General features: G+C 45.3%; 26 protein-coding genes across 47 annotated transcripts in view; 14 read left to right on the forward strand and 12 right to left on the reverse strand.

Annotated features, from left to right (window-relative positions):
• Positions 1 to 7090: 7090 nt before the first annotated feature.
• On the reverse strand, positions 7091 to 17930 carry slc9a6a (solute carrier family 9 member A6a). Its single transcript, XM_062477047.1, has 16 exons — positions 17545 to 17930; positions 16641 to 16840; positions 16038 to 16115; positions 15824 to 15900; positions 15584 to 15696; positions 15225 to 15330; positions 13650 to 13791; positions 12719 to 12824; positions 12436 to 12524; positions 12144 to 12257; positions 11789 to 11900; positions 11380 to 11533; positions 11201 to 11231; positions 10998 to 11086; positions 10604 to 10709; positions 7091 to 10379 (listed from the first exon to the last, which is right to left on the reverse strand). The coding sequence occupies exons 1-16, from the start codon at positions 17828 to 17830 to the stop codon at positions 10107 to 10109; spliced, it is 2076 nt and encodes a 691-aa protein (XP_062333031.1). The 5' UTR covers positions 17831 to 17930; the 3' UTR covers positions 7091 to 10106.
• Positions 17931 to 18382: 452 nt separating this feature from the next.
• pfdn6 (prefoldin subunit 6) lies at positions 18383 to 19770 on the forward strand. Its single transcript, XM_062477079.1, has 4 exons — positions 18383 to 18587; positions 18845 to 18915; positions 19013 to 19137; positions 19441 to 19770. The coding sequence occupies exons 1-4, from the start codon at positions 18524 to 18526 to the stop codon at positions 19559 to 19561; spliced, it is 381 nt and encodes a 126-aa protein (XP_062333063.1). The 5' UTR covers positions 18383 to 18523; the 3' UTR covers positions 19562 to 19770.
• Positions 19771 to 23674: 3904 nt separating this feature from the next.
• her5 (hairy-related 5) lies at positions 23675 to 25323 on the reverse strand. Its single transcript, XM_062477075.1, has 3 exons — positions 25233 to 25323; positions 24933 to 25028; positions 23675 to 24821 (listed from the first exon to the last, which is right to left on the reverse strand). The coding sequence occupies exons 1-3, from the start codon at positions 25263 to 25265 to the stop codon at positions 24288 to 24290; spliced, it is 663 nt and encodes a 220-aa protein (XP_062333059.1). The 5' UTR covers positions 25266 to 25323; the 3' UTR covers positions 23675 to 24287.
• Positions 25324 to 45506: 20183 nt separating this feature from the next.
• On the reverse strand, positions 45507 to 48582 carry fgf20b (fibroblast growth factor 20b). 2 transcript variants are annotated; one of them, XM_062477077.1, is made up of 4 exons: positions 48293 to 48582; positions 47590 to 48206; positions 47074 to 47177; positions 45507 to 46822 (listed from the first exon to the last, which is right to left on the reverse strand). In XM_062477077.1, exons 2-4 carry the CDS (start codon positions 47864 to 47866, stop codon positions 46577 to 46579), a joined length of 627 nt encoding a protein of 208 aa, XP_062333061.1. In that variant the 5' UTR covers positions 47867 to 48206; positions 48293 to 48582; the 3' UTR covers positions 45507 to 46576. The 2 variants fall into 2 exon arrangements, with proteins under 2 accessions (XP_062333061.1, XP_062333060.1); XM_062477076.1 differs by having other exon boundaries at positions 47590 to 48582.
• Positions 48583 to 48928: 346 nt separating this feature from the next.
• micu3b (mitochondrial calcium uptake family, member 3b) lies at positions 48929 to 63857 on the forward strand. 3 transcript variants are annotated; one of them, XM_062477056.1, is made up of 14 exons: positions 48929 to 49216; positions 50534 to 50681; positions 52084 to 52115; positions 52299 to 52377; positions 54178 to 54225; positions 54345 to 54427; positions 54528 to 54599; positions 57545 to 57640; positions 58119 to 58210; positions 58452 to 58623; positions 60064 to 60172; positions 60305 to 60462; positions 61734 to 61802; positions 62469 to 63857. In XM_062477056.1, the coding sequence occupies exons 1-13, from the start codon at positions 48968 to 48970 to the stop codon at positions 61800 to 61802; spliced, it is 1407 nt and encodes a 468-aa protein (XP_062333040.1). In that variant the 5' UTR covers positions 48929 to 48967; the 3' UTR covers positions 62469 to 63857. The 3 variants fall into 3 exon arrangements, with proteins under 3 accessions (XP_062333040.1, XP_062333041.1, XP_062333042.1); XM_062477058.1 differs by lacking the exon at positions 48929 to 49216 and adding an exon at positions 50325 to 50407; XM_062477057.1 differs by lacking the exon at positions 57545 to 57640.
• A 450-nt stretch (positions 63858 to 64307) lies between these two features.
• Positions 64308 to 74857, forward strand: zdhhc2 (zinc finger DHHC-type palmitoyltransferase 2). The gene is made up of 13 exons (XM_062477080.1): positions 64308 to 64599; positions 67636 to 67662; positions 68418 to 68512; positions 69385 to 69505; positions 70256 to 70325; positions 70422 to 70454; positions 70544 to 70664; positions 71104 to 71236; positions 72212 to 72338; positions 72540 to 72632; positions 72942 to 73057; positions 73201 to 73275; positions 73392 to 74857. Exons 1-12 carry the CDS (start codon positions 64473 to 64475, stop codon positions 73239 to 73241), a joined length of 1104 nt encoding a protein of 367 aa, XP_062333064.1. The 5' UTR covers positions 64308 to 64472; the 3' UTR covers positions 73242 to 73275; positions 73392 to 74857.
• Positions 74858 to 75181: 324 nt separating this feature from the next.
• On the reverse strand, positions 75182 to 79782 carry cnot7 (CCR4-NOT transcription complex, subunit 7). 4 transcript variants are annotated; one of them, XM_062477069.1, is made up of 7 exons: positions 79628 to 79782; positions 78798 to 78924; positions 78466 to 78659; positions 77307 to 77468; positions 76973 to 77117; positions 76693 to 76803; positions 75182 to 76499 (listed from the first exon to the last, which is right to left on the reverse strand). In XM_062477069.1, exons 2-7 carry the CDS (start codon positions 78912 to 78914, stop codon positions 76368 to 76370), a joined length of 861 nt encoding a protein of 286 aa, XP_062333053.1. In that variant the 5' UTR covers positions 78915 to 78924; positions 79628 to 79782; the 3' UTR covers positions 75182 to 76367. The 4 variants fall into 4 exon arrangements, with proteins under 4 accessions (XP_062333053.1, XP_062333054.1, XP_062333052.1 ...); XM_062477070.1 differs by having other exon boundaries at positions 78798 to 78998; XM_062477068.1 differs by having other exon boundaries at positions 78798 to 79782.
• Positions 79783 to 80007: 225 nt separating this feature from the next.
• Positions 80008 to 88790, reverse strand: mtmr7a (myotubularin related protein 7a). Of its 5 annotated transcripts, none has more exons than XM_062477053.1 (15): positions 88687 to 88722; positions 88318 to 88402; positions 87806 to 87928; positions 87488 to 87650; positions 87128 to 87285; positions 86823 to 86951; positions 85432 to 85566; positions 85055 to 85187; positions 83419 to 83528; positions 83183 to 83308; positions 82508 to 82557; positions 82101 to 82301; positions 81801 to 81935; positions 81516 to 81642; positions 80008 to 81326 (listed from the first exon to the last, which is right to left on the reverse strand). In XM_062477053.1, the coding sequence occupies exons 2-15, from the start codon at positions 88339 to 88341 to the stop codon at positions 80997 to 80999; spliced, it is 1944 nt and encodes a 647-aa protein (XP_062333037.1). In that variant the 5' UTR covers positions 88342 to 88402; positions 88687 to 88722; the 3' UTR covers positions 80008 to 80996. The 5 variants fall into 5 exon arrangements, with proteins under 5 accessions (XP_062333037.1, XP_062333036.1, XP_062333038.1 ...); XM_062477052.1 differs by having other exon boundaries at positions 88657 to 88716; XM_062477054.1 differs by lacking the exon at positions 88318 to 88402 and having other exon boundaries at positions 88687 to 88790.
• Positions 88791 to 88865: 75 nt separating this feature from the next.
• Positions 88866 to 104063, forward strand: slc7a2 (solute carrier family 7 member 2). Of its 3 annotated transcripts, none has more exons than XM_062477049.1 (12): positions 88866 to 88900; positions 94941 to 95318; positions 95720 to 95875; positions 96633 to 96798; positions 97005 to 97141; positions 97264 to 97486; positions 98174 to 98313; positions 99923 to 100025; positions 101233 to 101444; positions 101577 to 101743; positions 101869 to 101977; positions 102126 to 104063. In XM_062477049.1, exons 2-12 carry the CDS (start codon positions 94949 to 94951, stop codon positions 102314 to 102316), a joined length of 1974 nt encoding a protein of 657 aa, XP_062333033.1. In that variant the 5' UTR covers positions 88866 to 88900; positions 94941 to 94948; the 3' UTR covers positions 102317 to 104063. The 3 variants fall into 3 exon arrangements, with proteins under 3 accessions (XP_062333033.1, XP_062333032.1, XP_062333034.1); XM_062477048.1 differs by lacking the exon at positions 88866 to 88900 and adding an exon at positions 93318 to 93633; XM_062477050.1 differs by lacking the exons at positions 88866 to 88900; positions 98174 to 98313 and adding exons at positions 93318 to 93633; positions 98583 to 98719.
• A 169-nt stretch (positions 104064 to 104232) lies between these two features.
• pdgfrl (platelet-derived growth factor receptor-like) lies at positions 104233 to 108271 on the forward strand. The gene is made up of 6 exons (XM_062477060.1): positions 104233 to 104502; positions 105474 to 105753; positions 106035 to 106186; positions 106485 to 106772; positions 107491 to 107627; positions 107753 to 108271. Exons 1-6 carry the CDS (start codon positions 104448 to 104450, stop codon positions 107951 to 107953), a joined length of 1113 nt encoding a protein of 370 aa, XP_062333044.1. The 5' UTR covers positions 104233 to 104447; the 3' UTR covers positions 107954 to 108271.
• A 913-nt stretch (positions 108272 to 109184) lies between these two features.
• Positions 109185 to 142021, reverse strand: mtus1a (microtubule associated tumor suppressor 1a). 2 transcript variants are annotated; one of them, XM_062477045.1, is made up of 15 exons: positions 141870 to 142021; positions 133366 to 135623; positions 132503 to 132740; positions 130669 to 130920; positions 129144 to 129248; positions 128367 to 128471; positions 121899 to 122143; positions 116493 to 116559; positions 112843 to 113057; positions 112003 to 112108; positions 111816 to 111889; positions 111633 to 111728; positions 110758 to 110874; positions 110497 to 110594; positions 109185 to 110310 (listed from the first exon to the last, which is right to left on the reverse strand). In XM_062477045.1, exons 2-15 carry the CDS (start codon positions 135532 to 135534, stop codon positions 110094 to 110096), a joined length of 4104 nt encoding a protein of 1367 aa, XP_062333029.1. In that variant the 5' UTR covers positions 135535 to 135623; positions 141870 to 142021; the 3' UTR covers positions 109185 to 110093. The 2 variants fall into 2 exon arrangements, with proteins under 2 accessions (XP_062333029.1, XP_062333030.1); XM_062477046.1 differs by lacking the exon at positions 141870 to 142021 and adding an exon at positions 138622 to 138772.
• Positions 142022 to 142285: 264 nt separating this feature from the next.
• Positions 142286 to 146231, reverse strand: sybl1 (synaptobrevin-like 1). Of its 3 annotated transcripts, XM_062477072.1 has the most exons (8): positions 146057 to 146225; positions 145400 to 145605; positions 145201 to 145258; positions 144872 to 145009; positions 144295 to 144385; positions 143830 to 143897; positions 143656 to 143748; positions 142286 to 143544 (listed from the first exon to the last, which is right to left on the reverse strand). In XM_062477072.1, exons 2-8 carry the CDS (start codon positions 145543 to 145545, stop codon positions 143476 to 143478), a joined length of 663 nt encoding a protein of 220 aa, XP_062333056.1. In that variant the 5' UTR covers positions 145546 to 145605; positions 146057 to 146225; the 3' UTR covers positions 142286 to 143475. The 3 variants fall into 3 exon arrangements, with proteins under 3 accessions (XP_062333056.1, XP_062333057.1, XP_062333058.1); XM_062477073.1 differs by lacking the exon at positions 145201 to 145258 and having other exon boundaries at positions 145404 to 145605; positions 146057 to 146231; XM_062477074.1 differs by lacking the exons at positions 145201 to 145258; positions 146057 to 146225 and having other exon boundaries at positions 145404 to 145996.
• Positions 146232 to 146294: 63 nt separating this feature from the next.
• Positions 146295 to 148615, forward strand: polr1d (RNA polymerase I and III subunit D). The gene is made up of 5 exons (XM_062477078.1): positions 146295 to 146421; positions 146919 to 147016; positions 147286 to 147362; positions 147875 to 147957; positions 148267 to 148615. Exons 1-5 carry the CDS (start codon positions 146380 to 146382, stop codon positions 148312 to 148314), a joined length of 348 nt encoding a protein of 115 aa, XP_062333062.1. The 5' UTR covers positions 146295 to 146379; the 3' UTR covers positions 148315 to 148615.
• A 1592-nt stretch (positions 148616 to 150207) lies between these two features.
• LOC134032975 (endothelin receptor type B-like) lies at positions 150208 to 157173 on the reverse strand. The gene is made up of 8 exons (XM_062477059.1): positions 156982 to 157173; positions 153993 to 154553; positions 152469 to 152581; positions 152159 to 152363; positions 151887 to 152036; positions 151453 to 151586; positions 151188 to 151296; positions 150208 to 151008 (listed from the first exon to the last, which is right to left on the reverse strand). Exons 2-8 carry the CDS (start codon positions 154386 to 154388, stop codon positions 150859 to 150861), a joined length of 1257 nt encoding a protein of 418 aa, XP_062333043.1. The 5' UTR covers positions 154389 to 154553; positions 156982 to 157173; the 3' UTR covers positions 150208 to 150858.
• Positions 157174 to 169899: 12726 nt separating this feature from the next.
• On the reverse strand, positions 169900 to 174390 carry cysltr1 (cysteinyl leukotriene receptor 1). The gene is made up of 2 exons (XM_062477067.1): positions 174201 to 174390; positions 169900 to 171888 (listed from the first exon to the last, which is right to left on the reverse strand). Exon 2 carries the CDS (start codon positions 171884 to 171886, stop codon positions 170831 to 170833), a length of 1056 nt encoding a protein of 351 aa, XP_062333051.1. The 5' UTR covers positions 171887 to 171888; positions 174201 to 174390; the 3' UTR covers positions 169900 to 170830.
• A 13913-nt stretch (positions 174391 to 188303) lies between these two features.
• Positions 188304 to 193510, forward strand: lpar4 (lysophosphatidic acid receptor 4). Its single transcript, XM_062476258.1, has 3 exons — positions 188304 to 188713; positions 191089 to 191872; positions 192154 to 193510. Exons 2-3 carry the CDS (start codon positions 191297 to 191299, stop codon positions 192667 to 192669), a joined length of 1092 nt encoding a protein of 363 aa, XP_062332242.1. The 5' UTR covers positions 188304 to 188713; positions 191089 to 191296; the 3' UTR covers positions 192670 to 193510.
• Positions 193511 to 196844: 3334 nt separating this feature from the next.
• Positions 196845 to 201605, forward strand: p2ry10 (P2Y receptor family member 10). Of its 3 annotated transcripts, XM_062476255.1 has the most exons (5): positions 196845 to 197160; positions 197264 to 197351; positions 198164 to 198585; positions 198791 to 198971; positions 199269 to 201605. In XM_062476255.1, the coding sequence occupies exons 3-5, from the start codon at positions 198401 to 198403 to the stop codon at positions 200187 to 200189; spliced, it is 1287 nt and encodes a 428-aa protein (XP_062332239.1). In that variant the 5' UTR covers positions 196845 to 197160; positions 197264 to 197351; positions 198164 to 198400; the 3' UTR covers positions 200190 to 201605. The 3 variants fall into 3 exon arrangements, with proteins under 3 accessions (XP_062332239.1, XP_062332241.1, XP_062332240.1); XM_062476257.1 differs by lacking the exon at positions 196845 to 197160 and having other exon boundaries at positions 197178 to 197351; XM_062476256.1 differs by lacking the exons at positions 196845 to 197160; positions 197264 to 197351 and having other exon boundaries at positions 197382 to 198585.
• Positions 201606 to 203450: 1845 nt separating this feature from the next.
• On the forward strand, positions 203451 to 207039 carry gpr174 (G protein-coupled receptor 174). The gene is made up of 3 exons (XM_062476321.1): positions 203451 to 203748; positions 205195 to 205733; positions 205871 to 207039. The coding sequence occupies exons 2-3, from the start codon at positions 205527 to 205529 to the stop codon at positions 206693 to 206695; spliced, it is 1032 nt and encodes a 343-aa protein (XP_062332305.1). The 5' UTR covers positions 203451 to 203748; positions 205195 to 205526; the 3' UTR covers positions 206696 to 207039.
• Positions 207040 to 207585: 546 nt separating this feature from the next.
• Positions 207586 to 211048, reverse strand: LOC134032401 (integral membrane protein 2A-like). The gene is made up of 6 exons (XM_062476373.1): positions 210869 to 211048; positions 210209 to 210346; positions 209725 to 209910; positions 209486 to 209596; positions 209227 to 209371; positions 207586 to 208770 (listed from the first exon to the last, which is right to left on the reverse strand). The coding sequence occupies exons 1-6, from the start codon at positions 210938 to 210940 to the stop codon at positions 208676 to 208678; spliced, it is 747 nt and encodes a 248-aa protein (XP_062332357.1). The 5' UTR covers positions 210941 to 211048; the 3' UTR covers positions 207586 to 208675.
• Positions 211049 to 223005: 11957 nt separating this feature from the next.
• Positions 223006 to 228658, forward strand: tbx22 (T-box transcription factor 22). The gene is made up of 8 exons (XM_062476409.1): positions 223006 to 223217; positions 223687 to 223930; positions 224788 to 224889; positions 225114 to 225288; positions 225416 to 225580; positions 226662 to 226726; positions 227223 to 227305; positions 227418 to 228658. Exons 1-8 carry the CDS (start codon positions 223061 to 223063, stop codon positions 227957 to 227959), a joined length of 1533 nt encoding a protein of 510 aa, XP_062332393.1. The 5' UTR covers positions 223006 to 223060; the 3' UTR covers positions 227960 to 228658.
• Positions 228659 to 234934: 6276 nt separating this feature from the next.
• Positions 234935 to 238229, reverse strand: LOC134032393 (charged multivesicular body protein 1B2). Of its 2 annotated transcripts, none has more exons than XM_062476366.1 (8): positions 238084 to 238229; positions 237445 to 237509; positions 237116 to 237262; positions 236686 to 236754; positions 236444 to 236551; positions 236302 to 236345; positions 235799 to 235871; positions 234935 to 235674 (listed from the first exon to the last, which is right to left on the reverse strand). In XM_062476366.1, the coding sequence occupies exons 1-8, from the start codon at positions 238097 to 238099 to the stop codon at positions 235630 to 235632; spliced, it is 567 nt and encodes a 188-aa protein (XP_062332350.1). In that variant the 5' UTR covers positions 238100 to 238229; the 3' UTR covers positions 234935 to 235629. The 2 variants fall into 2 exon arrangements, with proteins under 2 accessions (XP_062332350.1, XP_062332349.1); XM_062476365.1 differs by having other exon boundaries at positions 237445 to 237542.
• A 766-nt stretch (positions 238230 to 238995) lies between these two features.
• Positions 238996 to 248758, forward strand: LOC134032394 (mucin-2). The gene is made up of 3 exons (XM_062476367.1): positions 238996 to 239375; positions 242558 to 242864; positions 243080 to 248758. The coding sequence occupies exons 2-3, from the start codon at positions 242559 to 242561 to the stop codon at positions 247373 to 247375; spliced, it is 4602 nt and encodes a 1533-aa protein (XP_062332351.1). The 5' UTR covers positions 238996 to 239375; position 242558; the 3' UTR covers positions 247376 to 248758.
• Positions 248759 to 257513: 8755 nt separating this feature from the next.
• LOC134032149 (non-histone chromosomal protein HMG-14A-like) lies at positions 257514 to 261432 on the reverse strand. 4 transcript variants are annotated; one of them, XM_062475986.1, is made up of 6 exons: positions 261202 to 261432; positions 260218 to 260247; positions 259968 to 259997; positions 259286 to 259330; positions 259035 to 259157; positions 257514 to 258428 (listed from the first exon to the last, which is right to left on the reverse strand). In XM_062475986.1, exons 1-6 carry the CDS (start codon positions 261214 to 261216, stop codon positions 258381 to 258383), a joined length of 291 nt encoding a protein of 96 aa, XP_062331970.1. In that variant the 5' UTR covers positions 261217 to 261432; the 3' UTR covers positions 257514 to 258380. The 4 variants fall into 4 exon arrangements, with proteins under 4 accessions (XP_062331970.1, XP_062331971.1, XP_062331968.1 ...); XM_062475987.1 differs by having other exon boundaries at positions 260218 to 260244; positions 261202 to 261426; XM_062475984.1 differs by having other exon boundaries at positions 259286 to 259333; positions 261202 to 261422.
• Positions 261433 to 262563: 1131 nt separating this feature from the next.
• sh3bgrl (SH3 domain binding glutamate-rich protein like) lies at positions 262564 to 272660 on the forward strand. The gene is made up of 4 exons (XM_062475983.1): positions 262564 to 262801; positions 268655 to 268840; positions 269349 to 269429; positions 271563 to 272660. Exons 1-4 carry the CDS (start codon positions 262757 to 262759, stop codon positions 271602 to 271604), a joined length of 354 nt encoding a protein of 117 aa, XP_062331967.1. The 5' UTR covers positions 262564 to 262756; the 3' UTR covers positions 271605 to 272660.
• A 634-nt stretch (positions 272661 to 273294) lies between these two features.
• si:dkey-237j10.2 (uncharacterized protein LOC568721 homolog) lies at positions 273295 to 274854 on the forward strand. The gene is made up of 2 exons (XM_062476437.1): positions 273295 to 273637; positions 273911 to 274854. The coding sequence occupies exons 1-2, from the start codon at positions 273472 to 273474 to the stop codon at positions 274618 to 274620; spliced, it is 876 nt and encodes a 291-aa protein (XP_062332421.1). The 5' UTR covers positions 273295 to 273471; the 3' UTR covers positions 274621 to 274854.
• Positions 274855 to 275232: 378 nt separating this feature from the next.
• LOC134032296 (sodium/hydrogen exchanger 2-like) overlaps positions 275233 to 278779 on the forward strand; it is a 5531-nt gene continuing 1984 nt past the window's right edge. Inside the window, exons 1-6 of the mRNA XM_062476227.1 lie at positions 275233 to 275605; positions 276719 to 276941; positions 277165 to 277405; positions 277612 to 277862; positions 278311 to 278528; positions 278695 to 278779. The exon at positions 278695 to 278779 is cut by the window's right edge and continues 112 nt beyond it. Coding sequence (XP_062332211.1) covers positions 275344 to 275605; positions 276719 to 276941; positions 277165 to 277405; positions 277612 to 277862; positions 278311 to 278528; positions 278695 to 278779 — 1280 coding nt within the window. The 5' untranslated portion in view covers positions 275233 to 275343. The remainder of the gene's footprint in view (positions 275606 to 276718; positions 276942 to 277164; positions 277406 to 277611; positions 277863 to 278310; positions 278529 to 278694) is intronic.

Consider the following 278779-nt stretch of genomic DNA (forward strand, 5'->3'; position numbering starts at 1 on the left):
TAAAATAATGATGTCTTCTGAAAACTATGCATCTGAGAGGTGCCAGCCGAGGCTCATCCGCTCTCACACACAAGAGAAGAACATTTACTTCATTTTTCAATGTTGAATTCCTCTCCCTCATGACCCAGCGGCCCTGAGAAGCTATTTCCTTGAAAGGAGTGGGGTGGTTATGGAGCTCTGATCCGGGTGCAGAGCACAGCATGAGGGGCTTCCTGGGCTACACACTGCACAGTCAACGCTCCTACCATCCGGTCTGAAGCCTGGAGCGGACGTACAATACAGATGATAAAAAGAGGTAAAGCTATAAAAGGGTTAAATAGAGGGAGAGAGGGAGGAGAGACAGACAGACTGAGGAGAGAAAGATTTTACGACAGAGAAAGAGAGTGGTGCCGAAGAAAACTTAGTAATGATGGGAACTGGGGTGGTGATTTCTAGAACATTTACTGGGCCAGGAACCCAATGAGATGATTAAGAGGCAATATAAAGTCACTGACCCAAGTAAATAGTTATGTTGTCTATTGTTTTCAATGGTTGATGACTCTGTCACATCTTGTAAAGCAGAAAAACGAAGACACACTCCTGATGTAACAGGTCAAAGACGTGAACACAGATGAATGCATGTGAATGTGAGTGTTTATGCATATTTTTGAGAGTTTGTCCTGAATAAAAACTGCAATAGCAGATTGGATCCAGCCAATTACAAACTGAAAGCTGTGTTAGTTCTGCTTTTCCACATGTTTAATCTGTTCCTCAATTAGCAAACCCACATAGAAACATTAATAATCAGGCCGGCGCCACAGACAAAGACACCACTTACACCCCCCCAAGTCATTTTCTGTCTCCGCTGTTTAATGTACTCACTCTAATTTCTCTTCATTTCATCCCCCAATACAGCGTCTCTCAGACTCTACCCTGTCCCCTCCCCTCCAGCCGCCCATCTCTTCCTGGCTCTGGCAGCTGTTGTGTTGATTAAAGCTGTCCAGGCTTTGTGTCATTCATCAGCTGTTATAGGCCACTCATGGTACCCTAGTCCTGGAGGTCAAATGGTTCCAAAGACTGACAGCCGCAGGAATACCACGACCATCAATATAGAATGTCTGTTTATGCAGTTGTGACAACAGAAGTACAGGTGTGTATGTGTGTTTCTATGAGCGTGTGTTTTGTGTGGGGGGCGTTTGACGGCGATCAGACAGGCTAATTTGCGGGCAGTGTGCGTTCTCTAGGCAGACAATAGGGTTAGAACCCAGCGCCTGCCCCCCAGCCTGTCTGTCCCTAAGGCCCTGCCTTTACGAGGGACAGAAATATCCACGGCCACCCACCCTGGCAGAGCCTGGAACATCACAGCAACCCAGACTGACACCTTTCCAAGTAAAAGCAAAAAATTGAGAGAGAGTTAAGCTAAGAAAAAAGTGTTGAAATGCCTTTTTCCTCAGGACTAAAGCAATCTACCAAATCATTGAGATATACCAATGTGTTAAATACTACTCTTGCTCTTGTTTTCTCTCTCCTTCTCTCTCCATCTCTCTACGTCTCTCTCCTTCTCTCTCTTTATCCCTCATTCTCTTGGGTGTGGTCTTCTGCTTACTTTGAGATGAAAACAAAATATGACCACAGCTCGGGTGTGTTATTATGATATCATGAGAGAACATCTCATAAAGACGACTTCACCAGACATATAACTAAACTTAGTCTGTGTATGTGGTTCATGTTAAACTTCCGTAAACTCAGAAACCACATTGATATAGTGCGCAGTATAAGCCATGGTTCTCTATGTATGAGCTTGGCGTCCTGCAAAAATAAGAGGTTTCCAAAATATCTACCTCTCTAAAGACTGTGAGAAAGCCAGGGTAGACAGTGTGTGAGTGTGTGCGTGCACATGGGATAGCTTTAGAAAACCAGGAAGTCTGGAGGGTATCTACTTCCTGAACAGACTGATGGAAGGTCTCTAGGGTCGTTAGAGCCAGAACAAGCCTCCTCCTGTGTCTACATTGTGCACTGCAGCACTTTTGACCACAACACCAACTGATCTGAACTAGACAGACTTTCATTCTGGGTTCCTGTTTTAGTCTGGTTTTATATGGCTGTACTATTAACTGAAATTGATCAGTTAGACTTTACAATAGATTCATAAACCCTTCTTTTGAATGTTTTTGCATTCATATCTCCAGCCAGTTAGTCAGTACCTTATGAGTTTGCAGATGGCTAGACTATCCCAGACAGAAACAAAAGGCCAGTCTATCTGTGGATTCATTTCTTTACATTTACATTTAGTCATTTAGCAGACGCTCTTATCCAGAGCGACTTACAGTAAGTACAGGGACATTCCCCCGAGGCAAGTAGGGTGAAGTGCCTTGCCCAAGGACACAACGTCAGTTGGCATGACCAGGAATCGAACTGGCAACCTTCGGATTACTGGCCCGATTCCCTATCCGCTCAGCCACCTGACTCCTCTCTTTAAAGGTTCTGCTGTGACTCAGTCCCCCTGTTCTCCTGGTCAGTGGACAGGCCAGCAATAGACCCACCTAATCTCTACACACAAACCCTCACACACACAGGCAGTGACAGGGGCTGCAGGATTCTATCAACATTAGGTCACCTAGCAACAAAGGAAGTGAGGGTGGAGTTGTGAGGTTGACTGTGGCCAGATACGTGTGGTTTCGAAAGAGACGCTCAGAGTTCAGCCTGGCGGTTAGTACGGTGACTACACGGCGGTAACTTCCTTAGTTACAGGACGTGATACGGATATTGAATCAACATCAGCCAAGCCACACATAACTCCAACGGGTACACAAAGGTTACTGTCTCTGGACACACACACACACAGACATGCCTATCACCCATGTGTGTTTGTTTTCCCCCACAAAACCCTTTCTACCATTTCATAAAGCACCAACTGTGAATCACACACAGACAATCACAGATAAAGACGGGGGCCAGGTAACACTTCAGCTACCAGAACTCTCACATGACTCACTCTTCTATCGACACAAAAATCAAACACTGCACGTCTGCTTGACTGAGACTGTCTGATGCCAGTTAAGGTTAAAGGGGCAGTCAGTGGATTAAAGGCTTGTAAAACACCTTCCCTCTCTATTTCTCTTCTCTCCTTTACTCCCTCCTGAAGGGGTGAGTCTCTGTTTGACCTCTACCTCAACCCCTCCCTACCGTCCAGTGGATGACTGTGTCAGATTGCATAAGAAACGTCCAGCCAACTCCCAGTCACCGATGTGAGGAGTCTGGTACTGTTTGTATAGCAGTTACACATTACGTCTCTAGAAAATAGGAATGAAGGCAATAAGAGCTCTTACTGTGAACCCCAATCCCCCAGCCTCCACTCCAAACAGACACACCAACGCAAATAAACGTGTGACATATTATGGCTCTTTCTCTCTCTGACAATAACAAAGCTTGTGAGGACAACGTTTTGGAGGACAGTCTTTATCTCTGCAGAACAGAATGTAATGGCAGCTCACTCTGTCTAAGCCACACACACTGACAGCCACTGCACATTGCCTAATTAGGATCTGCACAGCAGGGAGTTGGAGAGCTAATGACTTTATGGTTCCATGTGCTATTCTCATTGACATAAACACACACGCACAGAGCAAGGATGTACAGTAGGGCACAACTGTAAGAGCACTAAGGCACATACTTGTTCCAATGTACAAACATTGAAGAAGAAGGCTTCTAGGCAGAAAAGGTGTGACTTTAATTCCCTAGGATAAACATTGGACTGGGATCAAAGGCTAACTGGCTGACTGTACCTGTACATGGGACAACACAGGGAACAGGCCCCTGCAGTAACCATGCCCACCAAGCTTATCTTACAACACAGGACAGTGACAAGGACACAGAAGAACACAAAGCAATACATTTTGGTTTCTAATTTGAACTGGATGGATGAAAAAATAAGCAACAAAAAAGTTACAATGAAAAGTGGGCACTGAAACCAGACCACATACTAAAGTGGTTAAAGGTTTACCACTTAATATTCCTTAAAATGGTGATGTCATTGGGCCATTGAGAAGGAGTCCCAGACTGCCGTTAGGGCACTCCCCAGGTGTCAAAAATCTGCAGAGAAGAGGTGACATCATTCATGGGGTCTGGAAGCGGTCCAGACCAGTGGTAAGGGCTAGCCTTTGTGTTTGTTGTTTTTGTGTCCTTTTCGTTTCGATTAAAGGTCATGTTTCATGACCAAGAATGTTTCATTTTATTTTACAAGTGGATAGAAACAATTCCGAGACGAAAAAAGAAAATAAGTAAAGGGACCAAACATGTGACGGTTTAGGAAGTCACTCACCAAAGTCAATAACAATTCCATTGACATCTGTCCACTTGCCAACAACTTTGAGCGCAATATATTCATATAATTTGTTCATGTCTAAAACGTCTAACCGAACATGCGTCTTTAGTTTCTAAGAGTGTTTAGAGATACTATTTAACGATCTTTGTTTTGTCCACGCAAACTTGACAACTTAATGGCCACATAAAAAAAAGTTTAGCTAAAGTTGAGACGGTGGTGGATTATTTATGTTTCAATGGAAATTGCAGATAGGTATAGACTCACCTTTCCACGAGCTTGAAGATGCGCTCCTTTCTCTCAGCACTTGTGCGTCAAACTGTTTTGGCTGAGTGGCTGCGGCGCTGACGGTCTTTAAATGCAAGAGGGAGCAGCGAAAAAAACCTTCAGGATATGATCCAAACCTCTACGAATATCAACAATGACCTCATCCAGGAATTTACAAGCTGTCGCTATAAAGTTCTCGTTGGCTATACACTGGTAATGGAAGAAATAGGCAAAACGCTATACGTTTTTAGTAACGTTGCAGTCATGCATAACAAAGAGAAAACGTTCAAGCTTTTATATGATATGCACATCTTCTTTAGATTATTTGTATTTTCTTTGTCATACTTCAGAAGATTGTTTATTTAACTATCCAGCTCATGAAAAATAAGGGAACCGTTTCACAGACTGAGTGTACATGCTTTATTGTATCATCTTAGGTTTCCATGTTGGTGTTCCTTCATCTCCTTCTTTGGTAATGCACATCTTCTACAAAGAAAGCTTACAGCAAGATGAGTCACTCTGAGCCTAAAGTAAATACATCAGAAACTTTTCTTCAAGCGTAAACAACTGAAAAAGAATAGCCATGGTAAAGATACCGATGTGGCAGAAACCCAATTTACCAACCGTATTTTAGAATACAACATGATGCAGTCGCTATACTCTGCTCTCTCATGTCAACAATGTTTTCAGTGGAATGCATCGATTCTTAATGGTATCGACCATGCAAGGATTTCCATGACTTTATAAATCCTGTTATTGTGTTTGAGTGGGTCCAAGCAGGGATGTTTTAGCTTCTGAAGGATTAGCTGTCTCAAGGGCCCCTAGGAGGTATGGCAGAGAACTGAGCCTGTCTGACTGTAACTATCCCCCCTTTAAAATAGTTATGGTGGCAGTCCAAAATGACACAGACTCAATATAAATACCTCGTTTTATAGAGTATACACTTTCATTGGCAAGGTAGGCAGATTGGTGAAGTCTCCCATCACCACTAACAAATCATGAGTTTAATGCCAGCTACATGTTTCTCTACAACATTCCACAACACTATTCAAGAATCCCAAATCTATCTAAATCATACAAATCTCACTCTCTGGAGGTTTAGGGGTCACAGGTGGTGGTTGACCCCTTCACCCAGTCAAGTGGAAAAGCAGACATTTTTGTTTGCGTTCAGAGAACTCAGAACTGGTCGTGTCTGTAATGTTTTATAGGTGTCTGAGTCTCTCCAACATCAGGGTAGAAATATGTGTATTAATACAGAACTGGTGCTCCACTCTGCCACAGGCGGAGGAGGGAGAGCACAGAGATCTGGTTCCTGTCATCTAACAGAGAGAGTGGGAGAGAGGGGGACAGAGTGGGAGAGAAAGAGAGAGGCGTCAGCTGAAACAAACATGTGGTCCATTATGGCATGAATTCTCTCCTCTGCCTCACAGAAGATTACCATCGAAATTTGTTATAAACAATTCCTGCGTAACACGGTGAATTACTGTAAACACATACTGCTCAATTGGCATAGCCAACCATGACTCATGCTTCAGGGGTAAAGCACCTTTGTTGACAATGAGGAGACAATTATCTGGCCTCAAGTCATTTATTGCTGAATTCTAAGACTAACAATGAATGGGTGTTCTAGTGAGGAACAATGAAAAGAGAATAGATCACTAAGGGTCAACAGCAGCTCTTCCCCTTGTCCCTGGCAAGTAACTCCACAAATCTAGCTTAAAGAGGGTTGTTGTGCCATCCCCCTTGGGAGGTGAGATGTGGAAAAGGTGCTGAGAGGTTGTTAAGTCACTGCAAATGCTACACCACACACAGAAACTCCACTTCAAGTCAAATGCAAAGGGGCCTCTGCCAAATGCTAAAGTTGTGAGAGGAGGAATGAGACAGAGAGTGAGAGTAGAACGGAGCAGGGAGAAAGAGGAAGATGGTCCACCTTTAAAGATGATATTACCACTCAGGAACTGCACCTTCACAAAACAGGCATTCTTCAGGAGAGTCGTGCCCATATTAGGACAGCAGTATCTCCTATCTGCTCCAAGGAAATGTGTTGGAGGGACAAAAGCACTTCTCACACTCCGATGCAGAGAAAGCACCGTCCCATCCATAGCACTCACACTCCCTCGCAAGATGAAGGAGATGTATCCACTCAATACAAGGTTCAGAGGAACCTTCCGGAGAAAGCTGAAATCCCTCCTTGGCCTGTGTGCTGGAGGAAAAGATGGAAATATCTCCAAGAAGGGATGTGGAGAGGAGAGTTGAAGAGTGGAGTTTTGAAGAGCTGTCCACCCACAGGGAATGTGGTCCAGCACCAGGAATAGAGCCCAGAGCTGGTGGATGAATGACTGGAATGACATAGGAGTGTTTCCTGTCTCATTCCAGGCCAAACCTACAGGGAAGGACCGTGGAGAGTCTCTGGAGATGATTAGCTACATTCTTGAACACAGAACATGCTCATTTCTGCACCCCACACAGGTTTTAGGATGCAGGGGTAGGATAAGGAGGGGAATAAGGAGATACAGCATAGGGTTTAATCAAAAGCACAGGCTTCTGTTTATTGAACATTGCACGCACATGAACAGGTGAGGATATTTACACAGATGTAAACAGTCAGTACCTGCAACACAGAGGCAGCACAGTGTCAAAGACACACACACACACACCCACACACACACACACAAACACAAACACACGCTCGCAGGCAAAAGCCACCACACATACTCACTCGCATGCAGGCACACATGCACACGCAAACAAACACACGCGTGCACACAATCACACACACACACACACACACACACACACACACACACACAAACACAGCTATTAGTCATTATAAACACAGAACACAGTCTGAAACAGAGCACAAGAAGCTCCTTTGGTCAGATACTTCAGATTAGAGTCCAATGATTAAGCCAATTACAAGTTAACATTCAAAAATACAGAAATTGGACATATACTGTCAGAACAGTACAGGCTTCATACACACACGTGTGTATGTATATAGGTCTTTTGCTGTGTCAGTCATAGAATAATAGTAACTCAACTGGTTTTAGTTGCAAGACCGGGTATTAGATCAAAGGTATGGAAAATGAATTAGGCGGATCATGCTTCGTCTATGCCATGGAACTAGTATGGAAACATGGGCTTCTTTTGGTATCAAACATACCATCAGTAACATCAGAATGACCTGCACAAACACAAAAAATTTTTGCAAATACAAACAGCAAAATTAAGAGTTTCACTGCTGATCAAGGGGTGTTCTTCCATATGTCCGATCACCTCAGAAGATGAAGCCACCACACCCGGAAGGAAACGACAGCAGATCAATAACTAAAAATGCTCCAGAAACCCATACTTCACTGGACTGATCAGAATTCCCTCTAAATGTTCTTTGTTCTTCAAGCACGTGACCATTCAAAAGAAGCTAATAAAAACTTGCAAGACAATCAAAAGCTAAATCAAACAAACCATTCTCAATACACCAGTGCAAATGTTTTTAGTTTTTTATCCTTGATTTTATTCTCTCAATTTCCCTTCTACTTAAACAAAACTTTAAATGGTGTCGAGAAAAAAAAGAAAATGTCATGCACATAGTCGTGTCTAGGGGCATGCCTGATAAATATGGAGAACATGCTCAATAATGACTTCCTGCACGGCAGGAGATTAAACTGTGGACGGCCAGGGCATGTCTGCTACTCTGCTGTCACCCCTGCTCCTGTACCCTCCTCCATCACACACACACACACACCTGCCTACCACTCACCCTCTCTCTGTTCTCGTGTTGTCTGGCGTGCGGCCTGCATCCGTCCACATCAACACTGCGTTGCCAGGGTAGCGTACTGTCAACACTTCCTGTCACAGTTCATCAACAGCTGCCGCTGATCCCGGACCAGCCACAGGGCAGCAGGACGGCAGCACAGCCTTTGCTCACTAGCGCCCCCTACCTCCAGCATGCCTGGCCCACATACTACACAAGAGCATGGTACACAGGATACACTAGGTTAGCACTACAACATGGTTTTTGTACACTATAAGTTTAAGACAAGCAGGGATAGACTTTCATTGTGTGCAACCGGCTGTCATCTTCAGGTCCCTAATCTCTCCACATCCTCATCAGGAACATGACTACGTCACTGGAATGATTTTTAGCATATAGAACAAAGCACTTGTTCGACAATCATATAAATGAACTCCAAAAGGATTTTCCCACATATCCTTTTATAATATCTCAGTATCAAATGTCCAAACTTTGATTAGCGATCCCTTCCCTTCACAACACAGTACCAAGGACCATACTGTACACAAATCTAATATACCTGTCTGTCTTCTTATCATATTTACGAGGCAGCACATCTTCTGTATATTGGGGTGGAGATACTTAGACCAATCCACAAAATTAACAACACTAATTGATCCTGACCCACAGAAAGGGATTAAGATCATGTCAATATTAGTCTCTAAAAACATTTCAAACTGACATTAGAGTCAATAAAACTTTGAGCCTTCGGGTTTTTTTTATGTAAAGATGGTGACAAGTTACATGAATATGTAGCAAAAGTGCTTCATGTTAATGTTGCAAAAAGGATACAAAATAGAGGTGGACTGCATTTGAATTTCACAAAAGATCAATGCAGGAAAAAATGGCACTAGCTTTCATCGCCGACCTCTTGTTCAGAACAGCCCTTTCTGTCTACTCTGAGTCCCATCGGCTATATAATAAGGTGTAAAACCCTCTCCAAGGTCACAGTCAGAGGTCACTGGTAGAGATCCAAGACTTGTGCCGAGTCAAATGGGCCTAGTGGCAATACATTGTTACGATTCTATTTACTACAGACAAAATAGTTCAAACTCACACGGTCGCCACCTGGTGGACGATGGAGTGTACTTTATCAAAAAAAATAAGATAGGCACTTGATTGTAACCGAATTCACAGCAACGCGGAACACCAAGGTCGACAAATATCTGTTCACACTGTCACATCTGAGAAGGCAGCAACATTCAGGGTCACACCCAACCACAAAGCTACACACTCCAAAAAAAACTTTTAGCCACCCGCAGACAGATTAAAAAATAGTCACAATTTAGCATGCATTTGTTAACTTTATACTACACTGTGATATACAGAGACAAATAGGTTTGTCTAGGCTAACTGCTGTACTGTGATTTCAATTCGTAGACTAATGCATGCTGATAGACCTTCTCTTATATGGTGATTGCCTTGTGGTATTGTCATAAGCCAAACAGACACATTCACTGTCAACTGGAATGCAAAAACACATAAATAACAGTGTATATGACAGTGATGCCTGATGCGGCAGCTGAAACCAAGCCGACAGAGATGAGGTAGAGACAGTGATTAGCCACTTCAGGAACGAGGAGACACAGTGGAAAGGAACGAGCGAGAAAAGAGTTAAAGAAAGATGAGGCAACGGTACGGAAAAAGATGGCGATAAAGAGAGAGAGAGAGAGATTGAACCCGTCTTTTTCTCTGTCTTGTCAGTGGGTGTGTAAGGAGTGGAGTGGTCGGGGCTGTGGAACAGCCTCACATGTGCAGGCGGTGGGGGTCTGTAAAGGGGGGTTCTGAGTCGTCCATGGGCAGGACGAGGCGCGTGCCCCGCATCACCAGCTCGTGATCCCCACACGTCAGCTCCCGGTCCAGCTCCTCCGAGGTCATGGCCGCCGTCATGCCCGCCGGGCCGCCGCTGGTGTGGACGCCGCTGCCGTCCGTGCTCACTGTGATGTCACCGTAGGTCAGGTTGATGTCGCCGTCCGTCAGGATGAGGTCCGAGTCATCGTCCTTGAGCTGGCCCTCGTTCTGGGGAGGAGAGGGATGACGTGAGATATCCCACTCAGGTCCAAAACAAGTAGCGAGTTATAACTCTCCCTCTCTCCCCACCCGTAAAAACACCTTGAGCAGTTCCTCAAACTCAATAATCAGTGCTGTGTAAGTGTCAGTACGTCATCATCTCCTATATGTATGCATGGTACAATGAAGTCATAGGAGGAGCCTGCAGGCCATCAGTCTCATACGGAACTGACCTCGTAGGCCTGTGGGCTGGTGAGACAGCGGGCCAGGGGCCCACAGCAGGCAGGCAGGGTGGTGGTCAGGGGGGGGCCACTGTGGGTCAGGATGGGCTTCAGGTAGCTGCAGAGGGCTGGAGTCAAGGACTCACCGGCTCACAAGTTTAGAGGTTCGTAGAGTCGTACAACATTTAGTCATTTTTACATTTAGTCACTAACATACACAACATGTTGTGTATGTTAGTGCAGCACAAGTGTTTGATTTGTTTGACTATCAGTAATACATATGTTTACACATACATACACACTATATGACTCATACATATGAAAAACATTTTATATCTGCAGTGGGGAACTTTTGGGTAAATTGCACTCTTGCTGTTAAGTGCTGGTCAGTACACTATAAGGATACTTGTGGTCAAAGTTGTACCAGATCCTGAAGAGCCAGGCGCTCTCATGCTTGGTGCTTCTTCTTTCTGAACCCTCTGAAAGGCTCATCTGCTGACATACAAACACACACACACACACACATGAACACACACTCACAGCTTCAATTACAACACAGCTGGATCTATCATTATACAGAACTCATAACAAACATGTTGCAAAACTTACAGAATTATCTTGGTCCGAGTCCACTCCCACACTGTAAAGACAGGGAAAAGGAATACAAAAACTTTGATTAGAATAAACATACATTTACATAAGAACATACTCGGATCTAAAAGGCATCAGATCTCCTGAACACATCTCTTCTGCCCCCTCCGACCCCTGGCCGTGGCCCCCCAGCGTACCGTATGCGCTGGCAGGAGAGCATCTGGGTGGTGCCCCCCCCGCAGACCCACACAGTGAAGAACACCACCAGCAGGGTGGTGCTGAACATCATCTGCCTGGCATATGTGGCCGTGTCTCGAATAGACAGGGCGAAGGTCATCGCCCCACGCAACCCTGCACAGGACGGACGTTACGGTCAGACGAGTGCGTGTTGCACAGTTCACTACATCGATGTGTGCATCGGTGTGTCTCATCCATGGTACAGTCAAGATAGATAGCATGGATGTTCAGTCACACAGTAAACCCCAGGCCTCAAAGAAGATGGGAGGGTAAACCACTTACAAGAACAAAACAAAAAGCTTAACAATGAGAATCATCCACAGAGGAATGTGTGGTTAACGAAGGAATGTCTGTGGTAACCCATCGTACCAGCAAACATCATCATGTGCTGGAAGTTGGATCTGATCTTGTTGCGTCTCCCCAGATTGAGGAGGAAGGAGAGGGGGTAGATGTTGGCGGCCCTGCCCAGGAACACAGCCAGCTGGAGGGGGAACAGGTCAAGAAAAGGGGCCTGACAGAGATGGGTCCTAAAACAACCTCTTGTAACCTACCATAATTAATACTCAGACATACTTTTTAACTTTACATACAGTCTGTAGCAAAAGTGTTTTGATTGGATCAAATACAAATACAAGTTGGCTTGGAAATTATTATACACCACAGTCCTGGGTAGACCAAACATCTAGAAACCCCTCAATTTACCCCACAACTTCTGATAGGATACAAAGGCCCCCACGATGAAGGTGGGGTTGAAGACGTGGTTCTGGAAGGTGAAGAGCGCCAGGCCCATGTAGGAGAAGATGAAGTTCTCCGCCAGGAAGTTCAGCAGTTCAAACAACTACCAGGCACAAAAGCAACAAGTGTACTGATTAAATTCCCCTTAACAACTTCATGGAAATAGTAGTTAGATGGTTGGTTTCAGGTCCACTAATATGCATTGAATAATAATAAATAAATAAAATATATATTAATAAAATACATTAAAAAGCTTTTTTGGCAGATGTTTGTGGTCTGACCTGTTTGGTTCTGTCCTGGGACTCAGGAGACAGGTTGTTGAAGGTGTAGTGGGCCTGAGTGATACCACAGAACAGCACGGCCACCACACCTGGACACAGGAAGACACACACACACACATGGTGATTCAGGTCCGACAAGCTGCACATGAATTTAGCTGTGTATGTGTGTCCGGATCTGTGCGTGTGCGCGTCTGGATACAGTATGTGTCTGTGTGTTACGAGTGTGCTCGAGCCTAAACACAATGTGTGTGCGTTGGTGTGTGTGTGTTAATGAGGACTGCACCTGTGAAGCCGCAGGCCTCTGCCAGTAGGAAGGTGCTCCAGGACATGAGGAAGAAGAGGGCCGTCTCCAGCAGCTGGAAGTCCCTCAGCTTGGTGAACTTGGTGACGTGAGGAGCGCGGTTAAGAACAACACAGGACGTCAACCACCTCTACCACACCCTCCTTCCTGGACCCTACCTGCTAAGACAGTGCTCTACCACACCCTCCTTCCTGGACCCTACCTGCTAAGACAGTGCTCTACCACACCCTCCTTCCTGGACCCTACCTGCTAAGACAGTGCTCTACCACACCCTCCTTCCTGGACCCTACCTGCTAAGACAGTGCTCTACCACACCCTCCTTCCTGGACCCTACCTGCTAAGACAGTGCTCTACCACACCCTCCTTCCTGGACCCTACCTGCTAAGACAGTGCTCTACCACACCCTCCTTCCTGGACCCTACCTGCTAAGACAGTGCTCTACCACACCCTCCTTCCTGGACCCTACCTGCTAAGACAGTGCTCTACCACACCCTCCTTCCTGGACCCTACCTGCTAAGACAGTGCTCTACCACACCCTCCTTCCTGGACCCTACCTGCTAAGACAGTGCTCTACCACACCCTCCTTCCTGGACCCTACCTGCTAAGACAGTGGACTTCCTTAAAGGTACTACATTTACATTTAGTCATTTAGCAGACGCTCTTATCCAGAGCGACTTACAGTAAGTACAGGGACATTCCCCCCGAGGCAAGTAGGGTGAAGTGCCTTGCCCAAGGACACAACGTCAATTGACACGGCCAGGAATCGAACTGGCAACCTTGAAATTACTAGCCCGATTCTCTAACCGTACTAAGAGACTAAAGCTCAACGTGAACATGCTGACTGCACTAGCTGGTGAGATATTCCTGTTTCCAGAAATGGAAACAAAACATTGTGACACTCGAGGAAGGATATGAGGGCGGTGACGATGCCTGTGGCCACGCCCAGAGCGAAGGATCCGCTGAACACCCCCAGGAAGACGCCGAAGGACTTGAGCACAGCCGTGACCTCGAAGGTGTGGCTGTTGTCCCCCTGAGGCTGGTACGCTACGATGGACCTGGGACACACACACACACACACAACATAAATGGTCAATTTATATGACAATGCATTGGCACTGTATTAGCAGGGCAATTCAATCAGGCTGGCAACACATGATGAAAACACATAGCTGCTCACATAGATGATGTGTCTGAGTATATTCACATCAGAAATATATGATTCAAGTGCAGGTGGCTCCATTAGGGAAATAACTACTGGTGGGGTTGTCTCTCCCAACTGACAAAAAATATGGAAATACCTGATATGTTACTTTACCATTTGTCTAATATTTGAATGTGGAATATGTGAGTGTTATTAGTTACCATGCACATGGATTACATAAACAGAAGGGTGTATAGTCTAGACTAGACCTTCTCAGCCCTTGCATGGGGGAGTATGGTAATTTCCTTTCACTAGAACGGGGGCCGCTGATTAATGACAATAACATGTATGGGAATTGAGAAACCAAACATGCATGACCAGCTAACGCTTTGAATCCGTAAAGTTAGAAAAGTAAGGAATCCCTATGCCTGATTCGAGCTCAATATATCAAAATGGCTGGGAACGAAAGCCTTGTAGGTCTCCATGTGTAAAATAAGAGAACTAATGTGTGACATTAAGCTTGTGGATATTTTTTCTAACAGCCTCCCTCTTGTAAAGGAGATTACAAGGTTGGGGCGCTTGGCCTCAAGGCTGGGAGTAGAAGCAGAGACTGAAGCTGAACTAGAGAGAACTGGAGCTGGGAGTCACGGGCAGCAAGAGAGGATCATGCTAGCTGGGGACAGAGACCCCTCCCCCCGCACGCACACACACACCCACTCCTATCACACGAACAACAAATCACCAGACCTCCACCATCCCCGGTAGCACCATGTCAGACTGTTGGTGCACCTTTAGAAACCCATTTGGCTTTTCAGTGGGATCATATTGGAGACATATTAGACTGCCTATAGACATACTGCGAGAGTTTGACTCTTCAAATGGATCTTCTTTGATGTTTATAGGGTAAGGTGTCTGGTCATTTGCTGTATCAACTCAAGCCACCGCAAAATGTCCAATCTGAGCTATCACACCCGTTTATGGGCGTGTCCCAAGCCTCCACCACGACCTCTACAGACTGATTGGTTCTTCCAGTGGGGTGTTGTCCCCATGCACTGTGACGACCGTAATAAAATATTATTCTGAAAACAATCACAGAGTTCCAGAGGGAGGAGAGACGAACTGTTAGGGGTCTCACACATTCCATATCACACTGTTAATGGAAAAGTCATTGTTTAGTAATACATCATCACACAGTCAATACCAAAGACTAATATTGTTTGTGTGTGTTTATGTGTCTCGCTGCATATTACAAACACCACACTATGGACAACAAGGCTTTACAATGAGTGTTCAGAAGACAGACGGACAGACAGACAGACAGACAGACGGGTGAGGCTGAGGACTCACGAGGACAGCACCACGGCCACTGCGTCATTGAGAACGCTCTCCCCAAACAGCAGGGCATACAGATCCACATCAACGTGCAGCTCGTTGAAGATGGCCAGCACAGTCACTGCAGGGACACAGGGCACGGTGGACCTCAGACTAGCACGTAGTACACAGTGCACCCTTTGTGAACGTAAACGCCATTTCTTCTCAGAACACCTAAAGCTTGGAACCGTTTCGGCACGGCAAGAAAGCAGTTCCCCGAGCCCGCGGTACCATTACAGGATGCTACACCACCCGATACAGCTGTCTGGGTCTCTTACTGGTGACCTGTTTGCCTGTGAAATGACTGTGTGTGCTACAAAGGTCACAGCTCCTACCAGGGTCGGTGGCAGAGACGATGGCTCCGAAGAACAGGCAGTCTGTGAAGAAGAAGTCCCCGTCCAGCTGACCCACCTGCTTCATCAGCGTGACACAGCCATACATCAGCAACCTGAGGACAGGGCCATATCTCATTACACCTGCACCATCCCTCCTGCCGACAGGCCCCACGGGACAGCTCAGCCGAGTGACACACACACACACACAGGCCGAGATGTGTTCAGCCCATGGATGCTTACCCGATGACGAAACAAGATATTAGTGTGCCCAGGAAGGCATACGCCAGGATGGAGCCCATATTCCTGAAGAAGTGTCTCTGAGAGAGAGAAAGATCACAAATAATATCCATCACTATCTCAAATTTCCATCGGTACTGCAGCATAACCACAGCAAGTTCCATCTTTGGTTCATTGGGCCGGGGGGGAGGGGGGGCTAGAAATTGTAGCCTCTTACCCGTTTTAAGCTGTAGCCAGCATGGAAGATGATAGGGGGCAGCAGAATGTTGAAGAACACCTCTGGATCAAAGGTCACCTGGGTCAGCAGACAGAAACATCATAAACACAGCTGTCCTACGGCAGCTGATTCAAGCAAACATACCTTTAGAGACAGATATTTCAGAGAAAAACTTGCATGAAAAGTTTACAACAAACCCAGTTTCCATGTGGTTGAAGGAACAATGATTCAAGTCAGTTGAGAGTTACTTAGCAGCATATGCATGCCCTGTCTGGATCAGTAGGCTTTCAGCCCAATCCACACCAATGATTTACAAACATCATTCTAATGGCTGACCAAGGACAATAATGATCATTGTCATGAAAGAGAAGTTTGTTCACTCTGATCAGGTGACCAGCAATTTAGTTCCAAAAGACTAATGGCACTATGACTCAGAGGTGAACTGATTACATTTGTTTTGCACCCAGTTAGGGTTAGTACATAACAATAATCCTATGCGGAGACCCTCAGCTATACCAAAACTTAGTAACTGTATTAACACACTGTATCCATTGCCATTGTAATGTCGTCAGTTTGACAGATTGGGTCCCGCTGTAGGGCTACCTTGCGCAGCATCTCGTTGTCCTGAACTTCATCCACCTTGTTGGCGTTGATCTCTCCCTTCAGGGTGTACTCGTAGTACTTGCCACTGACGTTGATGAGCAGCGTGGCAGGGCTGGCGTTGACGTGGCAACTGAGAGTGACGTTACTGATGTCACGGGGGACGTGGATGCCATAACGCAGGACCACTCCGACCAGCACGCCTGGTGAGAGAGAAACAGAGAAAGTAGAGAAAGATTGGTGTGTGTGTGTGTGTGTGTGGGGGGGGGGGGGTTAATGGGTGTGGATGACAAGCCCACTTTCTGGCTCAGAATTACTCCCCATTGCAATATGCATTAACCCTTGTGTTATCTTCGGGTCATTCTGACCCATCAGTCATTGTGACCCACCGTCGTATTGCGACAGATTTACCGCATACAAAGACAAAGTGAAGCATTTTCTTTTAACCGTTGGGCTGTCTCAGACCCCCCACATTGCAAAGGTTAAAAGAAAATTATTTTAATTTGTTTTTGTATTGGGTAAAATTGGGTAAACACAACGATGGTTCGTTATGAACCTTTGGGTCATGTGACCCGAAGGCAGCACGAGGGTTAAAGCTGTTTTATTATTGTCTTTTGCGTGTGATATTGCTGATGCAAAGAGTTATGTAACATCGGCCTGAAGCTATGATTTAGGATCCAGCTGAGCATTGATCTGAGGTCTCCAAAAACAGTCGGTCAACAACAACACAACAGTATTCCTGGAAAATGACTTTCTGGTTCCTGTCGTACCATTGGTCTAGCGAGCTAATGTTTTACAAAGGAATATGCTAAATGTTTTAAACATTTGACCACAGAATAAAGCGACGAACAGTGTGGCGAGTAAAAATTAGATGACATCATCAGTCTCCAGACAGAGTTTCACTCACCGTAGATCATAGCCAGTCCTGTTTCGTGCAAAAACCTGAATCGGCGGTGTTTAAATAACCAGATGGTTAAGATCGTTAGGGTGAGGAGCATGATAAATATCAGCAGGTCTGCGCTATCTTGTCTGTGGCTTTCTTCAGCCTTCTTCTCAGTAACGATGTTTTCCATAGCACTGTCCTCTGCTGTTGCTTTGCAAACACATATGCAGACAGACAAGAAAACTAGACTTAGGAGCCACATTGTCCTCGATGCCCGACGAGCACTGCTGACATTTAATTTAAAACCCATGTCGGCGCACAGCCTTCAAGTTGTAGGCCGTCGTTCAGTGGTCTCTCCAGCAATATTTCATGCAGGCTTGGTGGCAAAGCAGCAGACTAGTCGAGAGCGACAGAGCTATTCCATAAAGTCGGCGTTAATTACGCGTGGTTGACACACCGGGGCGTCTTAATACTTGCCCACTAGGCCTTCCATACAGAGCGGCGAAAAAACACACTTCCGGTGGCGTAGTTCGAGTATTAAAAACAAATATATATATCGTGCAAACAAACGTAGGCAGCAATGTAAAAAATCCCGAAAAACTTTAATCAATAATCGACAAACATTCCAAACGTTACTAAATTCTTTCCAAACGGATTTACTATGACCAAAATGGGGATAAAACCAGCAGGATTACACGAATTAATTATATTATAACTTTCAGATCTTGAGTAGAAATTGACATGTTGTAAAAAAATATATATATATGTGACACTCATAAATTGTATTGATGTATTCTTCAGGAGTTCCAGACGATATCACCGTTCATCAGATTTTGAGGGTTGCTGGATGACTCGGAAGTAATTCCGTCCATTTAATTTAACGCTTCATAGACTGAGCTAACACGATAAGTTAGCAACTGCTCAATCTAAATCATTTTTGTATAACTTTGCCTTGGTTGTGGACATTTACGTTACTGGAAAATTTTTCTAACACCAAGTGGACATGGCAGAGGCAATCCAGAAAAAATTACAGTCGGAGCTAGAAAAATACCAGCAGATGCAAAAAGGTAGCAAGCTACTGGATGGTTAGCTAACAAGCTGCCCAGACCAGTGCATGGTCCTCATGCTGTGGATTCTGCTAGCGAACTAACCAACGCCCAGCTGATTCAGCAGAGTAATTGATAGCTAGATAGCTAGCATGTTAATGAGCCAACTGGTTGTATGAACAATGCAGAGATTGTCAGGTTGTCAAAACAACCTTTGCATGTTTTAGAACACAAGCATGCATTGTTGCTAACCCAAATCTACGTTTCCTTCTATTCAGATGTCAGTAAGAGCATGTCTGCCAGACAGAAGCTGGAGGCTCAGCTGACAGAAAACAATATTGTGAAAGAGGTGAGAGCACGATATTATTCTGTGGGTAGATGCATTTGTCATGTGTACTTTATTCTGCATATCCATTAATTCTTCACTGGTGCTTTACACTTTTAAGGAGTTGGATATGTTGGACAACCAGAACACAGTTTACAAGTTAATTGGCCCAGTTTTAGTAAAGCAAGACTTGGATGAAGCCAAGGCAACGGTGGCAAAGAGGCTAGAGTACATCAATGGAGAAATGTAAGTTTTGAAAATACATATATGTAATATTGTGCTGATGTTGCAAAGAGGATTGGGAACAATGCCTGTTTTTGTAGCAAGTGACTTGTGTGTAAAACCCCTGATGTTTCTCCACGATTTTACAAATTCTCCCTCAGATAATTGGGTATGTTTGGGTCTCACTTATGACACTGAGCATTACAATTAGTGCCTGACAATATTTTTGAAGACATAGCGGTTAATCTATTCTGAGCCAATCAAGTTGCACCTAAATGAAACAAAGATCCCACCCTGGTTGCCATCTCACTGAACTTTTGTTTATAGTCAAAGGTATGAGACACTGCTGAAGGAGATGGAGAAGAAGTCTGATCAGCATCGGGAGGTCCTGTCCAGTCTGCAGCAGGAGTACCAGAGAGCCCAGGGTCGGGCTGTGGGGAAAGTCTGAGCTATAAGTAGAACGGATGGACACACATACACACCTTAAATGCTCTTAAGAACAGAAAAGAAGTCCAGTGTAAGGAAGTGCTTGTCTTGCACCCTATGGCATCACCAGAGATTGGATAAGGCACATTTTGTTTTCATTGTAATTCAGCAGTTGTTGGTGTTAGTGAGGCTTTCCAGTTGCTGTCATTAAAAATAAAGTGTTTTTTTTTTTCATTTTGTGATTAACATTTTTGTCATTACAATAGCCTATTTGTGGAAACAACTTGTCAGTGAGTAGACCTATACATGTTCATCATTTCAACAGTTGGTTATACTTGTAATTACATCATTATTACTCTAGTGGGTGTCTTCAATGTCTTCAATTTAGGCTTGCAGGAACAACTCATAGTACGATCCAGTAATGTGTATGTGTAATGTGGCTGCATTACACGGCACATTGCATATATGCCTATAAGGAGTTTAATTGTGTAAAGATGTTTCTTCAATGCAGAGGTGCTTCGGTCCTGAAGAATGGTCTGACGCCCCATGGTTTTCTTGAACGTAGTTTGATGGTGGGGAGCTGTAGTGGAGCGAAACATTGGCTTTAATTACAGGGGCAGGCAAGCGGTCCATGCGACCAGATGTTTACCAGAAGAATCTCATTCAGACCTCCACTCCTTAATTCAGGTTGCACTAGTGTCTTGGTATTGCACACAAGCAGTGGGCGTGTCCCCGCCTAAAAGCACGCACCCCCGCAGCTCCGGTCACTATTCGTATGGCAATGTAAAGTTGACAGAGCACAGCGGTGCACCGCTTTGTCAACCGTCTAACACAATTAATATCCAGTGTAGATAAGCCATTCCCCCTTCATTGCCCTCCTGCAGAGGATTTAAACAAATGAATAATGAGCGTGGAAAGCCTGCGTTGCAAATTGTAAGAGTTGAGATAATGCAAACGAATAGGGTTAGGGTTTTATTTTTCTCCTAAAAATCCACAATAATTCAATGTATGTATGAAACCCATTCATACTGAGTAACCGAGACTAAATGCTCACCGTCCCAAAAACAGAAAAATGTCTGGTCTACACCGTTGTTAGAATGAAGATAATAAATCTTACGTCTTTTGCACTATTTATCCCTCTTATTAAACACCATTGTTTTTGGATTGCATTTCATTCTAGCGAGGAAAAACTATAGGCCTATAGACTGTCAAGGGATTAAGAAAATGTCAAATTTAGAAATAAAACAGATTTATTTGTTTTTCTTTGATCATCAAGCGTATAATGTCATATTATTCATTACAAACCAAGACAATTTACATGAGTCGGAATCTGAAATCATAGCTAATTCGTTCAAATGAAGTGCTCTGTATATTTACAATATTTATGCCTATCTCAATATTAACAGAAATAGTTTCGTTAGGGCCAAGGTCTCCACATCGGGTTGATTTGTGTGGAGGAAGAAGACTGGTGGTGATCTACAGTTGGTAGGTGTGGACTCTTGTTGTGTCCTGTCAACTGTCCTCCGTGCTGGGGAATGAGTGCATCCCAACGCGCAACACAGAAATGATGCACCGACGGCCCTCTAGGTTCATGTGAGTTTAGGCTGGGGACTGAGGCTGTGTAGCTGGAGAGCTGATGAGAGAGCGCTGGGGATGTGGTCTTGTCTGCCATCGGCTGCTCACTTTCCGTACGCAGGAACTCAGCAGCCTTGTGAAGACAAGCGGAGAAACCACCATGGAAGTGTCCTCTCTCTCGCTCTGCTCTCTCACTGACTTTCATTTTAATAAACTGGACTGCGTACTCCAGAATCTCGGCTTTCTCCAGACGGCTGCCTAATAATCCCTGAAGAACAAAAATAACTTCAGGGAATGGCAATTGATGAGATTTTTTTGAAACACTTCGTGGGGAACCATTATTTGGGTATACTAAAAAGTGTAGGCTATTTACCGGAAGATGTCGCTCCTGCATGAGTATAGTTCTCAGATTATCCAGACTCCTGTTCATTCTTTCTCTGCGATGTCTCTCGATTTGTGGTTTAAGATTCTGCAAGGAATTATAGGGCTAGAGTTAATATTGTGAGATACAGGCTAGGCCTAACGGCAATCCAACCTAGGGGTAGGCTATTTGAAATATGCTACCACATAAACGACTTCGAACTGTGATCTTACCTTCTTAGCTGTATGTTTAATGGCATTTCGAATGTCTGCAACCGGTTTCATTTTTCTCCAACTCCAGGTAGGCTTTTTAACCGAATGTAGGCTAGTTGCAGTTGAATCGTAATTTGTGTGAGCGTCTACAGCATCGGGTCATGAGGTCAATAGGTGTACTGGTCACGCCCGCTTATGCTCCACCTCCACTGACTTTGACGTTCTTTTGTCTTGGTTCGTATACGATGATTGGGCTATGAAGGCAGTTGTATTTTTTATTCTTAACCAAGGCTTACAATAAGACCTACTTTACATCTTTTTAGCATATGCTAATGGCTACAGAAATATTAATTGTTTTATAAAACAAAAATAATATGGCCTATATAGCTTAGTCTATATGTTTACCATATAGGAAATTGACATTTTCAGTCTACCGACATCAGTTCAGCAGTCGAAAGAATGCAAGATGCAAATAGTTCTTTATTCTTTAGGCCCATTGGCTCGCACTTTAGGGGTCTGCTAAGGTGTCAAACAGCTGTGTTCAGCGCACGAGCCATTCCCCGAAACACTCATCGACTCGACTTCGTGGCAAACACCTCACCTGGAATGCGCTAACACGCGACAAGCGGACAATGGTCATGGTGGAACGTTATATTTCGCCATTTCCAACATTATTATCAAACAAACCAACTGAAGTTTCAAACTTTTGTTGTAATATTTGCTATTTATCATTAGACCAGAACTAAAGTATGACGATATAGGTACTTGCGAAAGTGATTTCTTATATATATTTTTTTAAATCAGGGCAAAACTGTTTAAAGAAAACCAACAAAAGCCAAAAGGTAACAGCATAAAGTTAACCTTGATACACTTTGTCAGTCGTGCGCCTTGACCAATTGGACACCCATAAGTAGACACTTCCGTGGTAGACAATTGTAGTATAAAACGTGCCCCCTCTCCCTATTTAATCTATTCACTACGAAAGAGTTTTAGTGACGGATTATACAATAATGCCCTCTAATCTCTTTTGAGACACATTCCCATCAAATGGATCCCTAATCTGATTTCGATTTGAACCTGTTTAGCCTACTTATGCGTTGGGTGAAAAGTTTCAGACAAAGACTAGTTTCGACCAGAGCACACAGCAGCTACATTTTAGACTACCCCTCCTTTGATGTATGTTTCCATAGACACAAGGGAGATCACATTGTTTGGCAACAGGCATTTAGTATAATTTTCCTGCAATGTGACATAACATATTGTAAGTAATTTCATTTCACATTATAAAGTATCAGTTTTATTCGTCGTAGTTATACAAAGAGGAAACAAATATAATGTGTAGGCTGCCAGCAGCATCTTACTATCTCAAGCTATGTTTGCATTTCAAGTGTCCTTATTTTAATTCAGTGATGAACCACATTATTCTGTATGTGAGATACTCAGGGGCTGTGTGGGTCACTTCCGGACAAATGTTACAATAGAACTATGGGAACATGAAATCTACCTATTTTAATTGCTTTATGGGCATGTGTGAAGACAGATTAGAACAATCGATTGATTTTGAAATTAAACCGCAAGATTGAAGAGGATGAGTTGTTTGAAATGGGTGAATACTTTTGCAAAACTCTGCAGCTGTCGGTACTTTAAAAGTCTTTAAATTGTGTCCCTGCATGGACATTGGTGATGGATAGGCTGTGAATGATCCTTGATGTGTCCTATCGCACATGAAAAACGACGGTACCTATCAGAACTGGTATAGGTCTTTCCTATCTGCATGTCAATGTGTTTCCCTAGTGTTACCTTATGGCTTCCCATCCAAGGTATGAGTATGTGGTAACTGTCTAGTTGTTGCCTTGCTCTCCAGAAAACTGAAAAGTGTTTTCTGAACTACAAGCCATTCACGCTAAATTTAGAGAAGGCGTCACTAGTGATTCAGGAAGTGGTGCAGACAGATCAGATTTCACACAAAGCAGAAGTCATTCAAATACCAAGTCCAGTTCATTTTAATATAAAAATAAAGATGACCATGTACCATGTTTAACATAAACAGGATGTAAACACTTTTCATTTTGACAAAACACTGGATCCTCAATGTCACACCATCATACAAAATAAGAATGTCTTTCCACCAAAAAAAAATTAAAACCCAAATGAAACAGGTGTGTGCACAACAGTTATATAAGAGATTAAAAAAAAAAACATTAACAGTATCGGAGCACACCCTGACACACACAAGCCATTTAAAAACAAGGTACAAAAAAGTGGTCCTTTGCCTCAAAAGTAGACAAATGTGTAAAAAGCAGACATAAACAGACTTAGTGGAAATATGTCTATTTCCATACAAAGTCACAGCAGGATCAATGCATTGCCAAAAATATACTGTACAACAAATATGGTATAGTTTTTAACCTACTACCATGCTCAGGACCTCTGTTGTCCCAATATTTACACCTCCACTCCATTTGCAACTTGTCACCCATCAGCCACTCCCCATTCCTTCTGGGCTTGATGAGAGTGCAAATGTGTCAGCCATTTCAAACTCTCTCTCTGGTGTCAAACAACCGCAAATTGAGCTGGTGGTTGAGAGAGGCTGTATGTCATTACTGAGGCCAAGGCCTCCACACAGAGTCACTGAGCTCTGTGTGTTCTGTAGGACTCTGTCTGCTGCTGGGGTTGTGGCTAAGACCAGTCTTCTGGGTGGGCCAGCACAGACCTGGGGCTTTGTTTTGGCTGTGTTGAAACACCTGACTGAGGGGAGAGGGCTGGTGCTGGAACAAATGCTGCCCGGTTTTGACATCAGGGTCTTGGCTGGAAGAAATGGCAGCAGATTGGCAAAACTGAATATGAGCTGGAGGAATTGCTAGACCCACTGACTCAGAAACAGAGGTGTCTGTATCAGTGGTCTCTTCTAGTTCCTGGCTCTTGGTGTTGATGAAGTGGCTGACTCTCAGGAGACATGACCTCATGCCCTCCTGGTAGTTCTTCCTGCGCTTGCATGAAGACTCCCCTACACCCTCCGTGGAGAGAGCCCTCTTCATGGGCGGATTCGAATGTTCTCCCTCATGCTCAGTCCTCAAAAACTCAACCACACTCTCCAGAATCTCTGCTTTTTCGACCTTTGGGTTGTTTAGCCTCTAAAAAAAACAATAAAATACACAATGTTAAAAAATATATTTCAGTGACATGCCGTAACTACACAGGCTAAAAAATGGCACATTAAAATGGAGGCGTGAATTTACACCTACCTCGTTACGTGTGTTCTCCAACAACAAACGGCGTAAAGTTTCCAAACTGTGGTTGATACGTTCTCTCCGGCGTTTCTCCATGAGTGGTTTGGGGACCTTGGTAGAAATAATATTTTTTAAATGTTGCCAGTTATTGAAAGCACCACCATAATCAGACACATTGCACATCATATTTGTTTCAACTATGGTGATGCCATTAAATCACCAATTTGGAAATATTATAGCTTATAAATGTGGCTAAATGTTCACCAAGTGATACCCAAGTATCTTAAAAATTAGCTATTATTTTGTTATTCTTACCCTTCGTTTTGATCTTGGTAAAGCCGTTTCCATCGCGTTCGCTGCGAAATGTAGCCTATATCATCAGACTCTTCGCATGTCGCAGTTAAATAGTTTACTAACCACGCCCTTTGTCAATTTTTGGAGAACAGGGAGGTTACATTTGATCACTCCTACAAGGTGACGTAGACTCGAATGAAAATACTCTATTGCCTTAATTCAAGAAACATGCAGTAGGCTACAGGCATTATTGCACAATTTCACACAGGGGCCCTGAATGTCCATCCAGCGCACATCTTCGTAGCTGATGGTGTAATTGTCCACTTAGAGAGCACTTCTCAGATGAGCAAACTACACAGGCTTTCTCAAATGTCCCATCCAGAATCCAGTAGAGTCGAAATAGCTCGTTTACAATCGATAGACAAGAACAAAGAGACAGGCCCATACTCAACAAAACGTCGACGATAGGAAAAAGGCAATTTATTGAGTAATGTGTGTTTACACCAAGACAGACTATAGGTCTAGTCAGATACTTTTGCACACACGAGTTGTCTATAATTGTATACATGTGTTCTACAGGTTTTGATGTGTGCCTGCTTTTTATATTTTTTAGACATTATTCAGTGTTGACATTAACTCTGTGAACCCATGTTTCCACAACTCGTCTCTCACCTTGGCATACCAAAGTAAATCCATTATAACATTTACATTAATCCCACCTTTGGTCGAACAAAACGTTTCAGTAAACCCGTATAGTTTTCCCTTTGGAAATATGTTTTGGGGTACATGAATATGACTGGTCTTTCTTTCCATAATCTTGTTTTTTTTATCTATTACGCCATGAATTAGGTACCTGAGGACATTTTTCTCAATAGCTTTCCCAACAATGAATTTATGACTCGATCCCTTAATAGGCTAAAGTCAATGTGGAGATAACACTGGGATGATCGGATCACGGACATCCCGTAGAGATGAGCCGGACTTTAGGAAGCAATGATAGTAACGTTTAACAAAAACGAGAGGCCTGCCACCAGCCGGATAAGTCACTGATGAACGCTCCAAGGAATCAGGGATGAAAACGCACAGCGCGCATCTGAACTCATGTGGAATAAAAATACGCAGGTATTTTAGTTTTTAATTCATACTAGTGACTGAATAGGATAAGAGATTCGTTCACCTGTGCGTGCGCACGTGTGGCCGTTTGTGTGTTTAAGAACAAAGTAAAATTGTGGCAGTCCATACAATCTAAATATATATTTTTATGAATTAATCGTTTGTGCTTAATGGTCTTTTGCAACACATAGGCCGACATGAAACGATTATCTTTAAGGGAACACAGAGTTTTGATGTTGTTATCTCTGGTGCACAAACATCACCTTTGGATCCCCTAATCCTTACGCGCATGGTGGGTTTCTTTATTGGATGGGATTTACCCAGGGGTCTGAGTGGCCAAAGCCAGATGCCACTAATTGCCTTCATTCATGGCGCAGGCATGCGCTTTATGTATATCAATGGGACTCATTTGTGGGGCGGGAACGTAAACTTACAATTCCAATCTTAGGCTTTTGCAAATACTACCCACAATAGTAATACGGTTAGGCTACACGAAATTAAATCAAGAATTACTTCACTTTTTACACAGAAATGTGTACTACGTGTTTGAATCTTATAGATCAATTTGACCTGATCCCCATCTTACATTTATAATCGAATATGTGTGTCGTTCACGTAAAGCGCGATAACCTATAAGGAACTGAAACTTAAAACATCCCGTTTTCTTCAAACTGTAGAGGTGCACGCTTAGCACGCGCGAACGTGTTATCTTAACACCCCATTAGACCCATGCATGCACTAAAGAGACCCACGTCCTCCCCAAATTAGACTTTTTCACTGTGCAGCAGTTTCCTTTTACTTTCAAAATGTCATGTACCCAATTTTGATTGTGTAGTCTAACTTATAGGCTACACAGGTAGCCTATAAGTGTAGCCTATCTTATAAACATACTGCCTAATATATGATCGGTAAATCAATCGGAGTAGGCCTAGGCTACATGATTTTAATTATTCGGTTGTAACGAAATGTGTGGGAGTTATCGTTTGGCCTTTTTCAATACTCAATGCAAAGTGTCTCACACGTCACAAAAGTAGTGGTTTGTCACTTCATCTGTTTTCCCATGAGAATTTTTTCCCCTAAGACTCAGTTCTTTGGTGTCAATTTGTGAGATTTGTGTGAAGCCAAACTAACATTTGGAAAGCCTGTAATCACCAATTCGTTCCATAGGAGAGGAAATATGAATGAAGAATAATGAAATATTAAGAACATTTTTCCCCTGTGTTACACATTCGATTGTGCTTTATTTCTAAGACATACAGAAGTGTGTGTTAGGCTATTAATGTAATCGTTTATATCAATTAAATGCAGGACTCAAATAAAATGTATTCATTTAGTCACATTATTTAAGTATTTTCGGACTAAATAACTTTAGAAATTACTCCTCTTATTTTAAAATAAAAGGCACTTGTAAACACAAATAAACAAATACACAATGACAATCTACACACCCAACTTAATTGTAAAAAGTTAGTCGATACATTTCTGCAGCACTAAAGGCAGACGTCACTGTCACCTCCATCTCTCCTCTAATCGGTGTGTTCCAGCCTATATAAGGGCTACAGCAGCACCCTCCACTTCTCACGAAGAACTTCGATCCCAATGAGAATTGACCAACTTTATGTTATTTGGAAATCTACGTCAAGATGAGAAAATGTGTACAAACTTCAAACACGAATAACATCAAGGGTTTCAAAAGGGTAAGGATAGAGCGATTCGTTGTTATCTATGCACTTGTAGAATATAAATATGTTTAGCCTACACAGCGTATTATAATGCACACAATTTGGGATGAATTCAGTAGGCCTATGTGATCAACACGGTTTTTATAATCAATTAAAATATATATTTTCCTTCCTGTTCTGCAGTTATTAAAACCAGTGGTTGAAAAGAAAAGACGTGACCGAATTAATCGAAGTTTATCCAATCTGAGATTTTCTTTGCTAAATCACACGTCTGATGTTGTGAGTATTTGTATGTGTTTATCTGTGGTAATAACGGTGGATAACTGTTTTAGATTAAACCTGCTCAATTTGCTTTCTTCTTCTTTATCACACAGCGGTTGCAAAACACCAAACTCGAGAAAGCAGATATTTTGGATTTGACTGTGGAGTATTTACAAAAGAAGACAAAGAGGGAATTAAGAAAAAGTGAGATCCCTCAACCTCTTCCGCTGTGATGCTATGACAACACCATGTAGCATACCTAGAGGGTATAGTAGTCTTATAATTTGATCAGGTTTTACTTTCTCATGTACCAAAAATCTCTCTCTCTCTCTCTCTCTCTCTCTCTCTCTCTCTCTCTCTCTCTCTCTCTCTCTCTCTCTCTCTCTCTCTCTCTCTCTCTCTCTCTCTCTCTCTCTCTCTCTCTCTCTCTCTCTCTCTCTCTCTCTCTCTCTCCCTACCTCCCTCCCTCCCTCCCGCAGTGTCACACATTCAGCCTCCGTATGATGTCAGCCAGGCAGGCCCTCTTCAGTACTCAGACCCCAGACCCTCTGTCCTTCCCATCCTCTACTCTGCAGGCTTCCAGCAGTGTTTCACCCAGCTGGTTGGTTTTATGAGGAGAGCCACCCCTACAGAGAGAGACGGTGTCCTTCAGGGGCAAACTAGCTGCATGGACAAACAGTATTCAAACACTTTCAGTCCACAGTTTTCTGAAAACACAGACTTCCACCACCCACGACTAAATGGGAAGCCAGACACACAGCCAATAAAGGAAATGGTTGGCCTTTCAAAACATGAAGCTGGGAAATCAACCCTGCCCCCTTATCATTCTTTCTCTCAACCTGGTCGCCACAATTACCCATCATCACCTGACTACCTCTCCCCACCCCTTTCTCCATGCCTTGCCTGCTCTTCTTCAGCCTTCAATACTTCTTCAGTTCCCTCGCTTTCCTGCCACTCCCCCCCCCCTCTCCCCTGCCTGTCACCCTTCTCCTCCACCCTGTTGTGCTCTTGCTCCTTGGCTGCACTTTTGCATCCTTCACCCACACTGCCTCTCCTGAGCCCTCCTAACCTCCACCTCCCCCTCCTCACCTCTCAAAGGTCCTCTCCATCCAGGCAAGAGTTGCTCAACAACTTTACTCAGCTCATGTGGAGACCCTGGTTTTGAAGCAAATTGTTGGTCTGCCAAAAGGACAATGCCATAATCAATCTGAACCAAGGTTCCAAACTAAGTCAAAAGGCTTGCTGCTTATTCACTGGAGGAGAGTGGCCCCTAGTGGAGATTAATTGCCTAGCAGACATGTGATGTCCCTATTTGTTTATACTGTCGTGTAATGTATATACCAATACATAGATCTATAAATGATTTGTCTTGTAAATTCAATATGTAATAAAATAAATCTTGTCTGTATAAAATCAATATGGCTGTTTGTCTGTATTTGTATATTTGTGGTGATAAATAATGTTGGTGTTCTCTTTATTGATATTGAGATAATCAGGAACAGTATTTTTTCACTATACTTCTACTAGTTGGAACAACATTAATTTCAAGACCACAGTCTTTCCCAATGTGGAGGTTGCAGTTCTTCAACTATTTGCCAGAAGAGGGCATCATCAGCATGCTGCTGGTAGTGGGTTCTCTCCATCTCTAGCTGTCCCTCTTACAATATATCAGGATAATAAGAAGCACTGTTAGTCACGTTAAATGGAGCAACTCATTGTTTCTGGCTATTACAGCAGGCCATTGATAAGATGTAAAACTCCTAAATCAAGACTCAAGACTCTCTCTCTCTCTCTCTCTCTCTCTCTCTCTCTCTCTCTCTCTCTCTCTCTCTCTCTCTCTCTCTCTCTCTCTCTCCCCCTGCCTCTGTCTCCCTCTCTTGTTCATTTTCTGTCTCCCAGCCTCAGATAACTGCTCAGCTCATTCTTTATCTGCTGTTCTAATCTCTATTTCAATACCTGAATATTATCTGTGCAGGGTACTGAAGGATTGGGCTGGAGAAAAACAGAATTTGTGACATGATAGAACATGTCTTTGGATAATGGTTATTTTTTTTGCCTGTTCCCTCCTTCCATCCCTCACTCGCTCTCTCCTCCTCCTCCTCCTCTTCACATTGAAGAAGGTTTCTCTGTACCAGTGCCATTAGCTATAAGGTGGCCATTGTTCATTGTCAGAAAAATGAGAGGGCAGGCGTAACAGGGGAGTTAGATTCTCCACACTATCTTTCTCCACGTTTTGATCCCTCTGAAAGTGGAACCATAAGAGAAGAGAGTGGGGCACACACAGGCTGTACACAGGACATGTAGCGGCATTTGCTCATAATTAAAAGGGAAAAAGATCACCTCATGGAATGACCTGACAATGGTCGAAATCCCTCAGGCATTTGCTTGGGGTGGGGAGGAGGGGGAGGAGTGGGGGTGGGGTGGTGCTGATTAGGGCTGATCCTGTTACCCTCTGTAATCATCGTTTTGTTCACCATGACTGCGCCCTATGCATTCCTGATTTGGCCCAGAACGTGCAGGAGGGGGGGAACACACACAGGAAGATCTTGTGTGGAGATGTCATGTTTTGGTCATGCTTTATCAGGTGCAGACACACAGTATGGATCCTACATTTGTGCTGGCACTTTTCTGCAGTGCGAAGTCAGGGTAGGGCAGATGTCAAGGGCTTTGATTACATGTGCGCACAACTCTGCACACAGGCAAGCACACACACACACACACACGCACACACACACACACACACACACACACACACACACACACACACACACACACACACACACAACACACACACACACACACACACACACACACACACACACACACACACACACACACACACACACACACACACACACACAGAGGCAAACACACATAGACAGACCCAATATACAGCCAGCCAGCCAGACAGACACACACATACACACACACACTGTTTATTGTCTTAAATGCTGAACCAATTAGTGTCTGGTCTGTGGCTCAGCAACTCCACAGCACAGGTGTCTACATTCACCATCCCCAAAAGTGTCAAACCCCTTCTTCTCACACTGGAGGTGACGTTCTAACCACATGAAGGCTTGCAGGGCTGGGCGTGTCCTCTCCTGAGGATCCATGGGGCATTGAATACCACGGATTTAGTCAACTTCAATGTCTGTGGTTATGAAAACCAGTTCTCCGTAGACACACATTAATGATTCCCGTTTCCTCATTACGTTACCAAGGCTGGATTTCAATGAGCTGACATTTCCTTTTTCTGTTCCTCATTCCAGTGGGTGCTAGTGCAGTTTGTGTTTAAGGGCAAGACCACAGGGATTATCTATGGGATGGAAAAGAGCGGACTTCTCATGGCATCGTTATGATAAACAATCTGATGGAGTGTAATTGTGAAATAGTCTTGGATGAAATGAAAGAGTTGGCACATGCAGTCTGATTAGTTTGTTTGCCTAGCTTCAGATCACGGATTGTAGCTCCGGGCTAACTTGCAAAACAGACAGGAGAAAAGATGTATGCGTACAGCATGACTGAGATAAGAAATTGTATCAACATAATTTATCATTTTCCAGTTTAAGTAATTCAAAAATTTATTAATGTGCACATACCCAAAAGGTAGACAGACACACAGATACACAGCGTGAAAAAATACTCATGTTTGGGAATTGTACTGCCTCAGACATAAGGACTTTCTGATTTTACAGTGGGAGATATGTGTCTGATGGCAGGAGGTACCTGTTAGAATTGGTTCCTGTGGTGCCTGGTGTTGTATGACTGATCATCACATGTGGCCAGCTCCTGACATGGACAGTTGGACTCAGCATTCAAGCTCTGGATGGAAGACACCTCTCTCTGATCACATGTCAATCCTCAAGAATGTAGATCTGTCCCTACCCACAGCTAAATACCATTTTTCCTCTCTTTCATTGGGCTTTCTCTCCCCCCCCCCTCCTCCTCGCGAGGGTCTTTGAAGTGAATAGCAAAAGGATCCCTGACTGTAGCAAATTACCTGCAGACTGAAACATTTTTGACATAAGTCCTGAGAGATGGGGCGAGCCACTTTTCCTGGCGGCCCCTTTGGGTTGGTTTAATCTGGGGCTGAGGGAGACAGCCCTGCTGACAGACTGACGGGGCAGCTGGACACGCTTCCAGGGCAGCAGTGACATCCCCCGGAGAAGGGCCACTGCCGACCAGTCACCACAGGGGCGACCAGGGGCAACCACTGGTGATGCTTTTGACTCCCTCCCCAGACACAGCCTGTGTCAAGTGTCCACTGGTGACTGTTTTACTTTGAAACTAGAAACTGTGCCACACAAACTCTTTTTTTGTGTGGCACAATATTAGCTGGGATTGAAGTCTCAAATGTATTACAGGAATATTTTTTAAGAAAGGAATAATCTGGAATGTACTAAAAGGTGGTGTTTTTATTAGATTGGTTGTAATCGTCATGGGTTCGTTTTACAAATGACTTAATGGTATTCAAAATAAGGTCAATCAACCATAGGATGCGCTGAGCAAGGATTTGCCTTCAAACTCAGCCATGTTGGTCTAGAGGAGAATTAAAGCATTTGTCTAGGGACCTACCCAGAAGCCTCATTGTCAAGGCAGCATCTCTACGGCAGACAGGAAGTAACTTGAGCCAAACAGGAGGGAATCAAATCAGACATCACTGGCTTGTTTTTCAGGGCAGGACAATTATGCTCAACATAAGGCGCTTTTCACTCATGCATCAGTGCTCTCTTCTTTCAGGGTCTGGCTATCGCATGGGTTCCAATGGTTAGTCTCTCTTCCTCTCCATATTACAATTTTGAAGCTTTTTTTCTTCACAGGAGATGAAGAACAATGGCTGCCTTCTCAGAGTTCCCACAACCTTTATCCACAGGTTGTGGAGTGCGCTGAAAGCTGTCTGGATGCCAGCAAGTTTGCAGTTGCCGTCCTGTTTGTAATTTGCTCTGGAGTTGTAAGAGATCCACTCATCGTCATGATGATTAATTTGGAAACGTGTTACTTTAGACTGTAGATGTTGCCATTGCTAAGCTCTGTTTCACCATTACCAAATACAAAGGAAAATTATCCTAATCTCACAGATAGCTACCTTGAAATTAGCCTTCAAGTCTTCCATGGTCTGGCATGGTTTGCATGACTGTCTACCTGTTGTCTGGGAGATTGTATTGTTCAGGACCTTGCTGACTCTGTGCACCCCCCCCTTTCTTCCCCCCTCCCCCGGTGGGTGGGCTCTGACCCAGCTAGCCTGCAGCGACCACGGGTTACGACTTCTACCCAGAACGCTTGTAAGCCCAGGGATGTACTTCAGCACACTTAGCACTCCCCTTTTCTTTTCAAAAAATGAGGAAGAACTTAGCAGGTCAGGGGTCAACCCACTGAGCAGTGGTTAACATTTAAAAATAGCGATTGATTCATTATGGGTGTCTAAAAATACAATATTTTTAGTTTAGTGAAAGTAATTGGAAGTTTATTTTAGGGCTTGTCGTATTTTGGGGGATAACTCTTGGCGAAAGTAAAAAGGTGTTTTTGATCACCGTGACAGCGAGCAGTTAGGTGATGCAGACTGTCTTTCTTGTGCAGTGTAACCTCATACCTCTGAGAAAATGTCAGAGTGCAGGGGAAAGTGTGTGTGGACACACAGATTCTTTTGGCCCTTGAGGGGCCCCATGCTCTGATGAACAGAATGGTCTAATCCTTATCTTTGCTCGGCCAGAAGTCAGAATTCCACATATGCTCTGGACTTCAGCATCTATATCCAACATTTTAAATGCTGTCTATATTGAGCATAAGTTTTGTATAGTTTAACCAAAGTATTTCGATTTCAAAGATACAATACACCATATAGATGTCAAGACAATTATCTACAGAGCAGGTCTTCAACCATGAGTAATTGAGTAATTATAACTGATACATACCAAATCAGTTATAGACCTCTACATTGCATTACCAGTGTGGAAAAAATGCACTATTTTATTGCAGAGTCACAAGTTGACACCTGGTAGGTTTGGTTGAAGCAAAGCAGAGTCTGAACCGGGGTTTCCCACTGCAGGACAAGCACCTCCATGCAGGAACAAGCAGTGAACTGGAGTTACAGTCAAGCAGGAAATTACACACTGGCCCTGCGCCAAATACTGTGTCTGCAACTTTCAGCATGTTGTTTTAATCATATTTAATTATGAAGAGCAAATTGATATTTTGTCATTTGCCCATGAATACTCAAAAGTTTCTGCTGTACAGTTAATTACAGTTAAATATATCATGTATTTTAATCTACTATTTAAAACTGCATCTATACAGCAGTAAAGATGCCGTCTCTGATGCTAACCTACCACAGAGCAATGGTAGGACTGTCCTACTCTCTTCCTCTCCCTCCATGTCTCCCTCCCGCCAATCATAATCACCCTGCTTTTGTTGATATCCCTTCTTAATCCATCTGCACTCATTCACCTTCCCTTCATGTCTTTGTTTATGATCTGCATCTACTGATGGTTAGGCTAGATCAATAACAGTCTGAGAGGCAGGCAGGCAGGCAAATTTATTTGGTTTCACCAACCCTGACCCTGTGGATTCCTTATGCCAGGCTGGAGTGACGTGTGGCATTTAAAATGCAGATTAAGCTAATGACGTAAAGTTAAGGGAATGCCTATGAGAGCTGTGATTTGGATTGGGTTTACTGTATAAGTCGCTGCTTAATACCACTGCACGCAAAATAAACACACGCATGTGCGCGCACACATACAGACACGCACCAGACGCACACATACAGACACGCACCAGACGCACACATACAGACACGCACCAGACGCACACATACAGACACGCACCAGACGCACACATACAGACACGCACCAGACGCACACATACAGACACGCACCAGACGCACACATACAGACACGCACCAGACGCACACATACAGACATGCACCAGACGCACACATACAGACACGCACCAGACGCACACAAAGTCTCACATGAAGTGTCGCGTGAGACGGCACGTTCATTTCGGAGGGTCTCTTTCTCTTTTCCTTTCATCCCTCCGTAGTTGTCAGCCCATCTACAAACACTGATATCTCCTCTCGATGAAGGCAGGACCCGTCTCCTGCCATTCAGTCTCTCTTTTTTCCCTGTGGGGTCGATGAGTGGACCACCAAGCTCTGATCTCTCCTGAGGACTGGAGGCACGGTGATATGGGCTCACCTTGCGTCGCTGGGGCAGATGGAGCTCAGGTCTGAGCTAGGGGACCTGGTGGTACTTTGTCTGGCCCATCTCGATGGGCTTGATAACGTGTCCTGATAAGGCACATGAAAGCCTCCTGTCATCGGCTTTTCTTTTCTCCCCCCTCCGTTATCTTTTCATCCTCTTCTTTGCTGCACCACAATATGGCAACACAGGGCAAAAACTTGGCAGCGGCTATAAGAGAGAATGGACCTGTATCAAATATGTTTCAGCCTGCATAGCTCACTATTGTCAATCCTCGTAGGGAATTTGAATTGAGGATTGCTGGGAGTTTTCTGGCCAGGGGCTATCCAGGATGTGGTGCTAAATGTCACAAAGTGTAATTTTCTTCATTAGTAGTACAAGTCGCATGGGGTTCTTTTCCTGTATGAATATGTGCCGATGCTGACACTCCCCATTACAATCTCATCATTACAACGTCTGTGTAGCTCTTGGCTGCCATAATTCAAAGTGTCCCAATTGATCTAGTGTTGTGTCAGAAACCATGACTGACACATATGACCTAGACACCCAGTGCTTGCCGTGATACATTTCTTCACCCTCACTGCTCTGCTGCCAGCTCAACAGTCAGAATGCTCTGGAACCTTGCTCCTTGTGGAGCAGATCTCTAAAGTAGACTAATCTCACAAGATCTGTCCAGAATAGCAGCATCTGACGTCCCCATCAGGCTGAAAGACCTCTTTCCTCCCGCCTAGCATGTTACCTATCCGCATGCGTGGAGGCCAATATCGCGGCTGTCATTTCCCTTAGAGGTCCCCTTCAATAAAGGAATCTTTTGTCTGGCTCCATGAGTCTGACATTGTTCCGGTCTTGGGTGCACGAACCATAGCGGATAATGGAATACAATATGTCCTCTTCAGCATGGCTAGCAACCACTCACTTTCTCAAGGAGCCAAGCACAACTCGGTTTCCTGTCTGCAAGGCCCTCTCACAGTGGCTATTCACCGCCTTTTCCTTTCAGCTTCAAATCAGACTCATACAGGTGATTATCACATTTGTTAAATTGGTAAATGATCAGTAGTGACCTTCAAGAAATGCTGAAATAAGTAGCTTGTTGTAGCAGTATGTATCTGCCAGTGAAAAGGCAGACTCAAGGCATTCGGACTGAAAAGGTGACATCTTATATGTTGACACAGAAATATAGAAACAAGTGTGTAAAGTCTGCAGCTTACTGTGTACCTTGTGAATGTATCTATGTATGTTGTGATCACAGTGTCACACCTTCATAGGTCAACCTAAAGGAATGAGGTGGTCCCTGTGAAAATAAACATCAGCTCTGAGCTGTACAACAGAAGATCGTCAAACCTCCCGCAGTGACAACATAAACCCTCGCCTCTCTCTCCCTCAGGGTGCGGGATTGTGTCTACTATTGTGATTGGTCACCACAGGTGAGGCATGCTGGGGGAATCACACGCCTCTCTCCTTCGGGAGAGAATGTCTTTGTTCGTCTTTGACAGGGGGAATGCATAGCTAAGCATCTCCGTGGCACTTTGAGCACTCAAAATGAGTCCTTGTATTTTCCTAATGTGCTCTGAGATCAGCTTTGATCTGCCCAAGCAAGTACAGGAGTATCTCTATCGAGAAGAGTGGGGGGTGTTAGCCTTCAAGGAATCCCTTAGCCACATCAACCAAACTCTATAACTCAACCAGTTAAATAAGTTGGCAGTCCTTTAAGTCCTACTATATATTTTCTTGAACATGGTGACATCAAACATTTACCACTATTTCTCAACCGAATACATATAAATAGGGAAGGAAAGCTTGAATTAGCTGTCAACTCTTCTGTATTTGTTAGATATGTAATAAAAGGTCTGTAAAACAGCAGCTCTTTGGTGTTTTGGACAATATTTGATAATGATCTCACCTTTTGATCCAATTTTGGAAATATGAACACAATTCTTTCTTTTTTCTCCAATCAAACGCTGCTCTGTCCATGTAGAAATGTGTTTGTAATTTCCCAGCTGCAGGAGGATGACCTGCAGTAGCTGCCTCTAGTTTGCCTCACAGATACGAATAGGACCAATAAAAATGCACCTGCTCAGGGTTGGTCAAGCAACTGTCAACCTAACATGGAAAATGATGTGTGCAGAAACCACAACCACCCTTGATGTCACAAAGCCTTTCACAACAAAACCTGCTTTACCAAACAACACATACTTTATCTACACTCTCAAATTGAGTTACACCAAAATAATATAATATTTCCATTGGCTATGATATATTTATGTATGATTTGTATCCATTCAAGCTGGTGAAAATCTTTGAGAACCCAAAACTATGGGTAACTCTAGAAAGCCTTTAATGTGATCTATCCAGTTGGTAAGTTCAATCAGTGCTCTGTTTCTCTCCCAGAGATCCAGTGGCCGGTGAGATATGGATGCACACAAGCATTATTAAGAGATCAACTTAAACCAACCGCTGATGCTGATGCATGCATGTCTCATTTGCTCACACTGTTTGATCAATCCCTTCAGCTGAAAGGGTATTAAAAGACTGAAGGTAACTTAACTAAATGCCATGGCCTTTGATTTTCTGGGATTTCCCATTGAGAACCAGATAATGTCATTGAAATGAGCATCTATCACTGTTGACACTGCTGACAATAATGAGAGAGAGAGAGAGACAGAGAAAGAAAGAAAGAGGGAGAGAGGAGCTCAGTCTTGACGCTTGCATGGCCTGTTCACAGCTCTTCCTTCACTCTCCTCCACATTGACTGTCAGCTTGTTCCCATCTTATCGCCCTCTGGAGCATCTTGTCCTGGTGGTCCCCCTTGCCTTTGATATGAGAGAATGGAGGCTTTGGCAAAGTAAGGGCCCGCTTCTGGCTTTTCTGATTAACCTCTATTTGTCTTCTGTGATAAGTCGGGGAAACCACCAAGCAGTCCTTCTGGTCCTTCTCCAATGTTGCTACTGATATGCTGCAACCTAATGACCCTTGTCAGTGAAGAGACTGGGACAGACGCTTTCCAACTAAAGTTGTGATGCAACTTCAACAGTATCTTGTTATTTCTTTTTTGGCTTCACGTTCACTCTCAAATAGTACAATCTAAGAGCTGAGAAAGAGCCAACGTTTCACCATAATCTGCCAGCAGTCACAACCACAGATCACATCTAAATCCTGTATAATGGACCTGAAAGAATGGCCTTATTCTCTCATCCCCTGTGAATAACCAGACACAGCGTCAATCTGTTTACAAAAATGTCATATTTGGCAGAGCAACAGTGCCATAAGTGATACTCTATTATAAGTGAAGTTGTTGGTCTACACTTGATATCTTGCCATTTCAAGTGCATCACAGTTGAACGTGTTAAAGCTAACAGATCACAGCGTATCACTCGTACTCCCCCCAGGCAGTGATCTTAGCTGAGGATTAGTTAGGTGGGGAAGTTGTGTCTGTTTATTTCAACATTGGTTGTCATGCAGGCTTGGATTCACAGAGTGTACTGAGCAGGTTTGGAAGCGAACTGGGGAGGGTGGGTTCAGCAGCTCTTTTAATGCTGTCTAGCGTGACACGCTCTTGGTTTTGTTGACCGTTTTAAACCTAAGGTACTAATAAACCCTCTGGCCTCTTATCTGAAGGTGGGGTCTTATGGCTGGCTGGTTGTTTTAAAAAGTGCAGCGAGTCCTTTTCTTTCTTGTGGAGTGATGTTCCCCGTCCGGGCCAGGGGCTTTCCTTCCTCCTGAAGCACTCTAGGTTATTACTGCGGAGGAGGATCCAAACTGTGCTGCAACTCTTGTTTGAAGTCCCCCCCCCTCCCCTCTCTCCACAACATACACTGGTGCCCCTCACCTCCCTCCCACTCATCAGCAGAAGCAGCCTGAGCCAGCAAAGTGAATCACATGCACTTCTTTATATGAAAGCCACTCTCTGGGACCTGCAGGTTAGGGAAGTGGAAGGAGGAGCTATTTCTTCACTTTCATTCACAAATGTTCACCCCGTCATTTGTACAATGCAACAACTGGGAATGGCTTTGGTGGGAGGGGGGTACGTGTGTGTGTTATTTTCAGTAAGAGTGGTGTTGCAGGCTGTTCAGTTGCTATGCAGCCTCAGTAAACAGTTCTTTTATGGAGCAGCTTTTTAAAAGCAACATTTACGACTCCGCAGTCATGCTTGCAAACAATCTACAATGACATAATTAGGGCACGGATGTTGCGTGTTCTTTGGCTCTGTTTGACTGCGCTATTGATTCCATATTGATATCTTTGAAGTGGTTTCCATCTGTATAGGATGCGGTTACCCAAACCATCCAGAAACCAGGCAGCTCACTTGGGTCCCTGGTTGTTCTGTGACTCGCTTGGGCTTGTTCATGTTCACCTCAGTGCTTTATACCACAACACAATGGAGGAGAGTTTTCCTCGCTCATTTGCTCAATGCCAAGTAAACATCGCCTGTTTGATATTGTATCTATACAGAGTTCTTTTGTAAACAGATCTGATTATTCAACAGGGTTAATGCCATGGGTAGGAGGAGATTGTTTACATGTACACAACACTTTGTCAATGTATGACTCCGGTGTGGTCTGAGCTTAGAGGAGACAGCTGCTCATTCCCAGTCCAATTCAATCAATACTAGTTTAGGAAAAAATATATAAACGGTAGGTAAGAAAACAGTTAAATCAATTTGTCTTTATTGGTTGTCTTTTTTATTGATTCCCATAATGCCTTGCAGACATGGCTGCCTACCTCACTGTGACAGCTGTTTGTTTGGTGTCATACTTATTCAGTTACATTATCACAGTGCGTGAAAGATTCCAAAACAAATGCTCCACAGAATCCTTGTCTTTGATGTCTCCCATGAGCCAGAAGCAACAGAAATCACCTCTGAAGGTGGAAAACCTCCCTGAAGGATTACCTAGTCAATCATGCTCTGAAAAACAGCAACGGTTGTGTGTGTGATTGTAGTTCAATTGCTGTTTTAACGTAGAGAATAATAAACAACACATTTCTGAGCACATAAGAATGTTTTGTGGTCAATGGCACACAATTAATCAGTAATGGAATTCTATTGTTTTGGAAACTGGCCAAAAGCAAGCATTTCTTCTGCCACTGTGGGCAAAGTGTATTCTGAGTTCAAATGAATTGAAATAGCCATCGGACGTGCAGGGTTTCACAGTAAATTCTTCTCACCTATCGTTTTTCTCTCCCCCTGTCTTAAAGTCTCTCCTGCTCTAAGCTCTCTTTTCTCTTCCGTCTCCCCCCGTCTTGTTATTTTACCTGGCGCTGCAGGTGTGAAGGGGTGAGGCCGTGGAAAAACATGCGATTCCGTAAGCTTGTCATGAAGGAATCCATTGACTGACCTCTGCATCTTGGCACACAATGACAAATGGGTTAGCAATTTTCTGCCTGACTTAAGAGCAACAAAGCACATTTCCACTTTCAACAGCAGTGAGGGTAGCGAGAGTACAGTCCACCTACATTTCAGGGCTTCTTTGCTAATTGTTCTCGCTGGACCATACACAGAGCAAAGGCTATTTTCTTAAGCTCAAGCCATGATATATTTAATCTTCTGCCTATGATGTACGCTATCAAGACATACATACATTTCATTAAGTGGAAGCTGAGCTTAACATATACATGAGGTCATCTATTTTTGCAGGGGAAACTCCCTCAAGGATATCAATGTTAAACTTCTATCTAATTTCTAGGAGGAAACACTTGTCTTTGATACTTTATACCAAAATCACTAGACTCTCTTTTGATAGAAAAAAAGTTACATGTGATGTGGAGCCTACAAAGTGTGTTCCCATACATTCAGGCATGAGGTAATGTGTCAGTTGATATAGAAAGTGCTTCCATCCAACTGTTACAACTTCTAAAAGTCTAGCCTGATGTTTTGCATGTTCTCATCCAGAGTGTACACACCGCATCCTTAATGATGGCTGGTCATTCGGAGCTGCTAACCACTGTTTTCGCTGCTGATTGAATTACTTCCAAAACCCCCAAAAGAATGTTTAAAGTGGAAACTATGGAAATGAACCAATTGACCTTTCACTCTGACCTTAAAGATCTGCAATCCCTGTGGGAGAGAGAACTGTCAGAGCAGGCCGCATGGCCAGGGAATCAAAGGGAGCTGTGGAGCTAGCGCTGCTGGGGCTTGGGAGCCAGCAGCCACCTCAGCCAGACCAACCACCAACCTTCATGTATAAATTATCCCAGACATCTATCATCTTGCTGTAATAATGACGTTTATTGACTTGTTAATGTTGGCACGGCTGGAGAATCAATGTTCTGTGTACCAAACTAAAATACTGAGACATTTCATACTGATTTCTTCTCGATAAACCATCCCATAAATCAGATCTTTGTTTTGTTTTGGAAATTTGTTGCCTTCAACTCTGGGCATCCCCCAATTTATCATAGTAAGTGAGTGTCAGAGTTGAAATGTTGTTGGACTGCCGTAGTCATTCTTTGTGTGTGTGTGTGTCTGTATGTGTGTGTGTGTGTGTGTGACTGCCCCGGTAGGGCGCTCCAGCCCCCGAGTCCAGCAGGGCGATTATGTCCTGTAGGGATAACCTGTCATGGGGGCTGAGAGCTTAATGGATGCCTCATGCATTTCGGGGGGCAATTATAGCACCCAAATGTCAAGACCTAATTTGTGGCTTTGTAATGTGGACGCACAGGGCAGGGAGAGGGGCAGCCAGGGAGCTCCGCTGGGACACTGGTCAGCAGATGTGTGGTGGTGGTGGGGGTGATGGGGGTTAAATGGAGCTGGGCTAAGGGTTGCTGCTGTGGGGGGCGAAGGTATGGAAGTGAAGGGGTGAGACATGGAGAAATGTTATAGCTTGCTGGATGCTGGGGGAGCTTTGAGTGAAGACAAGGAGGTGTGAACAGCAAAATGTAAAGAGGCAGAGAATGAGATTAGCACTGGAATCTGAATTGTCCTGTCTTGTGACAGGATGACAATCTGATGTCACATACATAATGTGAAGTGTTTCTGTGGAAGTATGGAAATAAGACATGCAGTAGCTGATCCTGACTCTGACTGTAGAGAGGTGCGTTGCACTGGGATGCAGATGTCTCAGATGACAGCAGTCTCTTTGTTGTACCACAAGTGTCCTTGTATCTCCTAACGCTGCAAGAAGCACCACACTTACCTGGGAAGCAATGTCACTCACCTGGGAAGACTATAATTGCCAGCTATGCTGTTATGCGGGCCTTGTTCAAACCGATATAGACAAAATATGGCAGAGAAACAACAGATCCACGAACACCTAAATGTTGTTGTTTTCAACCGAGGTCTCCATGGCAATGCAAACAGTGGAGCATATTTTCCGTCTGAGCTGACAGCTCTGGTGTCAGTACAGTAAAATCAGGTATGCAGGGCCTTAATTGCAGTTTGCGGAAAGCCGACCACAAGATCCTTAATGAGAGCTATGACAAAGAAAAACGATTTAACTTATTGTCAGTACAACATTTGTTGTCTGTAAGTTTAATGGGAATGTCCACTTAGATAGCATAAAGCAAATGCCTTGATACATGCATGGATACAAAGAACATGTTCCACTTCCCTGTTTACCATACTGCTGCTGAGACATAATCTGTGCTTGTTTGACTCCAGGCTAAATGCCTGTTTCTAATACGCAAATGTCAGGGATATATCAATAATGATATAAAGGAGATGTCTTCAGTATACTTATGGTACATAGACTTAATCTCTGAACACACCCTTGCAACGCATCATTTCGCGGGAATGGCAATTTGCTGTTGACAAAACAAACAGCAAAGCACTTGAAATCGGTAGTCGCAGGATTTGGACGACAGCACAAAGCTACAGACACCATCCTTAGGCAAACAGGCAGACAGACAACATCTCTTAGAACGGTTCATGGCTTTAGAGCAACAGGTGAGCTATTGGCACCTCCCCTGTCTTCCCCAAGCCAGCCCTTCTAAAGATAGAAATTATGCTCTGATAATTGGTGGCAGACAACAAAGCCACCTATATTTCCACCCCCACCCCCCAGTGCTCCGTCCCCTCCCATATCCCCATCTGACAAACAGGCAGGCGAGAGATCAGACACTGGGGGGGATGGGGGGGGGGGGGGGGGCTGGGAGCTGAGGGAACACCTGCACTCTCTGTCTGACTGGACTGCTAACACAGACACAAGCAAGATCACTGACTTCCACACCTGCTTGCTCATGGACCTGTGCCACACGCACACACACACACATAGTTGAGTGCACACACAGTTACACACGCACACCTCCACCTCCACCGTTGGGTTCCCTGAGAGCCCTTTGAGGCCGAGGCTGAGGAGGTGATGAAAGTCAGGGAGCATCCATTAAGTGTGAGAGACAGCCCCCAGAGTGGGCACGGATGAGGGACTTAAGTGTTTTCAGTAAGGAGCAACAGACCACCTGGTGCAGGTGGGGGGGGGTGTTGTGGTGGTACGTGGAGGAAGAAGGAGGCATGACAAAAGCATCTGTTAAGGCCGGGTGGACTCCAAAACATCAGTTAGACAAGTGCCAAAGAGCACTTCTGGGCATCGGATATCACAAGTCAGGATTCCCAGCGTGTTTGGAGACGTGACCTTTTAAATGTCAAGGGGGACTCTTACATTTACACAGAGTCTGTTCTTCATGGGCCCAAAGGTAATGGCCGGGAGCCCTACTTTGAAATGTTACTCAGTTCTGAGCTCTTGGTCCTTCATGTAGAACACCACCAAGGTTCAGCCAAGGGAACTAGTTGAGTTTAGAACCCAGAGATTATAAAATAATGGCGAAATAGAACCGCTATTTCTACGCTTTAAATTAAAATACTGTACACGACTTACATGTGACATGAACACAAAAAGAGTGTTTGTGATGTACAGGGGATGTACATGCAAACACTGATTATAGTGGTAGGTAGATGATATCATTAATTGGAGTGCGTTCAGTGTCAATTTCCAAAAGGTGTGCAGATTGGGAAAGTCCCACAATATCATACACACACAGACACACAGACACACAGCCACACAGGCACACACACACACACACACACACACACACACACACACACACACAGGAGACTAAAGTTGGCAGCAGGGTAGACTCCCCATGTCAAGACACCCGCTGGCTTGCCATCACAGAGATGCTGAGATCACAGGCTTCTGCTTTCATGCTTCAGTACAGAAACCCTCCCAAGCGTTGAGGAAACAGTACCGAGATACCGAGATAGTGGACCCCATTTTTTCTGAAGACAGTGCTTGTTCAGCCATTGTCAAACGGTCTCATTTTATAACTGTTGTCTAATTCCACCCCGTTTCCTCCTTCACAATGTTTTGGTTAGTTGAACAGCAAAATGCAGGCACTTGGGCAGCTCTATCTTCTTCCTCTTTGAGGACTAGCCCCTATAAATAATTTTGGCCTATCATTGAAACTGCATGGATAGGGTAAAACTATCTCTGTGAAACATTTTCACACAAAGAAATATCCATCCACTTTACTCAGATGCTTTCTGCGCCATTGAATCTGTCATCAAACAAAAAGATAAGCGGTTACACAAAAAAGACATAAAAGGTTTTCCTTCTGTACAGACGTTCCGGCCACCGTGTATTCCAGTGTTCAATAATAAGATTCATCAAGACTATAATTCTGAAACTGTCAACAGAAATTACTTAATCCTTATCGCTCTGACCCCCCAGTTATACACAACTGCCAAGTCGCTGGACCTGAGCGAAAGGTCCGTTTTTATTTGGCCCTGATCGTGTCACTGTGAGGCTGCTACATCATCTCCTCAGACTGCCTTTGAAGTGTTTTATGCCTGCCTGAGAGCCCCCTCTTGTCTCTCGGCATAATGGCAATCATAAAGAAAGACAACATTGATCTCGTAACAGCGTTTATATGTTTGAACTCACCAAATGGAAAGGAGAACGCCAACAACAATGTACACGCTTTTCGAACGTTTTGAAATGTTAAAAGGCTGTTAAACTCTTATGGGGTTTTTAACATGTTTATCGGCTGGGTTGACAAAGTACACAGGAATGTTTAAGCATGTGCAGCGCTGCTCAGAATCTCAATCCAAATTCAAAAAAGTGTTTTTATTCAGTACCATTTACTGTTGGAAAGAAATGACTGTTTATATAGGTGGACCTGTTCAGTCTGTATAACTATAAACCCTAACTAATCAAACATTTCTGGCCACAAATGATTGCAATTTGGAAGTACAGTTCTGTAACAAAAAGACAAAGCCAATTCGCTGACTACAACAAAAAAAATCTCATGTCCACTGCTTTACTTACTTTTTCAAGTTGTAGAAATGTCCCTCTAGGTCACTTAGAGCAATAAGAAAATAAGATTTTCAGTGTTTTCAACATTATGTACTATGAATATAATGTCTGTATACTGCATATATTTAACTGCAAAAATATATTCTGAAATAAATAAATATATATATAACATAAATATATGAATCTAGAAATGAATAAATAAAACATTAACACCTTAGACATCTTCTGCTTTCTGTATGAGTCTAGTCAAAGGTAAAACTAAATAAAAAGCAGTTGAATTCCTTCAAAGTCCTTCTGAATAAACTTGGGCTCACCAACACATAGCTAGTACTCAAATGAAAACACCACTTTCGTTAATAGTATAGAATCCTGTGGACTCTCAACTGGCTCTTCTGTCCAACAGACACTTCCAGAAGTTACCTCCCCCCCCCCCCCCCCCTCCCAGTCAGACACCGAGGAGACGCTGCCTGACCGCTGAGAGGCTCACCCACAGCCTCGTCACCATCCCATTCTCTCTGATCCTCTTCCTCTTCTTCTCCTATTCCAAACGGCTTCTCTCGGGGGTCATTTGGCCCCTGGAACAAACGGCCTCCTCATGGCCGACGTGCAGGTTGACAATGTCAGACATTCTACACTGTCTTCCTGGCCGCTGAGAGCTCGTCTGTGCATTCCGAGGGGAGGCCCTGCACGGTGCCTTTATCTCCCCAGCATCGCCAGGGTTGCCCACCTCGCTGGCTATGCTGCCGGGGGCTTTTCCACTGTCCAACACAGCCAGCTAGCCAGGCAGGCAGGCCACATCCCTGGTTCCCTGTAAGGGGCTGCTACAGCTCCAGCAGCTATTACTGACCTGGGACCGGAGCCGCCCGGTCTCAGCTGTGGCCCAGGATCTCTCGGTACAACTCAGGCACCCGCTCTGGGTCCACCGGCCGGGGGAGGAAGTGAGTGAACTTCTGGTGCCTCCGGGACTTTGTCCCGTCCCGGGGTGTGCCGTCCTTGTTCAGAGCTACAAAGTAGCGGGTCCCTTTCTCTCCATGCTTGTAGAGGTTGGAAGAGTAGGTGTTGTACCAGTTTTCCTCAAACTGCTCCCTGAAGACACACTCGGCTGTCAGATTTTCCTGTGGTGAGTCAAGAGATGCATTGTGATCCCATGCAGACGTAACAAAAGGATGGGAAAGATGAGGGTGGAGATGGAATTTTTTTTTTTTTACTGTTAAAAATGTTACATCCAAACACAAAGTGAATTCCATGTCACAGTACGAGTCTTGGAAAATACATGCCACCTACTGGCAATTACTGTGGATTATTATATACAACCCCATGAGATGTGATGAAATAGATAAGTATAGCACATAAGAGTAATACTTACAGAGCCATACAGCTCTCCCTTGTCATTCATCCCCAGATACAAGCCACTGTCCACCCCTCGTATGCTTATCAATCCAACTGCAAGGCTTATGAATTCCAAAATACCTGGGGAAGAATAAAACAGTTGTTCTAGGTATTCTCAACATTCTCTACACTAAGCCCCCTATAAGAGATTGTGAGCCAGCAGGTTTAGCAGCCTATAGTTGCATTCTTCTTACAGGACTTTCAAAGATTTAGGCTACGGTATCTTTAATTTACAAGGTCATATTTCCATTTAGGGATCCACATTTGTTGCAGGATACAAAATTATAGTTTCAGTATCAACAGTTATATGAATCATGTTAATACTGTACAACTAATAATTATCCAACTAATACTAATATAATTAATAGCCTATCAAATGTATGCAATCAAAACATAAGCTACTACAGGCAACAATAATGTTAACAAATGTGCTCAAATTATTTGTAATCATTTTAATTATTACAAGATTGTAATAAAGCTGTTTTTTTTTTACCAAACCGGCTGTGGTCCTTTCTGGTTCCTTGCACAGTGCCATCCGGAAGTATTTCAAGATGAAATCCAGTTCTGCAATACAACTGTCTTCTCCGCAGGATCCCTTTAAGGTGAGTCAAGTCCGCCGTCGTACTTCTCGACAGCCTCTCTCCAGGTATGAGGTGTTCTCCCAGCAGCGTGGGACCGTCCCCAAGACCTGTCAGAAAAAATGGGGACCCGATGTGCCCAACACCATCTATTCCGTGCAAGAAGCTTCCAACTTCACCCAGGGCTGCCATCGCATGCACCTCCCAGCGCGTCAGTGCCAGAGCGGGTAAAGTTCAGTGGAGAGGTCCGGTGGGAGCGTTCTTGCGTAGTAGCCTACCTGGTTGCCACTGTCGCCTATTGCATGTTTACATTCACATCCGTTACTTAGCACATTCCCTCCGAGATTTACGCATATGGGTTGTCTCCCTTGACATGGAAACCTTGCGTATCTCTCAACAAATATTTTAAGAATCCCAATTATTTTGTATTTCTAACCCTACTACTGACGTCTTCATCGGATGAGGAAGGTTACAGTGGTCAGATACTGATAGTTCCCACGGCCGTTAGAGAAAAGTTGAAGGCCTCTGAAGTCTAAATAACAAATCAGAATTGTTTACAGCTAGTGCTGGAAATACATAAATCCCAAACGTCCAGTCAAAGGATGAGGGTGTACTAACCTCATCTGTTCAGGTGAGGAGCTGCTGAAGGTTTGTGTTCAGAGTGGCTCGAGTGGTGAGGCAGGTGCAAAACTACTGCGAGCACTGTTAGTGGGCGGGGCTGTCAGTTCAGACGTGCGTTGGCAAAGATTTTTTTTCCCTTCTGAGGTACTAAATAAATGAAGGGGTCGAGAGATATACAGAGAGAGAGAGAGAGAGAGAGAGAGAGAGAGAGAGAGAGAGAGAGAGAGAGAGAGAGAGAGAGAGAGAGAGAGAGAGAGAGAGACAGAGAGAGAGAGAGAGAGAGAGAGAGACAGAGAGAGAGAGAGAGGTTGGGGGGGGGTCTGATTGATCGTAAAGCTTATGAGTAGGAATATGATAACATACCCTATCGCATGGTGTAAACAGCAATAGCATACTATGCCCAAGATTTGGCGATTATTCATAGAAAAACTCTTCCACACGTCCACCCATGCTCTCGCACTCATTTCAGTAGGCTATACATCAAATCTGTATTTGTATCTGATTGTTCAAGCTATCAATACCTTCCAATTATTAAAACAACTTGAACGAGCAGTGTCCCTCCTCGGAAACGTACATATTCAGGTGAAGCGGGGTGAAGCAACCACAGCTCTCGCGATGAGAGAGAGAGGGCAGCCTTCAGCGGTCTCTCATGACACTTCAATAAATGCAACTATGGCTGCCCTCCGTAGACTTATTTCCACGTTTACCAATTTCACAAACACACCAGGCAGGTTTGCTGGAGCGAAACAACAATTTCAAACAACAAAAACATTGAAACTTATTACAACTGGAGTGTGCCTTGCCACCGGTGCTGGAATAGCACATTATTGCAATGCAATCCATAATTTGCGCATAGCACTGGCGAGTGATATCGGTGGACGGTGGCTTCTCTCTCTACCATCAGTATCTGCGAAAGATAAGGTACGGTATACGTTAACCCCTACCTTGGTAATAGCATGAGCATGCCTATTACGTAAAGTACCCCATACGGTAGATAATCATAAACCATAGGCTACTACAAATACGATTTAAAGCATTTCCAGTGCACGAGCCTTTATCGGAAGCCATGCCATTTCAAACGCGCTTTTCATGTGATATTCACATTGGGATAGTAAAACACAAGTGAATAATGTCTGAATAATGACAATGGCAGTGTTGCGGATTAACATAAACAGAGATGTCCCAAACGCAGATGCCGCCCCATTCTTAAAGGGTCGCTTTCCACAACACAGGGTGCTGAAATAGGCAATAAACTGTCAGCTTCGTAAATTTTGTGTCACGTGATGTGTAAAATAAACAATATAAAACGGCCCCAATTAAATTTCCCCTTTATGTTTAAAAAAAAAAAAACTTTCCCACAATGTTACAGCTTGTGTTTAAGAGCAAACAAGCATTGGATAAAAACGACTGCATAGTGACAAATAGCTTTATTATAATGTGAAATCAAGTCAAACCTGTATATCCTTTAAATTGTTGCCACTTCTGTTTTAAACTCTGCATTGCAAACAGCCTGTTTCTAAGACCAGGAAATGGTGTAAATGGTAATTGGTTTGCAAGCCTGTCCACTGTGTCCAGTAACACTATGTTCCCTATTTGTCACCACCGTAACAATTCAGAATCTGGGGCAGTGGAAGTTGGTGCGGTGGAGTGGGGGGTTAGGGAGGGGGTGGGAATGGTGGTGGCATGTAACCTTGACTGGTGGTTTTAGCATCAGGAATCCAGGGAGGGACCTAGTGTAACTAGACACGGGGGACTTGGCAAAGGGGCTGACATTTGATGGCATGAGTGTGTGTGTGTCTGGTGGGGGGAGTTACAGGGGGGTTAATGGGTAAGAAGGGGATGGAAGGGGGCCTGGGACTGGGGTGATGCTAGGGGGGAGGCTTACATTCCCTGGGTGTTTGCTGTGTGCCCAATTGGGCTGGCACCCCTCCACCAGGGAGAGAGATCCTCTCTGTCCTCACCAGACTACAGATAGACCTGGGCTTGTAGGGACATTATCTGGTGCTGTGCGATTAATCTCTGGCCTTGCATAGCTCCTGGCCCATCCATGGATATCTTTGTTTGTCTTTGTCTACCTGTGGACTTTCATGATTGTTTGGCCCAATGACAACCGTATGTCAACAAAGTAAACAAACATTGTTTGTCAAACTGTTTAATTATTGTGTTTATCCATGTTTTTTATATATTCGTTTATGCGTGTTTGTGTGTTTGTCTTTGTGTGTGTGCTTGTTTCTCTAGGCCAAGACGTATGACCTGGATGACGGGGATGTGTACATGTCCTCCCATGAGAACAGGTTCCGGATGTTCTGCTCTGTGGAGTACGAGGGTCAGCTCTTCATGACCCCTCTGAACTTCATAGAGTCCGTCACCTTGAGCGAACCCAAGAGTGAGTAACGACGGCCAAGCCCACCTCCCCCACCCTGGGGGTCCATTCATTCTGAATCAGATTATGGTTGAGGTCAACTGGAATCATCCCCCTGCCATAGAGATTGAAATTATATTTCTCTCCGTGGTCAGGATGTCTGTCTCTATGCAGGTACTGTGACTGCTCACTCTTCTACTTCGCAAGCTACTTGATGTCCACTCCAAGGCATTACAAAATAATATGAATGGTTTTATTCCATGGCTGTAAAAATTGCTTTGTTTTCGATGCCCCTTGGGATGTTTAAAATGTATGGACTTTTTCCATTCTACTCTCTTACACATCCCTTACATTCTATCATGGATTCACTGTGGAACAGATGTTTTCATATGGCCAAATAGCCATGTGCTGTGTCACCATTACATTTTCCAAACCAAGTAGCTCCTTTTTTTAAGCAAAGGAACAAAGATGCAGCCAAGATCCATGGACTTTTACCAGAATGGTTACCAAGAGAAAGGGGGAGCATGTGAAGTACTTGGAAATAATTCCCTGTATACTTTGAGCTGTATTGGTTTTAATCTGGCCTATGTAAATGGCCTGTTCTTTGCTAGTGATTTTAATGATTTTGGTTTGATTAGGATCCTGCCACAGCAAATACGCACAGACAGTCTTGAAGTGTTCTTCGACCGGGGCTTAATGGGCGTCTGTCTGTGGGGAAAGGCACCAGCATACTGCTGATCCCCATTGTTGAGGATAGATGGATGTCGAATACAAGTGCTCCAAGCCTCCGTCGACGTAAAGTCCAGACATAGCTCTGCTCCTTGTAGCTCTCTCAGGGGGGCTTCAGTGTTCTCAGTCAGAAGAGGAAAACACCAGCCAGTCCTTTAACCTGTACTTTAACCAAACCATCAAACATCACACTGTGTGAAGCTCAAGGCTTTGAGAAGGGCCCTTATCTTTATTTGTCTGTCCAGACACCTGTCATTGCTAGAGAGCTGACATATTGTGTCATTATAATCTCACTGGGTAGACAAGGCCTTAAAATGTGTCAGTAGAAGGTTCTAGGCAGGTTTATCATGAAAGGGCACTGAATCACACAGCCAGGTGATTTTATGAGGCCCTTGCCTTATCTTACGACCAGGAAAATCTTTATAGACTATCGGAATGTCCTTCCACAGATATAACACTTATTATTTTCTTTAGTCCTGTTGAGTCAAGCTCCCCCAAAACTATCCGATTTTTGCTTTTGTTTTGTGTTTCCATTATATTCATCTAACTTTATATGTATATGAAATCTGGTGGTGTGATCTGGAGACATGAAGGCCTGGATGCATCATGCGCCATCATTGCTTGTTTTAATATTTTAAGATGTGATCAGAAACAATTGTTGGTTAAATACATTGTATAAATGTTTTTGTTTTTGTAGAAAGGAGGATTTGGAAATCTCTCTCAAAACAGGTGAGATGTGTTGTGCTTTTAGCACTGCATGCATAGAACAAGCATATCTTGTATATAAAACTTTACAAACGCCCTTTCTAGATGCACATGTGAATGTTAGTCAGGATGTCATCTATTTAATTCATGTTGTATTCAAGTTTTTTCTGTGATTCACAAAAATATATATTTTTTCTACGCTGTCAGGAACTGGAGAACATTCTGGAGAATACTCCACCTGTTTCTAAAGGGACCTCTAACTTGTTCAGAAACATGCGTGAACGAGGTGAGACTTCCACCCTTTAATACTTTGTCTACTGACACAGAAGTTTGGGCTCAAACAGAGTTCAGACAGGGTTGGTTGATTCACAATAAGGATCATTGCAATAATGCTATTTCCAAATACCAAGTAGAGCTGGACCAGAGTGCAGTCCATGCAGTAAATGCTATCTTATCTCTTCATCAATCTAGTGATATTGTGAATTTGGTCTCGGGTAACCTTAGATACCAGAAAATGTGCTGTAAAGACCATGAAGTAACCGATCTCCTAACAGGTCTACAAGGAACTATAAGGTTTATTTTTTTCGGAAACTACAAGACCGAAAACCATTCCCTCTACTTCCTTCTCCTTACATCTCATTCTCTCACCTTCCTTCTCTCCTCCCTCTCCACCCCTGTCGACTGCACCTCTGTGTTCAGGCACTCTGCTTGTGTTCCTGCTCTCCTCTCTCTCCACTCCTGTTGCTTTAGCTAAGTGCCAATGTTGGGATTTGGGGCTTTTAATCCTGCCGTTAAAAGTTGCGGCTTTGCTTGAAAAAAGAGCCTGGATTGATCTGTGAACAAAGCCCCGTTTTAGAGAATGAGCGAGCTGTTTGAACCTGGGCTCTGTCGGGGCTTGTCCCGCCGGCCACCCCCTGATCACCATGGACATTATGAATCCTAAGAATGGGCTTGAATTACATCTCCGGGACTGCTACTCCATATGAAGTGTTCCTGTGGAATTTGTTGTATTGTCTGACAACATCTACTTGAGCTGAGAGACTGGGGCTGGGATGGGGTGGTGGTGGGTGGTGGCGGGGGGGGGGGGGCTGAGGTGAGTGTGTCTGTATGGGGGGGCTCTTGCTTCCAGGGGGAAGGTGTGTGGGACTGGGTGAAACACAGCTGGACTCTTAACGTTTTTTCTTTTTCTTCCCTCCAACCCATTTGAGCTCAAAAAATAAAAACCTCTTTGAAGCTGCAGAGCTGTAGTCATTTTCAGGTCAGGCGTTTTCAACAGACAGGTTCTCCACCTCCTATCTGATGAATCACGTCAGGGAGAGGATATGCTCTGAGGACACAGTGTTTGGGATAGACATAATCTCCAAATCAGATCAATGAAATCGATATTATCAGTGCTCTGTTACCATTGTCCAGGAGTGTTTGTCCTTCTCAGACGTATCCTTTATTCATGAGATCTTCCCTGCAGCAGACACCATACTTGAATCCTTTTCCCATAACACCAGGAGCAGTCACCCAGAACTATCTGCCCAAGTCTCTATCTTCCCCCTCAAACAAAAGCTTGGGAATGCTTTCAGAGGCAGGGAGACTCCCCTCCTCGACCCGCCAAGATGGGCCCTGACGGTCTCTCTTCCTCTCTCTCAGTGTCACACACAACAAAGAGAGATGTAGGACACAAAGACGAACACAAACCTGAATCAGGCATCCTCAATCAGTGACAGATCGCTCCAGAATGTTTTACACCTTGTTATCCAAACAACAAGACGGTCTGAAGCCACAGGGTTTACATTTGTTTGGGTTTGTGTCCAGATATGTCACCTCTGTTGTAAAGCCTCTGTTTGTGTGAGGGGAACACCAACCATGAATTAAGAGGCACCTTTTTAAGATGTTATCAATATGAAAGAGAAGATTACCCTGTTGTCTGAAGGCGTGCACTGTTTTAGAGGGTGTCTTCTTCATCGTCAGGGCATGACTTTGAACATCTGTAAACAATTCAGGATTGCCGTGTAGGTTCCTGGCTTTTGAAGTTTGAACTTAATGAACTTTATAAAGTTCCCCAGTCAATGTAATATTTTTCATAACTTTTCAGGCATCATATGTTATACTGAGTACCTTTTCCTGCTTTGCATTTTGACAAGTGAGTATTTTTGTTTTTCTGTACACTCTTGTGTATCATGCTAATTTAAACTTCAACCTCCTGCTTAGCTCTTTCTATGAATCCGTACCTATCTATCTCTGTGTTGTTTTCTTTAACAGAGCCCCATGCAGGTTTCAAGATTGCCTTCAACATGTTTGATGCAGATGGGAATCAAATGGTGGACAAACGGGAGTTCTTGGTGGTATAAGCCTCTATGTGCTCTAATTCTTCAGTGTAGTAAGATAAAGCCCCTCGATAGGTAACCTCTCTCTCTCCAACCTTTGTCGTTTCTGTCCATCTAGCTGAAAGAAATCTTCCGCAAGAAGAAGGACAAGAAAGAAGAGAAAGACGAATCTCACCTGCCGGATACACTGGTAAGCTCTGCTCTGACAGAGACACTGGTAAGCTCTGCTCTGACAGAGACACTGGTAAGCTCTGCTCTGACAGAGACAATGGGCTTACCAGGTATCAATTCCTCTTACTCACCGGTATGTGCAAAATTTGGGCAGGAAATGTGAGGGATGGTAAACTCCTAGTGAACGTGCGCGTCTGTGCACGTGTGGTGGATGTATGTATGCCGTGTATGTGCATATGCGTCTGTGTGTGGGTGTATGCGTGTCCATGTGTGTGTGTGTCTGCTGTGTGGGTGTATGCGTGTCCATGTGTGTGTGTCTGCTGTGTGGGTTTATGTGTGTCCATGTGTGTGTGTGTCTGCTGTGTGGGTGTATACATGTCCATGTGTGTGTGTGTCTGCTGTGTGGGTGTATACGTGTCCATGTGTGTGTGTGTGTGTGGGTGTATGTGTGTCCATGTGTGTGTGTGTGTGTGTGTGTGGGTGGGTGTATGTGTGTCCATGTGTGTGTGTGTGTCTGCTGTGTGGTGGATGTGGTAGGCGCAGAGAAAAACGGGCCCCGAGGCTTTCATCTGTTGCACGGCCGTGTGCCGTATGCAGGTGGACGTCAACAGGAGGGTTTGAGTGATAAGAGAAGTCCTCTGACATCTTATCACCACCAGCACAATCCCACTGACTCACTGAACCAGTGCCTCGACTGGGAATATCTGCGCAGCCTTTCATCAAACCAAAGTCATTTTTAACTTTCAGATTTGGAACTATACTGAACTATAGCCGTTAGATGGCTATTTGACGTGTTGCGTTTTGGAGAGCACATCAGAGTAAATGGAAATGAACACTGTCCTCAGCATGTTATAACATGGCTCTCTCTCTCTCTGCCTGCTCTCTTGCCTGCCCGACCCGCATTTTTCTCCTCACATTTTAGAGCCTGCGACTGTATGGGCACAGGGAGCCCCATGCACAGACAGTATGTATTTCTGAGTCTAATGTGCTTTGTTACCCGCCCTCCACCATTTGCTACTGCATGAGGCCATGGGAAGGACGTGACTGGAGCTGGGCCTGGTTACCTCAGCCAGCTCCTGAGTAATGTGTGAGATGGGCAGACCGTCACGCGCGTCAGGAGGAAGGACAATGTAGCCCTAATGGACCTTCTAGTCAAACACTGTCTGACACATTCTAGTGTGTGTGTGTGTGTGTGTGTATGTCTGTGCATGTGTACCTGCATGCGTATCTATGCATGTGTCAGTGTGTTTTTGTGCGTGAACGTAGATATGTGTGTGTGTGCATGTGTGAACCAGACCGCTCCTGCAGGGCAGATGATTTATGTTCTGGTCTGCTGTCAGGGGAGCTGGCTGAGCTACGAGCGTGGAGATCCCACTTCAAAAGACGTTTACCCGGAGACTGACAGTGTGCCCCTGGACCCCCATGTTTTATTTTTACAGTTTCTTGAAAAGTGGTATTTGGGCTCAGGTTACCTTTTGTTGAGGGCTTGACCATGCAGCTCGCCATGCCACTCACCCAGGGGCGGCCCTGCCAGAGCGGGTGTCTGAACCAGCCCCACACAGCAGTATCTGCACGGCTCACAGAAAGACAAACTGTGCTCCGTCTGTGTTTGAACACTTTTAGGTGTGTCCTTTTTGTTTTGATTGGTTCTGCATTACCTCAGGTATCCTTCCAGGGAAGGTAGAACAAGAATAAAAAATCAACCCTTTTCAGACTCACATGACAGGTGTGGAGGGTCCTGCGGTTGGGCTTTCCCCCACTAATAACAAGTGTATCTGCCTCTTTTCATGGACGAGGTGGGGAAGGAGCGGCACATTGAAGAGTGGCCCGTGGTTAGCTGTGGGTAGTGAGGTCTGTAGTGTCTGTAGTGAGGGCTGCTCAAGCACAGGGGCAGAGCACTGTTGTATCAGCTGTCTCTCACCTCCCTCACACCGCACGCTAGATCAAATGAAATGCATAAACAAATATTTTGAAATGAAGCCAGACACACTTGGGAACATGTGTTTGGGGAGCGTGGTGGTGTTTGTATGTGAGAGTGTGCTTGTATGTGTTCTTGTGTGTGTGCGTGTTTGTGTGTGTGTGTCAGGCAGTGTTCAGACTTGAGAGTCATGGAACAGCGGCCAAAAATGATGTGTTGATCGAAAGAAACATAGGTATCCACAGACTGGTTTCCTTCACAGTCAGTTACTGCCACAGAACCGGAGCATATCTCCCATTTTTATTTTGTTAAGGGATTGTAGGATTATTATTTTAAACAATCCATTTATAGCATGAATGAATAAATGATTTAAATTGCCCTCGATCATACAAAAGGGGAAAGGCTTCTCATTTGATAGGGTGCAACCCGCTGTTACTTTTAGGAGATGGGGGTATGGTTGGGTCAGAGTGGGCCTGGAGCACACGAACAATGAACAAAGAAAGACATCATTCCAAATGTTTTATTTTATTTCATTTAATCAGAATCTGATCCCATTTCACAAGCGTGGATGAAAGGCGCACCATAGCAGCCTGCATTTGGCTGGCAGCTAGATATCCAAGGTTGATGTACTGGGTGGATTCAGTTACACAGTTAACCTGGCATGAATCAGCCTTCAGCTCTTCACGCCTAGTGTGTGTCGGACACATGCAGCTGTCTGGGCTGGATTCTGCACCAGGATGCTAAGGCACAGAGCGGACTCACCTTTATTGATGACGGCCTCTTTCATCGCCTGTCGTCCCGTCGGAGTGAGGAAGACGTCCCAGAGTTACACCTGAACGTCTGTCTGTCTGTCTGTCCCTCTCATCCACAGCTCAGCTGTCTGTGTTTCTGCCCGTCTGTCTGTCTGTCCCTCTGACTGTCTGCCTCTCTGCATGTCTGTCTAACTGTCAGTCCTGCGGACTGTCTGTGTGTTCCTCTGCCTGTCTGTTCCTAACTGGTTGGGTGGACGTGTTGTTCTAATGGCTGTGCTTCCACCGCCGCTACAGGTGCTTAGACAGGAGCCCTCGGAGTTAGAGCCCAGGGGCATGTGGGATGTGCTGAGACGAGGGGCGAGCCAAGTTCTCTTCTCTGATCTGGCAGAGGTACCAATATCGTCTCAGCTCTTGTTTATTCATTACTACCATGTTAACAGGTGGGAAAAGGTGGAGGCCTTAAGGTGTAAATCTGAATCTGTGGAGATATGGACATTCGATGGACAATCCTTATATCATAAAGTGTAGGTAGTCTGTTGTTCATAATAGAAAGACTGGTGGAGAGATTAACCCTAAACATGGATGACAGGAAGAGCGATGACCCTTTAACATTTGCAAAGTTATTTTTGACAATAAAACAGTTTTATAGACAAAACGAGCTGGTAATACAGAACACAGAATAATCATGTGATAGCTCTCGGAGTAACTAGGTAAACAGTTTGTGAGTTTTCTTTGGAACGTCTTTTTGCATGGTTTGACATGCATGTGGGTTTGTGTGTGTGATAACTAAACACTATGAATCAGTGTGGCATGGATGAAGGATAATGAAGTCTAGTGACAGACTTCTCTTTTTTGTTTGCCTTCACAGAACATTGTTGAAGATATGATTGACACAACACTGTTGGTGCATTTCTTTGGGAAGAAAGGAAAGGCAGAGTTAAATTTTGACGATTTTTACAGGCAAGTAAATAAGTCGACTTTTGATATATCAAGAGGCCATTTGTATTTACCGCTAGATATTGCATTTTTAAATGATTTCAATCATGTGATTGAGATTGATGACACACTCATCCTCACGGTAGCAGCTTCAGTCACTTTGTTAAGAGTCCCCAGCATGTGTGAATGTGTGTGATGGAGTCGTTGGTGGCGTATCCTGTCAGCAGAGCCTGTTCTCCTCTCTCAACCCCCCCCCCCCCTTCAGTTTCATGGACAACCTGCAGACGGAGGTGCTTGAGATTGAGTTCCTGTCCTACTCCCGGGGCCTGCCCACCATCAGTGAGGAAGACTTCGCTAGGATCCTGCTCCGCTACACTAACGTGGAAAACATCAGCGCCCACTTAGAGAACATGCGTCAGAGCATACCTGACGAAAAGGTTAGCGCCTTATTCTGCTCTCTCTCATGCCCCAAAGCCCCTCCCACCCCCCCACCACCCCTCCAACTCAGACTGCCTCCGCCCCCCACCCCCGTACTTACCCAAACCTCCCCCGCCTCGCACACACCTTCTCACCTCTTTGCCCTCTCCTGACTCACCACTTACTACCAACTCACACCTCTCAACCCCTTGATTTCTTAGACCAAACATTCCATATAGAACACAAGGAAGCTCTGTTATAGGTCAACGTCTTGTTGTGTGGGAGGGACAATGTTTTTTTTTTATCCAGATCATACACACAAATACAGGCTTTCCTCATTCCCTTAAATCGTTATTTGGAATTCATTATGATCAATGATCAATTATCAATCATTCAAACATTCAATAGCATTCCTATTTTTTTCTGAATGAAGAAAGAGACATGCTGTTAAATCATAAAATTATAAATATTATATTAACTAGGCACAGTGCCTGAGAACCTACCTACCATGCAGTCGTAAGAGACCCAGAACTAGTTGTTGATTGAAATGTGAACACCTTGCGGTTTGTTTTCTCCTTGGCACGCTGACCCGCGCATTAAGAGGTTAGCGTCTTACCTGGCACCTGAGTAGCGTGTTGCTAGATCTCCATTCACAATCAAGTGGCTCCCCTCATTAGCTGAAGACAAATTTTATGGAGCCCAACTTGTTAAAACAGCAAGGCGTCACAGATTACTCACAACTTCATTTGTTAAGGCTCTGGGTGTGAGGAGGTTTGTGAGGAGGAGGGGGGCAGGAGGCCCTGGAGCCATGGAAGAGAAGCTAGTAGCAGTGGGATGGTTGAGTGGAGATCAATAGGCCTCAGCGTTTGAGTCGTCAGCCAGCCCTGAGATGTTTTGGGATTCATCCTTTTTGTTTTTGTTTATGTAAGTATCGGGTTAATCTGCTTTAGAAAAGTCTGCAAAATGGCCTGACCCCCCCCCCCCCATCTCAACGCTGACAGCTCAACGTGTCCGTACTGGGGAGGGGGTGTGGGGGGTGGTGTGTATACTCTGTGTGTTTGGCTAAGTTATTTTCTGCCTTCGGAGCTGTTATCTTTCTGATGTCTTCAAGGTCCCGCGGACACTAAAGGCTTGCCCCTGGTTTAAGTGAGGTAGATTATGTGTCGTGTGAAGTGCAGCAGCATTATCTGTCATCCCCCTACACCCCCCCCCCCCACCACCCCTCCCCTTCTGTGTCGGTGTTGGGACATCTAGTCGTTTTATGTGTCATTCCTCTAGGACTTCTCACACTCTTTTAGCACCTTTTTTATTTCACAGATACAACACAGATATCCCTTTAGCTTGCTAATAATGACTGTGTCACTAGCATCTAGCATTAGCATTTGTTATTTTTGTCCTGTTTTGATCCAGTTTATGATTTGAAACAGAAACTTTAACCGTCACATTGTTTCCTGCTGCAGGGCATCACATTTGAGGAGTTCCGATGCTTCTTCCAGTTCCTCAACAACCTTGAGGATTTTGCCATCGCCATGCAGATGTACAACTTTGCGAATCGCTCTATTGGCCAAGGTCGGCGCTAAGTTCACAACTTAACATCACACTTTCACTCCCTCCTTTTGTAGCACATATTCAGTCATTTGACATCAATAATGAACTCTAATCAATCACATCTTATTGATTTGTTGTCGTGGGGCTACTCAGATGAGTTTACGCGTGCGGTCTACGTAGCCACTGGCCTCAAGCTGACTCGCCATCTGGTCAACACAGTCTTCAAGATCTTTGATGAGGACCACGACGACAAGCTGAGCTACAAGGAGTTCATCGGTGTCATGAAGGACCGTCTGCACCGCAGCGAGAGGGTACGTGAGCTTCCTTCATCAGGGTTGTGTCAGTGCCATTCATCTCTAATTGTATGGCACCAAAGGTGGCACCCCAGTCCCCCACTAACCCAGTACACTATAATCAACTCTATACTGAGTTGATTCGAGTGCCCCCTGCCCCTACACTTAAGCCCCTTACCACCACTCCAAACCAGCTCCCCAGTCCACCACATTTCACCACCATGCAGCCCACTTACCCAGCCTACCTACTCACCTCCCTGGCCTCCCCCTGGCCTCCCCCTGGCCTCCCCCCTGGCCTCCCCCTGGCCTCCCCCTGGCCTCCCCCCTGGCCTCCCCCTGGCCTCCCCCTGGCCTCCCCCTGGCCTCCCCCCTGGCCTCCCCCTGGCCTCCCCCTGGCCTCCCCCCTGGCCTCACCCCTGGCCTCCCCCTGGCCTCCCCCTGGCATCCCCCTGGCCTCCCCCTGGCCTCCCCCTGGCCTCCTCCTGGCCTCCCCCCTGGCCTCCCCCTGGCCTCCCCCCTGGCCTCCCCCTGGCCTCCCCTGGCCTCCCCCCTGGCCTCCCCCTGGCCTCCCCCTGGCCTCCCCCTGGCCTCCCCCTGGCCTCCCCCCTGGCCTCCCCCTGGCCTCCCCCTGGCCTCCCCCTGGCCTCCCCCTGGCCTCCCCCTGGCCCCCTACCTGTCCTTGGAGTCTGAAGACCTCTGGTACTGAGGTGGTTGAGTCAACTCAACAACCCAGAAGCCCTGTGTGTGAGGCCTCCACAGTAGCACCCTCTGTTTTGAGCAGAAAGCCCCAGTGTTATCTGTCTATCTGTCACCTACATTCTTAATGTGTAATCTCCCAAGGCAACTATCTGTGGTGGGGGGGGGGGGGGGGGGGGGGGGGTGAGTGGAGCTGTCCGGAGAAGGACACTGACTCATGAAGGAACCATGTGAAATTGATAAAATGACAACAGTGACATTAAAATACGCCCAGATTCTATAAATATGATACTTGGGTCATCTTTCTGCCTATGAGTTATGATATTTTTGGTCACACTTGTGTGTTTGACAGTGCTTGGTTGTTATAAATGTATACAAATGTTGTTTTCATGTTGTTTTACAGTGCTTACATGGATACCTTTACTGTGCTTAAGTTGTGACTGTTGTCTTGATTTGTCTAACTCAATTGCTTTGCTGTTCCCATTTGAGGAAGGAGTTGATATTGTACGTTTTGCTGCCATCTTGTGGATAATGCCTCTATCACTTTCTGTCTCTCATTCAAATCTCTCCATGACACACACACAAATTGGCAGGGATTTAAAGTGGACGAGAAGTTCACGTCGTTCAAGTCCTGCCTGAAGAAGCAGCTCTCTGGGAAATAGGTAAAGTACATACAGTGGATGCCGTGCATAGATGCCGTAATTATATATAAAAAAAGCTCTTCTCTGTTTGAACTGGTTTTGCTCTGCAGCAGCATCAAGATAATTAAGATGTTTCTTGAGGCCCACACTCTCCTCACCAGCAGGGTAGAGTTACACTGTAATATTAACACCCGATCAACTGCTACCAGACACCAGCTTAACTCAGCATGCAGGAGCAGAAAGCAGTGTAGTGTAAGCCCTGATGAATGTTTCAAAGGAAGTGCACCGTCAAACAAGGGCCCAATAGTCTTTCTTGATGAAACACAAGCTCGGGTATGTTTGTCATAGAATCTACATACATACTTATCGCACAATGTTGAAAGATCATGAACAGAACATTGTTTCCTTTTTCTTTTCTTTTTGCTTAAAAAGAACATTGTGTTTTTAAAACTGTTGTTTCAATCTTCAAAAAACGACATAGATTCCCTTCTGGTCTAAATAAATAAATATACAGTGCTGCTTTATGTGTGTGTTGTCGAGGGGACCTGATGTTATGCTCAGCAGTTTAGTTTCCTTTGTGGGTCTTACTGTAGTTGTGCATGTTAGGGTTAGGCTGTGGCTGTGTCATGCTACTGTATGTCTACCATTGTACTTCCTGATAAATACTTCTATTGATGATGTCACCAGGTGAAGACGCACAACCCCTTCACTCCCCAACCCCGAGGTACAATCTCTAACCTCAGGGGAAATTCAACTCAACTGGGTTTTTTGTTCAACCTCAAGCAAGGAATGTGTGCAAGGATTTGTTGCTACTTTCTTGAGTTAAAGCTGATATGGGTGCAGTTCTTCTGTACCTAAATAGACATTCTTGTTAGCTTTTAGACTGTTATGAAAGAAACAATCAATGCTACATAGTAGTAATGGTTAAAGACAATCTTAGAAATTATGAATTGCACTGATTGTATTTAGGTATGTTTTTCGACTAGATTATTGAACTGTCCCTTTAAACAGCCCTGTTCTCATCAAGAAAATAAGTCACCATAAGTGAATTCTCAATGTGTTATTTATATATTTATTCATTCATCTGTATATGTATCCATTATACATTTGTTTTTGCATGTAACACTGGAAGTCTTATTTCACACCAAATCTGAGTTGTTTGTGACAGGGTCCAGCAACAGCATGTGTATTGCAGCGTGTGGTTCTCTCTGGCTCTAAGCCTGTTAATCTGTCTCTACAGTGGGCACATTTCTAACATAGTTTCTCCCAGCCTGTTTGCAGGCTCTCTGATCCAATCAGTTGATGCCAGGGACAGCATCTCTCCCTCGCAGCACCACAGTGCTTTCAGACAACCTCATTTCCCCCAAGACCTCAGTTGGCAGTTCCTTTTGACTACTAAGTAACGTTTCAGAGATAGCATGGTACAATTGTGATCAGCTTACAATTACATCAGCAATACTTGTTTTAACTACCGTAGTGGCAGCTAACCATTTTAACACTTTGATACAAAAGACATGTCTCTTTAATATAATGGAGAAACAACATTTATACTACTCACACGGATAACTGGAGAAGACACTTTAATGCTGAGATTATTCATCTCATCAGTTTATTTATCATTGTGGGTGTCTTCGAAAAATCAAAGAACCCCTTCCTATTCAAGTCTCAATGCTTATTCATATTAATTCTGTACGCATCATCAAGGGTTTTAAGTGTTGTTTTCTTACAGACTGTAGACTAGGTCACATCAGATGTTTGACGTGAGTGGGTCTCCTTAGTGAGAACAGACTTGGATTGCTCATGCTGCAGTCTCCCAACATTATCTCATATGTTACATATCAGATCAAATTCATGGGTTTATTGACTTACAGTAGCCTAATACTTCCTTTGCGTGAGACTGCATAGAAGTCCTTTGTGAAAGTAATTTGAATGTCATAAGTTGATTTCTTTAGTCTACCTCTTAAAACCTTTCAGAAGCCATAAACCTCAGACTTATAAAACATTCAGTTGTGTTCATAGGGTTGCATAGCTCACAGGGTCTGTTATATTGAGTTAATAAATAAGGTTTAAATAGTTGCCATTGGCTTTTCTTGTGTTCTGCCATAATATATGACTGCATGCCTGTCTGTCTGTCTCTAATCTTTTCTTTCTTTCTTTCTTTCTTATTTTCTCTCTCTCTTTCTCTTTCTCTCTCTCTCTCTCTCTCTCTCTTTCTCTCTCCCTATCTCTCTCTCTCTCTCTCACAAACACACACACAAATAAATTATGTATTTTTGTCACACATGAGATGTATGTATGTCAAACGAGAAACGTTAATACCATCACCAATTATGTTATGTAACAAATACACCAATAACAAGAAAGACATTGCCGCGGATTAAGAGGAAACAATCTGTAATTTATTTTATATACCCTGTCACTAGTAGTCGCAATATCTAAATTTGTTTTTGGATGATTGTTCAATTGTCTACGAAGATGAATGTAAGCGAACGCCATAACAACTTGATAAAAAGGGTGGCGCTCATATTTTTGCACCGCACAGTGGAGCGAGCAGCGTACGCGCCGCGCGGTCCAAAACGAGGAGGACGCGGCATAAGTGCAGCGTTACAATAGGACACGATTTACGAGCGATGATGCGGGGATAGACCAGCAAAAAACTCAAATGTCTATCATATGTTCCCCGAATAGAATATGGCGCCGTCTGGGTCGCGTAGTATCAAGCGGAGCTGTCAGAGAGTTCTGTATTGGATTCCGGTTTTTTTTATTACTCTAATAGTGGCTTGGTCCTATTACGCCTATGTTATCCAGCTTTGCATAGGTAAGGCAACTCTAAGATTGGTTCAGAATGGTGTGGATTGCCTATGGAAGTAACATAACTGTGCTGCGATTTCTCTGACTGGTTCCATGTGTTTTTTCCATGCGCTGGTGCTGCGTCTAACACATTTTGGTCTAGACAGATTTTGGACGCAGAGCTGCTGGTTTGTCTCTGCAGGTGCTTGCAGTTGACAAAATCAAGACGCGTTGTCTGTCGGGGATGAGGAAACATTCAGATAAACTGACATCTGGTATTCATAACTGCATTAAAATGTTACTGTATCAGTGACCTAAACCATAATTAACTAATAGGCTACTTCAAAAAAAATGTTTTCAATAATATTTGTCCAGTGTGCAAAGTGTTGTAGGAGAGTGTAGGCTACCTAGTTTTGGAATTTTTATAATTGGACAATCTCCACATTTTGCGTAAACATTCAACTTGTTCTATCTAACAATTACATTAACATTCAGATAAAGATCGAGTTATAAATCATATAGGCCATTAGATCAAAACAACAGTTCATAAAATAGGCATTGGTTAATAAATGGCCCAACACGTTCAAAGGCTGTAAACCATTCAAGTTGTGGTTGAGTTTGACAGGCGCCCTCCTTTGGAATTCTTCTCCATGTGACAAATCACCTCCCAAGCATTGCTGTGGCAGATTGATGGCATGCTGAATCATCTACCTCTGAATATGAACCAGTAATGCTGTGTCATACACTGAATCTACAGTATAAAGATGAATAAATCAAGATTCATCTGACAGGTTAGTTCGTATCTTACTACACTGATCAGCACGTGTTTTAGAAAGACAGTTTGCAGGAAAGCAATAGGTTTGTTCCATTCAACAAAGGTTTCTGAACCTGGGAATCGAGCCGGATAGTGAGCATGGTGTTTTGTAGGTTAGACTCTCCTCTGTGTCCAATAGGAATGCAGCAGCAGTTCTCTCTGGGTCCTCTGCTTGGCAGGCTGTCAGACCAGCACACAACAGGGAAGCTATAAAACTGAAAATGAACCCTGAGTGTGACTGAAGGCATCCTAGGCAAATAGTTCTGCAACACATTTCATCTGGGGTGTGGCAGTCATTATGTCTCTATGCCTTATAGGCTGCTGGACGTCTTCTTGCTTGGCAAGAATTTCCACGCCACTACTTTTAGTTCATCTAGATGTGAGTTGATGAGGAGCCAACTTCCTATAACAGGGTTTCTTCACATAGTGACCACTTCAGTTTTGTAATAGAGGCACTTGGTTGGAATCTGCTTACTGTTCTACTACAGCTTAGTGGAGAGTCCAGCGCTGATGGCTTGGAGTTTGCCTGACCTGGTTCTGATCCTCAGTTGGACACACGATGACCCTGCCTCTAAAGTTACACCTCAGTCAGGTGCCAAACACACCCTGCTTCCTGTTTGCTGATATAAACACTGTCAGAGAACTTGCTGAACTGTTATTTAACTGCCATTTTCAGTGCCTTGGATTGCATCCCTGACATATAGAACGGAATGTCATTCCGTTTGAGACTCAGCAAGTTACAGGAAGTACTGTTGTCTGAGAATCAAAGCAAGGGTATTCAGATGTATCTATGATGGTGAACCCAGAGTGAGAGAACAGCTCTGGCTGCCCTAGGCCCAGCATGTGGTCTGATGAAGCACAGAGATAAGTGTGGCAGTATATTCGTCAGCTGATCCCCCCCCCCCCTCCTCTGGTTTACTGGACCGGGGTAATCCCATTGTCTGAGTCACTTAATTCAACCGGAGCAATCTGTGCTTGACCCACTTTGAAAAACACTTAATTTACTGTAACACCTTCTCTGAGAAAGGCTCTTGCTCTTTCAGAATTGTTCATGTGCATTTCTCTTTCAAAATGTTCGCTGTTGAAAAAAAAAGCAAATTCAAGTGCGTAACCATTCACCTGTTGTGCCATGCATTTGGAATATGTTGGATGTATTTCTGTATTTGCTTTGTGTGCCAGTTTATACTCTGTGCCAAGTCCGGTTGGCACAGCAAGTGTGAACAGCGCACATACATTCCCCCACTAACCAAGTTTTTTTTTTAATGCCTCTTTATACAGTATGATTGAAACGCTATACTACAGTGTTCCTTATGAAGCTAATGTTATAGAACAGATGGTGATAAAAGATGGAGGAGAGATACTTCTCCCTGTGTCCCAGTCCTGGACTCTGCTTGAATAGCACAGGACTGTGGCACACAGCTCTTTTTGGCTGCGTGTCTTGTATCAGCTCCTTGGCTCACTTTACCCCAGTGCCTGCAGAGTGTGTGTGTGTGTGTGTGTGTGTGTGTGTGAAGCCAGCAGGCAGTTACAACGGTCAATAATAACTAGCATAGATAAGTATCAGGGAACTGATATGACATCTGGTTAGGTATAAAACATTAGCAGTTTTGGGTGATATTTATATATTTAGTGGTTCAACCATTTGTACAGGATGCTGTTTCATGAGGGACACAGCAAATCCTTTGCACTACATGCTATCAAGCGCACATGTTGAGGGTTTATGTTGAAAGTGTTGACGTTTTTGGAGCATCTGTGAGGGTTGGTTTAGAATGTGCTAATTGGTTGAAGCCAGATGTTAGGGTTCTTATCATGTCACATATTCGTTTAGCAGGTGCTTTTAACCAAAGTGGGAGACAACAAACAGGGGATTTGAACCTGCAACTTTCTGATCTTCAGTTAGATGCTCTACCATTGAGCTACACCTGTCCCCCTACGTGTGTTAGACTGAGTGTTAGGATTCTTGTTGTGGTTATCAGGGTACTGATCCGGGCCTGTGGTCAGCAACTTTATCCAGTCCCAGCTGTGGAGGAGCCACCAGTCAGCACTCACACACACACTGTGCAGGATGTCGTTTTGGTTTTCAGCACTGTTGTATTCATGAACAACAAAGCCTGTCCATCTAAAAGCAATGGTTGTAATTTCTGACAAGAATGGATAATGATGCTGCCTTGATTATGAAGTATGAAGGAGTTTGATTTGCAATGTAAAAGTAAAAGCACCTGACTGCACATTTTCCTCTTGTCTTTTCAGAATCCATTGAAAACATTGGAGAGAAGAGTAAGTGTTATCGTTGCTTCATGCTTTTCCAAAGCTTTGCTGGATTGCCTGTGTGTCAGTTCCAGAACAGAAACCTGGACCCAGATGATGAACTGCCCTGAGTAGGAAGTCATAGTGGTCATTAGTCAGGCGTGGGTCTCAGGTGGTTACTTTGGTTGTGAGGTGAGGAAGTCGGACTGTTAAAGGCCTGTTTGGTAGACCATAGATCACTGCTCCCTGACAGAGTGAAAATATGAGTTTCTCTTTAGTTTATCACTTTACTTACACATACATTTTGTGTCATTCTTTTTTGTTAGGTGTATTATTCTGTATTCATAAATTGATCGAATTTGTATTTACATATTTAGCATAGGCCTATTTTTGTTCAAAATAATATGTCATATAGGTTAGGACTCAATTATTATTGGGTTTAGATGATTTATTATAGGTTGAGATAGGCTGCTAGGGATTGTGAAGAGGAGGAGGACCAAATATTTCCTATGTACCTGTATCTGTACAATGGCAATAAACTTGAAACTTGAGATGCCTGAGCTAGATCTTAGGCTATCACCTGACCAAAGCAGGCCCGGCCAGGCCATTTTATTCCAGATCTCAAATCTAGACTTTATGGTTTCTTTAGAAAAATACAGTTTGTTTACCATAACTGAAAGTTGTTCTGAAACAGGGTTATCAGGTTTACTCTCAAACTAAATTAATTTACCAGGTTTTCTTTTTGGTTGCTAAGCAATCTGCATAATCTGTCTCTTTGTTTTCAGTTGTGTACCTGCTGGCGTATCATGTGGTCTTTATCATGTTTGTGTGGGCCTACTGGCAGACCATCTTCACCAAGCCTCTGAATCCCCTGAAGGAGGTGAGTGAGTGTCGTATCACGCCCACACACCCTTGACAACACACCAGTGAGGAAGAGGAGGTGCTGTGAGGAAGGCAGGTGCAGGCTGTGGTCTCCCCATGTGACATGCATGCATCCCCTCAGTGTGATATGACTTCCCATTGTGGGCGCCTGAAGGAGCACTCTCTAATGGCTCCTCTCCTGACCGCTGCAGTTCAGCTCCCTTTTGTTGGATCCATACATCTTAGATGACACACTCCAAATGCCAGCTTTCTCAGTCGGTGCTTTCATTTAGGCTACTGAGGGGGAAACGGACGGTGTGTGTGTGTGGGATAGTGTGTGTGTGTGGGAGGAGACGGGATGGGAGGGGGGGTGTAACTTAACATTCAGGGATCCTAACATCCATGTTTTTCACGACGTGATGAAATGACACAACGCCCCTCGGCTGTGTTGATGTTGTGATGAAGTGATATATCTTGCATGCACCGTGCTGTTTGTTATTGTCAGCGTTACTGGCCATCAGCATTCCATCATAAAACGCCTGAGCGCCTTAAAGTAATATAGTAGCTCTGCTGACTCTCTGAGCAATCGACCCGTGGCACTGATGTGGAGGGATTCAGAGAGGACAGAGAGCCAAACGGAGAGCCGATGCATTTGCACATGACTTGGTTCCACGGGCTGCTACTGCCTTGTGACACACAAACAGCCCTTCTTTTGGAATTTGCACCAGCACTGGTGAGAGGCCTTGCTTTGATAAAGTCCATGACAAGTCCGAAGCATTTGCCCAAATCCAAGGCGTTGTTGGTAGTTACCGTAACACCCGATGCTATACGCAGGCCCTACTGTATTGTCCATGCGTGAGGGTGATTAATACTCTCCTCCTCCCTCCACAGTTCCACCTGTCCTACTCAGACAAAGAGCTCCTGGATCGTGAGGACCGTGGGGAGTCTCAGCAGGAGATCCTGAGGAGGGTGGCCAAAGATCTGCCTATATACACACGCACCATGTCTGGAGGTACTCTAGCCAGTAGCCACACCTGCCCACGGTCACAGGATGGAGCATTTGGTCATCCTCAGTTGAGTTTTAGGGCAGTTTCATTTCCACGAAGGAGGGGCTGTGTCAGTAAATCTAAGAGTAGGACAGTTTATGATGTGTATATTGCTCCGCTATAACCTCTAGAGGTAGTAATCTATTCGGTCTCTTGACCGAATAGGTTGTTGGTGACACAGATTATGAGTCAAGCCATTAATCACTCGAATGTCAAGTCCAGTCTAGATCCTTTGTTTCTCCTCTCTCTCTCTCTCTCTCTCTCTCTCTCTCTCTCTCTCTCTCTCTCTCTCTCTCTCTCTCTCTCTCTCTCTCTCTCTCTCTCTCTCTCTCTCTCTCTCTCTCTCTCTCTCTCTCTCCCCCTGCCTCTGTCTCCCTCTCTTGTTCATTTTCTGTCTCCCAGCCTCAGATAACTGCTCAGCTCATTCTTTATCTGCTGTTCTAATCTCTATTTCAATACCTGAATATTATCTGTGCAGGGTACTGAAGGATTGGGATGGAGAAAAACAGAATTTGTGACATGATAGAACATGTCTTTGGATCACTCTCTCTCTCTCTCTCTCTCTCTCTCTCTCTCTCTCTCTCTCTCTCTCTCTCTCTCTCTCTCTCTCTCTCTCTCTCTCTCTCTCTCACTCTCACTCTCACTCTCACTCTCACTCTCACTCTCTCTCTCTCTCTCTCTCTCTCTCTCTCTCTCTCTCTCTCTCTCTCTCTTAGCTATTCGTTTCTGTGACCGCTGCCAGCTGGTCAAGCCTGACCGATGTCACCACTGTTCTGTCTGTGATAAGTATGTCTCAGCCCAGGCCCTGTGATAATTCATGTTGACTACTGGACTGTATGATAGGTAATGCTGCTCATGCTCTATCCAAACCCTGTATTGCAGATGCATCCTGAAGATGGATCACCATTGTCCATGGCAAGTAGCCTGCCTTTCATCATTTCTAGTTTGACAAAGATTGTCTTGCCGTTGTTTTTGTGTTTTTATGTCTCCGGTGTGTCTTGCAGGGTGAACAACTGTGTTGGTTTCTCCAACTATAAGTTCTTCATGCTGTTCCTGGCCTACTCCTTACTCTACTGTCTGTTCATCACAGCGACAGATCTGCAATACTTCATTAAGTTTTGGACGGTGAGTTGAATACAGTTCTAATGTTGCCTGGTTACATTTCTCTGATTCAATTTTAGTTTTAGAGGGAATGTGTACATTACCACAAATATGGCAGCATATTGTTTAGATAATTTTCAATAGTGAGTGCATCACGTAATGTTCTGTAAATGTGATATCTTTGCAAGGCTGAAGGTAATACACATGATCGTCTGAAAGAATATCTGGTATGAACCATTTATACATTCTGAAGCAGTAGGCTATTTAGAAGCACAACCCTGTCAACTTTCACTGGCTGAGCTCCTCTAGTCTAGTCTATTATGTAGTTACATAGAGTAGTTGAAGCAGTAGTTTAAGGACATGCGTATCCCCCCAGCAGGAGTAGCTATGTCATAGTAAAATGTTTCTCCTTTTCCTAATGTTTTTACTGTGTGTGTGTCTCTTTTTGGGGTTGTTCCTTCAGAACGGTCTTCCAGACACACAAGCCAAGTTCCACATCATGTTTCTGTTCTTTGCTGCCTCCATGTTCTCTGTCAGCCTGGCCTCTCTGTTTGCCTACCACTGCTGGCTGGTCTGCAAGAACAGGTCCACCCTGGGTAAGGCGTGTGTGTCTGTGTCCGGCACAGTTTCTCATTAAACAGACGGCAAACACACAGCATATTCTATGTGTTTACCCAGCATGCGGTCTCTGGCCTGGGAAAGGAAATGATCTTTTTTTTCTCCATCTTTCCACTACCCAATAAGAGGAGAGACGTACTCCCTCACCCGTGCTCTGATGTGGGCAGATAAGGCCTTCTGTCAGGTCTACTCTCAGACAGAGACATATCTTATTATGTGTGCACAGTGCTGCACTTTGTCTCAGATTGAACTGAGTGGATTAGTACAGCCAGTGTTGTGATGCCAAGACACAGAGCTCAAAGGAGTAAGAGGTTTAGTAACAGACACTGTTACAGTAGCTTTGCTGCAAAGGCCTTTTGGAAGAGAAGTCACACCTGGTAGCACAGTCTTGATAGTGTCTTCAAAGAACCGTACCGGCCCAAGGTCTTTTTTTCAGTTATTATCACAGAAATTCAAATGTCTGGGATTTTTTCTCTACCCAGGGAATTTCAGTTGGGTAGACTTTTTGAGGAAATGTGTTCCTTATATAGTTTTGTTTGCCTTCAATTAAACATAACAGCTTGGATCATAGAAAACAAATATTTCATAATCTCAGTCTTCCAAGTGTCCTCCGCAAAAATAAAAAATAAACACTGGCCAATGGTGCATTGCAGTTCTTTCACAAAGCCTCTCTAAAATATTGTTAAACCAGAATTGTTTAATGGATTAATGACTTCATATTTAACATGAATAATAAATGATGGGTTGCAAATAGAGCTTAGCAACATTTTATATTTCATACATCATTAATGTAAACCAGTTTTATTGATGACTATGGGAATACAGTCGGGCAAGGGAGTACGTATGGCCGAACATACTCAATCTGAAAATGTAGTTTGAATCAATTCAATCAATCCTGAATAGATTCATAATGAAAAATATGAAACAAAAATCAGGTGATTCTTCTCTCTCAGAGGCATTTAGGGCCCCTGCGTTTCGTCACGGGACAGACAAGAACGGCTTTAGCCTCGGCCTCAGTAAGAACTTTCGCCAAGTGTTTGGTGATGAGCTGAGATACTGGCCACTTCCCATTTTTTCCAGGTGAGACCTCACACTCTCTCCTCTCTCACTGGCCCTGACAAGGACCGACACATGGCTTCTTTTCATTGACACATTGTTTTAGCATTATTTTAGCTGGAAGGTATATAATTGAACCTGGAAGGTCCATGAAAAAGCTAGCGCTGTTTTGAAGCTGTGTGTAAAGATTCTCTTCCTCTTGTGCTTTGGTGTGTTGCTGTGCAGTCTTGGAGATGGCTGCTCCTTCCCCACTTGCCTTGTGAACCAGGATCCTGAGCAGCCCACCACACCTGGAGTGCATCTCCCCCACAGTAAGGGGTGAGCATGACCTAGCACATCTCCCCCACAGTAAGGGGTGAGCATGACCAGGCACACCCTCAGGGGTCAGGGTTGAGAAAGGCCACTGGACCATAAACAACACTGGCCATGACTCAGTCTTAACATGCTGATACACTTCAGATACAGTAAATATACCTGGAATCTCTTATCCTATGGATAGTATTTGTAGGGTTAGAGTCTGTTGTTGAATTTTAAGCATTGGTTGTTTTTCCTGGTGGATCCAGTTGAATTCAAAACAAATTGTTGCTGGTGATCATGGGATCATGCCTATTGTTCTATATTCTGCAGTGCTGGAGAGGTCCACCAGTTTCCAGCCAAACCCCTGAGGGAATCCCAGAGCAGGCTGCTCAGTGGCGCCACCTCCTGGACAGAGAGTGACCATGCAGAAGACAAAGAGAGAAAGGGTGAACGGGGGTCATCTGCTTGATTGGGTTTCCAGTCGATCTTATTTGCTCTCTCCTGGTAGAATAATGTGAAGAATTTTAATTTCAAGACAAGTCAGGCGATATAAAAGTAATATTTAGTTGTAATGTTTTTTTTTTGTCAGGCACGAGCAATCCAGGCATGACTATTGAAAATGAAACATAGCCACTGTGAGGAATGACAGAATTTACCCTGCAAGGTGAGAATTATTAAATTCATATTATAAAGTTTACATAGTGACACAAAATACTTCATTCATAATTGTATCATCCTGATATATAGGATATATGAAAATATATATATTTCATTAAACAGACCTGTGACGTGATGACCAACCTCTTTGCTGGCCCCAGTGATCTGAGTGCCTATAGGAAGTACAGGTGTGATAATATGAGATCTGCTAACTGATGTGACCTCCTGACACACTGCTCTGGTTGGTTGCTGCTTTGGAAAGGGCTTTGTGTGATGCTATTTTGGCTCTTCCCACTATTGCCGACAAACCCATCTTACTAAGGAAGTGTAGTTGTGATTTTGTAAAAACAAATACTGAGAAGAACATAAACATTTACTTTAACATGGTTCAGCCTGTTAAATGTAGGTTGACTACAATATGGAGCATGACATTACGTAATTAGCACGACAGGTAGAGTGACTAGTTGCATTCCAACAATCAGATTTTTTAAGGTTTATATTTGGAGAAGCACAGTGCAGTAATGTAAAGATAGCATTTATTTGCACTTTGCATAGTGGTTAAAAGCTGCTTTTTATTTGTGTGTCTGTATACAGTATCATACAGAGATCAGCTAAATTATGTTTATCTCAAGCTTCCAAACTACAGTATACGATTTGTTATGACCAATGTTGTTATGTTTTCAATTTAAAAAGTATTCTACAGTATTTGAATCTAATGTTTGAGTTTTCCAAACAAACAAAAAATTTGAAGAGAAAGTGAATGCATTACGTTCAAGACGAAATATTGAGAAAGATGTTACAGAACAGGACATGTATGATCTGTCTTTCTAAAAACAACATTAAACATACTGATGCATGCTTCCTACTCAGGATGTTCTCCATGTATAAGGAGGAAGTTGGTGTAGCATCATTGATTCAGTTTTAGTGGTCAATATTAAAATGTATGGTACATTTAAAGTTGCATAGCTATTCTCTCTCTGTTTCAATAAAGGGCTTTGTACCTCAGGAGGATTCCTGTGTTGCAGCATGAGTGAGGCTATTCTGTGGCCTCTAATAGACTCCATAGATTCCTGTTGTACTGTACACGTGATAATTTTTCTGATGCGACACTTTGCTCGTCGCCATGTCAACTGTTCCTCAAGTGCTGCACAGTATCTGTCAAACTGCCAGCCAAAGAACCCTGATAGCTTTTCTTCAGACAGCTGACATGTCCACTAAGGTCACAGGCTTGGTGTCTGCCTGTGTAGACCAGATATGTTTGGAGGCTTTTTGTCAAGCTCATGTTGAAACGCTGGAAAAAATAACTTCTGGTTGTTATCATTTGCATTCTATCTGCTCTGTAGCTGAGGGATAATTTGACTGTACTTCATGGCTATTAATAGATACAATTTGGACCATTTTCCTCCCAGTAATGACTTGGATATACTGTATGTGTATTCTGAGATGCTTGAGTTCTGTAATCATGTTGAATCTCTATTTTTGTAACATTCCCTCTGTGTATCTGTCAGAGACCAACACCTGTATATGTGTGGCTATGTTCTGTACAGTTGTGATGCCTTATCAGAAGAGAAATAAAATATCCCAAATTGTGTGATGTTTCTTTTGTATGTCTGTTCTGTCTTTGGTCTGTTTGTGTTTTGTCGAAAACAGACAAATCCAACCACCTGTGTTTTTCCAGTTAGAAAAGTATGAAGCCTTTATTTACAAAAGCTCTGAAAACAACCAACCTTTTATATTGCATATTATCTTATTTTCTAATATGAACCATTTACAAGATATGTATGATGTAATGGGGTGGGAGGTGGGGGTGAGTGATTATCAAAGACAATAATTTTTGTTTAAAGATCCTGACACTCAGAGGTTAATAAGTTGTGTACACACACTTAAACACACATTTCTACAGAAGATCAAGATACTTGTCTACAACACTGCATTTATTCAAACATATTTTGTACATGCGGCTGTATTAGGCAGCATGAATGAATTGTAAAGCAATACAATACAAAAAAACTAAACAAACGACAGACAGCACAAAAATGTGCTTCATTCAAAAAACCAGCAGTACATGTAATATGAATCCCACTGAAATTAGGAATAAAGTTCTTATGTTGGTTAAGATGTATGTTAAGAAGCAATGGTATTTGAATGTGTAAAAGATTCAGAACTTTTTTTCTTCATACAGTACTAAAACTCTACAAAACAGTCGAGTCACTTTAAAAATGAAAATGAAAAATATAGTCTCAATACAGAAGTACATGGTAGCCTCGTCATCATGTTTTGTAAGGCAGGTAAGCTCTTTAGTTTTTAATTTAGTTCTGGTAAAATTGGTGCTCACCCAACTACTCTGGGTAAAATTAGTGCAAGTCCAGCGGGGCCAATGAAGTACCTGTGATTACCTGTGTCAAAAAGAGCTCTCCTCTCCAAAGGCAACAAACCATTATCCTATTATCAGGGAATAACATTTCTCCATGTAGCTGACCGGTATATTAGTGTTGAATGGGTCAACTATTCAATGTCACACAAGAACAAACATCACAATAAATTAAAGTTTTAAAACAACATAAAAAATGTAGCTATTATTAAGCCTGAGCTTGGTGAAAAAAACATAGATAAATAAAAAAGTAGTTTTCATAGTAAGGATATAGGGTATGTTAAGTGAATAAATGTGAACTTAGAGAGAAGGCAACAAAGAGTATACCAGAAATACTTTCAGCTTTCTGTATAAAATCAGGTATCTGGTTAGAGCTTTTAAAGTGCAAAATTCCTACTGAACATTTTTGAAAAACTAAAATCCCATTATTTTTCCACCAAGCGCTTCATGTGAAATCTAAATGAACCAACCAGTTAAGCTGCTTCCATCAAGAGGAAAAAAAGGAAAAAAGACTCCACTCACACACACACCTACGGTATGTCTGGACAGCTGGGATTTTGTTTTCCGAATAACCACGTTCACCAACCATCTAAAGTGAATAAAGCTTATGAAAAAGAGTACTTTAAACGATGTGTATACTTTTGTTCTTCCATGATCGTAAAGTGACATCAATGCCGCACTGACTGAGGACGTCATTCAGCGGCGGCGAGGGTGTGATCACAGTGATGTCATGACTGCTGCTTGTTGGCCTCCTCCTCGTAGGCATTGCCCGTTCCGTTCTGGACGTAGGCAGAGCCAGAGCTCAGCCCGTACAAGTGGCCACAGTACTTTGCATCATCAATATGATCCTCAAAGAACATCTGGGAGGAAACAAATGGAGGTATTTAGGAGGGGCAGGAATCCAGTAAAACAGTTTGAAAACATCTGTCCTTTCCTTTTCTATCCTCGTGGATGTCTTCGCCATACACAGCATGTACACGTAAACAGCATAGAAACCACCCACCCACCCCACACACACACACACACTTTTTTCCGTAGAGCCTGGAAACCTACCTCTCTCATCTTGAAGAAGGCCATCCCAGTGAGGAGAGAGTCGGAGCCGGCCTGGTGCTGGGGGCCGATCCTCTCTAGCTCCAGCTGCTCTGCCACCTCCTGCAGGCCTCCCTGTCAATCAAACCCTCACCTGTCAATCACTCCCACTCGTACAAGAAAACCTGTTAGTCAATAAGGTCTCATCTGACAACATGCAAACGAGAACATTATTCTTGGTACAGTCTGCTTTCGTAGGAGGCTGAGATTTACTTTTTCAAAACAAGGAGTGTATTTATGGCACCTTTAGGTTTTTGCAACTCTTCATGAGGTACTTGACATCATATATGATGGGAAAGAACAAACGAAGGATCTCAAAGAAATCCACCTCCTCTTCAGGCAGGTTCGAGTTGGACAGGATTTTGATAAGATAGCCAAAGTCATAGCCACTGTCAAGAGAACAGTCTAAAATTAGTTTGAAGCAAAATATCAAGCTCCTGACTTTTGAAAACAATGCTTCAGTGGAAGCTATGACAACGTAAAATTCTGACACGCTTATCTTTACTGCGAATTTTGATGAAACTAAAGACCCCGACCTACATTGGCTCTGTCTACTGTTTATTTCAGTGAAAGCTTACCTGTGGAAAGAGAGCCACTTGACCCCCTCGCACAGAACCACGCCAGAGGTCATTAGCAGCTCGGCGAAGTACAGCGTCTCGATGCCCTCATCCTCATGCTTCTTAAACTGAATCCCTGATGTGGTTAAGAGCTCGATGGAGTCCTGGGCATACATGTCCTCTCTGCCAGGAGACCAACAGACAGACGCAGAATATCACATCATATCCCTACAGTCATTATTCTAGGGCAGCAGGCACACTGTGTTGGTTAGCTTTAGGCTTGCTACGAAGGGATACACAAATGGCATAGCTGGACGATATATGAAAACAGGACGTAGTGGAGGATATAATGAGATTGTGCTGCTATCAGTGAGTGCGGTCTGGAAGCTCCTCTCTGTGCTTTCACATCAAATGATGCAGGACTGCGGATGTGGCTTGATGTGAACACACTCTCCTACATTAGTGATCATGTATTTAGCTGTATGTCACCAACATGATTAGATAGCATATGAAAACGACAAAATATTCTCACAAAGCCAATGTTACTCCAATGGTCCTCAAGTGCAGCACCAAGACAAACAACAGATTAGAAAATACAAGACAGTACACGCTGTATTGCTTGACAGCAAAGAGATTAAGCAACAAAGTAAACAGAGGAAATGTCATTAACAGCGCAAGACAAAAAGCAAGTGACATGTACAGTCACAGTAGCTGCCTACATAGACCTGTGCTGCTGACAAACTACAATGTTTACTTCACTTTAGAGGACCCCAGTGTGAATTTATATGAACCATAAACACCCTCTTTGTTACCAGTTCTCAGGTACCACATCCTGATAGCAGACATACTACATCAAAATAAACACACCTTTTCAATTATAACTTTAATACAGAAATGCCATAAGAAACTACAAATAATTACATAAAAGTACATGTTAAAAATGTTTGATTCTTAAAAGCTATTCCCTTTGTCTTAGTGCCTGCAAGAAAAATTTAATAATACACATTTATTTTATCTCATGTAAAAGTTCAGAATTACACCAGTCCTGTACAATTTCAGTGACCATAAGTCCTGAAATAAGATTCTATTCATGACTGTACAATGGAAAGACAGCTCTCGATGCAAAACTAGACAATACTGAGGCATTCGTCAGACATCATGAAAGGGGAGTTCTGCTTACGTGAGGTTAAACTTAAAATTGAACTGCCACGTTGAGGTTCCCGGTGGGTATTCACCCTGTTCATTCATAAAGGTAAGGCCAAGCTGGATGATCTTCAGCAAGTCCACATTACAGCGCAGTAACTGGTACTGGTAGTCAGCATTGCTTCGGAACTCTCCGATTGGCCTTGCAACCACACCTGGAAACTCTGTGTCCTGTAAACAGAACAAAACACAACGCAGATAGAAAAGTATAATCCACTTGCCACAGCATCTACTACAGTGCCAAAGGTACAACCTAATCAGACATTATGTATATCTCTTCATGTGCTTCCTTCAGCTGTGGCTACTCACCATGGCAATGTAGTTGTACTTGCGTATGACCTGCCGGATCCTCTTCAGCTCCTCATCCAGGTTGTTGGCCCACACCTCACAGATTCTCTGGCTATGATCCAGAGTAGCGGCGGGCATAGTGCCACCTCTACATACAAGGCATCAAACAACACACACACACACACACAAAAAGCTCTCCTAAAAGAATGATACCTCAGATACCTGGATAGTTATGAGTTAAACAATTAGGACAAATTGTCAGATCATTGAGGAAAAGTAGTTAGTGGCCAACACTTTCCCATATGACTGAATGGCTGATAGCTGCAGTACACATCAAGGCCAGACTACAGAACTGCCTACAGACTTCCCCCCTGCAGACCTACAGTCCTCTAACAGCAACCTGCATGTGTAAACTGCAATCCAAATCCAATGATGACAATGATGTCCATGAATACATCATTAGCTCCTGGGCAGTGTATGAGCTTGCTACTGACTGTAAGCAACAGCTAACAAGCTAACTGCTTGCATGACACAGTCTTGGGCAGCTAGCTGTCTGGCTAACACAATGCAGGCACCATGCACTGCATGTACCTCTGCTTAGCAAGCTAGGGAAGAGGTCCCAGACCGTCCCACCCCCTTAAAAGGAAGAATGTCATTTTCAGGGAGGTTGTCGTCTAGATAATATATTTGAGTTGATAATAATAAAAAGCATGTTTTCAATTTGCTTATAGAAATTTCATGAACCTCTGTTTACACTGGGCACACCTGCCTGTGCAGTTAGCATGCAGCTTGCTAAAGAAATTCGTCTCCCAGCATGCTTGCTATGGCTTCTAATTTAAACCTTGACTTACCGTTAGCCAAACAAGGCGGTTACAGTTTAATAATGTATTTTTTCAAATCTACAAAATTATTCTTTTAGTGAAAGGTTGGGGCCCTAAAACTAACTTTTAAATAGTTGTATAATCCAAATACCGACATCAACACAGCTGTCATTTCTAAGCTTCCATAAAACGTCATCACGTAAAGTAATTACGTTGAGGAAGTAGGCGTGGATTCCAAGGACTGGTTATGTGGGCTAACAGACTTGTTTGAAAACCATTCCTGACCGTGCATTCTTGAAAATTATTGATGAAAAAAACAAAAGGGAATCCATTACTAAAGAAAGATTTTATAGTAGGCCTACTTCCATGGGGTTATGTACGGGAGAAAATAATTGTGCGACATTCCGTGTCGTCAAGTTTATTGTTCCAGAGCAGAATTATTTTTGGCAATTTAAAGCAACTTCATTTCGTTATAGTTTACAGTACTGGTCCATAAAAATCACCCTTCGTATTAGATTGTAAACACTGCATCCTACATTTACATGCAACAAGAACACATATATAATTTTTAAGTAACATAGGAACACTTCCTTGCTTTTGATCTAAGTGAAATATGTGCTGTTTAAATATGCTTTATTACTCCATATCATGATAATTTGTCCATGTGCAGCTGTCACCAATGGCCACAGACAATGTTCTTTCCCTCCCATTTTATGTCCTGGCTGTATCTCAAAAACTCTTTCTTTCCTTCTTTTACCAAGGTCACAGATTACAGGTAGAAAGACAGTTCAGACACAGGCAATGTGACCTAGACAGAATGACACATTGAATCATTTTCAAGTTTGGTAACACACAGTAGGTTAGGAGAGGAGTGTAACAAATTAGTATTGAGACTCAACCGGCATGCAATGACAGTGTGCCAGTATCTCCACATTGTGGGGCCGGCTGGCAGCAGTAGCCTTGTGATTTACAATGTGCAGAATGAGGCCAGCAGACCAAATGGATTGGTAACGAAACACTTGGATAGATTACCACGAGGAAAAGTCAGAGACCAATTTGGCTTAAAATGCATTGAGTTTGAGTGTACAGAGCACCTGCTTTCCAGTGACCTTTTTGTCTCATTCAAATATGTTTTGTTCACAATATAATTTAGAAATATCAACATATTGCACACTATATATAATAATATAATTTCCCTTTATAAAGCTAAAAAGTTAGCAAAGTGAAATGTAAAGAAAAAAAATTTGATCAAATGTTATTATTTTAAATGGCTCATTGCATTATAAAGACAGTGTATAATTGTAATTGCACAATTGCCCATTGGAGTGTTGCTGAAGCAACAGGTCCCCCCCCCCCCCCCCCTTTGCTAACAGCAATGCTACGCTAATATGCATTCTGCTCAGGCAGCAGAGTAGGCAGCCTCATCAGAGTCAGGGTCCTTGACGCTGTCCTCGCTGGGTGGAGAGCAGAAGCTGATGTCTGCTATGCCTGACTCCTGGTCACTGTTGGTCAAGAGGTCGGTTTTGTTCAGGATGAGCAATGCGCTCTCTGGCGCCCTCAGCTGGCAGGGACTGCTGCAGAGAAAGCCCCCGGTGTAGTCCTGGGGGGTGTTGGCCAGGGCCAGGCCACTGTCTGGGGGGTGAAGAGCCCAGACTGCGTGGCTCTGATCCAGCGTGTCAGGCTGCATCTGGAGGCTCTTTCCTGGCTGCTTCTCCAGCTCTTCTATTCTCTGTTAGTAACAAATGTGACGTTTTTTTCTTACAAAAACATTTCAAATATGAACAACAACTCATAATCATCAAACATACTCTTCATCACTGTCGAGGTATCTCAGTGATATTGTATGTCCACACACAAGTACAATGTATTTACGTATACACACACAAAAACACATGTATGGTCACAACTTTTGTTTTACCTCCTCATGTGAGGCCAGCTGTTCCTCCAGCTGCTGGGTCTCTTCTCTGATGGCCATCAGGTAGTCCAGAACAGACTGGCGAGGATGCATGCCTCTGTCAAACCGGTTGTACAAGGCCTTCCAGAACCTACACACACACACACACACAATAAATCTCACGGATTAGCTAATAATAAACTCTGAAGCTCTCTCCTGTATGTTCAGTCACATGAAAATCCCCTGGAAACACATTCTAATATTAAGACATACCAAGCTTGGAGAATAGACAATCAAGTGCATGCTTACTTGAAACAGTAGGGGGCAGTATCTGGCCTCAGAACCCCCTGAGTTTGGCTGTGGTCAGGCCGGTAGAGAGGGTTCATGTAGTCACTCCTGTTCTTCCACAGGTGGAACCACAGAGAGTGCGTCTTCTCACAAAGCCTGTCAACACAAAAAAACGCCACATGGTTTGTCACATGCTTCAGTTAATTGAAATCTCATAGACACATGTACTGTGAAGAAGAGTACTAGTCAAAACACCCTCCTCCTGCAAGGGCCATGACAAAACAAGGAACAATCATGTTCTGGGATGTTCTAGTAGCTCACCCCAGCTCTAAGCGCTCCCTCTGGCTGTTTCCTATAAAGTTGCCATATTGGCAGCTGTAGATGTTGCTGTGTATGGCCATTAGGAACCTTTCGTTGAACTCAAAGGCACAAGGAAACTGCTCCATCAGCTGCCACACACACTCCAGTAACTGGTCCAGGACAGGAGACACTTCTTTAGGATCCCCGTCCAGGTAGTTGTATCTGGGGGCGGGGGAGGAGGTGTGGGGGGTTGAGTTGAGGTTCGGGGGTTGAGTTGAGGTTTAGGGGGTTGGGGTTAACATTAGTCACAAAATGTTGAAAGGCATACTGTGTCAGGTACTGTAATCTTGAAAGGAATCAACCATATTGACATATTTAAAAATGTAAAGGTACAGTACACCGTATAATATAAAACAAGGACCAAAGACCTGTGGGAGAACTTGTGTCCGAACGAGACCCAATCTCTCTCGATGAGAACCTGAGGACAACGAATATACATGAATAATGCTTGAAAATCACGAGGACATGGAGGAGCATATTTTTATTAAGCTTATAGCTTGCATTCCATCTTTTATTTGTACAGCGGGACAGAGAGGGAAACGTAGGGGACACAGTTTGCGTTAACAGACAGGGTGAACTTCCTCACCCCCTGCATGGGGCACTTTTCCTCTAAGTCTTAGGAGATTCCAAAAAGTAGGGCATCCATGGCATTCAGTTCAATCCAGGAGGGGCCTTTTCTGGCAATGAACCAGCCAGACAAAGCAAATCCGTATGATCAAAGGAATAGGCACTTAAGCACAGCACAGACACTCAACTCCAATTACCCGCTAATTAAACAAGGTGTCGAGCTCGATGTGCTTCCGTGTCAGTTACAGTATCGAAAATTTGAACAATGGCAAAAAAAGGTTGAAAGAAATGTTACAAACATAAACCTCAGCTCCATGTCTATCGACAGCTTTTCAGACCTGACGGCAAGATTAAACGGCGTCCGTGACGTTTCATGAGACAGAACGGCTTGTAACTGAACTAACTAATGGAGGAGTTACAGCAGTTGGGATTAAATGCATATGTAAAAGATCTAGTAGTAGGTTAGAAGGCCATACCATGAGTCCTTTCAGAGTCCTGTAGAAGGGGTCCAGCAGGACACAGGCCACAGAGCAAACCTGAGCAGTCCTGTCCCAACCATCAGAGCAGTGGACCAGCACACTGACACCTTCTTCTGAAATGGCCTGCAGACACACACATTTGCATGAGTGTACTGTAAACATATGTATAGAAACACACACACAGTTTAACAATTATTGAGCCAGACAGTGGGGGGTTAGCCCTACAGACCAACCTTAGCAATGAAGATGCCTGTGTCTAGGACCGCTTTGATGTGCTTCAGCCAGCCTGAGCTCCCCACACCCTCCAGGAAGTCAGACATGGAGGGGGACCGCAGTTCACTCACTGCAGCAACACACAGCTGTCTCAGTGGGGGCAAACGTCAACCATATTCTATCACTTGTTACATGTCATTTCAATAGACATTCTAAGATGAAGCATAGACGTGTTTATGCATTTAATTTATATGATTGACATTTTAATTATAAATGTTTTGGAAGACAGGAAGTCATTTTAGGCAATACAAAATTATTTTTCCTTTCCTGAGTCAATATTGACTTTTTTTTGTTAGGTTATTTTAGACAATGTCAGTGGGCCTGGCTTTAAAACAGTGTGACAGAAAAATAGACAACTAATTACAGATCTATTTGCAGCTTAATAGATTCCCTTGTTTGTTTTCTATAAAAACATAGACGCCATGGCATGACATTTTCCTTATCAGATTTTCAGATAAACATTTAAAGGGTCCTTTCAGTTGCAAATTCACAAATGAGGTTCTGACGTGTTGACATGTAGTCAAATAAAAGTTCGTAAATCAGGAATGTTTTTATATCTGTAATTCCATCCAAATTCACAAATCTCTCTTTGCTCATTATGGTGCTGGCAAAACTACATAAACTGAGCTGACCAATGTGGGTGTGTGTACAATAGATGTGTGTTTTACAGCATCACGTTAGTGCACTGAACTGTACAAGCCCACCTGACGAGGGAGAGTGCGGCCAGGGGCTCGAGAGAGCAGGTCACCGAGTTCAGTCAACCTGGGTTCTTTAACATTTAGCACGGACTAACTTCTTCTGAGAAACTTTATTATTCTTGGAAGACTCTTGGAGAGACAAAAACAAAACTGGCATTCGGACAGATCCAGTGGATATGAGAATGAGAGGCACTACCATGTCATCTCTGCAGGAGCATGGCTCTTTCTGCCAATCCAGCCAGCAGGGACCAGGGTCCAGGGGGTATCACAGCTAAGGCCAGCTATTATTTTTCAAACGCTAAGTCCCATCATTCTCACGCCCTCCGACTCTCTGAGGGGAATACGGTCCCCAATCATCCGCTCCAGGAAACCAAAATAGTCCGGCAATGCAATCCAGATGGATTCAAAGTCTACGCATTGCCTTGGAGCACCCCTGTGCATTACCGAGAAACACTCCTATGGGGCCCGTCTGATGCCTGGTTGCAGAGTAGCCTGCATGGCAGCAGAGCAAAGCCACAGGGGTGGTAGGCTACGGGGTTCTCGCTAGCCCCGCTCCGCTTCACCGGAGAAAAGTGGGATGACTCAGGAGGATAAATACAAATCTCTCTTGCTCGGAGGTTTAATGAAGTTGAGGGAGAAGAGAAAGAGAGAGAGAGAGAAAAGAGAGAGAGCGAGCGAGAGCGAGAGAGATTGGAAATTGCAGATTTTCTTTTGGTTCTTCCAGGTTCAGTGATGGGCTTCACTTCACATTGGTTCTCCTTGGTCTCCATGTAATGTACATGCGTCATGAGACACAGAGAGGAAAGATGCTGTAATACCCAGGCTCTGATATGGTTCTACTAAAGACAATACCTGTAAAAACTACAGGAGGTTTAACTGACTATGCTTTTTCAATTACCTTCCAGTATCTTCTGTAGGCTGTTCCTCATCACATGGATGTTCTCAATGCCGAGGAACTGGAACTTGATGTTGGAGTAGTTATCTTCATTTTCATAGCCTTTCCCTGCAGCCCGGTTTGCCATTGCGTTCAGCTACAGAGATATAATCAGAGACAAACTCAGCACCAAAGGATGACATTCTCAAGCATTCACTATAGAATGACCTCAACCCTGGATGTGTTCTTGTCTAGCATGCTTTTCATCAGTATGAAGCCAGGATGTGTGAGGACTTGAGTCCTGGGAACTGTCAAATGGCGTCTAAACAAGTACATCTGTACACATACAGTATATTAAAACCAGGCTTGTTGACAGCTGCCTAAATGCCGGACAGGCTCACCTTGGGCCTGGTGTCCACCACATACATGAAGTCACTGCGGGGGTTGGACCTCACAATGGCCTCCAGCATCTGCTCGTCCTCCACGCAGCGCGCGCTGAAGCCAGAGAGGGGCTGGCTGCTACGACAGATGGCAGCCTGGGAGAGGGGGCGGAAGGGGAAGAGACATGAGGAACTGTGCAAGAGAATTTACTGTTGTGTACACAATCCACTATGGTTACAGTAAAGGAACCAAAGTGTAAGAGGTCCAACGACACAAAGAAATATTTACGATTGGAAAAGTACAATTTGACTTTAACACACACTTAACTATAAATACTTTTGTCATCTCTTATTGGTGTCTTGGTAGATCATCTAGTGGGCTACCTCATCTTTTAAAACCCAGAGGCTTGGGGGAGAGCAGGGTAGAGACCTCTATGACCTCTACCTCTAGAGACCTCTATTCTTAGATTGTTTAGTTCTTAGAAATAGTTACACTTTTGTACTTTTACTTAATTTAAGATCTGTATATGTTTAGTGTTTTGCACCTCCCTGCCACAGTAAATTCCGTGTTTGTATAACATACATGGCGAATAAACCTGATTCTGATTCTGATGTGGTTCCCAGCTCCCATCAGCTCATAAACAGAAAGCAGAACTCGTCTGAACATCACGGAGCTTTACACACACTGGCCTCGGCGCCCCTAACCCTGGGAAGCTGACCTCATACACATAAAACACTCCAACTGGTCAAACAGCATAAACATGGACCAGTCGTTCTTAGAGACCCGTCACCGATAGACAGCACACACATTATTCTACACGTGCACACCTCATCACTGCCAAATGAACACACGCGTATACAGATGTGTGTGTGGAAGTTAAGAGAACTTTGCATGAGGCAAATCTCCTCTAATACCTTTTATCACCTGTGGTGTGAATGGGTCAGTAGTGGGTTTCATTCAGGATGGTTTCATTCAGTTGGACTAAAACTTAGATTTTTCCCTCAGGAAAACCCTATGCATAAAAGTGAGAAGACCTGACAATGCGCTTATCGTAGGTCAAAGTTCACTCTGCCATGTCTACAGTTTGGTAGAGTATACAGAACTGGTCACACACCTGATCTTTATACTGTACTGCTGCCACGCTGCACATATCAGTGCATTGAAAAGAAAATATTAACTAATCAGAGGGGAGTCCTTAGTTTCCTAGGGAAGTGAGGCCAGTGCCAGGAAAACCAAGCCCTAAGTGAACTGGATACAGCTAGGACTCTGACCTGGACTCAATCACTTCCATATATCATAATAATCCTGAGAACAGGACAAGGCATAGTTGAGCCCTGTGATCAGCATGGCTACAGATAACCTTCACTGGTCCCCATGATGAGAGAAGGGGAGGGAAGAGAGAGAGACTCACATGGTTTTCTCTGCAGTAGTAGGCCAGCGTGGGGAATCGGCCCCGGCTTCGGAATTTGGAGCTCCCAACAATGACCGGGGGTGTGGCTGACTTTGGCACGTACAGATCAGCAGGGTATGTGTCACTCACCTGCGAAGAGGTCACACAAAACACACTCAGGCCTCCATATTGTAACATTCTAGTCACTTGCATGTCATGAATTGACTCAACAACTAGTACTGCTGGTAAAATAAAACAACAGTATCAGTTCAACCAATGACGGGATTGATGGAGAACACCAATGCCATCTCCTCCAGCGTATCCACCTTGTAGTCACAGTTGACTGGGGTGACTTTCCACATGGAGTTTGGAAGCCCCATTCTGCTGTACTCAGCCTTGAGGTCTACAAAGGCCCAGCCCTGCTGCCTCTCCTCCTTGGCACTGTTGGGGTTGTAGGAGAAGCAGTATAGCTCCTCATAACACTCTGGAACCAAAGACTCAATATGAGATGACTCAACAGTGACAACTGTTGTGGTATACTGTATATCTTCTAAGTGAATACCAAAAAGACTGGATACATCCAGCATTACTGCTCCTATGTACAGTATCATCCATTAAGTACTTTGTCAAACCTGTCATGTCTTTATGGTGCCCAACTGCACAGTATGTGAGAGTCTGGTGTTCACCTGGATGAGAGAGACGAAGGAGCGACATGTGGACATCATGGCAGTCCCTCTCCTGGGGGATGATGAAATGGAGGACTTGGAAGTTCTTGCAGTGAATCAACAGAGGACATCCTGTAGCTGTTGTGCTTAGCTTTTCCACGCTGTATACTAAACTGTGGAGTACCTGGTGTGACGTAAACAGAGCATGAACCACTCTGACAAACTGTTTCAACTTTTATGTATTATCTATATTATTTCACCCAGGGATGTCCCCTCAGCACAATCTGATTCGTTGCCCTAGCATCCGCAATGGCTGACAGTTTAGAATTCGAAACCTACCCATGTCTCTGTGCGGATCTCAGTCTCGTTCTCCACAAAGATGGTGTGGGTTGCTGTCAGGTACATTGTGCCCAAAGTGGCTCTTCGGGGCGAGATTCTGTCAATGAGTCGGACATTCTCAACCTATAGTGCAGAAAGGATTGGAGAGGAGTGACAGGTGCATGTGTCCGGGTTCAAACGATTTAATACATTTATGGTAGTGACATGATGCATATTTTTGTAACACTACGTGACAACAGACGCTATACGCTATTTTTGCTGACTGGGTGTTTACAATGACTCCCGTCCTTTGAGAGTGCTGGAAAATTAGATGTTGGCTACGTGGCTGAATAGACTACATTTGCAGCCTCCGGTCTTGTGAGGCCCAGCGGTCAAACCCGAATTACAATTTTATTTTAGTCCTGAAACTAGTCATGTTCTTATAGCTTCTTTATTGCGTAAGCATCAGAGTCCAAGCAAAGAGGCCGGTGAGAAAACAGTAAATTTCATCAACGCGGAATCTGCGGGTTTACCTTTGGCAGTCTGATGTGCTCCATCTCTGAGAATTCACCATCCAAGGTGATAGCCAAATAAGACTATTACTGCATCACTATGAACCTTAATTAAAATATTTAGTCACATTTAATGCCGCATCTCAGGTAAAAAGACTGATATTGTTTTCCCAAGCGGCTACAGCACATTAAACGGAGGGTTGTCCCATGGTCCTAAAGCCAGCTAGTTCTATACTCCCCCTCCATACCATTCGCAACAGTGCACGCAACGGAAGTGTAATGTTAACTTTTGACAATTGTTTAAATTACTTTGTCGAATAGGCCGTATCACAATGCCAAGATGCTTTGATCTGAGTTTACCTGTCAAGCTTAACAAGGTTAATTGTTCACCTGTGCTGTGCTTTCTTTGGGTTACATTCCATACCTTCCCACCTCGCTGAAGTGGGCTATACGCTGACTCCACTTCCCCCGCCCTACCAACATGCTAATATTTTTTCCATTACTGGTTTGCACAGCAGCGTCACGCGTGGTGGGGGTGTGTACGTTCGCAAATATAAACTACTGTCCCCAGTTGACATTTCTGTCCAGGCTGGAACTGCGAAAAGTAAGTTGATGTCAGCATTGCTCTTACAGTTTTTCAATTTTCTGGAGGTATTGTTATATTTGGTGGTGCCACATATTGACGTTGAATATTATTTTACTGCCAAAACTTGATAAGTTAAGTGAAGGAATTATTTAGTGAGTTGTCATTTCTTTACTTTGGGATATTCTTCAGACTGTCTTCACAGAATACAAACTTGCACTCTTACTTGAACCTGAACGAATGTAGACTACGTGTGCGAAAGTGTCCAATGTATATATATATATATTTTGCTCTAACAATGTGGCCTTTGATATAGGCCTACTAAATCTAGTTCACAATACACTCTGTAAAATAAAATAAAAAGTGTTAATCATTCTCCCCCCCCCCCCTTTTTTTAGAAATAAAATACCTTTAAATATAAGCAGAACCAGTTGGGTACATTTGTTTTGTCTACATTTGGTGTATGTAAAGATCTGTACAATTACCTGCATACCTCAAGTTTAAGCTTTTTAGTTGAATTAATATACTGTATATCCTAATCTGCAGTAGCTGTTAGTGCAGCCACACACTTAACAAACCTGCAATCAGTTTAGCCAGCATTGGATGACATTGCTTGTGTTCTGTGGCTAAAGGTTTTTGGTCTCTCCGAGATATGAGATACATCTCAGAGAACAAAAAGCCTTCTAATTAATGTGTTGTCCTTATTTCAAATTCCGTTCCATAGAGATGAAAGGCCATTTGTTACTGCACAGCACAGAGCCAAAGAGACAAAAGATCTGTTCAGTTAAACTAAGCAGAAGTGATTGACTTACTGATGCTTGGCAGGCATTTAGGCTCTCTCCCACTGTGCTTCAGTTCATACATTTAGGAACCAAACAGCTTGATTGTACTACTACAAACACACTTCTCACCGTGACACTGAAATACGGGAACAAATAGTAGGCATACATGTGGCATACGTTTCTTGGAAATTACTCTTAGAAAAGGAGGCTTCAGTATATGTTTTGTGTGGAGCAAGACTAGTTTTTAGGGAATTGGTTTACTATCACTATCACATAATGCTGTAGCACATTAGAGTACAGTAGTGTGGACACAGATCTTGTTGAGTGTAATATGATACAGTAATTTTGTTCATTCTGATAGAAAAAACTAAGCGTGTCCATTAAGGCAGCAGGAATTACTATTTTTTTTACTGTCTGTCATTAGTGCTTGATGGGATTGTAAATGCAACAGTAGTAAAACATTTCTGTGAAATTATTTTACAGTCTTTACAGATTCTCAAGTGAGAGAGTATTTTACTATACCTCTTGGTAGAACAAACATGACCCACTTTATATATCTTTTCGTGGTCTGGATGAGATGTAGTCCATTACTAATGCTTAAAAAAAAAGAGATACTCAAAAATACATTCTTACTTAAAACCTTTGGAATCTTTTTGCAGGCTTCTCCCGGTCTGTTATCCAATATGCTGAATTGTTGTCAAACATATCTTTACAGTACATATTACAGATTTCACACTACACCATCTTTATTTATTTGTGATTGACCAAGTTTTCTGTGGGTCAACTAAGAGGTCAGTGAACATTGCACTGATCTTTAAGCTCTATCACTTTGCAACTTTGGAATTCATTTTTGGAAGCCATTCACCCCATGGGATCCTTCTGGAGCAAATATGAGGTCCCACAAGTCATGTGAATATGTTCTGCTTCTTTCACTGTGTTATTTGATACTGAAATGAGTGTGGTTGTGCATATGGTACTTGTTTTGTTCCACAACACTTCACAGAGATGTTTTTCTGCCCTGATAAAAGCCTCCTCCAATCCAGGCCTCCATCACAAAGTGGCCTGATTCTGTTTGATGAGGTGACTTAATAACACATTTTGTTTGCTCATTTTAGCTGACTGACTGGGTATTGCTCTTTCTTCAACAGGCATGCCACAAGTAGCCTCACTGGAAACTCTAAAAAGTCCAGTGTTGTGTGCGGACCTTTCATAGATTCATGGTCAATTGAAGGTTATTTATCTGTTTTATTCAATATACAGATTATGCACAAAACCTTCAACTTGACTGTTCCTTAAACACAGAACTTATATAATTTTTATGTATTTTCATATCTAAAGATATGAAATCATCATCATTTTAATTCATTTCAATTATCATGTTCTACTCAAGAAAGGGTTTTACATAATTTTATCTTGGTATGTAAACAATACTATCAGTATTACCTGCAAACAAGTCATTAAAATACATACAACAACAAGGCAGAATCTGGTTACCTGTAAGCCTGTAATAATATAAGTGGAAGCAGAGAAGCTTCCAGAGGATGGCATCAGGAGCTTAGGTTCTAGTCAGTTCTTAGAATGCAATTTAAAGAGGATTTGTGCTGTTACTGTGTCCTGGAGAAATGCACTATTGTGTGAAGCAAAAGACATAAAGGACCTTGTGTGACCTAACATGTTGATAGTAATTTGTGAATATACCCTTTCTTTAATTATATTGTATGCAAATATAAGTACATATTTTCAGGTGATTTAAGGGTGTCCTTTGATGATGCAGGGTCCCTTTTGTGAGGCTGCCTGAGGTCTCGGAACTAATCTGTCTGGATGGTCCATTTTGACAAGCACTGAAAGAGCTGATACAAGTCTAGACATGTAATCTGGCAATGACATTTCCAAAAAAACCTGCTTTAGTATTAGGGTGTGACATTCAACTTCTGTTGTTGATGATGTGTTACTTTTGGTACATTTAGGAAGATTATTGACTATGACCCGACCTTACCTTCCATCTGTTTTGATAGCACAACACTTATATACTGTATATAGTTGATATTGACTCGAGTAATCTTGTCCCCCATCAAATGTTGTCTTGCTTCCTCATCCTCAATCAATTTAGTTAACAAAATTTGATTATAGTGCACGTCAGTGCAGGCCTTGCACCATTTGTCAATGTTGTAGACTTTGGTGTTATTGATCTAGCTCAATCCTCCTGCTTGGTGTGGTTATCTTTTTCTTATCTATAATCATTCACTACAGCATTTCCTATTGGCAAAACTGTTAAGTGGGTCGAGTTGTTCAGTACCTTCAGGACAGACAGAGCTCTCCTTGTTGACCTGGGTATGTGGTGTATCTAGGTCAATCAGCTACACTGTATCGACAGGCAAACATATTCAATTGGTTTCACACAATTAGCTTGTGTCAACACTGTAACAGGTTGACCCACTATATACTTTTTAAAGCTTTCCATCTATCCTGACATTAATTATCCTCAGATCTTTACTACACATTGTGACTTGACAGTCACTGAGAGGGTGTCATGCAATATGACAATGAATGTGACGTAGAAATACTGTGAATCAACTTGGGGCAAGCAAACTCATGGAGAGGCACCATCTGTACCCTCAACAGTGCAGTGAACATATACAGTATGCTGTCTGTATGTGTGCGTGTGTGTGAACACTGTAATTGATTACGGTTGACTTTTTCTTGCCTATCAGCATGTGGTGACGGATGGTGGGCTGTAGCAGCCAAAGCTTCAGGACGTTATTGGCTGGAGCAGTAGGGGTAGCGGGTGCACGGATTGACAGGCAAGCAATGAGGAATGACCGTGGCTCTGTTCTCAAAGCTGTGGGCTGTGCAGCTTCATTGGGCCAGCTGTGGCCTTCCCACTGAGGTCTTCAGCTGGTTTGGGCTGGTCCTGGCTGAAAAGCACAGCACCATCCAGACTCGACCTCTCAGCCTTATTGGAAATTCACACGTAACCCTTGACACGAGACAACTGGTTTAGCTGGATCTTTATACTTAAATAGACTCGTCAGGCCTTTGGTGTTAGACGGTGCTAGAATGAGAAATCTATCTTTATATTGATTTAAAGCTTTGATGGCTGTAGTTCTCGTAGTGAGAGGTACATTGTGTAAAGTCCTGTCTTCCATTAAAAGGCGTCGGTTCTGCTCCTGTAGCTCCTCCGCCACCCTTCATTGACCAATCAGCCCCCATGCTTTTAGCAGCACTCCTGTAGGGTGGACTGGGCAAACAAGAGTGTCTGTTTCAATGTTTGTCAACGTCAGTTGCCTAACCATTTATCAGTGGTCAGTAAGTACCTTGGCAGCTGGGATCTGTTTGGCCTTGTGTGTGCATTACAAATTTTAAAGAAAAATGGGGAGGAGAAGGAGGATGCACTCTGCACCCGATCACTCCCCACCCCCCCCGAAACCCTCCCCTTCTCACCGTGTGTGGGCCATTGACCTGGGGATGTGGTGTAATATTGCCTCCCTCTGACTACGATCATGGACCAGATAACCCCTTATCCTCCTCTGCACCTCTCCCTCTTTCCCCTCCTCCCCCTTCCCTCCTCTACTCTCTCCCTCCTCCTCCCCCTTGGGGGGCGTGCCACTGTGTTTGGACCTAGGGCATGTCAGGGCCAGGACTTATGAAGGCACACAGAGCACAGACTGACTGAGTAAAGAGTGTAAGAGAGAGAAGAAGACGGGTAAAAATAGCAGGATTCCTGCTTTATATGCCAGGAGTGAATCTGAGCTGTGCTGTGCAGAGTGACAAAAGTACAGTACTGTGAGCTGAGGATCTTTGTAGAGAGAGTGAATTCTATCTCAGTCCATGTGCTGCTAGACTGGGGCTCCCTGCACTCAGGCATACACTACTGTATGACAGGAAACTGAGAGTGCTTTTTGATTTTGGAGATTCCAAAAAGTTTTTGGAGAAACTTTAGCTGCCTCATATTCATCTGTGTCAACTCAACAGGTTGGTGGTGCTTAAGTCAGTCATGTGTGTAGTTTAGCTTGGGTTCTGTCTGATTATATTGTGTCTGTTTAACTATATTTATTTTCATTATCCTCATACAAGTAGTATTAAAGGTGCAATGACTAGCAACAGCAATCTGTGTTAAAAGTGTATGTTTATTTATTTTCATTATCCTCATACAAGTAGTATTAAAGGTGCAATGACTAGCAACAGCAATCTGTGTTAAAAGTGTATGTTTAGACTGTATATAGTTGATTTGTGATTTAAACCTAGCACCTTATGAAGACTTTGATTATCAATGAGCTCTTAAAAGTATGTGAATCTGCAAATTGGCCAACCATACCAGCTGAACTGTACTCCACTGAGCCATAATAGAGCCACATTGTTATGCTAATATCCTGTCACATCCTGTAGAGAATAGGTCTAACATTAGCATGTCTCTGGGTGCCAAAAGCCACACTTTAATGGCCCTCAAAGACCATTTGGATGGTAGTCAGAGTTGGTTTTAAATTCAGAAGTTGAGACGTTTAGGGTGAAAGGAGATTTAACTTTCAAAAGAATGCAAGAAAAACTTTCTTCAGACAGTTCTGAGACATTTTCCCCCAGACAATATATGGAGGGCTCCCAATGGATCAAAGTAAAACAAATTGACACTTTTGCATGCAAGAGACAGTGAAAGCAAATGTTTGAAGCTGTGGACATGGTAGACATTCTGTAATTAGTGAGGAAAGAGCGTTTATTGTGTCCTTTGAATGCATTCACTACAGTACTGTATGCCATTCAGTCTTTAGGTCTATGTTGAAACACCAGACAAAAGGTTATTATTTGGTTTTAATGAGTTTCAGTACGGTACATACAAATAGGCTACGTATGTTGGGCAATATGCTTGACACAAATATGTCATAATTAATAAGTGGTGCACTCCTAACAGCTCTCAAGTGTCAAAACCTGCCGTTACCCCCCCCCCCCCCCCCCGTTATATAATGTAGCTCTAGGCGTTTTTAGCATTCTAGAAAAAAAGGTGTTCAAACACAGAGGAAACCAGGTGCCAAAATAAACTATGGGGAAAGACTTAAGGTTACACAATCCAAATTCTCAAGGGAAAAGTGAAAAGAAGCCTCTGTCCAAATATTGCTTTGAACCCAGGATCAACAAGAGTAACCATGGTGTCAAGTAATTTTCTCTCTTGTGGCTCTTGTTTCTCAAACAAAAACTGTGTTAATGTATGGTATTAAGATTTGTGTACACACATGCACACACTGTCTAAACCTGCATCTTCACCTTGTGTCCTCCCTTCCGGCCCCTAGGTGGCAGTATGCTGGGTCAGGTGTTATCATTTACCCGCTCCCTGGTGCGGAGGAAAGTGGTGGACATGAACAGTTTGGAGGACTCCAAGCTGTGCCGCTGCCTGGGCACCTTGGACCTCATCGCCCTGGGCGTGGGCAGCACGCTCGGTGCCGGCGTCTACGTGCTGGCTGGAGAGGTGGCCAAGGGCAACTCTGGCCCCAGCATCGTGGTGTCCTTCCTCATCGCTGCCCTGGCCTCCGTCATGGCCGGTCTGTGCTACGCTGAGTTTGGTGCACGTGTTCCCAAGACTGGTTCAGCCTACCTGTACAGCTACGTGACCGTAGGGGAAATCTGGGCCTTTATCACTGGCTGGAACCTCATCCTTTCCTATGTGATAGGTGAGCTGGTTGTGGAGGTCATTAGATCAAGTTGGGGTATTAACCCTTGTGTTATCTTCGGGTCATTCTGACCCATCAGTCATTGTGACCCACCGTCGTATTGCGACAGATTTACCGCATACAAAGACAAAGTGAAGCATTTTCTTTTAACCGTTGGGCTGTCTCAGACCCCCACATTGCAAAGGTTAAAAGAAAATTATTTTAATTTGTTTTTGTATTGGGTAAAATTGGGTAAACACAACGATGGTTCGTTATGAACCTTTGGGTCATGTGACCCGAAGGCAGCACGAGGGTTAAGTTGGGGTATTACACAATACGCTTGAGGTTAAATTTTTCTGGTCTTTTACATGATTTTATCATCCCACTCTTTCTTTCTTTCTTTCTTTCTTTTTCCTTTCCAGGGACGTCCAGCGTGGCCAGGGCTTGGAGTGGGACCTTTGATGAGTTGATAGGGGAACACATTGAGCACTTCTGTAAAACCTACTTCAGCATGGACGCCCCTGGTTTGGCCAAGTACCCCGACTTCTTTGCTGTCTGCCTCATCCTCCTCCTGTCAGGTGTGCCATGGTCACAAACAAAATTCCTATTTGACAAAGCCGTCTTTACATCCCTCCATTAACATAAATTAGTACCATGGTGTTCGGAAACGTAGATAATGAGAAACTGGCTTTGGTTATGTTTTTATCTTCCTATCAACAACCAGCGCCTGATTGATATTTGGCTGAATTTGAATCTAATCAAGTGATGTCAGGACATTCAGTAATGAGTGGTGAACGAGCGAGAGCACAGGGTACAGAGGTCCTCTTTACCTGCCATGAGCCAGGGTCAGTCACACTTCCACTAAACCTAGTCTTTAGAGCTTTGACCAGGGACGTGTAGGACCCCAGATACAGCCCACAAAGTTCACGCTTTTTTTCGGATACTTTGTTGATGGCAAACAAGGCCTTATACTTTGACAAAACAACCAGGAAGGGAACAATGTTGTCATGTGTCTTAGCTCCTTGTGAGCCAAAAGCTCTAACCTGCATTATCCGATTAGCCCAATGTCCTGGAAAGAATGCTTCTGTTGTAATGTTTGGTGTTGTAAAGTTCTTACACAGAAAGGGATATATTTAGTTCTCTAACTGTAGTTCACAGTGGTACACAGTGATACAGCCATTTGTGACATACAAATATTCCAGTTTTACACATTCAGATTCCTTCCAAGAGAACAAAATACATCTTAAATATAATATGTCTAGATATCTTAGATATAATATGTCTTTTTAAGAATGCAGATTATGTTGAAATGTAGTCTTACCTTTGTGTTCACAGGACTCCTGTCGTTTGGAGTGAAAGAGTCAGCCTGGGTCAACAAAGTCTTCACTGCTGTCAACGTGCTAGTACTGATGTTTGTCATAATCTCAGGCTTCGTCAAAGGAGATCCTCGTAACTGGAAGATCTCTGAGGAATCTCTTGTAAATGTCACAATAGTCACACGGTGAGGACGGGAGGGAAACATTTCCCAACCTAGAGTTTATCTAGCAAAGGTTATTTGGAACAACACAGTGTGATGAGTAGCCCTTCTTGCGACTGAAAAAAGGCACATTTTACTAAATATAAAAATTGATTTGCTAGATATAATGTTAAAACAGTAGTGATAGTGCTGTTTGGGGTATAACCCTGTGCTGATGTATGTGTTTCCAGGAACCTGTCTGTGACTGCTAATGTGACCAGTGATTATGGAGCCGGAGGGTTCATGCCCTATGGCTTCAGTGGGACTCTGGCTGGAGCTGCAACTTGCTTCTATGCCTTTGTTGGATTTGACTGCATTGCAACCACAGGTGAGAACTACAGAGGACAACTTTGGATACGTAAATATACAAGTACTATACTTGAATCCAAAAGACTTAACAGGCAATAGTCCTCACAGATATAGTAATACAAAGCTGTGTGTGTGTGTCAGGTGAGGAGGTGAAGAATCCCCAGAAGGCCATACCCATTGGCATCGTGGTGTCTCTGGCAGTGTGTTTCCTGGCATACTTTGGGGTGTCCGCTGCCCTCACCCTCATGATGCCCTACTACCTGCTGGATGAGAAGAGCCCGTTACCAATGGCCTTCGAGTATGTGGGCTGGGGCCCGGCCAAATATGTGGTGGCTGTGGGTTCTCTGTGTGCCCTGTCAACAAGGTAATAGACAATCATCTTAATAGATAGCCAGTGTTCTTTAAGGTCTTATTACAGTGCACTTACTATATAGAAATTGTGTGGTGAATTAATATGTGTTGATGAATGACATGATTTAAGAGATGATAATTGCTTATTTGGATAACTAATATATTGGTAGAGTAACTTTATAAAAGTACTTTGCTGTCGGATATTGGATTGATTCTCAATGCTAAATCGTGTGGGTGCAATGCTACTGTGATATCATCTGTTTTTAAAGAAGTGCCAGTCTCTAGTCTACAGTCCATCCTCACCTATGCTGATCCAGACTGATTTTGACATGGCCCTCTTTCAAAACAAAACACTGTATCATATTCTTTCGTCTTTCTTCTCTGTCGAGGCTCCTGCCCTAAGTTTTCCCAATACCTGTAACTCCCAAATGTCAACCACACCACTTCCCCAGCTTCAATTCAATTCCATCTGTCCATCTGAGTAGTGGTTCATTGCTCAAATAGTTTGAGCAGAACAAGGGAATCTCCAGGGAAGGATGCCCACGGCAAAGAAAGACAACTGCTCTCAAGCTTTTAAGCTTTGGTGAAGTAACCTTCTGTGTGTGTGTGTTTTTGTGGGAGTGAGTGTGTTGACAGTACATGCATGTGTGTGGGTGTTCTAACGTGTTGGTCTTGTGCGTGTTTCTGCTGTCTCATGCAGTCTGTTGGGCTCCATCTTTCCTATGCCACGTGTAATCTATGCTATGGCAGAGGACGGGGTGCTTTTTAAAGCCTTAGCCCGAATCAATCCTAAAACGAAGACCCCGCTAATTGCCACTATGAGTTCCGGAGTAGTAGCAGGTAAGATCTCAGGGAATGTCTAATGAGATTGTTGCTGCTGAACTGCATCCACCAATCGACTGTGAAAGTAGAAATTTCTGATGGACTTCCTCTCCATTGTTCATTTTCAAGTCATAATCCCCCCCAAATCAGGCCAATAGCAATTCTTAGCTTTGATCAGGTGAATTTGAGTCCAAATGCTTGCTTTCTTATTTCACAGTTGACCGGGTGTCCAATGTGTTGTTTGTCTAAGTGTGCTCCTGTTCCAACCATGACCTTTCTCTCCATAGCCTGTTGGGCTCCATGTTCCCTCTGCCCCGCATTCTCTTTGCCATGGCACGAGATGGCTTAATGTTCACATTTCTTTCCAAAGTGAGTAAGCGCAAGTCACCAGTGGCTGCCACCTTGGCGGCAGGAACCACAGCCGGTAAGCGTCTGACTGGGCAGAGGGCCAGACCTGGTACCTCGCTGGGTGTGGTTACCTGTCAGCATATTTGGTTCTGCACTGGTGGTGGTGACTGCATGCAAATTTAAGTGGTGATGAAAGCTTGTTTGTGTTTCATGGATACAAGCATGAGAAGAAATACATTTCCCATACTTGCTTGAAAGAACACAACACATCTTAAACGTTTTCAGTGAAGTTGTTAGAACAACTCCCCAATCTGAACTGCTACAAACCTAGTGATTTAAGTATTTCTCTGGCAATCAAGATCTTCAGTCGTATGACTAAACAAGTATACCATCTGAATGCCTGAGTGGCAGAATATTAATAGACCGCCTACAGTACCACGGATTACAGGGCACTGAAAAAACTAGCACAAAGCACATTACAGGCCTCAAAGACCAGAGCTATGTGCCCCTGTGGTAAAGAAATTAAACAATGTTTGAGATGAAAGACCCTCCATGTTCAACATCCAGTGCTCCACGGGTATGCTGATTTGCTCTGGTCTGACTGTGAACAAGGCCTTGTGTAATACTGAACCGCAGGGCTTTGAAGCCAGCAGATGTCAAAAGAGAGGGACCCTAGGTGGGTGCTTGAGCTGAGTTCAAACTCAAACTTGAATGAGCACCATGTAGCAGCATGTAGCGGTTGGCAGAGCAGGGCAGAAGGCAAGGAACCTGGCAGATTGATGTAACGCCAGACAGAGGCCTTCTTGAAGCTGTATCTGGAAGATGGATATAGCTGTAGTGTGCTGGACCATACTGTACTACCAACTTATGTTCACATAGAGTTGAGACAATGGATATACAAAATGGGTCCAATCTGTATCACTGTACATCAGAAGATATGGCTCTGGAGGTGACAGGGACTTCCTGTATACACCTTACCTGTTCCTGTTTACATGTTATCACAATCATTGTGTCAAGACATAAAGTTCCCTAATTACATTGCATACACGTTAAAATGTCACTTCAAATGTGCTTTCTTCATGCTGCACAAATCTCTGTGACGTGTGTGTTGTTTCCAGTGTTATTTTGTGTAATTTCATATCTGGGTGTACTTTAAAATTTCCATTCAATAATGTGATCTGTGTCATCAATTAGCTGTTTTGTCATAGCCAATTGGAAAGTCTTATTGATTTGATATTTATTGCTTGTGCTGATATCCCCCCCCCCCCCTCTCACCCAGCAATCATGGCTTTCCTGTTTGACCTGAAGGCCCTGGTAGACATGATGTCCATCGGCACTCTCCTGGCCTATTCTCTGGTGGCTGCCTGTGTCCTCATCCTCAGGTATATACAGTAAAGTACAGTACACACAAGTCTACAATGGACTCATTTCGTAATCTAATTGGCTCTTGTGGGTTGTTAAGCACACTTGTTTGAGCATGCCTCACCACAGTGTGTTTACTTTCAAAAAAGGAATGACGGGTATGGCACCTGTGGCCTGAGTGATAACTGACAGGATCTCAGGATCCAAGTGGTTCCTAAACCAATGCATTATTACCAAGCATGAGCTGTAGTGTAACTGATGTAATTGACACAGGAGAAGTGCAGGTTTACAAGGGCAAAATACCGCAAATATCTTTATTACAGTAATAGGCAGCTCATGTCATTGAATCAGGCCTGTGAAGCAGTTGCTATGAATGCTCCCATTGTGAAGGTCTCAAGTGACTCCTTGAGTTCACAGTAATGTTTGCTCAACTTTTTTTTGCCTACAAGATTCTAAAAACACATATACACTGTCATATTCTGTTGAATGGTCAGAGGCATTTCAAGCATGTTGCTGGTGAGGATCTTACAAAACAGAACGGCATGTGTTGCTGACCGATGAGTTTTTCAGTGTTCTGAAATAGCATGATTCACTTCTTTAATATCAAGAAGATCTCATATGCAATGAGAGACTGAGTAAACATTAACTATACGTGAGCTTTGCTTAGTTTTCGCTGTTGATATTTGACAGCAGAATATGCCTCTTAGTGTTAAACAGTTTGTAATTGGATTTACATTTCTCAATCCAAGTAGTGTTGAGTATACATTAAATATAACTTTTTTTTGGAAATCTTATAAGCTTTCAACATACATTTATATTCAAGAGTACCACAAAATTTATGATGATTTAGATCCAACATTCTTTGAAAATATACACATTCAGTGCCAGGTGACATAAAATTATCTAATTAGATTTACTTGCTCAAATGTCATTTTTGGCCATGTAGGAGAGGAGACTAACTCAGGGTGGAGGTGTGAGAGTTGAAGGAGGTGAAAGTAGCAGGTGTGGTTATGAAACGGATTCCTCTGCCAAAGCGAACCATAAAGCCACCCTGGTGTTATCGTTGTCTCCCACATGACCTAGCTTCACCTGGCTTTTGGAGCAGTGTTAGACACAGTCTGCCCCACGACTTGTTATTGGTGATTGGAACAACAGAAACAACAGTCAGGAAGTATAGAAAGAATCTCCTTAGCAGGTAGAGTAACCTTGGTCTAATGCCCCCTCCAGGTACCAACCTGACGGGGTCTACATAAAGTCATCGTCAAACGGTGAGAAAGACTGCCTGTCTTCAGAGGAGGGCGAGTCGGAGCTGACAGAGTCAGAGTCCCACCTCAACATGCTGAAGGGCAGGGGCTCCACGCTGCAGACCGCCCTCCACCCTCCGCTGGCCCCCACAGAGCAATCTTCCTCCGTGGTCAACATGGCTGTCAGTTTACTGGGTAGGTCTCACTAAACAGCTCGTAAGGCAAAACCATAATTGTTGGGCACTGTTAAAATGAATTATGGCCCTCTTTTGGTTGAGACTACAGTAATTAAGAGTAATTAATTGTGAGTGTGTGTTCTGTTGACAGTCGTGGTGGTGTGTGTGGTCAGCTATCTCACCACATACCACGGCAACTCCCTCATTGCTGTGGAGGCCTGGATCCTGGCTTGCTTGTCCGTGTCCCTCCTCATCTTCATCGGCTGTGTCATCATCATTTACAGACAGCCCCAAACCACCAGGAAGGTCTCGTTCATGGTAAGGTGTACAGATGACACCCCACAGTGTATGGTTACCCATCATGATTCAGCAGAAGTTAACCGTGTATTACTGGCGTCTTGAAAGGCTTTGTGAGCTCATCTTTGTGTTCTCTGATTCCCCAGGTCCCTCTCCTTCCCTTTCTACCCATACTGAGTATCTTTGTCAATGTTTACCTCATGGTCCAGCTGAGTGTAGACACCTGGATACGCTTCTCTGTGTGGATGGCTGTGGGTGAGTGTCCCTCAAAAGCCCTCCTGAGATTTGAAGCATCCTTTTGTATTCACCTGGATTAGAACCACACACGACATGAGTCATTATGAACGTCATCTTTTTAATTTTCTCAAGCCAACCTCACTTCTGTACCTTCCTCTCTCCCCAGGTTTCCTCATATACTTTGGCTATGGGATGTGGCACAGTGTGGAGCGTCAGCGGCTGCTCCAGCTCAAGCTGCAGGGGCCTCTCAGCAGCAGCAGTCCCCACGACAAGAAGCCTGTGATCGGGGAGAAGCAGAGCGCCTTGATCCCTGACCAGGGCCACTTCCTCTGCCCAGAAAAGACCAGTCATTTTTAGAGAGACGGGCTTACAAAGGGCCCATGCAGAGATGCTACAAGTCCACCTGGACTAATGCACACACTCATAGAAGCTATTCTCAGACATAAAGTTAATAATCGCGTACACAGCCAAGCCGTCTGTGCCTCAGTCGCATGGACGCGCACTCTTCCTTTGCAGCTTTAGGAAATTAATATCTGTGATCATGTGACTTAAAGCTGTGGGATGGGCACATGATAGATGCCTCCATCATGTGACCGTTTACAGGTGGTAGGTGGCTGCTGATTGGTTGGAGGCAGTGTTAAGTACAAGCGGACAGGTTACACACTGGAAATGCATGGTGTTGGGTAGGATGTTCCTATCATAGTTCTAGTCCTGGTTGCCAGGACAACTGTGGGAAAAGGCTTCGTATCTGCGATGTTTTCCTAGCCTTATTATTGTTCTGCTTTATATATACTATTTCCGTAAACCAACATACACAGGAAGGTTTTAAAGCACATACTTTTACATTTTGCTTATGAAAACAATTGTCAGTAGTTTGTGAGGGCATAGTATGTCACTGAATTGAAAGGACTGCTAGTATTATTAAGACTTTTGTAGTTTGTTGGAGAAGCACTGATCAATACATTTCTCTGACAGAAACTTGCTACCATAGACCTAAAAACACAGGTATATACTCTATATCCAGGGTTAGTATGACATACAGTCAATCATGTTTAGACAATTTTGATGAACTTGAGCACATTCTGAATGTGGGTATTGGTATTTACCAAACCCTCAGTATGTTAACAAATGTGTCATGTGTTACTTTAAATCATAGCAAAGCAACTGAAACACTATCTCTAAAACAGTTTTTCACCTTATAAGGATAGTCATGATTCTTCTGTAACCTGTATGTTCTATTATTGCTGTAGTTTTAAAGCTTTTTTTTGCTAGTGGTTCTTTCCAGGTCATGTTCATCTGGTCTTTAAAGGTGTTTAAAGGTATTTTCACTAGGATGGGCTGCTATCAAGTCAAGTGTTACAATTTAATGTTATGTGAAGTTTGTATGAAATCTAAACAGTGAATCAATGGAAGAATTATTTGTTTAGTGTTTTTCCGTACACATTCCGTACAGTGTTTTTTATGACTTTTTTCTAACAATTGTTACATTTACAGAAATGATTTAAAGTTTTTTGTACTATTTTTCTGTGTAACACCAGTCTATCAGCGTACACTATATGTTGGGTTTCAATTTTTTTTTGGAGACATATAGATAAGTAGTATTGGCCGTGTGCCTTCAATCAGTGTAGATTTTCAAGGGAACCTCCTTAGGCTAATTTTGTACTGTCCTAAATGTGCATTTCATATGATTAATACGACCCAGGCCTGGGCTTGTGAAGAATTCCCTCGGTGTCCTAGTTTCAAGGATTGAAGGATTCTGTCTACTTAGTAACTCTACCTTTGTTTCATAAAATCACTATCTGGGGGCGTTGGGGAGGGTTAGTACTGCTTATGTTCTCCCCCCTGGAGCTCAGGGGGCCTGTAAGGGTGTACGCCTGTCTATCTGCCTGCCTGCTTTGCCTGTCTGTCATTCTTGATCAATAAACCTGGCTAGGCTAAGTAAATAAGGAACAAGAGGTCATTTTCTCATCAGGACCAAGATATGGGTTGCAGACATGGGAAATGTTTGTTTTTCTTTTTTTGACCCTCTGCAAATGTATCCATGATGAAATGAAATTACAGCTGTTTCTACTAACTAGAGTGAATAAAAGTATTTTTCAACAAACATACATTTCTTGGTGTGAATAATCCGTTCATCAAGGAAAGTGGTTTCAACTGCTTACAAGTCCAGTAGTAGTTATGACAGTCCACCAGAGGGCAGTAGAGTCAGCCTTCTTGAATCTCTGCGGAGAGAGAGAGGGAGTGAGCAGGAGGAACTGGAGTTATTTCCTCTTTTCCTCTCTGTCTTTGTATTTTTCCACCCTGTCAAGAATAGAGCAGCTGTTCATCTAAACAGGCTTGTAGGAGCCTGCCGACGTCCAGCTCAGCAGCCAGGTCTGACCTTGTCCCCTGCTGGGTCTCTCTCTCCTTCTCTGGCCCCTTGGTTCTCCTGAGACCCCCTAAAGACCTCCATCGCCTCTCTTCTCGCACTCACTCCCGTCCACTCGCCATGAAACTGTGGCTTTTCCTAACACTGGCCGTACTTTGGTTAGAGCTCCAAGATGGTGAGTAGATATCCTTTCCATAACCATCTCATAACTTCTTAGTGTTTGTCTGCAAAGACAGTGAAGTGCTGATTCTTAAAATGCCATCATAGATTTGTATCTAATCTCTGGGCAGGGATTTGTTAATCTGAGTTTTAGAGTTTGTCTGACGTAACCATAAGGTAGGGGAGTGAGAGGCTGGGAGGTGTAGCCAGACAGCCAAGTAATGTGAATATATTTACGTAATGGTTGACAACCGTGATTTATAAATCACGCCATGGTGTGGAATTAATCTTATTTTCTTTCCTTTCAAAGTATTTATAATATCATTATATTTTATTATAAAACAGTAAATAAAAAAGAAAAACAGTGAGTCCTATAACAGATTTTCTATTGCAGCTGAGCTTTGCAGAGAAAGACTAAACAGTAGTACCTGAAGCATGAAACAGGTGTTTTCTATCAGCATTCGGTTCACAGTTAAACGAGAAAACATATGTTTTGGACATTACCAATAAAGAACAATCGACAGACTTGTATAAAATAACATTTGCACTCATCAAAAGTCCATCACTGAGTGAAAACACTTGTTTTGATCAATGATTGATATAGGTTAACATTTCTCCCCCTTAAAAAACAAATATCACATGTCCATCACTCATAATGGAACACACCACCCTGCTCACCAGAATATAATTGACAGCAGACAGATGGGCTGGAGTGATTTTAGGCTGGACACCGCGCCAGTAAGGACCCCACCCCCTCCCGCCTCGTGTTTCCTGCACCACTGTTGATACAGCTGTGTGTGAACTATGGTACAGCTCTCCAGATGGGCATTCTGCACATGGTCCCCTATTCTCTGAACCCCCTCACTGTCCTTCTGTGAAGGTCTTACTCAATCCGAGGGTGACAATGTCCTCTCTCTTTCTCTTTGTCTCTCTCCCTCCATCTGTATCCCCCTTCTTCTCCCATCCCCCATCCTCTGTGCTCTCCAGGCGCCGGCCAGCTAGCCAAGCGTAGGAAGGAGGCCGGAGAGAACCGCATCCGTCCGGGGGGCAAGCGCGTCAAGGTGCGCTACCCCAAACTGAAGGACAAGGATGCTGGAGGGAAGGGCCAGTCCCTCCTCACCCAGGTACTGGATAAGGGCCGTTTCCTCCGGCTGGGAGACAGCGTGAGCCTGAGCCCAGGGAAGACCCTGGAGCTGCGCTGTAAAGGCAGCAACATCGGCTGGGGCTACCCCTCCTACCTAGACACTTTCAACGACTCTCGTCTCAGGTACCCAAAACATCAATAACTGCTGTTTTCACCCACTTAAATAACTTTATAACATTGTATAAAGTTAGTAGACCAGATATAAATTATACTTTTGGGTGGACGATAAAAATATATTACAATTCAACAGTATCAACATTAATCAACATCAGTATCATTCATGTGATTGTGTAAATTGTGTTGTTGGTTTGTTCAATGCCCAACCCTTCACTCCTCTAAAACTGTAATCTATGATTTATCAAACAGTAATCTATGATGTTCTTTGACCATCCTCCTCAACCCAGTATTAAGCAGAGTGACAAGTACAGCCAGTTGATCCTGACGTCGCCCTCTGCTGCTGACACAGGGACCTACAGCTGCTGGGTCATTCTGTGTGACGGGAGCGAATGTCACCAAGACCCTGACCGCATTTCCACCTCGTATATCTATTTTACTGGTGAATATGTCCCCTTTCTTCATCAGTAAATATGATTCTTAATGGTAACCAATGAGAAAAAAACAAAGAGGAAATGTGTTTTAAATGAGGGGGTATGTGTTGGTAGTATGTGTCAGTAGTAGAGGATTTGACCACAGATAAAAAGTCACATCACACCAATATGTGTCACACCAATATGTGGCTGGATGAGAGTCTGCAAAATAAATACAAAACATTCTATTCAAAGAAATTCCTTAGTGTGTCCTATGCAATTTCTCACCTAATCGTTTGTGGGCTCTCCTACCTCTCCTTCCGCCAGACATGGACAACCTCTTTGTCCCCTCGGCCATCCACTTTGAGATCGTCTACCTGCGCCCCGACAAGCCGGCCATCGTGCCCTGCCGAGTGACCAGTCCCCTGGCCAAGGTGTCGCTGCATCTGGAGGTGCCTCCAGAGGAGATAAACGGAACCCTGGTGACCTATGACCCCACCCGGGGCTTCATCCTGCAGAACATCGGCCCAGAGCACCAGGGGGTGTTCTACTGCAAGGCTGTGACCAAGGCCACCCCCCAAGTCTCCACTAAGTACCAGCTACTCTACGTGGAGGGTACCTACCCTGTCTTTGTGCACCCTCTACACAGAGAAAGTGCTGACTGAGCATACTCGACCCTCACTTTTTCACAATTCACATAACACACCATCATGCTGTCAAGTGCATTTACAGTAACAATGTAGTAAGATTCAGTTGAGACAGTGAATGACAGCCACCCTCATTATCTTGATTAGCGGCTTCCAGCTACCTCTAAATGATGGGAGAACCTTCTACACAGTCATGAATCAGGTCTGCTGGCGAGCTCAGCTCTGTGTCAGCAGCTTCCAGGAACAGAGTGTATTTCACGCAGTTATCATAAACCTGGATGACAGAGGTGCTCTTTATTTGAATGGAACCGAGCCCACTGAGGTGGAAATATGGTCTCAGAGCTACGGCTGCTTATTGTGAGCTGCATGAGGGGGGGATTTCGAAAATGGAAACTGTGTGTGTGTGTATGCGCGTGTATGTGTGTGCTGTAGATGATTCAGGTAAGATTCATCTCTCCCGGCAGTTGTGTCTGACAGGCATATGTAGAGTATAAGACACGGTGGAGATCTGGGTCATAACACTGATCTATGTTTGTGAGGGTTTTCATCTGTAGCATCTCCCATCAGAATTCTAGGTCAGTGGTTTAGATCAGTTGAAGATGCATCCCAGATTAAACCAGTCGGTGACAAATGTAACTACTATGTACAACGACATATGATTCTGTTGCGTCATGCTGTGTTGGCAGTTCCCAGCGGCCCACCCTTTGTCACCCTGGAGCCCTCCTCTACCTTGGCTAGGGAGGGTGACACCATCAACATCACCTGTACCGTCCTGGGGGAGCCAGAGGTGGATGTGAGCTTCACCTGGACCCACCCTGGACAGGTGACAGTGGGACAAGGAAAAGTCTAAATCCTCATTAATTATCAACATTACATCACCCAAGCCAACTTCTCAAACTCATTTATCACAATCAAAAAACAAACCTGGTTCTGCTCTGTGCTGTTCAGGAGCGCCGGCCTGTGGACATCCAGACCTCCAGGAGGCTGATAAACCAAGGGATGGGACACACCACCCGTATCTCACACAGCGTCATCACCATCCACGATCTGGAGACCAGTGACCTGGGCAGGTACATCTGCCGGGCAAAGAACCCGCACGGGGAGACGGCTGTGTCCACCAGGATCAGTTCTACCTCGCCTGGAGCCTGAAGGGGCTGTAGAAACCTGGTGCTTGCTATGAAGTTACCCTGGAAGGTTCAAGCCTTTCACTTCAGACAATGGTAAATGTTGGTTGTTTAGTCACAAGGAATGTGAATTTTCCTATTTGTGGAACATAGAAGGTAATTTGCAAAGTGAGAACACAACCTATGTTGTGAATATACATAATATTGCTTGTTGTTGGGGTATATCTGCACATCCAATGTAAATATAAATCACACTGCAATGAATCTGAATGTATCTGGCTTGTATACTGTAGATGGTCATTTAAATGCTCAATGTTTATATTTGGTAACACATTAAAGACTTAATACAGTTTGTTACAGTCTTGTTATATTATGACAAAGCATTCATGCATACGAACACTTAAAAACCTTGAAATTTGCATTGATGAACGTCCACATGTTGCACAGAACTGCACTCCTCAGGACAGACTGTTCAGTCATTAAACATGCTGATAACTTGGCTTCTCTGGGTGGACGGGAACAGCAGGTCCAGAAAGGAGGGCATTGATCAGCAGGGATCTGGTCCTGAGTGGTGCGAGAGAGAGTCTGCTGGACAGCTGAGCAGAGAGGAAGAGAGGGGGAGAGAGAAGGTTGTGTGCCAGTCCTAATGGACTCCGTATGTGGAATGTGAATCCTGGGCCCAGATCTTATTTTGGTCCAGCCTGACACAGAATTTTTCCACCTCAACTCAACTCAACTGTAGTCACTAAACCTCTGCTCTTAGTTGTAGTTTTAGTCAGTGATGAAGTAACTAAATGCTTTGTTAAAATGATCTTTTACAGTAAGAAGTGGAAATTGGAAAAGGTTTGTGGTGCATATAGGATGTCCTTTTCAGGACACCAAATCACCATGACCCAGCTTTACATTGTATATACGACTTTATTAATAATTGCATATCTCAAACAAGTTTAACACACCAATTATTTCCATATTCACCCTAGTCCTTCCGTGACGTGTATTCAGGACGCCATTACCCAAACCCAATCCATCTGAGTCTTCCCTTCAGTCGTCATGGCGGCGTCTTGTTTTAGAGACCCTGAACCCCCAAGCTTAAAGCTGCAGTATGGACTCAGAGAGGAGTATGGGGGGATGGAGTCAGTCAAACATGCAGTCATCAAGATTGGTCCCATGGGCAATTGGAGAAAAAAATATTTTAGTTGTTGATCCTGGTTACTGAGTAGTTTTATGGAGTAAACTGTTAACTGGTTCTTTTGGTGGAGAGGTTGACTTTAAAACTCCTTAAAACCTGTGGCAAAACATTTTTACGGTTGGAACATTGATAGATCTTCGATTGGATGGATCATCGATGGATCTTTAAAACGTGTTGGGGAATACAAGCAATGAAAAAAGATGCAGCTTGGTGTTCATGGTCTGTCTAGATTCAATCTCCATGGTGACTGCTGCTAGGCATAGATGCACTTTACATGTGCGTCACTACACTATATTAGCAATGCAATATTGATGCAAATATTGTTGAAGAGGATTTCTAATCTACAGTGATTTGTCAAATTGGAATAGATTACAGGATAACATGGGTAGAATGACAGCTGACACAAAAAAAGGGCCAAAAGATCATTCCTGAATGGACATTCACATTAGGAGTCTTACATAATCTCATGGAGGGATTCATAGCCATGCTTATATAACTGTTCTCCTCAACATACAGGTCTGCCTTTGGTCATCAGAGTCTGAACAAACACTTATCAAGAGCACTGATGAGTGTGTGTGTTTGTGATTGTGTGGGTGCGTGCGAACAAGCTTGACCGCTTGAAGCTTCAAAACAGGAAAACAAGCATTAGCGGCCAATCAATAAGTAACAAAAATAGTGTCTCAATATATACACGTCCTGAGAGTTCCTTATTTTCCACCTATGGTATCAGACGAGAAAGGCATAGAACAAGGGCATCCTCCCTCGGTAAGTGTTCTGTGCAACAGTCAGTCCTCTGAGCTGGGTCAGTCACCTGTACAGAGTGTCAATAGGACCCCTTCTGGAGCAGGAGTCTCCACGGCAACAGGGTGCTAAGCTAATGTAGCTTCTAAGTATGGAGGGATGGCTCATTCCGATTGGAGAGTGGATAGGAGGAGGGTAGGGGGGGAGGCTGCTTCCAGGAAGCGGAGGGCCGTCGTTATCTGGGTGAGACGGGGGGGCTGGAGAAGATGGCCGAGCTGCGGGGCGACTGGATGCTGAGGGCGGGCGAGGTGGGGGACATCTTGCGGGGGCTGCTCAGGTCGCCGTTGTGGAGCTTCCACAGGAGCTCCTCGTTCTCCATGGAAAGACGCTTGTTGACCTTGGACTCCTTCTGGAGCGACTCCTGGAGAACAGCCTGCTCCGTAGACAGCTGTCTGGAAGGAGAAAGAACCCCGTCAGACTTTGTGTCCTGGCTGAGTTCTCACCTTCACAGCACAAGCCTAGATTGCTATTCCATACTACTAAGTCTTTATTCCTTATCTGGGAGAGCAGGACTTCTCTCACTGCCTCAGTCTTCTGAGAACCAAGCACAGAGATGGTGAGACGTCAATGTTCCTTACCTTGACAGGGCACTGTGTCTGTCCATGCGGGCTCTCAGGTCCTCATTCTCCTGCTGGACCTTCTGAAGGCACTCGTCCAGCTTCACGCTCTTCTCCATCTATGAAAGAGAGTTCAAATAGCATCATGACCATGAGCTGACCAACCCCAGCATGGCTTCAGGAGGACCGGTGTTCCATCAGTGCTCGGACAGGGCTCTATAGGGGTGGTTGAACAGGGTTTGGGTGGTTGTGGTTCTGTGTGGTGCAGGATCAGGGTCTCACCAGCTTGTCCATCTGCATGAGCTTCTTCTCCTGCTGGTGCAGCTGCTTGATCTTGATGTCCAGCACCACCTTGAGGCTCTCCAGCTCCTGCTCCAGGTACAGGGTGTGGGAGTCCTTCTAGAAGAGGGAGGACAGGCGGGAGGTGGATTCAACTCTCCGTGGAAAATGACACACATTCCAGGGCAACCATAACATCTATCAACAGGTGGCGCCATGTGTAGGGGACAAAAGTCAGAACTGAGCACACACAGGCAGGGCCAGTGAGAATGTTCCAGTAGTTTGGCTGCATTAGCACATCCAAGCACAATGATGTTCTACTGTAAATGATGTCATGTTTTATGTTTAAGTTTCTGTCTTAATGCCATATGGTACATGTAACCTAACTTTCCCTCTAGGTCTTTTTCAGTCTATCCTTTCCATAAAATAATTCCAAAACATGCTACAATGCATTGTAGGGCATTTCCTAAGGTAACACTGTACTAGTTTGAAACCACAGTACATGCTGATGTGGCCGTAGGACAGTGGGTTTGCCTCCTTATTTATAGCTGCTAAGGAGAGGCTGGGTGATAGCAGCATGTTATCTAAAAACCCCTCATGTGCATCGTTTAAAAGCATGGGGGCACGCACTCAACACTGACTGTGACTGACAGCCCTCCCTTACCACCACATCTTTGGTTTAAAAAAAGCTAACAATTTTAGGGGAGGGCACTGGTAGTTGCCGTTGCTTAGCGACAATAACAATGCTATCTTAAGAGACGTTATTGGAGCCAGAGCATGGGATAAGTAGAAGATAGCAGGGGTAGGGGTGGAGATTGTGTGAGGTGTGAGGTGTGTGTGTGTTCTTGGCAGCAGCCCCCTACTACACACTGGTGTACCTGGTTCTTGTCAGCCAGCTCCCTCCTCCTGTCCTCCTCCGCCTTCAGCCTCTGGCTGAGAGTGCCGTTTTCGGCTGTCAGCTCCTGGATCTGGCCCTGGGGACAGAGCAGCAGAACACTAGGACCTCCTGCCAGTAGGTGCAGAGGCGCCAGAGACAGTAGATGTTCTGAGTGGACACTTACAGACAGAGTGGCCTCAGCCTCCTTCAGTGTTCTCTCTAAAGTCTGCAGCTCTTGCTTGTGAGTCGTCCTCATCTCTGGAGGCATAGAGAGAGGCAAACAGGTTTCATTGCAGCACACACACACACACACTACACCCCAAAAGTCAATAACCTAATAACTTAAACTCAAAAAGTGGTGATAAACTCACCCTCCAGCGAGTCTTCATACTGCTTTTGGACACTCTGGAGTTGTTCTGAGTGTCTGTTTTCCAGCATCTGTCTCAGGTCATCATGAGTGGCCCTCAGCTCCCCCATCTGATAGACAGACAGTAGCAGGCTTTAGAAAATGTGTCATGATTAATAGCAAATGTAACAAACAAACTATGAACGTGAAATGTTTTCTAAATCAATTTGGTTATTCATTCTTGCACAGTAAACCCCATTAGAAAGAGGCTCCATTTTCTGAAGTGGACAGATTCATGAGTGAGTCAGCATTATTGTACAGGCTATATACCCTTCGAACATTGGGGATGAAACAAGCCCCACAGTGACGGCATATTGACGAGATGCCCCGAAGGTTCTTACGCACACCACTTTACTGTTACCGCTGAACTCATTTGACTATTCAAAGAGAATACACTCAAGAGAATCTGGCCACATTTAGCTCAGTGTATGACTCAACACAACGGCAGTAGACGACACAGACTAATGGATATGCAGAGACTTAAAACACCTCAGCTGAATCTCCGCTGAACAGACCATGAGGACAGAGTACTTAGTAGACTGGTATGAGTCACATAACAGGTCATGGTAGTTATACAGTCTTTTGGTGGACCGGTGGAAATGCTAAATGACCTGGAACAACAGAAGGCAAGCTGAAACTAGTTTTCAAGCTACTGTTGGAGATTACTGAGGTATAGCAATAGGACCTTGGAGCAAATTTGAAACCAAGCCTTGACTGACTCAAGGACATCTTGGTTGCCGAGGTGTACCTAGTCCATCATGATGTGTGCCCCTCGTGTGTGTGTGTGTGTCCCCGTCTTCCTGACCTGCTGCTCCATCAAGGCCTTGTACTTGTCAGCCTCCTGCTGGTAGGTGAGGTGGACCTTGTCCCACTCTGCCTGGTAGAAGGTCTGCAGCCTGTCCTCCAGCTGGGCCAGCTGGCTGCCGTGCTGCTCCTGCACCTTCAGCAGCACCTCCTCCATGGTGGACAGAGCCTCCTCCTTCTCCTGCTTCAGACGGTCGCAGGTGTGGGAAGAGCTCACTGGGGAAGACCCACACAGGAGGAGAGGAGAAGAGTTAGTCTGGGAGCTTGGATTGTGTCCACGAATGGAAACTAGAAAACAGTACATATTGCACACCTTATGAAGAGCAAAGAATAACATCTAACAACAATATATAAAAAATAGGCTGTGAATTCCATTGGGTTAGAATAGTCCTACCATAGTGATTTACTGTGGGTAATTAAAAGTCTGCATGCAACCTGTCACAATGGAATGCAGAAATATGCTTGTATGAAACTCCATTCCGTAAGAGCAGAGTAAGTGAAATGAAAGATTTCTTAAGCAGGGGATTAAACAAGGATTCTGGCAACCAGTTTCTTCAGTCAGATCAATATCAGAGATCACGTTGTGACATGCATTGCTCAATTTTGAAAACCGATAAAACATGTGTAATTTCCTTGTGGGTTGTCTGACAGAGCACGTGGAGCTTATTGCCCAAGTGGTGGCAAAACAGACATAACAATGTGTCAAAATCAAATGATTTCACAATTCCCTTAAAATCAGTGACGCGTCTTCGATCCTTGTCTCAGTACTGTGTCTCAATACTGACTGGCGTGTCCTTGCTGGGGAAGCTAGGTCACCCTCCCAGTTTGAACTGGCTAGCAATAAGAGTGGTCACTATTCCCAACTGTTCATGCGCATCCTGTCTGTGTCACCAACAGTCCTGTTGGCACCTTATGCTGGTGTGGCCTCTGCCATGCCGCATGCCTGGGTCAGACTAGACGTCAGATACCCAGCGTCTGGCACCGTACCAGCTCCATACCCAATAAAACAACACCTCGCCGGCCCAAGAGCATCTCTCCCGGCACGAAGCGACGGTGGTGATGACACGAGGGGGGCAGCTGTGGGTGACGGGGTAGTCGTACTGTCGCCGTGGGTGACAGGTGGTTTCCATTAAAGACAGACTCCAACTATTCTGAAGGAACTGGTTCTGCACGGGCTGGGCTGGATCACCTACAGCTGTTGGTGGAGCTGAAAGCGTCACTGAGTGGGAATCAATATCCTTACGCAACCTGCTCAGAATGTCCACCCTCCCACACAAACAAGATTAAGTGTTCTCATTATTCCTGTAACATAGTTTTAGGAACCAACGCTGTGGTAACTGTCGATGTGCATGTCAGGCACTTGGTCCTGTCTACATGTGTCAGCCTATACACGATCACGCCATGCTGAATTCCTTCTCACACTATCTTGTGGGTCAGCAGCATCTACTTTACTAGGAGATCAAGAAGAGACGCTTACACACCCTGGTACGAACCCTCCCGGGTAGGGGACAGGAAGTGAGGGAGGCCTTACTGGCTGACGCATCACTGTCAGGGCAGGATGAAGAGCCAGTGAGGAAGAGCCAGTGAGGAAGAGCCAGTGAGGAAGAGCCAGTGAGGAACTCAGCTGTGGGGTCGGACCAGAGATGTAGAATCCCCTGGGAGGTCAGACCTCGGAGAGAGGGATTACATAAACGTGTGGTGTAACTCTATAACAGGGGGCCGAAACATGCTGCTGAGAGCCGCTCAATAAGCCAGTTCTGATGGAGGAAAGATGAGCAGAGACACACAAGGAAGTAAGTCAATACTGTGGTCTGGACCAGGGAGGGGACATGAGGACGGCATCTCCATGACTCTGATGAACAGTGATGTTCTGAGGCTTGGAGGAGGGCCCGGGGAAACCTGCATACAGTACACCTATCAGAGAGAGACGCAGGGAGACAGAGAGGGACAGAAGACAGAAAGGAAGACGGAGACAGACAGACCTACACAGCCTATCAGGTTGTGGCATGCTGCACAGCCACACAGGCAGAGCCTGGCATTCCTCAGGCGTGTGTAAGAGAGTGGGAGGGGCGGGTGGTCTGGTCATACGAGACTCTCCGGCCTTGATGCACCCTCGCCGAACACCACAATGGTTCAGGAGGTAGTGAGTTCGTATTAGGAGCCCCATTACTAAAACACTATCTGTCCGGTGGCCCACTGCCAAGGAAGTGGGAAAGAGGGCTGGGGATGCACCCGGACCCCTAGTCAATGCAGGCGAGAGCTCCGACATGTGCTTTGAATTAATCTAGTTAGGAGGGGTAATAACACAGGGAGGGTCGTATATCACAAATTTGGCCGTGGCCCAAACAGACAATGCAGTCAGACTATAATTACTGGAGCGAGCTGCCATGGGCAGGGGGGGGGTGACATCATCGGGCGAGCAAGCTCACACTAGCTAAGAGCGATACTGTCTGGGGAGGGGTGAGTACAACGGTGAGCGGCTGCATAAGCAGGACCCTGGGGAGAAATGCATTCTGGGCTTTGCCCCCGTTCTAGTAACAAAACACAAGAAGAGTCTTTCAGGGGGTCCTTGGGGGTCTTAAAAAAAATCACACCAGTAGCAGGAATGTGCTAAGAGGCTGATAGACTGAGCCCAGGGGTAAAGACTGAGCCCAGGGGTAAAGAGGAGTCATGTGCAGGTCCCAAGGCTGCCTGTCTGACCACAAACATGGGTCTGGGGGGTTGGAGGGGAGGAGCTACATGAAAGATGGATGCTGAACACAGCACATGGCTACCAGGGGTGTGTCCCAAGGCCGCCAACGCATGCATTAGTGTGCGAGTGTGCACAGTACGGGATTTGTCCTTGTCTCCACAATCCTCCCAAAGGCCTCAGGTGGTTAGGAATTCCATCACGAGGGCCTACCCTCCCCCCCTCAGGATGTCTGACCGGCAGCAATAGCCTTTGTGGGGGTCAGGGGTCGACTCAACAAACCCCTCCCCCACCAGGGAACAGACTTACAATAAAATACACACACACCACGCTCCGCCATGTCTGGGCGGCCTTTTTGTCAGATAAAGCATGAGGGGAAGAGGAGGGGGAGGAGGATGAGGAGGAGGGGGAGGAGAATCTAATTAGGCGTGGGCAGACACGGAGAGAGGAAGCCAGCAGCAGTGTCCAGGGACCAGACAAACAGCACGCTCACTGTTTATACACCATTGATTGTCCAGGCTTGTGACACACATAAGCTGCTATGGCTTGCTCCTGTCCGACCCAGGCCGAGCTGCTTACAGCAGGGCCACAGATATAGCTTCCATGTAGTTCTCTCTTTAGCTGAGAAAGGAAAAACACATTTGACATCAAGAGAGCGCTTGGAGAGTCCTAGCAGGCCACTGGCATCCTACAGCTCTGTGACAGATAAGGTCTGGAGAGATTGTTCAGTGCGCTCTGCAACAGCTGGGCTGCACCACACACATCGGCTGCTGGCTTTAAGAGCAGGTGCTGTCAACCCCGGCGAGGACATATGTGGTTCTACCTTAGAGTAAACATGGTTAGGCTGAGGAGGATGTGGGTGAGGAGTGGTGGCGGAGGACATGAGGTGTTGTGAGGGAGAAAGTGAGGCTAACGTGGCAGGTAGACGTAGAGGGTGAGGGACCCGAGATGCCCTTCCTTACCCAGCTCTCCCTTCAGGGCGATCATCTCCTGGGACAGCTCCTTGCGTCGCTTCATGGCCTCGTCACGCTGGGGAGGGCAGAGCAAAAGCGGTTACACACTCCAAGCACTCATGGATGTTCACATACTGCATTGTTACACACACACACACACACACACACACACACCAATACTCACTTTTTATTTAAATCAGTGCAATATTTAAAAGCAGTTTGTTTTCTCACAAACCAGTATACAATCTTAAACTGTAGTTTTGTAACAATGTAAACACCCAGCGATGCAGCAGCCCCACCCCCACTACTATGAGTACTTTAAGGGTGGGACTGTATTTACTGACATACCTTATGGCAGATCATAAAATCATCAGCTGGTGACAGTTCTATCACCATCCCTCCCTCCCCATCACCGCCAAAAAAACAATTCCTTCAGGCGGATATTGAACCTCAGAATCCAATCATTTCTCTTATTGAATGCCAACATCTCTATCTATTACATGGATGGTGCCAGGACATACGTATTACACCAAGAAATGCAACAAGAGAAAAGGAATGAAGAGAAGAGGGAAGTAAAAAAACAAACACGAGTTCCCTACTCTCTGGTAACATCTTTCCTTCCTTTTCAGTCTCTCTCCCATTTCGCTCCCTCTCTGCTGTGTTTTGCAGTAGTGAGGGGGGTGATCTGCAGTCTCCCAAACTGACGCAGAGAGAAACCAAAAACATTCCTCTTCTCTATACCTGTTTCTCTCCTCAATATGCTCACGCAAAACACACATGGTTCGGTCATAGAAAACACACCAGAGAAACACTCTTAACACAGTCACATGATCCTCAATCAGCAAGCCAACATAAGCCTTAGAGATCTTTGAATCACAGAGGCTAAGGGGCAAAGTCATCACTTAAGTAGGTCTAATCGTTATTGCTTTCAAAAAATCCATTAGTAGGAGATCTTATTTGGCAGTACAAATAGCCTGTCATGTTAACAGCCTACCATTCACTAATGCATAAACATAACAAAAGAGAAGCTGGTTACTGTACCCCGTCTCTTCCAGTACATGAAGCGCTAAGGCACTCTCTGCTCCCCGAGCAGCCCATGATGAAGCCTCTGCCTGGGGCTCAGCCTCCGGGAGACTCCCCCCCCCCTCCCGCCCAGACCTCCAGGCAGGCTCTGGAAGTCCTGTACGCCAGGACAGAGCAGCAGCAGCAGCCCAGGTGGACACCTCCACACAGGATACCTCCACACACACACACACACCACCTTCTCTAAGGCTGCTGCCTCTCCATCTGAAGCTGGAGTGCAGCGGCCACTATCATTGGCCCCCGGTGAGTGAGAGCAGCCTGTCCTGCCGTATTCTCCCTAAGAGAGGGGCAGGCTGCAGTGGGCTGGGGGCCCGCCCCCTCCCTGTTGTGCCGCTGGCCCTTTAAGAGCTAGCCAGCCAGCAGTGGCCACAGCCAGAGCAAACAGACAGCCCCACAGAGGGGAGAGCTTTGACATTCGTCTGATGGAGAGGTACTTAGACTCTCCTGTGACCTTCCCAGGGGAGAAGGGAGGGGGCTTCATTAATATGACCAACCAACCCTCCCTAACTCGACCACCCCCCAACTGGATTAAATCAATGCCTTCAGAACATTTAGATCTCTGTATCCCCCTGTTGCGGACACAGAGCCGCAGCCAGCCACAAACACAGTATCATCCTACAGACAAATGATCCGTTTGCATGGTGCAGAGAGAGGAGCGGTGAGTGTGGAGGAGTGCTCAGGCCCAGCCCGGGAGAATGGGATGTGGTGTGGAGGAGATGGGGTCTGACTGGCTGGCTAATACGCTCTCAGATTCTATCAATGTAAATCCAGACCAGAGCTTAGCGTCCCAGATAAATGGATGGTGATCTGAAATGCAACGCAGCATCGCTCTCTGGCAAGATGAGGCAGAGAGACGACACACTGGGTGGGGCGTCTTTATCAACTCCAGGAAGAGAGCACAAAGCCTTTCTCACCTGGTTGGCTGGCCGTCTAGTCGCTCAATCTTTTTGGGGTGTACGACTTAATTCAGTTAATAAAATCTAAATGACATTCTGATGGTGGTACAAAGCTATGTGCACGCATCATGTATAGGACCGCCCTCCGTGGGAGGAGGGGATCAATACCATGAGATCAATCTGGATTAGGTTTCCATCTTCTGGTAATGTTCAAGGAAAGAAAAAAACAAAAGGACGTGTGGAGAACAGGGGGATGGAACTGCTATGTGTATATATACACTGTTTATGGATCATGATTGTATAAAAAGGGTGAATCATTTTTGAAAAATGATGTTTTATGACTTTCTCCTCTTCTAGAGGAATTACGGTAATCTATGCCCACTGCTGCTGACAGGAATAATCTAAACAGGTGATAAGAAACAGTGCACGCACGCACACACCTATCTTATCCAGTGTTTGGCTGCGGTTTGTAACCATATCAAGTCAACAGCTGGGACATTCTCACACAAGCATGGCGAGGCCTGGCCCCCTATTCTTGGTCTGTGAGTGGCCATCAGATTCCAATACTGTACACTGTGTTCACTACCAGATAAACCCCCACCCCCCTTCACCCCCGGAGGCCAACAACACACCATATGCTATGGGTTTATTCATACTAGTCCAAGAGATCAAACTATACACAAGAGTCCTTGTACCCCAAATTATACACGATATAACATATGGTCGCTGACAATGGTTCTCTATGGGGTTTGTTGGTTTCCATTGGAGAGGATGGAGGATAGGTCGGTTTTGAGAGAGGGCGCCGTCTGAGGCAGCTGCTACAATACTATCAGAGGAACAGGGAGAAACCATCTCTGTTTTGTATGTCTAGATAATCACTTTCACAAACCATCCGCCCCGACGGAAGGATGTGAGTCCAACGCCAGGGAGAGGAGATCACAGTGTGTGTGTGTGTTTTGAATGAAGAACCCTTTAAAAAGCAGGAGCCCCTGTTTCACTGGCATGACTTGCAAGGAACACTTAAGCTGGCGTGTCTTGGCTCCCTGTTGTGACAACACCAGTGATGATCTGTCTGTTAGCTCTCTCTATAGCCCCTCCAAAATGAGTTGAAATGTTGTTTCTCGTGTCTGAACGCTGGAATGTGCAACCAAGTTTCAACATGTGTTTGTCCTTCAGAGGGTTTGAGATGATCCCACAGATGTTTCGTCTCCTAAATAGAAATTATTTTAAGTTAAGCCTCAAGCCTCGTCCAGATTGATCAAAAATCAACTGCCTGTAAAATGCGTCCCTCTTTCTGGATTCAAAGTCATTACAGACACATTATTACCCACATTGATGGTTAGAACTGCCTGCCTCACTGAGCTGCTGCCTGTATATGGACTGTACCTAACCAGAAGTTCCATTGCTCAGAGAATTATGGACAGGAAGACGACAGCAACCTATCATACCAGCAGTCACCCCCCTAGCAGAGCGATGTGTACATCAATCTATATTCATGGGTGCATCACGTTCTATAGAAAGCAGAGCCTATACAGGAGGGAGCACAGTCTGGTGTGTGTCAGGATCTAAGCCTGGAGTGACGGACAGGCAGTGATGTCAGATAAGGTCCAGAGGCAGCCTATTAGAGGGATGATGGTTAGTTTCCCAGGGTCCTCTGGAGGAAAGAGGCTGGGCATATATGACCTCCGCTATCTCTCCACTATCAGGCCCAGACTCACATAGGACAGGGCCGCTCCTTGCTTGTCCAGTTAACGGATACAGCAACTGATATAGTCTGTACAATGGTCCATTTACGAGAATCCAGAGTTTATCCAAACAAAAACACAAATCCTCGAGGAGGATGTCTCAGGAGACAGTAATGATGATTGTGATTCTAGTTCCAGGAGGCGTTTGCTTCACGTTCTCACGGCCAGAACAGCCTGCAGGCAGCACTTGTTATTAATGTGGAGGGGCTGTGGTGGTTTCTCTCTTTAGGAGCGCTCTTTGAAGCACCGCAGACAGACAGACAGAGGGGGCTATTTTACTGTCACTGTCACTGGGAGATAAAAACAGCCCCCACCCAGCGTTTAAAGGCTTACCCAGCCGGGATAATGAGGGAGGCAGGGGAACCCCGCTCTGCTGGAGGGTTAGGAAACACAGGCGTGTTCACTGGTCGGGGCCACAACCCTACCACCTGGAGGAGACATCCTCTGGCATTAGGTTAGGTTGGTATTCCTGATGCTGCTATTAGGATACTGTACAGACCCTCTAAGGGCTATGCAGATTGTCATGCTTTTTATATCAAGCTGAAGTACACATATGGCAGATGAAAGGCCAGATGACATGATGATATACAGAGGAGTATAAACGGTAAGGTCAAACGACAGCTACATCCGTACTGTGCTCAGGAATAAGACTACAGGTTGGAGTGTATATTTATACACTTCTATTGCTCAATCTGTCTAAACTGTGTTTGAAATATGTGCCACTAATTGCTGGTAGATAGATCTTACGGTCGTCCTTAACCTTAATGAAATGTTGAGGTATTCCTATGATCAGATGTATTTCAATTGTCTACTTGGCTTCCTGAAGTATGTGGACAACAAAAACAACAAATGCCAAGTTAAAACAACATGCCTACGTGCTGTGATACTGTAGTGAAGGAGTTGTTAGCGGCTAGTCAGTGACAGGAATAGCTGTGTGACTCCTGCAGGGTCAGACATACAGGCTGGTGGAACACTGTTTATGGAGACCACGGGGGGGGGGGGGGGGGGGGCAGAGTAATTAAAACATGCCTGGAATATTACTCATGTAGGAAGCTGCTTTCAAGTCATTACATTTGACATTGCTCAACAACAACACAAGGAACATGGTATGGTCTATGTCATGAGTTGGAAACTGACTGTTGGGTCAAACCATTTGAAACCATGTAAACTAGGGGGGTGTTAAATTCTATGGACAAAGCAATGATCTCAGCTTGAAATAGCATTAGAAAGATAGGACACCATGGCACAGTGAGCGTGGGGAGAGGGGAGCTGCTGATGGGACCATTCCCTCTGCAATGTAATGTGGGAAAAGGGATTCCTCTGGGAACTAGTTCCTGGAAGCCTATCATATCTTGCAGCCGTGAAAACTGATCCAAAACAAACATAGGAGGGAGAAAACTTTCACATGGGGCACACACACACGTGCATACACACCCATCTCATGTGCAAACACACACATTCACACATAAGCCTGTGTGCAAACACACACATGCACATAATGCCTGAATGAACATGCAAGTCAGTGATCACTGTTCTACCTGTAACGGTGAAACATGATTACTAAAGTCCTTAAATTATACTGGTATGAAATTCCTCACACAGTACTCCTGGTCTATGACTAAGGCATTTAGTCAAGGCATTAAAACACACGTCCGAGTGGCTGAACCGTGAGTCAGGTGCAGGGTGCCTACCTGTGCCAGGGCCTGCTGCAGAACCACGACCACGGCCTCGAACCTGCAGTCACTGCTGGCCAGGAGGCCTCGGAGCTGCTTGTGCTTCTCCCACTGGGCCTGGTAGCTCTCCGCAGGGCCCCTCGTCCTACCCGCCATAAGCACCAGGTCCGGGTGCCCATGGCTGGGGGCTGGAGGCGCGGGCGTTGGCTTCGGCTGCGCTGGAGGCTGGTTCCGTGGGTTTGCCTTGGGCCGGTTCTTGTCCACTGCAAGAGAACATCCGTTTAGCGTCGTCACAGCGTTGAGCATCACCATCCCCCCCTCCATGATGGTCCCCATTGAGAAGCACTACTGTAGATACAGGAGCCTGCTGCTACTGCTGCTGCTGCTGCTGCTGCTACCGTGCCCCCATCCACAGCCAGAGAGCCCTCCACACCAGCCCAGCTCCAGCCCTGGCCCAGGACGTCTGCTTGGGTTACAAGTCCGGAAGCAGAGTGGTCCAGCCCACAGAGCCCAGTACAAGGACAACAGTGATCACAAGTCCATCAAGGAGAGACAAAGATAGAACGAGAAAGGGACACAGAGAGATGGAGGGAGAGAGATGATCGTCCACCAGCCGACCACAAAATGGAGCCTCCGAATGAGATTACATCCCCATCTCCTGATTCAATCTTCTGCCGTCCGGACGCTGGGCCGCTTATTTTAGCAGGCCAGTGTCACAGTGGTTTTGATTTACATCAACTATATAAATACAACACCCCTCCATAAGCTAGCGGATCCTGGGCCCAATAATCAGCTGAGGGGCTTGCTGCCTCCACCCCAGCCTCTGATGACAGGAGAAGGAAGGGAGGGGAGACACCAATACAGATATATGCTCATTACTGGAGAAACCTCCTGCAGGGGGAGGAGGAGGGAGGATGAAGAAAAGGAGGAGGAGAGAAAGTGATGTTTATGAGGATTGAGCATGGATATTGGACACCTGGCAGCGAGCGTGTTGTGAGTTGTACTGGCGTGTGTGTATTGGGGGGGGATATTATGTAATAGGACAGTGAGGACAGGCTCAGACATAGTGGGAATACCAGCTATAATGAAGGGGGGGGGGGGCATGCCCTCAGGGGACAAAGCCACACACGCTCCACTGAGATATGGAGGATTTACGATTACTACCCCCCCCCCCCCCCCCGCCCCCTCTGGCCCCCCTAATTACAGTGACTGACAGACCAACACATGGCGGTAACCCACCTTGGCAATGGTCGGGGTGAACACAAATAGCTGTGTTACATCCAGTTGGAACACAACAACAAACTTGTTGATGTGTTCATTGCTGCAGGCATGCAGTGTGATGTGCACACCATGAGCCCCTGGTTTAAGACACTGGGTCCAAATACAGGTTAGTCAGAGTGGAGTGACCGGGATCACCCTGCCTCATCACAACACAAGGTTACTTTGTAAAAGGATCCTTTACCACCTCCACACTCAAGTTAGACTCAGTCTCCATGTCATATGCCTCTGTCCACAGTGTCGGGAGTTTTAGCTACATCTTCACATTTACATACACATACTGTAAAGCTGACACAAATTCTAAATCATCATGTAAGAGACTGAAGTCTTGCGTGGCTATTGACCGAAGCACAGAACTGATCCACAACCTGGCTGTGTGCAATGAAGAGGGATGAATGAGAGGAGACAGCTCAGCCATTAAGATAGAAGTGCTGAACTTGGGCCTGGGCAGAGAGGGCAGCACAATGCAGCCATGGAGACAACAGCATTCCAGCAGTGGCCTGACAGAGGTCTGTGTTAGCTCCACACACCACAGCCTGCACCACACCTCAGCTACAACATACATATCCTTAAGAAAAACCTAGGACACTAAAAAAAATTGCTACAAAGTAAGCCATTGAAGTATACAGGTTCACAACACGATATTTTACTTGATATTCAATTCACGTATGCGTGTGTGCATACTGTGTGCGCAAGTGTGCTTGTGCAGATACTGTTCACCTCGAGGACCGTTTCCATTGACAACAGCATTAGGACTAAGCCAAATTAAACAGCTGTACTTATAGGCTCCACCCACTAGATAAACAGAAAGATTCCATCTGTAGGTGAAGAGCAGAACCACTGACTTACGTGGTTGTGGAATCTAGAAGGACATTCCAAAGTGTAGTTTATAGACAGTTTTTGCAGCTATCGGTTTCTAGGACACGGGTTTAGTCAACTAGAGCAATGTGTGGCAGTAATGTTGATATGTGCTGGTTGTATAGTGGTTTAAATGTTGATTAAAGGCCACATGACCCAGTTTAATAATCCTGTATCTGGGGCCAGTGCATTGGCTGGAAGAATATTCCACTTGCCATGGTGTAGAATTTCATTAGATTAAATACATCATGGGCTGGCTTGCTTACAAGAAACATTTTAGAGAAAGCATCTTTCTCTGTGCAAAACGTTTTGATGTGAAGACACAGTTAAGGTAGTGTTATTCTACAGTAGTGTTATATAGATCAATTAACACACACTGCAGATCAGCTAGTAATTATAAAAACGGACTGCTCATAAACTTTAAGCAAAGCCATTTTAGCAGCTCTGCAAAGCCCCTTGGCTTAACCAGCAGTGTGCTGATAGAGTTTAGTGAGCCACCAGGAGGTTCTCTGATGCACCCTGGTGGCCAGACTAGATCCTCCCTCCCTGGACTCCCTTCAGTAACACTTCCTCAGGCCATACTGCAGCCAGGGGCAGGCCTGACTGATGAGCTGCACACAAGCAGTGAAGCCCTGCCCATCCCACCACAGCAGACAGAACTACCGCAGTGTGGCTGCCCTCATATGGAGCGGGAGAAGTCAGCTACATGACCACATTAGAATCATGTATGAATATGTACAGGAATCGATCAAGTAGTTCTTACTGCCTGACAGTTCTTCCCTTTTAAATAACAAGTGTTTATTAGACTTGGGAGGGTTATTGTGTATATTGATTTATAAAAGAACTTTCCTCAATTTCAGTTCCATAGGGGACTTGACACCTGGGTTGAAAAGCACATAAAAAGATCATTGCAGAGCATGTTAAATAATTAGTATTTTTTGCCCTGAATTATTTAAAGTGGTTTTAAGAGGCTTCTTTCCTCTCTCGCTCTCCCTCCCTCTCTCTCTCCCTCTCTCTGGGCTGTGATCTCAGTTAACTGCTACTGTACATATAACTGGTGTCTACCATGGCAACAGTAGACCTGTGGTTATTTTGATTCCAGGCACCTACAGAGATGAAGACAGAACGCTGCTCTATGAGCACAACAGTCTCGGTGCTCCGAACATAGCCGTGGTCTCCCTAGTTTATGAATCTAGCGAGCAGTCCTTACTGAGCCTGCTGGTGTAGCCCTGGTGAGAGGCTCAGGGTGTCTGGTGTCCCTCGGGGATATCTTGCCACAGCACAGTGCATCATGGGAGACAGATCACAATAAAACCCTTGTCGCGGCTCCAGTGTGACGTGAACAACACCCCAGTACTAGAAGTGTGGCGCTGCTTGGATTCTAAAACTAACACTTCAACCTATCGCTTGCCAGCACTAACTATTTGCAATGTTGATATCCAGTTCTTCTTTAAAATGGACACCAAGTCAATGACTGGTACATTCTAGGACATATGCCCTGTTGAACTGCAGGTGAGGGAACATGCTGTACTCTGTCACTGCACATCAGATCAACATTAGGATCAAGCTGGCCATGTTGATTTTGGATGAGTGTCTGGGTTACAGAAATGAACTGACTTCGATTATTATTTCCTGTTATTGCAGTTTCCATTTTAAAGGGTGCACAAACAAGGCAAATGAACTCGTCTGTATCATCTCCTGGACTGGAAAGGCCCAGTGACCCAGATTACATGTACAATGCTGGATTACATTCTGGACAGGAGTCATTGTTTTTCTCCCTTCCCTCAGTGTGGGCTAGTTCGTCATCTAGTACTGTAAACCTTACACAGAAACCATGTCAGTAAAAACACCTCACCCACTCTAACATACTCCTATTTTATGAGACACCACAAAAATACTCATGTCAGAATAAAAGCAAGTGGTACTTGATGGAATGTTGGGGCAGGTTTATGTATAGGTCCGGCCCTTACCCTGATCCTTATTAGAGGCCATGTCTACACAAATGACAACTTCGGGGGTGGGAGGGAAGAGGAATGTATTTTTTGGAAAATATTCTCTGATGAGAGAATCCTCATCACAACAACAAGGTTCCCACAGCTCGACCCTAGTGACTTGCTCCCAAAATAGCCCACATCTCAGGGTGAAACTGGAGCAGTGGGTCTCGGTGCATGCATGACCACGAGTACACTCAAGCAAATACAACACACACACACACACACGTGACCAAAAGACAGTACACCAGTCTGAAATATGTTTTTGTTGTTTTTATAAATGAATTGACTGCCTTCAGAATTTTACTATTTAGTAAATTAATTCATTTGTAAACCCACTTTAAATTCTGCAAGTGGTGATCCAGTGTAAAATGATATATGCCGTGAGGTAAAATGTAAAAAGAACCTCTACTAGGATAAATATAGCTTGGCAAACAGCTAATTGCTAATGCGCTTGGTGTTAGAGGCAGCTACAACCACAACAGCGGTGACTGTAGTGTAAAGCACAGGGATGACAGCAGTAACGGCAGCCAGAGGCATCCGTGTCCTGCCTGGATGATGCTGTGAGTGCATACAGACCTGCGTGGAACACCATTGTGTTCTTCCTGCATCCTGACAGCAGCTGAAGGTTCCGGAGGAGACCCTTGGCTGTCAGACGCACGTGGATGTTGGACAGCGAGAGCTTGGGAGACCAAAGCATGTCTCCAGCAGAGAGCAGGCGCGGGAAGTCAAGACGTCCCAACTACTGCTTCTTGTAAGAATCCAAAACAGAAATCCCAAAGCAGAGCAGGAGAAGCAGGCTGCGGAGCAGCGCATGCCAGAGAGCCTGGGCACGGCGGGAACTCGGGTGATGCTGAAGCACCGAGGTGGAGAGAGAGAGAGACACACGGCAGCAGCTCCAGTGGAGGATCCGGTGCCACGGTGAGAAAGACAGGAAGGCAAATAAAGAGGAGCAGGAAGACGAACCCTCGTCAGTTGAGCGTGGCAGCTCTCGTTTCCCTCCTCATGCAAAGAGGATCAACAGCACATACCCAGCCTGGGGGAGGAGAGCGGAGGGAGGGGGCTGGTGGAGTGAGGGTGAGGGCAGGGAGGGGGGGGTTGGGTTTAGAAAGACTGGGTGATGCTTTCAGTAGCCCCTCGGCAGATGTGGAGGAGGCGGGCAGAGAAAGCCCTAATCCTCTTGTTGTGGCCGTTCAGCGGTTCCACTCAGCACCAGCCACAGCAGCAGACAAAGCTCCCAACTAGCCTAGCAGCATCTCCCCAGCCCTGGCTATGGAGCTGATCCAGTATGGCTGTGCCTGGATGCTGGGAGCTGGGAGAGGAGGAGAGGGGGGTGGGGTGAGGGAGGAGCGAGCGAGCGAGCGGTAGAGCCCACAGTGAATGGCAGCTCAATCTGTCCTCCTAGTACACACACGCTCTTCCGTTTGCTCCGTGCTCCGTCTCTCCTCCTTGCAGGCATAGTGAAAGAGAAATGGCGGGAGGTGATGGATGTACTGTAGCTGGTAGCAAGGCTGAGTCTGCCCGGCTATAAACAAACCCAGCCTGTACTGTCAAACTGATCTGATGGGAATTCTTCAGACAATGTACTGTGCCATGAATGGGCTCAGAATGGGTTCTATGGAAATCTGTGGAATGTATTTCCACCATAAGGGATGCAATTAGTAGATGTTCTGATTTACAGTAGCTGCCATGACAGGAGGATGAATCAACCTCCAGTCTCCGCCCACAGAAGCCAAGCATTTGACTTCCATTATCGCCCAAAGACTTCTGAATGCTCCTTTGTTGGTTATTCTAAAATGATGCAGATATTGCAGAGTGCCTACACTGAATAAGATTCCTAAGACGCCTTTGAGAATACAAAAGATCCAGGAATATTATTGTTTTGAGATTGGTTTAGGGAAGCATAGTGTATTCTGTACCCAGAGAGGAGAGGGCTGGGGAGACTAACAAAGGGCTATACAACTGAGAGACCTAATCACGTCTTTAGTGTAATTATGTTTAGAGGAAACATATGTGCAGAGGAGCAGACTAGAGTGGAAAGAACAGACGGTCTGGGTCAGGAGCAAGGGTCCACAGCCCTCCCCAGCCCTAACCCAGCTCAGTACGCATCTACAGTCCAGTTTTACCAAATCTAATCATCCTCACATTCCAGCGGTAACGCATGAAATTGATTTCAAATGAATGTGCTCCTATAAATTAAAAGCACATTTATACATTTGATCACATCATGCGGGTGATAACTCCCTTTAATAACTATGTGCAAAATAACCACGTTACCGGGTGGAATGTACTGTATCTGCGATGGTACTGAGTGTGGAATCATTTCTATAGGTTCCTAGGATGCAGTGTTCATGGTCACCTGGTAGAGAGGCTGTGGGATTGACCAGCCTGGAGGAGGCGGTTCTCTTCAGAGGACTGGCCGTCTGATTGGACAACGCCGTGGTCTTGCATACTGCTACTGAGGCTGTGGAGGAAGAGAAAGATATTGTAAATCTCTCGGCTTGCGCGCGCACACGCACGCACGCACACACACACACGCACACACACACACACTGGCATGGCCAGAGACAAAAAGAGAGATTCCTGGAATACGTGTTGCATAAACACCAAGTCTGGTAAATCACACACATTTAATCAGACCTCAACAACCTTATCATATGCACCAGGGAGAAGCTAGGTTTTCCAGGAAGCTCATTTTGAAGGGTACTTGATCACTGAGGTGTACACAACCTCTTTGGGTCATGGGTGAATGAGCAGTTTAATTCAATCAGCTTTACTTTATCAGGTGTGTAATGTAGGTGACCTGATTTGTGTGAGCACATGGGGGTTCATTACTAATGACAGAGCTGGGGAACACTGTCGTAAAGGAAGAGTATCTGCTGTTTTATCACGTCTCATGCATTTCACTCATGTTTTCCATGCTGTTGCATTCACTCACAAAAAGGGTAGGCTTGTCAGCAGATTTTAATCTGCTAAAACTCAGTCTTATGCCTGTGAGATTTAGGGAGAAACACCAAATAGACCACTCTAATCTGCTTACAGTTTTAGATTAAGAGAAAAAACAACTGTAGTTGACAAAATAAACCCAACATACTGAAAAAAACACATTGTTTAGTAAAGTGTGTCATCTGCTTACCGGATCCTGTGCTCCTCACTGGTTGTGTGAGGAGCCTGGCTCTCAACACGGGGGTTGTGGAAGAGCTGGGTCTTCCAGCAGAACTCTGGCCAAGACCCCCAGAAGCTAGGAGACAGAGAGACCCTGGATCAGCATGGAGCAACATGGTTCTGACTCAGAAAGACCAGACACACTTAAACAAAAGGTAATTTGCACTGCTAGAGCAAGTCAGATCTATTACATCATGAAAGGAATATGACAAGTACAGTCACACAGCTCATTGACTCGTCCTTGTATAGCGGCCAGAGATTGCCCCCCCCCCCCCTCGCTGTCCCCATCCATCACAGCTGTGCTGGCGTTCTGGGTGATGAAAACGGAGATGGACGTGTTTCAGTCGCGCTCCCGTCTGACTTACTGCACCACAGCTGGGCTCTGGCCTCCCTGGTAAAGGCCAACAAAGGGCCGACACAGAAGCGGTAGGACCCGATGAGCAGGCATGTCACCAGAGTGAGGTCACAGTGGTCCCCCGCGCTGCCCAGCGGCGTCAGGGAGGAGTTGGTGAAAATGGAAGCCGAGTACTCAGTCCAAGTACAGCTCCGGAGACCCCCGGAAGCAGACATGTTGGTAAAATAAAAAAGCGATGGAGGACAAAAAAGATATAATATAGAAAAACCACGGAAAAAACAAACTGGTCCGGACGGCAGTGGTATTTGTGAGCTCCCTCACCCCTCTAGGCATCGCTTTGAGTGAAGTAGAGTGGAACAGACCCTCGTCTCCTTGACAACAGTGTGTGGGGGGACCCCAGTCAGAGGAATAACTCCACAGCCAATCAGGAGCAGTGAGTATTCGAGGATGCTGAAGGGGGGGGGGGGAAGGCCCATTGTGTACTGGGGCTTCCCTCCCCTCACTCTCCACTACACTACTCACCAGTCAGAGAAATTCCAAGACACAAAGTTCTCATTATGCACCATACACAGTCAAACTACCACAAGTGGGGGGATATTTCTAACAATGTATTCTCTCTCTGCAGAAGAAAGTTCATTCATCTCATAAAGCTGGATCTTTGAACATTTCACAGCTGTCTTAAAGAGGTAAAGAGCCATCTGGATTACTGTCTGAAGGAAGAGAAGCCCTGATATAGGGTAGACTACAAACACTGGGCTCACCTGACATCTTCTAAGTAGAAAGCAATGACAGTAGCCATGATCACTCTGTCGTGAGTATGAAACAGAACAAAAATAAATACAATTGAAAAATATGAAAGCCATGTCTCAATCTCCACACAGCTTTCACCCAAGAAGATTGCCTTGGGGGATGGAGGGGGTTACGTGTACAGCAGCCTTATAGTCTGCCAATGTGGGTCATGGTGTAGAGTCCTGCTCATCCCCCCACAGCCAGATGTGTCCTTGGGACAACCACAGGCAGACATGCTGCCCCACAATATGCCCCTGCAGATCCATCTCATTAAATCCATGTACCCAGTAGGACTGCTATAACCAAGCCAACTGAGCCCCTGCAGTGTGGGAGCCTTTGCCAGAAGTCTCACCGTGTGTGCTTCCTGTGCTGAAGCTGTGCTCGCTGGTCTTGGACGGGTGGCTCCTGGGAGGTCCCTGAGCCTGGGGCTTGTGGGGCAGTCTGGAGGCTGGGGTGGAGGGGTGGACTGGGGTGGAGCCACGGCCAGGGGTCTGGAGGAGCCTGGATCTGCTCACGGGGGGCCTGGTTCCACCCTTGGTTGTGGTAGCTCCCACAGAAGGGGCCCCCACAGACGGCCCTTCGGTCGTGCGGGCCATCTGACTACCTGTGTGACATAGGACAAGTAAACAAACACAGCAGAGGAATATGAGATCTGTGGCACTGGCACAACTGGAAGTGACCTCGAATGGTCAGGGGGGGGGGGGGGGGGTTGGGGGGGGGGCTTTGTTTGACTTGCTTTGTCCCTGCCAGATCAAAGAGAACAGTGGAAAAACATGAACTGCCCAGAGAGGTTTGGCTACTACAGCAGCGGACCGACTTGGCTCCACGCCGGGCCTGTTACAGCCAGCATCCTTCTGGTGCAGAGGTTATGTAAGGAGGGCTGGTCACCCTAGTGTTATGTGACTGGCTGGTGTCAAACAAGTGCAACAAGCACAGACTGTAAATCACCATAACAGGGTAAATAAGGCCATGACAGCTTGATGCGAGTGAGAAAAGTGTTTTAAGGTTACAGGCTTTTATACATTTGTGTAATTGCCTCTTGTTCTTATCTATACAAATGTAATCAATGACACAAAAACCAACTCACCTATTTTGTTGACTTCGGCCAACGTATCAGTGCGTGTCATTACAGAACGTCAGTGTGACTGAGCAGAGCCTGTGAGAAGCGCAGCAGTCTCCCTGCTCCTTTCAGGGAGCTTGTTCCACACATTGTGCTTCGTGTGAGTTTTTACAGCAGCTCTGCAACTCTCCTCCAAACCTCCCTTTCCTTCCCCTGCTTTTCCCATCAGCACAGCTGGCCTCTTCTTAGAGGAAGTTCACCTCCTTGTCCTACTCTCATGTCCCCCTATTCCTCAAAGAAGAGGTAGAGCAAAATGGGAGGGTGTGGGGGGGTGTATTTTAAGGTCCTGTCCTGGAGAGTAGAAAGGTGACATCTGCGTCCCTTACTATTATTTTGGTGGGGGGGGGGGGGGGGGGGTCATCAGGAACAGGAAAAAACCATGCTGTGTAGAAGAACCCCTCTGGGCTGCCCTCCAATGGGGAGACTAGGTACTGCACTAATGACTAAAACACATGCACATTAAATGCACAGAGAGGCATGAGAAAATACAACTACCAACAAGACCCATTCAGAAAATTCTAGAGCAGAGGAAAATTGATTGAAAAGACAAGAAAAGGGAGGTCCCTCATAAGAATGGGATTGAAGTCTTCTGTGATTGATAAGCAGAACACAGTGCAGTATCAGTTACCTCTAGGTACCATTCAGCATTCATCTTGCTGTATATCCCAAAACAAGTACTCTGAACTACTAATAACTCCTCTACTGCAGCTGGAATGCTTGAATCTCACACACGGTGCGACTCCACGCAAATAGACAGACCCAAACAGAACTGCCCAGACTTCTCAGGTGACAGCTCAGTGTTGCCGCCACAGACGGGATGCCTGGGAAATGATTAGCCTGGCCCCGTGGAGAGGCAGCCAGCGTGCGAGGGTGAACCCTGTACCCCTGCCTGTGTTTACTCGGTCTCCTGAATGGGATTTGTCGGTGAGCCAGATCAGAGGCCTGCCCAAGCTCATATCTGGTCCACCCACTCTGTGTTCTTATCGCTTCTTATCAGTTGAATCTAGGTTATTGTTACCATGAGGGCGTTTCTAGTCTTCAACCCTGGAGTGGAGAGAGATCTTACCTGCAGAGGAGGAGAAGGTGCGTTGTGTCCTCAGTGTGCCCATGCCTCCAGGGTTGCTGGAGCCATCTCTGCCCCAGGCTCCCTGCCTCTGCCTGGGGGCTAGAGGTGCAGGTCTGGGGCAGGGGCTGGCCAGTGGTGCTCCCCCGATTCTGAAGGGGGATGGCCTCACTCCCAGTCGGCTCTTACTCCCCTCGCAGGCCGCTCCTCCTGCCGTCACGGCCGTCTTGGAGGGCGCCGTCTGCAACGATAGCGGAGCATCAAACTCAGAGCCCAACGCTGGAGGCCCCCTGAGCACAGCTCTGCTCGCAAAGTCCATCATGGGCCATAACCAGAGAACACAGCTTACTGGAAAGACTGACACACACCCTCACCCTCACAGAACCAAGCCGCAATTGTGCGGCATTCCCCCTCGGGACTATGCACTCAGCCCCAGCCAACTCTTCCCTCTTGCCCCTGTCCACTAAACCCTCAGTGTCAGAGCACAGGAGGCGTGTTCACAGAGAAGCTGGGGCAGCACTATGCTCAGCTTGCCCTGCTCTCCCAGGGATCATTAAACAGAGATTTATAGCACTAGATTTGTTTATGTCAGATTGCCTTCTTAAGAACCAAGGAGCTAGAGTAGACTGTGTGTTACTCAAATCTGTCCCAGATTTCTGGACGTTTGGAAAACATTGGCTTGGAAATACAAACGTTATGTGTATCAACAATCCCACTGGATGTTTAATCAAATTTTTAAAATCCACCCCGTTCAGTGTGTGGTCAGTGTTCATTTCCACACTGCACACATGCAGTACACATTATGAATGCAGCTACAGTACTTCTATACAGAACCATGTAAACTGAGGCTAGAGGCATGGACTCACCGCCAAGCTGACCTTCCTGAACCCAGGGCTGGGTCTGTCTGGTGTGGCCTTGCTGGCCTCCAGCTGTCTGTGATGCCTGTTCTGGAGGTCTGGTTTTGCTTGGCTCTGGAGGTTGTAGGTCCTGGAGGTGGTGAAGCTGGAAGAGGAGCTGGTGGAGCCTCTGATCTCCCTAATCACTCGAGATACGGAGGAACTCTCGGAAAAGCAACGAGAGCGCAGCGCGGGCGTGGGAGGCTTCTCCTGATTGGACGTCACAATTGTCCTCTTCCTGTTGTGGTTCAGCACTTCTTCCTTCCTCTCATTGGCTCGGGCTGATGTGGGCCTGTCCTGATCCTTGCTGGCGCTGGATTCTGGGGAGGGGAAGCAGAAGGTCTGGTTGCCAGGGCAGGGGCCTGAGGAAGGTTGTCCTGACCTGGAGGCTACAAGCCCCGCCTCTGGACCAGCTGGGCGGGCTGCTGGAACATGCTCACACACTGACGGCACGCCGTCACACACGGAGCCTCTACGCTCTCCATCCTCAGTAGCCGGAGACAGATCCTGGTCCTCGGATTGGATGAAGGTCATGCCAAAATAAGGAGCTCCGGCGGACTCTCCTATTGCAGCTAGGGGTTTGCTCAACTGGCTGTCACCATCAGATTTAGGATGAATGTTATTCCCGACCCCTACAGGCGGACTTGTGGTTGGTGTGCTCTTGTTGCCTTGAGACAGGTTGCTGGGGAGGGTCACCTGACCCGAGTCGCGGGATGTAGCCTTAGCAAGAACAGGGCTAGCCATCGATGTCTGACTGGCCGGTCTGGTCATGATCTTTGGTTTGATGCGGCTAAAATCGGGCTTGCGGAAACTCTTGATCTCTGCCTTACTGATTCTGCCAGTCGAAGGGGGCAGCCTGGCGACCAGACGCCGTTTTGGGGTGACAGCAGTCCTGGGGCCAGAGTGTGGGGCAGGGCTGGTTGTGAAGGGAGACTCATTGAGTATGGGGAAGCTGATGGTTTGGTTCCCAACATTCTGCACCGGGGTGGAGGTCTGGACATGGTCACTGGAGTCAGGATCCTCATTGGCTTGGAGGAGGACGGTCTGGCCCTCCCCTGGGGTGGAGCCTCCAGTAAAGTAGGGCCACAGCTCTGCATCAGAGACAGTCTTACTGCACGGTACAGTGGCCAGGGAGACACCGTCATAAGCTGTGGAGGCAGGGTTAGCGTCACAGAGGAAGGTCCTTAGATGACCCCCATTCCTTTCACATGGTACATCTCCTGGAGAGGCGGACTGCACCAAGGGATCATCTTCAGGGGGGAGTTGGTGGTCCTCTGGCAGGATGAAGGTCATTCCCCAGCAATGCTGAGCAGGCATGTTCTTCTGTCCCTCCAGGAGGCCCTCGCAGACATCAGGGAGGGTGGCTGACATGAGGCTGAGTTCGGTGGGCAGGGCGGGGGAGCAGGGTCCCAGGGCGGGGGAGCCGGAGGGCTCCTCCAGAAGAGAGATGGCCAGAGGCTGGTCCTCCTGCAGGCAGAAGCTGTTGCTCCGCATCACCATCTCCTCCGAGCTGAGCGAGCAGCCGTTCTCGCTGGAGGCTCGCCGCAACACTACCACGGAACCTCGCAAGCTCTCACCCTCCGCCGAGTTGGGGGACGGTGCCGCGCTTCTGTCACCCCTGACCTCCTCGTTCCCCCTGGTGGCGCTGGGGCTGGTCCCTAGGTTACTGATCACCAGACTAATGTTACCATTCCAGTTGTCCACACTGGTGTTGCTCATGCAGCTGAATACGGAGGTCTGGCTTGCATCCACCTTCAACTCCCCGGGCACTGTGACTTGTGGCGGTGGGAGAACGAAGGTGGAGTTGGTAATGGCGTCCATGTTTGAGGGGTGGTCGTCCGGGGAGCCCTGGCTGAGGCACACCTCCAGCATGTCTATGTCAGAAGGGCTGCTGGTGCTTCTGTCACTCAGGCTCCTCTGGGAGTCTGGGGAGGAGGCTCGGGGACAGGGGCCAGAGTTAGCGTTTCTTTCCCCGGATGAGAGAGCCAGCTGCAGGACGCTGTGGGGGGCAGAAGCCTTAGCCCTGGTTCTCCCGTGGTTCTGCTCACTTGACATACGAGCAGTGTGTTTAGACACTATATGCTGCAGATAATCTCCAATGTATAGTGCGTGAGATTTTCTTAAGTCATTCACTTCCATAGACTTGGGATGAATGGAGAACCACTCTGTCACAATTAGTAACCTATCCAATTGCCGCTGAAAATCGACTTCAGGCCAACCATGAACATCTGTAGGGAAAAAACAGAGAAAATGATTTGTGATGTGCTTTCTGGGACAAATGTATCGGAAAAACACCAACAAACAAAGAGGGTGTTGTTAAGGCTCGCAAGAAGTAAGGCAGGTAAATACTTGATTCTCTTCACACTAGTCTTCTTGAACTGGTACAGTACTGTGTGTCATGTCAGCCCATTGACATTGGGGTAACACTAGACGACTAACAGACAACTGGTACTCTGACACTCGCCTTACAATTTTAATAAGAAGAATTGGCCTCATTAAATATTCAGAGTCACCAAAGATCAGTTGTCAGAGGAATTTATGCTGGAGTAATAGTGCTGTCTGAAACTTCCAATGTTCAAGCTGAAGGGTATGACTAGGGCTCAGTCCACTAAACCTTTTTAGCCTCTATGATTTATCAACAGTCCTGAGAAATATCTATGAAAATATTGACAGTGAAGGATGAACAAAAATAGTAATTACACAGATTTATGAATACAAAATGCTATAATTCAGTCCTCTTACTCTCCCTCCATCTTTGAAGCACACGAGGGCCTGCTGGCCAGTGGCCTGACTTAATGAGGCACGCACATGAGCAGTCCCAGTTCTAATGTGGAGCCATGTAGCTGTTGGGAAAGTAGTAGCCCTGATGAACTTCCCTGCCCCCTCCCAGAGCCGCCAGTCTAAACAGCCTGGCTGTGTACTGTTGTATTTGTTTAAGCTCACTGCGCTGACTGCCGGACTGTTAAGCTGTCCAGAAGCAGCCGAAACAAAGCCGTCAGTGTGGCCACTGACAGGCAGCAAGATATCAATTACCCGACGGGAAGAATATGAGCCAACTTGGAGGTATATGATATCTTGTTGAATCCTGGGCCTAAGTTAGTGACCAATTTTTAAGACTAAAATACTACACCTTGAAAGTATTGTGACAGGCTTTTGAGTGAAAAAGGGAGGTGCTTGGTGCAGTAGCTTATAATTGTGTCTGCCCTGGTTACTGTAACAGTGACCTCCTTGGTTGGAATGCAGTTCAACATAAATCTGGATTGTTGGAGGCAAACTTGTGCATGCTCGGCTGCACCCCCTGTCAAGTTCAATAACAAGAGAGGGAGGGGACCAGTGGGAAAGGAGGGATGAAGAGGGCCGGCAAGGCCATCTCACTTTCACACGGCCAACACTACATCAACTAGGAACATTTTATAGCCTAGCCGATTGAAAATAAGCAGCAAATTGCTTGAATGTGTGTTCTGTAACATGCACTGTCAGCTAAGTTGCCTTTGACCGTCAATGGTTTCCTGGAGAATCAGTCACAAGACATTCTATCCAAGCAGAAATCATAGACCCACTGAAGTGAGCCAGGCTACAGTTTGCATTGGCACCAGTGAAGTTTCCTGGAGGCACGGAGAGCTTTGGTGTGTCACTCTTCTTCTGATTACCACCAAAACAGCACATGCTCTACTTTTGGGATAGTCTGGGTATCAAATGTGGTCTATTCTGATCATCTCCCACTGGTTCATGAATAGAACCAGGAAGGCATCTCGTTTGTCACCATCAAGTGCCAGTGACACCCAGAGTAGCTGCAGCGATCCCCCCACCTGCAGTGATGCTGTAGAGGGGACAGACACCTGCAGTAGATGTCAGATAACTGGAGACGGTAGCTGCAGGGCTGGGATGCTCCGTTTCGAGCAGTAACTAAATCATCTGGCCTGACTTTAGTTACACACAGTGGGTTTTTTTTCATGGAGATTGAAGCTCTGATCACATAGCTTGTGCTACAACCAACCACTGGGGAGTTCGAATACTGGGTTGTATGGGCTACACCCTCAGAGATGATGATTAATTAAGTTAATGATGATTCAGCAATGACTGTTTGGAATTTCTTCCAGATAAAACACTGCCTTTGAAGAGATGGTGTCACGCGATATCAGGGACTAGAAGGGGAATTTCTATCAATTTCCTACTTACTAATTTACTCAAACAAGAGTGTGTGAGAACGAAAGATTAACAGAGAGCGAGAGAGAGAATTCAGACAGATCTGAACATGAAATATGGCAAAAGTTAAAACAGGCAATCGTGCGGATGTGAAGGTGCAGCCTTAATTGTCAATCAGTTGAGTTCTAATACTAGGGGAGATAAGTGGCTGAGCACAGGTAAAGCATTCCTTTGAAACTCAACTGAATGACATGCTTTACTGGTGCCACTGTACTGCCTGAATGCCCTGAGGATAACCATCACAAAACTGTGTCCATTTCTCTTTGTACCCTTTAGCTTGAATCTTTTACCAACCATTAGAAGTACTTATCAACATTCCAGGATATTAGTCCAATAGTCCAGATCAGAGTGACATAATGTTTGTCTAAAGGGGAGAGCAGCGACACAACCCTCGCTCTCTCTCTCAGCCTCTTGGCAGAATGAAAGGTTTCCTTGGGAACAGACAGAATGCTTAGTCACCTCTACACTTCTCCAGCCAGAAACAGCTATGTACTACAACAAGACTGGCATCCCCATTTGAATGTCCCTTGCTTAAGGATATAAAACATGTGCCGCACCTTGGACCTGCACTTAAGCAAGTCCTGCCAGTTCCAGGGCTTGTGTTTAGTCTTTAGCCTGAACGTTCATTCACTTCTGAGGCTTTAGGCGACCGAAGGCTGAATAGTTATTAAGCTATTATGTAAACGTTGACGCAAACCAACCTGAAGAAAACCATGGTAGAACTAATGTTATGGAACACTTAAGCCACCGTAGCTGGATCTAAGACATGTCACTTGGCCAGCCTCTGGAGAGAACACAACGCTGAAAGATACAGACTCAAAGCTAAACACACACAGTGCTAGCTTCAGTATCTTAAACTGCCGATGCTCTACTAACTTTGACACACTGACAACTCTCAATCATCTAACACACTTTAGCCAAGTTGCTCATTGATCTGCAGAGAGAGAGAAAGAGACACAGAGGTAGGGGGAAAAAAAAGAGAGAAATAGAGAGCGAGGGAGAAAGAAAAAGAAGCCTTACCTATGGTGGCTGTGTGTGTGTTCGTATCGGGCAGCGGATCACTCGGGATCTTCCCAGGTTGATCTGTCTTAGTTTAACCTCTCTCTGCCAATCCCCGTTAGTGCTTCCCACAGCACTAGGAGGCACAGCCAGCTAAATAGACAACAATCCGGCCCCACTCTGTGTGGTCTCGCACAGCCACTGGGGTGTGATGAATGCTAGACAGACACTCTCTACTCCTCCCTCCCTCCCTCACTCACCCTCACTCACTCTCCCTCCCTTTCCTCGCTCCTTCCCTCTCCAGGCCACTCGTGCATCAGCAACAGCCAAACGGAGGGCACCCGTTGATTTTTCTATGTGCAGAGAGAATATTCTCTTACTGCCACCGCCCCCCCCCCCCCCTCCTCCCCCTTCCTGCAGGAATGTGGTTCGGTCCAGCCCAACCCAGCAGTACTGCAGTACAACACTGCCGGTGACAAGACTGCACTCGCTAAAACGGCTGATACTGCTGGCATCTCAAGGTCCAGCTCAGGACTGTGCTCACTGCTCACCACTACTAACTTTTCAGCAGGGAGAGGGAGCATGTGAGGGAGGGAAGCTAGAATGAGGCAGCACAACTGGTTACCTTATCCCTGCCGAGGCCCACTGTGGACGGCGGGGGAGTGGCCAAGGCCCGCCATGCCGAATCGCCATTCACTGTTGCTAAGCAGCCAAAGTCTCTTTTATGAAGGAATAGATCAGATAGCTTTCTGGCAAGAAAAATGTGAGAAGGGGAGTGAAATAAGAAGGGGCCTCAATATGGGACAAGGGTTCACGCACTGTTAACTACTCTGCTTGTGACACAACCTTACTGCTAGAAAGCCCCAAAACACAGCAATTATTTGGAAATGGTTTATTTGCAATAGTCATTTGTGAAGTTAAGCAAAGTCATTAGTTAAGGTTGTATTTTCACACCTACTCTCTAGAGATATCAATCACCCAGACAGAGGGTGTGCCTGCTATTGTACAACAAGCAGTCCCAGAGCCTGACCCTGACATTATCACATAGGTGACTATGTAAACCTCTCTTAGGCTCGGACCAGGGCTATTTCTGCCTAATCCATATAAGGACCTTACACACTTAATTGGCCAGAAAAGAGAAGAAAACCTGACCAGGGCCAGTGGTTTTACAATCCATTTTTTAAAACAATTGACCAAATGGCCTGACCTATTTGAATGTTGTACTGCAACAACACTTGACTGTTGGATACAGGTTTTTAACTAAATATGGATAAATTACATGTAGTTGCCAGAATGCATCTACCTGAGCCCAGCAGTTTGTTGTTATGTGAGGAGGGAATAGGATAGGATTACAGCTCACCTTTGGTTCCCAGAATCCTGTGGTAATGATTGTGCTGAACCAAAAACCAAAAACGACTCCCCATGGAACATTTACAAGATAATCACTACTATTTCAAACAGCGGGGAATGACAACCAGCATGTTAAGGAAAAAGAGCTGTTATCTCAAAAATCCCCAGCAATATGAACACAAAAACAATCGTTATAGATTTTTGAATTCCTGTGAAATTTAGGAAGATTACCCTCAATTCTGATAATCATCCATCTGAGCTTTACCATACTGCAGCCTTACAGCTCTCAAGGTAAACATGCAGCTGAAGGAACAGTGTGTTTAACCAGTCAGTTTTTTCTGATAAACAGAAATGAATCCTAATGTTGTTCCATTAGTCATAAAAACACTGTCTGGTATTCCATCACTACAAATACTTAAGCTCAACATACCTCACGGCTCCGGTATCCATAATACTCCTCAGAACATCCTCACATTAGATATGGACGATTGAGATAATGTAACATTGCTGCTCTACTTCCTAAGCCCCCAGGCACCCTACAAAGCCTGCTATGCCCTGCCCTTGTCCTGGCCCAGTCCTGTGTGTCCCCTGCCTGCATGTGGGTTATGGGTTATGAGGAGAGACACCCGCCCATAGCTCAGTGCCTGTGCTGGTCCAGAGCCCCAGAGGACAGCAGGGCATCAGGTCAAGTCTGGGGATTCCACCCTACATGCCAGAGTGACATGACCCTTCTCTGGAGAATACTGTACAAGACAGGACAAAACACACTAGTGAGCCTGGTAGACAATGTATTACTTGGCTTTATTGTGCACTAGCTTAATATGCTCAATAAAAATTGGTTATGATGTGAAAAACCATTCATGAAGTTTTACTTACCGAATAAAAGCAATGCCACTGTCAGCAACCAACTTTAAGTCTTTCACTCTCCTTTACCCTAATTAAATTAGAAGCTGCTTCATTGGTTATTTGGATGGCAAGGTTTGTGAGTGCACTGAGAACCTCCATAAGATTAGGAACACAACATGAATTGACTCTAGCATTTCAGTACTGTGACAACCTCAGGTTTAGCATTCACCTCAAAAAAAGTGTTGATATTCTAAAGCTGAACTTTAACCCAGAGTTAGAAACTCATATCAGCTTATGAGGGCAGCACGGTAGTCCTCAGTCAAGCTGCTTACAGTCAGAGGAATGGAGGGTATTATAGAAGACAGAGAAAATAGCATGAATGGACCCTGGCTGGGTGTATTTCTAGTAACTCATTCCTCTCTGGATAAGACAGATCCCCTTACTCATGAGGTCATACCCGGCCCCTCCTCACACCTGATGGCTACATATCACTTGTTGCTGGGGACCTCTTCTCGCCATGAAGACTATTAATAGACTAGGGTGGTAAACATGTAGTAAAGAAAAAACTAAGAAAAAAAACTAAAAGGTCGGTCTTCTTCTACATGCAGTAGACATCTGTTATCAGTTTTTTCAGCACAGAATTTACAAAAATTCCATGAAGTTCAATGTAAGTATTGTAAAGAATAATGAGTACATACAATTGTATTACATTAGATAATGCTTCTATGAGATTTGACAGAATCTCAACCTTCATTCCGCAAACAATGCAACGAGTTTAATTTTAGAGTAAGCCACTGGGTGGCATAAACTTACTAGCTACAGCACCGGATAAACCATAGACTTAAAAAAACGTATCCCCATTGACAATCTTATTAGGCCTTACTCAAAATGATAACGCATTAAACAAACACTAGCGTAAGTTCACGAAAGTAAAAACAAAAAGGTAAGTCAACTAACAGTTATCGGAATTCCAACCCCGAGGAACAACGTTCAATTTACATTCCTAACAAATCCTTACGAGCATTATTAAATGTTTGACTGCCATGACAACTATAGTAGGCTAGCTGACTCACCCTATTTCCTTGCATGGGAGTTAATCATGTGCCATTCGCTGTAGGCTGCTTGAAATTCAGTTGTCAAAGCCAAGTGTTTCTTCTCCTGATTAAACCACCTGGACGAAAAGTGATGTCATACTCTTCATGATTAGAGCTTGTCTTGCCCTCTATCAGCTAAAACTAAAATGATCTACAAAGGCAGGTCTTGCATTGGCTACATCTAAATCTGTTCTCTCGATATTGGCCAGATTGCCTTTCTCCTGTTTACATGAACTTTACCCTGATGTGTCGTTGTCTACCATGACCAGACAGAGGTACAAACTTCGTCAGTTAAGTAAAATTGAACAATTGCCAATCAATATCTATGCATGAGGACAACCAGAGGTTCTTTAGCATTCATTATAACATTTTTTGAATATGACAATTCAGACATAGATACTCTAATATTTTATTATTTCAAATCTGGATGTACAATAATTTAATAATTACATGATAATAAACCATATGATGGCAGGAAGCAAACATACAATGTCAAAAGTGCATTGTTGAAAAAAGACAGATGGACATGTTGAGCACCCAATTCGAGTGCAGGAGAGAAGCTAAGGTTTGGCTTACTGAGATTAGAACCACTCAGTCTATTTAAATTTTTTAAGTTAGTAACTGTCATCTTATTCTTTTGTGCAATAAACCTTTTTCATATTATAATGATAGAGAGATATAGACATCTGTAACTGTGCCTTGACCATGACAAAACAGACAGGACATCACAGAAGCTGTTTCAGGAAAAACTGGGGAGACATCTGGTTGCAATTCCATTAGAAACATTTGACACACTGACCAGTAGGGTTAGTGGCAGAGCCATGCAGCTGAAGGAAACCTACTGTAGTAGGTAGATACTACATAGGCCATCTAAAGTGGTTAAATTAGGAGAACACGCTATTGTAACTGTCAGACTGCAGGGTCTTGACCTTTACATGGACCGGAAATGACACCACATCACTCTGTCGTATCTACAGCATTATGTCTATCGTAGATACTCACACGTTTCTAAACCGTGACATGTACCCCAGCCTCTACAGTCTGACAGAACCTGCCCTCTAATCAAAAGTAAAAGCCTGACTATCCCATTGTTCATACAGTATTTGTTATAGTTGAATGGCTCATTATGCTATAAAGCAATGGTAATTTTGTCTCTGAGGGTTAATGTGTCAGACAAGTTACAAATCAGATCTGGTGTACAATAAATCATGGGTCCAGGTGGGTGAACCAGACCAACACCAGAACAGTACCAGAGAAGATGGGTGTTGCACACAGATCAGATAGCTGCAGTCTTTAAGGTATGGGGAGTGGGGAGCCCTCCTCAGGTGGAGAGAGTCATGGCATAACCACTGGCCTCCTTGGTGAGGAGCAGGAGAAAGATTGGACAGGGGGAGGCAGGAGGAGGAAGACAAAGATGGACGTTCCTGGGGTGTGGAGGCTGGAAGAGGACAGCAGAGAGGAGGAGAGTGGTATGTTTCCCTTTGAGTCCACTGCCGGAGTGGGGAGCGCTGGAGAGTTCAAATGGGGGCTTCTGCCTCTCTTCCTCGTTTCCATTTCCCTCTTTCTATCTCTTCCTCTTGGTCTCTCATTTCTTCACACAGCTGGGCCAACTGAGACCCCCACAGGCAGCAGAGACTATGATGTAGAGGAGCACCTGTAGGGGACAGAGACTCACAGCTCAGATCAAACAGTAGCATGCAAAGGCACGTCCACATTCTCACACACACACACAGAGCATTGAAGCAGCATTTGAAGCCATACTCACCAGGCACACTAGTACTACAATGACAGTCAGCTTGAGGTTTTTCATACACATGGCTCTTGCCAAGTTGCGACTAGTAGTCTTGAAGGTAACCGACTGGTAGAGAGGAGAGAGGAAGTCAGTAGTGCTATTGTTACCGAGTTAAAAAGATAAATCTAAGAAAAATGAAAAACTCACCGAATCCACCAGATTTTCTGTCTTGTCAATTAGCAACTCCAGCTTCTCTCCCCTCTGAGCTACAAGGTCTACAAATCAGAACATACACCAAGTTAAACCTGAACACTGGAAATTAGGGAAAACAACAGCTGCTACGAGAGTCATTTCAGTCCCTTGTGAGATGCTGTGGGTGTGCTTAAAGCAGGAATGGTATGTATAATCCCAAAAACAGCTATTGTAGTTGGAGAGCTTGAAGCTGCATATTTTTCTCTGGTGTTGTCACAACACAAGTTTTAGGACACTGCAGTAACAACACCAAACAGAGGCCAACAAAGACACTGTTTTCACAGAGAGGGGAACATTCACCAAACCTATTTGATTTAGCCCACCAATAAGAAGTAATGCTACAATCGTAAAAATGTTATTTGACTTGAATAACTGACACATACACGATAGACGGTTAGTTTTAGAGAGGCTGAATCTCACCAATGTTGCGGACCATAATGCCTTTCAGGTCGTCCACCTGCATTTGAGTCTCAGTCACACGGTCAGAACCTCTAGAGTCTGAGTGGTGCTTCTGAGAGTGGGAGAGAGAGAAAGATGGAAAAAGAGAAAGTGAGAGAATGTAAAGAAGTGTTGAAACTGAGATAAAAAGTTAAGCAAGACACTACAGATGAACGTCTTGTGGGGATCTTAATATCCACTTCAGAGAACAAATCAACGCAATATTGTAAAGTAGGCTTTATCTTTGTGACAAATTCATATCTTCAGCGGCAGCCAATGCCTACAAAATAAGTCCCACAAGGTAAATGATGTGTGGTGGGTGAATGTGTGTATTCTTCTCACTGGTGTGATCATGCTTTTGTTCACCCTTAGGCACAGTGTAGTCACGCTGCACTTTCACCCCCCTGCTAAGCCCCTTCCCCCCATCACCATATCTCTACTGGAACTCTACCCTTCCAAACTCCCCCAATCCTCCTCTCTGGTACACATCAACCTCAATTTCTATGCCTTAAAGTCACACCCATTTATCATCCCCGGGAAAGGGTTTCTATATACTCACCATCTGAGCGGCCAGAGTGGACGAGAACTCGCTGTTCATGGCGTAAGGCAGCGCAGTCTGTGCTCGTGACCCATACGTTGTCTGGAAGCGTTTCTTCACCTCACTCAGGAAGCTGAACGCACGAGACCTCTCAAAGTCCTGGGATGGGGGAAAGATAAATTATTTGTAGACCCCAATAATGGGTATACTAAATTCACAATGGGTATTATCTAGAAACACACATATAGCAACAGAACACTGGTTATTGTAAACACTCAGTAAAATGTCCACACACAAACACACTCCAAGTCCAATATCACACATAATGTCAATGCCCACTGCATACTCACATCATCAGTGATGCAAAGATAGATGATTCTATCATGGCAGATATAGTGGAAGAGATAGCTGAAATAGAACAGAGAAGCTCAATCAGTAAATCTTGGAATTTAGTTCACTAAGGGAATCAATGTGTACTATCTATTTACTGTAAAAAAATTGTTTTCTGTTGAACAAGACTTGGAGTGTATGTGTTTGTCTGTTGGGTACCTGCCGTGACTGTAGGTGAGTTTGTTGTTCTCCGAAGGTATCTTGGCCAGGATCTGTTCAGTAACTTCCAGGAAGTTTCCGCCGCACCAGGCATGTTTGGCAAGTATGGTGGTGCCACGGGCCACCACCGCAAACAGAATTGCCATGGCTGGGGTCAGGGCAGGGGTCAGGGGGGGTCAGGACAGGTCTGTCAGATCAGATGCCCCCTAGTTGATAGAAAAGTAAGGAGAAGCAGATTGCATGAAGAGGGGAAAAAGTAGAAATGAAGAAGAATGGAAAACAGATAGATTAAAGTGTTGGCACCGCCGGTTACTTGGCTTAAAATGTTCTGATCGCATGATACCAGAGCTAACATTGATCAACAAAAGCATAAGGTAATTCAGTAAATGTCGGTTGAAACGCAAACATTTTACGCAAAAGTAATGGTCGCCCAAACGAGTACTTTCGTTTTCACTTCAGCTAAGTTTTAGATGTCTATCTAACAGTGGCTCCCAAACGAGCTAACTACACAACTAGTTACAGCCTAGGTAGAGCTAACTAATCCACAACGACACACAGCTAACATTTAGCTAGCTAGCTAGCTATCACAATAGGAATCTCTTAATAGTAATCGTAGCAACAGCTAGCTGACAGCTATTTTTCCTCGGACATAAATACCGTTGGATAGTCTTTAAATGTGACAAGCTATATGTTTTCAACAGTCAAAGAACAATCTAGCTATGTTGCTAATCCTTTTTCGAGTGACTTGTGCTCAAGGCTTTTGGTTCTCAAATCGCTCAACACTCAAAGCGGATATAATTTTTTTAGGGAACTGTAGTCCTTTCGCAAGGATCCTAAGCGTCACTGGAATTTGTTTCGAGTAAATGTACTACACTCCTGCCACTTCCGCCTATCAGGGCGTTTCTGTCCAAAACGTCACATGTTTTCATCTCAACGTCACATATCTGCGACTGTCAAATTGGTGTCTCAAATCCTCCAGCATGGCAGGGGCAGATGGTGAAAAGAAGCCGGTATTAGAAATGGTAAGAGACTATATAAGTATTGAAGCCCGCTATATGTACAAGAGGCATCCTGTATGATTGGTACACATAATATCTGACTGAAGTACATTTATTTGATCGTACACAATGTAGCAAAACAGTGGTCTCGCGTGGGGTTGGTCGCACCAGCTAATATAACTTGAGCCGCAACTAGTTAACTGTATTTCATAGTTCATCTAAGACCGCCTTGTATGTTACAGAAGTCGATATGTTATAGCATCTCGTTAGCTCGTATGTTTTTTTGGAGCCGACGGTCTGGACTGTTTTTTTTCTCCACAGGGTGGCAGTGTTTTGAATAGTCAGAATAACAATCTCCCCCTGATAACCCCCTTTATTTTTAACATCAGTAACATTATACTCATGTAATAGGCTTATAATATAATAACATGATGTAATCCTGTTTATTATAAGCCTGTACTTTACTTTGCTACAGGAGTGTTATTGTGTTTGGTAAATGAAGTGTTCATGCTGTGCTTTAGGTGCAGGCGGATGGGGCCGATGAGGGCTGTGTGACATTTGTGCTCCATGAAGAAGACCACACACTGGGAAACTCCCTTCGATACATGGTCATGAAGAGGTCAGCTGTCTGCCTTACATTGACATTTAACCTTCAACCCCGTTTCTGACAATGTGACCGTGTATCTAAAAAGGGTGGCAGGGATTTATACTGCCGTTCTTCTCTGCTGCAAACTATTTGGCTAACCAGTGGTCATATGTCTCAGAGATGAAAGGGATGCGTTTGACAGATGGAACATTTTAATTTCTGGCTTTTTTTGTAAGGTTGTGGTTGGTGATCTCATCAGTGAGCACTGCAGTAAGACATAAACATTGTGTGTGTTTCTACAGACCGGACGTGGAGTTTTGTGGGTACAGCATCACCCATCCTTCTGAGAGCAAGATCAACTTTCGCATCCAAACTCGAGGTTAGATGCATTATTTTGTGAGAGAGAGAATTACAGAGAAAAGTAAAATGGTAAACATTACTACAGTGGTTGTAGAGAGTAAACAGACTGATTGGAGTCTGATGCTTTCACTTTCCGTTCACACAGTTGATGGAGGAATGTCTGTGATGGACTGCTATCAACATGCGCACTTACACACACACATTTAAAACGCAAGTCACCTGTCAACTGCCTAAGAAAACAACCTTCTGCTTTGACATCAAAGCAATATAGCAAAAATGTGAAAACAACCTTGTTTTTGTGTATTAGCTTTATAGTAGCTGAAGGACATTCCACACCCAGCCATGTTTTACCCACCCCAAGGACTATTCACTCACATGGTGTCAATACTCACACACACACATTCTCACAAATTTATAAGTACACTGAGTATTCCTTGTCTTTCTCTTCTTCAAGGCCTGTGTTCTATGAATCTGTGTGTGTGTGTGTGTTAACGCCTTAGTTTCAACTCCTGTGTTTCTGGTCCGTTTCAGGGGGACTAGCAGCAGTGGAGCCTCTCAGGAGAGGTCTAAATGAACTCACTGATGTCTGTCAGCATGTCCTCAACACCTTCCAGGTACGATACACTCTATAACACAGGGGAGAGGAGTGTATGCAGGTGTCATAAGACAACGGATGCTAATGAAAATGTCAGCAAAGTGGACATGAGAAGCAGGAAAGGTTGTTTGCAAGTTTGGACATCTCTTGTTTTGAAGGGAATAGGTGGAAGGCCGTCTTTCTCACAACTCTCTCTTTCTTCACTTGGTTCTCTTTGTCTTGCTCCCCTTCTCTCCTCTACCCGTCATGGTGTTGACAGCCTCCCTGCAGGGTGGTATATACTGCTAGCTGGTTCACACCAATGAGGTAATAAACCTGTGTTCCTCAGGCGCGGGTGACTGAGTTCAAAGAGACGCAGGGGGATCCTATGGGCTGAGAAGCACAGTTCAACACAGCAGGAGCGGAGAACAGTCTGGTCAGGGGTCACACACACAGGGAAGCTCTAGAAGCCACTGTCGAAATGTTTGTATGCCTGCTCTGGTGACCCCCACATTGACCAATTTCTCTCTTCTCCAATGCAAATACCAAATTTTGTACATTTCTGATGATTAATATGGGAACATATTATATTAACCCATAGCCTTAGAAGTTATTCATTAATATGGAAAACCTGTACAGCTTTATCTGTATTTTGTCTTTTTTGTGTTTCAAAATAAAACAATTTGTTACAAAGTGTATGTATGCTTAATAATATTTATTTACAGTTGCACCTGTTTTCAGGTGAAACAATAATAGTAATGATTAATGTTCCCTGGAAATATTGTAGATTAACTTTTATTCTCCTTGGAGCTTGTCCACCTGGCATCAGATGGTATTTGTACCTTTCAAGTGTTCAAGTTACGTTTGAACATTGTCCAACTGGAACAAGACATAATACAGAATTCTGAAAAAGTCCTTTTGAAGTTTTTTTTTTGGGGGGGGATAAGCAATAGAGGCTGATTGCATGGGCTCCCCATTAGTAAAGGAATGTGGAGAGCTGGACCTCATACAGAGCCAGATGGAGGGTAGGAGAAGGAATGAAGGGAAGGAGTAGGAAGAGGAGTGTAAATAATCTGGTTACTGCTTTGGAAGTTTAGGAATCGTGTCCAACTGCCAGTCTCATCACAGACTTGCACACACAAATGCATGAAAGCAGCCAGTCCCTGTTGACGGATGAGGTTGATTAGAGAGGGTTCCTCTAGCTCAGTGATCAAACAAGTTTATTTTCTAATCAGAAATATTCCATGATTACAAAAGGAAAACGTTTTTTCAAAATATGTTTATATTGCTGACGAATTGTACAGGGTGCATCCAGTCTTCCTGGGAATGTTGCTCTCACGTTTGTACCCCTGGATTTGCTCTGACATGCACTTTGAACTGTGGGACCTTATTCAAAAACGCCATACATATTTCTACGCAATCATTCAAATCGCTTAATTTTTCCATACGTTGTCTCCACTCAAGGTATAGACTCTAGAAGCATCTCGCAGATCAGATGTTCAAATGAAACATGATATAGCTCAACATATATAATTTGGGTTATATACTTTCAGAAGAAAAATCTTTTTTTGAAAACCAGAATTGTTATAAAATAGTATTTATTGGTGCATATTGTTCAACAACTAAGTACATAGTATAAAAGCTTTGTTAATCTTAAAAACATACTTGGAGATATACTTTACACCTAAACCGTTGGTGTAAATGAATTATTTGAAAATAATATTTTAACCTATGATACTCATGAACACAGAAAAGTAAAAACATGGATGATCATTTTGAAAGACAATTTTTACTATATTTTCTTATAAAAATATGTGTTCACTTTGAATATATGAGAAAGCTTTATACATGGTGGTATTTCAAAAGGCCAACACACATAGCACGTGAGCAAGAATCACACAGTATTTGTTAACATACATTGGTCATTGTCCCACATGACTATAGAACTGGAAAAAACTTTCTCTCCAGCAACATGTCACATGCATTAGGATGGTAGACATTGCAACAATGTTTTCTCTGCAGTTATGTATATCAAGTTGTTGTTCTGAGCTAAATACCAACATGATGCTCAGAAGTCAGTTGACAATGTTGATCCCTACAGTGTATCTCCTTCAACAGATCCTCTTTGTAAAGAAAATGGCTAGGAGAACGTCTAGGTCCTAGACTCTAGGAGTTATCTAATGACCTTACTGTATGTGTATATTCTGCCTTTCACACGATTCTCAACAATCTCCAGAGCAGTTCAAATTTAGATCTAATCCTTGTCACATTTACAAGGCAGATTTACAACTGTGTGTATGTGCTTTCTTTTATTTGGTACACTGTATTCACAGCATTGCATTTCTTGTATTAACAGTAAGGCTAAACCCACTGTACTCTATACTGTACACTGTATGCCGCTAAGTGTACATGCTACCTAGTCATCATATACCCAGACATTTATGAACTTATTTACAATGTTTTATCCATACACTTTTTAAATTAAAACAGTGTTCCATAGTCTTAGTCTTTAGTGCTCTCAGTCTTGTAGACTTGTCCCATAATGAGGGCTTAATCACCTGGCCAGGACTCAGTCCCTTCATCATACAAGCTGAGGCTAGTGTTGGTTGCATGGTAAAGTGCTACCACTTGCTTTGGTCCTGCTTTACAAGGTTTTATTCCGAGTCTCAAGCTACTGGTGGGATTCTTCTTGTGGAGTCAGTGCCTTCACCCTCATTCCTTCTCCTCCTTGATCTCCTGTCTGGCCATTCTTCTTCCTGCTCATCTTCTTCTGTGGTCTGAAGGCGTGTTTACGGCAGTGGTAGTGCTGATCTTGTGGGAAGTGATGTCAGTGTCATAGCAACTCTTAACAGGGACTGGGGGCTAGGTGGATGGGGTACATACAGTAGATTTGTGGTAGGGTCTGGTGTGTGTATGTATATGTCTGTGTGAATGTGTGTATTTAGGTCAAGCTGTATTTCTGACTGGAGCGGGAACTGCTGCGGTCCAGTCCGTTGCCATGGCAGGAGCCCTTCCAGCGGACCCCGGACCCCCTCTCATCTGTAGGGGCCACATTCCGGCCTGGCCTGTAACACCAGCAGCAGAGGCAGGACTGGGGACGATAATACACACAGACAGACATTAATAAAATATAGTATCGGACACACCGGATATTATCATCAGATGTGGTAGAGGTATGTATATCTCTGTGTGTGTATGCCAGTGTGTACACACATTTGAGCGTGCATTTAAGGGTCAACCATGTCAAGAAAGCTCTGGACTTCCTCTGACCTTAAAGCAGTTCTTGAACTTTTGGCTGACAAAGTAGAGAGCGATGGGGTTGATGCAGGAGTTAAGCGACGCCATGTTGATGCCAATGTAATCCATCACCAACAGGAAACTGGGAGGTCAGAGGTCAGCATCAGAACAACAGGAAAAGGCAGAGAACATAGAACAATGAGTTCTGGTGACCTTATCCATAGGTTTCTGCTAGGGCAGAGCGTGTGTACTGTAGGTGTGTGTGTTCGTGCGTGCGTGTGAATATGTGTGTTCATACCTGAGCAGTTCACAGCGGTTGGGGTCGTTCTGGTCGTACATAGTTTTTTTCAAGATGCGACTAAGATGTAGAGGTAGCCAGCACAGAGCGAATATCACCACAAGGCAAAACACCGTCTTAGCCACTTCCCTCCGCTATGCACACAAACACACAAACACATTTATCTCTGTCTGACAGATGTTCTGGTCATTTGTCACAAGAAAAATGTGGAATTGTGCTGTAATAATACCCTAAAGAACATGTCTGAGACTTATATATCTTGTTTCTGTACATCTTGTGTCTGGTATCATTTGACACCCGAACACAACCGTTTATCATGATTAAAAACAACGACGGGGAAATGTTTCAGATCTTTGCGCTTCAACCCTTGTGTGTGTGCGTGCGCGCACACACAAGTGGTAAAGTGGTAGCACTTTACTTGTGTGTTTGAGTACCTGTTTCATGTGATCGTTGAGAGCGATACGCATGCCTTTCTTGCGGCTCAGCATTTCGCAGGACATGAGCGTGTAGAAGACCCCAGTGCAGGCCAGAGGCAGGCAGAAGTAGAATCCAAACAGCCACCAGTCCTTCACATCCTGGTAGAACTGAGGACAGGAAACCCAAACCCTCAGACAGGCAGAGAGAGGGAGACACAATACCTAAAGAGAGGGACATGAGGGAGTCCAAAACATATCGAAATTGTGTGTGCATGAAATAGTGTGTGTACCTTCATAAAGGGTGTGCTCTGTTGAGGGTGGAGCAGACAGACCCTCAGCTTGCTGCCTCTGTAGGGCATCTCCATCATATCGAAGGCCAGGGCCTCTGGAACAGCCAGGGCTACGGCAGCCAGCCAGATCAACGTCACCTCCACTGCCTTCCATAGGGGGATCCCCATCCCCTTCACCCTGCTCCAAGATGTCACCGCATGGTATCTACACACACACACACACATTAGTCGATTAGACAATTCAATGAATACATTGTGTGTATGTGTTTTTGTGCCTTTGTGTATCTGATGAGAGCTGCTGTATACTGACCGGTCAATACTGAGGGCACACAGGCTGAGGACGGTGATGCCCACTGATGCCTTCTGGATGAAGGGCATGAGCTTACACATGTGTACCCCGAAAGGCCAGTCCTCAGCAATGAGCTGAAGAGGAGAGGAGAGGAGAAGAATGGAAAGACCATAAAATAAGGTGTCAAAGATCATCTCATTTCTGTCAGCAGTTTCAGCTGTGTGTATATATTCCTAGACACTCCCGAGTTTGTCTTAGTCAGGGTTATCTAGGGACACTTTCCTCTTCCCTGACTCCTCTGTTGTTATCCCAGGAGCCAGAGCCAACATCAACCCCCGAAATATGCTGCTCATCTCTACTGCACCCTGAAGGGCTGGGGGGGGTGGGGTGCTCAGGGAAGGGTCAGTCCAAACACAGAGAGCAATAATGTCACACACAAATCACATTAAAGCTCTGTGATATATTTGACTGTAGGTGCAAGGTGACTATCTCACACTCTTCATGTTCTCTTTCTACACATGCTAGTTCACCTCATTCGACACATTACATTATGGTACACCTTAGTAGATAAACCAAGCCTGTCACTGTTAAATTAAATTATTACTATTTTAATGGGAATTTTGAATTACTATTAACATATGGAACAAATATTACACGGTGAGTTTTCTTTGTGTGATGAAATGTATATCTATTTAATCTACATCTATTTTCTTACCTATTTTCTCACAACTGAGTATGACACATACACACTCTCACTTTGTCTCTGTCCTTGTTCCATTTCAGACAGATGGAGTATGTGTGAAGTTCACAGAGAGAACATGTCCACCTTCCCTCTCACAGCCAGAGACATTAACCACTTTCAAAGTGGATTGCATTAGCTCGCTGAGCTGATTAAGGAGGTTACAGGGTCTATTTTTCCTTTGAAAACCCATTACCAAGGTAACAAATAACCCACAGCTACATCTAAATGTAATTTAGCTGTGGCAGCATTAAGCCCTCACCCCTTTAACCAGGTTTACACTCTGCATCAACACTGGGCAGAAAAATTGGATTCTCCCCAATCGTAACCTGAATAGCCCAGTCTGTCACTCCTCACAGCAGGTAGTCTAAGGGTAGTCTAGTCTATAAGGACGTCTGACAGCATACACTCTAGGTCAAGGTAACTGTAGAAGTATATGGACACTGTACAGACACAGTGTGTAACTAGCAGGGTACTGATAAGCATAGAGGGTCATTAGGATGGATTTCAGAAGTCATAAACTGAAGCCAACCGCATGGGATTCTCTGCTACGTGCTGCGATTCAGGTCCATAGTATACGACGTGTCTGCATAGTGGTGAAATGTTTATGGTGTTGACTGGGTGAAAGGTGAACTTCCCTTCAGGGCTGGCTCAGGAGTGCGCTCACTGCCGTTTGGAAAACGGATCAAAAGCAAATGCAAAATCATAGTGGAATGGCAGGGGTCTTTACAGATCTGAAAATTAAAATGGCATGGCATACAGTATACCACTTTGTAGGGCCGGTTGTGTGCAGCCTGGCTCCCTACCTTGAACACGTTGATGGGGATGGCGATGAGGATGTAGAGCAGATCCCCCAGGGCCAGGCTGCCTATGAGAACGTTGGGACTGTTCCTCATGCATTTGTTCTTGTAGATGATCCTCAGGAGCGTGGAGTTGCCGATGATGCCCACCACAAAGATCACGCAGGACACCACCGTGTTCACATACTTGAAGGCGTGCTTGATCTCTGTGGGGTTGACGCACATGGGGGGGTGGAGGCCGTTGGGGCGTGCGGGCCGGGGGTGGGTGGGGAGGGTGCTGTTGGGGGCCTCCACCTCCCCCGGGGTCTGGGAGTCCCGGCTGAAGCGGGATGCTGCACCCAGACCAGCCCCGGCCGCAACCAGGACACACAGCAGCACTACTGCCCTCATACTCGGACACATGAACACACACTCTCACGCTTATAGACTCGAGATAAGTGTGCGCACACACAAACACACTCACACAAAGAGACACGCACGCTCCTGCTCGTGGACACACATAAAGACACACCTACACACACACTCCTGAGACTAGCGAGAGTATGTAAGCCCGTTCTTGTTAATTTCCTGCAGAAACAAGCAGAGACGATAGCCTTATCAGTAAATATGTTTTCAACATAGGCTGATTCAATATTTCAACAGTTTCATGACATAAAATAACTTCTCAAACAGCCAAACTAAGCAGTAATGTTGCTTAAACTCAAAGAGTATTTTCTAGTTAGGGTTTAGTAGGTATGTTGTCTAATGGTATCTTGATTAGAGACTGTCTTCTAGGCAGTATTTTTAGCGTTGTGGTTTAGGAATGATAATGTGGATGAGAACTGGGTAATGACAAAATGGGGTTAAGGATGAGAAACCCAAAAGGAGGGGCAAATGTAGAGGTGAGAGGTAATGCTGAGGGTCAAGAGAAGGGTGAGGTAGGCCTGTGTTTGCATGTGTGTGTGTGCATATTTGTGTGTGAGGGTGTGTGTATGGTAGAGACTGATAGACAGAGAAACATTGTTTCCCAGAGTACTCCACAGTCATGAGTCCCCCCAAAATGCCTTGGGGCATCTTCTGATGAATGGGCTAATTGAGGGGTGGGTGGGACATAGTGGAACAATTCTATGCCCACAGACACTCATACACTTGGGCACACATGCTCTGTATCTCCTTGTATTTTCTTTCCTTGCTTTCCTATTTCATACTTTACTGACAACCATGACTGACTGACACAATAGGGTCAAAATGAAGTGAAGACTGGAGAGAAGCAAAAAGTTCTTCATGAGCAACAATCCTCTAACGTTACTTTATATAATTCAACCTTCAAAATTCTAAAAGGAGGAATGTAATGACTGCTCTCTCTCCTGCATGCACAAAAAACACAAACACACTCACATGGCACTTTGCACTCATACCACAAGGAATTTGTTTCTAAGTAAATTGGGCCACCTCTTTTCCTCAAGGGAGGCCTGCTTTGAACTCTGAGTTTTAATTGAGTTGATGTGTTTAATCTGAAAAATGAGTTTAGAAACAGTCTCTGGCAATTACACTCTCCTCTCCTGACTCCAATCACATTTGAGAAGGAGCGGACCTGCAGGGGAAAATGGGAAGCTTTCGAGAGGTAATGATAAAGGAAAGGGTGGAAAGGGGAAAAGAAGATATGGAGATAGAAAACTAAAAGTGGAGAAGTTAGAGAAGACCGGGAGAGAGGGATGTGTGGAGTTAAAACCGAGTTGCACTTCTTCTGCATCAAAACAAACAAAGTGTTCAAATGTACCCAAGTTATGACATCTAGCATACATTTACATAGAAATGCCACTAACATAGCGTCAGTCTGGGCAGATGGAAAACTTGTGAGATGTCAAGGATCCTGTCTGGAAGCGTAAGTCATGATTCTAGAACACTGGGCAGAGGAAAACATCAACACAGCTGTGGTAGGAGGGCCCTGGACCACTCATGAACCGCAACCACCCTAGACAATATTTCAACTGTAGCCCACTCATATGGGTTTTGTGAAAACCAATTACGCCCCTTACCAAGTCTAAATAAAATATTTCAAGTATTCTAGTTACAGTTGTTTAAAAATTCTAATATTTATGTTATTATATTACAATTGACTTTGACAATGCTGCAGTTTGGTATTTATGTTTCAGTCTAAATAAAAGGATTTAAGGGGAAAGATAGACCTAAGTGTAAGAAATTATAAGTCTATGCCATGGCAACCAATATTTTTATATTAACATATTTAGTCTACATTCATGATCATCATGCCTTAAAAGTAATTAGAAGTAATTGTTAAATGTAGGTCATTAAAATAATGTATCAGGCTAGCGGTTATATGTAACCTGTTGTGTTACATTTCATTTTAGTTACATTAGCAGTTACATTTTAGTGCTTCTGGCTTTCAATGTAAACATTTAGCGATGTTTTCCTGGTCTTGCATGAAGACACTAGGAGCTGTGCTTGTGCGTGCGTGGGTGGGTGCGTGTGATAGAATGGCTGGTGTAGTCTACAAAATAAATCATTACATTATTTTGCTTATTTCATTTTGACACACATCTCACTCAAACTCAGAGCTACTTAACAAACATAGGCTATGGGCATCCAGGGCAGTACATTATAGCCTGCTTCTATTTAAATATATACATTTCATCGAAATGGTTTCTGTGTAACTAAGTATCTGCATTTATGTCCCGGCCCAAGAAGAACGAACCTGTAAATAGGTTTATGGGAGATGGATAAAATTGGTAGACCACAGCTATCAAATACAAATCATTAAATTAAAACTAAGAAACCTTAATTTATGTGTACATACTTGTTGTGAGTAACCGCATATGTAATGTGATAACCCAAATCAATTACAACGTTGCGTGAGGTTGAGCGTAGAGCTACATAACCCGATACCCTACCCAAAACGCAAAATTAAATTAAGGTCAAGCTTAATAACATTAAAAGCGTTAGTGAAGTTGAGGCATCTCTCCGACCCAGCTCAGAGTTTGGATGTTGATCTTACCCTTTTTGTTGTTTTCGACAGTCCCAATCAACAACCCAGCACATCCGTATGTGTTCAAATCCACTAAATGACCAAGTGTTCTCTGTGTTTGCTCCTTTCTTTGCAGTTTTGACTTTCGTTAAGCTAATTCGACTCCTTGTTCCGCCAGACGCCACCTACATAATTTGTCCAAACTACTTCTCTCTGCTGGTGATGGACTGGTGCGCGGGGATAGTGCAGTACTTTATAGCCGCGAGCCCGTAGACGCTGTTTCAACAACCAATCAAATCGCAGACACATGTGGCAGGACCCAATCTTCCTCTGGTCTTTAAACTAAAAGCCGACCATGCTCTTCTACTACAAACTATGTAGAGTGGGCTGGCATTGATGTACGCCTAAATTGTAAGTTGGACTGTCTAAATGCAGTAAATGGCATGTTCATGAGAGAGCGTCAATAGGCTTCAGTAGGTTATTGCTGAGCAGCACTTACCCTATCTGCTTTACAAACAACACATTGCTTTTTATTCCTCTTATGTCAACAATGTAGCCTTTGAGCTACTTTCGCATGTGACTATTACTTCTGCTTTTCTTGTGATGCATCCTACCTAAAGCCTCACACAATCCAACTGTAGAGATGTATAGGCTAACACATAACTCTTACTCTAAAGCATGCACATTTGGGTTCCAATGTGTATCCGGTGTGTGAACAGAGGAACTGCACCAGCTTCTCTAAAATATCTTACACATAAGAGACAATAGCCAGCTCACTCCTCCACCCCATCCATCTCCCCAAATTAAATCCGTATGATGGATGGTCAAGCTTTGTCTAGAGAACATTCTTTTACTGAATGGGACCAGCTACAACAAGCTAAAAGGGTTTTGTGTTTGTGGTCAAACAGAAAAGTCCAATGCAGAACCACATCTGTATTATTAAGCCTCAGAAATTCAAATGACATGCACACATACACACACACAGAAATATCTTTTTAACGGCTCTGGGTGTGTTAATGGTCCACTGGCACACTAATTATAGAAACACCCCTCACTTATTTTATTTTTAGGGAAGTTGTTATTAATAACCTGTCATTATTCTCATGAAAACATTACAATGTCATTATCACAGATCATCTTCATTACACACCTCAACCACACACTATGTGCGTGTGTCTATTTGAAAATGCATGCTTATGTTTGTATGACTAATGAATCGTGTGGACGTGCTGCTGCTCCTGTGCTCTGGCCTGCTAGGAGACAGAGCATCGTAGGGATAAACTTTAAACCCATCTTCCTGATCCCACTGTAAACACCCTTCATCCTCTCTCACAGGAAATCACTCCACGTCAGGAGCTGGTAGATACACAGGACCTGGATCTTCAAAAAGATCTCCAATATTTATCAAGGCTCACATCATCTCTGGGCAGATATCTTTGATGACAAACTCAATATTTATCACGGCTCACATTATCTCTGAGCAGATATCTTTGTTGACAAACTCCTCTCTCTCTTCAGATGGTCCAGAGTTGTGGTTCCTCAGGCCCGTTCTCAGTGAGAGGATTCCTGCTCGTAGGGCTCCTGCGGCGGGCTTGGTCCTAGAAACTCATGTAGACCCCTCCAGGGCTGCAGAGGATGTCTCTATACATCGATGTGAAAGCTTTCTGTTTTCACAGAGCCTCTCATAGCTGAGAAATTTAGAACAATCAAGTTTTACCGACAGTTCAGTTTTTCTTCAGACTTGTTATCGTATTTTATGAAACCTCAGACAGCAGAGAGTTAGGCCCAAGGGCTTTCCTGCTCAGTACAGTGTATGTAGGCCATACATGGAAAAAACTGTATGTATGTACTGAATAAAATGTCATGTGTTGAGCTGGGAGCTGTCTCTGTCTTTTTCTCTTGCTATATCCCTCACCGCTCTGGCCACTGTCTGCTCTCATGGCTCAGGCTTGGTTTCACAACAACGTATATACATGGCAGAGATACCGTACTTACAGACATTGTGTGAGAGAGCCAATGCAGACAACTCAGACGTTAAATGATTTGAGTTTAGACTTTAGACCTGGGCTCCAAAGACACAACCCAGCACGTACACAGTGCTCAAAGCACACACACGGGCCGCACCCTACATTTTGGGCCATGTGGATTTGGTGAGGTCACAGGCTTGTGTTCAAACCTTTTTCTATAACATATACAACTAACCATTGTCTAGTGAATAGCATGAAACATTATGACCATGTCTCTTTGTTGTTTTCCCACCCAGTGCTTCATCATTGATATACCTTCATGGGGACTGTAGATTCACGTCCTCCCGTGCTGTGCCACTGTCCCAGTTGGTCATGTTATTTCAAACCGTCAAAAATTGATTTGTGTTTTTAAGATATGGTTGTCAAAAAGAAAATGAAAATGACTTTCAGGATTTGATAGTGTGTAAATCAAGGGGTGTAACTTCAGTTTGCATGCAGGAGGTGTGCTTTCTCCAGCTGTCTGGATTTACTCCATGTGTCTGATCCTCTCAGGACTAGGCCTCTATAATGAGACACGTTTTTGTGATTGTCTCTGTCTGTGTGAGTGTGTGCACATGCTGTTTTGATATGTATGTGTTTTGTGTAAGGGTCTGTATGTGTCTGGTAAATGTGTGTGTTTATATGCTTTTGTTTTTGTTTTAACAATGTGTGTGTCTTTGTTTTTGTCCATTGGTTGGGGTCAATATGGTTTATTGACTGAATTAATGTTTTTAACATTTCCAAAAAACAAGAAACACAGAATGGAACATGAACTGGAGCTGGATAAAATTAGTTTGGAGTATTTCACATTATTGAACGAGAAGCATTTCTTCTAAACTCACATTATAGACAACTATAATACTTTTGTAACTAAATCGTCAATCCAAGTCAATTTGCAATCAATTTATCTACCGTTGTTAAAAGCCATTTCTTTCCTCCAGCTGGGATCAGAGAGCTGTTGCACTTGGCCATTCCACTTGTCCCTGATCCCAGTAGCTGTCCAGCAGGCATAACACAGACTGCATTAGTAACAGACCAGTAGCAGACAGAGACATCACAGTAGCAGCAGTGTCAGGATGGCTGAAGGAACTCCCAACCTCACTGCTGATGAACAACAAGCAGCAGCTAGCTAAGGTGAATTACAGTTTACAGATCCCAGAGACACTTGTACAGCAGGACTAAAACACAGCTTCACCAACAGTAAAGATGACAGTATTTTTTATTGACATGCATGATGAACTGAGACCTATTGGACATGTGGGTCATCGTGTCCAATCCTGTCCCAGTGTTGAGTTTCAATCGAGAGTTTAGTACAACTCCTCCATCCTCATCTCCCAGTGAGGAAAGACAATGGCTGCATGTGGAAGCTATCTTTCCTCTGGCATGCTCTTCTCTTGATTGTGTGTGTGTTTATGTGTGTGTGTGCATTCAAATGTTCATTTTCTTGCGTGACTGAATAGACACCGTTTGTGTGTTCCTGTCTACAAGCATAAAGCTTTTGGGAATAAAAAGTGTTTATAAAGAAGAGGGATCCCATTGGCTGTTACTAAAGATTAGAAAATTGTGTCCGGACCAGAAATAATAATTGTATCATTATCACCACCACCCGCGCCCTCCACAGCCCTCTCCATATTCCAGTCCCAGATACAGTTGTGTTTGTGTGGGACGGTGGGTGAGGCAGTTGTAGCATCACTCTGCATTGTGCAGAGTCTGAGAATCAGAGAACTGATTGTCAGTCATTCCAACCAAAAAGTACCCCTTCGACCCCTTCTTGCCTGATAACCCTTTCAACCCTTTACCCCCCCCCCCCCACACACACACACACACAAACACACATACACACGCATGCACACAGTCCCTTTCCCCTTCCGCCCCCCTGGCCCTACCCATGGGAAACCGGACGCTGGCCCAGGCAGTGACATCAACAAAGGGACAAACCTGCTGCATGCATCCGGCCTGTTAGCCAAGGACCTCTTGGAAGGACCACAGCATTACTGGGAGGGCAAAAGGTCTCCATTCCCTGTCAGCAACAATTTGAAAGCAGAGAGACAGAGAGAGAGTGGGGGATGGAGAGAGAGAGATCCAGGATAGGTGTGGACTTCCTCCCTTATGTGTCCCTGTGCAGGAAACTGAAGGAGAGAGTGGAGAGGAAAGAGAGACTGACAGAATGAGAGAGAATATTTAACAAATCTAAAATGTGCTTTTGAAAAGTATTTTCCTTCTTGAACTTTGAATACACCTCTTACAGATGTGAAGAGGAACCAGGGGCAGGTCCACACTCTCTCCACTGTGTGACCATACAAAACAATTGTTTCTCCTTCAGTATACAATAAGAGTAAGTTGAAGTTAAAAGATAGTCATTGCTATTGTATGGAACTGTAGGGCAGGATGTGAATTTCCCTCAGAAACACAATAGTGCCTAAAGGACAGTCTCTCAGTCTAAGCCCAGTTTCCTATATGCTTACACTCACCCTCACATTGCATGTCAATGTTTATATTCTAGAAGTTGTTTCTGTTTTCTTCCCACAGTGGGGACAAACTCTGTCCTCTCCCCGTCTCTCTTGGTTTTACTCTTACTCTTCTTATGAAAGTCTGAGATTCAGAAAGATAGATGATAGAGTGAGTGAAAGATTCCCAAAATAAAGAAAGAGAGAGAGATAATGAGAGATAATGAGAGAGAGAGAGAGAGAGAGAGAGAGAGAGAGAGAGAGAGAGAGAGAGAGAGAGAGAGAGAGAGAGAGAGAGAGAGAGAGAGAGAGAGAGAGCTGGAGCTAGTGGGGGTAGATCAAGAGCCAGTTGGACTGGCTCTAGCTACTCTAGATTCAATAGACTGACATAGAGTATGACGGATGGTCAGAGTTACCAAGAGAGATTGCCAAGAGAAAATATGTTCCCATTTGTATGGTACTTATGAGAGACTTCCCGCCCCTGATGGTGTAACCAAGTTGAATTGGTTAAAACTCACTCCTCAGTATAAATACTGATCATCCACACCATTGAAAAACTATCCCACAATGTTTTTAGAAGTGGTCGTTGCATTCGAACTCAGAGGGCCTGAGTTCAAATACGGCTGTGGGCAACATCAGGGGCAAGCAATACTGATGGGCGATGTGACTATACCTGTGAAAATTGCACACAAGGAAAATGTGTCATTCCACATATCTGAGGTATCCGTATATAACTACATCTTAACCTGATCATGTTGGAATGGAGCCTTGCCGAGTATTACCAGGCTTCTGTGTGGCTGCTTAGCAGGTCTGTTGTCTGTCTCTCTTCCTGTCTGCGACCCTGCGATTCTGTCTGTCGGCCGCACGTCTGTCTGCTTCTCTGTCATCAGGTTTTTTGAGACAGTTTTGTGTTTTCTCTCGGGGCTTCTACTTGACACTTGTTGACACTGGGCATGTGTTTGTTATTGCAATGTATGTGCAGGTATTTGTGTTTATATGGTATGTTTGTGTGAGTAAGATTTCACTATGCCATCTAATAGTCATATAATATGGGGAATTACCAGCCAACTACTAATGCACCCCTCATGTGTCCTATTAGTGGCTGGCAGACACTGTAATTGGGGCCACAAAGCAGGCGATTGTCAACAGTTCAGAGTGGTGGCCATGTTACACAGATTACAGAGGTCCAACAGGTCCTTCACTCTACCAGCAACAACAACCCAAGAGGAGAGGAGATGAGAGGAGGGGATGAAGAGCCATGTTCTGAGAACTGTGTCTGGAAAGTCCAGCTGAGACTGATTTACATTGTATTTCACAAGACATGACATTTTCACAAGGATTAATATCAGGCTGTGTACTAAGAGACTGATCTGGACAGGAGATAGCTTACACATCAACGAACAGTATACTGTGAAGACTTGGAACCGTCCGGCTATACATCTGCTTCCGATAGACCCCTCTGTGTGTGTGTGTGTGTGTGTGTGTGGGTGTGTGTGTGTTTGCACATAAACTGGCGCTCTCCTGGCCCCTCATGGCCCTCAAACCGTATCAGACCAGAGTAGGAGCCGTCCTCAGCCAAAACCTGAGTTTATGGAGGTAGAGAGAGAAAGAGAGGGAGACTAGACAAGGCATACAACAGCCTGACTGACAGTTAGACAGGCAGGCAGGTTGAGAGGCAGGCAGACAGGGTCCTTCTCCTGAAGAGTATCAGCCCCGTGGGAACACTATAAGGCATGAGCACACCACAACACTCAGCACATTCCCTCTCTGAGAGTAAACCCTGTACCTGATCACACCTCCTATATCTAAACTGCAGGCTCACATAGCCCATACCTACCTGTCATGTCCTGTTGCACAGGGGCTCAGTGATGCTGGGGGGGAGGGGGGGGGTGTTGCTATACAGACGGACTCTGGACAGGACATCTGCTTCTGATTTTCTTGGTTCTGGTCTTTGGATGCAGACACACCATTAACACCAAGAAGCAGGATCATGGTATGGAGTGGAGTGGCCTCAGTTGTGTGTGTGTGTGGTTGTGTGTGTGTGGGGGTTTGTTGAGGGCGGCAGCAGAGTTGGGAGAAGGTGTGTGTGTCTGTGTGTGTTTATGTGCGAGTGAGAATTGGGTGGAGTGGAGTCTAGTTGAACAGTGATTTGCAGGGCCTGATCTCCTCTGGTAGGAGGTTGGGACAGAGCACAGCTGGACACTGGAAACAGTGTGTGGGTGTGGAAGCATGTGTGTGTTTGTGTCTGTATGCATTTTTGTGCAATTGTGTTCAACACAGGATCACATATCAATTTGCACGCTTTGAGAATAACACACTTTCTGGCCTCGAAAATAAAGCACAGGTGGTGAAACATGACTTATCACACACACACAATTGGAAAGGTGCCAAACATGGATTTGTGTCTGAGAAAGTTATCATGGTCAGGTTTTCCTGTCGCGGTATGTCTAAATGTTATAGACTCTGTGTCTCCGGCCTGTGAGACTGACTAATACCAGTAAATCTAATAAATGTTACGAGTTTCATAAATCTTGGTGTTGGGCCAGAGAGGCCATCAGGCTCCTGTGGCTGTGGGACTAAGTAGACAAAGCCCATCAGATACAGTATGGGTCCTTAAATCCAATTTCTCAGATGTTGGGGTCCTAAGTCAGCCATTATGTCTGTTCGAGCACCAAGTAGTCCTCTTATTTTGATCTGTGATATGTCATGTTTACATTTTGCTAATGAAACATGAGCTCAGGAAAAACTGATGGAAGCTACATCAACTGTGGCTTCATTAGGAGACGTCAGTGGCCTGACAGGTCTGAAGGGATGTGTGCTTGCTCTCATGCTCCCAGGGGATTAAAGGGATCAGTTGGTAGTTCATGAGCGGAACTGTGATATTAAGTGAATAAAGACGTCAATTTAATGTGGCCGGTTGGAGCAGGGGTGAAGGAGGAGGAGGACAAGAGAAGGTGGATGAAAGAAGCAGAAGGAGTATGACGAGGAAGAGGAAAGGGGGAGGAGAAGCTATGGAAAAGAAAAGAAGAAAGAAGAGGTGGACGAAGGGAAGAGAAGAAGGCTATAAGACACCAACACAGCCACTATGAACGCGGGGCTGCACATTCTGTGGGGAAAACAAACAGCCTATTGTGAGTATGTGTGCATGTATACTGTTTGTGTGTATGTGTACTGTCTGTGTCTGCTGTAAACGGAAGGATCTTTCCAGCTCTGATTAGAAGTCTGTGACCAGGTGTCATGTGATGGGAAAACACAATGGCCATTTGAGGGAGAAACCCCTCAGCTTTAACCTCCAAGCAAATTGGACCCTCCACATACACAGTACCACTCAGTCTACACTGTTTCCCTCTGTGTCCATCTGTCTCCCCGGTCCCCCTCAACCATGCCCAGTCTCCCCCAGTCTCCCCCAGTCTCCCCCAGTCTTCTTCTTGTTACTTGGACATGAGAAACTCATGAGAATTCACATGAGAAACATGAGAACATATACAGGTGATAGAGAGACAGTTAAACTCACAGTGGAATAGACAATCACAGATTACATGGTACCACATACACACACACACACCTATTAAAGTGACTGGGGTTAGAATGGTAAACACACTTACATACTTTCACAAACTTCCCTTTAAGGCCAGTAAAGGTGGGAGACATAAACACTCCTGTTTACAAGACATCTATTTCGAACCAAACCTAGCCTTAGGCCACAACGGTGTTTTTTTTAACCTTGGCTTTGAAATTCAGACACAAGACCCCTGAAACAAAGGCCCACAGTGGCGTCCCCTCTAAACAGAAGACGGTACAGAACATCCTCAGCCCAGAGAGCTAGATCACACACACTTCCTTGTTTTTCTCTTTTATCTGTTGGCCAGCGTGATCCTTCCCTGGGTGATGCCGCCTGATCCCAGCTGTGATCAGGGCCCTTGGATGAATCTGCAGCGTAATGAATCTGCAGTGTAATGAGTCTGCAGCCTAACCAGGCTCCAGGCCGAATGGCAAATAGACAGTGACACTGTTCAGTGACAAACCTGAAGATCAATCTCAACCCGGCTGAGGGAATCCATTGAGCCCTGCCCTCCGTCTGTGATTGTCCTTATGTTCAAGGTCAAGCCACCGAAGCAATTAATTTGTTGGAAAAGGCACATGCCAGACCAACATTGTGGGTTTAAATGCCCCTGGCAGTATTGAGACACCCCTTGCAGAATCCTTGACTATCCCTCCCTTCTATAGTGTACAGTTCATACTAGCTATGATAACCAATTCAAAACGAAAATAAGTTGAAGTTACTTTACATTATTTCCATTGTCAGTATCACAGAGAAGACAGACATTAGAACAAAGCCACATAGTTACAAATGTTTACAGAGCAAACTTTTATACAACCCCCCGAAAAATCACAAAAGACAACATTGGCTGTTCCAGTGCTTCCTCTAGCCTGGATAAACTGTGAAGCTCTCAAAGCTTCTTTCCAAATTCTTAAGCTACTTGTAAAAGCTCAAAAGCAGCAAATACAATAATAATCTACACACCCAAAACATTAGGCTGCCTCTTCCTAGTAAAAAAAAAGGATTCTGGTGAAAAGTTGTGGGTGTTTTTATTATTTTATTATAATTCTATTTATTTAGGGGTTTCCTCAAATGATCAAAGTTAAACATGAACACGGCAAACCATCACACATACACACATCCATGCGATGTGTTACAGTAGGCTATCTTAAAAAGGCACTCAAACGTCACAAACGTCTTTAAATGTTTTTAACAACAAAGAGCTGGGATTCACCACCATTTAAGCATAAAGAACACTTGCAAATATTTATCGGTATCCAGACAAAGATGGAAAGATGTAAATATTAACCGTTGGAGTTTGACTCAAGAGATGTTGGTGTTTAGTTACTCTCTAGAGATACAGACAACCATGTTGTTGTGAATCATTTATCTATAAATCCCCAAATCCTCTACGTTGTCGTACTTGAGCAAAATTGTGTTTCACCAAGCGGCTTTCCCTTGGTGGCCGTATTCTTCAGTAGAGTCCTTGAACACTAGAGTGAGTCAGAAGATGTGAGCCCACAGAACGCAAACAAAGCCCTGTTTTGTGCCAGTGGCCCCCTCGTCCAGTCTTTGTCTAGTCAGTGCTCATGTTCTCCTCTGCTCACTCTTACATATATATACCATCTCACGCACTTCTCCTCCTAAACTCTGATCTCTGTCTGCCCGCCCGCTAACAGTTAAACCCACTAACGCCCTCTGTTGGACACACACAATACAACAGCCACATTATCATTTATCCACTTGTGGTGTATCAAATCACTGATGGCAGATGTTCAAAGTTGAGATTATGCATGATGTGCTGTGGCATTGACTTTACACTTAGGCAGAGTGATCCACTTTGGACTTTGTCAAGCAAGCAAACAAGCCAGCGGTCATTCACATCAGTTTTCTGTGGGCCTGTTCCTGTTGACTGAGGCGTGCGGTCATGATCCCTCATGATGAGTGTCTTTGTGTGGGGGCAACAGTGAATAAGGCGAAGTTTAGGGTCAGGGTCATGAATGAGGTCAGGGGTGCGAGAAACCAATGCGGGGAATGTTTTATTTTCAGCAAAAAACATACATTGTTTAAGCCATGATACATTTAGAGAGATATTTAGAGAGTTAGAAAGTGAGAAGTTTACAGTAGATAATGTGTGTGTTTGAAAGGGGAGTTCAATAATATTTGCATTCGACAGGGACACTATTGAGGTAAAAAGCTTCACAACCACATCAAGTACCACATCACAGACCGATCCACATGAATTGATTTGACAGAGCGTATCACCTTATCAGTAAATTATAAAGAGTATGCCATTATGAATGAGACATTAGAAGGAGCCTGGGGGTTGGGGCCGCTTGGCTGATTAGGGACAGAAGGGTTTCTTGTGTTCCTCGTGGTCAGAAGAGTCCCTTAGCCTCTGGGCAATAAATAAATAAAGTTACCATTTCACTGTAATTCCAGACTAATTTTTCGTCCAGATGGACCCGGTCGTCTGTTTTAATGTAATTCTGGCATGTATGTTAGGAAATTCTTCAGTTTACAAATGGGCTCTTTTGAGGTTCACAGTACTACTGCGCTATTTGTGTCTACAACATGACGTGTTTGGTTATCCTGTCATCCAGTTGTACGTGACGATTTGAAAGGTTCCACAAAATGTTATTCTCGTCACTTCCTGTGATATTCATGCACGAGGAAATACAATTTTCTAGGCCTTTAGATTTTTTATTTAAGGAATGGATTTAAAGTAAATATGACTAATTTAATGAAATAGAACAGAGTTGGAATTGTGTCATATTTACACAAAATATACAGTGATATCAGTTAGAGATTACATAAAAAGCCTGAGGTAGGTATTCAAGTTACTACAAGTCTTTGAATTACTCATTTATCATTTAATATTTATCATTTAAACCTGATCTGTCATTCTATTTAAATTTGTAAATGGTTTGTGCCCTGATTACAGCATCTAACACACTGGTTCTGGTCTTTTCTAGGAAAATGTGGGTTTGGTAAATGCCAGAAGACTTGATATGATTTGGAAAGCGATGGGGTGATAACATTTTGACTGGAGGGTCACAAACACTGAAGACCCTTTCTCTCCAAGTAGTGTGTGCGTCACATCATGCTCGTCAAGGAGACAGAAATACACTGGCAGACCAAAATAGTCTCTGTGGAGGAGGCCGGCTCTCTAGTCACGGGTTTCATGTTAGCAAGGAGATGGACCCTAGTAAGGAGGGTGTGAGAGAGATGGGGTGGGAGAGAGGGATTGGAAGAATGGGAGAGGAGAGGGGGACTGGAAGGGAGATGGGGTGGGGTAGAAATGGATTAAAATAGCTGGATTGTCACAGAGAGACTTGGCAATTAGGGCGAAAACATAGAAGGACGACGACAGTAACTGGGACAACGGGTAATTGTAGAGGAAAGAGAGACTGGGTGGGAGATGAGGAGACTGTAGGGGTATGGGGCATGGGGAGTTGTGTGAGAGGACAGGGCCGGTGAGTATCACAGCACTGGGGTGAACAACCAGCCTAATATCTGACTTAGCACCAGTGACATTAGCTTTGTTCATGTTTCAGCTGGTTGGTTATTGAGTGAGAAGTGACAGACTCCTTATGTGAATTGTGGCACATTCCAGGGCTACAGTGGTTCTCCAGACTCCAGACCCACACAGTCCCGTCTGCACCTCAGCTACCACCCCCCTGAACCTTGAACCTGAACCCCACCCATCAACCCTGAGACACCCACCCGGACACACCCACGGCCACTTCGGCCGAAGGACCGAAGTGGCCGTGTCGGGTGTGTCGGGTGTAGGGGTGTGTGGGCGGCACTCGCACTTGGCTTCTGGTCTATTTCAGGTTGTGCCACAGACATGCAGGGGCCAGCGCATGTGTAAACATGCAATACTCTGCATGCTCATACACATGCAAATGCGTTTATCCACATTTACACGCAACATATTTGCACCCACGTGCACACACACATCCACAAATATGTAAACACACATACCCTGTGCATGTGTTGCACAATCACTACAACGATGATGTTAGTTACAATGGGCAGTGATGATGCTAAATTGCCCCATTGTTGTTCTAGCATCCTTCCTGCCCTTCCGTTACGGAAATGGAAACATGCACACGCACGCGCGCACACACACACACACACACACACACAGTCAGTCCTGGACAGCCTGACCAAAGTGTCCTTGTGTGTTCTGCTCTCTGGGTCTTGATTCACTGCAGACAGTCCCCTAGCACTCCTACATGCTGACGTTTGCTCTGCGGTACCTCCCTCCAAATTTCAGATGTCACCGGATAACCCTAATCTTGAGGAAACCGCTAGAACATTGAGCTTCATCTTGCAGAAACGACTGAATGTGAGCAGAGAGGCGCAGGAAAGGAAAAGCGCTGACACAACAACTAACCTGCGTTGACATAGAAAGCTGTATAACGTGTCAGAGCCTAGATGTAACATGGATGTGTAGTGTATGAAATGTGTTCTCAGAACTTGAAGATAAGAAGAATTTCATGGGAGAATTTTCATACATTTCTCAATAACTTACATGAAGTTCTACAGCTGTCTGTCACAGACAGAACAGTAGATCCACACACAGGGCCTTTCACCCTTTGATTACTCGAAAGTTAGTAACAAACTCATTCATTTCTTGAAGGAGACAAAATATGAAAATATGAAAGGTGGACTTTACACTAAACTTGATCTTGATTGTTCTACATTCTGGTCAGGGTCAAAGGGGGGTACACTTCCCTCAACATGCAGCGCAGAAAGGAGGATTTCTGCACTTTGCTGACACATAGTGGCTGAAAGAGTGTATTGCAGATAGGCCTGGACCCGGTCATTGGAGCACAATATTTAATGGATTATGAAAATTCAAGAATTATTCTTTGCATGTGTTAATCCAAATCATTAGATTTTCATCATAACGATTTATATATATATATTGCATTCTTGTAAGCACCTTGTCACGTGTTTTTTATGTCCTTATGTGCTTACAACAGGAACAAAGCTGTCAGGACCATACAATAACAATTTTATTTTTATGTAGAAATCTATGTAACACAAGAGCAGACAGGATTTAAAGCACACTTAGAAGTTTTATGTTGTGTGCAAGAGTGCAAACTTTCAAGTAAGTTTAGTACAATAAGTTCTCCAACCCAACAGCTGTCCCACAATACTGGCCACAAGTTAAGCGCAAACATCAGACCTGATGAACGTGAAACCAGTCATGAGACAAATCCTATCCAATATTTAAGTGCACTAGATTTAATTAATCACATATAGAATTCAATACATCAATTACTCATCATCAATTACTCACATTGCTCATATACATGCATACACACAAACACATACAATAATTTAATTGTCTAGTAAGATAGAGATTGAAACCAGACACTTTGTCTCTCAGTCTGTATGTCATAATCAGAATCCTTCTATCCTCCCTTTTAAAGTTGTTACATGATATCTTCAAATATGCAAGTATTTATGCAATGCATAATTTCACCAAATGGTGATGAAAGCTAAGAGCTACATTAGCAGAGCACCAACACTGGTTTTAAGTGTTTGGTTTGAGGGAAACATTAAAAACAAACAGGTAAGAGGCAAACAATGGGGCATTTTAATCTTCTGTGTATTCGTACAACCAGCTTGGTGGCATTCTAAGGAAGAAGGAAGTTTCTGCTTCAGGTCAATTAATGAATGCCCTTTTGATAGTGAATGGAGTGTTAGCACTATCGCCATAGAGTGAGTTAGAATACCATCAGAAACACAAAAGACTGTCTTCTCTGGAAGTGCAGCTCCTCTCACGACACAGTGTCGGGTCAGCGTGTGACGACTCTAACCCACCTCTCTCTCTCAAGCGTGTTGATGTCTGGCTCACTGGCACAGCATCAGTGGGCCTTCAGCTGGCAGTTCTCCCCCTCAGGACTCTCCGTGGGGCTGGGCAGTGCCTGGGGCCTGCAGTTCCCTACCATGGTGGGCTTCCGCATGGTGGACAGGCGACGTCGGAAGCCCTCCCCGGAAAAGAAGTAGAGCAGCGGGTCAAAGCAGGAGTTGGACGCGGCCAGACACAGCGTGACCACCACCGACTTCTGCATGGCCACGACCTCGTCGCAGGTGGTGTCGGTGCGCGTCAGGAAGCTGAGGTGAAGACTGCGCTGCACGTGGTAGGGAGTGAAGCAAAGCAGGAAGGCCAGGGCGACGATAATGATCATACGGATGGCCTTGGAGCCCGAGCCGCGATTGCACCGTGAGGTCTGGGCGCGTGACAGCAGCGCCCGGATGATCCCGGCATAGGAGATCAGGATGATCAGGAAGGGAAGGATAAAGCCCACCGCCAGGGAGAAGTAATTGAGCATGTTCAGCTTGGACAGGTCAGCTTGGACAGGTCTTTCGCGCTGCGAAGATAACGATTGTGGCGGCTCAAAGCACTTAGTCTTGTTGGTGGCTGGGTCGTAGTACTCGCCTGACATCAGAAAGGGCGAGGAGACGGAGCAGATGAACACCCAGATGCCTACACACACCAGGCGAGCGCGGCTCTGAGACACCAGGCGCAAGTTCTGGACAGGGAAGACGATGGCAATGAACCGGGTGACAGACATGGCGGTCATGAAGAAGATGCTGCAGTAGAGGTTAACGTACAGGGCGTAGGAGCTGATGCGACACAGGAAATCTCCCATGTTCCACTGGCCTTTGTTGACGTAGTAGAGGACTCTCAGCGGGAGCGTGCTGACACACAGCAGGTCGGACACAGCCAGGTTGAGCATGTAGACATGGAAGGGCGAGCTCTGGCGCTTGGTTCGGACCAGTACCAACACAGCGAAGCCATTTCCTACCAGGCCAAAGACGGTGATTAGGGAGTATACGGTGGAATAGACCTGGTTCCGGAACTCATCGATGGACGGACAGTTCTGGCTGGAGTTGTCTCTCAGAGTATTGTTGTCCATATCTGGATAATGGGAGAGGAGGGAAAGATAGATGAAGAGATAGAGTGACAGAGAGTAACAAATGGGGGGGGGAGTGAAAGACAAGGACAGAGAGAAACAGAAGAAAATCAAACAATGAGAGACAGAGAGAGAGAATAAGTTCAAATTGTAGGGAGAGAAAGAGAGAAAGGGAGAGAGAAATGTAAGAATGGGAGAATGAGGGAGAGAGTGAGCAGATTTTCCTTACATTTACATTTAGTCATTTAGCAGACGCTCTAATCCAGAGCGACTTACAGTAAGTACAGGGACATTCTCCCCGAGGCAAGTAAGGTGAAGTGCCTTGCCCAAGGACACAACGTCATTTGGTTTGCATAGCCAGGAATTGAACCAGCAACCTTTGGATTACTAGCCCAGTTCCCTAACCGCTCAGCCACCTGAATCCTTAATGCTTTACTGTACGCCTCTGAAATACCAAGTCACTGCTTGACAACAACTTCAACCTTCTGTTTTCTACAGAGGTTAATAAAATCTGTTAATATTTAGCTCCCAGTCTTTGTGAATGTGTGACTTCCCAAGCCTATTTTCCTATCAGTTTTTGTGTAGCAGTATGCTGTTGTTCACCTAACACAAAATGTATCTGGTCACGTGCACAGTTGATCCGGTCACTTGGCTTTTTCTTTGCAAATGTGTGTTATCTACATTTTGCTGATGTACTTAGTTCCAAATGATTACACCATCCTGACATGTCTCTATAGCATCCTAATCAGACAGAAGACTCCCACGAGCATAGGTTGTAGTAGTTACATCTTATTTCATTTTATACAATGTTTTATATATATATAACACATACATATGTGGGAAATGTATACATATAACATATCTCTCCTACCTTATGCTCTTCTGCGAAGATGGGCTTTGCTTCCTCTGTTGTTATTTAATTATTCAATATTTATTCATAAATTTGGCATACTCCAAATTCAGCCAGTTCTGTTCCTTCTTAAAGGAGCAATTGTTTGCAATTGTCTTAGAAGTACTGCTTAAGGCGTGCGGTTTTTGTTGTTCTCATGTCTTAATCTCTTGTCATTCTCGCTTCTATTGTGCGTATCTGGATACGGTTTTGGATCTGTGGAAATTAAGTAGCCTACCTTTGATTGGACAATATGTATTAGGAGGAAGGCACGCTAAAGATTGTAGGTAACCAAACTCTGAGGTTAAAGAAAGCAGTGGAATTCGAAACCAAGATAATAAACTACATCCTGCTTGTCAGGAAGATTGTGTGTGTGTGTGTGTTGTTGTTTGTGTATTCATGGGTGAGAGCTCTTACATTAGGGCTCTCAAGTCTCGAGTCTCGTGATCACGCATTCCCTGTTTTACAGTATTTCGGTGGTTAGTCAAACGCGCACCTGTCTTGCCTTGACTAATTTACTCTGAATTTCAATTATACACATTATCGCAGCTATAAATAAATAAAAATAACACCGTGCATCCACTGCAATAAGTGCAAGAATTGCATGAATAGTTTACACCAGCATCTCGATTACAGTGGCTATAGCGGTTGATTTGTGGTGAACACAAATTTTAAGTAGCCTAACAGTGCAAGCTTTTAAGTCTCAACCAACACAACCAACCAACACAACCGGTTATCAGGCGATAGGTGTGTGTTATGGAAATTGGCGGCATAGAGAAATGAGTGATGAAGTGCGTTTGTTAAAAGCGACTTGTTCTCATTTTACCTAGCCTGTTTCTTAGAGATAAAGAGCTGTAGCCTTGGTGCAGTTTAGGTCGATACCACAAATCCCATCATGCATGATGTAGCCTACTTCTGCATTCTGAAATGTCCTTGATAGGCTATGCGTTGAAATGTTATTTAACATTGACATAAAACATTTATTTAAAAAAAGCAATACAATAGACATAATTATGTTAAAATCCATCTATGCATGGGATGTAGATTACTTGCTCTCAAGAGTGATAAGACAGGTAGCCTTTATGGCTCAAGTACATGATGTTACAATTTGCGGTAACAAACATGTTTAATTAAGATTTGATGATAAAAGGATATATGATTTTAACCTGCTTAATTATTGTCATACATAGTTTAGTGAAACCTACATTGTTCTTGGTCTTTTCAATTAGTTTTCCGTTCATACCAAATCGAAAACGTAATGTTACGCCGCTGTTCCGCGGAGACAGCACCTAGTGCAAACGCTTTCGAGACGAGAGCTGAAGTCAACGTTTTAAGGATAAAGTTTAATAATTCTCAGTCACCTAACCTAACCGTAACATCTAACACTAACCCTAATTCTCACGAGGTTGTGAAAACAACGTTTCTTACCGTAAAATTCCAGACCGTTATTCGCCAGGGTTGAGCGCAGAAACCTTTCACTTCAGTTAAGAACCTCCTGCAGAATGCACGCAGTTTTGTAAAGCCTATAGCCTACGCGTGGGATTGTTTAATACTGTGATGATGTGTCTCTCAGTCCGAGATGTAACTGTGAGGATGCTCTGCACGTCGTCGCGTGCCAGTAATTATGTCATCACTGTAACATGTCACTGCCAGGACTGACTTTTTTTCTCCAAATAGAACTAAGCCTTATACTTTCTTCAGACTTTGAAGTTCAGAATTCCATACACTTCTCGGGAATGGTCCTAGTTATTTATTGCTTTACTCGTTTGTTTACCTTTATAAAGGATACAATGGGTGTCTGATGCAAGTTTAAATCAATATTTGTGTAGCTAAGTCAATCTACCCACTGTGTGTGTCTGGTGTGTCACGCAAGACACCTGTCAGACCTGTATTCTTTGAAAACGAAGTGAGCTCCAAGTATATCCAACATTTTCATTCTGAACAAGTTAATTATTGTTGTAAAGGCCTTGTTACGAAAACCATTCAGTTAGGGTTAGGGTGAGAATTTCTGCACAAACTGTTAGACACCAACTCAGGGTAGCTCATCTGCATGCTCGTCATCCTCATCGGGTGGTCCTCATCGGGTCGGGGTCTTGACTTGACTGTGGGTCAGGTCGAGGGTTAGCTCGAGGGTTAGCTAACCCTGACCCTAACCCTAATTTAGACAGATTTGTGAACAATATTCGACAGAAATAGGCCTTTTATGTACATAGAAAAAGTCTTAGATCTTTGAGTTCAGCTCATGAAAAATGGGGGCAAAAACCAAAGTGCTGTATTTATAATTTTGTTTGAGGAGTGAGGTTAACCAATTCACATCGGTTACACTCACTCCCCTAAACTCATTCTGACACCACAGCAGGTTTATTTCAGAGGCAAATTCCTTATACTGTTCTCAAGCCTCTTCTACAGTATCATCCTTCAACAAAGACAATGCAGTGTGGGAGTACAACCATGCCTAAAACATAATTTAAAGTAAGGAGAGCCTACCATGTGTCATGGTAGGCTACACTATGTTAAAAGCTTCAGGGGTTGTTTTGATTGTGATACCTTTGTAGAGGGGATGTGATAAGAACGGGAGTCAGATGGCTGAGCGGTGAGGGAGTCGGGCTCGTAATCTTAAGGTTGCCAGTTCGATTCCCAGCCGTGCCAAATGACGTTGTGTCCTTGGGCAAGGCACTTCACCCTACTTGCTTCGGGGGGAATGTCCCTGTACTTACTGTAAGTCGCTCTGGATAAGAGCGTCTGCTAAATGTAAATGTAATGTAAGAACAGGAAATCAGCAGGCACAGCAAACCAAATAATAATGTTCCGTCCTTTGAAATAAATTATTGAACCATGTGAACCATATGGCACTTGTTGTCTTTTTAGTAAATTGAGTTTGAGTTTATTTTATTTTGACAGGGACAGTGCACATTAATCAACGTTTCAGTAAAAGTGGTTTTAGCCAGTAGGCAAATTTTCAACCGCAGTCCCTGCAGGTTATTAAAAACAATTACAATACAGACAATCATTGAGCATTGAGCACATGCAGGGCAACATAGGACAAGCAAGACGTAGCATACAGATAGAGCAACATAGAACAAAAAGCAACAAGACAAAATCCATAAAAGCAACAAAGTTATTCCACACCTCACCAAGCTACAGACAACATGGAAAGCAACAATACACAGCTGGGATTATGTTCACAAATCTGATTGACCTTTAGCCATATTTTCATGTTTTTTGTGAAAGTGTGATAGGTGGTGCAGATGGCAGTGTATTCCAGACATGGGAAGCTCTTACAGAGAAAGCAAATTTACTAAAGGTGCTTTTCCTTAAGGGAACTATACAGTCAACTCTCATGGCAGATCTTGTGGATCTGCTGCCATATGTTTGGGTTTTCTGTTTAACAAAAGTACAGAGTGGAGGGGGAGCCAGGCCATGTAGGATCTTGAATACAAGACATGCGTTGGTGTATCGCACAAGATTTTCCCAACTCAGGAGCTCATGCTTTCTGAGGATGTAACAGTGAGTTGGGCTTTCTATCATGCACTTGCACAGAGCCTCTTTGTAGACAGACTTTGTAGGTTTTAATGTTGTACAGCAAGCTTGGGCCCAACTAGTCAAGCAGTATGTTAAGTGGGGGAGTATCTTAGATTTGAAGTACAGTTTTGCTACCTCTGTAGTTAAACAATTTCATATAAATCGGAAATTAGCTAGGTTGAATTTGGTTACTTGAATTACCTTTTTCACATGCTTTTTAAAAGAGAGGTTGGAATCAATTATGACTCAGTAGCATCTGTTGCCCTCTTTGTGAAGAACATGCACATGCATGTTTTTTTCACATTGAGATGCAAACACAAGTCACTGAGCCACTTTGTAACCTGGACCATTACAGTAGTGAGTTCTTGTGCAGCTTGTTGTTTGCTCTTTGCATGCACATATATCACTATATCATCTGCATACATTTGAACTTCAGTACAGACAGTACAGACAGAAGGCCCTTTGTCCATCTTGGACTTCACATTTTCCAGAAGAAAGCAGTTGGCCGTTTCTGTGGAGTGTTTCGCTCTAAAGCCAAACTGCATGGAGTGTAATGTGAAGGGGCTGTTGTTGAGGTGGGAGTTGTTCTGCTACAAACTTTTCAACAACCTTTGACACCACAGGTAGTATACTAATGGGCCTGTAGTTACTCATGCGGAATAGTAACCTCTGTAACATTTACTATAGAACTCTCTATCCCTCCTTAACACCCTATCACTTTTCTTACTTACTTATGCAGCTTATTGGGAATCTGATGGTTCAAACCCCTTACTGGAAATGAAATAATGACAATGAAATAATGAAATATAGCATTGCTGTACAGTAAAGCTTACAATAGTCATAATGTTGTTCTGTATGAGCACTGGCTGTATTACCAAGCTACAGTTTAACCACTCTGCTCCCTGAGTGCCTTCCCAGTGACCCACAACAACCATATACACACTTTTAATTGAGTTTATCCTTTCTCATTTCCACTGAAACATCCCCACTCCATTAGCTAAACACTGTATTTGCGGCTCATTATGAGTCAGAGGAAATGCACTGTTATAAAGGCATTAGTTAGGAGTGGGTCTTTAGTGAGAAGTCTGGTATAACTCCCACTGCAAAGTCTTCTGGGAGCATGAAACATGATGCAATATAGGACAGAATGTCAAACAGAAGTTTGGCTTTGAGATGAACCCAAACAAAACAATGGTTAGAATTGTACTCTCCTCTTCCACTTCCCTTCACAACTCCTCTTTCTCCTTTCTCTGCTGCTCTTGGTTGCTTAAATTGATCTCTCAGCTGAGAGACATCTCAAACATCTCAAAACCTGAGAATTTTGAGTCCCCTACAAACTGGTTAAGTACTTCACTGTGAATTTATTGACGCACGTGTCAATTATTTCGTATGTGTGGACTTAAAAGCTTTGAGAGCTTACCTAGCTCACATAAGATGCCTTATATTGATTGTCTTATAAACACACACACATACAGTACGTAAGTGAACTATTAGTTCTGAGCAGAGCAGACGCTGATCAATGAAATTGTTTTGTAAAAGTGAGTCAAAGAACAACACTGAACAATGTGGTAATGGAAGCCATTTTACATGGTAACAAAAACCAGGTGAGCGGCGGGTCATTTAGTCTGACTCACTATGCTCCTCCCAGATACAATGACGTGAACATTACATCACAGTCTCTATCAGCACAGATGTAACAGACACGTCTCTCTCACACTCTCACACACAGGTCTCTCTTACACTCTGTAAACATGTTGTCATGTTAAGTTGATTCAGAGAATTGTTTAGCTTTAACTGCATAGTTTGAAGGCCATATGTGTTTTCTGGTAAGTTTATATACACAGAGAACGTGTTGAAACAATGGAAAGCAGAGTGTGTGTGTGTGTGTGTGTGTGTGTGAACAAAGCTGTCAAGCATGTCAACACAGACTCATAATGGCACAACACATTTAGAAATGCCTCAAATATAGCAGTATGTCTGCTGATGTCAGAATCAGACAGGGAAAGCCTAGGGCTGTGAATCTTCTCTGTCCTCCCCCTCATGAAAGACATACACACACACACTCTCTCTGGCACAAACACACAAATGCACTGACACACACACACAAACACCCAATATTGTTGTGAGTCACAGTAAAGTCTGGCACTCTTCCAGACTAGATGGGATGACAGTGCCAAGCAGTGATTGGCTGAAACAGGTCCGAAACGCACATGCAGGAGACTTCGCTACCCTGAGTCAGAAGTGAGAGAAACAACTCCCATATACACCAGCTCATCTGCCAGACAGGATTGCAGCAGACCAGCAGTAAGAGACTACCAGTGGCAGAGACAGACGACACCAGCTCAACCAGCCGGGCACCAGGCAGACACAGAATGAGATTCAGCCGCTTCACTCTAACCAGGTTAGTAATAGATAACAGAATCATTGGATTTACTTTGTTAGGTTTAACAGGTATGATTGAGAGTAATTGGTGAAGTCTATGATGAGAAGCTGATGTGAAGATTTGTGTCGATTTCTCCACTAGAGTAGCCAAGTCTGACCTTGAAATACCCTGTACCTTTACAAGGATATCAATGCAGTCAGGCTGGATTAGGTGCCTTACACTGATGCCTGTTTAAATCTTCTCGGCAGGCAGCTCCAGGCAGGCTGGTGTCAAGGGTCAGGAGGGGACGCTCACGGAGCTCTGCGTCGCTTCCTCCTGATGAAGGTTGTGATCATACTGCTGTTCCCTTCTGGCGCGGTGCTCCCCCTGCTGGTAGGGTGTGCGTTAAGCCTGCAGGCTCTCCTGCTGCTCCGTTCCCCTCACACCTCCACCAAGCCCAGCACTGTCCTGCTGAGACAGCTGGCTCTCACTGATGCTCTAGTGCTGCTGCGCTGGGGACTGGGGCTAGGCATGCAGGTGGGCCTGTGGATGGAGGTGGGCCTGGGGACGCAGGTGGGCCTGGGGACGCAGGTGGGCCTGGTGGCAGAGGGCGACCGAGAGAAGGAGGTGGGCCTGGAAGTGGAGGTGGGCCTGGGGACGCAGGTGGGCCTTGTGGTGCAGCTTGACATGTTGTGTCAAGGATTCCTGGATGCCCACCACCTGGCTTCTCTCTTACTGTTGGGAATGCTGGGGCTGGAGGCGTCTCTGGTCTCCCACTGGCCTCTGCAAACACGTTGGGTGCGGACCTCTTATTTTGCCCGACTCGCCTGCACCTTTATCTGGATGTTTGCTCTACTGGAGCCCCTGGCTCTGCAGACCTGTTGGCTCTGCCAGGCCCTGGGGCCTCATGCTGGCCTTCAATCTATCCCAGACTCTGACACTGGCTCGCTGGGTACGACTGCAGGTCTCCCGGCCTGTGCTGTTTTGGCTCTACCTTTCCACACTGCCTTGACCTCTCTGAGGGTGACGCTGTGGTTGGCTAATGCATGGCTACACTATGATGTCCTCTACAACAAACCACAAAGGAGAAAGAGCTTCTTCCATTAGAAACCCAATCTGGGGTTTCCTTCTAAACAGCCCTCGAGTCATTCCTTCCACAATCTAGGAGATCAGTGTGGACTGGATAGGTTGAAGTCATGCTAGGGTTGCCAAATTGCTTAGTCTGGTCAAATCCACTTGGATCTCTACATGTGCAATGGAACACTAAATCAGTTTCAAGTGTCAAGTGTTTGCTAAGACTTTTTGACCTCTTGGATGTTTTAGGGCATTTTAAATTGAATGTTACTATCAAGTTATTTAAATGTAATTTATTACTAACTACTTATATACTTTAAGCAAGTTTGACAACAATTAAAATCACTTCATTACTTGTTACTTTTCTTCTTATTTAATGACATGTTGCTCTAGTGGTATTAGAATATGATTGTGTGTTTGTTGCATGACAAAAGGGCTTGGACTGGATGTGGTTAGTATAAACGCTATTATAAAAATAAATAATAGTGGTCTTTATTGAGAATACTAGGAGAATCAAACGTGCATAATGAGGTGATACTTGTTAAAGGTTAAGGATTCCAACAGAGATACCTTTCTCCAAGAATTACATGACTTGAAATTTACACTGTGAACTTAGTATCTTCTAGTGGAACAAACAGTCTCCAGGACATTATGATAAGTATGTGAGAACTACTGTAACATTTTGTCTTACAGCATACAATTGATGATGATCTCAATCACTTTGTATGAGAACTGAATGTTGGAGAAAGTGCAGGCATTTGTTATGTACCGTACTCTTTGTCTTTAGCTCCTCATGAGATTGTGAACCTTTAATGACCTTGCAAACATTTCCTCAGTTAACAGTTTCAAACGTTTGTTACATAGCTTCTCTGAAATTATCTAAAAAGATTTTAATCTGCTCTCTAAACAACACTATATTCCCGACTGAGCTTTTCTGTTTTATCCTACTCTCATATATTTGGATCTCGGAGACCCAGTCCTCCCTGGAGGAACTGTGTTGTGTGAATCAGGTTCACAGCAACGAGTACGCACACAAACACACCCATGTTGCATGCACAAACACACAGAGGCATGCAGGCAGTCACACATGCACACACGCAAACAATTACACTAATACAGGCACAACACCCTGCACGTACTGCACACACATGTATGCACAGAAGCTCAAACAAAGAGGCATCCACACATAGGAACCAGAACAGTACCACTTAGAGTGAGAAAACATGAAAGAGTTGTAAAGGAGTCATTAGGTGTTATGCCTACAGTTCTGGAATACAGTTTTTTACAATCGCTTTGACACTAATTTCAGAACCTTGATGTCCTTTTCCAAAGCTCTAGACACAAAACTCACAACTGATGATCAAAATGCTATTTTTTCAAAACGCTAACACAATTTTCAATTGCTTGGATACAATACACATACACCTTAGATCATTTGTTCATTGAACTATAATCATCTGTTCAAAATGACACAACTTAACATCAAAGTATCACCATTTTAAAATGCAATTCACACATAACATCTGAAATGTCTGTCGTTTCCTTACATTACAATGATCTGTCAATTGATACTACTGCTCAAAATTATAAGTAACTGTTGCATTATTCTTAATGCATAGTTTTATAGAAACTGACAAACATTATTCCAAGTTTAGAGCATGAAAGTTTCAGTATAACGAGATCCATTGACATCATGCTCAATTGGTGCAAGCATGGTTCAGGCAGGAGGACTCAGTTGTAGTATTTACTTGATACTTTATTTCACACAATACATGATTGTAATACTTGAATTTGGCATAATGGTTCTGCTCGCCACGGCTCCCTGCCGCACCCAACGGAGACACCGTCTAGACATCCGAGCAGAGAGATTCTTTCGAATTCTCATTTGACAAGAAATACTGAATAATCCACTCAGTACACTACCACAACTCAGTTTACTACAACTCCTTTTGTCATTCAGACGAGCTGTAACCACAGACAACGCTGTTAGAGAAGGTCGTAATATAGTCATTAGTTAAACAAGGTTAGAAGTGGTGAGGAAATGAGAGGAAATGACCTGAATTCTTGTCTTCCTGTCATACCCCCTGTCTTAGACACACATTAGTCGTTTCAGAATAGTAATGACTGCATGCACATATGTGTTTGTGCACACACATACAAGCACACACACATATATACACATCAGTATGAAAGCTTGCATACACACACACACAAGTCATTTGGAATCAGAGGCTTTGAAAACAATGCATTCACATTCGTTTTTCTGGTGGAATCCCATGGAGAAACAACACACACTTGAGAGGAAATGACTAACAGCATCAGGCTTGAATCATCTGGTGACTAATACAGTTTTTTACAATCACTGACACTAATTTCTTTTTTCAAAACTCTAGAATCTCTACTCTCCCTTCCTCAACCCTATTGAGGATTTTTTCCTCAATAGGGTTGGAAGGTGGAAGGTGTATGATAGGCACCCTAATGAACAAGTTACCCTTCTCCAGGCCATGGATGAGGCATGCAGTTACATCATGGCACACCAGTGTCAGGCCTGGACTCGCCATGCCCAGAGATTATTTTAGAGATGTTTGTCAAATGAAAACATCCATTGCGATGTGGATGAAAACTTGTGGCCAAATCCTCAAAATAGGGTTGATGGCAATGTAGAACAGTAATCAATCTTTTGTTTCGCTTTGTTTGTTTGTATTTTGAGCCAGGTGAGGAACACTTCATTTCATGTTTTACGTACTGTACCATAGTTTTCTTTTGTAGCTAATTATGTTTGCTTTGATACGAAAAAAACAAAGAAATGTAATTTGATTGCATTTCATCAATACATTTCTGATTTTGCTCAATGATTCCACTGTCATTAATATTCTCTCTTAGTCCATTTATGGTGATGTAGTATCTTATGAAACATGTATCCCATGGCTTCTCCTACCACTGCTATGCTGACGACACGCAGCTGTACCTGTCGTTCCCCACGACTGATCCGGGGATCTCATCTAGGATCGAGGCCTGCCGCACAGACATCTCCGCCTGGATGACCGAGCACCACCTCCAGGTGAACCTCGCCAAAACAGAACTTCTCATCATCCCGCCCAAACCCTCCATCTCCCACGATCTCTCAATCACCCTGGGATCTGCGACGTTGACTCCTTCATCCTCTGCCAGGAACCTCGGGGTTACCATGGATGACTAGCTCACCCTCACGGCCCCACATTGCTGCAGTCTCCCGGTCGTGTAGATTCACCCTCTACAACATCCGGAAGATCAGGAGATACCTGTCTGAGCACTCCACCCAGCTGCTAGTCCAAGCACTTGTCCTCTCCAAGTTGGACCACTGCAAGTCGCTTCTCGCCGGTCTCCCAGCATGCGCAACCCGCCCTCTCCAGAGGATTCAGAACGCAGCAGCACGCCTGATCTTCAACCTACCCATGTCACCCCGCTCTTCATCTCCCTCCACTGGCTACCCATCACGGCCCGCATCAGATTCGAGACCCTGGTACAGACCTTCAGAGCGGGGAACGGGACTGCACCTGACTACATCAAGTCTCTCCTCCAGCCTTACACCCCCACCTGCAACCTACAGTCTTCTTTTGACAACCGTCAGGTGGCCCCACCTCTCAAGAGTGCCCGCTCCCAACACAAGCTCTTCTCCTATTTGGCCCCCCAATGGTGGAATCACCTCCCCACCTCCATCAGAGATACTGTTTCTCCACCTTCAAGAAAAGGCTAAAGACGCACTTGTTCCGGGAGCACACCAGCACTTAAGAAAGATTTGTGGGATCAGATGTTAGCCTATTTTCTCCAGGAACACAATGACAATTATTGAGGGACTTGTTGCTCTAGCTGGTTAGTTGTAACTGATCTATCTTGTTGTTTATGATCATTGACCTATGCACTTTTTCTAAAGCTCTCTCTTGGAAATCACTTTGGATAAAAGTGTCTGCTTAACCCTTGTGTTATCTTCGGGTCATTCTGACCCATCAGTCATTGTGACCCACCGTCGTATTGCGACAACTTTACCGCATACAAAAACAAAGTGAAGCATTTTCTTTTAACCGTTGGGCTGTCTCAGACCCCCCACATTGCGAAGGTTAAAAGAAAATTATTTTTATTTGTTTTTGTATTGGGTAAAATTGGGTAAACACAACGATGGTTCGTTATGAACCTTTGGGTCATGTGACCCGAAGGCAGCACGAGGGTTAATGAATAAATTTAATGTAAATGTATCACATTTTGTTGTACAATATTTAATGATTGTACAAACAACTACATGGTGAAACTATTGGCATCTTGTGTGTGGCTGATCTAAGTGAATGTTCCTATGGTATTTCATGATAAGTTTGTTATTTGAACTAATGATTCTGCATGAACAAGGTGTCTTTAAAGATATTAAAATACAATGCTATGCTTTGAACAAGTGACCGTCTGTGTTACAAGTCATGACAGTTGAGCTTTTTTTATCTAGAGTTTTGAAAAAGGACATCAAGGTTCTGAAATGTGTGTCAGTGATTGTAAAAAACTAACTCACTAGTAAGGGTACAGTATTTGATGCAATGGTATCATTTCCAGTTGAAGTAATACACATTTCCACCAGGGAGCAGCACACTACCAATGAATTAATTCCACTTTTGATGGTAAAATTGTTAAATAGTAGATTAAAGAAGAGGGGAACACGGGAAAGCAGAAAAGAGAAGTAGAGTATTAAAGAAAAAAAACAAGGGTGGGAGGAAATGGAAGGAAAAAAGGGGCGGAAAGGAGATGAGTAAGGATAAGGGAGGGTGTGGGAGGAGAGGAGGTCAGAGTCTGCTGCTTGACCACAAACATGTGCATTCTTGTATGTGTGTGTGTGTGTGTGTGGGGGGGGGGGGGGGATTGTAAGAGTTCCTCGAAACAATCAGTAAGACAGGCAAAGATGGAAGGTAGGTAAGGGTTAACGGACAACTCCCTTCCCAACATGCTTTTTGTTTGGCAGTCAACAAAATCTCTCTCTCTCTTACACACACACACACTATAAAATAGTGAATATAGAATTTAATTCAGATATTTTAAACTGTAAATTAGTTACAGAATACAAGTAGCTGAGCTGCTTGTTAAAAGCTAAAACTCTAAAACACCAGCTGTCTACTGACTCTTCTCCTGGAACTGCCCCAATCAGCACAAGTATGACAGCCCAGGATCCCAAACACCAGCACTAAGAGCCTGCACCTGTGACCACTGTCCTGAACATGTGCAGCCACATTAGTGTTTGCTGCTTTAGCAGGTGTTCTTTAAAAACCTTGTTCTGGTCCAAGATATATGGACCGTGTCTAGAACATTCCACTCTTTTTGAAGCATTTCACACAACAACTGTCAGGTTGACTTGGAACACCAGAAAAAAGCACATTTTTAGTTTTACCAAAACACTGATGGCCCATCAGTGTCAGGTCTGCAACACTTGTCTGACCCCAAGAGCAGCAATGTAATCAAGCCTGGTCTCACAAGCCGGCACAGCTATTACCACAAATGGCCCAGCTTCTCCATCCATTACACTACAATACATAATACTGTGACAGATCACAGGGATTCTGGGTTTGTGTTGTCGGTCTGTTGGGAACAAATCTACTGTCCAGGAAGAATCTCACAGTTGGGCTATGTTTATTTTCTAAAGTGCGACAGAACAGTCCTTTTCCCAGGACCCGTGGCAAAAGAGAACAAAAATGTACAGAGTTCATTAAAAAAAAGAAACCTCCTCGTAAGGGAACCAAAATTGGGGTGGATGGACCAAAAAAGAAGATAGTCCACAACTTCCTCCACTCTAACTGATATCCGTCAAATTAACCAATACTCTTGACATAAGCATAAATTACAGATCTTACTTTTACCAGTCGATATCACACCTCTTCCAGTCATCTCTCTCTCTCCCCCCACCAGAATCCTCTGCCATTATATGGGTCTCAGCTAATTACAAAACTTGATTCAGGTGTGTATAATTAGTCCTATCCCCATGTGTACTGTTCTGTTGGAAGACTAGAGCTCAGTAGGTCTGGCCTATGCCTCCACCTGCTCGGAACATAGCATCCCTCCAAGGTGACCTGGGACCATATGTCACAATACACACACACACACACACAGACATACAGACACTTTAATGTCTGTTCCCAGCAGATAGGAGCTAGACCCAAAGCTACCAGCAGACCAATGATGACGGGTGGACAGACCCGTCATCATGATTGGCAGTCTCCAGGTATCTGCGGCCAGTCCAGCGGCCTGTGTCGCAGCTCAGCCAGGTCACCCATGACCGGCCTGCCTGTGCCTAGCAGTGCTGTGGGGTAAACAGTCTTACTCGGCTGGCTCATGTGGAGCCGGTCTAAACTGACTCAGACTCAGCTGAGCCAGGACAGAGGTAGCAGGCTAGCGACCCTTGCGTGGAAAAGCACATATCTATATTATGGGTGGAGGGGTGGGGGTGGTATGGAGAGAGCGTGATAAAGAGAGTATGTGTAAGAGAGGGAGAATGAGATAGAGAGAGAGAGAGAGAGAGAGAGAGAGAGAGAGAGAGAGAGAGAGAGAGAGAGAGAGAGAGTGTGAGAGTGTGAGAGAGAGAGATACAGAGAGAGAGAGATGGGGAGTGCAGCAGCAGGCTTCCAGTCTCAACATTAATGTGCGTCCATAAAGACAGAGACGCCTGGTCTCCAGGACTGTGGTGCTCTGCTGCCTTTGTCTCAGGCTTGTTGTCAGGGCAGAGGTATGTACGACACAACCAGCCGCCCTCTACCCTCCAAGACGCACACTCAATGAGAGGACGGACAGAAAAAGAAGAGAAGACAGGAAACATCAATTTGCTGGAGGGAGACAGCAGCGGGGTGGGGGGTGCAGAGAAAGAGAGAGAGAGAGAGAGAGAGAGAGAGAGAGAGAGAGAGAGAGAGAGAGAGAGAGGATGAGAGAGAGAGAAGAGAGAGAGAGAGAGAGAGAGAGAGAGAGAGAGAGAGAGAGAGAGAGAGAGAGAGAGAGAGAGGGAGAGAGAGAGAGACAGGGAGAGAGAGAGAGGGAGAGAGAGAGAGAGAGAGAGAGAGAGAGAGAGAGAGAGAGAGAGAGAGAGAGAGAGAGAGAGAGAGAGAGAGAGAGAGAGAGAGAGGGGCTCAGTAATGGGGTCTTTGTTCTGGGTGGTGTGACTCACACAGCCAAGGCCAGGGTTACACAATTTAGTAACCCTTACCAAACACTTGACTGTGTGTTAGTGTGAGTGCAGTGTATGTTTGTGTGTGTGTGTGTGCGTGTGTGTATGTTTGCATGGAGGACAAACGAAAACAGTTTGAGTGAGTGTCCATCCATCTCCTGTGAGTGTGTTTGAGAGTTGTATCATTCAAAATCATCTAAAAATACTCACAGTTTATGTTAACAGTAACACTTCTTCCTATTCTAAACTGTCCATCACAAGGTGTAGGCCAAGTTTGTTTTCCATTAACCTCTTTTACAGTTACACCATCTCTTAGTTAAGGGTTTTAAATGGTTTAATGGAAAAAGTCTCATTTTACACTGATTAACAAAAGGTGAATCAAGGTAAGGGTTGATCACAAGGCCAAAATAACAGCAAAAAACCACCCTATCGGTTGAAACAGATGTTACGCAACATCATGAAGTACAATTAACTGTTTTCCTTTGACACTTTTGGGCAGTGTTCATGCATGTGTTTGTGCTTATTTATGTGGGTGTTTGTGTGTGGGCATGTTTGTGTGTATGTCCATGCATATTTGTGTGTTTGTAAGTGTGCTAGAGAGCAGTGAGCAGGATATCCTTTCCTCCCTGCTGCTATTGTTGAGAACTTTGCCGGACTGCCTGAGACACCAGCCCAAAGATCACATCCCTTCTATCATATGCACAGACACACGCACACACACACACACACACACACACACACACACACACACACACACACACACACTCACGCAACAGTGACCACACACGCACAAACACATGATCCCAGCTCTGTGCCAGGTCAAACACAATGGGAAATTCTCCAAAGCAACGCCTAGACACCTGGCTATATATAGGCCAATGTAACTGCAAGTAGTCTGTATGGTTTGAACAATAGTGTGGCACAGCTTTGATCAGACCCAAAGATAGCTACTCGATGAGGTCAGCACCACCAACGGTTGAAAGCCTATGAAGACCTTTAACCTGCCCCTAACACAATTAACACAAGGGTATTACATGCCCTCTCGACCTTTTACTTTGTGATGTTACACTTTCAGATGTCAGCTACAGTTATTGTGGGATTTTGGTAATGGAGATAATAAAGATCTGTAATTACCCTTTCATTTAATGTTGTGTTATTAGTCGAAATAACTTTTGAGGAAAAGACCTATACTATACATCGCAAAGGAAAAGTGCTTGGGCCCAGTCCAACAACAATCAGCTACCCAATTTAGCTACTGATGACACCAGCCAGCCAGTGTGCCTCTCTCCCTTTCCTCCTCCCTAAAACCCTACAGTCAACCATTCAGCCGCCCCCCTAGCCCCTAGCCTCTAGCCCCCCACCCCGCGACCCCTCCCCTGCGTCCCGTCCCCCTCTGCTGCGACCGAGGTGCTATTGTCTCGTTTCCTGTGGCCATGCAAGTCGCCGTCCAGCCCATGCACACACACATACACACTCACAAATCAACGCGATGGTGAACATACTCCAACAAGCGCGGAAAGCTGCGAGCTGGATGTGATACACTATCGTTTCGTCGATCCTGGCTGGAGAATTTTGGGAAGTTGTGACTAGCAAGATTAACGGAAATATTTAAATTTTCAAGTAGCCTTTTGCGATGTTCGATTTCTAAAGATAGAGAACTTTAACTTTTCACAGCATCTATGTTTGGAAATAACCGATGACATCGAGTTCGGGAAACAATTATGGAATTAAACATCTGATATAGCCTAGATCTTCTTCATTTGATAAGACGCGGTAGACCTTTCCGGTTGTATTGAGCTGATAACGCCAGGCGACAACGAGGTGAGCTGTCATCATCACTCAATAAGATAAATCATGTCAAATCTCAGTTTCACCAGAGGCCAGTGTACAATGAGCATAGTAGCCTATATCGACTGCCTGCCAACAGTGTACTTTGTTAGAGTGATATTTCCTAAATATGTTGCTAATATGTGTATTTTTCGAACGTACTATTTATCCAGTTATTTGATTATTTTTGTTTAACTAGCCTATAAGCTATACAGAATATATCCAACGGTTATTACAAGACATGCTTAGTACAGGAAATTCTGTGATAACTGAAACGGGCAGGCAGGGCTCATTGTTTTGAAGTATCATGGACAGTAGTCTTTCCTGGCAGTCTGCTTATCAACTTGAGAATGGACTCCAACACTCCCCCCCCCCCTCACCCTTCCGCATTACTTTTCAAAAACAGTTAGGAAAGTGCCAGTCAACATATTGGCTGTTAATTCTGGACATAATATATATATACTTGTATATACACTTCCCAAACTGGAAAGTTCCAAGGGATGAAATGTGTTTCTGTTTAGGCATATCTCCAATATGTAAGTGACTCATGCTGCAGTTCCCTTCACTCCTCCCTGGCCCAGAGAGTGAGAGAAAGGAACAGCTGGATTAGAGGGGAGGCTAAATCTGATATCGTCAAGCCAGCAGGTCTCTAAAGAATGTTCCCCAAACCGCCTCACTTACCCTCTTTTGCTGTGATCAAACTGTGCTGCTCTGCAGCTGTCCAGACAAAGTCCAGGACCTGGGCCCCTACACACTCACTCCCCCGCACCGCACACGTGTGTACACACGTACACACATGTGTACACACATACACCAGACACACACACACACACGTCAATGTACGCATATGCATGCATTTGTTTGTACATTCTAAAGAAAGCTTCAGGTTTTCAGTATCATAACCTGTAGGATAACCGTACATTCCGGTGTTGACAGTGACAGTGAGTCCCAAGCTGAGGGTGGTGACTGCATGTGTGGTCGCCTTTATTTAAAATGTGGTCACAGGAGAAGAATGAGATGATTCTCTGTTTTCAAAACCGAGGCGAGAAAAACAGCTGATTGAGTTGTGTGGTGACAGAATGCTCCAGAAAACATTCACAACCCAATACGAAGGAGTTTCAGTTCAAATTGAATCCCCTCCTATTCTACGCAGTTAGAGCAAGCAATGTTTTGACCACTCCCAATCCACACCCACACACACAACAAAAACGTAATGAAAATGATTTTAAGATGGTTTGGATCACTAAATCATTTCAGATGTAAGAATGGGGTCGTTGACCAAAACAGTTTGGGGTATCTGCATCAGAAGAGAACTGGTGCAGACAAGGCACTCATATTCTATAGAAGCCAGCTGAATCTGGGACAGGCAGTATCAGGGCCACAGAATACAAAGTCTTCAGTGTGTGTGTAAAAGTTTGTGTCAACGTGTTCATTTTTGTGTATTTCTGTGTGTGTGTAAGTGTTGCGTGCATGTGTGTTTGTATGTGGATGTGAATTTGTGTAAGTTCATGTGCCTGTGTGAGAGCTGGTACAGGGAGGGTATTGTGAGGAGCAGTGAAGCCTTTTAGAGAGGCGTGTGAAAACGCAGTAAAGATGTCACATGGCAGCTGGCATTGAAACAGACTGATAGACTGCTCATTCCTACAGCCCAGCTTCTGTGCGTTTGAGTGTGTGCGTGTGTGTGCACCCGTGTGCGTATGTGTGCGCGCGCGCCGGCCTGTGTGCGTCATTGAGCATGCATGTCTGCACAGACTACATCTGTCTTCAGTTGGACCTCTGTCAGTATGTTGAACGAGACTAAGTTAAGCTCCGCGATAGACCTGTGGTCTGTCCAATCCAGTACCTGTCTATTGGCTCTCGTTGTTTATGACACGAGGAGTCAGAGTTGGAGCAGAGGCCCTCTCTTATCTACGGGGGAATGTTTGTGACCCCGCAGGCCTGGCAGACATGCTGGCATGTCTCTGGCTCTCCTCAGCCCACCGCCTCGCCCACTCCTACCGATGCCCACACACATACCACACCAGCATGAGAACTGCTTCCCTCTGTGTGTGGAGCACAGGGGGCTCACTCAGCCTTTCAGAGACGGGCCCACACACACACACACTGTACAATACAGTTACTCTCTCAGACATACACCGCACCACAAACCCAGGCATCATCTCAGAGAGTCAGGGGTTAAGGCAGGCCTAATGTTATCCAGGTGTTGTGTGATATTTGTAAGCAATGTCATATTTATTTACTCATAGGCCCGCGTGTTAATGCTACTCTAAGGGTTGTTTGATTATTCAAGGCCAACTCATAACCAGTTCAATCGGGTCAAATTCTTGAGAAAGTGCTGAAAATCACCCACTCCTCTTTTATCTCTACAGGAGCCTTGGAGTGTGTGTCTCTGCGCATTTGGGATTTGTATTGTGGTTGTGTGTGTGTGACCGCCGCAATGGCCCGGAAAAGGCTCGCCAGGTGGACGCCCCACTGACACCGTACCCCACCCGCTCCACCAGACCAAACCCCGCCCGCCCCTGCCTGTCCTTCTGACCCGAGGAGAGGGGACGGCCTTCCTCCCCACACGACCCCGCCATGGCCAGCCTGGTGCTCAACGAGACGGGTATGGAGGACTGCGGCATCGACGACTCCTTCAAGTACGACCTGTACTCGGTGGTGTACAGCGTGGTGTTCGTGTTGGGTCTGGTCACCAACTGCGGCGCCCTCTTCGTCTTCTGCTTCCGTATGAAGCTCCGGAACGAGACCACGCTGTTCATGACCAACCTGGCGCTGTCCGACCTGGTGTTCGTCTTCACCCTCCCCTTCAAGGTGTTCTACAACGTCAACCGCCATTGGCCGTTCGGGGACGGCCTGTGCAAGGTGTCCGGCACGGCCTTCATCACCAACATCTACGGCAGCATGCTGTTCCTCACCTGCATCAGCGTGGACCGCTTCCTCGCCATCGTCTACCCCTTCCGCTCGCGCTCGGTGCGCACGCGCCGGAACGCGGCGCTGGTGTGCGCCGCTGTGTGGCTGACCATCGTGGGCGGAGGGATCTCCGTCACGTTCTTCTCCACCATCAACCGGGCGAACAGGGCCACGGCTTGCTTCGAGGGCTTCTCCAAGAGCACCTGGAGGACCTATCTGTCCAAGATCACCATATTCATCGAGGTGAGCAAGGGGAAGCAGGAGGGAGGGAGGGAGGGATGGAGATGGAAAAAGGGAAGGAAGGAATAGGGTGGATATTTGGAAAAATGGATGGACAGAAGTATGGCAGTAGAAAGAGAGATAAAAGTAAAGCTCATGTAGAGAGATTAAATTGCTCATATTGCTCAAAGTAAGGCTATCATTGGATAAACCCAGTAAAATAAATACAAGCTTCTCTGTGAAAGTCAAAGTCCTGCTCTGGGTTCAGTTTCAGTTTATTTACGAGTGTTGTCCTTCCTGTTCAGATCGTTGGTTTCCTGCTTCCTCTCCTCATCAACCTGGTGTGCTCCTCCATGGTGCTCCGCACACTGCGCCGCCCCGTGACTGTGGCCCACGGCTGCGACAGCAAGCGTCGCGTCCTGCGGATGATCCTGGTCCACCTCGCCATCTTCATCATCTGCTTTGTGCCCTACAACTCCATCCTCTTCCTCTACGCCCTGGTGCGCACCCAGGCTCTCGCCAGCTGCGCCGTGGAGCGTTTCGCCCGCACCCTCTACCCCATCACCCTGTGTCTGGCCACCCTCAACTGCTGCTTGGATCCCGTGGTGTACTACTTCACCTCAGAGAGCTTCCAGAAGAGTCTAACCACGGGGTCCAAGAGCCCGGGTGCGCGTCAGGAGAGCAACCCGCGGAGTGACACGCACCTGAGCAGCGACGCCGAGACCAACAACCTCAGTACGCTCACCAGGGACACGTGTCGTGACGCAAACGCACTGGCCAGCAACGGCAAAGAGACAGACGTGTCAGAGACCCAGTTCTGACAGCAGGGGGACAGTGTCGAGTCCACAGGAAGTTCTGTTTATGACCCCTTCAAGGAAATAAGGGGGGAAGAGAAAGAGAATACGAAAAGGACAAGAGGGGTACTGGAAGAGAGACCAAGAAGACAGGTGTCAACGGAAAGAGAATGCAGACACATACAAAGAGGATAGGTCGGAACCAATTTTGAGGGACTCGAGGTCTTCACCTTGAACTTGGGCCTCACTTGAGAAACAGGGCGATCAGCAGTTTGGTCCTGGAAGTGATAAACACATAACTGAGCAGATTAGCTAAATTAGCTGAGGTAAATCTTAAAATACGGCATGGGCTTTAGGGATTAACCACAATAGGAGAGGAATGTGTGTATAAGTGTGTACGTGCGAGTGTGACTGAATAGGACAGAATATTGGGGAACCCAGCCTCACATCCCTAGACACCCAGAAAGACTCACACATCTGCATCGTTCTGATGGACCAGAGACTTTGACACTATTATACTCAGGCTAAACACACAATACTAAAACATACACAGGTGCATGCACGCACAGACACAGACTGACACACACACACACACAAACAAATGCACTGTAATTAAGACCTTTTGAGATTTTGTAACTGTTCCTTAATGAGTGTAGTGCTGTTAAACACTGTTGTAAGTCTGCTGAAACAATGCTGTTGCTGTAGTTGCTGTTGTGTTGTTCTATATAACCTTTAAGCCTGAGACTGTTTAGTGAGGCGAACGGTTCCACTAATGTTGTTACACAGCAGCTCCTAAACCCGCTGAGTTGACTGGGTTTTGCACTGTCTGTTTGCAGCCTGACTGAGGCCATTAAAACCCTGTTCCAAACTGCTGGCTGGACTGTGTTCATCAATCCCCCCCCCCCCCCCCCCCCCGCTGCCCTTCCTCTCCTGCAGTTGGTACAGTCCATTTTATTAGAGCCCATAAAATCCAGGCCTGGAGTATTGTGGATTCAGGGGTGATAGGCTTGGGTTTAAGGGGTTGTGATAGTTCTCTTAGTTTGTTTTCACCCACTACTTACTGTAAGCTTGTCCAGGGTTCTGGAGGGAAACTATTATCCAACCAGAGCTTGGCCCATGAGCTGCTGGATGGTTCCGGCGCCAATTGCTTATTATGACCGGAGCAATGGCCCATTGTGTGGCTCTGAAAGAGTCCTCTCTGCCTTAATCGGGCCTTAGACTGTAGAGCTACTCTAAGTCTCTTACATACACACATAAATACATGCTTGGGTACACACACATACCCACTTTTCACAGGGGTACTTGCACACACAAACACTTGACAAAATGTTACATGGCCCAACCTGGTAGGTAACCTTCCCTTGATTAGCAAGCAAGTACCGGTGGAATTGTACAACTCCTGATCGTGTTTTCAAGTTGAGTGTGAGTACAAGCTCAAGTATGAGTGTGTGTTCAGGTTAAGGACTGGGCTCACGAAGACAAAGACACGTTCACCATAGACAGGCCTCGGGCGCCGTCTGGGACTTAACATGTTGTTGGCCTCAGTTGTTTATCACTTAGCTTCCAGAGTCTGCCAGACTGAGGCTGCCTTACTCAGCACTGCAAGGCCTGTATGTAATTGAATGTAATCAGGTCACCCTAAATTACATTTCAGCCATCAGTAGGTAATGCAGTGTAATGTCTATCAGCAGAGACAGCCTTGGGACAACTGGGACCTGGAAAAACTTGTAAGCACACAGAAGGAGAGGGAGAGGGAGAACGAGGAAGAGGAAATGGTTGCCTTTTTTCATGACTTAAAGTGAGATTAGAAATTCAGTTAGCTACCAGCTGTGTCTACGTCTTCTACAGAAACAAAAAGCTGGCTCCGCCCCCAGGGTTGGTGTTTATCTAGTAATCCCAGCTCTGACACACGAGGCCTCCCTGGCACCGTGATTGGCATGAGCATGTGTCCAGTCACCTCCTGAAGGGACTCCTTACAGATGGAGGTGGTGGAGAGGGGGGGGGGGGCAGGGAGGGTTGTAGAGGTAGAAACTGTGTGAGAGAAGAGGAGAAAGGAGGGCTGTGGGTATGTGAGTTGGGAGGTGGTGGGGTGGGGAAAGCGGATGGGGGGTTGCAGTTATTTAAAATTGATGTCTAACCCAGCATCAAACGTGATTTGTGTCCAAACTCAAATGATATTTTCAACTCGGCTTGAACTGCACATAATAATTTCCTTCACTAAATTTGCACAATCATTCATGCAGGGATTCAGGCTTCATTCCAAAGGTTTAAGAGCTGGCCTGACCTTGAAGATCTGTGCACAATCAAATTGTCCTGACCTGCTCTCTGGTGGTAGGTGGCTGGAACTGCAGTGAAGCTCACTGCTCTGTACCAAAACCAACCAGGAGGTGGCACCATGAATCCCAATTTATCCTGCCTCAAAAACTCTAGAAGCATGCTCCTGTGAGTCCTGTCTGCTCTCCAGCACAGATTTCAAAGCATGCAATTGATTTAATGGCGGAGGCTTATTTAAAGTAATCTTGTGACAAAATGAGTATCCGAAAGTGGACACATGCTGAAAAGGTCTGATGTGGAGATCTTTGACACTCAAAGTTAAATATGGATGAAATTCTAACACTTCAATGCAAAAATCTAATGTTTATTTGTATTTTTTATAGGCTACTTTCCCTATCAGGATAGATGCCAGTCTGTTGTGTGGATGCAGATGCTGTTATTGCCCCTGTCCTAAACCGTAATGTACAATGGGGCTTATTTGTTTACCTGAAGACTATTGCATCTAGACTAAATAAATGTGCATGCTTTGGCAAGGTTTAGTTTCTGAAAACGAACTTGACATTGTCACATAGTAATCCACTAAAATTAAGAAGGGATTTTGTTATTGTTATCTTTTTTGAGTATGTTATCATTTCCTTAAAATAATACTGCAGGTTTGAAACACATAAATAACCAATGATCGTAAACAACAAGGCTACCTCGGCCTGGTGATTAGGAAGTTGCACACATAGCTAGATTGATGGTGTGAATGATTTTGGAGATAAAATGAACATAGGTGATGAAACCACAGAGACCAACAGACTGAAAACAGTTCTTCTTGTCACATCTTACATTTACATTTAGTCATTTAGCAGACGCTCTTATCCAGAGCGACTTACAGTAAGTACAGGGACATTCCCCCGAGGCAAGTAGGGTGAAGTGCCTTGCCCAAGGACACGACGTCAGTTGGCATGACCTGGGAATCGAACTGGCAACCTTCGGATTACTAGCCCGACTCCCTCACCGCTCAGCCAACTGACTCCCCCGACTGACCTCCCGATCTTCCTGCCTCGGCCTAGTTCTAACTTCTCTCTCTGTCTCTCATGTTTTCAGATGTTAATGACTTAAACAATGTTATGTTGCAGAATACATCGAAGATCTTATTCCCCTGGAATTGCAGTTATTTCTGAGGAATAGCTGAAAGAACACCATGACTTGCATCTCAGCAATCTGGAGTGGACTTGATCTCTCTCTCTTTATCTGCAGAAATGAACACAGAAAGCTAATGGAGGTGAACACACAGTAAGAGCAGAGCGGTGGAGGGAAGGAAAGGAGAAGATAGCAGAGCAGATGGAGCCACATCACAATAATGGGGCAAACCAAGGCTGGCCAAGAGTTAGAAGGCACACCATAAAAACTTAAACCAGGAATACAGTCATAAAAATGAACCTACACTGAACAGCTGTCCCAATGTTTGCAGACAGTTGGAAAAAAACATAATCAGTAAACGGAGCCAGCTCTTCATAATGGAGGGACATTTTAATAAAGACAGTTTGAAAAAGGAAGTTACATATTTCATAAGAGGAAGCAGACACGCGTTCTTTACTCTTTTTGGTCAGAGATCCTATCTATGCAGATGCATATCAAAGCTGTTGGGGAGGCAGGGATATATCTGAGCATCAATGATAACGGTGTTTATTTGGTTTGGAGCAACGTGTTTGCTTGTAGAACAGAACGGACCGACAGCTACAGTGTGATCTGCATCTTTCTGAAGAGACGTCCCTGCATATCTTCCCTTGTGATAATGTAGGTAGTCTGTCTGTATCTCTGTCTGTCTAACAGTTAGATATCTGCTCTCTCCCTTGGCCTCAATACATACACGCATCCTGTCTGCTCTCTCTCTCTCTCTCTCTCTCTCTCTCTCTCTCTCTCTCTCTCTCTCTCTCTCTCTCTCTCTCTCTCTCTCTCTCTCTCTCTCTCTCTCTCTCTCTCTCTCTCTCTCGCTTGCTCGCTCGATCTCCTTCATGTTGTGGTGCTGGAGCAACACTGACATAGTTTATGGTACAAAAACCCTGAGGCAGTCCCGGGCAGAGTCGGAGTGACATCAGAACCACTTCCTTTACCCGCGCTCAAGACATCGGTGGACTGAGAAGGCGGCGCTGCACCAGAAAACTGCACCACCCAACACTGACACCCGCACGCACACAAACAGGCATGCTGCGCGCCAGGCCGAAAGAAACAGGCCAACTGCACATGCACACAGAGGTTGGTTTGCCTTTTCACCAGTTGTCTGATTGGCATAGATGTGTGTGTGGATGAGTTCATGCAAAAGTGAATTCAACTGAACGTGTGTGTATATTAATCACAGGTAAATAATGCTGGGGATCTTATTGGTAACACAAAGGACTTTCCACTCCAACTCTTAACCAGACCAAAAGACCAAAGGGGATTTTAAGGTAATACATCCAGATAAAAACTAACTTTGTTAACTGTGATTCTAGACACGTAAGATGTTAGAAGTTGTCATACTTTCGACAGGGTTTGTAACATAGTATCTTCACAGGAAGGCTAGAAAAACAACATCAATTATCCCTCTTTTCAATAAGAAACATTTGAGTTACAACTGTAAGTGTATAACCCAGTGTCAGGAAATAATCTATTTTTCTTAACCTTCGGTGTTGCTGGATATTTGGTGCAGGCTGGCCTAGCACACAACAGAGGTGGAAAGAGAGTTTTCTTGTTTCTCAGTTTCTATTCCATCCTCCATCTCTCTGTTCCTCATGCTTGTTCTCTGTCGGTCACTCCCTCCTTCTCTCGGTCCATTACAGGAAGGGAGTTGGCTAGCGGAGGTTGGAAAACGTTTGACAATTGTTCAGATGAGGAGATAACTCTCTCTCTCCCTATGTCTTGCATTCTTACCCTCTCTCCCTCTTTCTCTCCCTCTTTCTCTCCCCCTCTCCCTCTCTCCCTTTCTCCCTCTCTCCCTCTCTCTCTCTCTCTCTCTCTCTCTCTAAGACATTTCCTGCCTAAGCATGGGGGTCCTAGAGTGGACTGTCCTAGATTGAAGACTGTGTAGGAATGGCAGAACATACAATATGGCAACAATGTGGTTTAGCACTGAAACAGGCGGGCAGATATACTGGGTTTTCTGGCCAGCTGTACTTTCACACTGCAACCATGAGTCATTGTTCTTCTGCAGCTGTAATACGTCAGTTTGATCCCATGTTCAGATTCCACTCATATCTGTCCACCTGGCTCTCTGTTCCAGATGCACCTGCCCAGTGTGTGTGAGGGTGTGTAAGATGACACGTGATGCTGTAAAATTGGGGTTTGTTTAACTCAAGCCCTTAGTGTGTGTGTGGGTGTGTATTTGTGTGTGAGAGAGAGAGAGAAAGAGAGAGAGAGAGACAGAGAGAGAGAGAGAGAGAGAGAGAGAGAGAGAGAGAGAGAGAGAGAGAGAGAGAGAGAGAGAGAGAGAGAGTAAGAAAAAGAAGACAGAGCAAGTATGTACCAGAACGCGTCAGCTTTGAAAGTGGAGCTACTGGCTAACTCCTCCTCACAGTGTACGTATGATCTGAGTGGATGGGAGCAACACATGGACCAGCTGTACACATACTTTTATCTGGTTCTCTTTGTGCCTGGCCTGCTGCTGAATGCCACGGCCCTCTGGGTACTCTGCACATACATCAGGTACATGCACATGTTCCCTTCCACACACACCCTCACACACACACACTGACTCCTAAAACCTATATGCACACTCACACACTGTCTTTCACACACACACATGCAGAAACACCCTTACTCACTGACAACTTCACACACACAGTCACACACACACACACACACACACACACACACCTTAAACTTCTGCCTTCTCTTTCCAATCCCACAGAAAGAAGACCAAGGCAGTGATCTTCATGATGAACCTGGCTTTGGCAGACCTGGCCCATGTCCTCTCTCTGCCTCTCAGGATCTACTACTACTTCACCCACTCCTGGCCCTTCGGACAGCCCCTCTGCCTGTTCTGCTTCTATCTCAAATACCTCAACATGTACGCGTCCATCTTCTTCCTGGTGAGCAGAGCCAAACACAGTTCTTGGGCAACAGTAATATCAGAGAGAAAACAGGAAGAAGGGTAGGGTGACGCAAATGGGTCCAAGAGGGCCTCTTGGGCAGAGGGTTCTGATTCAGCATTTTTCTGAGGGAGATTATTACTCTACTTGAATGATGAATGCTCAGGGTTTGGGCAATCATTAAGAGTCAGACAATAAGCCAGTGATCCATGCAGACAGGCAGGCAGATTGACACACACACACACACACACACAGAACCTTAACTTTACCAAGCGCTCTCCTCCTCCTCTCCCCCAGGTGTGTATCAGCGTGCAGAGGTGTGTGTTCCTGCTGAAGCCCTTCTGTGCCCGCAGGTGGAGGCGGCGCTACGACATGCTCATCAGTGCCAGCGTGTGGCTGGTGGCGGGACTGGGCTGTTCCCCTTTCATCCTCATGAGGAGCTCCACCAGCACCAGCCTCGCCCCGAACGCCAGCCCCTACTCCCCTTCTACGCCTGGCCCTGCGGTCAACTATCAGGCCTATGTCTCCCCCCTGTATACAAGCTTCCATCCCAGCACCAGCCTCAGCCTGACCTCCCTCTCCACCCCCCGCGACACAGCCAGTCCTGGCTGTTTCAAGGACCTACCTACTCGCCGGCTGCCCCTCCCCCTGGCGGCGGCCATGATGTCCGTGGCGGAGCTGTTTGGCTTCCTGCTGCCGCTCCTAGCCGTCAGCTACAGCTCCTACCGCATCGCCCGCTCGCTCGGACAGAAGCAGGACAAGGAGGAACGTGGACAGACCAAACCGGCGGCCCACACCCCCGCCACCAGACCCTCCAGCTCCTCCTTCTCTTCCTCCTCCCGCCAGACGGATGGAGAGAAGCGCCGCGGCCTCCGCATGGTCCTGAGCTGCGCCGCCCTCTTCCTGGTCTGCTTCGTACCCTACCACCTCAACTTCCTGCTCTACCTCATGGTGTCGCAGGGTTTGGTGTCCCACTGCCCCACGCAGAAGGCAGTGCGTCAGTTCCACCCGGTGTCCCTGTGTCTGGCCAGCGTCAGCTGCTGTCTCAACCCCCTCCTCTACTACTTCCTGACGGCAGAGTTTAGGATGCACCTCCGCAGACGCACCTCCTCCTACTCCTCCTTCCTGCTCTCCTCCCCTCCGTGCTCCTCGCCGCAGTCTCGGCCGACCAGGGAGCGTCTCACGAGCATGGAGAGCGTCTCCTCGTACAGGGAGTAGCGGGTGAGGGAGCAGAGGTGCCTCCTTGGTCTGACAGCTGCTCCTTCAGAAGCCCCTCGTGCCTCTTAAGGAGGAGCACTTCCTCTCCTCTTCCCACTCTGCCTCCTCCTCCGTGTCTGCCTCTAATTCAATTTAGTTCAATTCACTCTATTGATCCCAAAGGAAATTCAAGACACTCTAACCCTTTCCTCCTCTTCCGCCCTCCTCCTATTCCTCCTCTACCAGTGATCAGATGAGCTGCAGCTTGGTCATGTGGCGTCCTTGATAACAATGTGATGGAACACGTCCCAACACAATGACTTCAGATGAGGAAGTGAGGAGAACTTCCCTGGGTCATGTGACAGTGGATTGTTTATAAACTGAAACCTGGAGCGGCCTGACCTTAACTTGAGTGTGTGTGCAGCCAGAGAAGCTGTTGTTTAAAAAACATTTCCAGAGTTTCCAGAGGACCTGAATTGGTCCAGAGGAACTTAATTGGACCCCGCTTAGTAGTGCTACTGGACTATGTGTTTGTGTGTGTGTTGGTATGTGTCTGGGTGGCATGAACAGTGTACAGTTATGAGTCATCTGAGGTGTCTTTCATATCTAGCACCACAGGCACACCCAGACTAAGATAATAAGGATGCCCACAACTGCTGAGCAATCTCATGAATACACACACAAACTCTTATTTTTAAATCCGCTGTATTTCAAAAGCATCATTTGACGTTCTTCACGTCCAGTTTATGGCCTCAACCTAGAGATCATGAATAAGCTGCAACAGATAAGCTAGTGTTAAGGGGCCAGTATGAAGCTAGTTCTGTGCTGCAACTGCTGCTGCACAACCTTCTAGTTTATAACATTAATAAAAGTCAAGCTTGTTTTAGTTTGAAAGATGAAAACATTCTGTTTGTTTATTGTGTGCTAGTCATTCAGAAGTCACCGCCAGTGTGATAATGACTCAATGTTTATAGAGGTGTTTGACTTGGAGATAGACTGATGGGTTGTCCTGTCAGAATGAAAGGGGTGGATAGCCTGGTTAATCCAACGTGCCCCCTCAAAGGGCGGACAGGTGAGAAGGCAGAGAGGTGCGTGCAGAGAGACTGGATTGTGTGGCTCATCTGACAAGACTGGGTCACTGTGGATCACTGTATTCATGTATTCATGGTGATACTCTGGCTGCTCTTCCGAACCATATGCCTATAGTACTGTACATATGTAACACAATTGGCTTCAATTTGTTCACTCTAGTACCCATAATTCTCAGTGTATTGATTTTTTTTAAAGAAATTATTTCAATATTTTATGAGTTATGCTAAAGTAATGTCAGAATTACAGTGATTATTTGACAAACCATGCTCCAGACGATTTGTGAGTGCATTGTTTACAGTACAACAGCACAGAACAGGTATAGTTACACATTAACTTTTATTGATTTGAAACTTATTTGTGCAAGAATGCATATATGCATTTTTGCATTTTGCTAAAGTCAACCTAGTCAGAGTATCACCATGAGTACTTTCTACCAGGGAGTCAGTGGGTTGACAGGATGCTAGCGGTGCACCTTAGGCTTATGTAAAAAGGAAGTCTATGGTACAGCAACTGAAAACAAAGAAAACCATTTACACCATTTTGATTACCTAACGTTCTTTAAAGTAACAGGAACAGTTTCTTGCACAAACCAACTAGAACAACAGAAAAGAAGCAACTTGTAGAGAGGAAGCACACCAACAGGGGCGGTGCCAGATCATTTGTAATGCAGGTGCTGATGGGGTGCTATCATTGACAGGGGGAGCGGCACAATTATATATAGGTCTATATCTATATCTATATATTGATATATATATATATATATAAATACTATTCATAAATTAGCTAAACTTGGCCACTCGTGATGCTAATTTGAATGGAACTGCAGTTGTGCTAGCTGCTTGCCAGCTGTTTTTGTTTGTGAGACAAACCAAGGAAAGGACAGTACTTGAACCATGGTCCAGTCAAATGACTAAAATAAGCAGGGCATGTGTTGCACCCTGGACACGTGCATCCCTTTCGAAACTTGATTGGAGGCTCTTTTGTTCTCACACATCTTACATTAACTGTTGCTAGTGTATCTAACACATACCTTTTTTTCAGTTACAGACCACATGGTTTCTAGTGGTATTACTTTAAAGGTACAGTTATGAATATTTTTTGCATGCACTGTTCCCAAGATCAACTATTCACAAACATTTGATACTACTTAGTTTATGCAGTATACACAAAATATTTCACAATATGCACTTGGTGTTTTTGAACCTATTTTTGTATGACTTTCATGCAGGTTTTATCCTTTTTTTTTTAATCCCTTCCAGTTTTATACAGGCTGAAACTCAATCTAGAGACAACATAAGTGGTTTCAAGTATAACAGAGATGGATGGATAGATGGATAGATGGATAGATAGTTCTGTTTCAGTTTTCTTGAATAACTTTGACAGATGTCAAAGGAAAACTGTGGTTGGCAGGATCTAGGTTGACAGTTAAACCGTCCCTCTGCTCCCCTCCCTTGCCATGGCAACCTCGACCTCAGTTTTTGGCAAGCGCTCCAGCAGGCTGCTGCCAGCGGGAGCTGCCGGGCGGTTCAACACCCTCACCTAAACCTGCCCCCCCTTCCTCCTCCACCTACCCTCAATCCTTCCTTCCAGCCATCACATTATTTCCTATCTCTTCATCATCAGCAAGATCTTCAAAACATATTTTTGTTTAGACAACTGTTGATAATCAGAGAACGAATTAATGTGTGTCTGTGTATGTTGGCATTGGAATGTGTTTAGATAAGGATTTGTGTGCGTGAGAGAGTCCTGGTCTCTGAATGCTAGAAATGAATCATCAAGTTCAATAGCATCTTCCCTGCCCTCGGAGAGGATGAGAAAGATGACAGTAGACCAGTGACCACAGAGAGATGAGAGGGGAAATGGATACCCTAAAGATAGATAAGGGTAGAGAATCGATCTGATGTCATCCTTATTAGAAGTGTACAGAACTAAGCTCATGTCTCATGCATATGCAGATACCAGTACATCCTGGTGTCACAATGAAATGCCACTCACTGATCAGAGCCACGCTACATCCAAAAGCAAACTGAATTGCAGAAGTGATGGTTTCAGTAGCCACACCCACACAGACAGGAAACTTCACAGGAGTGTGAAGTGAAAAAAACTGATAGAGATAAAAAGTGTGTAAAAGAGAGAGAGAGAGAGAGAGAGAGAGAGAGAGAGAGAGAGAGAGAGAGAGAGAGAGAGAGAGGGAGACAGTCAGAGAGAGAGAGGAGACAGTCAGAGAGAGAGCTGGTTGGAGCATAAGCATGTGTGTGAGAAAGTCAAAGAGCTAAATACAGAGAGCGAGAGAGATATTTCATGACATATTAGGAACAGGAAACACAATTTTGGTGAGTACCACTGTGGAGCAAAGGAAGGTAGAAGAAGAGAGGCGCAAAGAGCCAGTGTGGGTGTAACTTACGGTTAGTGGGGTAATGTGTCCTGGCTTACATCACAATCTGCTGTCTGCTGTCTACAAATACCTACACTGCTTGGACCCACTGAGGTAAGATACTCTGCCTAGATAATTAATACCAACAAGTAAGTCGTATGGTTTCTCTCTGCTAAAGAGTGTAATCTCTCTGTGTGTGCGTGTCTGTGTGTGCGTGTCTGTGTGTGCGTGTGTGCATTGGAAGGGAGTCGAGGGCTAGAGGGTTGTAAGAATGCCTAAACTGTGAAGTCATGCCTCACGGGAGGTCTCATATGTTTCCCCCGTGTGTGGGGAATGTCTGATATGCGAAGGAGTGTGTGTGTGTGAAGGGGGAAAGAGGGATTTCTTGGTCTTAGGAAGGGGAATGAGCATGGCTGCTGAGAGGCAGTGTGCACATGGATGTGCCTTATCATTAGCCCATCTACCCACATACACATACAGTACACACTTTCTCACTTTGAGTCACTCACTCAAACTTTCCACTGGCAAGATCTCTTTCTGTTTTCTCTGATCACAAGGTGTCCCATAGAAATGCATCCAATCCAAAACGGATTGAGAGACTGCTAGTTCATGTCTGACTGAGACATAAAGGTTGAAACCCACTGAGGTGCTGTGATCTGATTAGTATAATGGAAGTGGATGACAACACTTTTAAAATGTTCTGTTGTTAGAAAGTTAACCTTCCATGATTGCTTAACGTCTGATGGAGTGACCTGGCTTACTTGAACATTTTGACCTTCTTTGATACTCTTCAAAAAAACAATGAGACTGACACCTCAGAGATAGTGTCCGATGTAATACAGGTGACATAAGTATACTGTGACCATGTAAGTTGAGGCAGAGATGGTGAGGGAGGATATCAGGGCTGTCCCTTTCAGCCCTCCCAGGATCAGCTCCCTTCTCTGGGTTAGAGGTGACCAGATACGGGAGGGGAGAGGGTGCTTGAGAGACCAATGTCTGGAAGAACTCCTCTTTCTGGCCTGAGAAGTAGGGTAGAAGGGAGGACAACAGAGAGGGGTGGAGAGATCAGAGTGTCCAGATATCTGGGGGAGATTCAACTGCAACACAGCCAAGAGTCAGGGGTCAAACGCAGCTTCTCCATGTTCCAAGTCACAGTTATACTAACCAGTGAAATGACAGGCTGGTTCTAGGCTCAGTAGTTTCACTACCTTCTCCCCTGAGGATTTCTCACACCAGATAACATGGATTGGTATGCTTAGAAACAGCCACATTCAGTTAGTTTGTTCCTGAGAATTTCCCTGTGGTTTGTTCACATTTAAATGCCATTGCAATCATACACTCAATATGGTGCATGGAACATGCACATACACATGCACACATGTGTTGCCATGGCTAAGAGGAAACAATATGTAAAACAGCACAGCGTAGTGCCAAACCGCACTACTGTACATAATACAGCTTGCAGAGGCACATGCAAACACAAACAAAACACTGTTCTATGTTCAATTTTATTCATTTAGCTTACATCACTGACAGTTACAATGCGGTTGTCACTTCTAGGTATTTTGAAACTGAGATGATACAGGAACTAAACTGGGACTTGCCTGGGACCTAACCGGGACTGCACTTGAAGTGGACTGCTGCTACATACCATCTCTCAACCAAGGCTTTTTCTCCTTTGGTCACTACAGTACTCGTGAACATTTACAGCCATGAGGGACACTCTAGACTGACATACACCTGGACACATCTGAATACACACAAACGGACCACTGACCAGAGGACTAACCACACAGGGCCCTCTATTTCTTACTACCCCGAAGCCTAACTATTGGCCAAGTTCTTGATTGACACCTGCCTGGACCAGTGGCTGGACCCAGTCGAGTGGAGGGATGATGAATGTATCCAATCAGAGCTGTGGAAACAGTGATGACCTGCAGATCTATCAGCACCGGGTATATGCCATCATCTACAGTATGATCCTGGTGCCGGGACTGCTTGGGAATGTGCTGGCGTTGTGGGTGTTCCAGTCCTACATCAGAGAGACAAAGAGAGCCGTGGTCTTCATGATGAACCTGGCTGTAGCAGACCTCCTGCAGGTAAAACCATCATCCCTCTCACTCATTCACGTTATTCAATACATCGTGTCGAAAAGGACTGTAGCTCCCTTTTCGAATCTCTCCCCTCACCGTTCTCCTGTCGTGCCCCCCACCTTTGCTCTCCCCTCCTCATCCAGGTGTTGTCCCTCCCACTGAGGATCTACTACTATCTAATCCACTCCTGGCCCTTCGGCCACTCTGTCTGCATGCTCTGCTTCTACCTCAAGTACGTCAACATGTACGCCTCCATCTTCTTCCTGGTGTGCGTGAGCGTGCGCCGCTGCGAGCTGATCATCCGGCCGCTCCACTGCACGGCGTCCAGGCGGAGGAGCGACCTCTGCGTGAGCGCCGCCGGCTGGCTGCTCGTCTGTCTGGGCTGCCTGCCGTTCCCCTTGCTGCGCAACGCCGGCCGGCCGCCCGAGCCCACGGCCCCTAGCCCCGCCCCGGACACGGCGTGTTTCTCCGAGCTTCCCATGGTGCCCATCAGCGTGCCCGCGGGCTGGGCGCTCATGGCCGGGGCGGAGCTGGTGGGCTTCGTCCTCCCCCTGGTCCTAGTGCTGGCCTGCGCCTGCCTGGTGGCCAGAAGCCTGCGGGACGTGGGCGAGGGGGTGCAGGACCGGGGGGAGAAGCGGAGGGCCCTGAGGATGGTGATGAGCTGCGCCCTCGTCTTCCTCCTCTGCTTCGCCCCCTACCACATCACCATGCCCCTGGACTTCCTGGCCAAGGCCGACGCGCTGGGCAGTTGTGCCCTGAGGGAGCTGGTGCTGCGATGCCACCCTGTCACCCTGTGTCTGGCCAGCCTGAACTCAGGCCTGGACCCTATCATGTACTACTTCACCACAGATGAGTTCAGGAGACGGCTGAGTAGGCCGGAGATCCCGGAGAGCTTCTCTCTGGGGCCGAGACCGTCCTGCACCCCTGCAGAGAAGTTCTTAACCTCAACTGAAGGACCACAGGACTGAAATCAAACGCTCTCAAGCTCAGGTCCGACCTCCAACCTCAATCTTGAGTCAATTTGAGCAACTTAAACCTGGGTTGTCTTTAGGGTACATTTCAGGAATGGGAGACTGAAAGGCTCAACGGCTAACCTGTAATCCAGTCTATGGACTTTTCTTCAGTGAGGACTAAGTTTTATGATAGACAATAACTCATACATATAGTCAAACACATTCCATTATGGAAAGGTTTTGATTAGTTAACCCTTGTGTTATCTTCGGGTCATTCTGACCCATCAGTCATTGTGACCCACCGTCGTATTGCGACAACTTTACCACATACAAAAACAAAGTGAAGCATTTTCTTTTAACCGCCGGGCTGTCTCAGACCCCCTACATTGCAAAGGTTAAAATAAAATTATTTTTATTTGTTTTTGAATTGGGTAAAATTGGGTAACTTGACCCAAAGGTTCATAACGAACCATTGTTGTGTTTACCCAATTTTACCCAATTCAAAAACAAATAAAAATAATTTTATTTTAACCTTTGCAATGTAGGGGGTCTGAGACAGCCCGGCGGTTAAAAGAAAATGCTTCACTTTGTTTTTGTATGTGGTAAAGTTGTCGCAATACGACGGTGGGTCACAATGACTGATGGGTCAGAATGTCCCGAAGATAACACAAGGGTTAATAACGTTTATGGAAAAAAACATGTTTCTCAAGTTCCATTATGCTGCTGTAGATGTGTGATCTGATAAGACAATGTGTGAAGTGAAATCAAAAAAGTACATGCCTCGCTGTTTCCGTGTGGTTCAACACATTGGTAGAAGTGTCTGTGTTGAGGTGTTAACTGTCACACCCATCTGCTGACAGTTAAAAGTTCCATGAAACACAAAAACAACAGGTGTTGCAGTGGTAGGTAGGTAACGAAATTCATCTTTATTTGACAACCAAATACAAAGTGAGCGTCACTCTAACAACATTGCCACAGTACTCTCTACTCGTTGTTCAAGACAGACATCTCCCAGTGCTTGTGCATCTGAACCACACACACACACACACAGTACAGAACTCCATACACACTTCCGGTCTCCTGTCTGATTGTCTCTCTAAGCGACAGCGATTAGTTAACTAAAAAGGGATCTATACAAACACAAATACTGTATTTTTGTAGGACACTAATCTGAAACTCTTTAAGGGAACAACACCACAACCAGATAGAAAACAACCAACCACAGCATGGGGGTGGGAGACCCCAGGGGAGCAGCAGGGCACTCTGGGTAATGTCTACAGCAGGATTACTAAGGGGTCAGCAAAATGTAACTATACGTGGGTCTTAGTTTGGTTAGGAGTGCAACATCTCAATGAGTTAACAAGGTAAACAGCAGTCCAACACAGACAGGCATGTTTGATATGAATTACTTGACAACATTGTGGGGACTTTGTCCAACCGGGTAACAGCTTGTCCCTATACTGTTGAGCAACAGTACATCATAAACTTTTGTGGCTGAGGGGGATGACGCTGAACGACTCACATGAGAGGTCATGTTACAGTATCCACACAAACAGAAATACAGCAGAGACATGAGTTTTACATCAGTTAGCGAGATGAAAAAGGGGACAAATATTTACTCAGTAATAACTTAGTACTAACTCAAAAGGATCTACCTCAGTACTAACTCAGTTAGTAGTACTAGTTTAGGAACCAGAGGGGGCGGCGGTTATTACGACCCTCTAGGGGTTAAAGGTGATAACAGTATATGGAAAGAACCAGAGGGGGTCGGGCATAAAGCTGCACAGTAACTTGTAGGATAATCACTGTTCACAGGAACAAAAGCAAGAGAAGCATGATCTACAAGTTAGATTTGTACAAAAATATCTCTCTGCCAACACCACTGCTGCAAGAGTTGGAAGACAGCCTTCTCTCCCTCTATTGCTCTCTCTGCCTCTCGTTCTCTCCTCCCTTCAGGGACCTCTGGTCAGTCTCTCCCCTCCTACCTCCTCCCCTTCAGGCCTTGCAGATTCTGGTCTCCGTCACAAATTTGTTCTCAAAGTGGTGGATGGTGAAACACTCTTCCACGGAGCGCTTCTGCATGCCTCCCCCTACGCACACACACACAGGAATTTGAATACAATACAAAACAACACAGACCCATGTGTATTTGAGTCGGCCACTTTGGAGGAGTTCAAACTGAGTTATCCGTAATCGTTTATTCAACGACAACAGTTATAACTGTGTGTCTTTTCCTCCCTCACTGGTACAAGGAAGTACTTATCAGACCTGATCTCATTTCCCCACAGGAGACACAGTTGCCTTCACTGCAGAAATACAGTCTTTCCGGCACCTTTTCATGTCTCTTAAAAGGGACAAGCCATGAATATTTTGTGGATGAAATCTATGCTTCAATCTGTACATGCCAGTACATTAGTATAAACATTGATTAAAATGATCTTTCCAGTTGGTTAGATGAATAATGAAGAAAAAAAAAAAAACACGATAGCTTGAATTTCTTCTGTAAGAAGAAAATCCCCCCCCCCCCCCCCTCCCCTCCCACGCACCTGGGAGCTCACTGCGGCGCTGCATCCTGTAGGTGTCCTTGCCCTCACACAGGCGGCGGATGTAGTGGCCCAGAGCTTTTACATTGTCAACACGCTCCGTCACCACCAGGTCCTCCTGAACCAGGTAGCTCCGGTAAGAACCAGACTGGGGAAAAGGGGTAAACAACAGTCAATGATTTACAGGAATTCATAAAAAGGGGTGACGTTTCCCCAACACACATACACAAATACACACACCCACACACACACAAATGCACACCATGAGCTGCATGAAGAGGTCCATGAGGTCTTGGGGGGGCAGCACCACAGAGGTGTTGAGGGGGATCACAAAGCAGGTCCTCAGGGTCAGGTCAAGGTACGCCGTCAGCTTCTACACACACAATAACTCATTATCATTAGTCACATGAGTGTGTGTTCAAGTGTGTGTGTGAACACGTAAAATAACGAAAGGGAAGACATGAATAGGAGAGAGAGAGAGAGAGAGAGCTCATTGTTCACCCTGTTGAAGTCATGCAGGATGTAAGCAGGGTCTCCGGGCCTGAAGCGAGGCGGGGGGACGCTGATGACGGCCATGTTGTCAGATATCTCCACTTCTTCCTCCACCAGCGGCAGGTAGTACGGCTGGCTCTCCTCCGTTGCGCCGCTGGACACGTCACTGAACTGCATCGCCCCATGATACAGTCTCTGCAGGACAACACACACACATACACACACACACACAAAATTACCACCGAAAGCATCTGGACAGGTTTGTTTTTATTATTCAGTTCTACTCCAATTTGGAACAGTTACAGGGTAATAGTGCTGAGTCTGTCTCTCCTTTGGAATTGAAAAAGTCCTGGACTACATAAACAATATATGTCCCTTTTAGAATGAACTGTATTGAGAAACAGGCAGGATTCAGCAGAGGCACAGAGTCTTGCAAGAGAGATGGGACATACGTGTGTGCACGCACACACACACGCACATCTACATACTGTACCTTGGGGGTGAAGTAGCGATAGAGACAGGCTCCTCCAACGATGAGTCCACTAAGGATGAAGGCTAGGCCAAGCAGCGTTAGAAGACAACGACCTGTGGAGCCCTCATTGCTCCTCGACGCAGAAGCTAGCTCAGGGTCCTACACACACACACACCCGCCCACACACACACACACGCACACACACACACACACACACGCACACGCACACACGACAGATACATGCTTAGAGTTTGCTGAAAACACTGCCAGAATATATCCTTAACTATATTCAGCTTATATGACTATAAAAGCAATGCTATTAGACCCTGCACGGTGAATCTGAATAATGCAAAGTGTAAAATTAAGGACCAGGCCACATTATTAGATCAATCTAATAATAGGAAACCTTTCCAACGCAGTGAATGACGCTGGAGATGCTGGATAGGGCCCATTTCGTGCAGCTTGTTAATGCGTCAGAAGCAACCCTCAAAAAATGACTAATACCTAATTTGGCTGTCTATCAATGAGATGGTGTGAACGGGACAGTCGGTCTACGCGTGGATGTGTGTCAACATACAGTCGCAGGGAAAGCCCACGTATGTCATAAAGGCCTCCGCTGTACGAATGCAGAAGCACCGTAAAAGCCACCGTTGCTCCACTATGAGCAACAAATACGCTTACCTTCTCGGACACTGGCAGCTCCTTTCCCAGCGCCTTCTGAGCTAGAGCAGAACTAAAAGCTATCTTCACCATTTTAAATCGGAAAACTGAATCGGTCTGTTTTTATCTAATGGACGGAGAAGATTATCCCCGTGAGCAGGTCTCTTCGATGACGCACTTTGCATTCAGGCTGAATCCCGCTTCCGGTCACATGTTAGGGAATTTAACTTGGTCCGGCAAAGTACAGCCGATTCAGAACATGTTTTATTTAGACAGAAAAGCATTACAAAAGTCAGGAATTCGTTGCTGTTCGTTGTAAAAAAATTTAAAAAAACATTGGATTTGATGCACAAAACTCGAATAGAAATAGAAATGTGGAATTATGGTGACATCTTGTGGACAAAGAAACGAGTCTTTTACATTAAATGATCAACAACGGTCTTTTAGAAAGTTTACTTCATGATAATCATGATAGATTAGTGTTTCATATTTATGCTAGGATAGACTAAAATAGTGGAAAATAGCCATCTGCCACTGCAGTTCCATGTAAATAACCTCCTACACCACCACATGGTGTCTTCCACAGTCTCTATTGCCCTTCGCCTACACACACGCACCCACCTGCCTCCCAGAATACTTGCTCACTGACAAGCTCCACAGTCTTCACAAGCTAACGTGGAAACTTAGCTCAGTGCCAGGCACACTACTAGTGTCTGAAACAGTTTGTAGCTTAACACACACGCACACACAAACACTCGATTTAAACATGCTGCAGGGCCACGGTGGTCCTCTTCCTCTCCTGTTCTCTCTCTCCGCTGACTCACAGGGTATTTCATATTGTAAGTAAATAAACACATACTGGAGCCCCACACAACCCAGGAGCTCCCTCCAGCACTCTCTACTAAGGTTCTACATGGCATTCATTCACACACACACACATACACACGCACACACACACACTTACACACACACACGCATACACACACACGCTGACATTTCCTCTGTTATACAGACAGATTGGACCGGTAATCACCAGTGAAAGGTACATAAACAGAGCAGCTGATTTCTGTAGTGAAGCCCCTCACCACTCCCCCAGCCCTCTCAGAGAGGGATAAGTGGTCCTGAAGGCCTGTTTATGGGCTCATCTTACGGTGTGTTTGGAACTCTGGTCGCACTCTCACACACACACACTCATGCGTGCACACTCACACAAACTTAAACTGTACACTTGAACACACAATAAGGAAGTATAAAAAATACATATTTTTTCATAGTTACAGTTGACCCAAGACTCAAGGAGAGGAGAGGCAGAGGAGAGGCAGAGGAGTGGCGAGGCAGGAGGGAATGAAAGGAGAGGAAGTAGGAAGAAAGGGAGGGGATGGAAGGAAAGGGGGGAGAGAAGGAGGGGCAGAGCGAGGAGACAGAGGGAGGCAGAGTAATCTGTGGCTGCTGATGCATGAGTGAGTTTTCCGAGGCGCTGATTAACAAAAGATTAAACTCTGTCGCTCCGCTTTAGAGCTCAAACTGACTAACACTCCATAGGCTGGGCCTTCTCTGCCTCACAGTCTCATATTCTAGACACACTCACACACATACATTGAAAAGACTTGCCATCCTCCCTTAGCTGAACAGAGAATAACCTCAGACTTGGAAAACCACTCTTTCCCTGTGGTCTGAAGTACAGACACACACACACACAGGCATAACACATCCAGCACACTTACTCTGGCAGTAAACTGTTAGGGTCGGGTTGAAGAGTGTGAGAAAGCAGTGCTAACAGTCATGACATCACCTACACACACACACACACATGTGCACCCTTCAATTTCTGTCACTGGTCACAATCCTGTGACTTGCAAAGCCACAAATGACAAATGATTCTGTCCTGTTCCCTGTTCATTATCCCTGACAACACACACACACACACACACATACACAGACGCTAGACAATAGCATTATAATGTCACTGACACGTTTGTCTGTGAAGTGACTATAATCACCATGTGTCTGAGGTGAGGAGAAGTCAGAAGACAGAGAGAGAGAGAAGAGAAATAAACAAAGAGAGAGAAAGAGAGTCCTTCAAAAGAAAAGAGAAAGAAAGCAAGAAAGAGTGACAGACAGATGATGAAGACAAAAAGAAAGCCTCAGGCTTTGTTCCGGAGGCAGATGATATGAAGACCGCTTCAAAGATACTTCATCAAAAATAAGCAGACTTCATTCTCAGGAGCTCCACTCCACTTGCCAACACACACACACACAGACACACACACATCCTTACACACTTCATCCCACATAGAGATCACACAGGTTCAGAGACAAGGGTGACAAATGAGGGTTTCCTGTTCGTCTCAACTTCTAAAGCTCCCGTCTCTCAAACACATTCTCATCCTTCCATCCTCTCACCTCATTCACAGTCAACCGTGTGTGTGTGTTTTTGTGTGTGTGTGATTGCTTTGAAAATGTGATAATTTCATCCGGAAGGGGAGAGAGGCAGGAAAGATCAAGTTTCTTATCTTGTTATACAAAAATATTCCAAAATATTCACCTTGATAAAAAAAAAACTCATACCCCCCACCATGTACCACACACACACACACACACACACACACACACACACACACACACACACACACACACACACACACACACACACACTCTTCACTGTAATCAAAAGCTACACAACATGAGTAGATTCGTAGGATAACATGGTGTAATGGACTTGATTCAGAACCCGTGTCCTTTACTCTGGGACTCTCTCTGTGTGGGCCAGGAGGAAGTGTCTCCAACTGCTGCCTGTGTGCCGCTGACAGGGCCCTGGGGGAGGCCCAGCTCACACACAGAGCACCAAGGAGGTGACGAGAGGGGGGGGGGGGGCAAGAAAAAGAGAGAGGAAGGTATGTGTGGGGGGGGAGGTGACAAGTGGAAAGGGAGAGCTTCTTCTAAGGTGAGAGAGAGCGACTGAGAGAGAAAGGAGGAGGGAGAAAAGAGGCAGGATTGCTGTCTTTGGCTGGCGAGTGACGATACGTGTGTTTGAGGGAACGTGAGAGGGAAAGAGATTGACCGTGTGTCCCGATGAAGAGGGGGACATGTGTGAGTGATAAAGAATGATTCAAGGTAAATAGACAGGGAAAAGTACAGAGGGAGCAGAGAGGAGAAGAAAACAGATGAAAAAGGACAAGCGACGGAGGGAAGATGGAGGGATGTCGGCGTGTTCTCCGAGCACTGAGCTCTGGGGAAATGACCTCATCATCGCACCGCTCCAGAGCACTGCAAGAGCACTGAGCTTCGTCTTTGTTAATTCAGGGACATATACACACACACACACACACTGCTGGAAGATGGCCAATAGCATCATAGCTAAACGGAATCACTTCCAGACTCAATGACATCATGTCATGTTAACAGTAAGAACACACACACACCACGGACCACTTGGGGGCGATAGACTGACCAAAGGCTGTGAATTTAGTGCTCAGTGACACCCTGGTGGCAGGTCACATCAACACAAGTCATCCAGAACATTCATACTTATTCATCATATTTTTCTCCTCTTTATAACAGTTTATAAACCCATAACAGATCACCCAGAACCGCCCCCCCCCCCCCCCCCCCCCCCACCGGTTACAGGCAGAGGGCCAGGCTCCTAAACACTTTAGACTGTGGTTAACAGGAACTGATCCATACTCCCTACACACAACCTTTTCTTGAGGAGGCATAAGGATTTACATGGTAAGAAAAAAGTGGGAAAGAAGACATTCCCTCCCTACAGAACAAAGACGGTGTGTGTGTGTGTGTGTGTGTCACAGCCTCCCCAGAGTGTATTCCTGATACCTGGTCACAGAGATGTATGATTGAGATACTGGGTAGTCAGATGGCCTTGTCCTGCATTCAGCCTCTACAAGGGATGCAGAGGAGTGGATGCTACTCTGGGAGTGTGTCTGTTCTCAGCTTTGTGGGCCAATTGGGATCAGGGAAGGGCTGGAGGAAGAGGAGGAGGAGGAAGGGTTAGAGAGAGGGGGAAATTGAAGATGGGGGGGGGGGAATCTGCTGAAATTGATGACATCCCCCCACTGCCCCACAATCCCCGTCCAATACCTCCCCTCCCCCAACCCCACAGATGCCAAAGTTCACCATGCGAAGAGATGTGATACCGTGTGCAGAAATTGAGAGAGGCAGAGCGTGTGTATGTGTGTGTCTGTGTGTGTGGTGTGTGTGTGTGTGATGGGTATATGGTCTGGAAGGACTTTCCTTTAGCTTTAGAACTCTAAGCCCTGGTCAGGATGTAGTTATGGAGCGCTAATTTGAGAGCTGTCTGATTGCAGCCCCTTAGTAGGCCCCTACAGAACACACACTCAAACACGCACACATGCACTCATACAAACACACACTCATACAAACACACACTCATACAAACACACACACACAGACGTTTCTTCACACACAAACTTAGAAACACACATGCTTGCACACACATGCACACTTTATCGGTCATTAATCTATCAGGTGTCGTTAACAGGATGAGATGGGCTGATTGGAACCAGAAGGAGACAGAATGATGTCACACAAACAGACATGGCCGCCAGAGTGATCATGTGTCTTTCTTTCATCCTCGTCATCATTATCATCACACACACTCATACACACACACACACACACACACACATGCACACTGCACATCAGAAATACATAAAGACAAAACACTTACTTCCATGCTTTTCAATATTTTATCCAGTCATAATGAGGGATGCTCTTTGCCAGCTTGAGCCTCTATAAAATGCTTCAGTGAGGAGCGGAGGAGAGGAGAAGAGAGGAGGAGAGAGGAGGAGAAAGGAGACAGGAGGAGGGAAACCAGAGATGGACCTTCATGACTGAGAGATGTATAGGACTGAATGATTATAAAACATCCGATTCATCCAAGTCTTGAGTCTTGCCAACAATTGTTGCGTGTCAGTATGAGGGTGTGTTGGTGTGTGTGTTTGAGTGAGCATAAATCTTAAATGTGTTTCTTCGTATCAAAGTCTGTGTTTGGCAGAGTAGATTGTTTCCACCATTAGTGGCCCCTACACCCTCCCCCCCATTGCCCCCCCCTTCCCCTCATCCCACAACACACACACACCACAATGCTATCTTTAGACCCAATCCTATTGTTTAGCAGTGACAGTAATCCCTTAAAGAGGCGCTGTGTTTCCAGGCAGAGAACGGGATCTCTTTATTAACAGTGACGGAGGCTCATTATCTATAAATACAGGCGGGAGCCGCTAATAAATCATTTCTCATGGTCCTGATAGAGCAGAACCCACAAGGCATTAAAGCATCATGAGAGCAAACCACACGCTGGCAGGCTGTGTGTGTGTGTGTGTGTGTGTGTGTGTGTGTGTGTGAGCGTGTGTGTGTGTGTGTGAGCGTGTGTGTGCGTGTGTGTGCGTGTGTGTGCGTGTGTGTGCGTGTGCGTGTGTGTGTGAGCGTGGGTGTGCGTGTGTGCGTGTGTGTGCGTGTGTGTGCGTGTGTGTGTGTGTGTGAGCGTGTGTGAGTAAGAGAGAGAAAGAGAGAGGAAGAGAGAGAGGCAAGGGGGAGACAGAACGAGAGAGATGCATGTGTGAAGGTGTATTGCGTGTGTGTGTGTCTGTCTGCGTGCGCATGTGTGTGTGCTTGAGTGAGAGTGTGACCACACTCTGGCAGGCACACTGATGGGTCTGGGACCAGGGTTCTGATTGAAATAGCATGCTGTCTTCGGAGTTCCCGTTTGAGCGGGGTTTAAATTATGGTGTCTCACCAGATTGAAAAATGTCTCTGGAGAGAAAGGCAGTTTGAGAGATGAAACATTCTTCTTCATATGAGGATTTCATCTCCTCATGGCTAAACCAGGATCTGATGTGGCAGGATTTCTGGAGATCTTCTCCAAACGTTCAGAAGCGAGACTAATTGTTTGTCTCAGTTCTGACCTGGAACCACCACCAGCCCCAAACCAGCGTTACATCACAAAGATGTAATCCAGTCTCTTCCAGGCCAGTCCCAGTTGTCATCGTAGGCCAGACTCTCTAGATCCCCCAGTGCAGAATACTCCTGCGCTCTGTGCGGTCTAGTTTAACCTTGCAGTTCATGCTCTCCTCTGCACGTCTGATCTTGGGCCGATCAGCCTAGACTAGCCAAGTCCAACCTATCCCAGTCCAGTGTAAACCAAGCCCAGCCAAGCCCTCACTAGCCCAGCCCTGACCCCATATACCCTGGCCAACCCATCCCCAGCATTGGCCAGTCTTTCCTATCTGAGGGGATGAGGAAGGCTTATTAGGGGCCTGGAAGTATTTCGCCTCTCTACCCTGTCCAAGGCCCCATACCCCTCATCCCCTCCCTCTCCCTCCAGCTCTCCCTCTGCTGTGCAGTGATTGACATGTGAATTACAGTGTGTGGTGATGATAATAGGAGTGCTAAGCAGGGCCAGGCCTGGGCCTTCCAGCCAGCAGCCATTCCCAGCTGGCACAGCCTGAAAAGACCAGGGCTGCCACCATCTGAAGAGGCAAATAAAAATGACAAGCTAACTGTTAAAGAACTGCTGATTTTTCACATGTTGTTTTATAAGCTTTTTGCGGTGGGGCCATTTTTTTCCATTTTTCTTTTCTTCCTTCAACTCCTTCTCTCACTTTTTGCCTCCAAACCACATCCCGATATGTGAAACCCCTCATTTATCAGAGCGATCTAAAAATAATACCATCCTATGTGGAAAGGCTTTGATGAAAAATATTTGTGTTAAAAACGATTGTGCCTGGGAGAAAGACAGATAAAGACAATTTTGTTTAAGTGTCTCCCCCGTTTGACTGTCCCCCCCCCTCCCTCCACACACACACACTAGAAAAAACTGTGGGATGTCCCATCACTAACCATGGACCCACACTTTACCAGGGGATTGTAAACAGTGAGTCTACAGTCGTTTTAACAGTAGTTCTGCAAAGCCTCCCAGTCAACTTGGTATCAAGTACAACCAACATTGTAAGACCAACACACACATATTTGACAGTTTCCTTCCTTAGTTCCTCAAAGATGACTATTCCCCCAATCCCAAACCCATCAGGAAATAAACGACTCCCCAAATCTCTGGGGACGAATCATGGAGCTCTCTTCAATCTCCTCTCTGCAGGCCTGTCTGCCTGTCTGTCAGCCTGCATAGGCACCCAGGACACATGAGAGATGGAGGGAGAGACGGGGGGGATGCTGGGGGCAGGGGGCTGGGGGCAGGGGGCAGGGGGGATGCTCCCCGGGGCGCTCGCAGGCAGAGAGTCTGAGTCTCATTATCAATTACGGCTGTTTTTGTTTCTCAAACCGCAACCATTAACCACACGGTCACTGGCAGCCAGGGAGAGGGAGAGAGAGTGCGGGAGAGAAGAGAGAGACAGGCACGGAGTGTTGGTGTGGGTGGAGGGGGGGGGGGGGGTTTGGAGAGAGGCAGGGAGCTGGGAAGGCTAATTTTCATCAAAAAGAATTAGCTATCCAAACAAGTGAGATGGATGTGCCGCTAGGCTAGATTTACACGGACCCAAATGAAAGCTCTGTGGACAGATGAAGATGTATTTGTGTTAAATAGAGGAGAAGATGAATGGTGAAGTATGACTGAGGCTTAGAGTGGGAGAGGAAAAAGGAATGAGAGAGAGAGAGAAAGAAATAAAGACAGACAGAGAGGGGAAGCAGAGAGAGAGAGAGATAATTCTAAACACACTTGTGTCCCCCTGGCAGTCACAGCCCAGCAGAACTCTTCAAACTAGACTAGCTCTCTGGTCTGTTCCTTTTCTCCCTCCCTCCCTCTCGTCTCCTTCCCCTGTCCCTCGTTACTCTTGCTGCATGCTGCCAGCCCCGTTAAGGGAGCAGGCAGAGACTGTGGCACATGAGCCGGTAAATCTCCCCACACTGTGGGCACCATAGGGTGGCATTACCAGGCCTCGTGCCCGGTGTGCCTCGTCTCTGCCAGGCCAGAACCAAACAGAAGATGGTGGGAAGACGAGAGAGAAGAGCAGGCGAGATGTTTGTGTTTATGTGTGTGTGTGTTTATTTATCACATATCACATATCTCTAATCTTCGAGCTTTGGATCCCTTTCACACCGTATCCAGGAAGACATAATGTAACATGAACATAACCACTCTGACGAACTTTAGTAGCATCTACACTAGGTGAGACGTCATGCTGATCCTGATCATATCAAACGTTTGATCACAGGGTGAAGTCTTCAAACCCGACAGGATGATCAGTGGAGTGAATGAGGAGAGACTTTGGACGCCATTCAATGAGCCAATCAAAGACCAAAATGCAATTGTGCGTAAACTCCAATTGGCTGGCATGCTCAATTAAGTCCAGGGCAGGGAGTGATGTGATTGGCGGCTCGTTGACTCTCCCATTAGTCCTGCTGTTAAAGGTCCCTGATGGGGGACAACCAGTCTCAGCCAATCAGGAGGCTTATCTCAACAGAACTGAGACTCCAAATAAACTATATTAGTATCCCTGGGGAGACAAGCTTCCAGCCCAAAAAGGAACACACAAAAAGAGCCTCAGAGAAACTGTCTAAACCTTAAACAGGAATACATGAAAAAGTTACAGTATAAGGAGCAGATGTGACACACATACACACACTCATATACATTTACACAGACGCATAAACTCCCAAGTTTACGCCCTCTCTTGCTCTTGCTTGCTTGGTCTCTCTCTCTCTCTCTCTCTCTCTCTCTCTCTCTCTCTCTCTCTCTCTCTCTGTCTGTCACACACATACAGACGTGAATGCACGCATAATGTCCCAACCCAAAATAGAACTGACGACAAGGCAGGTTCACAGGAATTTGTCACTCTATAATCACTCATGTTTCAGTGCAGAGAGGCTTTTCACTCTCTTACTTACCTCCCTGCTACTTTCTGCCTCCGTGCTCCTCTCCCCCTTAACCCCTCCACCAAGGGAACACATTTCAGAAGTACTACACTGAACCGCATGTTGAAAATAACAAAAATATATACCATGGAAAAACATGAGCTTGACTAACAGGAAGAGAGGGAGGTGTTAAGGTGTGTGTGAGGAGATGTGTGTGAGGGGGTTGTGTGTGTGTGTAAGAGAGAAAGAGAGAAAGAGAGAGAGCGAGAGAGAGAGATATTTGGGCTGGGGAGTTTGGGCTTCTGGACTGGTAGTGGTCATTCCCGTCTGCACCCCATGACCAGAAAGATCCCTTCTCTCCTCTCTCTCTCATTCTCTGGCACACACAGACTTACACACACAGACTTACACACACAGACTTACTCACACATACTTACACACACAGACTTACACACACAGACTGCTCAGTATCAGGGTCCAACCTAAAACAAACCATCAGGAGCCCCGTCACATCCACTCAGCACTGAGCAACAGACAGCCTGCTCTGTTTATAAACACACACACGCACACACACACCCACACACACACACAGAGAAACACATAACCTACACACACATATCACTGTGATGCGGTCTCACAAGGCTGGACATGATTAAGCTTTGGGCACCAGCCGACAACCCTGCTACACACACATACATACACGCACACACACACACACACACACACACACACACACACACACACACACACAAAGGCACACACACAGGCATGTATCAAGCGAGGAACTGTAATTACAACAAGTATTTCTCTTCATTAAATGTGAGACAACAAAACCTGTCACTGAAGCAAAGCTAAAAAGCAACTGTTTGCTAATGTGTGGGTGTTTGTGTGCATGAATGTGTGTGTACGATTGCATGTGCATGTCTGCAACAGAGAGCCCAATCTAACAGGTAATCTCTGCAATTTAGGATGAAAATGCATTTAGGTCTGTTTAATAAAATAGATTAACGGACCGACCAGTGTTGATCCAATAATGCCAACGGTTCATATACATGTTGCCTTGTTGTTAGCCTGTATGATCACGATCCACAGCTTCGACAGTATTCTGGCAAGTGCGCCTGTAGGGCGGAAATGTTCGGGATGACTAATTGCAGCTGATCATCAAACTTCCGAATTGATGGAAACCTGAGGCTCGCTCTTAATTGGATTGGAGTGTCTCGTTTCCGCCAAGAGCGTGCACATTCTACTTAATAAGAGGAAACACATGTGCCAAACATTCCTGAATCAGACAAATTCAGATTTGTGTTGGATTAGGAATCATAAAACAACGACCAGGCTTCTTCCTGTCGGTTTGTGAGACCTATCACTGGCCTGCACGGCTATCACTCATCTGACAGCCACATAATCCAATGAGCATGAATTATGACCCCGAAACTGCGTCGCCGCATGTAGCCTCCAAGAGAAGATAATCTGTCAAATTACACGACAATTGAGCAGTCGTTATTTAGAGTGTGAGACTAAACTAGAGTTTGCTACGGGCCTACAGTTTTTTGTCAATAATTGACCATTGTTATGTTGGGTTTAGGCTTTCCACTGTGCACAGAGAAAGACAGAATCACTTTTGTTTTTAGCAGGCCATGTGAATACTCACTGGCAGAATGCAGGCCGCTTGTTTGCGATGCACTTTGTCACAGCAATTTATCGAAAGAAAACAACAATTTAGAAACGAATAAACATCCAGACAATGCCTTAAACAGATTCTGATGACAGAGAACATATGATTCCAGTTGGTCATAGTTCTCCGGTTCCCGTCTGTTGTCAGTCTTGAGGCCGGAGTTTTCCATCTCCGCCGAAACCAACCGTGCCATAAACACCACTCTCATTTGTTTTTTCTTCAGAGCAATTATGTTTTGTGATTAAAAAACATTTTTAATAAGCCTTGCTGAACTTTATTTGTGTAACGCGGATCTATTTCATGTCAGACAGTAATGTAATAATCTCGACCTGTCATTAAGGCCCGTTTCCCCGCGCGCAAAACTCCATCTGATCTCCGCAGTTATGAGAACCAGACAGAGGCGCGCGCTCTCTCACCAGGTACCGCAAACCCACTCCCACACCGGGGAAACGGGAGACGAGAGACCGTTTTACGGAAAGCCTTCAAATTAATATAGGAAATGTTAGCTTCAACCGAAAAGCAGTGAGTTTCATGGAGATATTTTAAACAGGCTTGAACGTTCCATATGGTCTGTGTTAGTCAGAGCCAACTAGCTACTTGTCTATAGATTTTCCTTTCTTTTTAAATTCACTGTATTAACCTCCCGTCCAAAATGAGATAAACTAATGAAAGTGCATGCATAAGCAACACTTTATTTGGATAGGTCTTAAATAATCTCTGAATCTGTTAAATGTAGCCTAGGCTATACAGAACATAAAGTTGTTTTTTTCTATTGAGCAGTTTTATAAAAGACAATGTTTATTTATTTTATTTTACTTATCAAAAACCTAACCCTGAATAAACCATTCGGTTGTTGATAGAAACTAAGATGACCCAATTTCGAAGCGAACAACCTTTTTAAATCGAGTGTTCACATTGGCCTTGATGAGAAAAAAACACAACACAAAAAAATACACTTTTTTAATGGCGTATATTGTTGCGTTAATCTGTTTTGCATTGTATTAGGCTATGGTTAGTGTATGGTTTTGCGTCAATAGACAAAGTCTAGATTGTTGTGTTCGTTTTGTAGGATAACGACAAATGGACGAATTATCCATCTAAAAACCCCTTCATTTAATTATTTATGACGTATTATTTGTTTAATTCAAACCGGCTTATATCAGAAATGTAAGCCATAACATGGACAACACGTATTTTTAAAAAGTTGATTAATTTCTGATCACATCAGTGAGTTAATAAAAATAATGTGGTATCAACCTTGTCAAACCATACAGCGAATTGCATCCATCATGAATTTTCTATCAACAGCTGCCAGTCTTAAATGACCTAAAAGCGGTTTTATTGAGCCCACTGTTGGAATTCGCGTGGGTCTCCCCTCCGCCCTCTTTCTGGTGACGCGTTCGCGTTGGGACAGTAAGGGAAACACGGGAACTGTCAGAGAGACTGTCAGAAACAGATTGAAGCTGTGTAAGGGAGACAGAGGCGGAAACAGTGGGACAACAATCTGGGATTCATAGAGGCACGCGCGCACCTTGGAGACTTGGGAACACACAGGGCCAATTAGTCGCGTCACGGACCCTCAAGGAGAGATGCTGAGGTGCTGACGCACCGAGTCCTTGGATGAGGCGATAAACCGGAAAACAGCTCGACGAATTTCAGACGGACACCAAAAGAGGAGATTGACTTGCGCCGGGATGCAGGGTCTGAGCTCACGAGCCCATGCGTTCTCGGTGGAGGCGCTGGTCGGGAAAAGCTGCAAGCGGATGAAAGTGGAGAACGAGAAAGAAGCAAGCTCTATGGGAGACACCGCAACCGATGCAGGAACCATAATTCACGACTCAGAAGACTATGGTTAGTAGACCTCTCATAAAATCTGCTTGCTTAACTTTTTTTTACCCAATCTATTTTTGTTATCTAGTCAAAACGACAATCCAGAATGGATATCGACTCAATTAATCTTTTGAGTTTAGTTCAATAATCCATGTAGGCCTATAGGGTATTTGAACATGATAAAGAAAGATGTTCATAATTCTAACTAAACGTAATTGTAGCCTAAGTAAAACATAGGCTACAATTACGTTATGTCATTTAAAAATGTTTTTCTTGTTTTGTTCCTAAAGATTACAATTAACAATTTCTTAAATTGATAGAGGGATTAATTATCACGATGTAGCCTAGGCCTTGATACGGATACATGTAGTTTTATATGGGTACGTTTTCTAAAATGTTGCTTAGAAGGTTATTAGATTATGCATTTTTAGCAGTACACATTTGTAGGCTACAGAGTTGCTATATGCAATTAAAACGCCATTTTCTACAGTTGAAGATCCCCCGTCGAACCCCAGAAAAAAGGCACGTTCTACACCGATGACGCCTGGGTCTGACCCAGAAGAAGAGCCTCGGATAGTCGGGGTGGACGAGCCCGGCCTGGCTGAAGAGACCAGGGGGCCGGGAGAGAGTATGTGTCACCCGGGCAGAGATGTTCGGGTAGACCTGCAGGGTTCAGAGTTGTGGAACCGATTCCATGAGATCGGGACAGAGATGATCATCACCAAGGCTGGCAGGTAACAAGCTTTCTCACCCTAACTAGGCTAACCAACATGTAGGCTGCAGCATTTAGAAGTATCTAACTTATGAAAATGGGACACTAACAATTATATTATATTTGATTGCAAACTGATTCCTTAGGACCAATAATAATACAATTTCTCAGTTATTACAACTAGGCTTCCCTAAGGATTTAATGGGCACATTCCGAAAAACATTAAAGAAAAATACGAGTTCTATATTGTAGTTATGTTATTTTTTAAGGATGAAATTACATATAAAAACTATTTAAATTTGAATGTCAAATGTAAGAATGTGAATAGGGGGCATTTGAGTGAAATATTCTGACGACTACAAGTTTATCTTAATGTTTGGGGGAAAAAAAATTGTCGTTGTAGGTTGTAGATTATGAATAGCAAGCCAATTTGAAATCTTTTATTTTATTATCTTTTATTCAGTTAAATACCGTTTTTCTGTGGGAATTATTCAAGTTTGTTATTATTATTATTATTATTAAGCTATTATTATTATTATAAGTATTATTACTATTATTATTGTGAACATTCCTATAGCCTGTTTTATCAGCTATAATATAGCTGCTATATCAACTGAATTGTTAGATTCAGTTGTTAGAACCAACGCCGTAAATCAGTAAAAAATGTCCCGCTGGCCATAAAAGTTAAACTTCACCTTGACAGTTGTTACTTAAAAGGTGCCATCTTGTGACACCCGCAATGCGCTGCGCAACATAGGCCTACAGCCCTACAATCAAAATGCCTGTTTTTGATACTATAATTCTTACTAAATAGTAGGTCTGAAGGGTATTTACAGTTTAATGTGTAAATAATAACAAAACTTGTTGGCCTTTTACTAGGAGAATGTTTCCGTCTGTGCGCGTGAAGGTGCGTAACCTAGACCCCTGCCAGCAGTATTATATCGCAATGGACATCATGCCAGTGGACTCCAAACGTTACAGGTGAGTCAGAGTGTTTGTGCGTGTGGCTAACAGTGAGTCTTTGACTAATACATTGTTTTCTTCCAAAAACAGAAAACATGGAGCAAATAGCCATATTTTGGGGTTGCGCTTCATTTTATATTCTGTTTGCAGTCATTTATAATGCATCAATACAGGACATCTTGAAAAAGTGAGCACGTTGTTAACAAATCACCAGATCAAATTTCAATGTGTGTTCTTTCCAGGTATGTGTATCATAGCTCACAGTGGATGGTGGCGGGAAACACGGATCATTCCTGTATCGCTCCGCGCCTATACGTGCACCCGGACTCCCCGTGCGCTGGAGAGACTTGGATGCGCCAAATAATCAGTTTCGACCGCGTCAAACTCACCAATAATGAAATGGACGATAAAGGACATGTGCGTAATTCCAATAAATTCCAGTCTGTCTCTTCAGAAACATCTAACATTCAATAATTTAAACAACATAAAGTTTTACAATAACGTCAATCACAATTTAATGATATTATATTTTCTGTTGATACAGATAATACTTCAGTCGATGCACAAATACAAACCTCGCGTTCATGTGATCTTGCACGACCAGCGAATGGACCTGTCCCAGATTCCGTCGCTCCCAGCCGAAGGCGTCTACACTTTTTCCTTCCAAGAAACGGAGTTCACCACCGTTACAGCCTATCAGAATCAACAGGTATGACACTCTCATCATGTCAGGTGTGCACCAACGTAACTACCAGTTAATGGACATCATTCTGCTATACCATACTTCCAAACTGCCATTTGGTGGTACAATGTAATTTAATTTCATATTTTTTTAAATCTTAAAACCTCAAACAGATTAAAGTTAGTATTTAATTTGAAAACGAAATAAAGGCCCTAACTGTAAATCTATATTACACTATGATTCAGTGCCATGCAGAAAGCAGATCTCCAGTTTCAGAAGCTGAAACACTCCACATACTTTATGATATTGCTGTCACCACTGCCGGCCTTGTATCGCTGTTGTCCCAACAGTGTACAAGACTTTCCTCTTACATGGGTATGGCTGCAGCAGGCCTTACTTCACTGTGGTCTACATGGGCTCATAAATCATACAGGTCCTGGGCTGTAGGTATGCAGGAGGGCCAAAGTGTCTCTCTGTGTGTGTGTGTGTGTGTGTGTGTGTGTGTGTGTGTGTGTGTGTGTGTGTGTGTGTGTGTGTGTGTGTGAATGTGTGTGTGCAGGGTAGCTGACCCTGCCATTGGCTGGTGCTCTTCTAGTAACAGAGCCTTCTTCGGGGACTGCCAACTCTTTTCATCAGGGTCCATTTTACGAGCAGAGAACGTATTATTACAGAAACACAGTAACGGACTGTGACTGGGCCGACTGCAGGAGTTCACTGCCATTAAATCTGTGTATAAAACACACACATATACACACTCACTCACTATGGACTGAACACTCACATAAAACTCTGAATAACCAGTCCTTGCTTCAGCGTCCATGTTTGACATGGCGGCTACCCAGGGTGCTGCTGGGAGATGGAGTCCCAGAGGGAGATGTCTATGCTGCCATATACTCTCTCATAAACTGAAGTCATTGTTAGTTTTACAGGTCAATGAAAGACCAGCACACTCGTTCTGCACTTCTGGCTCACTAGCTACCTGGAAAAGGGTATAGCCGAAATGTATAGGGCTAGTGTTGTTCAATATAAACAATAAATCTAGAATTCTAGAATAGAACATGTCTACAGGTGCTTCCAACAAACATTTTCTTCTCCTTTCTCTTTTTAGATAACTAAGCTGAAGATTGACAGGAATCCATTTGCAAAAGGCTTCAGAGACCCTGGAAGGAACAGGTACACTAGTAGCAGTAGATAATGAAGGCAGGAGACAAAGACTTGTTTTATTTTGCAATTGTAGGTTCTGAATACATGTAGCTGTTCATTGTTTATCTCTGCATACAGTCAACAATACCTCTAGGATGATGTTTGTTCCTCAACAAACATAAAAATTATGGAACCCTCACACTTACTCAACCCACAGAACTCTCATAGCCTGTACTTTAGCTACTACTTCATCACATGGCTTTAGTGTGAGAAATTTAATATTTTATCACTTCAATAATTAAACTTTTTTAACCCAGTAAACTGAGTTGAACTGGGCCAGGCATGGTTTTCCACATAGCTATTTAACTGTTTTCTTCTAGAATGAAACTTATAGCATGAAGTGTTTTAAAAACCGGGCACTCTTACTTGAGAAAATATCTTCAAAGATGTTATATGATGTGTAGGGAAACATTGGTGAAACCCTCTTTCTGTACATGGCTGTGTGTGCGTGCATGGTTGTGTTTAGGGGGGTGTTAGATGGACTGTTGGAGTCCTACCCATGGAGGAGTCCCCTGAGCTTAGACTTCAAGCCCTTCAACCTTCTACAAGGTACTGGAGAACCCTGCACTAACATTCTCCATCAAAGGGATATGAAAACAATATCAATCACACAGTTACTGCGATGTCAATACCAACATCTTGCATTCTTTGTCCGGAGCAGGAAACTCTGGGATGTCAGCCAGCGGGGTCTTGCCCCTGAAGAGCCTCATCCCCTTATCCTGCCCTCCTCCTGCACACCCCTTCTCCCTCTCCTGCCAGGAGGGCAGTCTTCACAGCCTCAGCCTCCCCCTCTACTGCAAGTCCTCCTCCCCTCTAGCAGCCCGGGCCTTCTCCTCCCCTGAAGGAGGCAGACTGAGGGGGCTGCCCCCTCTGCCCCCGCTCTCAGACTTATCCTTCTTCTCTGCGCTGCAGGGGAAGAAAGCCTCCTACTGTAGGGGCTTGTGCCTCCAGGGGCCCTTAGGGGCCCCCTCCTGCCTGCTTCCCCTGCAGAGCCCTCTGAGTCCCCGGGCTCCACATCCTCACCACCCCCACCACCCTGACTCTGCTGCCGGTGCCTCCTACTGCCTCTACCGTTACGGCCTTCCCATGAACCCACACCTCGCCGCGCTCTCTCGCCACGCCAAGCTGGCCGAGGGCACCACAGACTGCCTTCGAGGGCACCTACAGACAGCCTGGCATCCCACCACCAACCACTGCCTCTGACTACAGTGCTAACCTTCCACCCTGCCACCTAGGCCTCAGCCTCTCACCAACTAAGCCTGGACCTTGCCTGAACAGCTAGCCTGAAACGGACTCACCTTCGGTGAGTCCGTTTCAGGGTTACAAAAGGACTTGACAGTTGCAGTATGTGGAGGTTCTCTCACAGACCAGAGTGAGAGAACATGTGAGCATGACACATTTTGGATGGTTGTTCAGGTGATGCACTTAATCCATGCAATGGATTTGAACTAAGTTATAGACAATGCCCACTCAGCCATATGTTTCCACAGGACTAGATGGGAGTTAAAGAGAGCACCATCTTGGAAACACACGTCTTTACTCCTTACAAAAGTCAATGGACTATAAAAGTGTTTTTTGAGCACCAAGTCAATGAACCAAGTATCATGAACTCACTGACAAATAGAGTTTGTTATTGTGGTTTAAACAACCAGAAGTGCCTTTTAAAAGGAAGACATAAGCCATGTGACTCATGGGTACACAGCATCCATGTCATATATTTTTTATACATGTAGAGAACATGAATGAGTAAACTATTTGCCTTCAACTGTGTTTATCGAACAGTAAATTATAACACCAGGAACTATATATTACATAACTTCTACATTTTAATTGCATTCCTTTTGCATACAGAACTGCACAGTATACAATACAGATGCTGAATTTCCTATTCGCTGTGTAAGTAGTCCCACATATGCTTAAAGGTAGGTTCCTCTAAACTGAACTCTTATTTTTGTTCTGAGATCCAGATAGCCGATGACAGAGAGTTCAGTTGGGTGCCTATGTGTGGGTTGGCCACCCTTGACTGGTTATGATCTCACCATGTCTGTGTGATGCTGGAGTGAGTAAGAGCCGGCCAGCCAGTTTCCATTACTAAACTTTATTAGCAATAACAAGGCTAATCAGAGAAGTATGAGGTTGACCGAGGGATTCTGTACAATACTTGATAAAATACAGTCCTGTGCAGCAATAGCACTGAGGAAATGTTGGGCTATATTCCTGTGCTGGCATGTCACCAGTGTTGTAGGGGGATTGTGTGCCATCATGATCAAATACGATATCCTACTGTATACCACTATTGCATAACCTACAGAACCAGTTTGGTTATCCTGAAAAGCTTTGCTCTTGACCTATGTTATTGAAGAGGACTGTTGATCCAGCGGCTGTCTCTGGTTGCCTCTGTCTTCCTCTGAGAGTTCTTCAATACCATGCATCACAGGGAACAGAAAATTGAACACTGACGCTGAGAATTCCTCAAGGCAACCACTAAACTGCTGTTCTCTTTTGTAAAACCAAAGAGACACACCCGCCCAGTTGTTGACTCTCTGATGTGATAATTATTGCCTTTAGCTCGACTAAAAACCAAGAATCCCTCCTCCCTCCGTCTGTCGGTCTTGTGCCACTGTTGGAACTGCGGCTTAGCCAAAGCGGGGGAAATGGCCCGTTTCCCGACAAACGGTCAAAACCAAACAGCAATTTACTTGTCACGGCCGTGCAAGTCAGCGTACTAACGTGTGCGCGACATGGAAATAGCAGGAAGGAGCTAATTGAGGGCCTCGCTGTTCGCTGAGGGGTCAGGTGCGTCGATATCAAACAGCCTCCTCTTTGTCCGTAGACAGCAGTAATCGGCTTCGGTAACTCGATAGTGTCAGTCATTTTATACAATTCCGCATACACTGGCTGAAAGAACACCGATTAGAAACTCCCACTAATTCTGTGATCTTTCAATTAAACTAATTGCTTTCATACCAGCCTGCCTCAATGTAGCTGTGCACCTGCTCATAGAATCAAGGTCAGGAAACAAAGTTGTCACAATCGCTAAATGTAATCAAATGAGAACACCTGCCAGTGCTGGTCTGTGAGCTGCCACAGTGTCTTTCCTCCAGCGGTAAATAAGGATTAAACATGCTTTTCATTAGAACCTTACCCCCCCCCCCCCCTCCCTCGCCCCCAGCCCCTCCACACACATACAGGCAACTAGGAAAAACAAAGATTACTATGTTGGAATATTTATGTTTAGAATCACATTTATAAATCATGAATTACTGCACTGTCATACTGAATAATCTTATATCAACCCTTGCCTGGTTAACAAGTTGGTAATGTGCTTGATAATGTGTCAACATAATCACGTTGAACATGGTGGTTTAAATCAAATCACAACACTGAATCACTCACTTTGTGCCAAGTAGGCACTGCAAGTTTTCCCAGTATGATTGACAGGTGGCACTGGGAGGGAAAGCAGACACCAGAGTCATTTGTTTCCAATCATGTGAAACAGCATCCTGAAACAGGAGAGTAGCTGGCTGAATGAGGGGGACGTGTAAATATACTCTCTCTTCATTAGATTAACATACACCAGCAGAGACACACACTGGTCAGCTATGAGGTATTTGCTACACACACATGCGTTTATACATGCATACATACACGCACGCACACACCACACCCCCGCATGTATGCATACTCACACACACACACTTATCTGTCCAGCTTCAGTGCAACTCCATGCCCTCCAGTGTTGTCTCTGGTGCATCGTTGGTGCATGAGTTTATACTGGATGCTATTTTCTCTGCAAACTCAATAAAAGCTGGTTATTTATCAGGTCAGCTTATGGGATGTGACTGAGCCCAGCTGTAAAGTTAAAAGTGAAACCAGATGTTGCTCAAATTGAATTAGACTGGCTCAGTAATGTGAAAAGCAAGGGCAGTTTAACAGTTTATTAAGAAATCATCTGCTGCCCTATCAAACGCATTGCTACCAGCCAATAAACTGATGTCCACTGTCTTACTAGTGGTCTCATTCAAGTAGGTCCTCTCCTCTCCTCCCTTCTCCTCTCTCCAACACTCTCCTGTACTACAAGGTGAGAACACATATCTCTCATCTGATGCTTCATTCATTGAAACCTCACTGACTACCAACCACTGCCCAAATATCTGGGATCCTTCTCTGAAGTGCTTGTCATTAAACTGATGACAGAACCGTGTGTGTGTGTATGTGTGTGTGTATGTGTGTGTGTCATGGGGATGAGAGGTCATTAGGGTGTTGGTCAGGCATGTGTAGACCGCCTGGCTCAAGTAATATTGAAGCAAGGGTCAGGTGAGTGGAGAGGCAATGGCTTTACCATGTGGCCTAGCACCTGGTCTCTCTGTGTGTGTGTGTGTGTGTGTGTGTATGTGTTTCCTTGCTAATTTCTCAACTGAGGCCTCACACTCAGATGTCATGTCATTCATCAGAAGGAGTGTTAATGAACTAAGCAGCCTTCATACTCCATACACACACAAACAAACCTGCACACACACACACATACAGATTCCTCACACACACTCTTGCCCTGTCTAATGATGATTCTCTACAAATGTAACAGGTACGTCCACTGAGGTACAGAGTTGTAATTTTAGTTGCAGTCAGACACACACACGCACACACAGACATACACACACAGGCCTTGGTGAGAGAGCTGTCAGCACTCTGCTTAAAACCAACAAACACCACACACACTCTGACCCTGGCTGTCTATCACATTCACACACATCCCAACTCCTGGAATCTATGAACCTGGTATGTTCTATCACTCGGGCCCTATGTGTGTGTGTGTGCCTGTAATAACAATCTTCCATATCGACTTTCTCTTGCATCAGAAATCAGTTTTGGGGGGTTTGGTAGGACACTAATCTGAAACGTTATATATTTTCTATCTTCTTCTCTCTTTTTTCTCCCCTTCTTTCGCTCCTCTCTCTCTCTCTCTCTCTCTCTCTCTCTCTCTCTCTCTCTCTCTCTCTCTCTCTCTCTTTGATGAATGCTCCTCATCTCTGCCTGCTTCCTGTGTGTGACAGGCTATCATTCCTGAGACAGAGAAAGATAAAGCGAGGGAAACTGATAGAGCGAAAGAGAGAGAGATAGGATGCTCCTGAGCCCATGTATCAGATAGCAGCAGAGGGGATAGGGCGATGGTTAGGGGTGGAAAGGAGACCAGTGATTTAGTGCTGGCCTGTGCACTCCTCTCCTCTTCTCCTTGGCCTGGGTCTTTCATGTTTCAGCCCAGGGTCGTCTCGCCTGCTGCCCCAGATGGTGCTGTCTGTCTGGGCTACCTTCCACAGGATGTGCCCCTCTCACCCCCTGAGCCTCAGACCCTACTCGGTTAATTGATTTCAGGGGGAAGGCCTCTGCTCTCATCCTGAGACGCATAGATACGCACACACACCACTCACACCCTGGCCTCAGGCTGGCTGCACCCCCAGAATGCACACACACACACACACGCGGCCGGCACAGCGCTGTCAACGCTAATTCAATTAGAGACGCGGGAGTGTGACTAAGAGCAGAACAGCAGAGTGTTTTACCATATGCACTACACACACACATATCGCTTAACAAACCTGGCCAGATCCCTTCAACCAAACACACACACACACACACACACACACACTGGCCATATCATTTAGCAGAACGTGCAGACATACTAGCCCAGTCCAGTTGCTTAATGAATTTCTCCTATGCCCATCCAAATGTATACACACACACAAGCACACATATTTTTTTCCATGAATTAAAACAAGCTTTCCTTTCCAAACATTATTTGCAATGTTTTTACACCTTTCTTCCCTCTCATTCTCTTCTGCTTCTCTCCTTCTGGGCCTCCCTCACCAGATTTCATCAGGAAGGCATTCCTGTCATCAGCTATGTGTTGAGGATAACACCTAATTAACCTCTGATCCCTGAACCTCCAATGCAGTAGACACACGCACACACACACTCTCATCCACACACTCATAGTGACAGATGGAAAGTCAAGCAGAGGGTCGGACAGCTCCTGCAGAGATGAGTAGCGAGGGCAACAAGTCAGTGTTCACTGGTTGTTGGGTTGTTACGGTGACGCTGTAAGAAATATTAGAGGTGTGTGAGGTTAGGTGACGGTCAGGGGGAGGGATATGGGGGGTTAGGAGGGTGAGTTGAGGGGTGAGGGTCAGGAGGATCAGGTGTATGTGTATGTGTGTTAATAGGGTTTCCATTCTAGGAGTGTAAGCAAGACTGTTTAACCTTGTTTGAGTGTCTTCTGGTAAAGCGGGACTGATGGGGCCAGCTGTAATATGGTGTGTGTGTGTGTGTGTGTGTGTCAGGCAGTTAAAAAACTGATTAAAAGCAGCGTTAACACATCTGACAGGAAACGATGGTCAAGAGGTGAGTGGAAACTGAGGAAAGCCCTGGGCTGGAACAATTGGACACACACACACACACTAACATGGCGGCAGGTGAAAATGGGCAAAGCCCTGGGCAGCAGCGATTGGTCACACATGCCCGATGATACCCGAGCAGAACCAATCAGCTCAGCTTCCTGTGTTTGACCTGACCCCTCACACGCAGTAATTGAATGTTTCAGACAGGAGGGGAGACGTCTCTCCCACCAAAAGAGGGAGAAAGAGTGATAGAGACTTGATTTGAGCAGAGTTGAGGAACAGTACTCTGGCCCGACAAGCTTCCTGAGGCTCTGGCCGTCATTCTAAATCTTCCTCTGCAGTAGGCTCTCTCATAAGTAGCCAGGGAAGCGCTGCAATGGGGCTCATCAGATACCAGCGAGCGTGTGAGTGTGTGTGTGGCTGACAACGAGGTGCTATTCCAGTTGGTGGGCTCAGAGCGGATGTGTACTCTGTGCTGCACTAAGTCACTCTCCCAGGGCCTTTCAGCATCTCTCTCCCCCAGCCACTAGACACCATGGTGGGCTGTGATGCAGGAGGCAGCCGGGAGAGGACCACCGGATCCAGGTCTGTCAGCACCCCAGGGCCGCCAGGGGACACTACCCTGCTTGCAGAGCGACGAGAGAGGCATAAGAGGACCCAGCGAGTCCATCTCAACACCACACACACATCCCCAGGTGCTCAAACTGGAGCTAACTCTTCCACATATGGTGAAGGCATCTGAGTGCAGGAACAGACACACAAACACACTTGTGTAGTAGTCTGTAGAAATCAGCATGTAGAAGTGATTTGCTTATAACTTGCAGAATCTGGGTCATTCTTTTGTGACCATGGAATGAATAATCAATACCTAACATTGTTAAACAATAGTTATATCATAGCTTGTACAAACATAACGAGATGACTGGAGGAATTTCACATCAGTCATGCCTATTCCTGACAGAATGATTGACAGGTGTTGGAGCACTCTGGTCAAAGGAAAATAAAGACGTTTTCAGGGTCATTCAAGTCATTAGAAGAGATGAGGGCAGAGAGAGGCCGAATTTCTGACTAACAACTCGTCAGAATGTCTGCTGTAATGAGCATAATGGACACTTTTGTCTGTCAGGGGCCACTGATGATTATGATTAGGTGTGTGTAGGTGCGTGAGTTTGTCTGTGTGATGATTGTGTATAGTTGTATGAGTTTGTGTGATGATTGTGTGAGTGAGTGTGTAGGTGTCTGAGTTATTCTCTGTGTGAGGATTTTGTGAGTGTGTGTGCAGACATTAGATTGTGTCTGTGTGATGATGATTGGGCAGGGCACCATTTTTCCAGGGTCAGGGGTGGTGGTGTGTCACCCTACTTGAGTTCCATAGGGTATGTGTGTATTTAGGCGTGTCTGTGTGTGTGCGCACATGAGCAGCACCTGTAATGGCTCCCAGCTGAGTCCTGCCTCCCCTAGGGAGATAATAGGGCTAGGCATGTGCGTGTGTGTCCGTGTGTGTGTGTGTCCGTGTGTGTGTCTACCAGTGTGTGTGTGTGTGTGTGTGTGTGTGTGTGTGTGTGTGTGTGTGTATTGAGGCGCTGGCATGCGAGGGACGGACAGCCACTTCCTCTACAGGTGACACCTTTGACCTCTCATCTATTCTCCGCTGGAGGAGAAGAAGGGGAGGGGAGAGATGGAAAAAATGGAGAAAGAGGTGGGAGAGGACAGAGAAAAGAGAGGGATGGGTTTAGATGAGTACGCAGCTGTGAAGGCAGAGAGAGGATCCACACAGCGATAGTAAATGTTAAAAACTCTTTATTGACTTTTAGTCCTATGAGAACAGAAAAGCTTTTCAGCTGAGCTGACATGAGGACAGAGGATCAACAATGGATGGGATTTTCTCTCCACACAAAGCTCAGAGCCACGCAGAGGGAACACAAAAAGAAACACTTGGAAGGTCGATTCAATGCCACGTCAACGCATACCAACAGGAGCACTAGTGACGTCATCCACCTCAACCTCCAAAGTATTTCATCATGCTTTGTCATTGGCTTTTTTTCTTTTTACATTAAAAATGTGGGCATATCTTGAGGATGCATGGATACATTCCGGGGGCATGTACAGCCGTTTGTGACGCCGTAACTAAGGCGACATTTGAAGGAAATAAATATTAAATATGATTAAATAAACATGTGCAACTCAATACTGATATGGTGACGAGTGTGAGGATCATAGCTTTTTTTATCTTTTAGGGAGGGGTGGAACTGAGAGGAGGGACGGGGGGCAGATCAGGACTGGCCATTGTTGTCACTACCACTGTATGTGATGATGTGACAGTACTTGATAGGGAGCACAGAGCATGCTCCTCCTCTGAACCAGTGACAACAGCCCACAATCACTCCTGGGGTGGTTGGGGGATCATGGCTCCTGTAGGCACAGAGCACTCCTCCTCCATCCTGCTCTCTCCTCGGGTCCTCCTTCCCTTTCTCCAGTCTAGACCTGGTCTCTCAGTCTGGCCAGCCTCTGAGAAAGCTCGTCCTGAAAACGACGAACAAACACACGCAAAAGCTCTGCAGGTGAGTCAAAGAACATGTGAATGTACAGTAGGGAGTTCTTTGGATACAGTCTGTGTGTTTTGGTGTGTGTGTGTGTGTGTGTGTACCTGTTCTGTCGATGCCACGCTAGCGCCCACTGAACCAGTCTGGCCCTGGGGGAGCTCCATGGTCAGATCCAACCTGAACATCACAACACAAAACACACTGTAACCGCGCCATCCCACTTGTGTATGTAGGGAGACAGTAAGAGAGAGTCTGTGTTTGTAGGGAGACAGGAAGAGAGAGTCTGTGTATGTAGGGAGACAGGAAGAGAGAGTCTGTGTTTGTAGGGAGACAGGAAGAGAGAGTCTGTGTTTGTAGGGAGACAGGAAGAGAGAGTCTGTGTATGTAGGGAGACAGGAAGAGAGAGTCTGTGTTTGTAGGGAGACAGGAAGAGAGAGTCTGTGTATGTCGGGAGACAGAAAGAGAGAGTCTGTGTTTGTAGGGAGACAGGAAGAGAGTCTGTGTATGTCGGGAGACAGAAAGAGAGAGTCTGTGTATGTAGGGAGACGGGAAGAGAGAGTCTGTGTATGTAGGGAGACAGGAAGAGAGGGTCTGTGTTTGTGCTCACCCTGCTTCGTCAGCCATTTCATGCATCAGCAGATCAACTTCATTCTGAGGAACAATGAACAAACAGACATGATCAGACGATATACTTCTCTCACTGGCCTCTCATGGTTCTAAGTGACAGTAGTTGGCGTGTGTGTGTATACTTGTGGTGTAGTCAGGGTGGTGGTGTTGCCCATCGTGTCCTCCATCTGAGCTGTCTGCACATCCAAGGTCTCAAACTGGTGCTCAAATGTATCCATCAATGCAGAGATCTTCAGATGGAGAGGGAAGAGAGAGGTATACTTCTTATGCCTGCCTCATTTACATGTATGTCCTTGACACAGACCACATACAAGCAGTATATTTGACTTGAGTGTGAATGTGTGTGTGTGTAATCCTTCCTAACCTTTTCCAGATTCATGCTCTTCAGTGTGGCATCCATAGACTTCACAACCCCAGCCATGGACTTGGTGACCTGAAAACACAACAACAAAGATTTGACCAGACGATATTGATGCTGACTGCTAAATGGCAAGACTGTCCCTGTGCAGTTCCACCATTGTACCACTAGATGGTGCTCTACCTTCACCAGGGCTCCTGTTTCAGGTGGAAGTTTGGGGTTTTAGGTCATCAGGACTTTAAATCTAGCTGGTCATTTGTGGGCATATCATCCTAATATCATGGGAGTTATGAGCTGACAATGGCAGTACTGGGTCTTGGGAGAAGGTTGAAAAAGTTTGCCATTTGATTATCTCTGGCAAGTCTCCTACTAATTTCTCAAACCCTTAATCAACCATGGGAGTGTTACTTGACCTTTGACCTCTTGATGTATCTACCTGGTTCATGGTGACGGCAGTCTGAACCCGCGCTGCCACCGCATCCACACGGGCACTCATCCTTAGGAAGTTGATGGACTGGTTCTTCTGACGGATGGCATTCTCCGCATGGATCCTGGCAACCTCAGTGTTGCCTTTTTGGATCGCCTGGAAAATAACAAGGAGAGACACACACACACACACCCAAAAAACACTTTATCACTGCATATCTGCTTACACTTTGTGTGATTTCTACCAGATGCTGCTTTTATGTTTTTTTTGTACTTAGGATCAATAGAGTGAACTCAATTAATTAAAAGTATATGATAACGAAGTGTGTCTAATTTCACCTTCTTCACTTTGCCCTTCTCTGCCCTTTCCTCTTTGTCACATTTCTTTGAGTTGCGTTGTAATTCTTTGGCAGCAAATTTAAGGTTGAAGAGGTGTTCTGTGTAGTCAGTTAAGGGTTTGCAAAGAGGTCTGGTGTAAATAGCTAACTGTTAGCACTTATCTATCTTTTTTTGGGGTAGTCTGGTGGCATTTAAAATTATAGTAGAAATATAGTGCCATGTTAATCTTCATGATACATCATTACATGTCAGCAAAACGTTTTCAAACATTACGACTATTAACGGAATTATCTAGCACGCTAGTCACAAAGCCAAGCACCCTATTCACCATTCAAATTTAGCTTACAAGCTATAGTAGGCAGTAGCCTACTAATTGTCAAACTAACCCATCGATTACATCGATCCCTTTCTAGCTAGCTGGCAATTTTATAAATGTATCGTATAACTTGGGACAGAACTTCCCTAAGATGTAAGTCGATACATCCAGGGCAAGCTTCAATGACAGGTAGCTAGCTAACTAGCTACTTACTATTTACACTGTTGTTAGGCTATAGCTAACTAGTTTGTAAGCAAATAACGTGAGACAACTTGCAGCAGGCAGATTCAGCGTTCGCCTGTGTAGAGCTCATGAAAGGATACTCTCCATATTCGACATTGTGTCTCTGTTGAACTGATTACAGTTATGTATGCCCCGTATGTGTCCAGAAACATCAAAAGTAAAGACTAGCCCATCCAATGCTTCTTCCTCTGTTTGTTTTGGTTCTACGGGACGCTTGTAATTGACACTTCCGGCTACATTAGATGTACGTCATGAGACGATAACGAATTCAAGGGCGTGCTAGCCCAGTTTACGTCACTATCATTCGGGAGGGCTCACCAGGGCGCGTGTCCAAAGCAGTTTTAAAATAGAATGTTCTGTCGGTCGGTTGTTGTTCAAGTCTAGTGACGTCATTTTTATTTATGGTAAAGTGACCTTTCAACTGGCACATTCATCTTCAGCGGCCGTGTTTTTTTGACGCGTGGGCGTACTGTCCAGTGATTCCTTGCCATTTACGAATTCTCCAGTAGGCCACATCCTCCATTAGACTGAGATCTGGGGGGAGACCATGAAAGGAAAAGAGGGAGGGATAGGAGAGATAAAGGGAAAGAGCAGAAGAGGGGGCTGCTTACGTGGCAGGAAGGAGGAGGGGTAGATTGATGATTTGGTCTGCGTTTAGTCTTGGCTTCATCACGGGACATAGCAGCCAGGGATGACTCACCCTCTTGCCTGATACAATATTCACTGTGGCCACAACACTGCATCGTGATTATATGTGCGTGTGTGTGTCTGGGACTGTATGTGTGTGTAGCCCACGGGGGGCACAACAATTACCTTTTTATTATTATGCTAAAGCTTCTTTCGAGTTTTCTCAAATATTTTAGGCCTACCGTTCTCAATAGTTGATATAATCAGGCAACATTTAAATGTGATTTTTGAAGCGGATGGATATCAATGTCCTTACGTTTTTACTTAAAACCGACCGCAAGGCTGTTGGTGCACCCACTCATGACACCTGTAGTTCGCCAGCCCCCGCACAATATAGTGTTGGCCAATGTGCCTGCCTGGACCCTCTGTGCCTATGGCTGGACCACCCCAAACAGGATGACGGCAGGTCGTCATGGAAACTGCGTTACGCTAGGCTCTGAGCAAGAAGGGGGGAGCAGGGGTAGAAAACAAGAACGAGAAGCTAAAGAGTTTCATTTCAGAACCACGCGCTCCATGGACAGCGCCAGTGAGCTCTAAGCTTTGTTCCACGCCGAATGACCCTCTCAGACGAAACTCCAGACGAGCAGATTCACATCACCAGTCCACAACCCAACAAAACTAATTGGACCTGAGGCTTGTGAATACCGATTCAACTAAAGAAGGTTCGAAAAGGCCACTGCAACAGGTGAGTTACAACATCAGTTACATTTTAGGGCATTTTCGTTTTACGGGTTTTACAGGATTTTTACTGGTGTGCTATGTGCATTTTTACACTTTTGTTTGAGACTTGATGGATGCAAACAGATTGATATGGCAACTATTAAGTTTATAATGAACGGTCTAACTACGAAACTTGGACATGGTAGGCGATTCTGATGAATGTCAATATGAATGAATATCTGAAAATAGTTTTTGAAGAGTTGAAAAGGCACACTGCTTTAGTTGTTTTCTAATGAGCATAGCTGTTTTGCAGTTTGGGCGCGAGGAGTTTAAAATAAACTATTCTCAGTCCGTTCGATTTTCTTTTATATTGCACAGTCCCGTTTGACCTTTTGAAGGCTAATCAGCAGTCGTTCCGTTAACGTTGGCTACAAGCATTCTCTGTCTGCGTGTCGCAGGCGCGGAGGGGCGAAAATGCGCGCGGATGACTCACCGGGTTGTTTGCGGGAGAGGGGCGGGGGAGCCACGGGAGGTAAAAGGAAAACAAAACCCCGCAGTGTGTGTCGATTCTTCTCCTCACAACATGTTGTTTCTCTTATCTCTTCGTTTCTGTCTTGGTCTTCTCGTTCAGCACTTTAATTAACAATACTTCGCCAAACATCCTGAGACTAACATGAAAAGATTAATCTCCGTGGTTTTTGAAAACCAGTACTTTTCGATGCTGCATTCATGAATTCCATTCACCCCGTCCTGCTTTGTCATACCCAAACATGCTTAAAACAAATGTATCTTCAATCTTGTATCCTCTGCAACGGGTTCAAACTGGGGTTTTTTACACTCAGAATGATTCACAAAATTCTCTCACGGTCCCATAATGTGTAGCTATTGACCAAACAAAACAACACAATCGTATTACCAAACACACTCCGTGCCAACTGCCACCGGGTTGGTTACTGTCTAATCTGATAGATGGAGATGGACAGACAAGGCTAACAGGCTGTGTGTATGTGTGTGTGTTTGTGTGTGTGCGTGTGCGTGCGTGTGTGTTTGTGTGTGTGCGTGTGTGTGTTTGTCTGTGTGTGTGTGTGTGTGTGTGTTTGTGTGTGTGTGTGTGTGTGTGTGCGTGTGTGTGTGTTTGTGTGTGTGTGTGTGTGTGTGTGTGTGTGCGTGTGTGCCTGTGAGTGTGGAGGAGATAGGTGACATGTATGAGTGACAGAGCATTTAGACAGGAAAATTCAGCTGATAGCATATCACAATAGCTTTCATTAGAATGATTACTCATCTGGACTGGAAGCCTTGATATGTGCACTGGCAGACCACTGAGTTTGCCTGTGTGTGTTAATGTACAGCAAAGAGAGATTAGAGAATGAGAGGGTATGAGAAGGAGTGTGTGTGACAAAGTAGACATGAAAGGATATACATGTGTGCACACAAGCATTGAAAGTGCGTAGGAGTGATATTGATGATGTTGTACATACATGTGCAGCATAGGGTTAAGCACAGACACATGTGTCTTTAATTATTGACATTGGTGTGATTAATCCATTTTGCCTGCGATGAGTCACTCTGCTTAACCCTTACTCCCCTGGAAAGAACACAAGCCATAAACACAACCTCGTTCTGTCTCCCCTCATACTTTCTGCGCCACTTAGTGCATCTCTTAAGTCCATCCATCCATCATCTTCCGCTTGTCCGGGGGTCGGGTCGCGGGGGCAGCAACCTAAGCATGGAGGCCCAGACTTCCCTCTCCCCTGCCACTTCCACCAGCTCTTCCTGGGGGACCCCGAGGCGTTCACAGGCCAGCCAAGAGACATAGTCCCTCCAGCGTGTCCTGGGTCTTCCCCGGGGCCTCTTCCCAGTGGGACGTGCCCAGAACACCTCACCAGGGAGGCGTCCAGGAGGCATCCTTATCAGATGCCCGAGCCACCTCAACTGGCCCCTCTCGACGCGGAGGAGCAGCGGTTCTACTCTGAGCCCCTCCTGGATGACCGAGCTTCTCACCCTATCTCTAAGGGAGAGCCCGGACACCCTGCGGAGAAAACTCATTTTGGCCGCTTGTATTCCCGATCTCGTTCTTTCGGTCACTACCCACAGTTCGTGACCATAGGTGAGGGTAGGAACGTAGATCGACTGGTAAATAGAGAGCTTCGCCTTTCGACTCAGCTCCTTCTTCACCATGACGGACCGATGCAGAGCCCGCATCACTGCGGACGTGGCACCGATCCGCCTGTCGATCTCACGCTCCATCCTTCCCTCACTCGTGAACAAGACCCCCAAGGCATGTCTTAAGTGTTGAGTTTATACTGTGGAGATAACATTCATTGTTGTGATGTGAATAACACTGAATTCATTTCTGCGCCCACCTCGTGGTTTTATGGTAGGTAATCCAAGATTTGAAACATGTAGCAAGTAAATGGTACAAGTATGAAAACATGAATTATCAAGATACATAACAAAACAGGACAGATTAACATGATTATGATCCACTCTTCCCTGGTTGGTTAGGAATCTCTAACTGATTAACATAACTTGGAGAATCTAAGCAGGGTGTTGTTTATGCCAAACTCATTTACATAATCTGACACATCCTCCTGTCAATCTGCTCGCCACAGCAACAACACAAGGCTCGTAGAGAAGCTGTCAGATAAACAGACAGCTGAGGGCCGTGAGATCATGAATGTGTGTGTATGCGTGCGTGTTTGTGTTGATAAAGCAGAAATGGCACCGTGATAGGAAAGTTGTTTCTGTTTGACTGTGGGCACTTAAAAGCCAACCAGTGTGACTTTTCTACAAAAATGCTCAGCTCTCCGCTTTGAGCTGAGTGTGGTTAGGCTAGAACAGGATGGTTCTTGTTCATTCCTGTATGTCTAAGTAGTCATCAGAGATAGAGAAAACAGACAGAGTGTTTGTTCACTATTCCCATCTCATGAGCTGCTAAGCAACAGTGTATGTAGCTGCCATAAACCTGTACCATAAAGCAGGCATGAACTATATAACATTATCTCTTTTTACCTATTTCTCTCTGATGGGCTCCCCCCCCCCCCTCTCTCTCTCTCTCTCTCTCTCTTTCTCACTCTCTATCTGTCACTTATGCACACTTTTGCTCTTTTTTCCTTCCTCCCTTTATCTCTCCACCTGTCTCTCTCCCTTCGTCTGTATCTTTCTATGTGTCACTCCCTCCCTCATTCCTCCCATCCTCTCCCACAGCATGACGGATCAGAGCACCGCTCAGCGGTTCCACCACCTGACTGCGGAGCAGGTGGAGGTCCTGGATCAGGTTCTGTCCGAAGTGGTTCCCATCCACGGCCGTGGAAATTTCCCAACACTGGAGCTGCGGCCCCGTGACATCATTGCGGCGGTCCGCACCCGTCTGCAGACACAGGGCATCACCGTGAGGGACGTACGTCTGAATGGATCCACTGCCAGCCATGTTCTGGTCCGAGACAACGGGACCAGCTACAAAGACCTGGACATCATTTTTGGTGTGGAGCTTCCGAGGCAGGAAGACTTTCAGGTACGACGGGGACCCAAGGATTTACACACTCAGATATTGCAATATCAAATAATGATATTCATACTATATAATACAATGCAACATTATATGTTTTATAAGATCAACATTAGACAGGGTAATAATAACAATATTTCAGCGCTATGTGTATCCAGGGATGAACCCATTTCTGCATTACTCTCATCCTCTTGATCTTCGCTTTGTGCCCCTGCCCCCAGGTGATAAAGGAAACAGTGATGGGCTGCCTGCTGGAGTGTCTACCTGCAGGGGTGAACAGAGAGAGGATCAGCAGCTCCACCATGAAGGAGGCCTATGTCCAGAAGATGGTCAAGGTCTTCACCGAACACGACCGCTGGAGCCTCATCTCCCTCTCCAACAACAGCGGCAAGAACCTGGAACTCAAGTTTGTGAGCACGCTCAGACGGCAGTTTGAGTTCAGCGTGGACTCATTTCAGATCATCTTGGACCGTATGCTGGAATGCTACCTGCTGGAGGAGGAGTCACTGCAGGCAGCCAATAGACTGGAGCCTAAGGAGCAGTCTTCAGCCAACCAGAGCAAAGAGTCTGTGTCTTTGCCCACCTCAAGGGTGGAGTCCAGGGATAAGGACATGGAGATGGAGCACTCAGACCAGACACAGCTCACAAAGCAGACAGGATGCACAGCACAGAAGCCACTCTCAGACCAAAAGGAAATCCAAGTCCTGACACAACACTCAGACCAGACAGAACACTCAGACCAGACAGAACACTCAAACCAGGCGGAACTCTCAAACCAGGCAGAACTCTCAAACCAGGCAGAACTCTCAAACCAGACGGAACTCAAAGCCCAGGAACCACACTCAGACCAGACTGAACTTCTCATCCAGACAAAACATTCAAAAGAGACGGAACACTCTGACCAGACAGAACTATCGGACCAGAAGAAAAATTCTGACCAGCCAGAACACTCAGACCAGATGGAACACTCAGAGCAGATGGAACCCTTAGACCAGTCAGATCTCTTAGTTCAGACAGAACACTCAGACCACAGAGAACACTCAGAACAGACAGACCTGTCTGATCACATAGAACTCTCAGACCAGAATGAACTCTCAGACCAGGATATTTCTGAGTGTTGGGCTGATACCAGAGAGACACCAGAGACACCAGTAGAAGGACTTCTTGACACAAGAGTCACCAGTGAGGGAACAGATCCAAACCAGTCAGAGACTTGTGCCTGCATTTGTGAGATGCAGGGCAGTGAGTATGTGTCAGAGGAGAGACCATGCTACAAAGCTGAGTCTACGATCCCACAGAACTCAGATGATTCAGAGGCAGAGGAACAGAACAAGACAGATACACACACAGACGCAGAGACACACAAAGACACAGAGACACACAAAGACCCAGAGACACACACAGACACAGAGACACACACAGACACAGAGACACACAAAGACACAGAGACACACACAGACCCAGAGACACACAAAGACACAGAGACACACACAGGCCCAGAGACACACACAGACACAGAGACACACACAGACCCAGAGACACACACAGACCCAGATACACACACAGACACAGAGACACACACAGACCCAGATACACACACAGAGCCAGAGACACACACAGACCCAGAGACACACACAGACACAGAGACACACACAGACCCAGAGACACACACAGCCACAGAGGCACACACAGACCCAGAGACACACACAGACCCAGAGACACACACAGACACAGACACAAACACAGACACAGAGACACACAAAGACACAGAGACACACACAGACACAGAGACACACACAGACACAGAGACACACACAGACACAGAGACACACACAGACACAGAGACACACACAGACCTTAAGTCTTTAGATACAACAAACACAACCGATCCTCAGGATGCTCCACATACCCTGCCCAACCAAGCCTTGGAGAGGAAGTCCCCCTCCCCTCCCCCCTCCAAAGCCCCCAGGCTGTCTCAGATGGTGGTCCTGAAGCACTCCTCTCCCAAACCCCCCCGGAGGATGTGCCGTAAGGTATCCCCAAACATCGCATCTATCCCTGACCCAGCCAACGTCCATAACCTTGACCACTCCTCTGAGCCCAACTTTAATTTCAGTCCTGACTCTGACCATTCTTTATCTCCCGATGTAACTCTTCTCTTTGATCCCAACCCTGACGCTATCCCAGCCAACTCTGCCCCTAACCCTGCCACAGCAACAGATCCTCACGGCAACCATGACCTTTTACCTAACACTGACCGCAGTGCTGTCCCTGATCCACAATCCACAACAAATATTGCCTTAACCTCTCAGGTTAATCCTAATCCTATCCCAGACTCCAACACTGACCCTAACCCTACCATAAACTCCAACACTGACCCTAACCCTGCCATAGACTCCAACACTGACCCTAACCCTACCATAAACTCCAACCCTGACCCTAACCCTATTCCTAAACCTGATTCTAACACTAGCTCTACTCCTGACCCTATCCTCACTCCTGATCCTAATCCTACAACTGAACCTAACACCAACACTTGCCCACAACCAACTCTGGACCTGAATGCTGCAGCACTACATGTTACCTCAATCTCTCAGGTCCTCAGAGATCTGTCATCAGAGATACAATCATCTAAGATCTCAGACTCCGAGTCAGACTCCGCCCAGATGATTGGTGACTCGTCTGTGACAGAGAACCATTCTGAGCCCTCAGGCAATGCTTCAGAGGGAACACTGCAGTCAGAACCCCCTGACTTATTAAACATGCTCACAAACACTTATATTAGCCACACAGGCACCACCACACACTCTGACACTACTACTCATACACCCACCTTGGAGGCAGATGATGATGATGATGATGATGATGATGATGATGATGATGATGATGATGATGATGATGATGATGATGGAGACATCTACATTCAGTTGTCCGAGGAGTCATCTTCATCCCCCAGCAGAGTGAAACCTGTAATTCATGTCACACAGCACGAGACCCAGGTGCGATTGACAAGCCTTGACGCCCCTCCTCCTCTCTGCCTCACTCCTCCTCCGCTCTCCCTCACCCCTCCTCCCTTCTGCCTCTCTCCTCCCCCCCTCAGCCTCGCTCCTCCTTCCCTTTCCCTTCCCCCTCCTGCCTTCTGCATTGCACCTCCTCCCTCCCTCAAGCCAATCACCGACCAGAGTCCTCCTCGTACACCTCCCCCTACCCGTAGCCCTCCTCCTCCCCTTGTTTCTCCTCCTCTCTGTTTTACCCCACCTCCTATCAGTGTCACCCCTCCTCCCCCCAGTCCTCCTCACTCCTCCAGCTTTGGCCCCTCTCCTTTCTCCCTCACCCCTCCTCCCATCTGCCCTACATCACCCTTCCGTCTCTCCCCACCTCCTCTCTCCCTTTCTCCTCCCCCTCTCTCCCTTTCCCCTTCTCTCCTTCAATTTTCTCCTCCTTCTCTTCCCCCCACCCCTTCTTGCCCCTCCCCTCCCTCTCCTCCCCTCTCTCCGTCCTCTCCAGCCTTCTCCCTCTCCCCCTCTCCTCCACTCTCCTTCGCTCAGCCGGCACACACAGTGGAATCTATACCCTGTGTTTCCCTGTCTTCAACCCCGGAGCCTTCGTCAGAGAACACAGGGACTGAGAGACAGCTGTCACAGCCATCCTCTCAGCCAAACCTGCCTCGACAGGACACCCTGATAGTAGATAGTATGTCCCTAAAGGCCCTGCCTTCCCCCCAGGCCTTAAAGACTGCCTCATTCACACCTGCCACTTTCAACCCCTCCTCAGTCCCCCTGGCTCAGTTGGCCCATCTACCAGGTAGGACACATGATTCAGCTTCCACAGAGGTGTCTGGAGTGGACAGCAAGGCCCCAAAGGCATCCGGAAACACGCCTGTGCAGAAAACCATCCCTCGCACCTCCAGTGGCTTGCCCGTCGTGGAGGTCCTGGCAGAGAGCATGTATGGGGACTTTGAGGCCGCCATGGATCACCTGAGGTACCGGCTGATTGCCACACGGAACCCGGAGGAGATCCGGGGTGGGGGTCTGCTCAAGTACAGCAACCTGCTGGTGAGAGACTACCGCCCGGCCAGCGAGACCCAGATCAAGACGCTGGAGCGCTACATGTGTTCGCGCTTCTTCATCGACTTCCCTGACGTGCAGGAACAGCAGAGGAAGATCCTGTCCTACCTGAGGAATCACTTCATCGGCGAGGAGCGGAGCAAGTATCAGTACCTGATGACCCTGCGGCGCGTCGTCGACGACAGCACGGTGTGCCTGATGGGACACGAGAGGCGGCAGACGCTCAACATGATCACGGTGCTGGCGCTGAGGGTTCTGGGAGAACAGAACATTATCCCCAACACGGACCATGTGACCTGCTATTACCAGCCCGCGCCATACCTGGCCGAGCACAGCGCCTCCTACATTGCCGAGCCAAGCTACTGCAGCTACTATATACCACAGGGAGGTTCGACCCTACTGTACCAGCCCTATCCTTTACATCTACACACACAGACTGGCCTGGTCTAGCAAAGGACACACTGTGTAAAAACCACCAACACTGACCTAGACCTAGACCAACACTAATATATCATGTAGGTCTTTTTCCACACACACATAGCAGCTCCGTCTGTGTGAGGTCTGTGGTATGATTATAGGTAATTATCCACCCTTTGTGGCAAAATAATAATTCTCCTGATATTGAAGACATTCTGTGATGAATGTATGAGTCACACCTTGGCTCCCGGTCTCCCTGGGAAACGGGTGCACAGTTGATACACAAGCACAGGCAGGGAGAGATACACACACACACACACACACACACACACTGTTTCTCCGCTACACAGTCGAATGCACCCATATTGTGCTCACACACACAAAGCTCTATCTCTTCCAGACTCAAGAATCCGTGTTCAATATTTCCATGTTCTTATTGTGTTGTTCTAAACAAGTTTGTTCTGAGTGCGAAAGTGGCCTGTTGTTGGATCTTTCAATATTTTGCATGGGTAACGAGGACTGTTTCTCCCCACTGCCAAATACTATGTGAGGACTTAGCTCCCAAATCTTACCTAAAGGGGTGTGTGTAGCTGGATTAGTGTTTGTGAAATGCAAAAAGATTAAGAGGATAATTATATACAGTATTAATCTACCAGCGGGGGTGCCACATGGGCTGCCTAAGAAGGTTAATGGCATTTAGTGTTGCACACACAGACATAGACACAGACACACACGGTTTTTGCAATTCATACATTATAACATGTACATCCATAATTTAAACAACCAGAAACAGGTTCAGAAGCTTTTTTATAACTTAGTCAAAGGTCGGTAGGACAAATCAATCTATTTTTACAAGACTTTCAGAGAAATAAGTAAATTAATATAAAGTCAGTCACACAAACTAAAACAAAATCACGATGTCTTTGCAATACACTGTACAGATGACTGAATACTGGATATTGTACACCAATGCACGATAGGGTATTGTTTTCAGGTGAATCATGTGAGTAATGTCATATTTCTTGTGGAGTCTTGGGTATAATGTGATGTATAAGCTAGTGTTACTGTGTTTTGACTTACTGTGCAAATGTTGACTTGTTAAGAGGTCAGTCAAGTGACCACCCATGATGTGGTCAGGTTTTGGTCATCGTTTGGTCATCTCTAAGGCCTGATAAGATATGTAAAACCAAACCTGTCAGAACACACACACACTCACGGAACTAGTCTGAAACCACAGAGAAAGAAGAGAAAAAATACAAGATTCATATCCACTCGGAAGCCCTCATAAAATGACTGTGACCAAAGATGGCCTAGGAGGAAACTCAAGTGCCTAAATGAGAGACATCAGCATGCCTGTATTATTGCACTGGGGTATGGGGAGGGAGGTGGGGGCATGGGAAGGGAGGTATGGGGAGGGAGGTGGGGGTATGGGAAGGGAGGTATGGGGAGGGAGGTGGGCGTATGGGAAGGTAGGTGGGGGGAGGGAGGTGGGGCTATGGGGAGGTGGGTGGGGGTATGAGGAGGGAGGTGGGGGTGGGGGGAGGGAGGTGGGGGTATGGGGAGGTGGGTGGGGGGAGGGAGGTGGGGGTGGGGGGAGGGAGGTGGGTGGGGGTGTCAGTTGTCGACTGACTGTTTTGATGTCCTATCTTATCTCATGTAGTCCTTTGTGGTTGCTTATTCATGTACATTTACTAAATAAAATGACAACAACAAAAAAACTCACAAACAGCCTAGCTTGATGAATATCATTCCAGAGGCTGCCCACAAACACCTCAGCCCTCACTTCTGCACCCTCAAGAACTATCCACTATAACCTTTCCCCTCTCTCTCTCTCTCTCTCTCACTCTCTCTCACTCTCTCTTTCTCTCCCTCTACACCTCCCTTTATTTATTTCTCTCCTCTTTCTCCACCCCCTTAGCGCTTTCCCTGAGGTCTGTGTAGCTAATCCCCCTCCCTCCCCTCCTCTGTTCTTCCTCCTCTCTCTGAATTTGCGTATGTCTGTGACAGAGTTAAGAGTCCTGATGAGACATAGCTCCCCAATTACAAAGGGCCTGGGTATGGGGCCAAGCTGGGAAATAGCTTGGTGACACCAGGGCCCTTCAAAATCATCTACCTGTCCTTCACATTTGTCGTGACACACAGGATGTGCTGTGAAACAGGATCTTGCTATGTTTGAGTGTCTATGTGTGTGTGTGTGTGTGTAGGGGGGAGGGGGGTGAAAGAGACAGTAGGAGACAGATTGTGTTTGTGTGTTTGTGACAAAAAGAATGCTTGTGTCTGTGTTGTGTGTGTGTGTGTGTGTGTGTGTGTCAAAACTGGCATCAAATCAAAGGCATCAGGTGGTTCACTCAGACACTTGGTAATTGATGGAGTCACAGTAATGAAATGATATTGTCTGACTACCACATTCCCCTTCACTCCATCCCTCCCTCCACCCCTCCTCCCTCTCTTTCCACCTTCCTCCACCCCTCCTTCCTCCATCCCCTCTCTTCGGCTCCACTTCACACCCCCGATTAAACCAGGGGCGAGATGCAGCAGGGGGTGTGTGTGTGTGTGGTGTGTGTGGCGGCACACACATGCACGTGTGTGTCTGTGTGGGCAGCGTTTCGGACCTGTATTAAACCATTACAGTGTAACACCAGCAATGCTGGATTGTAGGTTTCCACAACAAAAGAGACACGTTTGCTTACGTGTGTGTGAAAGATTGCGTGGATTCAAACTAGTCTGGCTACGGTGAGCGTGCGTGTGTGTGTGTGATAGGTTACAGCGTGCCTGTGTCCACGTGTTCTGGCGGGGTCTGTATCTGTAGCACGCAGACGACCCAGCCTCTTGTCCACTCCAGGTTCCCATGGAGACGCAGAGACTGACGAGCCGCGGAGAGAACATGAGTGAAGACGGCAGGGAGCGAGAGACACAGAGAGGGGGAGCGACGGAGAGAGAGGAGGGTGAGACTAAAGGAGGGCAAAATGAAAGAGTAGGGGACATGGAAGCAGGAAGTGAGAGAGACGCAGCAAGGGAGATAGGAAGAGAGGAAGACCGAGGAGCAGTTTCAGGTTAGAGGGGAAGGCGGTGGGAGAAAGGAGGATAGACAGGGGGAGGGAGGGGTGTATAGGGAGCGTGAGAAGGGGGTGGCAGGGGGGGGAGTTGTCAGGCCCTCAGTCACAGGGGAGTCACTCTGAGGTGGCTGCAGTGACGGCAGTAGTGACGTCAGAGAACACACACACACACACAAACACACGTACAAACACATTCACACACAGAGCAATTTCCCTAATAGCATCCCCTCTTTGCACCTAAGCGTACTCCACCTGATGCTCAATTGACAGCACAAGAGAAAATTAACACTGAGATTCTTTATTTAAATCCATCTTTTTAAATCCATCTTTTAATGTGAGGACAAGCTGGAATGAAGTAAAAATAAATCGGGATATTGCGTGGGTTGTTCAAAAGCTCCCTTTGATGGGGCATTTCTTGCTCAGATGTGTGTGCTTATATATGTACAAAATCTGTATATGCATATATATTGAAGTGGAGGTCAAGGTGCTCCTTACCTTCAATGCCCAAAGTAGCTCTGAGGAAACCTGGGGGGATATCTGTTGACTGCTATAACTGTTACACAGCATTTACAGCTTTCAGCCAACTGACTCATAAAGCTGCAGCACTAGTTACGGCTGGTGGATGTGTGTATGGGTGTATGTGTTGGATCCAGTGACCTAGCTAATCCATTCCGTTTGAAGAAGCCTATGTACAACTGACGACTCACTAAGCAGGACTCCTTTATTAATTAATCCTGACTGGAACGTACTGGACAAGCACTTCCTGTCTGGATGGAGGAAGTGAGTCCATAGCTCAACATATTACTCATATAGGCCCAAGGGGAAGGATGTGTGTGTTGGGGGTGGGAAATGTCTATAGGGTGGATGGTGGGCTAATTGTCAGTTATCGGACCTTTATCCAATCAGGTGAGTCACCATTAACAGATCGGATTGGCTCTGTGGAGGAAACAAGCATGCACGTCACTGCACCTCATCTCCATCTCCTCCGTCGACCTCTCGTCCACCCCACCCCAGCTCATATCCTCTTGACCTTTAACCTCTCCCAGCCCCCGCCATCCAGCATGTTACTCCCCCTACATCACATCTTCGTCTACACCTAGGGAGTCAGGTGGCTGAGTGGTTAGGGAATCGGGCTAGTAATCTGAAGGTTGTTGGTTCGATTCCCGGCTGTGTCAAATGACGTTGTGTCCTTGGGCAAGGCACTTCACCCTACTTGCCTCGGGGAGAATGTCCCTGTACTTACTGTAAGTCGCTCTGGATAAGAGCGTCTGCTAAATGAATAAATGTAAATGTACACCAATCATCTCTTAGTTTAATGAAAAGCCTTCTCGTCCATCCATCCTTCCCTCTCCTGCCCTTTTTGCTCATCATCACTCCCACCTCTCTCCCTCACCCATTACACCTCTGTCCTCCCCCTCTTCTCACTCTGTTCTCCATCCCTTCATTCTCTGCTCCCCCTCAACACCGTCCCTCCTTACCTCTTCCTCCCTCCACAACCTCCTCCTCCTTCCTCCATCCACCCCTCCTCATCTTTCCTGCCTATCAAACAATAGTTGATAGGCAGGAAATATATCAAAAGTTGATAGTCACACACACCCACACACACAAACACACACACACACACACACACACACACACAGGATCCTACCTGCAGCAAAGCACCATCCCACATGCCTGCATCTCTGTATCAAATAACACTTCCCCCCCCCCCACACACACACACCCCCACACAGACACGCACACACCCCAGACTACCCCAAAACCCCCCCACTTCCCTCCCCATCTCCAAACCCGGCATGACTCAGTCTTCTCCCAGGCCAAGATGCAGAAGGGTAAAAATTACAGGAAAGAAGAAGACATTTTTACAAGAAGCAGCCAAGAAAGACATAAAAAAAGGTGGGGGAGAGAGGGGGAGGGTGGAGAGAGGGGGAAAGAGGGGGAGGGTGGAGAGAGGGGGAGGGTGGAGAGAGGGGGAGAGAGGGGGAGGGTGGAGAGAGGGGGAGGGTGGAGAGAGGGGGAGAGAGGGGGAGGGTGGAGAGAGGGGGAGAGAGGAGGAGGGTGGAGAGAGGGGGAGAGAGGGGGAGGGTGGAGAGAGGGGGAGGGTGGAGAGAGGGGGAGAGAGGGGGAGGGTGGAGAGAGGGGGAGAGAGGAGGAGGGTGGAGAGAGGGGGAGAGAGGGGGAGGGTGGAGAGAGGGGGAGAGAGGAGGAGGGTGGAGAGAGGGGGAGGGTGGAGAGAGGGGGAGAGAGGGGGAGGGTGGAGAGAGGGGGAGAGAGGGGGAGGGTGGAGAGAGGGGGAGAGTGGAGGACAGCAATTAGTAAGGCGAGTCTCTGCCGCAACACCGCCACTGTGTTCAGTCCCGCCACACCTTTCCTCTCCTGCCCGCATATTAATGCACGATTACCGCTCCCGTTAATACACTCTTTAGCATTGAAATTATGCAGCAGTATGTGTCAAAAATAGTTTTCTCGTCATCAGGTGTCGTCACCACTTTTTCCAAGAATAAAACCTCATAATTTATTCGACCAAAAACAGGATGGGTGATTATCTTGCAACACTTCTAGAATGCTCACTAGGTTGCACAAATTCACGCTTAGTACAGTAGACAGTGTGAAGTTTCCCTCACAGTGGCTCTGACGGAGTCTGGTGGTGCATCACTGCACCAGAGTCACCAAGAGGTCAAATCATTAACTATGCAAACAACGCTTGGTGTGATACGTCAGTGAGACTGGTTGCATGTGAGCTTAAACACACACACTCAAATCTGCAATAGAAGTGGGATGCGAGTCAAAGAAAGAGAGGAGAGATAGGTTGTGTTTGTGCGTGTGTGTGTGTATTTGTATGTGTGTCTTTGAGTGTGTGTCTGTGTGTGTTTGTGTGTGTGTGTGTGTGTCTGTGTGTGTGTCTTTATGTGTTTGCTTCTGCTACCAGCGGTGTGCTGATCAGCAGGGAGCTGAAAAGAGGAGGGGTGTGTGTGTATTTGTGTGTATTTGTGCTGATTGACGTCACAGACGCCCACTTGTTTCCATCTCTCGTCTGCGTGGCAGAAAGACCAAATTCCCATCCACAACCTTCTCCGTTCTTCTCCTCCTCCCCTTCCACCCTCTCCTCCTCCTCCCCCTCTCCTCTCCTCCTCCTCCCCCTCCACCCTCTCCTCTCCTCCTCCTCCACCTCCACCCTCTCCGCTCCTCCTCCCCCTCCACCCTCTCCTCCTCCTCCTCCCCCTCTACCCTCTCCTTTCCTCCTCCTCTTCCTCTTTTGTAAGGAATCTCTCTTTATCCCCATAATCCGTCACTCCTTTGTTCTCCTCCAACCATCTGCTCCTCCTTTGGCTCGTCCTCCTTTTCCCTACAGACTCACTCTCTCCCCATAATCCCCCACTCCCCTAACACTTCTTCCTTTTCCTCCTCCTCTCACCCTTCCTCCCAATCCTTATCCGTTCTCCATCTTCTACCTCCTCCTAGAATAACCCCTGCCCCAATATTTCCTGCCCTCCACCCCTCTTCTAGTCCACCCCTCTTCTAGTCCACCTCTCTTCTAGTCCACCCCTCTTCTAGTCCACCCCTCTTCTAGTCCACCTCTCTTCTAGTCCACCTCTCTTCTAGTCCACCCCTCTTCTAGTCCACCTCTCTTCTAGTCCACCCCTCTTCTAGTCCACCCCTCTTCTAGTCCACCTCTCTTCTAGTCCACCCCTCTTCTAGTCCACCCCTCTTCTAGTCCACCTCTCTTCTAGTCCACCTCTCTTCTAGTCCACCCCTCTTCTAGTCCATCTCTCTTCTAGTCCACCCCTCTTCTAGTCCACCCCTCTTCTAGTCCACCTCTCTTCTAGTCCACCCCTCTTCTAGTCCACCCCTCTTCTAGTCCACCTCTCTTCTAGTCCACCCCTCTTCTAGTCCACCCCTCTTCTAGTCCACCCCTCTTCTAGTCCACCTCTCTTCTAGTCCACCCCTCTTCTAGTCCACCCCTCTTCTAGTCCACCTCTCTTCTAGTCCACCCCTCTTCTAGTCCACCCCTCTTCTAGTCCACCCCTCTTCTAGTCCACCTCTCTTCTAGTCCACCCCTCTTCTAGTCCACCCCTCTTCTAGTCCACCCCTCTTCTAGTCCACCTCTCTTCTAGTCCACCCCTCTTCTAGTCCACCCCTCTTCTAGTCCACCTCTCTTCTAGTCCACCCCTCTTCTAGTCCACCTCTCTTCTAGTCCACCCCTCTTCTAGTCCACCTCTCTTCTAGTCCACCCCTCTTCTAGTCCACCCCTCTTCTAGTCCACCTCTCTTCTAGTCCACCTCTCTTCTAGTCCACCCCTCTTCTAGTCCACCCCTCTTCTAGTCCACCTCTCTTCTAGTCCACCCCTCTTCTAGTCCACCTCTCTTCTAGTCCACCCCTCTTCTAGTCCACCCCTCTTCTAGTCCACCTCTCTTCTAGTCCACCCCTCTTCTAGTCCACCTCTCTTCTAGTCCACCTCTCTTCTAGTCCACCCCTCTTCTAGTCCACCCCTCTTCTAGTCCACCTCTCTTCTAGTCCACCCCTCTTCTAGTCCACCTCTCTTCTAGTCCACCCCTCTTCTAGTCCACCCCTCTTCTAGTTCACCCCTCTTCTAGTCCACCTCTCTTTCCTCGTCTCCTCCAGCACACTCTCCTTCTCCTTGTTTCTCCCCCTCCTCTCTACATGACTTAGACCTCAGATGGAGTTGAAGACATGAGATATTAGTGCATGTGTACCACTTCAACGTGACTACACCTCATCAGTACTTAGGAGGTGGTATGTGTGCTTGTTTCCTTAAGCATGAAACACCAGGGTGACAGCAGATGCTGGTAACCGTGGCAATGGAATGACCTTGTTCAGGACAGTGGCAGTGATGAAGTCATTTCTTCATCAAAGGTCAGCCTCGTTCTCAACACCCCTTTCTCCTCTAGAAGACAGGAACATTGAACAGTGGGTTCTAAAAATACATTATTTTTTATAGAAACATGAAATCAAAACAACATAGTTATAAAGTACACGACCGTGTGTATGTGAGAAGGGAGGGGAGGATGCGCACTGTGGTGACTCAGCCTGAGAGAAGGAAGTAAATAGAGAGGGAAAGAGAGAGATAAAGAGAGATAGAGAAAAAGTCGTACACATACATATATCTGTACATATACATCTGTACAGACAGACAGGCAGACAGGCAGATGGACAGACAGACAGATGGGCAGACAGACAGATGGACAGACAGACAGGCAGGCAGATGGACAGACAGACTGGCAGACAGACAGACAGGCAGGCAGGCAGGCAGGCAGGCAGACATTACAGTGGTTTATCTGCTTTTCTGTGTGAGGGATGAGACGAGCCGAGTAGGCGTTTGAATCTCAGCATCACAGAATAAAGTGAGCGTTGATTATAGACCTGATCATAGATGAATAGATGGGCTGATGGTTGGGTGGCTGGATGAATGGACGCATCAATAGGAGAGGGAAATATGAATTCGGTAAGCTCTCAGCAAAGATTAAAGTGTTTAGGAGACATGGATGTGTTACATTGTCTGATATACTTTACGCCTGGCTAATCAATGTCCTCCCTGTTTTTCAGAGTCATCAACCCCTCTCACATCTCACTACTCTTCAGCACGCACCCTGTTCACTTCAAGACCTATATCGAGCAGGATATATCAACTTGCTCATTATAGTCATTGGAGAGTCACTTATAGAGTGAATGAAGCTGTATTGAATGGAAGTGAGCGAGGGAGTAGTTATCTAACTCACTGACGGAGCTCGCCAGGACTCAAAATAGCAGGGCCGTAGCGTACAAAGCACACTCCTGACATCTAGAGGCTGTACAGTGAAACAGCATGCCAAAATAAATCCTCACAAAATGGAGACTGCTCTCATATTGAGCCCTGGGCCCGGTTTGAATTGAAAAAATGCATCCGTCCTTTTTCCTTACTTCTGTATATTTTATCTCATATCACTGAATTCAGACCAGCTGTGGATAATTACTTAAAATGAAACCTGCCCTGTTGTGTCAAGGTTAGAAATGACCTTACAGAACATCTTTTGGAGGGGATATAGATTGACTGCTGTCACCATGAGGAGGTTGACTGTCAAGATGTCTCATCATAGTGAATAAAAACGTTCTACATGGCTAAGAGAAGCTTTTCTAGCTCATGATTATAAGCTTTATTAAGTTTATACGTGGGAGTTTAGACCAGGTCCTGTGTTTGAGGGACACCTGCGCCTCTGATGTAAAGTCAAAATCATTAAGCCTACTCCACAACATCTAGACAGAAATGATGGTTACTGTTTAGCTCGTAAAAACTCACGGACAGTCGTGCGCATGTATCAGTAACACTCCTTCAAAGCAGACAGAAGATGAAAGGAGGAATGAGACTAATGATGGGGGCGACTGCACAAACACAAAGCTCCCTATCAATATAGAGGCGCAGCAAGGTTGTATGACTCTCTCTCTTTCTCTCTCACACACACACACAAACCAGCTCTTTAGCTCCATTTAATTCTCTTCCACATCGGCTCAAGAGCCCACGCTTCCTCTGGAGGCATATTTTGGGGTGATGTCTGGAGCTGGTCTCTGATGGCCATAGAGTGACCTTGTGTGTGTGTATGGGTGTGTGAAATCAAAGTGGGTCATGGTGCTCACGCTCCACTTCCTTAGTTGTCTTTGTGTGTGTGTGTGAGGGGGGGGCTTGGGCAGAAAGGGGGGTAGTAGCCCAGGCAGGGCAGTGTGGATCCCACAAGGCCTTTCACTAGCACTGGCAACCACTCCATTGGGCTGCAGTGTATGCTTTTTTATCCACACTTACCACCATGCCAACCTGGCAGTCCTCTCTACAGCCTCCATCCCTTGTAGATTCTGTCTTTATTGAAGACAAGCTGTTGCCAGTCGGTACAGCCTCACAAACCCGTAGATTACATTGATGCAACACCATCTCAGGTATGACTATCTGCAGACTCCATTTTCGAAACTTTTCTTTAGCCAGTTTACATTCTTTGAAGAATGTAGAGTATGTGTGTGCGTTTATCTGACCAGTGTTGTGAAGATGCAGTCTTAGAAGACGGAGAAGCCACACAAGGACCAATGCCGGCACAAAACAACAACAACAAAAAGACTCAAATCACGAGCGGTTTGAGGAAAATTCCCAGGACTTCTTTTATTAAGAGAACTCCAGAACATAAGAGAAGGGATCAGACACCTGCAATTCGTCAAGAGAAGGTTCCAAATTCATCTTAAAAAAACCAGAGTTGTTTAGAAAAGCTGAACGGACAGCATAGATCGATGGTGGAGTGGGGGGGGGGGGGGTAGGGGGCTGTTTTAGACGGAGCGGGTTGTCAGTCGGCAGGGTCTAGGAGACAGGTTGGACGTGTCGCTGTTCCCGGAATGTTTCACATGTTCGTCTTCCTCTTTCTTATGGACAACACGCTTCAACATGCTTTTAACATGATTCAATGAAAAAAAAAAACAGGAACAAGAGACATAAGCGAAGGGAACTCACTGCACATATAGAGGTCAAAAAAAGAATCAGCCATATTTATGGGTGAACCGTTAATAACACACAAATAAGGTGGGGGCACATAGGGAACCGGGAAGAGGGGACAAGAACACACAACTCACAACTAAGCCAATCAGGGGGGTGGGGAGGAGGGAAGGAGGGGTGGGGTGGGGGGGACTCACTTCCTACACCAAACAAGCCTTCAACAATCATGAAATGCCATTTAAAAAAGATTTTAGTGTGTTCGTCTTGCTTGCAGACACTTTGATATGACCACTGCAAATCTGCAAGGTGCTTCCGTTATTCAGCGTTGCGTTTGTGCTAAAAATCTGTACGGATACTTATAAAATCATTGATAAAAATATTCCTCTGTTAACAATACGCCTTGGAGGGAAACCACGTGAGAGACTGAGGCGGGGGGGGGGGGGGGCTGGCTGGACTGAGGGGGGGCAGGGGTTGGAGGGTTTTGGGCTGGGGAGGGTGGAGGGGCGCGGCAGTGTTGCTACTCAGGCTTGGCCTCTTCTTTCTCTGCCTCCGGAGCTGCCTCCACCTGTGGGATGGGGACAAGGGTGAAACACGTCAGTACACGGCACCAAACACAGCCTGGACTGTGCGTTCTCGCTGCCAGAGAGAGGAGTGTCAGACATCGATCAACCTATGCTACAACTTCACATGGAGCGCCTCGCCTCACACACCTTTGGTATGGCGCTCTACTGAAACGTGCCTTTTGTTCTGCTGTACTCTGTAGGATAAGACTACACTAGGTCCCTAGAAATCTGTAATCAGGGGTTTTCAGATGGTCTTGAGTCTCATATCTGGAGATTTTGCTGATTTGTGCCCATCCAAAAGTTATACACCTCCCTTGCTGGTCTCCACCAACCAATTATTTAAGTAGTCTGCTCCTAATGCTTTCTAGATTACTTTCTTCTGTCTATAGAAGTCAGGTGGCTAAGTGGTGAGGGAATCGGGCTAGTAATCCGAAGGTTGCCAGTTCGATTCCCGGTCATGCCGACTGACGTTGTGTCCTTGGGCAAGGCACTTCACCCTACTTGCCTCGGGGGAGAATGTCCCTGTACTTACTGTAAGTCGCTCTGGATAAGAGCGTCTGCTAAATGACTAAATGTAAATGTCTATAATGTGTGTGTGCGTGTAGTACCTCGTTGGTCTTGGCCTCTCCATTCTCAGAGTGGTTCTCCTCGTTGGCCTCTGCCTCTGCGTTCTCCTTCGCCTTGCTCTTGGTCTTCTTGTCCTCCTTCTTGTCGTTCACTACCTTCTCTTTCTGCAAGGGGGGGGGGGCACAGAACATGTCAATACTGAAACCACAGAAAATTATCCTTGCACATGTGAGAGACTAACCCAGGGAGTTAACCTTCAGGGGTCAGGAGGTGATGTTATCTGTATTCTTACCTTGGCTGCCTTCTTGGCCTTTGGCTCCGGTTTAGGAGGGACTGGCTTCTATGGAGATGGTTAACAGATATGATGATAACTCCTGAACACTACATCATCACAGTACCAGAAACTGATTGACAGACCCAAAACTATAACTGCTTTTAAATCACTTGTGTGTTGTTTAGATGTAAATCCTCTGTAATACTGTCCAGACATATTAATCATACATTTTAGAGCAACCTTACCTATATCAGACTTACAGAAGATATTTTATGTATGTATTATTTATTAATAGTGTAACTTCATCAGTAACTTATAATAAGGGGTGTATTGGTTGAATTAGCTGATAAGTGATCTGCATAAATGTGTAAGTAAGAGTATGGTGATTAATCTCTACAAATTTCAGAGGCAATTACCTACTACTGATGTTATTACAGTGCTTATATTAATCATATATCAGATTATGTGTGTGTAAAAGTCATGTTTAGCCATTTTTTAATGTTCACAGGTATATTTGAATGTAATAAGATGTTTTACACTTCAAAAACAGATTTTATAGCTGTTTAAATACTTAGTTATCTATTGTTTAGCTGTTTATGTGTGCTACAACTTTGTTTCGAGTTATACATTATTATAATCTGTTTGTTAGTGTGGCATTTTAGTTTTGGGGATGTATTTCTGGCAGAGATATGTTTCCTACCGCTGATAACCGAAGGGATCTCCTCTGGGGCTGAAACAGTAGGTATAAAACATAATTACAACTTTATTAGAACTTTGTTACAACTACACAAACATGCATGAAGCAGTTTGGCATATATTATATCATAATTACACGTAATGAGTCTGTGTGACCCCAACTAAACAACAATATCTTATCCAATTTGTTGAATTCTGATTATTTTAAACTAATAAAGATCTTAGGGAAGTTGTTAGATATGCGGCCATCTTACCTCCTCCTTAATGTCCCCATCTCCTCCCTGTTGATCAAAAAGACAGATTCATAGGTTAAAAAAAGAGACAATTTGGATTATTTCATTGCGTGGACATAATAGGCCACTGTAGTGATGACAAACCTTCTTAAGGTGCTAAAATGGCATATTATGAACAAATGTAAAGGCCTTACAAAAACTTTTCGAAATCAGATGAAAATGGTATATAACTTGGAAAATATCTAGTTTTATGGCAAGAAATACTTGGTTTATTACATTGTGATAATAATGTTGAAGTATATTTAAAGACCATAATCACTTTAACATGTGAGACCAGATCTAGAGGTCCTTAAGTCTTCACCTTCCTTTCTTACTTCATCTCTCTCTCATTTAATGGATCTCCTTTTGAAAACTCGCGCGGGAGGGTTTAGGCAAGGGGGAGGAGCTCAGACAAAGCTCTATAGCACCACCAGGCGGTTAAAGGACGCCATCGCAGCCATTAGGGACCACGAACAAAGAGAAAAAATATAAGATTTTATCGAAATACGACGACGAAGACAGATTTTTACATTCGTAATACTAACTAGAGATACCAATGGGTTTTCTCAAAGCAGTTTTGGGCAGAATGGGGGGCATTTGACGTTAACTGAACCGTTTGTTCTCGAGAGGTCGGCGACGAAAGAAGACTTGGGCTGCAAAGCATGGCTGCTGCTTGTGCTTTAACTGCATGGAGACCGAAAGAGACTTCTGACTCCCCAAAGGACAGCGGCTCATAGGAGAAAAACAGAGGTTGCAGCCCTCTTGTGTGCAGGAAAATATTCATTCAAACGTACAAAAAATATATATTATTTCTAGAAAATACTCTCAAAATACCGTCGATATATTTGTCGAGGAAATTAGGTTATAATTAAGTAATGGTTGAGAAGGATGGCTTCATAATCATTTGCATGGTATCAATAGCTGTCTACTTCGTAGACCCATCTAAATCATTAGCAGAATACGTACCTTTCTCTTGGGCATGTTGAATTCTTGGAGAATCTCGTACAAACACAACTAGAAACTGTTTTATTCAGTGGTGAGTTCAGTGCATGTAAAGAAGGCGAGTGTCTCCCTGTGCGCGGCAGTGTAGTAAACACACAGGAACAGAGAGGCGAGTGGTTGAATGGGGGGAGGGGTGCGGCTAAAGACATGATTGATAGGCCCTGAACCAATCAGCGAACGACATTCGAGGCTGCAGAACACTTGGAATGTTGGAGCCACCGGTGAGGTGTTTGCAAGGGGAGTGGAGATAATAGAAAATAAAATTATGAAATGATATAATTTAGCCATATAACAGAAGAAAGAATACCATAAACGCCCTAGTGGCCTCAATTCATTCCTTTTTTACTGTTTAATATCACTCGAACTCAGATAAAACATGGTTCTGAATTCCATGCATCCTGCACGTCTAAAAACCAATTTAATACTCTAAATCTGCCCAGATTTTGAGAGAAATAGAGCACTATTTCGGCTCAGCGCTCGAGTCCAATATGGCGCCCTTCTTCCTCGACACATTTTTTGTTTGTCGGCTTTCCTAAATTCATCTGAGGAGAGAGGAGGCTTGCGTCGCCACTGTCAGGCGCCTGTAGGTGGCTGTAAAGCGCCTAACATGAGTGATGTTGACCACTGGTAGGCTAATACTTGCTGTGCTTCTAGCGGCCTATCAGCGCATCTGATCTAAGTCTCTCTCTAGCTATTGGAAATCACTGCAGTAGGACTCCTTCTCTCGGTTACAACGGACAATTTAGGTTATTCTTAATGAATAGGGCAACTGTTCGTTTGCAAGAATGACAACTCAAATGACTTGGATATGCGATGGTAGGCCATGTTGCCTACAAAGAAAATAAACAACGTAAACCCTCTGCGGTAGCTTATGGTGCCACCGGAGGGCGTCCAAATTCTACCCACCCGACGGGGTGGAAGTAGTCTACCACTCAAATGAGCTCTTATAATAGTTCAAATTTAACATCGAACGTTAGTTTCTTCTGGTAGATTAAATCACATTTGTGTAACTTTAATGTATGACCTTTTATAACCTGTAGCTAATTCTTGTTGTAAATCTGTCGTAGGTGCCAGACGGTGGACATGGGAAGTAAGCCATATTTTAGGGCAGGGTATATCCTTAACGTTTGTGTTTTCCTGCTCCCGTGTTAAATAACACATCTATTGCGTATTCTATCAAGTAGGCCTATTTAGAGCCAACATGAAACATTAGTGCAAACAAAAATAATGAAAAATTCGTCAACGAGTGGGACTGAGAGAGATAGAGAGGAAGAAAGAAAGAAATAAAGAAAGGGGCGGGGAGGGAAAAGAGAGGCGGAGAAAGAATGTGAGGTCCATCAAGCGTTGAGTTGTAGCATTTGCGCAGACTAATCTGCGCTGTTGCTACCAGGATTTGACTTCAAGTTGTTTTATCTGAGTCAGTCATCTCTTCAAGATTAATTCAAAATTGCCTTCTTTCAAAGGAAAAAAAAAACAAGCTACATTACTGGACCATCGTCTGTGTCAGGGATTCAAGAACATGGTGATCAAAGTGTACATAGCATCGTCCTCTGGCTCCACTTCGGTAAGGAAAAAGAGAACAAAATAATATGAATAAACTTTTGCATTGGCCTGGCATACGCAGGATGCTGTCGTTGATCCTGAGTATGCAGGGCGTTTGTGATGTAGCTTACTTGGACCTGTCGTAATAGTTTACAAACAATTGTCAGATATTGTTTTATAGTTCATTAATTGGCTGTATCTGTTTTAGTATCATCAGCATCATCCCCACTGTAAGTGTAGTAAAATAGATTGTGCAAGTAAATCAGTAACTGCATTAAAACACACTGGCCTCTTTTCATTAGAAAGTGTGATACAGGGACAAATGCTCTCTCTCTCTCTCTCTCTCTCTCTCTCTCTCTCTCTCTCTCTCTCTCTCTCTCTCTCTCTCTCTCTCTCTCTCTCTCTCTCTCTAGTACACCACAGGAGTTAGAGAGGAAGTTAGAAGTGCACTTCTCTCTAAATAAGGGGACGTCTCACTCTGCAGCTGTTAGTTAAGGCAGAGTCTATGTCAGCTTGTTTCCTGGCATGACAGTGGGTGGTTCTCTGTGAAAATGGGCCTGTTGTCAGTTGTCAACAGTTTGCAGGGGTAGACAGACGAACAACTAAGAGTCCACCAACTGTTACAGTGTATGTAGGGAATGAGAGGTAATCTGTACAGGGAGGAGTGGAGGCAGAAGCTGCAGCCATAAAGGAGTGGCACCGACTCGAGCTACGCTGCTGACATATTTGGACATCACTCCTGGAGTGGAAAGAAAGCCAGTTCATTACATGTTGTATACAGCAGTCCACTCTCTTTCTCCCCACTCCTGTCCTCTCCTCTCTGTAATAGGACCATCAGCTGTAGACATGTGGGTTCCACCCTTACAGACACCCTTACAGCGGAATGATGCAATCCTCATGGGACCTCAGTTATACAGCTGGAGCTCAGGAACTGTCAGTTACAGCCTCTTGAAGACCTGCTGAGACTGTTTTAAGGCTGTTTCGGCCTTAAAACAGCCTTTTTCGAGTCCTCAGCACCCAACTCAGAAACAATGGTGTTTAGGAGGGCTATGCTTTTTTACTGCATTGTTGACAGTATTCATGCTGTTGTAGACATTTGCCCTCAGAAATACAGTATAGTTCTACAGTAAAGCCTGAGTCATGCTTGTAATAACACATTGATAACGCATTGGTAATAAGACAGCAGTTAACAGTTCCCAGACAACTCTGGCATCACTGCACTGAAGCTATCTGGGAGAGTGCATTACTGGTCATTGATTTGTTGTTTAGAGTGTGTGCAACTGTCTGGCAGAGGACACACAGACAAAGATACACACACAAACACACACGCATTCTCACTCATTGTGACAAGCAGCAGTCTCTTCATATTTCACTCTGCATCTGTCCTGTTCTATCAGTCTGAAAGAGTTCCCATTTGTTCCCACAAAATGTGTAGTAATCACATGTAGTCAACTCTAATGTAGTTAAGTCTCATTGGAAAAACACAGATTCAAAGTCATGATCAAACAAATCACAACAGAGTCTCTCCAGCTGAGTCCATGCGTCCATCCCAGTGTATGAATATCTATTGCCCTATGAGGATAGTACCCAGGCACGGTAACCCCCAATGCCCCCTACCCCCATTTACCAAAAAAAAGAAGGGACCAGCCACAATGGGCCCTAGAGCTGATGTCCTCCTGGTTAGTCACAGCCCAGTGAGCCAGTCAGTGACAGTGGCTCTACTACCAGATCCCATGGCCTCCTTTACTAAAACACTGTCCATATAGTAGTACTCATGTGACTCTGTCTAGATGAAAGCATCTTCTAATTAATGCAAATGACATGCCTTTATGACACAAAGACACTGTTTATACTGTAAATTTCTTTCGCTTCCTTATCAGGTGACCTCTGCCAACCCAATCTGTCCAATCAGAGGGCCCCTCCCTGCAGACTGAGTAAATCAGATGAAGTTAAACAGAATGTTCACCCTAGGTTACCACGGTAAGGTTGCCTGTGTGTGTTCTAACCCAATCACACAGCCGGCTAACCCAATCACACCAAGAATGCATCCACCCATAATGGGCTGTAAATTTAGCAGAGAGAGTGAAGGAAGGAAAGAGAGGAGGGGAGAGAGGTGGAGTGGTGAAAGAAAAGCATAAAGGTCTCATATCTCTGGGGCTCTAAAGAACAAGTTATTGCCAGTCATCACATTTCAGAGAGAGAGAAAGAGAGAGCGAGAGCGAAAGAGTGAGAAAACCAGAGAGAGTGAGATTTTTGAAAGTTGGCCAGAGGAATGCTTCAGAATGAACACTTGACCCACTAAGACAGTCTTGCATTAGATATTTCCTGAATGTGGACAGAACTTAGCCTTGCCCAGAGAAACAATTTTGTAAATTGATAATAAATTGTTAGATTTAAGCAAGATGGCAACACCTATAACTATAGCCTATTAGAGGGCAAGATCAAGCCACATCCCTCTTCGTCTATCCAGACCTTCTAGATTAAGAAGGCAAATGGGCTGAGGTGGGCATTGTTCCTGCAACAACTTGGTCCTGATATGAGGCCTGAACAGGGGCATGCTACCCCTCACCTCCTGCCTCCCCCTCAAGATTTGACCTGCCAAAAAGTGGCCCACAGAGAGGATGTCATCCTGGTTAGTCACAGCCCAGTAATCCATACCCGCCAGTGTGAGTAACCAGCAGAGAAGAACAGTCCTACTGCCCCAGAGGGGCTGCTCATGTTACAGTGGTGCTGTGATCACCGTGTGTGGATGTGGTCCTAGCCCCGGAAGATCACTAAGTGTGTCCTACCAGAGGGCCTCAAACCCGGGTTAGAGGACAGATACAGGGGCCGTGACGGAGCCCTTCTGTAACAAGCAGCTACAAGGATCTGGAGAGAGGGAGAGTGACTAGGAGAGAGAGAGACAGAGGGGAGTATTGTTTGAAAATGCAGGATGTTGGCTCCACCTGTAGATAAACATGATGTAATTAGGGACCTGATGGAATAAGGACAAAGTCCTATAACAACATGACAGCTTTTTACTGCATCATTTTCACTCATCATCTTTTCACCCTTTCTTACTCTATGTCAACACTTATATTACAACCGCCAGTACGCAAAGTACAAGTTTATACTACAGTAATTCAACTTAGGACTATGAATGTGTGTGCTTGTGGATGGGTTAATACGTGATTTAAGGGAGGCTGTTGGTATTTTTGTGTAGTGTGTGTGTGAGAGAGATGTCTGAGTAAGGATCCTCCCCACAGTGAGTGTAGCTCTGGGGAGAGGTACTGTAGGTGTAAGTTTAACCATGTGCTGTGAAACCTGGCTGCTATGAGACAGTGTGGAGATCAAGCTGTGTTCGAGTCCTGAACAGTCAGGACTCGAACTTCGACTCAGCTACTCCTGATACAGGTCTCACACCCAGTTGTCTGTGAAACTGTTCAAACCAGAACAAATGGGATCTGACCTTCCTAACATCCCTCTGCTGACAGACAGGTATTGATCGGAGTCTGTGTTAAGTCACATCTATATGTGGTAGCCAGCTAGGCTATGTTTACAGCTCAAAGGAATTGATTTGGTCTGGGTTAGATTGATCTAGTGACTGAGTCATGTGATGCATTACCGCAGCTATTTTTGTTGTTTACAGTAAACCGTAGAAGTATTCAGGCAGAGGCATAATCTTAATCATAAATTTATCTTCACATCCATTCATTCTTGTCCAAATTGGGTAACCCTTTTATAGATTATAGTCTTTGTTGTGTGTCCAATTTTAGAAGCTTGAATGTATTTTACTGTATGCACTATTTGCATTATTTATTTGTATATTTGCATTATTTGTGCATGCAAAGATTTGGGCGTCTGATCTCAAGTCAAAGCTTTTCATTTGCCAGTTAAAGCCTGTTGTATCCTACCGAGTTTCCAACAGGAACTACAACTATGGAGTCAATCCAGGTCTCATGCTGTAGAGCTGGCAGGACATGCTTGTGTTACGGGTTGGAACGCCTTATCAGGTCAGACTGTAGGCATACTGTAAGTAGAGCAGAAGTACAGCTTTGATAGACTGATACAAATCAATCATTAACAATCTGATAAACAGTAAGATTGTATGTAGGTTTCACAGGCACCCATACTCAACACTGGTTAGAACCACCTTGGACCACATTGCATCTAGCACACTTTAGGTGTTGCCACAACTGGTTTACTTATACACTCTGGTGTAGTACATCTGACCAGATAGTCATTTTCTCCACAAGTCCACATGTAGCAAGCAAATGTTGAAAACAGTAGTGCTCTAAATGATTTAAACAGGAGATTACAAGTTGTGTCTGTTAAAGCAGGACCAGCCTCTAGTCTAGCCTGACCCTAACCCATATAGTTCTGTTTTTCATCTCATCTCTCTCTCTCTCTCTCTCTCTCTCTCTCTCTCTCTCTCTCTCTCTCTCTCTCTCTCTCTCTCTCTCTCTCTCTCTCTCTCTCTGCCCATGTTACACACTGCACTAAATCCGTCCTTCCTTTCAGCATTCCTAAGTGAGCCAGCAGAGATAAAGGGGGGGGGGGGGGGGGGAAAGAGAGAAACGAAAAGTTGTTTATCGCCACTCCCTCAGGAGGGGGGAGGGGGTGTCGGTCTACCAGCAGCACATAGGAGGGACGGAGGGAGATGGAGAGAAGGGGGGAGCGAAACAGAAACAAGGAAGAGGAAAAGAAGGGGATTCTCGCTGTGCAATTAGAGTGGGGAGGCAGATGGCAGGTTGCCAAGTTCCCTGCCAAATTAATTTAGCCTGGCACCAGGACAATGAAGGCTTGTTAGGGGAACGGCTAGAGAAGGGAAGACAGGAGTGTAGGAGAAAAGACAGAAGGAGAAGAGGGCGGTGTAGAGAGAAGAGTGCAAGCGGGTGAGGAGAGAAGAAATGATGGAGGACAAAGAGAATGTGAGGGGAGACCCCAAACGCTTCTGACTGGTCTCAGAGTGTGTGTGTGTGTGTGTGTGTGTGTGGACTGACCGTTCTACATGATGGCCCAGGTCTGCCCGAGGGAGCGCTGGGGGGGAGGGATGGGGTGCGCATGGAGAACAGGCTGTGAGTGCTTCAGGACTTTGGCCTGCGGAGGAGGACAATCATTGAGGGATTCAGACAGTGGAACTGTTCATCTGTTGAGAACATCCAGCCAACAGCGTCATTCCCATCGCCTCTTATCACACTCCATAGAGAGACGCGCTAATCCACTGGTGTCTGTGGGAGTGTGTGCACAGACAGACAATAGATGCGTTGTTTTTATAACTCCTAATCACAAACCTTTGTACCCGCCCTCCACGTGTGTCCTTCCGTGTGTTTATGTGTGAGTGTGTGTGTGTGTGTGTATGTATGTGTGAGGGTGTCTGTGCGTGTGTGTGTGTGTGCGTGTACTTTTTGAACGCTGCAAGAAGCAGAGTTGGCCATGTGTCTCCCTGTAGCTGGCCTTATTTGGCGTGTTTGACCACTTGCCTCCTCCTGACTACCAGAGGACTGCTGGCTTCCGTCTGTCCTTATAGGGCCATCTTCCCCCTTACACACACCCACCCTCCCCACGACGGCCCTGATTGGACTGTAGTCTCATACCCCGGCCCACACACACATAAACACAGACACACACCTGCTAAATATCGGACATCCACTGTGTACAGAGGATGCTGTCTCTAGTAGGAAAGTGGCAATACCCCACCATGTAGAGTATATTTAGTTTATACTACAGTGTTTCACTTGGCCTAAGATGAGTATGTTTCAGAGACCAGTTTCTGTTCTGTGTGCTCTAACCAACAACTTTTCTTCCCCTTTCCCCCGCTGCCCTCCTCCCTCAACTTCCTCCCTAATCCCCCTCTCGACTCCCTCCCTCCCCCACCCCCCTTCACCCCTTCCAGATTAAGAAACAGCAGCAGGATGTGATGGGGTTCCTGGCGGCCAATAAGATTGAGTTTGAGGAGTGTGACATAGCGGCCAATGAAGACAACAGGAAGTGGATGAGGGAGAACGTTCCGGAGGAATCGCGGCCTGCTGCGGGGAACCCCCTCCCCCCACAGATATTCAATGAGAGCAAATACTGTGGGGTGAGGGCCAAACGCACACACCCTCACACACACTGTAACATGCCCACAGAGAATCTGCCTATCTATGTGTCTGTACACACACACCTGAGTAAACACTTCTATTGAGTGTATTTGCATATCACTTCCCCCAAAAAACGCGCACACCCTGTGGATACTCAAATTGTGTACCTGAGCAGCATGATACTGCTGAATGCCTTTAATGAGTACTCCTCCAACAGGTCTTGCATGTGTCCTTTATGCTTTTCCTATAATAGACCAGCTTAGAATAGAGCCATCACAGCTACGCAGAGCTTGTCGATTCAGTGTAGCAATGAATGGATGTCCCCTTTTAGTGCTGGTAATGCCTGAATGACCTGTATACAGAGATATAGCTTCAGGACACTCACAGCTGTGGTAGAATTTGTGCATGCCTGAAGTGCTTGACCACTGTGTCCATTCAGGTCTTTTAGGTGATAAAGCTTCAGTTTCCGTTCAGTTCATAAACAGCTCTTCTGTTCTCCTCCCTCAGAACTATGAGGCGTTCTTTGATGCCAGAGAGGACAATGCTGTCTACGCCTTCCTGGGGCTGACCGCCCCGCCTGGCTCCAAGGTACATCACCTTAACACCACCCATACCATACTACCAAAACACCATCCATACCATACTACCAAAACACCACCCATACCATACTACCAAAACACCATCCATACCATACTACCAAAACACCATCCATACCATACTACCAAAACACCACCCATACCATACTACCAAAACACCATCCATACCATACTACCAAAACACCACCCATACCATACTACCAAAACACCACCCATACCATACTACCAAAACACCATCCATACCATACTACCAAAACACCACCCATACCATACTACCAAAACACCATCCATACCATACTACCAAAACACCACCCATACCATACTACCAAAACACCACCCATACCATACTACCAAAACACCATCCATACCATACTACCAAAACACCATCCATACCATACTACCAAAACACCACCCATATCATACTACCAAAACACCATCCATACCATACTACCAAAACACCATCCATACCATACTACCCAAACACCATCCATACCATACTACCAAAACACCACCCATACCATACTACCAAAACACCACCCATACCATACTACCAAAACACCACCCATACCATACTACCAAAACACCATCCATACCATACTACCAAAACACCACCCATACCATACTACCAAAACACCACCCATACCATACTACCAAAACACCATCCATACCATACTACCAAAACACCACCCATACCATACTACCAAAACACCATCCATACCATACTACCAAAACACCACCCATACCATACTACCAAAACACCACCCATACCATACTACCAAAACACCATCCATACCATACTACCAAAACACCAACCATACCATACTACCAAAACACCACCCATACCATACTACCAAAACACCATCCATACCATACTACCAAAACAACACCCATATCATACTACCAAAACAACACCCATACCATACTACCAAAACACCATCCATACCATACTACCAAAACACCACCCATACCATCCTACCAAGACACCACCCATACCATACTACCAAGACACCACCCATACCATACTACCAAAACACCACCCATACCATCCTACCAAGACACCACCCATACCATACTACCAAAACACCACCCATACCATCCTACCAAGACACCACCCATACCATACTACCAAAACACCACCCATACCATCCTACCAAGACACCACCCATACCATACTACCAAAACACCATCCATACCATCCTACCAAGACACCACCCATACCATACTACCAAAACACCACCCATACCATACTACCAAAACACCATCCATACCATACTACCAAAACAACACCCATATCATACTACCAAAACAACACCCATACCATACTACCAAAACACCATCCATACCATACTACCAAAACACCACCCATACCATCCTACCAAGACACCACCCATACCATACTACCAAGACACCACCCATACCATACTACCAAAACACCACCCATACCATCCTACCAAGACACCACCCATACCATACTACCAAAACACCACCCATACCATCCTACCAAGACACCACCCATACCATACTACCAAAACACCACCCATACCATCCTACCAAGACACCACCCATACCATACTACCAAAACACCATCCATACCATCCTACCAAGACACCACCCATACCATACTACCAAAACACCACCCATACCATACTACCAAAACACCATCCATACCATACTACCAAAACAACACCCATATCATACTACCAAAACAACACCCATACCATACTACCAAAACACCATCCATACCATACTACCAAAACACCACCCATACCATCCTACCAAGACACCACCCATACCATACTACCCAAACACCTCACATAACTCTCTCTCTTTCTGTACCTCTCTCTTTCTCTCTGGCAACTTGGCACCCTCTCTCTGCCTTACACGGTCCTGCAGAGAAGTTAGACCGTCACCTTAGAGACTGGGGGGGGGGGGGGTTTCCTCAGTTAAACATAAGCTGCATATAAAAAGCAATACCATCCATAAGTCTACATGAATGGAAATTAATTTCTCTCTCCTCTATCCACCTTTCTCTTTCTTTTTGTATTTCTCTTTCTCTCTCGCTCCATTTCTCTGTCCCACACTCTCTCTCTCTCCCTCTCTCTCGCTCTCTCTCCCTGTGCTACAGGAGGCCGAGGCTCTTGCCAAGAGAGAAAAGGAGCAGCAGTAGCCAAACTGTGACCCTCAAAACACAAAAAACACCCAACCTAGAACCAGGACCGGAGGACCGCTAACGTCACGTCGCCCCACTTCCGTCTCCAATCATACTAGCTCTTCAATTATGTCTTGAATGTTTTTATCATTGATGTTGTTTTGTAATCTTTGTTCAGCTGTGCCTTATGCGATCAGCTGAGCGCGAGGTACTAGAGCTGGGGATGATGTGAAACTAGCAACAACCCTCTGTTCCGCCATCACACCTCAGCCCTATTGGTCGATCTGTTAGAATGTTCAAATGTGTGGCATCTTTTTTTTATGTGTACTTGCACAAACAGACATGAGAAATTGTGTGCACACTTAGAATGATACTCAAAACTAGTATCTGCCATAGATGGGATAGACACAGACCTGAGTTGCTCACATGGGTTTGTCAGGATGGATCAACATGTTACGTTTTCTGGTAACGTGATCAGTGTTGATCGTTTAAATGAATGCTTCAGGTCTGGCCAGTCCTCCCACCAGAATCCTTAGCACCTTCGTCAAGAGTTATTTTATACCAAGGACCCTTTCTTAATAATTTGATTAGCTCTATATTGTTTTATTACTGTTTTGATAGCAAGGTATTTTCTTTGAAATGTGATGAAACGAGACAACATGCCAAATCTTAATCTGTAAAGGGAGCGGGGAGGAGAGCGGAGTTGTTTTGATGTAAACATTCATCATTGTCAATGGGTAAAGGTGTGCATGCGGCGATAATCATAGTTTTGTTCGTTTTCAACATTTTCCTGTCAAAGCTGTAGTGTGTCATCATCTGCTTGGTCCTTCTGAGGCCTGCTGCCCTCAGCTGAGGCAGACACACAGGTTCCTCACGTATACTCTAGCTCAGTAAACAGTAACATCTTTAAGAGCGAACTCCATTGAGACGATCTCTCTCTCCTCTCTGCCCTCTCTTTTTCTCTCGATCAATCTCATTCTCTTTCTCAATGTCTCCCTCCTCTCTTTTGTCTACCCTCCCGCTTCCCTATGATAGTCTTATTTTTGTGTACAATAAAGATTTGAGTTTACAAAAGCTTGAGTTTCATTCACATCCTGGAAGGCAATGCCCCTTAGAGTTTTCAGTGTATTTTAAACACAAAATAATAATCTGAACCTTTCGAACCATGAAGGAGTTCCTCCTAGTCACGAGCGTATATGTTTAAGGGAAGTTGATGTAAGAGCTTCAAACCAGACAATTCCGTACTTCAAACACCAAGCACCCCATGTTAGCCAGGTAAGCTAAAGGCGATGCTTTTGACTGTTTCTTACTTTCGAATATAGTTCATGTAAGCCTAAATGGATTAATTCACTCATGAGTAGAATGTTATATTTCTTCCAGCGAATGAGCTTTCAGTTTCCGAAAGGAAAGTGTTACATGAGGTCCAAGGAACTTCCTCCTGTTTTCACAGTTCAAAAACCTCAGAATTTGTCTTGATAACGGTTGTAGATCTTTGCTGCAGCAAATAGGTTCATAGCCAACCTTGGTGTGTAGAAGTTACCTAGAATGCCTGGAGTGTAAACAAGTGTGGTAATGTCTGTGTCTAGCACAATCCTGGGAACCACAATATCTCATCATTAGTGCTCCCTTCATCCCTTCATACGTTTTTACGTAATTCACATTCGTTTCACACAGAGGTATTATTGCAGGGGCGTGTGGGTGTGGGTGATTGTGTGTGTGCTTGTTTGTGGAAAGGAATGAGTCAAGTGCAGAAGTGAAAGAAGAAGAATATTTCCAGTCAGCTCTGTGGAGTTTTAGTCCCTTTTTCGTGCTCTTCAGGCGAGGATATACGAACGGACAAGCCGGAGAAAGGGACGAAAGCGAGGGAGAGAGATCCCCCGGTGCCATGCTGGGTGAGGGCTTTCTGAGAACTCTGCCATTCAGGGTAGAGAAGCAGAATGCTCGCACTACTGGAGCCTACACGCACACAACAGCCACACACACTCACTCCAACAGCTGTTTCAATGGAACAATGCTGGATGCAAACCCACTCACCTTGTCTGCAGGAACAGGTGGGTAGAGGCTTGACCTTTTTTGTTTGAGCTGGTTAGTATCTGACATATTGAAGCCAGTCTCATTTTAGTGGGAAGAATCGACTGCTCATGTATTTGGTGATGAAAACATAACATTTTACATTTACTGAAATGTATATATCATCATTTATTCACATCACACACTCAAATATTTTAACCAAAGCATACAACGACTGCATTTAGTAAGTACAAGTGATACTGTAATCAATTTCGCAGATACAACAAGCTTATTTTGCTATCTGACATGTCTAGGTCTGTGGCTGGAATTGCCAGGCCTGACCCAAAGCCTGGGGCTGACAGTGAAGCCTCAGGCCGCCACGGCCCTCTTCATCCCCCCGTGCCTCACTGTGGCTCCCCCTTCATCTCAGCCCTCCATTAGCTGGGACAGCAGTAGTCTCCTCCAGCAGTACCCTGACCTCCGGCTCGGCCTGAACCGAGGAATGCACGATGCCTCAAACAGCCCGGAGGGATATCCTGATCCTGGGCACGGTGTCCTACTCCAGGCCTCTGGATGCCCACTCCACTTACATGAGCCTGAGAACCTGGAGTCTCAGGGGGATCGGGCGGTTGCTGAGACTGACCAGGGCTATCTGGCGATGGGGGACAGTGTGGTGCAGAGCCTGGAGCTGCCTGGAGCAGGGAGGGAGCCTCTGTCGAACTCCCTGCTGAATGGGATGCTGGAGAAGCAGCTGGATGAGGTGTACCTGCAGCACCTGACAGACAGCTTGGCCCATTGCAGCTCCGTGCCCGGATGTAGTCTGCTCCAAGGCCTGGTCCCACCTCCCCAGCCCGACCGCCAACCACAGGGCCCGGACTCCCTGGCCGTGGCCCTACAGGGGGAGGAGCGAGGGCAACAGAGTAGTGTGATTAGCTACATGAGCGCCCATGACACCAACTTCAGCTCACCCGTCCTGCGTATATCTGATACTGGACACACACACACACCTGCTCCTGCTCCATGAATGCTCACACACACAGGCACCCTGGCAGCGAAACACGGTGCAACTGCCCCAATCTGACACCTGCTGTTGGTTTTCGGTACTGCAGGACATCCATTTTCCACGACAGCGTTCACAAGGGGGCTCCCGCCAATAAGCATGTCTACGTGCATGAAGCATGTTCTCTGTTATTGTTTGTATCTGCTCTGTTTTCTCTACTGAACTGGTTCTCAATAAAATCTAGCCATCCTTCTTTAATGGACAATGTCTTCTCTTGACTTCATACGCACATGCAGGCATCCCTTACTTCCGAATGTGATTGTTTTGGTACACGTGTGTATGTGTGTGTACGTGTGTATGTGTGTGTGTGTATATGTGTGTGTATGTAACACAGATCCTCTCCAGAGCCTATTACTGCTGGTTGGGTATCACTGCTAGCTCAGGGATTCCTGTGCACATTAGTGGCTGCGTCAACTCTCACTGTGTAGATTGCCCTCTCTCTCTCTCTCTCTCTCTCTCTCTCTCTCTCTCTCTCTCTCTCTCTCTCTCTCTCTCTCTCTCTCTCTCTCTCTCTCTCTCTCTCTCTCTGTCTCTCTCCCTCTCTGTCTCTCTCTCTCTCTCTCTCTCTCTGTCTCTCTATATTTGTGTGTATGTGGCCTGGCTATTCACCCCCCACTCTCCCCTTCCAAAACCATCCCACTGTTGCTCTCCTCTCCAACACTCTCCCTGTCTCCCATCAATCCTGGCATGACTAAGATGAGGATGCATGGACTTTGGACACCCGCTCTGCTGCTCTGTCTCTCCCTGGGTGAAGCTCCAGCCTTGACCCCCTCATCCGAGCCCACTCAGCCCCAGGACGGGGCCCCAAGGTTGGGCTTGAATAGCAGCGAGCATGGCCTGTCCCTGGATCTCCCCATGGCTCTGAGAGTGTTCAGTGTGGACTACCATCATGTGCAGGCGCCATTTGAGATCGTGCTGTGGATTATGCTGGCCTCCCTCGCAAAACTGGGTATGGCTGTCTATCCGCTGCCGCCGGACAAACACACACTTAATAAATAAAACTCATGTCAAATGCAAACATTCAGTTTAGGCTTTCTCTTTATTTCCGTCTCTCTCTTACTCTTCCCCCTCTCCCCCCCTCTCTCTACCTCTTCTCCACTCTCACTCACTCTGTCTTTTAATTCATCCATATTTTCTGTACGTTGCCATAAGAAATCCGATTTGTCAGATTTAGTGGGGAGGGAGTGTTTTGAAGACTGTGTATGTGTGTCTGTGTGTGTGTGTGTGTCTGTGCGTATGTGAGTGTGTGTGTTTGTGTGTATGTGTGTGTGTGTGGTAGAGCATCAGCCACTCATTGTTGCGGTTCCCCTCCTGCCGTTTAAAAGTGCACACATCCTGTAACTCAGGCAATAATAAAGGCCTGTCATGTAACACAGGAAACAGGGTCAGAAGGGGAAACTGCTAAACACAACAAACAGTTTGGGATTGAAAGAAGGGTTTTCTGTGTGTGGATCCAGCCCCATCCCATCTCAATGAAAGTCTGTGCGTCTGGTCTTGGACCTGGTGATGTCATGTGGCACGGAAGGATATGAGAAATAGTTTAACAGGAAACACTGGATGAAAAGTGACCCGTAACCCTGATGTATTCCTCTTCAGTCTCCTCCTTCGATCTTCATTTCTCCCCATCTCCCTCTCCTGCCTTCTCCTTGCTTGCAAGATTTTATTTAGTTCCCTTCCTTGTTCCCTTCATCCCAATTCCCTCTCTTCTTTGCTCTCTCCTGTCGGCTGACCTACCTCCCCTACCTCACCTACCTCCCCTACCTCACCTACCTCCCCTACCTCACCTACCTCACCTACCTCATCTACCTCACCTACATCCCCTACCTCATCTACCTCACCTACCTCCCCTACCTCACCTACCTCCCCTACCTCACCTACCTACCCTACCTCACCTACCTCACCTACCTCATCTACCTCACCTACCTCACCTACCTCATCTACCTCACCTACCTCATCTACCTCACCTACCTCACCTACCTCATCTACCTCACCTACCTCCCCTACCTCACCTACCTCCCCTACCTCACCTACGTCACCTACCTCATCTACCTCACCTACCCAGGGTTCCACTGCTCAGGACGTGTCCCGGCCGTGGTGCCAGAGAGCTGCCTCCTCATCATGGTGGGGCTGCTGGTAGGCGGGGTCATATACGGTGTCCGCCACTCAGCTCCGCCCACCCTCAGTGCCGACGCCTTCTTCCTGTTCCTGCTCCCGCCCATCGTATTGGATGCAGGCTACTTCCTGCCCGGACGTCTGTTCTTCGAGAACCTTGGCACCATCCTCTGGTAGGCTGCTAGAAAATGGGATGGTGTTGTGTGCGTGTGTGATGTGTGTGTGATGTGTGTGTGTGTGTGTGTGATGTGTGTGTGTGTGTGTGTGGGGGGGGGGGGCGTTGTATGTGTGTGTTCTGACCTACAAAGTTGAAAGCACCCCACTACCATGTTGGGTAAAGCTATGCTCATGTTTGTCTCTCTGTGTGTGTGTGTGCATCTCCCCCCTCTCCCCCAGGTACGCGGTGCTGGGCACCCTGTGGAACGTGCTGGGGATCGGCCTCTCCCTGTACGGGGTGTGTGTGCTGGCACACTCCTCCCTGGGGGACTTGTCCCTGCTTCACTGCCTGCTCTTCGGCTCGCTGATCGCTGCCGTGGACCCCGTGGCCGTGCTGTCCGTCTTCCAGGAGATCCACGTCAACGAGCAGCTGCACATCCTGGTGTTCGGAGAGTCCCTGCTCAACGACGCCGTCACCGTGGTGAGGGGAGAGAGAGGAGGAGGGGTGGGGGTCGTAGAACTTGGATGTTCAAGTTCTACAGATGGAAACTCTCTCTCTAAGTCACCCCCCCCTTCTCCCCCCCCTTCTCCCCCCCCCTTCTCGCCTTTAACCTCTTTCTATAATTGTCTCTCTCTCAGTCTAACTTGCATTCTCGAACTCTCTCTCCCCCCCCCCCCCCCCCCCAGGTGCTCTACAAGCTGTTTGAGTCGTTCCTGCGCATGCCGGTGGTGTCGGGGGTGGACGTGCTGCTGGGGGGGTGCAGGGTGCTGGTGGTGGGGCTGGGGGGGCTCTGCGTGGGCCTCTTCTTCGGCCTGTTGGCGGCGCTGACGTCGCGCTTCACCTCGCGTGCGCAGGTCATTGCCCCGCTCTTCGTCTTCCTCTACTCCTACCTCTCCTACCTCACCTCCGAGATGCTGCACCTCTCCGGGATCATGGCGTGAGTCCCGCTGTCGGATGTGTGTGCGTCTGAGGATGTGGGTGTGTTTGCGTGTATGTGTGTGATTCAGGGAAAATAATGGAGAGAGATTCTGTGAAATTGCCAACATGACATTTAGAATTGATGGCTACGCATGTATATTTGTAAACGCGTTTGTGTGTTTTGTGTGTGTGGGGTTGTGTGTGTGTGTTTTGTGTGTGTGTGGGGTTTTGTGTGTGTGTGTGTGTGTGGGGGGTTGTGTGTGTGTGTTTTGTGTGTGTGTGTGGGGGGGTTGTGTGTGTGTGTTTTGTGTGTGTGTGTGTGTGGGGGGTTGTGTGTGTGTGTTTTGTGTGTGTGTGGGGGGTTGTGTGTGCGTGTTTTGTGTGGGTGTGTGTGGGGGGTTGTGTGTGTGTGTTTTGTGTGTGTGTGTGTGGGGGGTTGTGCATGCGCGTGTGTGTACGTCCCGCAGCATAGTCACATGTGCAGTGACTATGAAGCAGTACGTGGAGGCCAACGTGTCGGAGCGCAGCAACACCAGCATCCAGTACTTCCTCAAGATGTGGAGCAGCGTCAGCGAGACGCTGATCTTCATCTTCCTGGGCGTGTCCACCATCCAGGACATCCACATGTGGAGCTGGCCCTTCGTCTGTTCCACCCTGCTCCTCTGTCTGGTCTGGAGAGCCACCGGTAGTCTGAACACGCAGCTGGAACCCTCTGTGTGCTGGGAATGGCCCGATCGGAAATGACTGAGCGATATAGTGGTGTCGCTTTACCCTCCTCTGCTCTTTGCTCTTTTCTTTTCTCCATTTCCTTCCTTTCCTTTCTCTTCTCTGTTCCTCTCCTCGCCTCCTAGGAGTCTTGCTGCTGACAGCAGTTGTTAACAAGCTTCGTCGTAATGCCGTGACCTTTAGAGATCAGTTCATCATCGCCTACGGTGG

This window comes from Osmerus eperlanus, chromosome 13, assembly GCF_963692335.1.
Source record: "Osmerus eperlanus chromosome 13, fOsmEpe2.1, whole genome shotgun sequence".
Taxonomy (NCBI): domain Eukaryota; kingdom Metazoa; phylum Chordata; class Actinopteri; order Osmeriformes; family Osmeridae; genus Osmerus; species Osmerus eperlanus.

Excerpts from the sequence above, each read along its gene's own strand:
- slc9a6a (XM_062477047.1), bottom strand. The coding sequence starts at position 17,830 with ATGGGTTTTAAATTAAATGTCAGCAGTGCTCGTCGGGCATCGAGGACA. Across the intron at positions 11,901-12,143 it reads CCTTCATCGTGGGGGCCTTT|CTGGCTGTGTTCCTGGGCAG; the intron begins GTATCCTATCAG and ends TTCCCCCTCCAG. Across the intron at positions 11,087-11,200 it reads ACTCGGACCAAGATAATTCT|CAGATGAGCCTTTCAGAGGG; the intron begins GTAAGTTTTGCA and ends TTTGTATGTCAG.
- pfdn6 (XM_062477079.1), top strand. The coding sequence starts at position 18,524 with ATGGCAGAGGCAATCCAGAAAAAATTACAGTCGGAGCTAGAAAAATAC. Across the intron at positions 18,588-18,844 it reads ATACCAGCAGATGCAAAAAG|ATGTCAGTAAGAGCATGTCT; the intron begins GTAGCAAGCTAC and ends CCTTCTATTCAG. Across the intron at positions 18,916-19,012 it reads AAAACAATATTGTGAAAGAG|GAGTTGGATATGTTGGACAA; the intron begins GTGAGAGCACGA and ends TACACTTTTAAG.
- her5 (XM_062477075.1), bottom strand. The coding sequence starts at position 25,265 with ATGGAAACGGCTTTACCAAGATCAAAACGAAGG. Across the intron at positions 25,029-25,232 it reads TACCAAGATCAAAACGAAGG|GTCCCCAAACCACTCATGGA; the intron begins GTAAGAATAACA and ends ATTTCTACCAAG. Across the intron at positions 24,822-24,932 it reads TGGAGAACACACGTAACGAG|AGGCTAAACAACCCAAAGGT; the intron begins GTAGGTGTAAAT and ends TGTTTTTTTTAG.
- fgf20b (XM_062477077.1), bottom strand. The coding sequence starts at position 47,866 with ATGGCAGCCCTGGGTGAAGTTGGAAGCTTCTTGCACGGAATAGATGGT. Across the intron at positions 47,178-47,589 it reads AAAGGACCACAGCCGGTTTG|GTATTTTGGAATTCATAAGC; the intron begins GTAAAAAAAAAA and ends ATTCTTCCCCAG. Across the intron at positions 46,823-47,073 it reads AGGGAGAGCTGTATGGCTCT|GAAAATCTGACAGCCGAGTG; the intron begins GTAAGTATTACT and ends GACTCACCACAG.
- micu3b (XM_062477056.1), top strand. The coding sequence starts at position 48,968 with ATGGCTGCCCTCCGTAGACTTATTTCCACGTTTACCAATTTCACAAAC. Across the intron at positions 54,428-54,527 it reads ACAAACGGGAGTTCTTGGTG|CTGAAAGAAATCTTCCGCAA; the intron begins GTATAAGCCTCT and ends CTGTCCATCTAG. Across the intron at positions 57,641-58,118 it reads TCTTCTCTGATCTGGCAGAG|AACATTGTTGAAGATATGAT; the intron begins GTACCAATATCG and ends TTGCCTTCACAG.
- zdhhc2 (XM_062477080.1), top strand. The coding sequence starts at position 64,473 with ATGGCGCCGTCTGGGTCGCGTAGTATCAAGCGGAGCTGTCAGAGAGTT. Across the intron at positions 67,663-68,417 it reads TGAAAACATTGGAGAGAAGA|TTGTGTACCTGCTGGCGTAT; the intron begins GTAAGTGTTATC and ends CTTTGTTTTCAG. Across the intron at positions 72,339-72,539 it reads CCACTTCCCATTTTTTCCAG|TCTTGGAGATGGCTGCTCCT; the intron begins GTGAGACCTCAC and ends GTTGCTGTGCAG.
- cnot7 (XM_062477069.1), bottom strand. The coding sequence starts at position 78,914 with ATGCCCGCCGCTACTCTGGATCATAGCCAGAGAATCTGTGAGGTGTGG. Across the intron at positions 77,469-78,465 it reads AATTTTAAGTTTAACCTCAC|AGAGGACATGTATGCCCAGG; the intron begins GTAAGCAGAACT and ends GTCTCCTGGCAG. Across the intron at positions 76,804-76,972 it reads AGAGTTGCAAAAACCTAAAG|GGAGGCCTGCAGGAGGTGGC; the intron begins GTGCCATAAATA and ends TTTGATTGACAG.
- mtmr7a (XM_062477053.1), bottom strand. The coding sequence starts at position 88,341 with ATGGAGCACATCAGACTGCCAAAG. Across the intron at positions 87,651-87,805 it reads AGATCCGCACAGAGACATGG|GTACTCCACAGTTTAGTATA; the intron begins GTAGGTTTCGAA and ends ACGTCACACCAG. Across the intron at positions 83,529-85,054 it reads CCTACAGAAGATACTGGAAG|TGAGTGAACTGCGGTCCCCC; the intron begins GTAATTGAAAAA and ends GTGTTGCTGCAG.
- slc7a2 (XM_062477049.1), top strand. The coding sequence starts at position 94,949 with ATGCTGGGTCAGGTGTTATCATTTACCCGCTCCCTGGTGCGGAGGAAA. Across the intron at positions 95,876-96,632 it reads CCTCATCCTCCTCCTGTCAG|GACTCCTGTCGTTTGGAGTG; the intron begins GTGTGCCATGGT and ends TTGTGTTCACAG. Across the intron at positions 101,978-102,125 it reads CTCTGTGTGGATGGCTGTGG|GTTTCCTCATATACTTTGGC; the intron begins GTGAGTGTCCCT and ends CTCTCTCCCCAG.
- pdgfrl (XM_062477060.1), top strand. The coding sequence starts at position 104,448 with ATGAAACTGTGGCTTTTCCTAACACTGGCCGTACTTTGGTTAGAGCTC. Across the intron at positions 106,187-106,484 it reads CTCGTATATCTATTTTACTG|ACATGGACAACCTCTTTGTC; the intron begins GTGAATATGTCC and ends TCCTTCCGCCAG. Across the intron at positions 106,773-107,490 it reads CCAGCTACTCTACGTGGAGG|TTCCCAGCGGCCCACCCTTT; the intron begins GTACCTACCCTG and ends CTGTGTTGGCAG.
- mtus1a (XM_062477045.1), bottom strand. The coding sequence starts at position 135,534 with ATGGAAGTGAATGACTTAAGAAAATCTCACGCACTATACATTGGAGAT. Across the intron at positions 128,472-129,143 it reads AGTGAGGAGCACAGGATCCG|CCTCAGTAGCAGTATGCAAG; the intron begins GTAAGCAGATGA and ends CTTCCTCCACAG. Across the intron at positions 110,875-111,632 it reads AGCTGGCTGACAAGAACCAG|AAGGACTCCCACACCCTGTA; the intron begins GTACACCAGTGT and ends TCCCTCTTCTAG.
- sybl1 (XM_062477072.1), bottom strand. The coding sequence starts at position 145,545 with ATGGCAATTCTGTTTGCGGTGGTGGCCCGTGGCACCACCATACTTGCC. Across the intron at positions 145,010-145,200 it reads ATCTTTGCATCACTGATGAT|GACTTTGAGAGGTCTCGTGC; the intron begins GTGAGTATGCAG and ends CCCCCATCCCAG. Across the intron at positions 144,386-144,871 it reads CCACTCTGGCCGCTCAGATG|AAGCACCACTCAGACTCTAG; the intron begins GTGAGTATATAG and ends TCCCACTCTCAG.
- polr1d (XM_062477078.1), top strand. The coding sequence starts at position 146,380 with ATGGCAGGGGCAGATGGTGAAAAGAAGCCGGTATTAGAAATG. Across the intron at positions 147,017-147,285 it reads CGATACATGGTCATGAAGAG|ACCGGACGTGGAGTTTTGTG; the intron begins GTCAGCTGTCTG and ends GTGTTTCTACAG. Across the intron at positions 147,958-148,266 it reads ATGTCCTCAACACCTTCCAG|GCGCGGGTGACTGAGTTCAA; the intron begins GTACGATACACT and ends TGTGTTCCTCAG.
- LOC134032975 (XM_062477059.1), bottom strand. The coding sequence starts at position 154,388 with ATGTGTCCGAGTATGAGGGCAGTAGTGCTGCTGTGTGTCCTGGTTGCG. Across the intron at positions 152,364-152,468 it reads TGTGCCCTCAGTATTGACCG|ATACCATGCGGTGACATCTT; the intron begins GTCAGTATACAG and ends GTGTGTGTGTAG. Across the intron at positions 151,009-151,187 it reads AGTTCAAGAACTGCTTTAAG|TCCTGCCTCTGCTGCTGGTG; the intron begins GTCAGAGGAAGT and ends TATCGTCCCCAG.
- cysltr1 (XM_062477067.1), bottom strand. The coding sequence starts at position 171,886 with ATGGACAACAATACTCTGAGAGACAACTCCAGCCAGAACTGTCCGTCC.
- lpar4 (XM_062476258.1), top strand. The coding sequence starts at position 191,297 with ATGGCCAGCCTGGTGCTCAACGAGACGGGTATGGAGGACTGCGGCATC. Across the intron at positions 191,873-192,153 it reads AGATCACCATATTCATCGAG|ATCGTTGGTTTCCTGCTTCC; the intron begins GTGAGCAAGGGG and ends CTTCCTGTTCAG.
- p2ry10 (XM_062476255.1), top strand. The coding sequence starts at position 198,401 with ATGTACCAGAACGCGTCAGCTTTGAAAGTGGAGCTACTGGCTAACTCC. Across the intron at positions 198,586-198,790 it reads GTACTCTGCACATACATCAG|AAAGAAGACCAAGGCAGTGA; the intron begins GTACATGCACAT and ends CCAATCCCACAG. Across the intron at positions 198,972-199,268 it reads ACGCGTCCATCTTCTTCCTG|GTGTGTATCAGCGTGCAGAG; the intron begins GTGAGCAGAGCC and ends CCTCTCCCCCAG.
- gpr174 (XM_062476321.1), top strand. The coding sequence starts at position 205,527 with ATGATGAATGTATCCAATCAGAGCTGTGGAAACAGTGATGACCTGCAG. Across the intron at positions 205,734-205,870 it reads CTGTAGCAGACCTCCTGCAG|GTGTTGTCCCTCCCACTGAG; the intron begins GTAAAACCATCA and ends CTCCTCATCCAG.
- LOC134032401 (XM_062476373.1), bottom strand. The coding sequence starts at position 210,940 with ATGGTGAAGATAGCTTTTAGTTCTGCTCTAGCTCAGAAGGCGCTGGGA. Across the intron at positions 210,347-210,868 it reads AGCTGCCAGTGTCCGAGAAG|GACCCTGAGCTAGCTTCTGC; the intron begins GTAAGCGTATTT and ends GTGTGTGTGTAG. Across the intron at positions 209,597-209,724 it reads TCCTGCATGACTTCAACAGG|AAGCTGACGGCGTACCTTGA; the intron begins GTGAACAATGAG and ends TTGTGTGTGTAG.
- tbx22 (XM_062476409.1), top strand. The coding sequence starts at position 223,061 with ATGCAGGGTCTGAGCTCACGAGCCCATGCGTTCTCGGTGGAGGCGCTG. Across the intron at positions 226,727-227,222 it reads AGAGACCCTGGAAGGAACAG|GGGGGTGTTAGATGGACTGT; the intron begins GTACACTAGTAG and ends GGTTGTGTTTAG. Across the intron at positions 227,306-227,417 it reads GCCCTTCAACCTTCTACAAG|GAAACTCTGGGATGTCAGCC; the intron begins GTACTGGAGAAC and ends TGTCCGGAGCAG.
- LOC134032393 (XM_062476365.1), bottom strand. Across the intron at positions 236,755-237,115 it reads CTGCCGTCACCATGAACCAG|GTCACCAAGTCCATGGCTGG; the intron begins GTAGATACATCA and ends TTGTGTTTTCAG. Across the intron at positions 236,346-236,443 it reads CCACCCTGACTACACCACAA|AATGAAGTTGATCTGCTGAT; the intron begins GTATACACACAC and ends ATTGTTCCTCAG.
- LOC134032394 (XM_062476367.1), top strand. The coding sequence starts at position 242,559 with ATGACGGATCAGAGCACCGCTCAGCGGTTCCACCACCTGACTGCGGAG. Across the intron at positions 242,865-243,079 it reads CGAGGCAGGAAGACTTTCAG|GTGATAAAGGAAACAGTGAT; the intron begins GTACGACGGGGA and ends CCCTGCCCCCAG.
- LOC134032149 (XM_062475984.1), bottom strand. Across the intron at positions 259,998-260,217 it reads ATGGGGACATTAAGGAGGAG|CCCCAGAGGAGATCCCTTCG; the intron begins GTAAGATGGCCG and ends CTACTGTTTCAG. Across the intron at positions 259,334-259,967 it reads GATCCCTTCGGTTATCAGCG|AAGCCAGTCCCTCCTAAACC; the intron begins GTAGGAAACATA and ends CCATCTCCATAG.
- sh3bgrl (XM_062475983.1), top strand. The coding sequence starts at position 262,757 with ATGGTGATCAAAGTGTACATAGCATCGTCCTCTGGCTCCACTTCG. Across the intron at positions 268,841-269,348 it reads ATGAGAGCAAATACTGTGGG|AACTATGAGGCGTTCTTTGA; the intron begins GTGAGGGCCAAA and ends CTCCTCCCTCAG. Across the intron at positions 269,430-271,562 it reads CCGCCCCGCCTGGCTCCAAG|GAGGCCGAGGCTCTTGCCAA; the intron begins GTACATCACCTT and ends CCTGTGCTACAG.
- si:dkey-237j10.2 (XM_062476437.1), top strand. The coding sequence starts at position 273,472 with ATGCTGGGTGAGGGCTTTCTGAGAACTCTGCCATTCAGGGTAGAGAAG. Across the intron at positions 273,638-273,910 it reads CACCTTGTCTGCAGGAACAG|GTCTGTGGCTGGAATTGCCA; the intron begins GTGGGTAGAGGC and ends TGACATGTCTAG.